The 288,358-nt window shown below is 44.7% G+C and overlaps 1 protein-coding gene and 1 long non-coding RNA gene across 4 annotated transcripts; one reads left to right on the top strand and one right to left on the bottom strand.

Moving 5' to 3' along the window:
* Window positions 1-103,824: 103,824 nt before the first annotated feature.
* Window positions 103,825-268,360, bottom strand: SORL1 (sortilin related receptor 1). 3 transcript variants are annotated; one of them, XM_081541638.1, is made up of 48 exons: window positions 268,265-268,360; window positions 249,835-249,951; window positions 243,121-243,246; window positions 234,976-235,137; window positions 233,268-233,335; window positions 227,059-227,239; window positions 216,600-216,701; window positions 215,419-215,588; window positions 206,851-207,043; window positions 204,596-204,713; window positions 204,312-204,385; window positions 196,701-196,789; window positions 185,361-185,539; window positions 183,605-183,791; window positions 180,257-180,385; window positions 179,367-179,452; window positions 175,101-175,273; window positions 173,894-174,025; window positions 171,686-171,777; window positions 169,779-170,025; window positions 168,974-169,112; window positions 162,994-163,167; window positions 160,975-161,088; window positions 156,601-156,723; window positions 154,040-154,159; window positions 148,386-148,511; window positions 145,240-145,347; window positions 143,945-144,076; window positions 142,942-143,073; window positions 141,822-141,956; window positions 140,848-141,003; window positions 138,930-139,079; window positions 136,381-136,512; window positions 135,047-135,173; window positions 134,715-134,884; window positions 132,137-132,249; window positions 131,776-131,880; window positions 130,885-130,957; window positions 127,367-127,449; window positions 125,304-125,400; window positions 122,846-123,030; window positions 119,267-119,386; window positions 118,151-118,315; window positions 116,960-117,134; window positions 115,821-115,927; window positions 112,277-112,469; window positions 109,267-109,479; window positions 103,825-107,888 (listed from the first exon to the last, which is right to left on the bottom strand). In XM_081541638.1, exons 2-48 carry the CDS (start codon window positions 249,922-249,924, stop codon window positions 107,821-107,823), a joined length of 6,333 nt encoding a protein of 2,110 aa, XP_081397764.1. In that variant the 5' UTR covers window positions 249,925-249,951; window positions 268,265-268,360; the 3' UTR covers window positions 103,825-107,820. The 3 variants fall into 3 exon arrangements, with proteins under 3 accessions (XP_081397764.1, XP_081397763.1, XP_081397762.1); XM_081541637.1 differs by having other exon boundaries at window positions 268,291-268,353; XM_081541636.1 differs by lacking the exon at window positions 268,265-268,360 and adding an exon at window positions 267,191-267,905.
* LOC145526287 (uncharacterized) lies at window positions 233,500-241,761 on the top strand. Its single transcript, XR_014068830.1, has 5 exons — window positions 233,500-235,366; window positions 235,544-237,355; window positions 238,655-238,759; window positions 241,174-241,258; window positions 241,383-241,761. It is a non-coding gene; the product is annotated as an uncharacterized LOC145526287 (long non-coding RNA).
* Window positions 268,361-288,358: the final 19,998 nt, after the last annotated feature.

Here is a 288,358-nt window from a genome sequence, read left to right as displayed (position 1 = left end):
GACAGCTCCAAACACGGCTGATGGCAAAATGCGTGAAACAAACAGCTTGTCTCTCTCTCTCTTTCCCTCTCATTCCCCCTAACCCTTCCTCCTTCCTTTCTTTCCTTCCCTCTCTCCCCAGCTGTCTATCCCCTTTTTTAAACTTACAGGAACAATACACACTTGTGGTTTTTTTTTTTTAAGCCACATAAGACAAGAAATGAATGAAATATGAGGATGCAGAAAGGAAATGTTTTCCAAAATCTAGGTTCCCAAATAAAGCCATGGTTAAGAATTTCAGTCCTTTTCTTTTTTCATGTCTACCTGAACATATTTATACAAGTTATAAATACATTTTTATTTTTTTAAGGGGGAAATCTTACTACCATTTTGTTGTTCAGTCACTAAGTCATCTTACTACATATACCACTCAGTTAAATCTGTTCAATTTAGCAATGTTTCAAAGTATATCTTTCTGAAACAGAATACACAAATCTACCCCACTGTCCTTTTTGATAGCTGCATACTATTTCTTTGTATGAGTGTACCATTATTTAATTGTATGAGCAGATCGTTTCCAGTTTTATTAAAACAATGCCACACTAAACATATACATGAATATATCTCATATATTCATAAATGAATATACTATATACCCTTGTATGACTATATACTGCACATTGTGAAAGTATTATTTTAGGATAAATTCCTAAAGTTGCTAATCCAAAGCAGAGTTGGGTCAAAGGTAAAGCACATTTTAAATTTCAATAGGCATGGCTAAATTGTTCAAAAAAAATGTTACACTAATCTACAACACATGTAAGAAAGTTAACTGTTAGTGTACAATGGTTAATGTATAAAAGTTAACTGTTTCCACACACACCTGACCTGGGTATTTATAAGTCTTTGAATTCTTGCTAATTCAACAGAATGAAAATCTGATGTTTTTAAGAGTGAGGTTGAGCATATTATGATATTTTATTTTTACTGACCATTTGTTATTTTTCTTCTATAAGTTGTATCTGTTACCCATTTTCCATTGGTTTACTTATCTTTTCATACTGATTTGAAGAAATTCCTTTGAATAATTTATAAAAGATGTTTCTCAATTTTCTACCTTTTTACCTGTGTAATACAAAAATGTTAAATGCTTAATGTAGCTAAATCTGTCAGTTTTTATGATTTCTTGGTTTCTTATCAAGCTTAGAAAAACTTTTTAAAACATCCAAGTCTAAGTATCCTGCTATATTTTCTTATTTATGATGATGACATTGTAGATATTTGCTGAGCAGGTATCACATACCAGACACTATTTTAGAAGCTGAATGTGTAGACATAGCTCCTAAATTCATGGAGCTTATTTTCCAGTGTGGGAGACAGACAATAAACAAACCAACAAATGAATGAATAAGTAACTACAATTCAAAGTACTCTGAAGAATTAATGGAAAATAATGGAGAGTACTACTTTGGGATAATGATTACAGATGATGAGATTTAAACTAAAAGCTTTAAGAGATGAGAAATAACCAGTCATAGAGATAACATTCCAGGCAGAAGGAACAATATATACAAAGGCCCTGGGGAGGAAAATAATTTTGGAGTATTTGAGAAACTCAAGGAGGCCACTGTCACTGGAATATGGTAAGGAATGCAGTGAATTTCAGAAAATAAAGAGCCTTGTAAACCAAGATGAGAAAGAAGTTAGGAAGTGCCTTACAGAAACAGTAAGATATCAGTTTTACTCTAAATGGAGTGTGAAGCCACTGAATGGTTAAGGGAAGAAATTAATGATCTATATTTTTATGGTTTGAGTTATTTAAAAGAATGACCTGTGTTCCTTGAGAATGATATAAAAAAGGTAATAGGGAGATACTAAGAGGGAATCTGACAGAGAGATGGAAAGATTCAAGATTCATCTGGGAAGGACACTGACATGATTTGCTGATGAAGTGGATGTGGGTGATGAGAGAGAAGTAGGATTCCACATGATGTATAACTTCTAGTTTGAGTAACTGGGTGGATTGTGGTATTATTTCCTGAGAAGTGTAAATTAGAGAGGATGTGAGGGAAGGGAGAGTCTAAGTATCCTATTCAACCCACTGAGTTCAAGATAATCATAAGATATCCATAAGATATTAATAGTTGGTGGCACATAACTGGGGCTTCCCCAGTGGCTCAGCAGTAAAGAATCTGCCTGCAATGCAGGAGACACAGGAGATGCAGGTTCAATCTCTGGGTCGGGAAGACCCCCTGGAGAAGGAAATAGCAACCCAGTCTAGTATTCTTGCCTGAAAAATCCCATGGACAGAGGAGCCTGGGGGTCTACAGTCCATGGGGTTGCAAAGAGTCGGACAGGACTGAGCAGAGAGAGCACTACACTGGAGCTCTGAGAGAAGACTAGGTAGGAGGTAAAATTTTGGAAATGGCTGGCCACTAGCTATTTAAATCCAGGAAAAGTGTGTACCGAAAAGAACTGGTGCAAGCCTTATTTCCTTATGGAAACTTCCATATTTGGAGTTGAAAGGAGGAGGGTTAGCCAGCTAAAGAAACTGAGAAACAGTCAAGGATATAAGGCAGAAAAATAGGAGAGATTGATATCTCAGAGATTAAGAGAAGAGGAAAAGGAAATAGCATCAGATGCTGAGGAGAGACAGAGAGATGCCATAATACATGAAGACCAAAAATAATCCATTAGACCTGGCGACAAAGAGATTACTGATGCTATGGACCAGAACAGTTTTAGTAGAAGGAGGAAGTAGAAGCTATAATTTGAGAACCATGGCAACTTCCCAAGAGAAAACTTGAAATTTAATAGGGACTTCCGTGGATATAATGCATTGATCTGGTATTTTCAAGCCTTGTTGTGCATTAGACTCATCTAATTAAAATTATAGTGGCCTGAGCCCCAACCCCAAAGAGTCTGACTCAGTAGTCCCAGGGTCAATATTTTTTTAAGACTTTTTTTTTTTCAGTGTGGGCCATTTTTTAAGTCTTTATTGAAGTTGTTACAATATTGCTTCTGTTTTATGTTTTTTGGGGGGGGCCTGGTGAGATCTTAGCTCCCCAATCAGGAATCAGACCTGCACCCCCTGCATTGGAAGGTGGGTTCATAATCACTGGACCACCAGGGAAGTCTTCTAGGGTCACTATTTCAGATATTAATAAATTCTTCAGGCAATTCTGATACAAAGTCTGAGAATCAGTGGCTTACCCAAGAGGAGATTTCTCAAAATGGAATTTTAGATTCTATGTCTGATTGAAAGAGGAAAGTTTTGAGGACAGGAGGCCTTTCCAGGCCTTTCAGATCCTGTCACATAAACAGCTGCCTAGTCTTTTATAGAAATAGTGGCTGTACCTGAACATACATTGGATTCACTGAGTTTAAGCTGAACTCCCTACTTTCCCTGCTTGTTTGGATATAACCACAGGTAGACTTGAATAAGCTTTCACAGATGAAATTCCTTAAAAAAAAAAAAAAAAAAATCTCCCCAGAATTCAAAAATGCCTCTTTTCCTTTGTTCTTTTTTTATTTAAAAAAAATTAATTTTTCATCAGAGGATAATTGCTTTACAATATTGTGCTGGTTTCTGCCATACATCAGCACAAATCAGCCATAAGTATACCCTCCTGAGTCTCCTTCCCACCTCCCCTATCTCAGCCCCCTAGGTCATCACAGAGCACCAGGCTGAGCTCCCTGTGTTATACAGCAACTTCCCAATAGCTGTCTATTTTACACACTGTAATATATATGTTTTAATGCCATTGTCTCCATTGTTCTACCCTCTTCTTCCCCCGCTATGTCCACAAGTCTGTTCTCTTCATCTGTGTCCCTCTGTTCTTCTAATTGACTAGATGGTCTAAGACTGAGACCATGTCCGTAAAGGCAAAACAACTCCTGATTTGGGAATTTAGAGTCAACTCCCTTTTATTTGATAACCACACTCTAGGCAAGCACTTTTACATACATTATCTCAATGAATCCTTGCATGACCCTTTTGAGACAATTACTTTTATTTGTACTTTATGGATGAGAAACTTGACTGGAATAAGTGGTGGTGAAATAAGTTATTACAGATGTCTCAAAAATAGCATTCCTCAGCTATGTATAGATTTGACTCTGTTATTCCAACTATAGAAAGAAAAATGGTTCATTACCCAAATAGTTCTGACATTTGCCTTATCTTACCTTCCTGGCCTGCTGTGTAGATCAGGTTGTTAACAGGCTGGGCTCCACTACCAGCTGGGTATTTATTGTGTCCCAGCTTGGTCATGAAGTGCAATGTAGTGGGATGTGTATGCATCCACATGAACTCTGGGGTTCAAACCCTGGCCCTGCCCCTTAATAACTGTTGCCTTGGACAAATTATTTAGCCTTTCTGGGCTTTGTCTTCCTCATGTGTAAATCAAGGAGCTCTGAAAAGGATGTTGTATTACATGATATGTGTTACAAACATGGTATGCTCAATGCTCAGTAGCTATTATTATTTTTACCAAACTCCATTACACCCCTCATTCAAAACTCAGTTCCACCCCAAATCCCCTGTAAGATACAATTCTAAAATCCTTTTTTGGAGGGGTACTACTATTATTTCTTATTTTTCTTCAACCCCTGGAGGGGTTATTTCAGTCATATCTGCCCCTCTCCTGAGTTCCACAGAACCACCACCCCTTCATAAGATCTGATTTTGGATCCTGAGAGTAATGCTGCATTCAGACTAATAGATTTTTTCTAAAGCCATCATTAATATGGGCACAGTTATCCAGGAAGATTGAGGAAAGTGAAGAGCTTTGGCAAAATTAACAACTTCATAAGGAATACACAGTCAAATCTTTAGTATCTAAAAATATAATATTTTTAAACAAAATGAGAAGACAGGGGAATTTAAATGAAAGAACATGGAGAAAACAACTAGTTAAAGAGAGATAAACAGTTTACCAGACACAGAGTTCAAAGCATTAGTAATAATAATGCTAAAGAAACAGACTCACAGACACAGAGAACAAACCAGTAGGAAGGAGGAAGGTGGGAGGGGTGAGATAAGCATAGGGAATTAAAAGGTACAACTACTGTATATAAAATAAACTACAAGGATATGTTGTACAATACAGAGAATATAGCTAATATTTTATAACAACTATAAATGGAATATAACCTTTGATTTTTTTAAATCACTATGTTGTACACCTCAAACTTATATAATATTTTTATCAATTATGCCTCATAAAAAAATAAAAAGAATGCTAACTGAACTTGGCAAAAGAATTGGTGAACGTGGGGAATTTTAACAAGGAGCTAGAAAATATTAAAAAGGAACCATAGAGCTGAAGAATATAATAACTGAAAAACACACTAGAAGTAATCAACAGCAGACTAGCTGATACAGAAGAATGCATACATGACCTAGAAGACAGAATAATGGAAATCACCCAATCAGAATAGCAAAAAGAAAAGCAAATTTTAAAAAATAAGGAGAGTTTAAGGAACCTCTGCAACAACATCAATAGTACTTATAGGGGTCCTAGAAGGAGACAAGCGAGACAAAGGAGTCAAAAATATATTTGATGAAATTATGTCTGAAAACTTCTTAAACCTGAAGAAGCAAACAGTTATCCAGGTATAGAAACCACAGAGAATCCCAAAGACAATGAACCCAAGCAGAAACACACCAAGACATACCATAATTAAAATGGCAAATGTTAAAGAGAGAACTCTAAAGAAAGCAACAGAAAAACAGTCACATACAAGGGAACCCCCATAATGCTATCAGCTAATTTTTCTACAGAAACTTTGCAAGTCAGAATGGAGTGGCATGATATATTTAAAGTGCTGAAAGGGAAAAACCTACAACCTAGGATACTCTACCCAGCAAATTTATCATTCAGAATTAAGGAGAGAGAAAGAACTTTTCAGGCAAGCAAAAACTAAGAGTTCATCCATACTAAACTGACCCTAAAAGAAGTGTGAAAGGGTCTTCTCTAAGTGGAAAAGGAAATGCTACAGTGGGAAACATGAATTTACAGGAAAGGAAAAATCCCATTTGTAAAGGCAAATATATAGTAAAGGCTGTAGATCAATCACTTAAATAAGCTAGTACGTGTATTCATGCTAAGTTGATTCAGTTGTGTTGGACTCTCTGTGACCCTTTGGACTGTAGCTGGCCAGGCTCCTCTGTCCATGGGATTCTCCAGGCAAGAATACTGGAGTCAGTTGCCATGTCCTTCTCCAGGGGATCTTCCCGACCCAGGTATCAAACCCACATCTCTTGCATTTCCTGTATTGGCAGGTGGATTCTTTACCACTAACCCCACCTGGGAAGTCCCAAACAAGCTAGTACAAAAATTAAAAGACAAAAATTGTATAAAATCAATTACAGCTACTATAAAAAGTTATGGGTAAACATGAATATATAAAATATAACATCAAAAATACAAAACGGGGTGGGGGAGTAAAAATACAGTATTTTCCACAACATCCCTATCACCTGGTCGTGTAAACAATGGTTGGGTCCTTCAAGAGATGGAGGACTCAAGTAGTCCAATCATTCCATAGCCTTGATTAGAAGCTTCTTCCTAAGGCCATTCAAATCTAACTCCTATTGCTTTCATCCTACCCCTAAGGATCATAAAGAACTAGCCTTTCAGATTTCTAGCAGAACCTGGCAGAAACTTCTTGAGTTTTCTCTCTCCCAGTTACATATCCCCAGATCCTTCAGTTATTCCTTATGTAATATGGCTTTGTTTTGTTTTGTTTCTTCTTCATCATGTCCCCACCATTCTCCAAATACATTACTTATCATTTTTCCCTTTTAAGGTAGGGGAGCACCCAAAACTAAATGCAAATATGAGGTTTAACCAGCACAGAGAACAAGCTTATCCCCACCTTTGTTCTAAACACTGTTTCTTTTTAAAAAATATTTATTTATTTGACTGCACCAGGTCTTAGTTGGTTGTGGCATGTGGGATCTAGTTCCCTAACCCAGGCCCCCTGCTTTGGGAACATGGAGCCTGAGCCACTGGACTACCAGGGAAGTCCCTAAACACTGTTTCTTTCACCCAATTAACATTGTATGCATTTAGATACACCCAAGTGTGGAAGGTGGAAGCAAGGTGAGGTCCATTTCCTTGAAACAGTACCTCCCCCCACCAGTAAGTATTAATACAGCTGTGGAGATCTGGGGATTTTCTGCAGCAGATGAAAGTTTCCTAATCACCGGCTTTATGGGCAATTAAAAACATCTGAAGTGGCTTCTTGATTGCTGTTTTGAAGTCAGTAGTTCCAGGGGTGGCCTCCCAATTCCTCTCCTTCCTGATCATGGCAGAAATAGAAGCTCCCTTGGCAGAGCAATTCCACTGTATTGGTCTAAGAGTCATTCCCAGAGGCCCAGCCTCGAGTTTGCTCCTCCAGGACATGCAACAATTGTGTAATTAACTAAATGTGTTCAGTCGCTCAGTCGTGTCCTACTCTTTGCAACCCCATGGACTGTAGCCGACCAGGCTCCTTTTGTCCATGGAAATTTTTAGGCAAGAATATTGGAGTGGGTTGCCATTTTCCTCCTCCAGGGGATCTTCCCGACCTAGGGATCAAACCTGAGTCTCATTGGCAGGCAGATTCTTTACCATTAGCGGCACCTGGGAAGAAGCCCAACCTAATTCCTTACATTAAGTCTCATGTTGCTTGAAATGGACAGAGTGCTATGTTACCTGTGAGTGTATGCTAACCATTTTGAACAATGAGTAGGATTTCACGAGACAGAAAAATTCTAGCAATTGAAAGTGTTGCTTTATATTCATGTGTATGTAATATCCAGGGGGCTGGAGTATGGATCCTACCTCAAGAAACAAGAAAAATATCAAACAGACAACCTAACTTTATACCTAAAGCAATTGGAAAAAGAAGAACAAAAAATTAGTAGAAGGAAAGAAATCATAAAGATCAGAGCAGAAAGAAGTGAAAAAGAAATGAAAGAAACAATGGTAAAGATTAATAAAATGAAAAGCTGGTTCCTTGAGAAGATAAACAAAATTGACAACCCTTTGGCCAGACTCATCAAGAAAAAAAGAATAATCAAATCAACAAAATTAGAAATGAAAAAGGAGAGGTTACAGCAGACAACACAGAAATACAAAGAATTATAAGAGACCACTATGAAAAACTATATGGCAATAAAATGGATAACCTGGAAGAAATGGACAGATTATTAGAAAAGTTCAATCTTCCAAGACTGAACCAGGAAGATATAGAAATTATGAACAACCCAGTTACAAGCACTGATATTGAAGCTGTGATAAAAAATCTCCCAAAAAAACAAGCCCAGGACCAGATGACTTCACAGGAGAATTCTGTCAAACATTTAGGGAAGAGCTAATACCGATCCTTGTGCAACTCTTTCAAAAAATTGCAGAGGAAGGAACACTTCCAAACTCATTCTACAAGACCACCATCACCCTGATACCGAAACCAGAAAAAAGAAAACACACAAAAAAGAAAACTACAGGCCAATATCACTGATGAACATAGATGCAAAAATCCTCAACAAAATTTTAGCAAACAGAATTCAGCAACACATCAAAAAGCTCATACACCATGATCAAGTTGAGTTTATTACAGGGATGCAAGGATTCTTAAATATATGCAAATCAATCAATGTGATACACCATATCAACAAATTGAAGATAAAAAATGATTGGACTTGTGGATGAATGGATACAGGAAACACTATCTTCCTGTCTCCATATGTTTACCCCATAGAGTCACAGGGTAGCCACACTGGTTGGCATCTATTTTACTGATAAATATCTGTAGTTTGGCTACCATTATAAATCACACTGTATTGGTCAAGACTGTTGGTTACCAGGGGCATAAACATGCCTGAAAACGATTCAAGCAAAAGAGGAGGATGAATAAAATCAACAGCAGAAAGCAATGCATATGGCCTTAGAGACAACTAAACAAAGGACCAAATGTTCTAAGGAGTCTCTTCATCTCTTATCTCTGCATCTCTCTAAATATTAGATTTATTCTCCCAAACTAGCTTAGCTAACATGGCTGCCAGTTATTCCAGATGTATACTCCAAATGTTCCAAAATCAGAGATGAAAATGAAGGCCCTCTTCTCTCAACTGAAATTTGAGAAAAACCAAAATGAAAATTCTGAACATGGTTTGGATCCTACACTCATCCCTTGGACAATTACTATGGTCTAGGAAAGAGGCCCTATGCCCGGATAGGGATCCTGGATCACACAATCATCTCTGAACCTGGAGAGTGGAATCTATTAGCAGGAGGAGACGAGAACAGACACAGCCCACAGAGCAAGGCTCACCCCCAAACCTGAAAATGTTCTGAATGATTCACTAATTGTAGCTGTTAACGCTTTTAGATGTTCACTCTTCTCAGAGGATTTAAAATCACTCACACGACCCTTACATTGAGAAATCTGTCTTAGTATTACCACTCTGATGAACATGTTTCTGGAAGATTTCATCCATGGAGGATTTGGGTCATAAGGCACTTATCTCAAGGTCAGTTATTTGTCCACATCAACCACTTAGAATCTAGAAATAAGAAAAAATAGCCTTTGAATAGGTAGTAGAGGTATTTTAAAAATCAAGTTATAGGGATGATGAAAAATTTCTGAAAATAAGCACTAGTCATGGTTACACATTATGAATATGCTTAATGCTACTAAACTGTGCACTTTAAAAAATTTAATTGTGAATTATTAAATCTTATGCATATTTTGCCACAATAAAAAATTTTTAATAAAGCTATGCATCTTATTTAATCCATTCATGAGCTCATTTATTTTACTTTAGTCTCAGGAAATCTAGAATGTACAGACATATCTATGGAATAATGGGATCCAAAAATGCTAGAGTTGGAAAGAGCTCAATGCACTCAGCTCTCCAAGCGGAAATCCATGATGCCATAGAATTTCTGGGCTCAAAGTGTTAGCATAGATCATCTAGTTAATCCTCCACTTGTCACTAAAGAGCATTTCACTCCATCCATCCAGGACACCTAATTCATCCTAGACACTGATGCTCAACTGGTTTAGAAATGCCGCTGACAGTAATTGCCCTCCCTAGGCTTCATAAGCAAAACTTAGGTGCAGCCCAGACTGGAAAGAAATTCTCACGGGAAGGAAGCCGGTACAATGCCCCCACCCACTGCCACATCTTGATGAGCCAATAGGCGTAAACACTATTAGAAGAAAAATGAAGACTTCCATGCTCTTAACCTTAAGAACCTGAGACTGTTCTGTAAGCAGAAGAAGGAAGCCTAATGTTTTTCTTCCCTAAATAACAGAATGACAAGCTCACAGAAGGCTAGGTTGACCTGGTGAAGTTGTCTGTGATCACTGGAAGTTCTAGAAACAGAGAGATTAAAAAGTCAAGGCTATGGTCCTATTTCACTCTGTCAGGGCATTAGGCTGTTATATAAATATTCATGTCTCCAGTGAGACAAAGGCTGTCATGGAGAAGCTAGCCTTCCAGAATGAATCAGACATTTCTACAGAATTGGGTTAAGTTGGACATACTCTGTGGTCAATTGGCCATAGTCTGTTATCTTTCACATCTTTCTCATTTTTAGCTCTCCTGGAACCTCTTTCTTTTGTCAAAAAAAAAATTTTGAGGTGGGGGAATTTATTGTTTAAACACATTACATTACAGAGAAATAAGAAAGTAAACTGGAAAAAAAGAAAGCAAAAATCCCCATTCTTTTATTAGATATTTATTGAAGGCTCACTACATGCCAAGCTGATGTTACAGTTATCTATCACCATAACAAAATACCTCAAAACTTAGTTGCTTAAACAACCATTTAATCTCATCCAGAAATTAGTGGATCAAGAATTGGAGGATGACTCAGCTGAATACACTTGGTGTTTGCTGGGCTGGTAGGCTGAAGAGGCGACTTTTAAGATGGCTAGAACCTCAGTGCTCCTTGGCCATCCTGTCTCTCTCTCCCCTTCTCTCTCCCTTTCCCTCTCCCTCCCCATAATGTCTCATTATCTAGGGCTACTCCACTTAGCCCTAGTGGAGTGTAAATTTCTCACAGCATGGTCATCTCACAGTAGTCATACAAATTAGCCGATGACTAACTTCTCCACAGGAAGTGTTCTAAGAAACCCAAGTGAAAGCCTTAGAATTCCCTGAAGAACTTCTGCTACATTTTATTGGTCAAAGTGAGTCATTAAAACCAATCTGGATCCAGGGTGAGGGAAAGAATAGACTCCACCCTTCCATGGGGCTGTGGCAAGCAGAAGAGGGAAGGGAAGTGAAGACTCGATGGCGGCCATCTTCAGTTCAGTTCAGTTCAGTTCAGTTGCTCAGTCATGTCCGACTCTTTGCGACCCCATGAATTGCAGCATGCCAGGCCTCTCTGTCGATCACCAACTCCCGGAGTCTACCCAAACCCATGTCCATCGAGTCAGTGGTGCCATCCAACCATCTCATCCTCTGTCATCCCCTTCTCCTCCTGCCCCTAATCCTTCCCAGCATTAGGGTCTTTTCCAATGAGTCAACCCTTCGCATGAGGTGCCCAAAGTATTGGAGTTTCAGCTTCAACATCAGTCCTTCCAATGAACACCCAGGATTGATCTCCTTTAGGATGGATTGATTGGATCTCCTTGCTGTCTAAGGGACTCTCAAGAGTCTTCTCCAACACCACAGTTCAAAAGCATCAATTCTGCGGCGCTCAGCTTTCTTCACCGTCCAACTCTCACATCCATACATGACTACTGGAAAAACCATAGCCTTGACTAGACGGACTTTTGTTAGCAAAGTAATGTCTCTGCTTTTAAATATGCTATCTAGGTTGGCCATAACCTTCCTTCCAAGGAGTAAGCGACTTTTAATTTCATGGCTGCAATCACCATCAGCAGTGATTTTGGAGCCCAAAAAAATAAAGTCTGACACTGTTTCCACTCTTTCCCCATCTACTTCCCATGAAGTGATGGGACCAGATGCCATGGTCTTAGTTTTCTGAACGTTGAGCTTCAAGCCAACTTTTTCACTCTCCTCTTTCACTTTCATCAAGAGCCTCTTTAGTTCACTTTCTGCCATAAGGGTGGTGTCATCTGCATATGTGAGGTTATTGATATTTCTCCCAGCAATCTTGATTCCAGCTTGTGTTTCTTCCAGCCCAGAGTTTCTCATGATGTACTCTGCACATAAGTTAAATAAGCAGGGTGACAATATACAGCCTTGACGTACTCCTTTTCCTATTTGGAACCATCTTAGAGAAAGGCTATCACACCTGGTGCTGTAAGAACCTACAGACAGTCTCTTCCCATAGAAAAAACAGGTCTCTCTATCTCTCTCTTTCTCTCTCTCTCTCTCACACACACACATATCAACAGGTCATCACAGGGATACAGAGGTAAGCTGTGGAATAGGAGCACATGGAAGGAGAACCCAACCCAGACTTGAGAGGTCAAGAAAGGATTTCTGGAGTAGAAAATACTGAATGTGAGTTCTGAGCCAAACTTGAGGGGATTGTGTGAATAGATGAACAGCAGAGACAGTGTTCTAAAAGTTGGGAATGCTATTCTACAAAGCCCAGGAGAAAAAGAGAGAGAAGGAGCATTTGCTTCCAAAAAACTGAAATAATTCCAATATGTCCAAACAGTAGGGTGAAAGGGTATGAATGTTGAAAGATGATGTTGAAGAGAAGAGACCAGAACATAAATCCCCACCATTTTCTATGTAAAGGTGAATGTGCATTATAGAGAGAGCGGGAGAGTACAAAAATGGGTTCATGCCATTCACAAGATTTTGTGGTCCACATTTTATCACTTTATGTTAACATCTGTTCCTTCTCAATAAATACACTTCTAAAATATCACTTTAAATAAATGTATAATAGTCAACTTATTAGTTCTTTGTTCCCTTATTTGGGCTTCCCTCATAGCTCAGTTGGTGAAGAATCCACCTGTAATGCTGGCAGGAGACATCGGTTCAATTCCTGGGTCAGGAAGATCCACTGGTGAAGGGACAGGCTACCCACTCCAGTATTCTTGGGCTTCCCCTGTGGCTCAGCTGGTAAAGAATCTATCTGCAATGCAGGAGACCTGGGTTCAATCCCTGGGTAGGGAAGATCTCCTGGAGAAGGGAACAGCTACCCACTCCAGTATTCTGGCCTGGAGAATTCTATGGACTGTATAGTCCAGGGGGTCACAAAGAGTTGGACACAACTGAGGGACTTTCACTTTCACTTTTATGTTACCTTATTTAACCAATCTCTTATTGCAGGATATGTAGAGTATTTCCAATTTCTTTTTACGTTTATCTTCATAGCTAAATCTTAATGATTTTAGTGATAATTTCCTCAATACCAAATTTCTGGTTCAACATATATGAATACTTTTTAAAGGTTTTTGATACACAGTGCCAACTCATTTTCCAGGAATGTATTAATGTTTAAAATCCCACCAGAAATGTAAGAGAGTACCTATTTACCTATATGCTCTCCTTCAATAGGAAAAATCATTTTGTTTCTATTTTTACCAACTTGATAAGTTTCCATTTACATTTCTGTAATTACTGGGGAAATGGAACTTCTTGTATGTGGGTAGCTCTTTTTCTGTAGGCATCTGAAGATCACAAACTTATAAAAAATAGGTAAATGGCTAGGCTTCAAACTTTCAAATGTTATGAAAACAAAATTCAATCTACTAGTAAATTTAACCTGTAGTTTGACAATACCTCTCTGTCTTTCCTCTTACCTACTTCTGTATTTGACCTGTTCTAAAATAGTGACTTGGTATAGAAGGAGGAGAGAAAGTCAAGAGTTGTGACAGAGCAGAGACCCAGGCTAAGTTCAATTTCAGTTAAAGAGGTGAAGTGGGGTGAATGGGGGGGGCGAGCTTGTTTCATTCACAATAACTCATTGGTTCCCTCTTTTAACGCATTTAATGATCCTGTGAGCTTAATGACTGTTGCAATTAAAGTCACCCTGCTTAAGCATTGTGAATTACATTATGCTTGTTAGAGGCTGCCTTTGATAAAACATAATAGCAAGTCATCTCTTTTACATCATAACTCATTTTAAATATTGCTTTTCCATATCTGTCCTTGCCCAGTTGATATATTGCCTGGTACTCCCAAGAAGTGTGCAATAAAAAGAAAGGTAGGGTTTGAGTCCTTATCCAGGCTTCTTCCAGAGTCTGGATAAGGAGGTAGCTAAAGGAGAGATGGTCTTCTGATTGGTTAGCCTAAAAATGGAGAGGGAAGTGAGGGTGGCAATCAGGAACTAAAGTCAACTAGTTTTACAAAAGGAAAATATTAGCTTTTTATGGCCTCTTTGCCCTTCCTTCCTTTGGATGGAAAATCAACAAAAGCCGGGTCTCCACTAGGAAGACTCAAGAGATTTACTTATCCAGATAAACCAGGGAATGGATCTGAGAGCAAGGATGGGGACTGGGAAATATTGCAAGTCTGCCTTTGTCTACTTAACTTTACCAAGGAAAATTCTGATATAGGTATTTGAAATCAAAACTGAACAATAATGTGGTGAAATTGACAAATGTTGGTTGTTTAAAGCAAAAAAAAAAAAAAAGACCCTCGAATCCAGGATGCTTTTTTAAAGTACCCTCCACTCTCATCCCCCAATTATAGGAATTGTTGTTCTCATTCTCTTCTTTATTTTGCTCCAGAAGCCAAGACCCAGGCCCCTGGGCATTCAGTCTAAATAGTTTCCTGGAGACAAGTCAACTGATGCCTAGTGTTATTTTATTATAAATTCATAACCTTTTATCCAAAATTTTGTCCTTACTTATAACATTCCAAAAGGATGCATTTGGAGTTGGAAAGGTATTGATTGTATTAGATATAACAAAGCTCAATGATTCACCATGATTTCACTCTGATCAGTCTCAAATGACAACATATATAGGTATAAAAATGTCTATTGGGGTACACTGTCAAGTTCTTGGGGACCAGTGGAGTATTTCCCCCTCTATATTGTTTGTCAACTACAACTGGCTCTTCTGTGATATCCCCATAAGTAACAGAATAAAGGGTGATCCAATTCACACACCCAGAACAAAATCTTGAGCCAACAGATAGAGTTCACAAATCTCTGTGCAATACCATGCTATCAACATTACTTTTTGAGACACAGAGTGGTTTATTAGAAAATGCACTACACCAGAAACAAGAGCTGAATTGGAGACAAATGTCTGGCACTACCCTGCTATCTCTCCTTAGAATTATTTTAATTTCAACGGACCGCAGTTTCCTCATGGAGAAGGCAATGGCACCCCACTCCAGTACTCTTGCCTGGAAAATCCCATGGACAGAGGAGCCTGGTAGGCTACAGTCCATGGGGTCGCTAAGAATCGGACACGACTGAGCGACTTCACTTTCACTTTTCCCTTTCATGCACTGGAGAAGGAAATGGCAACCCACTCCAGTGTTCTTGCCTGGAGAATCCCAGGGACGGCGGAGCCTGGTGCTGCCGTCTATGGGGTCGCACAGAGTCGGACACGACTGAAGCGACTTAGCAGCAGCAGCAGCAGTTTCCTCATCTATAACAAGAAAGATTCAACTGTAACATCTCCACCAATCCCTTTGAACTCTTAACGATTGATTCCACTTTGCTGTTCTGATCACTTTTGATGGGTTCTGTGATTAAGTATCTTTTCCTTTCAAGATATTCTTCCAAGAAAACACTCATTCTGAAAGTATTTGTCCTCTCACTACCTTAAAAAAGAAAATAATGATTTAAAAGCTTTAGAAGAAAGTCAAATAATACACACACACACACACACACACACCTTTAAGTTAGTTTTAAGTTTCTAATTCACCTTGGGGAGGGGCAGGGGGGATTGGTAATATAGTAACACAATGGACCTAGATTTATTTTTCCATTTTTAATATATGCTTATTATTCAATTTTAATATACTTCCTTACATTCCTGTGGTCTATAGAAGACTCTTTCCTTCCTAAATTCCTATAGTAGACACCTTAGATATATCAGATGCCTAAATTCTATTATTCCTTGGGGAAGTAGTAACAACAAGAGCTCACACTTGTATACCACTTTGTATTATTTAAAGTTAATGTTATTCACATCAGGATTATAATAGTGGCCCTAGGTCATCCTTTCAGAATATAGCACCTATAATTTCATCACTCCAAAACCTCTAGAAATAAGTTACAAATATTAAATAAGTATCAAGTGTTAAAATCTAGTTGATCTAAAAATGCCTTCTTTAGAAAAAAAGCACAATTGGCCAAACAATTTAAGTTATAAAATATAGAGTTAATACAATGAAATGGGCACACAATACTCATTAATAAATACACATATGATTGGTATTCCACAAATAAATTTGGAAAAATGCACCCAGACCCTTAAAAATATTTGTACCTTAGTGATTCCTCTTCTATTAAGGAAAAATCTGAAATGCAAATACTTTTAAAGAACTTATGTGAATCTTTTATAATGAGGGAAAATTGGATCCAATCTAAGTGACAAGTACAAGGTAATGATTTAGTAAATTAGGATGTATCCATATGATGGAATAGTTTGTAGTCATGAAAAATATATTTTGTCAGAATTTCTGATGACATGGAAAAGCACCTTTGATGTTCCATTAAGTGAAACATGTCATAAAATTATGTGTTAAGCTTAATCTCAAAATTACATGCCCAATAAAAATAGAACAAAGTGTCTCAATATTGTATTATTATTATTAATATTTTCTCCTTTAAGTTTTTTTGAAGTTTCCAAATTTTACACATTGGGTTCTTGCTATTTTTCAAATAAGAAAAAAATATACCCGTAGAAATAAAAAACTAAAATTAAAAACAGCTTGTATGGTGAGACCTTGAGGAGCCAAAATGCTCAGAGGGATGAAATGTTTCAGGGGATTTAATGCTGTGACAGACTAGAGATTAATTAGGAACCTTTTTGAATATTTTCGCTGAAAACCAAGTACTCAGCCAACAATTATTTTCCAAATATCTATTACACATTTCCTCCAGGGCTCTGTAGGCTGTACTTGCCCACTTCAGCCCAGGCACCTTGCAGAGATTCCAAACCACTCATATTCCTTGAGTGAGTACAAATGTATCAGGCAGCCTCTGTGCTGGCCAATGGGGAAACCTAGTGAAATACACTAGATACCTTGGCTGGCAGGGCGACATTTCTAGAAGAAGTCTATGAAAATTCACTCTGAAATAGAGGTGCAAATGTTTAAAAAGGGGGAATGAGTTTCTGAAGAATAATTGTAGAAGTAACTTTCCCTGAGAGTTCAAGAAATGACATCACAGGACAAAAGGGAGCACTGCAGGATGGGCAGGATTCCAACAGGAAATTGCCCTCCCGTGGCTGGAGAACTAAGATGGACAAAAGCACAGAGGCTGAAGGGAAGGAGGGGGCAGGTCTGGGCTCAAGGAGAGGGCTTCGCAGCAAGAGCGAGGGGTCTCCTGGGGAATGGTGGGGCATGGTTTCTCAGAGGCATCTGATCCACCTTCTAAATCAGTAACTAGTGGACACAACTGAGCCTTTGCTCAATTGTTGTAGATATTTTGGTTCCTCAACCATCCATGGGAAGATTGAAAAACCACAGTACACTTCCATAAATGCACACATAGTCAGAGGCACAAGATACTGTTCTAAATAATAACTGTAACCCCTCCCCCTTGCGGAGCACCTTTCCATTTACAAAGCTTTTCCCTATGGTTTATCTCCTTTGCTCTTCACAGCCACCCAATGAGACAAGCATTACTAAGACCACTTTACTGATAAGGAAACACTCAAAGAGATCTGATGGGTCATCCCTCGTGACACCAGGACTAAGTGACGGTGGGGTGGTTTCAAACCTTCCAACTCCACTGCATTGCTTTCTGTAGTGCAGCCGCCTTTGAACCAGAGACACACCCTAGAAGTCCAGTTCTCTTTTACCTCCTACCGGAATTTCATGTTAATCATTGTCGTAGTCTTCTTTCTTCTTGGATTATAGAGTACAGAGGGTTCTGTTTAGACTGGGTTTGGATGCTTCAAAGCAATTCTCTACTTTCAAAGTGCTTTCACACCTCATTTATCCTTACAACTTTTCAGGTAATTCAGACAAATTGAAAACTTTAGTCTAAATACACTAACGACAGAATGGGATGCAGAGAGGGGAGGAATGCGGAGGGAGAAGGGGCAGCAGGAGGGAGCAACTTCTACTCAACTTTTTGGTTTGCTTTGTGCTACACAGACTTGGGAAGAAAAAGGTCTTACCCCTACTGAGGATGTTAAAAAGTACTTGTACTTCTGTCCTTCCCAAGTTGACAGACTCCTGGAAATATAAGAGGTACAAAATCCCTCTTTATGAGTTCCATTTCTGTTGCCCCACTTTTATCACTGAAGTCTTTTTCAACATTTGGCTCCATAAGAAAAACAGTTCTGTCATATGGTTTCAAGTAATCCTCACACTTCTAAAATCGAATATGGCTGCCAACTAATATCGCAAGAACTAAATAGATGACATCTGGAAAGGAGGATTTTCAAACCCACTGTTCATTACCCCCACCTGTGCCTTTACAGGCAGCGTGAAAACGAGAGGTGAGGTAGCAAAGGGATTCTCTGAAACTTTGGAGGAAAACATCGGGGAAGAGTACATGTTAAAAATCAGATTTATCTTCTGTGTTATCCTGATTTACCAAATGCATTTCCACCAGGGAGAGAGAAGCAGAAGGTTGTATTATTAAGCCAGTGAGTTCAGGATGTGTTTACAACCAAAAGTCTCCCCTCAATACAAATCCTATTGCTCAAAGCATCAGGCTGACTTATGGCATTGAGTTAGGATTTAATGAACAGACAAATCAATGATACCTACTAAACATCTCCAGTGTCCCTGCTCTGTGAAAATCATGGTTCCATGTAACTTTGGAAAAACCATTTAGTATTTCCTATATCAAACTTCCTCATCTGAGAAATTAGGATGCTAATAATACCAGCCCTTCCAAATAGACGGCATTATTGTGAAGCTCAAATAAGGTAATAGATGTGGAAGGGATTTATACACTCTAAAGTGCCAGGGAGATGCAAAGTCACGTGATTATACAACGGAGCATGGGGTCTGACCCTCGCTCACAAGAACCTCACAACTAATTTAGAGGAACAAAGCATAAACATAACATATGCAAGTAATAGCATATGGATTAAACGATAGAAAAGACAACAAGACAAGTGGTTTGGCAATATAATATGTAATTATTTGCGAGAGAGAGGTACAGACGATGAGATTTATAAATGTAAAGCAGGTAACAATCACAGTAAGAAGTAGTGATGTGGACAGGCTTTGTGGGAGAAGCAACTCTGGCCTTGGAGGGTGGCGAATTTGAGCAAGAAGCATAGGATAACAGACCTGCAGTGAACCTGAGCTCCTTCCCCAGGTCCAGGTAAAGACACACTGGGATGGAATTCACAAACCACTCTAGCAAGTGGTCTGTAACTCTCTGAGGTCAGCCCAGTGAGGCTCCACCATCATCAAGATCCAGGGTGGGCTTTAAAAGAAGCCCCTGGGCATTGCCATGGTGGTTCAGCTTGGAATTATTTGGCTGCCCTATAACCAAAAACCACCCACCAGCTCCTCTTCACTGCACACATCCTTATGCACATTCACATCACCCTGTTAAACTGCAGTGTGTCTTCCTGAAAGTGAATGTAGTCACCTAGCATTGGATTCTTGCCTGGAGAATCCCCATGGAGAGAGGAGCTTGGCGGACTTCAGTCCATGGGGTCACAAAGAGTAGGACGTGACTGAGCAACTAAGCACAGCACAGCACGCATTGCATTCCCTATATGCGACAATCGCAGCATGTTCTACTGTGGTTAGTAAACTCAATTCCAAGAAATGCAGAAGCAAAAATAAAGAGAAAACAAAAGCTATGTCTCCTTTCAAAACCGTTCACTTAGCGACGGCTGTGGCAGAGAAGTCAGCTTATTTGTGAGGCATGTACTGGGCCCACAGGCTAAAGTCAGGAGGCTTGGAAGTGTGTCCATGAGTTGCTCAGAGCAAGGTGCTAATGCCGCCAAGTTCAGAGGCTCAGTCTCTTGCCCATTCAATTTACAAACCAAAAAGCAGTTAAATGTCACCGTTTGCTGGACATCGTCAGTAGAAGCCCATCCGATCATCCCACTGGTGCAAAGTGTGGGTCATGACATAGTTCAGAACAAGGTGCAAATGGCTTCGTCCAGCACATGGCTATGCCTAGAGGCCTGGAAAGCAAGTCAGAGACCAGAGCGCAAGTCAGTCCCTTCCTCCTCCCTCCTGATTGCTTTTCCCCACTGGTCCAGTCACTGTCACTTGATATGTCAAAGACATGTTCAATCCACGTCTTCCCTCGAGCTCTGCCTCCTCCTCTGCTGGCCTTCCATCTCTCTGATGCACAGCATTGATCCAAACCTGCTCCTTTCTTCAGGACTTAAATGTTAATGCCTGCCTCCTCTGCAGGGCTGTCCTGATGTTCCACGGCTCATGCTGTCCCACTGTCTGAACTCTTGACACACTCATGCTACCTTTCATTTGGGCCCTGGGATTACTCCCTTGAGTTTGCACATTGTTTTGTACAGAGTAAGCTCTTTTTAAATGTTTAAGAAATAAACTCTGATTACAAATGGTAGGAATAGGGGGTGGCTAGAGAGAGCATAAGGAAACTTTGTTTTGGGCTTATCTGTTTGGGGTGTAAATGCCTTACCTCCCCAAACAGTACATCACTAGCAGCATCAGTAATAATAATGATAATGGTAACAGTAGGAGGTGGCAGAGTAACAGCATATTAGCCCTTGTGTGCATGCTAAGTTGCTTCAGTTGTGTCTGACTCTTTGTGACCCTATGGACCATAGCCCCCCAGGCTACTCTGTCAGTGGGATCCTCCAGGCAAGAATACTGGAGTGGGTTGCCATGCCCTCCTCCAGGGGATCTTCCCAACCCGGGGATCAAACCCACATCTCTTATGTCTCTTGCATTGACAAGCAGGTTCTTCTGACATAAGTCACAGCAAGATTGTCTATGACACACCTCCCAGAGTAATGGAAATAAAAACAAAAATAAACAAATGGGACCTTATTAAACTTAAAAGCTTTTGCACAATGAAGGAAACTATAAGCAAGGTGAAAAGGCAGCCTTCAGAATGGGAGAAAATAGTAGCAAATGAAACAACTGACAAAGAATTAATCTCCAAAATACACAAGCAGCTCATGAAGCTCAATACCAGAAACACAAACAACCCAGTCAAAAAGTGGGCAAAAGAATTAAACACACATTTCTCCGGAGAAGACATAGAGATGGCTAATAGACACATGAAAAGATGCTCAACATTGCTCATTATTAGAGAAATGCAAATCAAAACCACAATGAGGTATCATCTCATGCCGGTCAGAACTGCCATCATCAAAAAGTCTACAAACAATAAATGCTGGAGAGGGTGTGGAGAGAAGGGAATCCTCTTCCACTGTTGGTGGGAACACAAACTGGTACAGCCACTATGGAGAACAGTTTGGAGATTCCTTATAAAACTGGGAATAGAACTGCCATATGACCCAGCAATCCCACTGCTGGGCACACACACTGAGGAAACCACAATTGAAAGAGACACATGTACCCCAATGTTCATTGCAGCACTCTTTACAACAGCTAGGACATGGAAGCAACCTAGATGTCCATCAGCAGATGAATGGATAAGGAAGCTGTGGTACATATACACAATGGAATATTACTCAGCTATTAAAAAAGAATGCATTTGAGTCAGTTCTAATGAGGTGGATGGAACTGGAGCTTATTATTACTTTACAGAGTGAAGTCAGAAAGAGAAACACCAATACTGTATATTAACACATATATATGGAATTTAGAAAGACAGTAACAATGATCCTATGTACAAGGCAGAAAAGAGACACAGATGTAAAGAACAGACTTATGGACTCTGTGGGAGAAGGTGAGGGTGGGACGTTCTGGGAGAATAGCATTGAAACATGTATATTATCATATGTGAGACAGAACACCATTCCATGTTCGACGCATGAGACAAATGCTCAGGGCTGGGGCAATGGGATGACCCAGAAGGATGGGATGGGGAGGGAGGTGGGAGGGGGGTTCAGGAAGGGGAACACATGTAAACCCATGGCTGATTCATGTCAATGTATGGCAAAAACTACTACAATATTGTAAAGTAATTAGCCCCCAACTAAAATAAATAAATGTATTAAAAAAAAAAAAAAAGCCGGTGCTCTGGGACAACCCAGAGGGATGGGGGTAGGGAGGGAGGTGGGAGGGGTTTCAGGATGGGGGATGACATGTGCACCCCTGGCTGATTCATGTCAATGTATGGCAAAAACCTCACAATATTGTAAAGTAATTATCCTTCAATTAAAATTAATTAATTAATTTTAAAAAAAGACAAGTAGGTTCTTTACTACTAGTGCCACCTGGGCCCTTGGTGTCTTAATAATTTTAGGCAGGTGAAAAACACCCGGCTCTACCGGCATAGAGAAAGAGAACTAGCTAAGCAACTGAAGCCCTTACCTAAGAAATCTGAATAAACAAACTGGACAGGGAAATACAGATCTTCGAGGCATAAAAATGAGAGAATCATCATTTCCTCTCATTTCTTTTCCTCTTCTCCAAAATCCAGTTAGTCACAGCTTTTGTTGATTCTCCCTCTAAAATATCCCCCACATCTATCCCCACTTTAAATCATCCTCAAGCCCTTATTCTACCTTCTCTGGACTGTTCCAGACACTCTTGCCTGGGCTCCATCCGTTTATCTGTTCCCCTTTGATTAATACATCATTTCAAGGCTGACAATGACTTTATAACTCTCCTGTCTGAACACATCACTACTGGGCTGCTAAGCCATGAATGCCTGCCCACCCCAATCCCTTAAGGGTACAGGCTGTAGGCCTTAGCACGGCTTTCTCATTTGGCCCCAAACCACCTTTGCAGTTTTATTTCTCCCAATGGTCCCTCACATCCTATTCTCTAGACCTACCCAACTGGTTACTAAGCCTCAAGCAAAGGGTATTTTTTTTTTTTTTACATCCCCATGACTTTGTACATGGTGCTTTCTCTGCTTTGCCACTTCCCCCAACAACCTCCCACACATCCCATAAAGACCAGCTTAAAAGTTACTTCTTGGGATTTGACTGGTGTCCACTGGCTAAGACTCAAGTGCTCCCAGTGCAGGGGGTCTGGGTTCAATCCCTGGTCAGGGAACTAGATCCCACATGCTACGACTAAAAGATCCTGCATGCTGCAACTAAGACCTGGTGCAGTGAAATATATATATTCATGTATGTGTGTAGTTACTTCTTCCTGGATATTTCTCTGACCATGGCTCCATCCTGCCCCCAACTCTTTCCTCAGCTTCCTCACAGAAGACTATCACCATTGTCTGCTCATATGACTATACAATCCCATCACACTGAGTTCTTGCTGGGTTTTATTTCTCTCTACATACTGAGTGCCCAGTACGCACAGGGCGCTCAAAAAAACTGTCCATTGTGTATGGAATAGATTAACCCAGGCGGGCTGTCCACCCCCATCAAACCCACATTCTGTTCTGCCTTGTCCCTGCAGCTGTAATCTTTGCCTTCCCCATATTTCACTGTGATGTATTAACAAGGAACGAAAGATGAATGAAAGTGAAACACTGGGGATGAGCAGAGAGCACCAGGTCACCAGCAATCTTTTTTTTGTTGTTTTGCAATTGAACAAAGCATTTCTAGATCACATCTGTGTGTCCTCATTCACTGTCCTTTTTCTTCTTTTCCAGGGTCCAGTAAGTCCCAGATCTCATTGGTTCTCCCTCTAAAATGTCTCCCACATCTTAGATTATTCTCAAGCCCCAGCCATATCTTACCTGGGACAAACCAGGAGAATTCTTGTAAACTGAGAACTCCTGGAAATGTTTTCTGATTCATAGTCTTCCTTTGTTTTAGAAACAGTACCTAGAATACTTTCTTCCCTTCAGAAGAAAATGGCAACCCACTCCAGTATTCTTGCCTGGGAAATCCTATGGACAGAGGAGCCTGGCAGGCTACAGTCGAGGGGGTCTTAGCAACTTAAACAAACACCTAGAATGCTCTCTTGACTCCTAGTTCTCCTTTAATGGCTTCATGGTACCTTCAAAGCCATCAGGTTAAGAGAGAGGACACCAATTATGCAACCAAAGAGCTTTTAGTTCCACCTCATCTGCTAATTCACTGTGTGACTTTAGTCAACACACTTTCCCTCTCTTGTCCTCAGCTTCCTTCTCTAGTGTCAACGTGGAAAACAAGTTCTCAAAACCAAGTAACCTCTGCAGTGGTCTCCTACGAGAAGGTGCTTGCTGAGCAATTTTCCACTTCTAACACTTTTTCTGCTTGCTTGCTTCTCCCCTCTCCCCCTTCCACACATGTCAGTACCAGGTCTGACCAAAGCCTCAACATTTTACTAGAATTTATTTCCATGATTACCTTTGTGTCAAGACCTCCTACCAGAAATAGGAAGGGTGAATATGAAAGACCTATTTCCTTTTCACTGTGTTTCCTCCTCCCCTCTGTAGTGAAAATGGCCTGTTTGGAGAAGCCAAAATGCTTTTGAATTGAATTCACCAAAGTAATATACACAAGGTTTTAATTTACAGTTTGGGGTCTCCAGGCCCCTGCATATGAGTTCTATAAATGAGACGTGTTGCTACAATAAGTCCCATTGGGAGAGACTAGCCTTAGAATGAGAACAGCTGTAGAGCTATAATCCAACAAAGTCAGCTTCTGAATCAGATATGAATTATTGGTTCAGTCACAAAGCTATAGATATGCTTTCCCCCACAGGCACTCACATATGGCCTTTGGCAGAAATGAAAATATCTTTTCCCTCCATTACTGGGTTGGTTAATAATGAACCTTTATTCTGAATACTTTCTTGTGCCTTAACTTCCTTTCTCTTTGTTCTCATTCTAATTTCCTCCAAGGCCTCCAACAGCCATGGATACAAGGTGATGCTAAGACCTCTTGGGAATATTTTAGAGCTAAGGGAGCCAAGAGAGCTGTTCTCAGTCCTGTTTGTACACCGGGAACATGTGAGGATCTTTCAAAAATCCCACTCTCCACACTGCACCTCAGACCAAATAAATTGGAAACAGGGCATGGGACCGAGGCATTGGTATTTTTTTAAGCACTGAAGTGATTCCAGTATACAGTCAACATTGAAACCACTATTTTAAAATCAATTCTGTCTCAAACCACAGGAGCTTTTCTCCCCATCCCCAAACAATATGTAGGAAATATGGTTACAAAAGACTTCCTTCTTAAAGCTGACTTGTGCAGAATCTTCAAGTCCAAAGACCAAGGCTTGTCTTCTAAACCAAGGTGCATAGCTAAAACCGCAAAAAATTTACCCTACTTCTATAACTTCACTTTGCCGACAAAAATCTGTATAGTCCAAGCTATGGTTTTTCCAGGAGTCATATACAGATGTAAGAGCTGGACTATAAAGAAGACTGAGTGCCAAAAAATTAAGGTTTTGAACTGTGGTGCTGGAGAAGAGCCTTGAGAGTCCCTTGGACTGCAAGGAGATCAAACCAGTCAATCCTAAAGGAAATCAACCCTGAATATTCAATGGAAGGACAAATGCTGAAGCTGAAGCTCCAATTTTTTGGCCACCTGATGCGAAAAGCCAACTCACTGGAAAGGCCCTGATGCTGGGAAAGATTGAGGGCAAGAGGAGAAGTGGGCAACAGAGGATGAGATGGTTGGATGACATCCCTGACTCAATGGACATGAGTTCGAGCAAACTCCTGGGGAGTTTGTGAAGGACAGGGAAGCCTGGTGTGTTGCAGTTCATGGGGTCACAAAGAGTTGGACATGACTTAGCGACTGAACAACAACAACCATAACTTCTGGAGTGTCAGCTTTCTGATCCTTGAAGTATTTGGTTGTGAAGTTCGAAGGCTAACAAAGAAAAATGAAAAATGAACAAGAACAGAAAAGTTAGGAATAGGAACGTATGTTTCTAGCACTACTCCTACTGGGAAAGAGTCTGTTTAAATGCTGGAGCTTTATTTGCTCATCTGCAAACTGAATATGGAAGTTGGTGAAATATAGCCTTTAAGTAATTTCCTCCACCATTCTGCTGGTGCTATTAGATTGATCAAAATGTGTAAAGGGCTTGTTGTTGTGTAGTTGCTAAGTCATGTGTGACTATTTTGAAACCGCACGGACTGTAGCCCGCCAGTCTCCACTGTCCATGGGATTTCCCAGCAAGAATAATGGAGTGGGTTGCCATGCCCTGCTGTACCCTCTTTCAGGAGATCTTTCCGACCCAGGGGTCGAACCCACATCTCTTACATCTCCTGCATTGGCAGGTGGGTTCTTTACCACTAGCGCCACCTGGGAAGCCCCCTATGTATATAGGGCATGATGTGTCATGATGTCTGCAAATGAACTTCATATGATTCAATAGAAAAAGGCAGATAAGACTAATAGGGCTAAATGTTAATAATTATTGAATCTGGTGGGTATATAGATTATTCCCCATTCTTCCAATTTTCTGAAATGCTTGAAAATTTTTTTATAATAAAAGTTTAACTAAAAAAAAGAAATCTAGAAAAAGTACAGATCCACATTGCAGTGTGGAATTTGGATTTCATCTCATAGTTGATGAAGGATATTAAGCAGGGCTCTCACGTGTCTGTCCTTTAGGTTTTGAAGGCTGTCTTTGATAGCAGGCTGGAGGATGCCTTGAAAGAGACAAACTTTGGAGACAAGTGAAGCTAATAGAGAATGTAGCAAACATCCAGGTGAGAAGATGAGGCCTAAATTCAGGTGAGAACGGTGGGACTAGAGAGGAAGTAAACTTTAAATTAATTGGCTCTTTATCCTGATTTCTTCTTGGTCTTTGAATCTTAATTTTTGTTTGGTTGGTTGGCTGGTTAGTTTGAGTTATATTTCTTCAACATGAATTGAGTACTCCCATGTTTTCACTTATATCAAGTCCCACCACACCCTCTGCAATACAGGTATCAGTATCTCACTTTTACCAAAGAGGAAACTGTCTCAGAGAGGTTAAGTAACTCTCCCAATGCCACACAGCTAAAGGCTAGCCTCATGCCCAGATTTTCTGGCTCCAAGTCAAGTGCTCTACCAACTGCACTCCACTAAGTAAACTCATTCTACTTCTTTCCTATGGCAGACTGAAGCCTGGCAGACAATTTGCCTGGGCATAACTTAGGTGGCGCACAAGGCAGCTGAGGTGGAGCCTGGCTTTCGAGTCCAAGCCACCTGGGTCTGATTCCCAGCCTTGGACAAGAACCTCAATGTCCCCATCGGTCACAGCATCATGGTGCAGGTTTGCTCTCAGGTTGCCTGCAGTAAATGAGATCAAAGTCCCCAGCACTATGCCTGGTACACAGTCTGTTCTCAAGAAATGGTACCAATTTTTCCCTAGAATAGTCACGAAAGGGTCAAGCATCACCAGAAGAGATGCCGTATATTTGACTCAGGAATGTGGTCATGGGGCAGAACACAGACATAAACTAGGTTCAGAAAAAAAAGGTTTCACATGGTTTTAATACTCTTGTCACCTCGAAAACAGTTTTTCCCCTCCCACTTGTGTCACTGAGGTAACTGGTGAAAACACCCCCTTACTCCCTCCCCAAGCAAGCTTACTAGCAAGCCCAGGAGATCCTTGTGCTAAGCTATTTTACAGGAGTTTTCTGTTCTTTCCTTTTTTCCCCCCTCTCCTTTCACACTAGAATTAAGAAAACTGTAACTTGCTGCTTATCTCATTATCTCCCGCCTTGCATTTTAATGTGTCGCTTCTAAAAAGACCTCATTGATATTCCAGTTATGCATGTGTTTGTTTGTGTCTCTTGGGAAAATTTGCTACCGATCTTCCAAGTTGAGCACCAGTGTGCTCACAGCTCAAAGGTGGAGCTCTCGTTTGTAAAAGAAAAAAAAAAAAAAATGGAGATGGTTTGAGGATTTTGCATCTACAAGAAGCTGTAAATAGAGCAGCTCAAGAGCCTCAATCCAAAACCATGCACAAAAAAGCAGATGAAGAATTGGGTGTCTTCCTGGGATTCTGGGTTATGTTGATGAATAATTCAAGCCTACAGGCTCTTAAAAGGACACAGTTACCTGGTTTTCCAGATAATTAGAGACCACCCCTGACAAAAAGGTTTTAACCTAATTTAATCAGATAATTAACCAGATCATCCAGAAAAGAGCAAGCTTTTTTATCCTGCCTAAATTATCCGTAGTTTCATCGTTATTAAATAACTGACAACCTCTACTTCCTGCTGTGTTGAGTCTACACCCATGGATGCAGCTAAATCAAGCTTCAAGTTAAGAGGTGACAAGAACGGGATAACAAGAAATCATTCTTACAAAATCTTGTTGCCTTTTTCAAGTGTTATATAGATCCTGACTACTTCCATACAAAGTACAATGTGAGGCTTAGGGAAGTATCTGCAACAAAACAAAACAAAAGTCCTACCCATGAGGACAATCCAGATGTGGTTGAGACCTAGTTTTATTGACTTTTTTGCACAGATTGGATTACTTAAATAATGGCTTGCTTCATGTTACTTTGCTATGTATTAACGTTAGGAGATAGAAGTTGATGTAGCATTCCTGTTATGCAGCTGATGAAATGTTCTCAATTTATTCATCACCTTTTCTTCCCCAAAACAATGCATTGAGATCTTTGAGGTGGCCATTGCTGATACTAATGACATATTTACTGAATACCAAACACATGTCTGGTTGTCAGGCTTCATTATTTCATTTAAACATAGAAAAGGCCCTTCGAGGTAGGCTTGTTTTGGTTTTGAAATTAAAGTTTCTTATTTACATAAAGTGAAATGTTCTTTGTGTGTATATATATATTTATTTACTCATACTTAGATGCACACATAGATACATTTACAAGTATATACATTGTAGTTTTTCAGTCACTAAGTTGTGACCAACTTTTCAACCCCATGGACTACAGCATGCCAGGGTTCCCTGTCCTTCACTATCTCCTGGAGTTTGCGGAAGTTCACGTCCATTGAGTTGGTGATGCTAGCTAACCATCTCATCCTCTGCCACCCCTTACTCCTTTAGCCTTCAATCTTGCCCAGCATCAGGGTCTTTTCCAATGAGTCGGCTCTTCAAATCAGGTGGCCGAAGTATTAGAGCTTCAGCATCAGTCCTTCCAGTGATTATTCAGGGACTCTCAACAGTCTTCTCCAGCACCACAGTTCAAAAGCATCAGTTCTTTGGCACTCAGCCTTCTTTATGGTGCAACTCTCACATCCATACATGACTACTGGAAAAACCACAGCTTTGACTATACAATTGGCAAAGTGATGTCTTTATTTTTAATACACTATCTCGGTTTGTCATAGCTTTCCTTCAAGGGGGAAGCATCTTTTAATTTCATGGCTGTGGTCACCATCTGCAGATTTTGGAGCCCAGGAAAATAAAATCTGTCACTCGTTCCAGTTCTTCCCCTTCTATTTGCCATGAAGTGATGGGACCAAATGCCAGATCTTAGTTTTTTGAATGTTGAGTTTCAAGCCAGCTTTTTCACTCTCCTCTTCCACCCTCCTCAAGAGGCTCTTTAGTTCCTCTTTACTCTCTGCCATTAGCATGGTATCATCTGCATAACTGAGGTTGTTGGTACTTCTCCTGGCAATCTTGATTCCAGCTTGTGATTCATCCATCCCAGCATTTACATGTACTCTGCATGTAAGTTAAATAAGTGGGGTGACAATATACAGCCCTGACATACTCCTTTCTGAATTTTGAACCAGTCTGTTGTTCCATGTATGGTTCTAACTGTTGCTTCTTGACCTGAATACAGGTTTCTCAGGAGACAGGTAAGGTGGTCTGCTATTCCCATCTCATTAAGAATCATATATATCATATATGTATTTAATATTGATGTATACATATCTATAACCTGTGTAGATTTATGTAGCCATCACCACAATCATAATTGATTCATTGAGGAAACTGAGGTTATGTTGCTTTGAAATCCAGGTCTCATTATCCTTAGCTCAGCATTTTCTCCTTTTCTCTACATCAGCTTCCTACCCCATAAATATTCTCTGGTCCATTCAAGTGGTTCTCCTCATCATTCCTTATCATTCCATGTACTTATCTTCTCCTGACAGCAAGGTAGGTTTTTATTATTCTCATTTTACAAATGAGGACACTGTGGTTTGGGGTGGTGTGGGTGGTGGCAGGCGGTGTACTCAGGCTGGATTAATTGCAGATTGGACGCTCTCTGTACTTGGTCCTGGGTCTCCTCAGAAAGAGCACTGCTATGTGAACATGAATCTTTACTACTCTCAGCCTGGCTATGTCGCACTTTCAAAAGTATTGACACCAGGACAGTAAGAACAACTATGAAAAGGTTGGAAAACAAAATTTGTCACAGCTTTCAACTTTTTCAAGGGCAATAATAGGTGGGGAGAGCTTGTTAATTAAAATCACCCTTGTTGGAGTCGATGTGGATTTAATTCTAGATCTATGGCTTACTGGCTGTGTGATCTTCAACAAATTAACCTCATCTTAAAAAATTATTTATTTATTTTAATTTGGCTGCACAGGGTCTTAGCTGTGGTATCTGGGATCAAGCTCACTGACCAGGGATTGAACCCAGGCCCCCTGTATTGGCAGAGCAGAGTCTTAGCCAATGGACCACCAGGGAAGTCCCTACTCTTTCTAATCTTAAGTGCTCTTTTTCATAAAATGGAAGGCTGTTGTAACTATTAAAGAGATGAGGTTTATAAAAATAGCAAAATAATGCCAGTTATAGTAACATGGATGCAACTAGAGATCATCCTACCAAGTCAGAAGAGAATGACAAATACCATATGTATCACTTTTATGTGGAACTTAAAATATGATACAAATGAGCCTACTTATGAAGCAAAAACAGCATCTTGGACATAGAGAATAGAGTTGGTGGTTGCCAAGAGGAAGGGAGTTGCAGGAGGAATAGAGTGGGGAGCTGGGGTTAGCAGATACAAGCTTTTCCATAGAGTGGATAAACAAGGTCCCACTGTATAGCACAGAGAACTATATTCAATATCCAATGATAAACCATAATGGAAAAGAATATTTTAAAAAGAATGTATACATAACTGAGTCATTTTGCCATACAGCAGAAATTAACACAATATTGTAAATACTTCAATAAAAATATTAAAACTACAATATTGAATTGTATGTTGTACACCTGAAACTAATAAAATACAGTATATCAACTATACTTTAATAATAAATAAAATTTAAAAGATTGAGGCATGCACATTGTCTGGTACACAGTAAGCACTTAATGTTATTGTTAAACATGGAGGAGAGCAATCATTTCTAGAAATGCAATGAATGATTCTAGAAATGCAATTATTTATCAATTACCATGATCTGGATAACTTAGTGACAATTCACATTGATGTCACTGGGCACTGTTTGAAGTGTTTTGTATATATTAATTTGTTTCATACTTGCAATAACCCTCCAAGGTTAACAACAGTTACAGGGTTTTTATTTTTAACAACTTGGATTTTTTATTTATTTATTTTTGGCCATGCTGCACAGTATGTAGGATCTTAGTTCCCTGACAGAGTATCAAACCTGTGTCCCTCCCTCTATATATAACAGAGCTGTATTCAAATCCAAAGAGTCTAGCTCCAGAGTCCATAATTCTGGTCACTACATTCTATTGCTTCCCATAACTGAAGAAGAGCAGGATTTTTACTATAGTTCCAAGTCATCTCATCACCGTGACCACTGTCCTCTCTCAGTTCAGAGTCCTAGCCATTGTTTCTCTCGTTTGCTCAGTTCTTAAGCTTCCCCCACCTTTGAGGGCAATGATATATACAGAAATTCTGACTGTAATTTCTTAGATTCAACCATTTTCCATTTGTTCCCTTGTGCTTGCTGAATCAGTAACAAGAGACAAAAAAAATTTTCTACGTAGCCACAGATTCTAGCCATCCATGGGGTTGCGATGGGATATTCACAAGGGAACTTACTTTGCCTTGACAAGAAGGCGTGGAAGAGAGCCAGATGTCCCATTAAAAGCCCTTTCGAAACTAAATGAGTTTGTGACGATGTGTGTTTATACGTGTGAGGATAAAACATACTGTAAGCATCCCTTCTCCTAGCATATAAGCTGTTATCTGAGAATGAGACACTTCAGGAGGCTAATTAAGCACTGGAGGCTGTCTACACAGGCAGAGCCGAGTGGAGATCTGGGGCCCTCCCCAGCCCCCAGCCACCCCCCTCACACACACACATAAGCAAAACCCTGCTAAGTCATCCAGGAAAGCCAATTTCATCTGATAATGCATCAACATCAACTTCATTTTGCCTCTATAGATGAAGTATTTTTATATTTTTCAGGTGCCCAGGCTTCCAGGTATCCAAGTAAGTCCCAGCTTATTCTGTTGCAATGGCCCTCTCAGTACTTCTGAACGTACCTCTGGCTCTGTCCCTCAGCTCCAATAGGCTGGGCCACTGCACCGCCACACTGATTCTCAGAGCCTTCCTGTACCAGCCATGGCCATTTTGTCATTTAATAGCAAGCATTTAAAAGAAAAAAAAAAATCAAGGTGAAAGAGAATCACATTAAAAGTCGACTCCATATTTTATATAAAGATGTTATTTTTTTTAATGGTTATTTATGATCATTGGCCTTTTCAGATTAATTATGGCACCGCTTTTGTAAGTGGCAGGAGCAATCTGTCACCCAGAATTACACAGAAGGCCACCCAAGCTCCGTGTTTCCTGTTATCCGGCTGTAAATCAGTGTAACTTGCAAGGGAGCATGCCGCACCACACTGATGGCCGGCCCATCCTCTGTCACAATCAACGCCGTGCCCACCACTCCCCTGTTCTTGCTCCCCAAAGGGTCCTGAAAGAGGATTTGGCCAGGATCACCACAGCCCCACAGCCTGCTGACTTTATAAAGAGACGAGGTGAAGTAACACTTTTCTTTTTAATACCCCGCGGTGTGGAACTGAAATTGCAGCCTGCTTCTATTTTCAGAGGCCTCCTTGGTAAGAGAATGTTTTTATCTGGAGATACAATGACCGTGGCCCATGCTCTGCTGTTCCCATGAAGGCCTTGCCAAAGTCCATGAATGCTCGCTTTATGAATTGGTCTTGCAGGTGTTCAAGGGGGTATGTAATCACGAATGAATGGTCGCAAAACACAGAAAGTCTCCGCAGCCTCTGGCACCGAGAGCCGCTGGGCTTTATGATTCTGTGAGAAAACACACATGCATCGAGAGCATTCCCTGGGTGCCAGGGTTGCCTGAGGCCAGATATTTGTCACAGTTCATCCCTGGGCTGGTGGTACATTCCAGAAAAGAAGGGATCTGTAGCCGCCCAATGGACCAAGAAGTTGGTCACTCTTACATGGTTTTCCTGCTCTCACTTGCTACAGGCATGATGTGGACCAAGACACTGTCTTTCTGCACACGGGCTACCCAGCCAGCTAGAGAGCCTGGAGTTTCTATGAAGACCTCATGGACACCCACGGAGGTGAGCCCGCTGCCCAGACAAAGAAGGCATCGGAAGGTCAAGATCAAATGCCCTCAGTGAATATGTGCATATCCTTAGGCAGGGGCACAACTATAACTGTGGGGAGTCAAGAATAGAGTAGCTAGGGGGCTTCCCTGGCGGTCCAGGGGTTGACACGTCACCTCCCAATGCAGGGGATATAGATTCCATCGCTGATCAGGAAGCTAAGATCCCACATGCCTTGTAGTCAAAAAACCAAAACAGTTAAAAAAAAAAAAAAAAGTAAAAAAAAAAAAAAGAACTATAAGTAGAACTATATATGTAACTTTATTCTGTATTTTCCAAGTCTCTGTACATCATACTTTCATAATTTAAAAAGAGAGGAAAAAAACAGAAGCAATATTGTAACAAATTCAATACTTTTTAAAAAATGGTCTGTAGTATTGTAACAAATTCAATAAAGACTTTAAAAAAACGGTCTGCATAAAAAAAAAAATCTTAAAAAAAGAAAGAACAGAGTATTTTCTCAAGCAGGCTGGGTAAAGGAGGGGACTGGGAAGGGGTGTCCTCCAACTAGGGACCTGGGGAGCTCGAAGCTTTAGATCTAAATTGAATCTCTTGTATCCCCTCCACCCATGAAAAGAGACCTGAGGGTCAGTGATGGTGGGGAGAAGGTCACTATTAGCTAATCTAGCTTGTCCTTGCCAGCCTCAGCCCCAGGGAGACAGCAAAGATGTGGAAGAAGATTTCTGTCCTCTCTCTCACTCTCCCTACCTGGCCCTCCCGTCTCCTCTGGGCCCTGTCTAAGCTGCTAACTGGGAAAAAGTCTCTGAGGGGGAGCTCCATTAGCTCTCCAGCGCTCTGGAAGGATGCAAAAGATGTTGAGGATTTGCTGAGAGGTTTCCAACTTTTTTTTTTTTTTTTTTTACCAGTTCAGACTCAGGGTCCTAGAGAAAGACAGGAGCCTAGCCTGGGAAAAATAGGATACTGGCCAGTGATAGGTGGTACCTCCCAGGAGCGTCCATGGCCAGGAGCAGCCCAAATCCCTGGCACGGAGAGTCTCAAGAGGCACTGGTGAAAGAAAGTGAGAGCTGACAGGATGACAGGGCGCTGGCCTGGAGAGGGAAGCTTCTATTCTTCCAGCACCTGGAACTGAGAGCACCCTCACAATCACAGCTGGCAGGAAGAGCAGAGCTAGAACTGGAGTTCAGAAGCTGAGCTGTCAAGGCCACTCAAACATTGGTGGGAAAAAAAAAACAACTCCTGTGATTAAGGAGTGACTTGCACTTTGAGACATGGGAGCTACAAAGATAGCAGACTCAAAAAATAACCCACCTTCCCTGGCTTTTCTTAAGTATGTAAGTCTTTACCATCTGAACTACCAGAGAAGCCTTGGCTTTTCATGCCTCTGCTAATTCATGGTATACCAACATTTCCTATCACCTACACTGACACCCAAGATGCCAAAACTGTCCCTGTGGACTAACCTCCTAGTTATATTTAAGGGGAAGAGGAAGTCTGAATTAGTTACTTTTCAGAAGCACAAATGAAGACATTCCATTTCCAAAAATATTCCCAACTTGGCTCTTCTGACGCCAGAAATTCCACAATCTGCAATGTATTCCTTTGGTTTAACCCAACATTAAGCTACCATAAACATTAATTTATTCAGCAAATATCTACTGAATACCTTCTTTGTTGCCATGCCCTTTACTGGCATTAGATAAATGGGGAAAATAACATAGACAAGTTTTCTGCTCTCGTGGCACTTAAATTAATCTCTATCAGTCCTTTAAGAATGAGTTTAATCATTTCCTGAAAGCACATTTCAATAGAAGGAAACTAAGTGAGACCACCTAAAGGGAAGCAGGATTGAGATGGGCTGTCCCTGAACATAAGGGCAAAAAGGAAGAAATGTAGTGGAACAAGAGCCACTGAGAATAAATTTCATTCATTCATCCATCCATTCCACAAATAGATTTTAAGCATCTCAGAGCCAGATACTGAGGGTCAATCATTAAATAAGACAGACACAGCCCCTGTCCTGAAGGAGCTTATATCTAGTTTGGGAGACACATTGGTAACAGGTAAGACAATCACAGTAATATTTGACTAGTACTAGTCAGGGTGGACACAGGGCACTCAAAGGGCACACAAAGCAGACTTAGAGGGACTTCCCTGGTGGTCCGGTGGCTAAGACTCCGCACTCCCAATGCAGGGGGCCTGGGTGCAATTCTTGGTCCGGGAACTAGATCCCACATACCACTGCTAAAGATCTCATGTGCTGCAACTAAGACCCAGTGAAGACAAATAAATAATTTAAAAAAAAAAAAAAAAAGCAAACTTGGAGAAAGGGATGGATCAATGGAAGCTTCTTGAAGGGAGTAAAAGCACAGGAGTGAGGGTGGGGCTTCAGTATTCCTGACAAAGGGAATTGCTTATGCAAAGTCCCTACAGAGGACCACTCTGCTCCCAGATCCACCGCTGGAACGTGGAATATCAGAGTATAAGTAAGATAAGACTGCAGATTCCCCTGTGGGTCTAAGCCAGAAGCTGGCTAAAGTTGGCCAGATAGTAAATATTGTAGGCTTGTGGCCCATGGGGTCGATTACAACTCCTTAGCTCTGCCACTGCAACAGGAACTTGCCACAGGCAATATGGAAACAAATGGATGCAACTGTGTTCCTTTCTTTAAAAAAAATTTTTTTTATTGTAATACAATTACTTTACAATATTGTGAGTTTCTGATGCACGATGAAGCAAATCAGCTTTGTGAAAGTGCAAGTCACTCAATCATGTCCGACTCTTTTGCAATCCCATGGACTGTAGCCCGCCAGGCTCCATGTCCATGGAATTCTCCAGGCAAGAATACTGGAGTGGGTAGCCATTCCCTTCTCCAGAGGATCTTCCTGAGACAGGGATCAAACCCAGGTCTCCTGCACTGCAGGCAGATTCTTTACCATCTGAGCCACCAGGGAGGCCCAAATCAGCTGTAAGTATATATATGTCCTCACCCTCTTGAACCTCTCTCCCATTGTCACCACCTCCCTGCCCCATCCCACTCACCTAGGTCATCACAGAGCACTGAACTGAGATCCCTGTGCTATACAGCAGCTTCCCACTAGCTATCTATTTCACACATGCTAGTGTATTTATGTCAATCCTAATTTCCCAGTTTGTCCCACCAACCCCTGTCACCATCCCCATGATGTCCACTTGTCCATTCTCTACATATGCATTTCTATTCATGCTCTGGAAATAGGTTCATCTGTACCATTTTTCCAGATTCTGCAACTATGTTTCAATAACACTATTAAAAAAAAAGAGGCAGTAGGCTGGATTTGACCCACAAGCCATAGTCTTTCAACCCCTGGTCTAACCAAGACTTAGAGTCAAACAGAGGCAGCTAAGGAAATTTCTGCAACTGGGGTGGGCCTCCCTGGAGAGGGTAAAATTTGTGGGAAAAGAGTACAGGCATGGAGCTTAAACATCTGAACTTGTGTCTTGGTCAGAGCACAAACTCTAGAATAATGTCTTCCTCATCTTTAAGATGAGAGAGTAGAATAAGATGGTCTTTAGGGCTTCTTCTCAGAAAATCTAAAGCAAGGCTACTTAACCTGGGTACAGGAGCCCCAAGGAATCTATGGGTGATGTTGAACCATTTGTGAATATAGATGAAAAGGCACCAAATTTTTAGATTTATTTATTTCCAACTGAAATATGGTGTTTGTTTCAATGACAAGTGTAGTCAACCAGCTACAGTCATATTAGTGGTACCTATGATTTTGTGTCCAAGAGCAATCACAGATATTTTCCTAGCATGTTACAGTTGTAACAAAAAATGTTGAAATAGCAGCTGTATTCCCTCACTTCTTTGAATTTATGATAGCTGTTGGATTTGCCACTGAAGTTTGGTATTTAAAATGTGAATAGAGATACATATAATATCTTTGGATACTTTTTATATTTGAAAACTATATTTCAATACAATTTGTTTTCTCTGTAATCCTATATAATTTATTTTGCCCTTCAAAAATCAGTGTTCTGAGGAGTCTATCTCCTTCCAAATGCTTAACAACTCCTAATCTAGAGTTAATGAATTATCAATTTATATCTATCCTACTGGCAAAATATTCTTTCTAAAAAAACATCCTTTTCAGGGGAAGATGTGGCAGAGGAATGCTTTCTTATGTAGTTGGAAAAAATTGAGAATTGTAACAGACTTTTTAGAAAGTAATGTGGCAATATTTCCTTAAATTTCAAAATGCATATATATGCTATAATGTCACTCCTGGTAACTTAACTAATATAAACACCCCTCAAAAGAAAAGACAGATTGGCAAGTATTGTTCAAAAGGTCAAAAATGAACAAACAAACCTAGAAACAAAGTGAATACCTATTGCCAAGAGGAAAGTTGGGAAGCGATGATCTATCCACACTCACGTGGAATACTATATAGTCGTTAAAAAGGATGATTTCGAGCTCTAGAGCTGCTCTGCTGGGATTCCCTGGAAGAATCATTGAATGAGGAAAGTGATACAATTTCATTTCACTTAATTAAAATGCACCTTGACAAAGGAACATTGTATGTGTATGATGTGTATGTGATTACATGAGCATGGAAAAAAGCAAAGAAAGAAAGATATTAGGGTATTCTTGTGGGTTACGTGGGAGAAGGTGATGTCAATGGACCAGGGAAGGGGAGGAAGGAGCCAAGAAAAACAGACAAGACCATACTCAGTATAGCAAAGTGTATTATAATTTAATTTTGTGTTTATGTAAAATTAAGTTTGTAGGGTTAGAAGAGAAATAATTTCCTCTGCCCCTTAGAAAACCCTGTGATATCAGGTAAATATAGGCTGAGTTCAGCTTTTCTGGTTTGCTGTCAATATATTGAGTATCTTTAGAATCCTGCTTTGCTCTCAACAATGCCTGACATCTTCTGGCAGCATATTTGGGGATTGAAATGATAAATCACAATACCTAGGATGGTTTTATTTCACAAATGAATATGTCTATTTTGATATAAACAACTCATTTTTTCATTCAGAGAGAATCATAAGGGCCAAGGATGATGCTACAATCTGAGGATAAACAGAATAGAAAGGACAGAAAAGGAGGAGTATTTGATATTCTTTACTGTTTCTAGCTAGTTTCTTTGTGGTTGTTGTTCACCAAAGTCAAACATATATTTTTTCTCATTTCCTCTACTTACTCCTTCGCCAACTCGCCAAACTCTCATAAAGATAAGATCCATGCCCAGGACACCACAGATTATAGCAGAGGCTCACAGAGCAACAAATTCAGGTCCACTTGTGGCTCCTTTCAAGGTCAGGAGGGCGTGGCATTGGCTCTGGCCAGTCGCCATCTTGCCCAGTGACCTACAAGCTCAGGAATCTGATCAGGCCACTTTGCAGAGGCTGTCCACGCCACCAACTGCCCGTCAGTTTCTGTTCTGACAGCCAAGAACGAGAACAAAAGAAGTGAAATGCCAGCAGCTTTCAGTCTCCTCACTTGATTCGATGGCCTTCTTGTTTTTTTACCTCCCCAGATCTATTTCGGGAACTGTTTAACCAAAAGAAGCTGATTCTTTCAAACTGCCTCTGCTTAACCCTTAGGAAGATAAAGGCTCTCACTGCTTTCTGCTTGCACAGAGTGGAGGATGAGAAATAACTCTTGACATCCTGGATTCACTAGTACAGGTGGCAGCCACTACCACCTAATAATCATTACAATTCCTTACAGCAGTGCTACACATTTCAAAGTGTTTCCATGTGCACATAAAATCTCGTCAGAGACAGGAAACACAGGCAGGTATTATTGGCAGGAGGCGAAGAATCTGAATCTAGGTATAGGTAGGTAAGTAATTGCAGGAGAAGATAAACTAGGAATACAGGAATTAGGAGTCCAATCCAGGTCTTTCAAATAGCAACACAGGAGCAATCAGCATTTTCCAGAAAATAAATTGGTATATATCAGCCCCGCCCAGACATAGAAGGTGAGGCACACATATAAGTTACAAATTTTCCAGGAGCCACATAACAAAGAGAAACAGGTGAAATTAATTTTAATGTTTTTGATGTAACCCAACATTTTTTAAATATTATCACTGCATCATGCAATCAATGTAAAAATTTTAATGAGCTGCTTTGGCCTCTTTTGTGCTAAGTCTTAGAAATCTATTGTGTGTTTTATCACTGGAAGACGGCTGAATTCAGACTAGCCCCATTTCAAGTATGTAATAACCACATGTGGCTGATGACTCCCATATAGGACAGCTCACAGATGGAGCCAAATGGAGAAAACTAAGATGATAGGTGCTAGTGCAAACCCAGTGGGATTCATTTAAAAGGGAAATTGGGTTCTGGAAGTGTTTCACCAGAAAAGGTGCTGAGGAAAGCCAGTATCAGCCCCAAATGTGGAATCCAGCATCACAGGAAACCCAGGAAAACAGCATCTGGCCCTAAGTAATAGAAGCAAGGACTTCCCTGGTGGCTCAGTTGTAAAGAACCTGCCTGCCAACGCAGAAGACACAAGGACGTGGGTTTGTGACTTCCTGATCCCTGGATCTCCTTGAGGAGGAAATAGCAACCCATTCCAGTATTTTTGCCTGGAAAATTCCACGGACAGGGAGCCTGGCAGGCTATAGTCCATGGGGTCGCAAGAGAGTCAGGAACAACTTAGCGACTGAACAACAATAGAAGCAAGGTCTGGAAAGGTTAGGAAGAAGTGCTCCCTCCAGGAGGGAAGCAGGAGCAGACATACGGGGGGCTTATACACCCCTGTCAATGAGAAACCAGCTCCACAATAATTTTAAACCACAGTGAGCCCTGACAGGAAACTGACCTAGTAAACCAGACAAATTACTACTGCAGCCGGCCCTGCCTGCTTGCACTCCATCCTCCCCCCCACCCCACCGTGAAACTCGAGCTTTTTGGAGGCTTCTGCCCAGCTTTCTGGAGGGTAAGAGAGGGAAGGCACAGAGAGAGTCTGTGAGAGCTCGGACAGCCCAAGCCACAAGCCCTGGAGCTCTAGGTCATCTGTCTGAGAGCAAGTACTGGTGTGTGCATTTAATCTTGACTTGCTGGGTGTCTCTGAACTGATTGGTTCCCCTCTCTGACCTCTCAGTTATTAGGAAGTACCCGTCATAATGCCTGATCATGGGACTTTCCTGATGGTCCAGTGGCTAAGATTCCCACTCGCAATGCAGGAGGCACAGGTTCAATCCCGGGTCAGGGAACTGGATCCCACATGCCACAACTAAGACCCAACGCAGCCAAGTAAATAAAGATTTAAAAGATAAATAAAATAATGGCTGGTCATCTAGGACCACATCTGTTCTGGACAGTGAGTTCTCTGGTAGCGAAAACCATTTGTTGCCATACTGTGCAAGGCTACCTTTGGATCAAACGGCCTGTGGTGGTCACACTGGAACTCTTGGGACTTGATTCCTGGCAAGGAGACCAGAGGGACATGGGAGAAACCACTGGCAAATGAAAATTTTAATATAAAATCTAAAACTTGGGATCTTCTGAGAAAATAGATTTGGGAGGCATCAGCAAGCCAAATGGGTGAGAAATAGCCTCTGGGGCTGCAGTTTAGTCCACCTCTGTCTTCAGCGTAGACAGGAAGCCTGTGCACCTGCTGGATGATTACAAACAACAAACTATAAACTCAGACAAAAGTGGAGTCCCATCAGTCTTGAAACAAGGCACTAGGGATTATTCAAATAGCATGAACCTGCTCAGTTTTGAGTGGTCCCAGCACCTCTCTGAACCCCAGTATGTATCTACAACACAAGTTAAGACACCCTCTGCCTCCAGTGTCCTCTGAATCAATTTCTGAGTCCTCTGTTTATTCCGTCTGTGCCACAGGCTCTTAAACAGACACTGAAGGGACAAGTCAGCACATTTCACACAGGACAGCAAGGGGACTAGGTGATCACTTTGTCCTGATGCTTGCACAAAATGCCAAGGTGCTCAGATCCATCCTATGGAAAGGACCAGGGAGGAAGGCGCGTGCCGGAGCAGCACAGAGTGGAAAAGAAGGAGCCTCATCATTTAGCTTCCCTGGTGGCCCAGATGGTAAAGAATCTGCCTGCGATGCAGGATACCTGGGTTCAATCCCTGGGTCAGGAAGATCCCCTGGAGAAGAGCATGGCAGCCCACTCCAGTATTCTTACCTGGAGAATCCCATGGAAAGAGGAGCCTGGAGGGTTACAGTCCATGGGTCGCAAAGAGTCAGACATGACTGAGTGGCTAACACACACGTGCACATGTCATTTAGAGAGCTCCCTGCCTGCACCCCCGCCTCTACCTGCACCCAGGTCCTGAGCGCCTTCTGGAAGTGCGGGGCTCCTTCCAGTCCATTTGTGTCCCCTCAATCTGTGGAATTTCTCAAATGCTCCAGATTTTCTGGCTGGTTTAACAGCCTTATGGAGGGGTTAAAATCTCAAATTTAAACTGTCAAAGCTGTTTAGGGTCAAACAAAGCCTCAATGATCTAACTGAATCCAGGTTCCTCTCAAAGATGCAACTGAACACTATCATCCTTTGGTTTTTGCAAACTCTCCCTTTTCTGTTGATGCTAAGAAACTTTGACAATATCCTAGAAGGCAACTAAATATGCAATGAAAATAAAGTCAATGTAATTTCTTAGCAATACCTCATGCTCTAGTTCACATCAGTCAGGGAAGGTCAAAACAGTGATTCCTGAAGGGACCTGCTCTAACATAACCTGCCGAGACCAGGCTGGGAGAGGCTGTCAGGACCCCCACATTTCTCTTGTGTCTTCACCCTGATTGCTGATATAAAACTGAGTGGTTTTCTTGAATCTCTGAGCCTCCATTTCACTATTTGTAAAATGGAGAAAGCAGCTTATTTTCTGCCTAACAAACTGTATTAATAATCTAATACTGGAAAAACTTGAATTGGGAGGGAAAAACAGCAGAATAATAACGACTGTGTTAGATATATATATATTCTTTTTCATATTCTTTCCATTATGATTTATCACAGATTATTGAACATAACTCCCTGTTCTATACAACAGGATCTTGTTTATTCATCCTATGGAGAATAATTTTCATGTACTAATCCTAACTCCCAGTCTTTGCTGTACAGCGAAAATTACACACAACATTGTACATCAACTACAACAAAATTTTAAATACATATATAAAAATAAGAAGGGCTGTAATAGATGGATTTTTTTTCTATCCTTTATTTTCCAACAGTTTTGAAATTTGATTATACTACTTAAAGAAAAATTTTAATTTATTGTAAAACTTAACATAAAGTAACTTGAAATTGATGAACTCCATGTGAGGGCAAATTGCAGTCAATTCTTAATTATCCTGTGTCACTGAATCACAGAGTATTTTGTCTATACTCAATTTTTTAAATCCAAGTGGGACTCCCCCTGGTCACTAAGAACCCCTCTGTGGTTGCCTCAATCAATCCACTCATCAAAAAATGTAAATGTATGTAATATTTATATTGGGAACTGTGAATTCAGCATTGTGGAAAACACTTGGGAGATATGAAGAGCTCTGGTCCTGCCCTGTCACAAAGATGTTAGGAAAATAAGACTAATATGTGACAGAATATTGTACAAGTGACCAAACTGTGGCTACAACTAAAGAGCCGGACTGCAGGCCACAAGCTCTAGAGATAAATGAATACCCAAGGTGACAAATGCCGATGTTATGGAAAATTGGGATTAAGTGAAACCTTGAAAAATAGCTAATAACTATCTGTGAGCTAGAAAGGAGAAGGGAGAGTCCTAGGAGAAAAAACAATAAAACAGGAAAGAAAACTAATATTTTCTGACACCTATAATCCAAAGGGCACTGTTGTAGGTACTTCACTAAGTAATCTGGTGGATTCCATACAGACAGCAAGGGAGGAAGTCTTTCTTAGTAATCCCATTGGACAGATAAGCAAACTGAGTCTCCATTATTGTGCTACGTTCATGGGATAATACAGAAATCTGCCTGATTATAGATGGCAGGTGTGCCTGGTGACATAATGGAGCATAACCTAGAAGAAAGAGGGGCCAGATGATAGAATTATGCCTTCATTATGGCAGCCACAAGCCAACATGCCTACTCATAACTGGAGACAGCTGGTGTGACTAAGGAATTGAAACAGGATGAAATATTTTTCTGTTAAACAAAACTTTACTCTCTGGTATGACCACATTTCACTTTAACCTTTGAAAATGTAGCTTCCAAATTGAGATGTGTAATAAGTATGAAATACATGCTGAATTTGAAACACTGCATGTGAGAAAGGAATGTAAAATAATTCATGAATAATTTTTAAGATTGATTAAATGTTAAAATAAGAATGTTTTATGTACATTAGGGTAAAATAATATATGGTAATAAAAACATTTCACTTATTTCTCTTCATGCTTTTAATATGGCTGCTAGAAAATCTTAAGTTACAAATGTGACTCTCATTTCATACAGTGTGGTAGCACTGACACAGAGCTTTGAAACTCTGGGCATCATGAAAATACATGTTAGATGCCGCATTTTTTCTTTTAGTGTTAGCCTGAGCTAACATTCCCTTAGATTATAAATTAAAATATTCTCCCAGTGATTTTAATTGCCTCATGTTTAGGATCACATGTAATTTTTTTTCATATATTACACTTTGCAAAGAAAGCATTTTCACACATACTGTGTGAACCCCTACATCGCTGTGATGAGATAGAGCAAGTGAAATTGTCCCTATTACAGAGTGGGACACCAAGCCCAGTTAATCCATTTGCTGGTGAAGGGCAGACAGGGTTTCAACAGTCTCAGCACCAATTTCTCATCCTTCCTTGGCCAGAGGCTACCTTAATCCACCCTTGTCCCCATCACTCTCACTTGCAAATCCCTGGGAGGCCTCCCCAAGCAGTAATATTGCTCAACAAAGGAGTCCAGGTGGACTTCTAGGACATTTCTGTGCTCTGCTTAGTCGCTCAGTAGTGTCCAACTCTTTACAACCCCATGGACTGTAGCCCACCAGGCTCCTCCGTCCATGGGATTCTCCAGGCAAGAATACTGACGAGTGGGTGGCCTTTCCCTTCTGCAGGGAATCTTCCCAACCCAGGAATCGAGTCAGGGTCTCCTGCATTGCAGGCAGATTCTTTACCAGCTGGACTACCAGGGAAGCCCAAGGACGTTTTCTACCAACACAAAATGTAGCAATGCGTTAACTCTCAGTATGCAAGAATTGTTACAGCCTCTGCGCCTCAGGTGCAGGCCTTCTGGATGCTCATATATGGATATACAACCAGCTGCATGTCCATCCCCTGCGACTCCAGCAGGCATCTGGGAGCTGGCTGTGCTTCAACAGGCTGTTCAAACAAGTGCTTTCAGACAGCAAGAAACCACCAGCAGCATGTGTCTCTCTTCTCTCGCGCTAAGTAAACTGGCAACTTACTCAAGACCTGCTCTGATGTGCACAACAGCCTCCTGACTACTGAAGCTCTGATTGCTTGCCCAGCTCTCTGTCTCCCACAACACCGTATCAATAATTCCTGGCACAACAGACAGGTTTAATAGAGGTCTCCTTTGACAGGTGGTGGACAGAGTAAAGTCAGCAGCTTTTTAAAAAAATTTTTTATTAATTTTGTTATGTTTGGCTGCGCTGGGTCTTCGTTGCTGCCTGAGAGCTTTCTCTATGTGTAGCGAGCAAGGGCTACTCTCCAGTTGTGGTACATGGGCTTCTCATTGAGGTGGCTTCTCTTATCACAGAGCGTAGGCTCTAGGGCTTGTGGTCTTGCAGCTTGCCAGCTCTAGAGAGCAGTCTCAGTAGCTGTGGTACATGGGCTTAGTCGCTCTATGGCATGTGGGATCTACCCAGACCAGGGATCAAATCCATGTCCCCTATATTGGCAGCAGGATTCTTATCCATTGTACCATTAGGGAAGTCCAGCAGCTTCTTTCTAATGTAAATCCAGGGAGGCTCTGGTTCAGAGGAGGTTAAGAGTAGCCATGTTGGTTACTGGTCCAAAGTATATGTGTTTTGAACCTAGATGGGAGCTTGAGGCAAGGTTCTGATTCAGCTGCTTGCTGCCTGTGTGACTTCGGGCAGGTTGCATAACCTTTCTGAGCTTCATTTTCCTGTTATTAAAATGGGGATGATAATAATGGTTGGAGTTGGTACCTATGGCTGCAGAGGTGAGCTAGGGCTCCAATCTAGCTGACACTCTTGTCACCAGGCCACTTACCATGGTTTAAGGCAGTATGGGCCAGAAAAGAGGGTCACCATTCTCCAAACCACTCAGAGATGCTATCTATCCATTGAGCCTGAGCCTGCAAGTCCACCCAGACAGGAGGTCTTTTTACTGTTGTGAAAATTCACTGTGCTATATGATGCAGGGAGTACTCAGTCAGAAATGGCTGTCTCTCAGGATGCCATCATTTAGGGTCTGATGAAACATTTTCCACATTTGATGTCATGGAAAGGAGATGACAGACTGGGGCTCACAGCCTGGTTCACCCGTTTCATTTGTCTGCTGAGCTTCTGTTGCTCATTTGTAAAACCGGGACAAGAATGCAATAGTACTTCTGTGAGAATGCCAGCAAAGGGTATACAGTAAAGTGGTGGGCATATGGCAGGCTTGTGATCATTTTGAATGACCTTCCCACTTGCTGAGAGACAGAGGGAGAGGGAAGGCTCAAAGGGAGAGGGGCCTGAACATCACACTGATCTCCCTGACTTTGTCTCCTTTACTGATTCTTGATTCCCATGCTACCACCCATCCACAGACAATGTGGAGGCTTATCACCTCGTGTTTCTCCATTAGAGAATTCATCTACTAGCAGGGCTTCAACCTCTACATCTTTGCACATGGCACCCAACTTTCTCCTTGACTATAATCACCCAAGTTGTAGCCACATTGTTCGAACTGCCTGCTAGGTGTTTTCATCTGGGAGATCAATCAGCTCATATTAAATTCAACTTGGGCAGAAACATGTTGACCATCTTCCTTCCAAATTCTCCAAATATCCTTCTCTCTTCTCTATCCACTGGTGACCTTGCTCCTTATTTCACTGAGGTAGCAGCAATCAAAGAGAACTTCTACAAGTCACACCACCAAATCTACTAACCTAGTTGTACCCGCAATCACATCATTGCCTGGAACAGCAATGTCCCCATTATCTGTGGGGTACACATTCCAAGACCACAGTGGATGCCTGAAACCATGAATTCTGCCAAACCCTGTACATACTATGATTTTTCCTATACATACATACCTATGATAAAATTTAATTTACAAGTTAGGCACAGTAAGAGATGAATAACAATAATACAGAAAATATACAACAATATACTATAATAAAAGTCATGTGAATGTGGTCTCTCTCTCTCAAAATATCTTACTGGACTGTTCTCACCTTTCTTGTGATGATGTGAGATGACAACACACCTACATGATGAGATGAAGTGAGGTGAATGAGGTAGGTGTTGTGAAGCAGCATCAGGCTGCTCTTGACCTAAGGCTACATCAGGAGGAGGACCATCTGCTCTAGGTGAACCTGGATCATCAGTCATGACAATATTGAGGTCAGATGTCAAGAACAGACTGTGTCAATGTCAGGGATCCCAGGTAGGATGGAGTGGGATGGCCTAAGATGTCATCATCCTACTCAGAATGGTGTGCAACTTAAAACTTATGAACTGGAATTTTTCTATTTGAGATTTCTAGACCATAGTTGACCACGGATAACTGAAACCATGAAAAGCAAACCTTCAGACGGTCGTGGGGTGGAGGGGACTACTGGATCCTTCTTACCATAGTGAATTACCCCTGCTCCTGTCTCCCAGGACAGCCCCTTCAGTTCTCATCCTTCATCAATCCTGTCCTCTCTCCTTAATATTTCCTTCTCAAATGGACTATTCTCATCCCATTAACCTATAAACTTATCAGCAAATCCCCTTCCCATTACAAACTCCCTTGACCCCACAACATCCCCATTCCTCTGCTCACTTTCCTAACAGATGTTCTCAAAATAATTAGGGTCTGTGTTGTCTCTACTCTTCTCTCATTTTTTTTTCTAGAATCAACTTCTACTAGGCTTTTTGGTCACCATCATTCAAGAGAATTTGTCACCAAGGACCTCCAAGTTGTCAAATCTAGTGGCAACTTCTAGTCCTCACATTACTTAAGATTGGCATTTGACATAATTAATTGCTCTTTCTTGAAGCACTTTTTTCGTCTGGCCTCTACCATGGATCTCCCTTGAATCTCTCCCCAGCTCATTGTCTATTCTTGCTCAGTTTCCTTTGCTGGTTCTTCGTCATCTTCTCAACATCCCAATCTTAGAACACATGGTTCTTTTTCTCTTCTCAATCTCCTGGTAGTCTCATCCAGCCTTGTAGATTTAAAAGGTATCTAGATACCAAAAACTCCAAAAATTGCATTTGCAAGTTACGTCTCAAAACTTCACAAATTCACACATGCAACTGCCTACTTGATATTTTTTCTTACTAGTCTTAAATTTAATGTATCCATTGTAGACACAAATTTCAACACACACACACACACACACGCCTGCTTTTCCCCGAAATATCTCCATATCACTTTCTCAAGCCAAAAATCTTACCGATAACCTTGACATCTCTCCATCTCTTATACCTAAAATCCAAATCAGTTCTACTTTCAAAGAATATTCAGAAGGTAATTCTTAACACTTCTGTCACTATCACCCTAATCTAAGCCACCATCCTGTATTCCTATCCGCACATTAGCATAATAACTTCCAACAAGATTTCTGGCTTCTCCCACTAAAGTTTATCCTTCCCACAGTAGACAGAAAGATGCCATCAAAATAAGTCAGATCATAACACTCTTCTGTTCAAACCTTCCAATGGCTTCCCCTCAGAGCAAAATTCAAGGTCTTTTCCACGACCTACTAGCTTCCGCATAACCTCCAGAGAAGATCCTGCTACACTTTTCTGATCTCATGGTCATTACTCCTTGCCTGCGCTACAATCTCCTGGCCACATGTATGACCTCCTTGCTCTTCTACAAATACGCCATGCTGACGCCTACCTCAAATCCATCCTATTTGCAATTCTCACTCCCTGCATGGTCATAGAGAGCAGTATGGCTTGCCCCCTCCCTGGTTTCTCTGCCCAAAGGCCAACTTGTCAAAGAGGTTCCCCCTGATTGCTTTATACAAATAATACACATCAGACCATTGTTCTTTCATTCCTTACTGGACTCTTTTCTCCAACATACACCCACCACCATTTGACATGTTATATTCACATGTGAGTTTTTTTTTCTTTTTATCTTTTTATTCAAGGGTAATTGCTTTACAGAATTTTGTGTTTTCTGCCAAACCTCAACATGAATCAGCCATACGTATACATATCTCCCCTCCCTTTTGAACCTCCCTCCCATCTCCTGCCCCATCACAACCCTCTAGGATGATACGTAGCCCCTGTTTGAGTTCCCTGAGCCATACAGCAAATTCGCATTGGCTATCTATTTTACATATGGTAATGTAAGTTTCCCATGTTACTCTTTCCATACATCTCACCCTCTCCTCCCCTCTCCCCATGTCCATAAGTCTATTCTCTATGTCTATTTCTCCATTGCTGCCCAGTAAGTAAATTCTTCAGTACCATTTTTCTAGATTCTGTATATGTGCATTAGAATATATTTATCTTTCTCTTTCTGACTCACTTCACTCTGTATAACAGGTTCTAGGTTCATCTACCTCATGAGAACTGACTCAAATGCATTCCTTTTTATGCTTGAGTAATATTCCATTGTGTTTATGTACCACAACTTCTTTATCCATTCATCTGTTGATGGACATCTAAATTGTGTCTATGTTTTAGCTATTGCAAATAGTGCTGCAATGAACAATGGGATACATGTGTCTTTTTCAATTTTGGTTTGCTCAAGGTATATGCCTAGGAGTGGGATTGCTGGGTAATATGGTGGTTTTATTCCTACTTTTTTAAGGAATCTCTATACCATCTTCCACAGTGGCTGTATCAGTTTACATTCCCACCAATAGTGCAAGGGAGAAGGCAATGGCACCCCACTCCAGTACTCTAGCCTGGAGAATCCCAGGGACGGCGGAGCCTGGTGGGCTGCCATCTATGGGGTCGCACAAGGTCGGACACAACTGAAGCAACTTAGCAGCAGCAGCAATAGTGCAAGAGCACTCTCTTGTCTCCACACCCTTTCCAGAATTTATTGTTTGTAGACTTTTTGATGATGGCCATTCTGAATGGTGTGAGGTGATATCTCATTGTAGTTTTGATTTGCACTTCTCTAATAATGAGTGATGTTGAGCATCTTTTCGTGTATTTGTTAGCCATCTGTAGGTCTTCTTTGGAGAAATATCTGTTTAGGTCTTTTTCCCACTTTGGGGTTCGGTTGTTTGTTTTTCTGACATTGAGTTGTATGAGCTGCTTGTATATTTTGGAAATTAATCCTTTGTCAGTTGTTTCCTTTGCTATTATTTTCTCCCATTCCGAAGGTTGTCTTTGCACCTTGCTTATAGTTTCCTTTGCTGTGCAAAAGCTTTTAAGTTTAATCAGGTCCCACTTGTTTAGTTTTGTTTTTATTTCCATTACTCTAGGAGGTGGGTCCTAGAGGGTCTTGCTTTATGTCATCGAGGGTTCTGCTTATGTTTTCCTCTAAGAGTTTTATAGTTTCTGCTCTTACATTTAAGTCTTTAATCCATTTTGAGTTTATCTTTGTGTATGGTGTTAGGAAGTGTGCTAATTTCATTCTTTTACATGTAGCTGTCCACTCTTCCCAGCACCATTTATTGAAGAGGCTGTCTTTGCCCCATTGTATATTCTTGCCTCCTTTGTCAAAAATAAGGTACCCATAGGTGCATGGGTTTTCTATTTCTGGGCTTTCTATCATGCTCCATTGGTCTACGTTTCTGTTTTTGTGCCAGTACCATACTGCCTTGATGACTGTAGCTTTGTAGTATAATCTGAAGTCAGGAAGGTTGATTCCTCCAGCTCCATCCTTTTTTCTCAAGACTGCTTTGGCTATTTGGGATCTTTTGTGTTTCCATGTGAATTGTTAAATTTTTTGTTCTAGTTCTGTGAAAAATGCCATTGCTAATTTGATAGGGATTGAACTTAATCTGTAGATTGCATTTGGTAATATAGTCATTTTCACAATATTGATTCTTCCTACCCAGGAACATGGACTATCTCTCCATCTGCTTGTGCCATCTTTGATTTCTTTCATCAGTGTCTTATAGTTTTCTGTGTACAGCTTGTCTCTTTAGGTAAGTTTATTCCTAGATGTTTAATTCTTTTTGTTGCAATGGTGAATGGGATTGATTCCTTAATTTCCCTTTCTGATTCTTCATTGTTAGTATATAGAAATGCAAGGGACTTCTGTGTATTGATTTTGTATCCTACAACTTTGCTAAATTCACTGATTAGCTCTAGTAATTTTCGATATTCTTTAGGGTTTTCTATGTACAGGATCATGTCATCTGCAAACAGTGAGAGCTTTACTTCTTCTTTTCTGATCTGGATTCCTTTTCTTTTTCTTCTCTGATGGCTGTAGCTAGGACTTTCAAAACTATGTTGAATAATACTGGTGAAAGTGGACGCCCGTCTTGTTCCTGATCTTAGGGGGAACGTTATCAGTTTTTCATCATTGACAATGATGTTTGCTGTAGGCTTATCATATATGGCCTTTACTATGTTGAGGTAGGTTCCTTCTATGCCCATTTTTTGGGAAGAGTTTTAATCATAAATGGGTGCTGGATTTTGTCAAAGGCTTTTTCTGCATCTATTGAGATTATCATATGGTTTTTATCTTTCAGTTTGTTAATATAGTGTATCATATTGATTAATTTGTGCATATTGAAGAATCCTTGCATTCCTGGAATAAACCCAACTTGATCACGGTGTATGAGCTTTTTGATGTGTTGCTGAATTCTGTTTGCTAAAATTTTATTGAGGATTTTTGCATCTATGTTCATCAATGATATTGGCCTGTAGTTTTCTTTTTTGTGTTGTCTTTGTCTGGTTTTGGCATCAGGGTGATGGTGGCCTCATAGAATGAGTTTGGAAGTGTTCCTTCCTCTGCAATTTTTTGAAAAAATTTCGAAGGATAGGCATTAGCTCTTCTCTAAATGCTTGATAGAATTCTCCTGCGAAGCCATCTGGTCCTGGGCTTTTGTTTTTTGGAGATTTTTGATCACAGCTTCAATTTCAGTGCTTATAATTGGGTTGTTCATAATTAATATTTCTTCCTGGTTCAGTCTTGGAAGATTGAACTTTTCTAACAATCTGTCCATTTCTTCCAGGTGATCCATTTTATGGCCATATTGTTGTTCACAATAGTCTCTTATAATCCTTTCTGTTTCTGCGTTGTCTGTTGTAACCTCTCCTTTTTCATTTCTAATTTTGTTGATTTAATTCTTCTTTTTTTCTTGATGAGTCTGGCTAAAGGTTTGTCAATTTTATTTATCTTCTCAAAGAACCAGCTTTTAGTTTTATTAATCTTCACTATTGTTTCTTTCATTTCTTTTTCATTTATTTCTGCTTGGATCTTTATGATTTATTTCCTTCTACTAATTTTGGGGGTTTTTTTGTTCTTCTTTTTCCAGTTGTTTTAGGTGTAAAGTTAGGTTGTCTATTTGATGTTTTTCTTGTTTCTTGAGGTAGGATTGTATCACTATAAACTTCCCTCTTAGAACTGCTATTGCTGCATCCCATAGGTTTTGAGTTGTCATGTTTTCATTGTCATTTGTTTCTAGAAATTTTTTTATTTCCCTTTTGATTTCTTCAGTAACCTGTTGGTTATTTAGAACTGTATTGTTTAATATCCATCTGTTTGTGTTTCTTACAGTTTTTTTCTTGTAATTAATATCTAGTCTTGTAGCGTTGCAGTTGGAGAAGATGCTTGATATGATTTCAATTTTCTTAAATTTACTGAGGCTTGATTTGTAACCCAAGATGTGGTCTGCTCTGGAGAATGTTCCATGTGCACGTGAGAAGAAGGTGTATTCTTCTGCATTTGGATTAAATGTCATGAAGATACCAATGAGATCCATCTCATGTAATGTATCATTTAAGACTCGTGTTTCCTTATTAATTTTCTGTTTTGATGATCTGTCCATTGGTGTGAGTGGGGTGTTAGTCTCCTACTATTATTGTGTTACTGTCAATTTCTCCTTTTATGTCTGTTTGAGGTGCTCCTATGTTGGGTGCATCGATATTTACAGTTGTTATGTCTTCTTCTTGGATTGATCCCTTGATCATTATGTAGTGTCCTTCCTTATCTCTTGTAATCTTTATTTTAAGGTCTATTTTGTCTGATATGAGGATTGCTACTCCAGCTTTCTTTTGCTTGCCACTTGCATGGAATATATTTTTCCATCCCCTCACTTTCAGTCTATCTGTGTCTTTAGGTCTGAAGTGGGTTTCTTGTAGATAGCTATATATGGGTCTTGTATTTATATTCATTCAGCCAGTCTGTGTCTTTTGGTTGGAGAATTTAATCCATTTACATTTAAAGTAATTATTGATATGTATGTTTCTATTGCCATTTTCTTCATTGTTTGGGATTGATTTTGTAGATCTTTTCTCTTCTCTTGCATTTCTTGACTATATAAGTCCCTTTAACATTTGTTGTAAAGCTGGTTTGGTGGTACTGAATTCTCTTAACTTTTGCTTGTCTGGAAAGCTTTTTATTTCTCCATCAATTTTGAATGAGATCCTTGCCAGGTACAGTAATCTTGGTTGTGGATTTTTCCCTTTCAGTACTTTAAATATATCCTGCCATTCCCTTCTGGCCTGCAGAGTTTTTGCTGAAAGATCAGCTGTTAAGTGTATGGGGTTTCCCTTGAATGTTACTTGTTGCTTCTACCTGGCTGCTTTTAATATTCTTTGTGTTTAGTCTTTGCTAGTTTGATTAGTATATGTCTTGGTGTATTTCTCCTTGGGTTTATCCTTTATGGGACTCTTTGTGCCTCTTGGACTTGATTAACTATTTCCTTTTCCATGTTGGGGGAATTTTCAACTATAATCTCCTCAAAAATTTTCTCATACTCTTTCTTTTTCTCTTCTTCTTCTGGGACCCCTATAATTCAAATGTTGGTGCATTTGATATTGTCCCAGAGGTCTCAGAGACTATCCTCAGTTCTTTTCATTCTTTTTACTTTATTTTGCTCTCCAGAAGTTATTCCCACCATTTTATCTTCCAGCTCACTGATTCACTCTTCTGCTTCAGATATTCTGCTATTGATTCCTTCTCGAGTATTTTTAATTTCAGTAATTGTGTTGTTTATCTGCATGTTTATTCTTTAATTATTCTAGGTCTTTGTCAACTGATTCTTGCATTTTCTCCATTCTATTTTCAAGGTTTTTGATCATCTTTACTATCATTATTCTGAATTCTTTTTCAAGTAGTTTCCCTATTTCCTCTTCATTTATTTGGACTTCTGTGTTTCTAGTTTGTTCCTTAATTTGTGTAGCATTTCTCTGCCGTTTTATTATTTTTTTAACGTATTGTGTTTGAGGTCTCCTTCTCCCAGGCTTCAAGGTTGAATTCTTTCTTCCTTTTGGTTTCTGCCCTCCTAAGATTGGTCCAGCAGTTTGTGCAAGCTTCGTATAGGGTGAGATTTGTGCTGAGTTTCTGTTTGTTTGTTTTTTCTCTGATGGCCAAGGCTGAGTGATGTGGTAATCCTGTTTGCTGATGATTAGGTTTGTACTTTTGTTTTGTTTCTTGTTTAGATGAGGTATTCTGCACAGGGTGCTACAAGACTTGGGTGATGCCAAGTCTTGTATTCCTGTGGTTTCCTTTGTGTGAGTTCTCACCATCTGATACCCCCCTCGGGTTAGTTCTCTAGTAGTCTAGGGTCATGGAGTCAGTGCTTTCACTCTAAAGGCTCAGGGCTTAATCTCTGGTCAGGAACGAAAATTCCACAAGTGGTTTGTTATGGCATTAAGTGAGATTAAAACAAATATCCAAAAACGAGAAACCAAAGATGAACCCCTGACAAATGGCAGTTACAAAATCAGGCAAATAATAATCAAAATAATGGAATATACACATATACATAAATACCAATGAGCAAAAGTCAAACCAGTCCAGCAAAAATAAAGTACAATAGATTGACCTGGCAAACAAGGGAAATCAAAAATTATATTTACCAGTTAAGAACAAAACTAACTAAACACAAACTGGAAAACAAAAGTAAAGCAAGGTGCCAAGTGGAGAATAAAGCAATGAAATTAAAATTAACAAATATGTTGAGAGGAAAGGAAAGTAAGAATAAATATTCAAAGTTAAATAGAGGTAGACGAAGAAGATTTATATACATTTAAGATTAACTACAAACAAAGGAATAAATGTAGAAAAATATAATAGCTTTTAAAAAATTAAAACTTAAAATTGTAGAAAAGAGAAAAGAAAAAAAAAAAACACGGAAGAAAGAAAAAAGGAAAACTCAGAACTGCAAAAGCCCAATGTAGAGGTCGAGATTTACAAAAACAATAAAAAGTGTGACTGAATATACACATATACATATATATCCATAAGCAAAATCAAAACAGCCCAAGAAAAAATAAAGTACAATAGACTGACCCGGGGAACAAAGGGAACCAAAAATTATGTCTACAGAACAAAACTAAAGCACAAACTGGAAAACAAAACGAAAGCAAGGTGCCAAGTGGAGAACAAAGCAATGAAAATAAAATTAACAAATATGTTGCGAGGAAAGGAAAGAAAAAAAAAGAAAGAAGAGATATGCAAAGTTAAATAGAGATAGATAAAGAAGATTTATATATATTAAAGATTTAACTGCAAGGGTAAAAGAACAGTAGGAAAAGCAAACAAAGGGATAAATGTAGGAAAAATAATAATAGGTTTAGTTTAAAAAGAGGAAAAAAAAAAAAAAGGAAAACTCCCAAGAACTGTAAAAGCCCAATGTAGAGGCAGAGATTTATAACAACAATAAAAAACGTGACTGAGGAAAAAAAAAACAAACCTCAAATGCTTAATTAGATCTCATAGTGCCAATAAAATTGACAACTACAATGGGGGGGGGGCGAAGAAAAAAAATCCAAAAGAATCTACAGAGCAAGTCAAAACATAAGTATAATAAATGTTTTTCCTGACTCACTGCTGTCAGAATGCTTTCCCTCGCTGAGAGTCACAGTCCCCCTCACCTCCCGTGGGTGCCCTCTAACACTGTGCTGATCTCTTGACCTGCTGTGGGGGCAGCTCAGATTCTGATCTGGTCCTACCCCTCTGTGTTCTTGCCTCCATTGTCCACAGCTATCAGAATTAGCGTGCTTTCTTTTGTGGGAGCTCTCAATGTCCTTTTATATATTCTATAGACACAGAGTTTGCCTAGTTGATCGTGTGGATTTAATCTGCACCTTGTACAGCTGGTGGGAAAGTTCCAGGTCTTCTTCCTCAGTCACACTGCCTCTGGGTTTCAATTGTGGTTTTATTTCCACCTCTGCACATGGGTCGTCCACTGGGGTTTGCTCCCAAGGCTGCCCTGGAGGACTTGGGTTTGCCCCTGTGAAGGCCAGGGGTAGAGGTGGTGCAGTTGCTTGGGTCACAGGGGTTCTGGCTGCACCAGGTACTTAGGGGAGTTGGCGGTTAGGGCAGCAGGAAATATAGTGCTCTAGAAGGGTATGGCAACCAGTATCGGCCAATACGCTCCAGTATGCTTGCCTGGAGAACTCCCCTCCCTGACAGAGAAACCTGGCAGCCACAATCTACAGGGTCACAAAAAATCAGACACTACAGAAGTGACCCTGTGCGCCTAGATGCAAGATTTTTTCCCTGTGGCAGTTCTGTCCCAGTGAGAGTTGAGCATGAAGGTGGCGCAGCTGCTTGCCTTGTGGGGACCCTGGCGGCGCCAAGTGTGCAGGGACACGGACTGCCTCTGCCCCAGGAGTTATGACCCTATCAGAGTCTTTTTTCCAGCCTCTTGTAGCTGGCGATCAGAAGCCTCTTTGGCCAGTCTTTCTCCATAGCTCCGCCCATGCAGGCATTTAGAGGCTTCATTGTGTGGGGTCCGTCTCTGTTGTTCGGAGTCAGGCACATAGAGTGGCCCCCCTGGCTGGGGTCCTACTCTGTAGATTGGCGAGTCAGGCACTTTAAGGGGCACCCTGGGTGGGGTCCTGCTCTATAGTTCAGTGCACCAGGCGTTTAATGGGCCAGTCTCTCTATTGTTTAGCTGCCAAGGCTGGCACCGCAGGGGAGAGAGGCTATGGTGATGGCTCCACCTGTTAAGTGTGACTCAGCAATATCACCGTGCTTCCATGATTGCCTGGCTTTTCTCCACAAGCATTTCCCGCCACAATCTCCTCCTTCACATCCCTTCCATCCACCTCTCCGCACTCAACAGTGGCCCTCACCCGGGAGTTGCTCTACAATCCCTAAATTCCAGCTCCCAGCTGCTGCGCCTTCCAGAGGATCTGCATCCCTGTCTGAGGTATATATGGCTGTGGCAAGGACTGTCTGATTCTTATTCCATCTAGGCTGCCACAGATCAGCTGTTTCAGTCTCAGCCTTAAATGTTTCTCCGACTCAGACAACTACCCCAATGTGGGGATCGGACAGTTCCCCCACCTACCGAGGGCAGGTCCAGTCCTATTAACACTCCTGTTTTTCCCTCTAGTTCCTTTGTCCTACCAAGTTTTATATGGGTCTATATATTCTTTTCCTTTGGTCAGGTACTCCTGTCCACTCTCAGCTCATGTTCTGCATGCACTTCTGTGTCTGAAGGCGTATTCCTGATGTATCCGTGGAGAAAGAGGTACTTCACGTCCACCTACTCCTAGGCCATCTTGTTCTCTCTCTACATGTGATTATTGTCAGTTGGGTGTCCCAGCTGGCCCAGTGGGAAAGAATCTGCTTGCCAATGCAGGAGATGCAAGAGATGTAGGTTCAATCCCTGGGTCAGGAATATCCTCTGGAGGATGAAATGGCAACCCAGTTCAGTATTCTTGCCTGGAAATCCCATGGACAGAGGAGCCGGGTGGGCTACAGCCCATGGGGTCACAAAGAATCAGGCACAGCTGAGCACACACACACACTTCTCCTACTAGAATTTAAGCTCTGTGAGGGTAGAAGCTTTGCTTCTGTTCACTGCTGTATCCTCACACATATTAACTGATTAAGAATGTTTTTAAATGTTTATTTATTTGGTCTTAGTTGGGGCACCTGGGCTCTTCATTGCACGGCTTGGGCTTTTCTCTAGTTGTGGCATGCAGGCTCAGCTATCCCTTGGCATATGGGATCTTAGTTCCCCAACCAGGGATTGGACCCATGTCCCCTGCACTGGAAGGCAGATTCTTATCTAATGGACCACTAGAGAAGTCCCAGGAATTTTAAGGATTATGTTTTAATGTGTCACATTATTTATAACTCATCCTAGTCCATAAATAATGAGGGTGACGCCATGGACTAGAGCCCACCAGGCTCCTCTGCCCACGGAATTCTCTAAGCAAGAATACTGGAGTGGTTAGCCATTTCCTTCTCCAGGAGATTTTGACTACAATAAAGCCTTTGTGTGGATTACAACAAATTGTGGAAAATTCTTCAAGAGACGGGAATGCCAGACCACCTCACCTGCCTCCTGAGAAACCTGTATGCAGGTCAAGAAGCAACAGTTAGAACCAGACATGGAACAACGAACCGGTTCCAAACTGGGGAAGGAGTATATCAAGGCTATATACTTCCATCCTGCTTATTTAACTTATATGCAGAATACATCATGCAAAATGCCAGGCTGGATGAAGCACAATCTGGAATCAAGATTTCTGGGAGAAATATCAATAACCTCAGATATGGAGATGACACCACCCTATGGCAGAAAGCAAAGAGGAACTAAAGAGCCTCTTGATGAAAGTGAAAGAGGACAGTGAAAAAGCTAACTTAAAATTCAGCATTCAAAAAACTAAGATCATGGCACCCAGTCCCATCACTTCATGGCAAATAGATGTGGAAACAATGACAGACTTTATTTTCTTAGGCTCCAAAATCACTGTGGATGGTGACTGAAGCCACAAAATTAAAAAACACTTCCTCCTTGGAAGAAAAGTTACGACAAACCTAGACAGCGTATTAAAAAGCTGAGACATCACTTTGCCAACAAAGGTCCATATGGTCGAAGCTATGGTGTTTTCCAGTAGTCATGCACAGATGTGAATGTTGTACTGCAAAGAAGACTGAGCACCAAAAAACTGATGCTTCCCTTTGTGGTGCTGGAGAAGACTCTTGAGAGTCCCTTGGACAGTAAGGACACCAAACAAGTCAATCCTAAGGGAAATCAACCCTGAGTATTCATTGGAAGGACTGATGCTGAAGCTCCAATACTTTGGCCACCTGATGTGAAGACTCACTGGAAAAGTCCTTGATGCTGGGAAAGACTGAAAGCAGGAGGAGAAGGGGGTGACAGAGGAGGAGATGGTTGGATGGCATCACCAGCTCAATGGACATGAGTTTGAGCAAACTCCAGCAAATAGTGAAGGACAGGGAAACCTGGCATGCTGCAGTCCACAGGGTCACAAAGAGTCAGACACAACTTAACAACAAGACCATGAATGTTGCCCATAACCCTTTGAGGATCCTTCACATACTACAGGACAAACTTAAAACTCAACTTAGCTTTTATGGCCCACCATGATCTGATGATGCCTACCTCATGGTCTCCCCTTCTCTATATATGCATTTCTTCCTGCCTCAGAATATGTCTTCCTCCTGCCTGCTTCTGCTTATACTGTTCTTCACCCTCTTGGGACACCTTCTCTCACCTACTTACCAAAATCTACCCACCCTTCAAAGTCTGGATCAAGCCCCACTTCTCTTTCAAGGACGCTCCTAATCATGCTACCCAAAATGAACATCCTCTGCTCTGTCTTCCCATTGGTCATTTGGCATTTAGCACACTGTTGTGTGCTTGTATTCCTACAAGGGACATTCACTTGTAGGGTTTCCCAGGTGATGCAGTGGTAAAAAAGCCACCTGCCCATGCAGGAGATGTGGGTTCGATCCTTGGGTTGAGAAGATCCCAAGGATCTTGGGAGTAGGAAATGGTAACCCACTCCAGTATTCTTGCCTGGAAAATTCCATGGACAGAGGAGCCTGACAGTCTACAGTCCACAGGGTCACAAAAGAATCAGACATGACTGAACACACACACAACATGATATTCACTTATTATTCATTCAACAGATAGTTATCTCATCAAACCTCTATCATATATTAGTGATACTCTCTTTCCATACCTACAGTTGATCAATTTGATCTATTTGTTTATGTTATATACTCTTTGAAAGTGAAGGGCTCAGTCGTGTCCGACTCTTTGTGACCTCATGGACTGTAGCCTACCACACTCCTCTGTCCATGGGATTCTCCAGGCAAGAGTACTGGAGTGGGTTGCCGTTTCCTTCTCCAAAGGATCTTCCCAACCCAGGGATCGAACCCGGGTCTCCCACATTGTAGGCAGACGCTTTGCTGTCTGAGCTACCAGGGAAGTCAATAAACTCTTTAGGAAAGAAAATTAAGATTTTAACCTTATTTGAATGGTCTGTGAATATATATGTATGTTTATGTATATATATGTATATGTATAAATCAAAAAGAATGTGGCCTATTTCATGCCTCTGTATTGTTATACATATTGTTCCATTAGCCTGGAATGCCCTTGCTCCAGCTCTTTTTATTCCCATCTGTCAGGCAAATTCTTCCTCTTCTTTAAATAGAAGAGTTAGGTTGATCTGTCCTTACTCTGGGTCTCTTCTGTCTCTAACATATTGCTCTTGTCTAGCTCTCATGATTTTCTTGTCTGTCTTGTTTGGTAAATGACTTCCCCTCCTAAAACCACTAATAATAATATTCTGTGGTATATTTAAGTACTTTCCATTCTTCACAAGAAAAGCACTAATTAAATCCATGCAGGTGTTGTACTCATTGTTTTGCCAAATATATCTATGAACTTTAAATGCACATTCTCATGATTAGTTCCTTATGTATCTAAAATGTTTCTTCTTTTTTTACTCTCACAACATCCATCTGAAGTTGCCATGAAACATCCCCATGTTGCATTTGAATTAATGAGTTCCAGTTTTGTGTCTCTGTTGTTGTTTTACATACTGTTCCACTTGCCTGCAATGCCTTAAGACTAGAAAGAGATGGAGTGAATTAATCAGTAGAATATACTCCGTAAACACTAAAGTTCCCCATATTGTTGCTCATATTTGCCATTCCTTGGGTATCACAAAAGATATTTAGAAGTTAAGAAGAATTAAGAAGCTTGATTATAATACAAATTCTGAAAAATCATGAAGATTGAGAAAGGTGATGCTAAGGATAACTTACTGTGGCTAACCTGGCATTTTCTAAACAAACTACCTTGATTTGAATTCCAGCTCCACCTTTTTCTAGTTGATTCCCTTGGGTGTTATTTAAATAAATCTCTTATTCTCAATTCTTTTGTCTAGTGTCTACCTAGTAAAGATAACAGAAGAAATTGATAGCATTGTGATGAATAAAAAAGATAATGTACATAAAATACTTAACATGCTGCCTGGCACAAAGTAAGCATTCTATAAGTAAACTGATGCTATTTATAAATATTGTTGTATCAAAAGACTAGAAATAGACAAATATTTTCAGAATTGAAAAGAAAAATTCTGGAAACAGTTTAATAGCAAATATCATATAGGCAGAATCCTAGAAAATATTATTAAAGAATAAAGAGAAAGAAGTGATCCTTTAGGTTGGTATGTTCATTATAACTAAGTCCACTAATCTTGTTGCCTAGTTGAAAAGGATTATTAAAGCGATTGTGTACTAATGAATGTACTGTATCTTCATTTTTTGTAATGTTTTATACTTTTGGTAATTTCTTTAGAAGAATATATACAAAATGAGAATTCTGTTATGTAACCTGGTTAAAAATATATCATGGTAAATAACTAGGAAACTAGACAAAAGCCAGGAAAACTATCATTTTCAAACATTAGAAAAGAGGCAGTGCTTGACTGTGATCCCTAAGAAAAGATACAAACCAGAGGAGTCCTGTGGAAAGCTAGGCATTCTGTCTGAAATCATTTTCAAGGCTGCGGTATGGAGAGAAGCAGCCCAAGCAAAGCACAGTAGTCTTGCTGAATTGAGGAGATAAGAGATCAGAATTTCAATAGACTGAGGTAGCTAGAATTTGTGGAATAGAATACCATAGAAAAGGAATCTAAGCAAGGAAAGAGATCCAGATATTTGCATAGTGATCCTCTTGAGTTTTTCGTTAAGTACTAAGCTTCACATGCTCAAGAAGAAATGCTATGAGGTCAGGCAAAGAACAAATACTGAGCAGATGAAAGCTAAACATTCTCGAGCTCACATGAGGCTGGGAGATAGTCAAGTTCCAACCAGCCTCCGTGGGGAAAATGTGTTGATCCTTGGGAACATTCAATAGAGACTGAGAATGGTCATAATTTAGTTATGGTTAAATTATCCCATGGATAAATTTTAAAATAAATAAGCCCACTTTTAAACAATATTTAAAAGGATCAGACTGTTCCACAAGTAACCTAATGGCCTGCCAAAAGAAGGCTGACCATCCCTTACAAGAAAACAACATATAACTGAACAATGTTACAATCACCATCTCCAACACCAGTTGCCCAATACCAAGAATTGCTAGATAAATAACCCATAATTAGTAATATTTTGAAAAATAACAATAAAAAATGGTGACAGAACAGACATTAAACAATGGAGGTAGCATATGAAAACTTTAAAATGGCTAATATACATATGTTTGAAGATTTAAAGGAAAACATAAAAGTAATGAGATAAATTAAAGATATAAAAAAGAAGCATAATGAAACTTCCAGAGTTGAAAAATATATCTGACATTAAAAATTCATTAAGTGTACTTACTTAATAACAGATTAAATACTGCAGGGGAAAAAAAGACAAGTGAGCTTTTAGACAAGAAGCAGAAAGAGAACAAAAGATTGAAAAAATTGCTTACAACATCAACTCTGAAGACAATATAAATCAGTCTAACATACGTGTAATTGGAGTCCCACAAAGGGAAGCATAAAAGAATATTTAAATAAATAAGCCAAAATTTACCCAACTTGGTAAAATTTATAAACCCACAGATCCAAAACATCCAACAAAGAGCAAGTAGAAAGGGAAAAAATTGGAAATATCATAGTGAAACTGCTGTAAATCATAGGTAATGAGAAAACTGCAAAAGCATCCAGAAGAAAAAGACATATCCAAAGGCAAATAATGACTGCTGACTTTCCCCAGAAATAAGTAAGCCAGGAGGCAATTGAATGACACATTTAAAGAAAGAGAGTCAACCAAGAATTCTGTATTTATTGATAATATTCCTTAAAAATAGAAGCAAAATAAAGACTTTTTTAAAAAAGCTAAAAGAATATGTTACCAGCATATCTGCATTCCAAAAAAATGTTAATGAAATTCGGACTGAAAAAAAAATGGCACCAGATGAGAACTCAGATCAACATAAAGAAACGAAGAATGCTGAAGCAGTAAATGTATAAGTAAACACAAAATATATTTAAATAGATTGAATTCAAATTAAAACATTCCCCTAAATAAACTCCAACCTCAGATGATTTCACTGGTGAGTTCTAACAAACCTTTAAGAAATAATAACCATCTCACAAAAACTTTTACAGAAAGCAGAAAAAGAGGGGACATTTACCAACTCATTTTACAGGACAGCAATATTAATAATGAAATTGCAGGGGAAAATTTCAAACCAATATCCATCAAAAATATAGACACAAAAATCTTGACAAAATATTAGCAAATTGGATTCAGTGATGTATGAAAATAAGTGTGTCATGACTAAAGAGGTGTATACCAAGAATGCAATGTTGAGTTAACATTTTAAATTAAACCACTAACATCTACAATAAAAAATAAAAAAGTTTATAATTGTCTATATTTCTTACAGAATTTGACAAGCAGATTCTAAAATTTATATGGAAATGCCAAGAGTCTTTGATATATATGGTACAATTAGATAAAGAACAAAGTTGGAAGATTATATTGGTTTCAGATTCACTATAAAGTTACACTAAACAATGCAATGCAGGATTGGTGTGAGGGTAACCATACAAATCAGTGGAGAATACAGAAGGTCCAGAAATAGACCCACACATTATTTGGTCAGTTGGTTTTTCAACATTTGGGGCAGTTAATTCAAACAACTGAACTAGCAAGGTAATTCAATGGCGGAAACAGACTTCTCAAAAACTGGTGTTAGAATAACAGGAATTTGTGCAGAAAATGATAAATTTGACTTTTACATCACACATAAAAAGGAACTCAAAATCAGAGAAATGATACAAATGTAATTACAAATCAGAAACAGACTCACAGACTTAGAGAAGGAAATTATGATAGCCAGGGGGAAGGATGGTGGGAAGGGAGAGTTAGGAAGTTTGGGATGGACATGTACACACTGCTATATTTAAAATGGATCACCAGAAAAACCTGCTGTTGGACAGGGAACTCTTCTTAATGTTATGTGGCAGCCTCGATGGGAGGGGAGTTTGGGGGAGAATAGATACATGTATATGTATAGCTGAATCGTTCTGCTGTGCACTTGAAAATATTACAGCATTGTTGATGAGCTATGCATGCATGTACGTGTTCAGTTGTGTCCGACTCTTTGCAACCCCATGGATTGTAGCCCCACCAGGCTCCTCTGTCCATGGGATCTTCCAGGGAAGAATACTGGAGTGGGTTGCCATTTCCTTCTCCAATTCATCCGCTACACTCCAATATAAAATAAAAAGTTTAAAAATAGTTAATGAATCTGAACCTAAAGCATTCAGAAGAAAAAGACATATTACAACTACAAAACTTTTAGAAGGAAACATGGGAGAAAACTCTTATCACTCTTAGGGTAGCAATAATTTCTCAGGGCAAATAAACTATTAACCATAAAAAATGATATATTACATCCATCAAAATTCTAAATTTCTGTTCTGTTATTTGAAAGACACTGTTAAGAAAATAAGAAGAAGAGCCACAGACTAGGAGATAGAGGTAGATACATATTTCTCTCTCTTTCTTTCTTTACAGTTTGATATGATGAATACAAACAACCTGATTTAAAAATGGACACAAAAGATTTGAACAGACAATTCACAAATGATGATATATGAATGGCCAGTAAGCTTATGAAGAAAAGCTCAAAATCATTAGTCATCATCAAAATAAAAATCCATTGTACAATGAGATACCACTACACCCAATAACAGGTGTTGCTAAGTGTGTAGAACAACTGGAACTCTCATATATCAATGGTGGAAGCACAAAATAGGACAACTCTTTGGAAAACTGCTTGACAGTTTCAAGTAAAGTTAAACACACACTTACCTTAAGCCCTAACAATTCCACTCGTTGGCATTTACCCGAGAGAAATGTAAGATATGTTCATATGAAGACTTGTACAGAAATGTTTGAGACTGATTTAACCACAATATCCAAAATTGGAGATAATTCAAATGTCCATCAAACAGATGAATGAAAAACTTGTGATAGATTTATATAAGGGACTACTCCTCAGTAATTAAAAAAAAAAACTAACTACTAAAGTATTAATATATGCTGCCACAAGAACAAACCTCTAATATGTAACATTGAGTAATAATAGCCAGATACAAACAGTACACACTGGATGATTCTACTTATAGGAAATTCTAGAACGATCAACATTGTACTAATCAAGCTTATGGTTGCCTAGGTCCAAGAGGGGTGAAGATTGACTGCAAAGAGAAGTGTTAAGTAATGAAAATGTTCTAGACCTTGATGGTGGTGGTGCTTACATGGGTCCATACATTCGTCAAAACTCAAAACTGCCCACTTCAAATGGGTGCATTTTAATGCATGTAACTTACATGTAAATTATACCTCAATAATGTTGATTTTAAGTAATCAAAAAAGATCATATAAATTGGATTAAAAGTTTTGGACTTTGTCCTCAAACTTGCCTGCTTATGCAGTCTTATAGAGCAAGAAATCATGTTTATCATATGGATTGGTGACACATAGTTGGGCGAGTGTCTTGTTTGTCCAAAAAATATTCTTTAAGCACCTACTGTATGCTAAGTCTTTAAGGCTATAATGGTGAAGGAAAAAAAAAAAGATTTCTATTCTCATGGTACCACAGTCTTATGGATGAGGCAGACACTAATTAAATAAGTTGAATGCACAATTTTAAGCTGAAAGAAGCTGAACAGTTCTGTAAGAACATACAGAAAGGAACCTGGCTGAGTCTAAAGAGGGCAGAAGAGGCTTTCCCAAGGCTCCCATCCAGTTGGGAGCCTGAGGATGAATGGGTAGAATCTATCTAATGGAAGGGTGCATTTTGCATTAGGAAGTCCCTAAGTGGGGGAAGGAAGCATTTTGAAGAGACTAGAGGAAATTACTTATGAAGAGCCCTAAGAACAAGAGAAACAGTAGAACAAGATGAAGCACAAAAGACAGGGAGCCAGATTGGAGGACATCCTGAGAACAAAGAAAACCTTGGAGGGGTCCTGGGCAGGACCAATGAGGCCAGACCCTGCAGTGGTGGTCCAGTGTTGATACAAGCATCCAGGTGAGAAGACTGAGTGTTTATACTCAGTCAATAGCCACAGAAAGGCAGAGAAGTGAATGTATTTGCTAAATAGGAGGCAACAGGTAGTTCTTGGTGCAAGTTGAACTTGGGAGATGAGGGAGAAGGAGGATTCCAGGATGCTAGCCAAGTTTCCACCTTGGACGTTTCTAGGGGTGGAAGCATTCTTCACTGAGATAACTAGACAAAGGTGAAGGAGCAAATCAAGGGGAGGGCGGTGATGGGAGAAGTGCAGAATCTAAAGTATGTACAGGGACTTCCCTGGTGATCCCCCAGTTAAGAATCTTCCTGCCAGTGCTGGGGACAGGAGTTTGATCCCTGGTCCGGGAAGATCCCACATGCCAAAGGGCAGTTAAGCCCATGCACCACAACTACTGAGCCCATAGTGGAGAGCCCAGGAGCTGAAACTACTGAGCCCACATGCTCTAAAGCCTGTGCTCCATAACAAGAGAAGCCCAGGTACCACAACTAGAGAGTAGCCCCTGCTTGCCACAACTAAAGAAAACCTACATGCAACAACAGAGACCCAGTGCAGCCAAAATCAAATAAACTAATTACATTTCTAAAAATGTGAAGTACCTAGAGGACCCTGATATGGGAAGTCCCAATTACTGGAATTCCCTCAAGTGTGGGAGATCTAGGCTTAGCTATATTACTAGGTTATCAGGATAGAATAAATTACCAAAGCCTTTGAGAGTATGAGATCACCAAAGCAGAGGTTGCAGGGAGTAGGGCTCAGGATAGAGCCCAGAGGATAACTGGCAGGTAAGACTCCGCCAGAGGAAGCAGATTCCACCAAGAACAGTGATTGAAGGAGCACCCAAGAGGTTGGAGAACAAACCAACCTTACACCACAGGAGTCAAGGGCGGGAAGAGAGCTTTTCAAGAAGGATGCAACTGGGGACAGCTCCCTTAACTCAAGACTCACCCAAGAGGCCAGTGGGAAGGTACTGACATCTCACCTGACCAACCAGGGTTCTAAGCACCTTCCAAGAATCATCTGATTTGATCTCCACAACAGACAATGGGTAGCAGCCGAAACAGCACGGCTCTAGCTATCCTGCCGGAGCCGGAACTAACACGAGACCCCAGGCTCCCATTCCAGTGCTGCTTCCTCTACTGCCTTCTCCTCCGCCCAGTCCAGTCCAACCATCGCTTTCTCCGAACTGCCCCCTCCTCGCCCCTGCAATTCTCTGCACCACGGAACGTGCGGCGTAGACCAAGATATTTGAGGCTCTGGACCTCTGGGTCTCCATCCTGGCCTGCCCTGAAGCCAGGTGACTCTCAGGCCAGAAGAGCAGGAGGCAGCTGTCCAGTAGCTCCCAGGGAATGAACATCTTTCCTGCAGACACCGGCGCAGCGCCCCGCCCAGCCCCGCCCCTCCAGGATGTGTCATTATTCCACAGTTCGCAGCAGAACTTTGGCTGGAGGAGTTATTATCTCTGCAACGTGTAGGGGGCAGGGGAATGGGGGTGAGGGGAGGATGGTGTCAAGGGGAGAGCTCTAGCTCAGCCCTCTGCACTTCCTCCTCTCCCTCGCCATCCTCTCCCTCAGGTTGGCATCCTTCTCTTTCCTTCCCCGGCCTTATATAGTCATGCGGTTTCACAAGCCCCAACCCAGAAAGTCTGCCAACCACTCTAACCACTCCGCTGCCAAGGCAATGGTAGAGGCGAGCTGCAAACTCCGCATCGGAGCCAGGCACAGAATATATCTATTTTCTGCTTCTCCGGCAAGGCGCCCGAGGTGGCCTGGAGGCCCTTCCCAGTTCGTGCCACAGGCACCACTTAGATGCTTACAGGACATCGGGATGGGGCAGGGAGGTGGAGGGCGTCATGGGCCGCGGAGCAACCGGTGCACTTGGACACGGGCAGGTGCGAACCTCCGCCCTCTCCCTCTCCCCGCCCAGCGCCGCTGCGGCTCTTTGTGTCTGCGGCTCTGCGCTAGACTGGGTGGGGTGGGGAAACCGGAAGCGGCAAATCAGCGTCTGGGTCTTGAAAAATGCCTAGAAGGGTGGACATTTGCATTAGAAACTCTCGCACATTTGGAGAGAACAAGTCTGCCTGCCCAGAGGCCTTCCCCTCCTGGGGCCCCTCCTTTCCTCCCCCAGCCCACTCCCTATCGCCTAGACTCCCCCTCGGCGGTCATCTGGATCTCGTTGTTCTTGCATTTCCCCAGCTGCCTGTCTGCATTTGCAGCCCTCCCTGCACGTGCGCAGACACACCCGTGCTCACCGCACCCACCCTGCGGCCCCCTTACCGACCACCTCACACTGCTCACAGATTCGTCAGGTAATTCCTTCCCTGGCTCCAACCCCCGTTAACAGAATGAGCCCTTTATTCCAAAGTAGGAATAGAAAGGGCCTTGGGTGTAGTTAGCAGGAACAAGAGAAGCCACCACGAAGGCTTTGTGTCTGGGAGAGTGAGTGGGCAGTTTCTGTGGTTTGGGATATTTTAATGGTTTCCCCTCAAAATATAGTATATGAACAATCAATGTCTCCACTTTGGGGGCTTCCCTGAAAGAAGAGGGTTAAAAGGAATGTTCAGAGAACACAGTTAACAAAATGCTTTTCCCTCACTTCACCTAACGGCCTTTTACTACATACTGTTACTGTTCATTAGCTATTTTATAAATGTGAACCCAAGTGCTGAAAAAACAAGAGGCAAAAATCTGGGACGTTGTCGCTTTAAGAATCTAGACTAAAACACCTTAAATGAACTCTGCAGCAGACAGATGAAAAAAAAAAAAAAGTCCCTTCTCTGGCCCTTGCTGCTTTTGCCATTATTCATGATGTAATTTTTCAGGTGTTAGTTTGGCAGAGAAAAATTGGAACTGGGCTTGTTGCTAGGACATGAATGAAGGAGCGGAATCCCATTGGCTCTCTGGGACTTCGCAGGAACCAATGGGAATGAAGGGGATGGAGGTGGAAGGGGCGGGGAGTCACACACACACAAAAAAACAACTCTCCGGCTGGACTATTATTTGCGATGTTAAAGTGGGGGTACTGTAAATTTATGGGGGGAGGCGGTTACGTCTGTTTTTAAGGTGTGGGTGAGTAGTGTTGTCTGAGGGACTAAAGCTGCAGAATGAGCAATTAAGGGGCAGCTTTGTTCACAGTGTCCTGGGTTTCACTAATAGCTCACAGTCACCAGCAGTCTGGAGCAGTATGCAAGCGAGAGCTGGAGTCGGGAGGTGGGAGCGTGGGTGCAGCGGGGCTGCATGCTTTCTTTGGTCTTAATCACCGTTAGGTGAACCCCAAACAACCTTTACCAATGTAAGTGAAACAGTTTCGTGTAAGTAAAAGGGGGTGGGGGGCGCTCACCACGTTCCCCGCCCAAGGCTTCGGACCTCCCAACCTCCCAACTCGCTGCCAGGCCTCAGCGCGGGTCTGATAACAACCACGTGTAGGCCTAGTTCGGCACAGAATGTCACTGGGCATCCAGACCCGGGCTATAAAACATTCACCCACTTAAGCCCTTTGAGTCTCGGCCTACCGGCTAGCAAAGTAAGCAGTTTTGTGTGCCAGTCATTCTCAGCGGCTGGATTCTAGGCAGTTCCTTGCAAACCTACACAGGAAAAAAAGCTTTGATCCCTGCAGGGCCTCTTCTTTCCCTCCATTGACGGCACAGACTTGACAAGCATCCACCTCCCTTGCCATATTCCATTGTCTGGGCTCAGGCTGTAACCCACACCTTTTCTTTAATAAATGTACAGGGTGTGCACTGGGTGACTTGAAACATGCATGCAATAAACTCACTTCTTATTGGGTTACAGACCTAGCCAGTTTATTTACACCCTGGGGGGAAGGGGGTGGTGCTCTACCTCTTGCCAGATTACTAACTTCAGAGATTCTGTGGCTGGAATCCAGCAACATAAAAGGATTTCTCCTTGTAATCGGAGGACTTCCTAAGACCACAGGCAGTTTCAACCAATTAACATCTCTGATTGCCAGAGAACATTTTAGGAGACTCAGAAGGACCAGAAGGGTTTTCAACCATAAGCTTTTATTGGATTCATGGAAGGAATTGATCTGATTATTGATTTCTTTCTTGTGGATTTCTGTGACTTCCCAAGATTTGGGGGGAAAGAGGGTGGGACATAAGCAGTAAATGGGGGGAGATAAAAGCAAAAAGGAAGATTTTTAAACAGGTCTTTTTCTTTCAGCCACAAAAATCCCAGTCTTTGCCTCCATCCACCCCTCAGCAATGACAGAGAATACAGCTCCAAGTGCAGACCCTAATTGCAATGCTTCAGGTGACAGGTAGCTTATATGCTTCAGTTCAAAGCCAAAATGGAGGCTGAATAAATCTGATTTCAAACAGTCAGCATTTCAAAATAAAAGCATTCAAACTTAAGCCCCAAACAGGAGGCCTCTTTGCAGCCTTTCACCAGGAATCCTGTGAGATGTACTTCAGTCAAGGTCTCCACTCAAATCTCACTTTGTTCTCAGTCCTCGTAAAACCTCAGACTGCTTACAAAGCTGCCCCGCCTGAACCAAGCAGAGGCTCCAGAGACTAGTGCCAGGGAGTGTGAAATGCATGGGAACCAAGTCATGGGTAGCCAGCCCTCACTGAGGGGTGGGGGGCCAGGCAGCCTTCAAGGGGGACAGAATGTCCCAGAAAAGAACAAGGAAGGTTACATGGTGTCTTCCTTCCTTATATCTCAATGCACTAACTAATTGGGGGCCCTTTTATATTTGTTAGGAAAATGGATAAAAATCATAAAATCTGAGCTCTCCCTTTCATGGAATAAAAAAGAGGGGTGGGGAGAAGGGGAGAGGGAAGTAGGAAGGGAGGGAGAGGGAAGAAGGGAGAAGGAGGGAGAAATATGGGGCCAGTTAAGCAATCAATATTAGAACTCTGTCATTTAAGTAGTACAGACTGTATTCAAGTCCAGGCTCTAATTTCAAGCCTCTGCATATCCAATTTATGTATTATTAAACTCTATATAAGGGCTCCCCAGGTAGTTCAGTGGTTAAGAATCTGCCTGCCAATGCAGGAGATACAGGTTTGATCCCTGGGTCGGGAAGATCCCTTGGAGAAGGAAATGGCAACCCACTCTAATATTCTTACCTGAAAAATCCCATGGACAAAGGAGCCTGCAGTCCACGGGGTCACAAAAGAGTCTGGCACAACTTAGCAACTAAACAACAACACAAGGGCTTCCCAAGTGGCTCAGCAGTAAAGAATCTGCCTGCCAATGCAGGAGACATGGTTTTGATCCCTGGCGAGAAGATCCCCTAGAGAAGGAAATGGCAACCCACTCTAGTATTCTTGCCTAGGAAATCCCATGGACAGAGGAGCCTGGAGGGCTACAGCCCGTGGGGTTGCAAAAAATTGAACATGACTTGAACATGACTTATAAACAGCAACTGTATATAAAAGCATTGTTGGGACTTCCCTGGCAGTCCAACAGTTAAGACCCTGCACTTCCACTATTGTAGGGGATTCAAGTTTAATCCCTGGTCAGGGAACTAAGATCTTACATGCTGTGAGGTATGGCCAAAAGATAAAAATAAATAAATAATAAAAACTAAAATAAAAGCATTGTCATTCCTTGGTGCAGAGAACTAACAAAGGCCTCTGAAAGTTAAGAGATCTGCTTAGTGACCACCTCCTCCAGTCTGCCTGGATCTGGAGCCTTGCGGGGACACCCCCACTCTGAGCAGGAAAGGACCCTCTACCCACAAACTTCAGAAAGGAGAACATTTTCATTGCCACTGTGTGAACTGTAAGCTAATTATGCTTTCCTGCAAGGGAAGCAAATTATATTGATTGTACAATAAAAGCTATTGTCATTCCCAGTATATTCATCATGACTCAGAAAGATGCAAAAATATCGACTTGCTCTAAATAGCACTTTACTTTTGTCTCCAGACAGCAGTTTTTAAGACACAGAATGACCAGAGATAGTTTTGTTAACCAGTCACAGGGAGGAAATGTGACAGAAGAGATGCGAGTTATGGCTATAACCTAAGCCACCATTTGTGAACGACAGAGCACTCTCAGGGAAGAATACACATCTCAGATGTTGTGCAAGAGTTAACTTGGACTATTCCATATATATATTTTTTTAATTCCTGAAAACTCCCAACAGTACCTACAGTAACAAGAAAATAACAAAGCTCACTGACACATCTGAAAAGAAGGTGATTAATTAAAGTAATTAGGCTGCACTGAATTATTAAAATATGAAATCTTCTGTAGGGATGACCAAAAAAGGCAGAACATTTTTACAGTTCAAAAATTAAAACCATATTCCGGTTCATTAGCTGAGATGGGAACTCACACGTTTTACCCTATAGTCTCATTCACAGATGTCGAAGTGTCTAATATTGCACACCTTTGTAATGGTTCTTGTAAAAATAAAAAAAGAAAGAAAACAACAACCTGAATTCAATCATTTGATTGCTTATAGGGCAGGAGAGATCTTATGAAAGAATGACAACCAGCCTTTCAGGTTTACTTTGAAAATGCCCCCAGGCTTTGAAATGCCAGGTGTGTTGGGGCTTGTGACGAGAGTCAGACAGGGGACAGTGAAGGGCAGAGAGGCACCTCCTGACACATTCCTCAGCTGTACCTTCAAAGCAGTTATGTCTCTCTCCTTCCTACTAAATCAAATCGAACTCCTTGGCTTGACGTTAAAATCCCTCACCGAGTGATGCTCTTCCCCATCCATCCTGACCCTAGGAGACCTGTTCCAGGTGAGCCAGGCAAATCCCACTACCTCTTCCAAACCAAATTCACTCCTCCTTCTATATCCCAGACAGCTTGTCCTCTGCCTAGAATGTCCTTTATTTCTCTCTGATCCACCCTAGTCATCCTGCCTCTCAGAACCTAGCTTCAGGTACCCACAAAGCCTTCTGCTTTCTTCTCCTAGATCTTGACACACATGACCTGAGCTGTCTATGTGTGCGTGCACGTGTGCTCAGTTGTGTCCGACTCTTTGCGACCCCATGGACTGTAGCCCACTGGGCTCCTCTATCCATGGAATTTCCCAGGCATGAATGCTGGGCTGGAGGAAGCACAAGCTGGAATCAAGATTGCCAGGAGAAATATCAATAACCTCAGATATGCAAATGACACCACCCTTATGGCAGAAAGTGAAGAACTAAAGAGCTTCTTGATGAAAGTGAAAAAGAGTGAAAAAGTTGGCTTAAAGCTCAACATTCAGAAAACTAAGATCATGGCATCTGGTCCCATCACTTCATGGCAAATAGATGGGGAAACAGTGGAAACAGTGGCTGACTATTTTTCTGGGCTCCAAAGTCACTGCAGATGGTGATTGCAGCCATGAAATTAAAAGACGCTTACTCCTTGGAAGGAAAGTTATGACCAACCTAGATAGCATATTAAGAAGCAGAGACATTACTTTGCCAACAAAGGTTCGTCTAGTCAAGGCTATGGTTTTTCCAGTAGTCATGTATGGATGTGAGAGTTGGACTATCAAGAAAGCTGAGTGCTGAAGAATTGATGCTTTTGAACTGTGGTGTTGGAGAAGACTCTTGAGAGTCCCTTGGACTGCCAGGAGATCCAACCAGTCCATCCTAAAGGAGATCAGTCCTGGGTGTTCATTGGAAAGACAGATGTTGAAGCTGAAACACCAATACTTTGGCCACCTCATGCGAAGAGCTGACTCATTTGAAAAGACTCTGATGCTGGGAAAGATTGAGGGCAGGAGGAGAAGAGGACGACAGAGGATGAGATGGTTGGATGGCATCACCGACTCAATGGACATGGGTTTGAGTGGACTCCGGGAGTTGGTGATGGACAGGGAGGCCTGGTGTGCTGCAGTTCATAGGGTCGCAAAGAGTTGGACACAACTGAGCGACTGAACTGAACTGAACTGTGTACTGGAGTGGGTTGCCATTTTCTTCTCCAGAGGATCTTCCTGACCCAGGAATCAAACTGTGTCTCCTTTGGCTCCTGCATTGGCTGGTGGATTCTTTACCACTGAGCCACCTGGGAAGCCCAACTTGTCTATGACTTTATTGCAAATCTGATCAAGTCTTGCCTCTGCTTTAAAACCTTCCATGGAACACTCTGCCTTCAGGATAGATGCTCAGGCAAATTCGATCCTCTGAAATCTGGCCCTTGCCTATTACCCCAACCAGTGGATAGTGGTGGTCACCACTTTGGAGCCAGACTGCTTGGGTGAGAACCCAACTTTGCCATACCCAGGTGCAACCTTGGGTGATTACTTCACATCCTTGAGCCTCAGTTTTGACAAAGGATTATTGAGATGATTACAGACTTAATACATGTGAAGCACTTAGAATGGAACCTGGCATATTCTTGGCCCTGCCTGTGTATTTCCTATTACCATTATCATCAATATTATTTCTCCTCCTCACAAATCCTGCCCTCCAGCAAACTCTTCACTATTCTACTTGGCTTTCCCACCAGCATCCATTGTTTAAAGTCTATCAAAACCTACTAATCCCCAGGCCCCACTCTAATACCGTATTCTTCACAATTCTGTCCTGGATTCAGCCTCACTAATCTATCAGACCTGAACATCCTCAAGCACATGGTCTGTGTTTCCCTGATGAGGCTTAGCATCACATCACCTCTTTGTATCACAGCTCTGCGCAGTAATCGAGGGGAGAGGTTTTGTCTCTCTTAATATCCACTCCCCACCTGTAGCAGAAACTTAGCACTCAAATATTCCAGGTGTTCTATGTTTTCCAGCCTCTCTTGCATAATTCTGAGGTCATATGACTAGTTTAAGTCAACAAACTATAAGCAAAAGTGGCAGATGTCACTTCTGGGCTGCAGGTTGAAAGCCAGTGTGCCTCATCCATCTTTCTCTTCCCTTCCTTGGGAACTCTTAGGTCACATGTTTCCCCAAAGTGCAACTGCAAGATGGCAAGCTTCCATTCATATAGGTCCCTGAAAGACTGCACGGAGCCTTGTCAGATGTGTTACCTGAGCAGGAAATGAACCTTTGTCGTGTTAAAGCTCTGAAACGTGGGCTTTGTTGTTGTTGTTGTTTAGTCACTCAGTCGTGTCCGACTCTCTGCGACCCCATGGACTGTAACCCACCAGGCTCCTCTGTCCATGGGATTTCCCAGGCAAGAATACTGGAGTGGGTAGCGCTTCCCTTCTCTAGGGGATTTTCCTGACCCAGGGATCAAACCCACATCTCCTGCTGCAAGAGGATTCTTTACTACTGTGCCACTTCAGCATAGCCTAACTTATTCTATTGTACCACCTCCACTTTTTGACACTAGATATGGGAAATTTAGCACATAGTGGGTATATAACATTCAAATGCTGAATGAATAATGTACAAAATGAATAACAGACAATTGACTCTTTACTTAGAATGCACGCTCTTTGTGGGTTTTCTCTGTTGGCCAAAGAATCTAGCATAGCACTGAACAAGTGCTCAGTAAGACCTGGTGATGAATGAAGGGTCAGCTTCTGTTCAAAAACTCATGAGAATCCACCCCATCTGAGACCAGGGCTTGGTAGTAAGAACCGATTTCTCCGGAACTACTTCTGACTCTATCCCCTGTCAGGGTTTAGTGACAGGATGGCTGAGCCACGCAATGACCATCCCAGCTCCAGAGATCACGGTTCTTCAGTCAAGACAAAAAGAGACAACTGCTTTTCAACACATTTTAACCCACAACTCATTAGTCAAGATTTTATTAGGACTTTCGCTAAGCAGTTTATCGTAAAAACATTCACCTTCTAAACATGAAAGTCTAATGAATATTTCTGAAGATTGCCCCTTTTGTTCTTCCTTTGTGTGCTCTAAGGATTCTGATACACACTAGATGGATAGAGATGTTGCTGAGCACCTGTAACGGCGCAGTATTCTGCCATCTCCCTCCCAGGATGGATCAGGAATCACATGTGATTGCTCCACCCTCAAAGAACCTCTGCCTTTAGTGAAATATAAAGGACCAGGTTCAAGTCCCAGATCCATCCAGAGGGTAACATCACTTTATGCCTCAGTTACCATCTGTAAAAAGGGAGGGTAAAAAGGGTCCTCTTTCTTCCCCTTTCCACTAGGATAACAAGGGATGCAATGGGAAAATGGGTTTTCTTGTTGGTTTCTTAACAAAAGCCCCCACTCCCTAGAACATTCATTATAAGTATACTGGTCAAAATCTACCTTTTAGGGCTGTCCATATATCCTAGATAGCATATTAAAAAGCAGAGACATCACTTTGCTGACAAAGGTCCATATAGTCAAAGCTATGGTTTTTCTAGTAGTCATGTACAGATGTGAGAGTTGGACCATAAAGAAGGCTGAGCACTAAAGAATTGATGATGCTTCTGAATTGCGGTGTTGGAGAAGACTCTTGAGAGTCCCTTGGACAACAAGGAGATCACACTAGTCAATCCTAAAGGAAATTAACCCTGAATATTCACTGGAAGGACTGATGATGAAGCTGAAGCTCAAATACACTGGCCACCTGATGTGAAGAGCTGACTCATTGGAAAAAGACCCTGATTCTGGGAAAGATTGAGGGCAGGAGAAGAAGGGGCTGACAGAGGATGAGATGGTTGAATGGCTTCATTGACACAATGGACATGAGTTTGAGGAAGCTCCAGGAGATGGTGAAGGACAGAGAAGCCTGGAATGCTGCAGTCCATGAGACTGCAAAGAGTCTGATATGACTTAACAACTGAACAACAACAACATATATCTGGATTGTATGTTTTATCTCCCAATGAGCATATGACACTCAGAAATCTAGGCATCACAGTCCTCTTCATCATCAGAGTCATGGAAATTTTTCCCACATAAGGGAAGACTAAAATACAATAGAAGCAACTCAATCCAGAAGGGTAAACTTTGGGGTTTCTCTTTGGGAGTTAAAGAAAGAGCATTAGTTATGAGGAGGCATATTTAGTTATCTCATCTGGGGCAAGCTTTGCACTCTAGGGTCATGCCGTAAAACCAAGATGCCATAAACCCAAAGTCACCTCTTCCACTTGAAATAGGAGAAAAGGCTGAACTTCTTTAGTGGGAGGATTGTTCAAGAATACATGTCATCTGGGGTGAGATAAACCAACTAAACCGGGTTCTTTTCTAGAATGTCAGAAGTGTATACAGAGCATCCAGGATTCAGGTAATTACCATCATCCTGACTTGGAAAATCCACCCATGGTAGATTATGCCATGGTCCCAGGCATCTCTCAACTCTCCTTTTAATTGGTTTTCTCCTGAGCCAGCTGCTCTCAGAGCCTCTAAATGCCAGTTTGTCCTATGGAGTACTGCCCCTGAGTGGACAGAACCAGCTTAGAGCTGCCAGGGCCACCAGGATATCTGACTGCTCTAAACCCCTACATGGGCAAGTTCAGGACATCTCAGAGGGGAAGGACTGGCTTAAGGCAAGCCCTATCAGCCAGCAGAGATGGGCTCATCAGGTCACCGCTTAAAATGTAACAGGGAAGCAAAGCTGGTCTCTTGAGCTAGGTGGGAGCCAAGGCTGATAATTAAGAGGTAAGTGACACTGGAGCCAGTGGGCTGGGAATTAACCAAGCAGATGGTGGAGGTGGAAGAGCAGTTGCTCGGCAGCCAAGTGCCCCTGTGCACAAATGACATTGCTGGTTAAGTGTCCTACCAAGGCTTCGGCTCTTTGACACAGCATTGCAAATGTCCTGCCTCCTGCTGTACGGAGACAAGTCATACCCACTCCATCTCCCCAAACTCATGTCAGAAGCAGTGCCTATCTCAACCGTAGAGGTCTCTGCTTAGGGGGCATCTTATTCTCCTGCTTGATCTTTGAGATTTTTTTCCCCATTCATTAGATGATGAGCAAGTACCAACCACATGTCTGGCTTTGTGCTATACCTTAGTGACTCTAAAATAAATAAGACATGATTCTTGCACTCAAGAAGTTCAGTCTAGTAAGAGAGACAGACAAGGAAACTGTATCATTCAGATGATACGGTTTCCAGGAGAGAAACTTGGCATGGCTGACCCCTGATTTCCTCTGAACACTGTCTTCTCTGGCTCCAAGAATGCCACACTCACCTGCTTTTCCTCCTCAAACAATGGCTTCTCCATCTCAGTTTCCTTTACTAGATCCTCTTCCTCCATATCTCTACATTTCAGAAAGTCTCAACGTTCCTTCCCTAGCCTTCTCCTCCCGTGGGTGCTGTCTGACCTGGTCACTTTAAGTACCATGTACACACTGACAATTCCTGAATGTCCATCCACATCCAGCCTAGACTTTTCCCCTGAGCTCTGTTTTATACCTGCAGTTGCTCCCTGGCATGTGTGCTTGGCTGCCTAATAAACATCCCAAACTTGCTTGTTATTTACCTATTGACTTCCCCCTCCCCCAAATCTGCTCCCACCTCCAGCACCAAACCATCCATCCCTTAGTAGATGGCAAAATTCAATTGCTCAAATAGAAAACCCCAAAGTTATCCTTCCTTCTTCCCCAGTCCAACAATAAATCCAGAATAAAATACACTATCTGCTGCTTCTCATTACCTGTTCGGCTCTTATTCTCATCGTGGCTGTGGACACTATTCCCAGAATATGCACTATGCAACTTTTTCCATATAATTTCTGAGTTTTCATGGGGAAGGGGTTTGTCAATCGATTCCAGGTTAAGAACCCAGTCATTGGCTGCTATAAAAGAGTGTTTCTATCTGTTTAACAGTTTTAGATGTTAAGCTACTTAGGGACAGGAATCCTTCATGTAATTATCTCAGTAGGGCACCTGGCACAGTGCCTCATACAGCTAATCCCTTAATGAAGTCTTTTCAAATATAACATGGAGAAGAAAATTAAGCATCCATCCAATAAATATTTATTGAACACTTACCATGTGCAGGACCTGTGCTGGTTGTCATGGGGTTTACAGAGATTCAGGCAAAACAAGATGAAAGTGAGTTGACAACACAATAATGGCAAAGACAGAAAGGAGAAGCTGCAGTTGCAGCTTCAGGGTCCAGCATTAGCAAGATGTAGGGGTGAACAGGACAAGATGGGTTTGTTGAAAATTAAGGCAGTCCAGGGCTTCCCTGATGGCTCAGAGGGTAAAAAAAATTGCTTGCAATGCAAGAGATCTGGGTTTGATCCTTGGGTTGGGAAGATCCCCTGGAGAAGGAAACGGCAACGAACGCACTCCACTATTCTTGCCTGGGAAATCCCTTGGACAGAGGAGCCTGGGGGGCTCCAGTCCGTGGGGTCGCAACGAGTCAGACACGCGTAAGAGACTAACGCTTTCACTTTCAAGGCTGTCCAGTGTGGCTGGAACAAAGGGGATTTTACAGGGGCTCCGTGGGGCCGAAGCTGGCAGGTGAAGAGCAATGGAAAAAACTCTCAAGCAGCATGTTCTTATGGCTGAGTCGGCAGGAAGGATAATTTGGCACTATTTTAAAAAATTGGAATATAATTGCTTTGCAATGTTGTGTTAGTTTCTGCCATACAACAGCATAAATCAGCTATAAGTATACATATATCCCCTCCCTCTTCAGCCTCTCTCCCACCTCACCTCCCATCCCACCCCTCCAGGTTGTTACAGAGCACCAAGCTGAGCTCCCCGTGCTGTACAGTGACTTATACCACCAGCCATCTATTTGACACATGCTAGTGTATATATGTCAATGCCACTCTCTCAGTTCATCCCACCCTCTCCTCCCCCACTGTGTCCACAAGTCCGTTTCCTACGTTGGTATCCCCCAAAATATCAAATCATTGAAAGGTTCCTGGAGCCTCCTTTATGGCCCCATTTTCATATTGGAAGAGGGAATATGGTTTAGGCCAAACCACTTAGAGGGTAGTGGGGCATTGGAGTCCTCACAGAGAGCACTGGAGCACTGAAGCACTTGGTTGTATACGTGTCACAAGTGTGCGTCATGGCCTTCTAGCATGACTGCAAGCTCTTTGAGGGTGACAATAATAAGTTATCATTACTGGAGCCATTGAGAGCTGACAAAACACTTTGACATGCATTTATATTTGGGTGCATTGGGTCTTTGATGCTGTGCACAGGCTTTCTCTATTAATAGTTGTGGAAAGGGGGTCTACTCTTCATTGTGGTGGCTTCTCTTGTTGCAGAGTATGGGCTCTAGGGCACTCGGGCTTCAGTAGTCATGGCACATGTGCTCAGTAGTTGTGGTTCATGATCTTAGTTGCTCCAAGCCACGTGGGATCGAATCAAATACATGTCCAGATCAGAGATCAAATACATGTCCCCTTCACTGGCAGGCAGATTCTTAACCACTGGACCACGAGGAGGCCTGCATGCTTTTTCCTAATCTTTTTTTTGTTGTTGTTGTTTAATTTTTATTTGAGTATAGTTGATTTACAATGTTGTGTTAGTTTCAGGTATACAACAAAGTGAATCAGTCATACATATACATATATCCACTCTTCTTTAGATTCTTTTCCCATATAGGTCATTACAGAGTATTGTGCTTTGGGGTTCCTAGTGTGTATCTCTCTCTCTCTCTCTTTATTTTTATTTATTTTTTTTAATGCACATTGTTTTTATTTTATTTTTTCAATAAATTTATTTATTTTAGTTGGGGGCTAATTACTTTACAATATTGTAATAGTTTTTGCCATACATTGACATGAATCAGCCATGGGTTTACATGTGTTCCCCTTCCTGGACCCCCCACCCACCTCCCTCCCCATCCCATCCCTCTGGGTCATCCCATTGCCCCGGCCCTGAGCCTTTGTCTCATGCATCGAACATGGAATGGTGTTCTGTTTCACATATGATAATATACATGCTTAAATGCTATTCTCCCAGAACGTCCCACCCTTATCTTTAAACTTGAGCTGTTATTCTATCCACACTTTGCAAGGAAGAAATTCAAATTGAAAGAAAGAAAGGGAGAAGGAACTCAAGTTATTGAGTATCTACCAAGTACCAGGGTTTGTCAAACATTTCACTTACTCTTCCTTGAAATGCCACAAAATAGTATGGACATTCCTGACTGACAGGTATAGAAACCAAGGTGCAGAAAAGTTGAAGAACTTGCTGATACACAAGGTGATACAACTGGTCTATGAGGATGGGGCTGGCCTGCTTACCACTAGCAATGAGTGCAGGCCAGACATCTGGCAGATACTGAATAAATACAACCTGAATTAGTGGATTAAAGGATGGCAGGGTTGATAGTGGGATGAAATGGCTTGTGGGGAGCCCCTTTTTTATGACACAAAACATAGAACCTTCTAGACTCACAGTAGCTCAAGAAAAGCCCCCCATAGGAAAATAATCTGGGAAATTTGAGCAAAATTAACTTCAAACTTGTCACTCCCTTTCATCTAGGGGCACTGGAGTTCCCATACACAAAGCTTACCTACCATTTTCCTCTAGTCACTTAGAGAATCCTGCTTGTCTGTCTTTTAATGGGTCTTTACCAAGTGCCCACTGTTTCAACTCTGCTCTGTTGAACTGTGGACCGTTGGCATCCAAGCCAATGAAGAGAAATGTCCCAAAATAATGAAAGTAGACCATTTACAGCCTTCTTATTACCAGACCTCTGAATGGCAGGCAGAAGAATGGCTGTTTCTGAAGCCAGAGAATTTAGACAGAATATTTCTAAGGGAAAAGGTATCTTGCAAAATTGAATTTACAGACTCTTCTTTTAAATAGCACTTTTAATTTAAGATGCTCAGGGCTGGGGCAATGGGATGACCCAGAGGGATGGGATGGGGAGGGAGGTGGGAGGGGGGTTCAGGATGGGGAACGCATGTAAACCCACGGCTGATTCATGTCAATGTATGGCAAAAACCACTACAATATTGTAAAGTAATTAGCCCCCAACTAAAATAAATAAATTTATATATAAAAAAAAGATACTGTACTGAATATAATCTCTTATTCCACCCATACTCCCCCTTCCTGGGATCTCCCTCTCTCTACTAATTCATCTGATAGAATCTTAGGGTGAAATCAGTTCTCCAGTCCTACACAAAGTGGGGGCAGAGATGGGTTACAGATTTAGAGAGCCTTGAGGAGAAGGGTCAATGTCTAACATTTAAATTCACACTCTTACAGCAGCTGGCACAGTGTCTCATTCATGAGAACTGCTCAATTAATAAACTGAATTCCACTGAACTGCAGTGACCCAGAATGGCTCTGTGCACAGTACTCAGAAGAGGGTATGGTAGGTGATTCTTTGGCCACAGACTTAGTCGTCTGTAGGGGGAAGACTCTTGTGCTTCTAGTTTAGGAAGATGGATAAAAAGATAAGAAGTCTTCTCTGTCTCAGGGTGGGAAATCCCTAAGCCAAATCAGGTAGTTAATGGACTCAGTCACCAAAGCCTCTTCATGAGATTTAAGCTGCTATTGGATCCAGCATGAAACTTTTATTTTTTACAAGAATCCCACAAACATGGTCAGCTCAGTCCTGAATGTAGAAAGCACTGGAGACTCATTGCCTACCCTACAGAGATAGAGCCTGGGGCTGGGGGGTGGGGGGTGGGGATCAGGGACAGAGAGAATATTTTGAAAACAGTAATCAAGGAACCATTGCCAGGACAAAACATACAAGCCAACACAATTACCGCCATCTGTTATAGGGACTAAGGATGGTTATTTAGTGATCAGAACAGACCCCATGGTTCCTGGCCTGGGCTCTTCGTGGAAACTTCTCTGTGTTCTGAAGTGTTGTTTTTTTTTTTTTTTTTTTTTTTAATATTTATTTGACTGTGCCAGGGCTTAGTTGCAAAACATGAGAATCTTTAGTTGCAGTATATGGGATCTAGTTCCCTGACCAGGGATTGAACCTGGGCCCCCTGCCTTGGGAGTGTGGAGTCTCAGCCTCCGGACCACTAGGGAGGTCCAGAAGTTGGTTCTTTTGACTCTATGGTGTGTAACAGAGAGGTGAAATGTCATACCTCTGTAGATGTGATGACAATGCATTTCCCATACAGACAGAACAGGAATACCACTCTAGTAATCCTTTGATTTTAATTAGTGTTTGTTGCCTATGCGGTGGATCTGCTAGTGAAAAGGGCCGCATGTAAGAGCAAAGTCTGATTACTATGGTTTATGACTCAACTCCTTTCCCAAGCTCTGTGTTGATACAATTTAAAATCCCACTGCAGTTTCAAAGGGAGAGTTGATCTCTTTTACATGCATTGGAAAAGCAGCTCCCCAGAGGAACACAACTGGAGATTGTCACTGTCTAAGGAGCCATACTTAAAACTCATACAAATAAGCCCAGAGATGGAACTTCAATAAAGCATACTTTCTGTGACCTATTTATGGCTGGTTGTTCCTACAGAAATCATCAATTCTCAATCAGACACTCAAATAAGGGACTGATGGTGCAGAAATCTAAAGGGATGCCAATTCAAAGATAGTCCTCTTTGCCCACTGCTTCATCCACTAATTTTTTCATTAAGCATTTACTGAGGACCTACTAAGTACCCAGCAACATGCTAAGTCCTAGAGATTCAAACTAAGACGCGGTACTCACCCTTAAAGAATTCATGATCTGGTAGGGACAAAGAAAATAATCACAGCACAGTAGGATAAATACCATATAAAAAAACCATGTACATAGATTTGCTGAGAACATAAGAGGAATGCTCTTCTCTTCTGCCCTGGTGATGCCCCACTGAGTTTAATCCATCTGAGGTGGGTCCCTGGCATGAGGTGGGCAGCAGCCAGTCCACTTTCCTGCAGCCATGATCCATGGAGCCAGCAAACCAAGCTAATTTGAAGAAACCAATGAACCCTGAGAACAATGACTGGCTACAGTAGCAAGCAGTTTGAGGCAAGGACTGGGAGCTGAACTGCGGCATCTCTGGACTGAAAATCCAAAAAGGAAACAAATAAGGAGCAAGTGGGTTAGTTCCAGAGAAAGTAATTACAACTGGCTGTTGTCAAGAATGGCCTTCCACGCACCTCACTACATGGTCGATGAGCATGAGTGATTGCCAGGAATAGGAAAGAGTTACTAATTCTATCTACAGAGGTGGGAGAAAACTTTAGAGTTGAGTTATATATGCTGGTTTTGAAGAACCACTACAAGTTTGCCATAGAAAATTCATTAATTAGATAACCATGCTGATGCCTAAGAGGTGGCACTAATAGTAAAGAACCCACCTGCCAATGCAGGAGACATAAGAGACACAGGTTTGATCCCTGGGTTGGGATCTCCTCCCCTGGAGGAGAGCATGAAAACCCAATTCAGTATCCTTGCCTGGAGAATTCCATGGACAGAGGAGCCTGACAGGCTATGGTACATAGGATCCCAAAGGGTCGGACATGACTGAATCAACTTACCACCATGCTGACGCCTATTGGCAAACAGCTGGGGATGTGAGATGAATATATTTCATTTATCTTTTCTTGACAAGGTCAGATTTAGAAATTTTTCCTATGGCATTCAAGGCCACCTATCTTCTGATGTCAATTAATATTTAAATTCCAGGGCATCCCTCACACATTTATTATCTTCCAGTTATACTGGATGAAGTTCAGCTTTGTAACTTTGCTTCTATTGTCCTCTCAGCCTAAAATCCCCTGCCTTGCCTCTTCCCTATTGAAATTGTACACATCTTTCTATACCCAACTCAAATTCTACCACAGAAAGAAGACCTCCCTCACCACCAACACCACCCTAGGGAAAATGAGCCCTTCTTCATTCTGGGCTTCCAAGACTTACTACTTATACTTCCACTGGCCATCCATTCTACTCTGCCTCGGATTAACACAGTGATTCACAGGTCTTTCGGCCCTTGTGTGCTCACTCACTCAGTCGCATTTGATTCTCTGTGACCCCATGGACTGTAGCCCCCCAGGTTCCTCTGTCTATGGAATTTTCCAGGCAAGAATACTGTGGTGGGTCGTCATTTTTGCCCTTGGTAAAGAATAAATGGTAAGTAAATGATAAAATTCTTGAGGACACAGGTACTTCTTTTTGGTCTTTTTAATTTTGAAAATTTTTCATCTATAGAAAAATTGAAGAACTAGTCAATGAACATTCAATATACTCTTATCCTTGATTTACCAACTGCTAACATTATTGCACATTTGCCTATTTTCTCCCCTTGAATCATCGGAAGACAAGATGCAAACATCACAACACCCATCCCTAAGTCAGCATGCCTCTAAGGATGAGGACTTTCTCCTATAAAACCACAATACTATGACCACATCTAAAAAAATTACCAATAATCCCATTATGCAGTCTACATTCAGATTTCCCTAATTGTCTTGAAAATGTTTCTTGTAAGCTTTCCCTCTTGGATCTAGCATCCAAGATCACGTTACATTTCATTATAATGCTTCCTTGGTCTCTTGTAATCTGGAAGAGTTGCTCTTGGGTATAAGCTTTTCTTACTGTCTCTCTTTTTTTTTTTTTAACATAGTAAGTACTTCATAAATGATGCTAGGTGGACAAATGAACCCCAGTGATGCAAGATCTCTGTGTAGTTCATCCAAGAAGGGACAGAATTCTACTGAAGCAACTTACAAGTGTCCTTTGTGAAATCACCAGGTAGGGGAACAAGTCATTGTCTGCCTGTGGCTGCTTATCCTCAGATTTCCATTTTAATCATCATGAACTACTTCTTAGGGCACTGAAGAAATGGCTCTAGAGTAATTGACTTACGGAGAGATGAGACTCTGGTCCCTCACATCTGATTAAAGATGGACAGGTCCCAGAGAGCAGGGATCCCCTGCCTCTCATGGAAATGTCAGAATGAGAAGAGGTCTCCGAGGTGATGTCCAGGAGAGAGAACTCAGGCCCAGAAAGGGCAAGGGCTCCTTCAAGGTCACACAGGGTACCTACAGCTTCCTTTCTACTTGACCTGGTTACCACTATGATATCCTGGATCTTTGTCTGTCTTGTTTTCAGTGACTTACAGTCATTCACTCACCCTACAAGCATCACAGATCTCAGAGTATTCAAGGCACACCTATTCTCTGAAACCTTACCTCAAGGGATGAGTTAGTGATTATTTCTTCCCATGCAACATGGAGTTATTTCAGGGGGTGCTTGTTGCCCCCAGTGGGGAAAGACTGAGAAGCAAACAGCATCATAAACAGTCACAGCGGAGGCTGGCAAGAGCCAAGCCCTGGGTCTCAGCAGGGTGAGAGGTGGGACAGCTCTGCATTGGCTTCGTCTCTGCCATCTACTTAACCCTAAACATGAGACTGAACTTTCCGAGGGCCCTCTTGCCTCACCCATAAAAACAGATCACCGCAGAGCAGTTATCACATGACGGCTATTTGCAAGCGTGAATCCCATTTGGAACATAAGTGATAAAAAGAGAGAAATCAGGGTGCAGGTGATTCTCATTTCTAATCTCTTTATTCAAGCCAGAAAAACTGAAAATTTCTCAGAAGTATGCTGTTTCCCAGTTTCTCAGAGGCAACAGTGACACAGGTTTGTGGGTGGTCACTGGAGAGTTTCATTGAACAGGGCAAAGTGACAAGAGTAGGGAGGTGATTGTCTCAGTAATTGGAGGAAGAACTTAGACCATCACTGAGAAGCCAGAGGTATTATACAGAGATTCCAGTCTTGAACTTGTGTGATCTTGTCTGAACCCCTTAAAGTTTCCTTCTAGGAACCTCATCTGTAAACAAAGGAAGCTGGGATAGAATCAGTGATTTTTTTTTTTTTTTTTTACTTCTAGATAGTGTACATTACAATTACAATCATCTGGGGGAGGGGATTTAAAATTATGATGCCTAAAAAAAATTAAATTATGATTTCTGTCTCTCACTTCTTTTCCATTCTGATTTAAACATCTCTGGGGTAGCATCCAGGTGATTCTTAAGTAGTCAGGTCTGAGTAGTCTGGATTATAGAATCTCCAAAAGCTGATTCTCAGAAGAAAATAGTTAGAGTGGCAGTGGAGAGAAATACTGGAATTTCTCAACTATTATTGGTGTACAAAGACCATGGTAAGTATTGTGCTCACATGGCTGCCTGGCTGGATTATTTCCCCAAGCCGAGCATCTGCTAGGACCAAGTGTAGCTCTTAACCACTGACAATTAGCATCTCCCCAGCAACCTGTAGGGACACATGCATTTTCCAAACTGAGAGGAAAAGAGGTGGCAGCTTGGACCTCTAAACATTCTGCTGGTGTTTGCCAGCACTGTGGAGGTCCCATTGGTGGCTCAGCGGTAAAAGAATCCGCCTGCCAATGCAGGAGATGGGGGTTCTGTCCCTGGGTCAGGAAGATCCCCTGGAAAAGGAAATGGCAACCCACTCCAGCATTCTTGCCTGGGAAATCTCACGGACAGAGGAGCCTGACAGGCTATATTGCCCATGAGGTCTCAAAGAGTCAGACATGACTTGGAGACTAAACAACAGCAACAACATCATCATCCTTCCTGTGTCTAATCCAGGCATTGGGGTGGCCGCTGGAGTGGGGAGGGACGAACCCAGGTCCCAACCACATCTAACAAGATGGCCGATGAGCCTGCCTGCCGCCAGCACCAGCCACCAGCTTCCGACACGCAGGACACGCAGCATCTGCCAGACGATTGCTGGCTTTTGATCAGGAGCGTGTCGAGCCTGAGGCCTGCAGGGAAATGGCCAGGCTCTCCGTAGCCGGCTAGCAGGAAGCTCTCTGCAACCTTGAAAGAGGTACTTGAAGAATCTGAGCACGGATTGAAAAGTAGGGTGCAGGCGGGAGGAGGAGGATTGCCCGGCAGAGGTTGTCTCCTAATACCAGGCTATTCCATCTCCACCAAGGGAAGCAAGACACCCTTTCGTGTCCGGTCGTCGGAGCAGGATTCCTGAACTGCCTTGTCACATGTGCTACTCTGCCCCCGGGCGCAGTGAGTCTTAGCCTCAGCTGACCTGTCTATAAAACAGGAGACCCCCAGAGCAGGTGCCCGGCATCCAGGGTGCTTGACAGCGTCTCCAGGGTATGGCAACGACCGAGTGCAGCAGGGCTGTTTACAAGACACTTGAGGCCTCTGGCAGGTCCCCTGGCCAGACGCCTTCAGGCCGTACTGCGTTTTCTAACTGGGTCCCTCCAGGCCCTTTGGCTTCTGTCCTCAGGCAACCCAGTCTGTGTCCTGAGTTGGTGACTGGGGTGCCCTTCACAACTGTGAGTTAAAATACAGCTCCCCCCCTCCCCGGCCCCCTTCCTGCGCGGCCAGGCCAAGCGTTTGCAGAGACCCATCCACAGGCCAATAGCTTGTGTTTTGTGTCTCACAATAGCGGCTACTAGTGATTCGAAGGGCTCTTCTCTTAGAAAACCAAATGCCCACCAGTTCTGCTTATTTGCTCTAACCTTCAAAGAGCCCAGAGGTCCCTTCCTAGTTCAACAAATAAATCCAGTTCCATTCTAGCAGACTTCGACCCACAAAGTTCTATTGTTACGCCTTCCCCGAATTTCCCCTGTTCTGTCCCTCTCGGCCACCTCAGCCCCAGGCGGCTCACCCTTCTTTCATTTGGGGGATAAATCAACCTCTGGGTTTTTGTGTGCGTGGGTTTGTTTTTTTTTTTTAATTCTTTCAAAGGGTAAGGAATGTTGACACCCCCTGAAACATGCCTCTGATGTCTGGTTAGACTTCAGACGGCTGTATTTGAACGTGTGCTGACGCAATCGGGCAGATTGGGTTAAACCAAATATTACAATTGCAAGAACTCATCTGGAACTAATAATTTTGAGGCCACCGAAAGTAACAGGGCCCGGCTTTGGGGCTGGCCAGCGGCAGCGACCAGGCCGGGCCGATGCTGCCACCTGCCGGGGGTTCGGGGAACAGGGCGCGCCGCCCCGGCCTTCCTGTTTTGTTCTGGACGCACTGGCTCCCACGCACACGGTCCCCAGCCAGCCAGACCAAGGCTATTTTAAAAAACTAGCGCCTCTCCCCAGCCCTTGGTGTAAAGATAGCTAGACTTGCCGCCCTGGCTTTGTGCTGGGGAAAAAAAATAAAAGGCAGTCTCCCAATAACAGAGCCAGGACTGGCTACAAAGGCAGTTGCAGTTGGAGCCACGTGCCCTTGGATTCAACAGACCTTATGTCAGTGGCTCACTTAGGAGGAAGGCTCGTTCAAGTCAGAATTTTTATTTTGCGGGGGATGAAGGGAACGCACAACTCTGGGTTATGTCGGCACACTGCTGAACTGCAAGTCACATGCCAGATCCAGAAATGATGAAAACATCTGTTTTCGCTTTAGACCAGGGAGGCTCTGGCGGTGGGGAGGGGCGGGGGAGAGAAGGGAAGGGTTTTGCTCACCAGCGCCATCTGCTGAGCCTGGTGTAGAAGTGCATGCATCCCAAGCACAATGCGGGTTGTTGCTCACCCCCTGAAGGGGGAGATCAACAGGTGGAGGGGGGAGGCGGGGGTCTCGGCCTCAGCGATCACTCTCCTTGGCGGACAGCCTTGATTTTGCCCTAGAGACCTTGCAATTCCATATTGCCCCGGAGTGTTCACAACAAAGAGCTTTGTCCCTGGGGACTGCTCTGGGGCAGAAGAGGAGGAAAGAGAAGCAGCAAATGAATTCCCAGGTTGGGAAGGATGGAGGTGAAGGGGGAAGGGAATAAGCTCCGTTGGTAGTTTGCAGACAGTAAAATTTGCTGTTCCTTCTGGCTGAAACCTACCAGAACAAAGGAACTGCACCTAGTCTCTAGGAAAACTCCCAGATGTACTTCCCCCCAGCCGTCCCTCTTTTCTGCCATGGTGGCTTGTACTCTGCATGCTCACAGAGATCGTCCTGGTCAGGCCGGCACGATCAACCCTTAAACGAGAAATTCACCCAGCCCAGTATGAATGGAGCACTGGGGATGGGCTCTGAATAGAAGCGATACTGACAGCCAAGCCACCGCATTTTTTCACTGTTCAGCAAATATTTACTGCCTGCCTGGTAGGTGCCCGGCACTCACTCACTCAGCACAACTATCTGTCATACAGTTTTTAAAACAATACAAATATGTCAGAGGAAGATGTGTGTTTAATGTTGAGTGAGCGTCCAAGACAGCGACAGCTGTGAGTTCAGAGAGGGGAGGGGATTCCAGACCCTCAGTCAACTTTTTCTCAGTGTTTGGGGGCAACTCTGAGAAGTCCGATTCTCCCAGTCATTTCTTGTGTAGTCTAATCCCCTAAATAACTGATTTCGGTCGACATGACTCAGCCTTGACCTCCATTCATCCAGCCGTAAATCCTTCTCTCCAGTTCCTGAGGAGCTCTTTGCCAGAGGACAGCCCTCCTAGGGGACCATCCGAGCTGCATCCTATCACCCCAAATCACAATCAAGTGGGTCCTAGACTTGACTCCCAGGCCACCCTTGGGAGAAGCAAAATTCCAAAATACAACTAGATGAACAGAGCTTCCCAACAAGACACAGGCTGTAAGGGGATAGTCTACAGGAGAAAGAGCTTTGGTCAAATAGAAAGGTCCAGGTTGGCAGCTCTCATCAAGTCCCTCTACCTCTCTCAACATGCATCTGCTGAACACACCCTCGGCTCTCTACTGCCTACTTCTGAGGTTCCCGGAAGAGGAAAATCTGCTAATACAGACTGGAATGAATTGTCTGCTCATCTTTTCCGAAACTCCCCAGTTCAAAGGGAAACTGAGGTTCTCTATTAGGGCTCATTTCTTCCTGTTCTTTCATTTCACTCCCAAATAAATATAGGAAAGAGCTGCCTTTTGCAAAGGTCTTTTGAGCATGAACCATTCTCCTTGCTTGGCATCTTGCAAATAAACACAGGACTTTCCTTCACCACAATCTAGCGTCAGTAAATTGGCTTTGTTGCACAGCAGGTAAGTGGACCCCAGTCCGGTTCAGTAACACTAGCATCTAAGAGGTAAGTCAGAAAAAGCTTCATTCCCATTTCACAGATGGACAAATAATATGAGAACCACCTCAGTCCTCAGAGATCTTGCCCTACACTAGCTGCATTTCCAGCGCCCATATCTGTGCCCATGGGACCTAAGTTCTTCAGTGGTTAGGGCCCAAATTCATCCTCAAAGCTACCTACAAGACCACCCTGCTCTGGAGATGGAAAATTACTAGTTCAAGAGAAGCATGCAAATTTATACAATCAACTTTACTTTTTGTTGCAGGCCTTCAGAGATTAGAACTTGAGACTTTACTTTAGTCTAGTTTGATACTTATCTGCTTTGCACAGTTCTGATGAATTTTCTTTTTTTGTTGTTTTATTTAAATAAACTGAGGCAATCTGGTCACTGGCCCATAGTTCCTTTCTGGACATTTCCCTTGACTTCTTCTCATTTCTTCCTGGTTTTGCAACAAGTCTGTGTTTTGATCCACGGGGGAAGCGGGGGGGAGCTGGATCTAGAATTTGTTATGCCATAAGGACAGCGCAGAAGTTTGGGTGTTTTGGCAACATTCAGCCAAATGAAATCTCTGAACTAAACTCAAAAAATAAAGTAGAAAAGCTGCAGGTGAAAAGACGTGGCATGAAAATAAACAGTAGTCGTTCTCCGCTTTACCAGGTATAAGATGCCAGTCTTCCAAACTGTTCTTCCAGTCCTCCCTTTTTCTCGTTATAAAAATAAACTCTATGGCCCCACTTTACTCCATACATCTCGGTGTGATTCTGCTTGCACAGAGAAAAAACCTTTGTTCAAAGCTCTGCTTTTCTAAGCTGTGCTGAATTCTGCAAGATCACTCTCCACACACAAGATTAGCACCTCCTTGCCAGCTCCAAATAAGACTATCATCCAAAAGCTGCTCTTTTAAATAGAGGCTTCTTTTATGCTTAAATTCCTAAATAAAAGAAACATCGGTGCTACTGTTACTCTCCCCAGTTAAATCCGATTTGCAAGATGTGCTGCTCTGCTCAAAAACCTGGGTGTGAGCTGGAGTCTGAGCTCAGGAACACGTTTGTGATTATCCAGTCATTCTCTATCTGGAGAGCCCTCCAGTGGCCAAAATTATACCTGATCTAAACAAAGGCCACCAAAGCGAGTGGTTACAACAAAGGCGGGGGATGGACATTTGCCTACCATTGAAAAGGCTGCCTGTAAGCCCCCCAGTTTGCCCCGTAGAGGTGTGTCTCATTTAAAGAAAGTCAAGACAGAATCCCAGCTCAGGAATAGAAGATATTTGCATGACAAAAGGATCCTTCAGTCGATAAAAAAAGAGGCAGATTTGAACTCCACAAAATGACAGCTCCCTCTAATTTCTTTAAGATTCTATTGAATTTGCAGAAAACAGATTGACACAAATTTCCAGAATGCATCTGGGGCATAAAAACACATGGTCTATGTGAACTCCATTTGCACTACTCAACCCATCTCACCCCCATTTCCGTGTCTGAAAACCTCATAAACACCCTGACCATGAGACACGGGAGAAAGTGGGGGTCAGGTCACCTGGTAAGACCTGAACACTCCATGCAAGTTCAAGTTCCTCCGAGCCCAGAGCTGCCTTTCTGGAGCACTATGAGAAAAACAAGAAGCTGTTCCAGTTGGCTTCCCTCTTGACTTGGAAGGTACTGGGGGTGTTCCAGAAGACTCCAGAAGCTTTTCCAGAAGCAGCTCTGCCACACAATAGAATGTCATTGAAACCGAGCACCTCTTGGGTACAAAAGCCCCTCCGCACTACACATATGTACGTAGACACACACACACACCTGTTTTTTATTTGCAATAAAAAAAAAAAAAAAACAAAAAACCTTTCCTCTCCTAAGCCTTTGCTGCGTTCCAAAGAGCAGATTCAAGCAATTACGAATTAGGAAAGTGAGGGAATGCAGAAAGGAAGGAAAACCAGCCAAGAGACAATAATTCAGCGATAAAATAGAGTCCTTAGTTCCTCCTCAAGGGACATGCCCAACTATCAGACGCACGTGTCTGAGTTGTTCTGCGGGAACCCAGGTGGAGGTTGGTGACTACTTGCTGATCACAAGCACTCAGACCCCAGACTGGCTGGAACCAGAGGGGTGATGATGGAGATTTCTGAAACACCAGCCTCTTCCTCCAGTCAGAAGCAAGTCATGCCCCCTGCAGCTCTCACCCCAAATGTTGCTTTTAAAACCCCTCCCTGAAAACTGCCAGGGAGTTTGGGTCTTTTGAGGATGGGTTGCCCGTTTTCCTTGCTTGGCGTCCCGCCATAAACCATTCTCTGGTCCAAGTGCCAACCTTCCAGTTTGTCAGGCCTTGCTCTGCTTTGAGCACACAGACTTGGGTTCAACCATATACCCCACATCCGGAACCCTCCCCTACCCCCACAGCACGTGGCCCGCAGCAGCCGCCGCACCCAACTTACTCCTCCTGCCATAGACTACAATCATCACACACTTGTTCTCCCCACACCAGCCGGACAAACTCCTACTCCTTCGCAAGGCCTCAGTCACGTGCCAACTCCCCTCGGGCACCTTCCCCAACTTCCCCAGCCCTACAGCTGTTTCATCGGCTTCAGTTCCCATAGCATCACGCCCCTGCCTCTCTCACAGCCCCAGGCAGTGGTGAGCCCTTCACCCTGTGGATGGCGGAGGGCCTAGCACCTCCTTTGTCTTGGCATCCCCAGTGCTTAGCATGGGTGCTGCAGAGTGGACATGGAGGGGCTGAGGTTAATGCCAGCGTCCCCTCCCCAGGGCCACTGCATGTCACTGCCAGGTGCCGAGAGAGGCGGAGTGGGCGTCCCTCCCCCGCAGTGGAGTGTGCTGCTGATGGAGGGACATCCTCCCCTCCCCAGCCTCTCCCTCCAGGTCAGGCACCCACCACCCGCCAGTACCCGTCTGCATCCCGTCCACTGGCCTGGGTTATTTCTTTGCACTTTCAGCCACAGCAGAAAACATTATGGAGCAGCAAGTGTTATCAAATCAAATTTGTGTCCACTCACCTTCCATGCAGTGACGCCCATCCACTGATGCCCGGTTGTAGGGAAGTTAGGCGCTGGGACTCATGCAGAAAAACCCGAACTCCCCAATGGCGTCTAAGGAAGGGTTTTTTTAAAGGTAACGTTTGGGGGAGGGGGCTCTAGGGGGCCTGGCTTTCTTCTGATTGGTTGATGGTGCAGGTAACTGTGTGTTATTCAGGGGATTTTAATCATTAACCCCCTGGTTTCAATCAGTCTCCTGCTTGTGACCAGCAGGTTATCACTCTCCGCCACCTGGGTAGGGGTCTTAGTTCCTGCTAATCAACTCAAAGATACACATCAGGTTTTGTGTATATTCCTCCAGGAGGAATCAGGACTGCTGAACCATTACCATGACTTTTCTTGCATAACTGATTCTCCTTCGTTTCTGCTTGACCTCACCTCCCTAATTAGTAAATGCTTAAGTCTGCTCTTTGGAACTCAGGAAAGGCCTAGGAAACTAAAGCCTTTCTCTATAAGCAAGAGTCAGGAGACATGGAGGGCCCCACAGGTTCCTGCCCTTTTTTGATACCCCTCAATCTTTAGGGGAACAGGGATGGGGTAAGAAGAGGAACCGAGTTTTGCATAGAGACATTAAACATCAATTCGGCAGAGGGAGATGATGTGAGGGGGACTCGGTTTGAAGGGGACTCGATTTTACAAGTATCCATCTGGATGCTGTGCAAGGCTGCTCACGCTAGGTCTCTCGATACTGGAGACAGAGGAGCCTAAAGATGGCTCCTCCACACCCCTAACGCCCTGCTCATCCTACACTAACCCACCACTGGTCTCATCTAAAATTGGGGTCTGCCTCACAGGGCTGCAGGGAGAACAAGAGTCATTCCCCTAGACAGCGTTCATGGTCATGACATTGCATAGGCGTTACCTAATGTATCTAATTATCTAATTTCATCCTCACAGCAATTCTGTGAGGTAGGTGCTAAAGGATCCTTATTTACAGGTGAGGGAACAGCAGCGCAACAGGGGGCATGATACTCAGAGTCACCAGCTTCCCAGGGAGGGTTCCAGCTCAGGCCAGCTGAGCTCAGATCCTTGACCACATGAAACTCTGCATGAAGGGGCTGCCAGGCACAGAGCAAGAGCCCCGAAAATGCGGGTCATGGTGCCTCCCTTGCAGCATTTACTCCTTCTCGGGAGGGCACCTGAGGGTTCCAACCCGCCTCTGGGGCTTGTCCCACACTCATCATCTTCAGGTGTTACTTTGAGATCTTCTGACATCTCTCTCTCTCTCCCACGCTTTTATCTCCATCAACCCCTTTCACTCTGATCAGTCTAGATGTACTTCTCCAGCCAACATCTCCAGCCCAGCTTGGTCTCTGAGCTCCAAAAACTGCCTAAACCTCACTCCTACATGCCTTCTGAGTTCTATTTTTTCCCCCATAGCACTTAACGCCTCCAAGTACTACATCATTTAATAACCTCTTGCATCTCTCTCTGCTTGAATCTAAGCTGCACCCAGTGTGCATGTGTGCGAAGTCGTTTCAGTGTGTCTGACTCTTTGTAACCCCATGGACTGTAGCCTGCTGGGCTCCTCTGTCCATCAGATTCTCCAGACAAGAATGCTGGAGTGGGCTGCTATGCCCTCCTTCAGGGGATCTTCCTGATCTAGGGATCGAACTCGTGTCTTTTATGTCTCCTGCATTAGCAGGTGGGTTCTTTACCACTAGTGCCATCCAGGAAGCCAAGCTGCACCCAGACACAGGGGTTTTGCTTGTTCTGTTCACTGCAGTATCTCCAGCACCTGGAAGGCAACTAGTACATAGCGGTCACTCAATAAATGTCTGCTCAATGAAAGAAGCCGGCTGTCAACTAGTTGCCTCTGCTTGAATGTGCCATTAGCCCTTCAAACTTAACATCTCCAGGGACCTTCCTGGTGGTTCAGTGGCTAAGACTCGATGCTCTCAATGCAGGGGCCCTGGGTTTGATCCTTGGTCGGGGAACCAGATCCCACGTGCCACAAGTAAGTTTGCATGCTATGACTAAAGATCCCATGTGCCACAACCAAGTCCCAGTGCAGCCAAATAAATAAAAATAGATATATTTTTTAAATGTCCAAACAAGAATTCACCAACCTTCCCAGCCCATTTTCTCCCTGCCTTTCCTGTCCTGGTGAAAAGCATCAGGCAGCCACAGGATCTGACACGCTGGAAATGGCAAGATCACCCTGAACATTGCTCTCCCTTTCTAACCCCATCTCTTATAGGAGTTGCATGCAGTCCTCTGTGAATTGAGTTCTCTTCTTGGCCTTATAGAGGGGAAAAAGTTTTCTTGGATGGAACAATTGAGGATCAGTGTAAGACTGAAGTGTATGGTATAAATGGTGGTGAGAAACTAGTCACAAGAGAAATTAGCCTGGACCAATGTTACCATCTTCTGAACATAGTCTCCTTCCTCTGATCACCTGTTGAAGCTAAATTCCCACAGCATCTTCCAGTCTAAAAGCTCTGGCGTGTTTGTTTCTTTAAACTTCCCAGCACCCTGTGGCATCAGCTTTGGCACCACTGCATTTGATGGATGAGAAAACTATGGCACTAAGGAGACTGGACAAATTGTCTCCGTGGTCATGTGGCCAGAGCTGCAGCACCAGGCTGCCATGCTCTTGCCCTGCTCTTTCTGCAGTTACACCTTCCTAACTGGACTAGGACTCGTCCACTCATCCTTCCTTCCATTGAGGAAGCCTATGGACTTCTCTGGCAGTCCAGTGGTTGAGACTTCTTGCTTCCACTGCAGAGGGCACTGGTTCCATCCCTAGTCAGGGAACGAAGATCCAGCAGTAGCTCAAAGGAAACAAGGTATCACATTGTTCATAAAATGTGGATACACAACCAATGAGATAACTGGATGGCATCACCGATTCAATGGATATGCACTTGGGCAAACTCCGGGAGATAGTGAGGGACAGGGAGGCCTGGCATGTTGCAGTCCAAGAAGTCACAAAGAGTCGGTCAGACACAACTTAGTGACTGAACCACAACACAGCCAATGATACACTCTCCTACCTCAAGTATGGTTTCTCTTAGAAGCTGAACTGCAGCCTCCTTCCTCCCGCAGTGTAATCATGGGATTCCCCTAGCATAGGTGTGACCTCAGGCTTTTAGAATTAAGATGGATTAGCTTCCCAATTAGCTAGTCTCAGTTTTCACTTTTATGAAATCACATATGCCATCTACACAAGACTCATGAGCAACTTCCCAACCTTGAGGTTTTATTCTCTGTTGCTCCAGAGGGCAAGCATCCTATCCGTCTTCTTCATTATTCTCCCAGTGGTTGATGCAGGAAGTAGTCCAGAGGAAGTTCTCCAATAGTACTTGCTTTTTTTTTTAATGTGAATGGTGTATTCTGTTTTTGTATATAACTTATCTATTTAGTTTTGGCTGTGCTCGCTCTTTGTTGCTGAGTGGGCTTTCTCTAATTGTGGTGAGTGGGGGCTACTCTTTGTTGCATGCGCCAGCTTCTCATCGTTGATTTTCTTGTTGTGCATGGGCTCTAGGATGCACCGACTTCAGTAGTTGCGGCTCATGGGCTCAGCAGTTGCGGCTCCAGGGCTCTAGAGCACAGGCTCAGTAGTTGCAGCGCGTGGGCTTAGTTGCTCTGTGGCATGTGGGATCTTACCAGACCTGGGATCAAACCTGTCTCCTGCATTGGCAGGCGGATTCTTTACCCCTGAGCCACCAGGGAAGCCACAATACTACTTTTTCAACGAGTGTTACTCTGGGGTCTGGCAATCAGGTGCTTGACTGGCCAGGGAGTTTTTTTTTTCCTAGTTATAAAATGTGATACATATTTATTGCAAACATTTTAGGAAACTTAGAAAAACACAAAGAAGAAGATTTAAAATGTCCCTAATTTATCACCAGGAGTCTGTGATTAATATTTTAATGAAACTATAAACTCTGGGATTAGGCTGCTTAGGTTTAAATCATGAGTCTGCAACTTTGTTCTAAGTTTAAGAACAATGGAAAAATTACCTTACCTTTTGAGGTCTGAGTATACTTATTTTTTTGTCATTCTATTAACTTTTCAAGTGTATAATCCAAGTGTAGTGTTTAATACATTCACAATTTTGTGCAACTTTACCCCACTGTGTAGTTCTGTAACAATTTTCAAATTGGAGTATACTTGCTTTACAATGTTGTGTTAGTTTCTGCTGTACAATAGTGTGAATCAATAATATATAATCAATAATTCAATAATGTGAAATCAGCTACATATATATCACCTATTTCTTCCCTCTTGGGCCTCCCTCCCACTCCCACCATCCCACTCCTCTAGGTCATCAGAGTCTTGCCAGCCTTGAGCTTGAGACCTGACATTAATCTTTGATTCCTTCAGGAACTGCCCCAAACCTCAGAATTCTCTTTTCTTCCTACCTGATCTCTCTGCATCTTAGAGACCTGCAGATATTAACAAGAGATTCCAATACGGGGTTTAGCATCTATTCACATAAAATCCACGTGTTCTACCCTCCAACTCTTGTATATCTGGGCAATGCAGTTTAATATTTAGGAAAACTATTTTGCCACTGAACACATCCCAGTTGAAATGGAGAAAGTGTTCGCCATCCAACACTAAATACCTCCAAATGTCCCTCCAAGTCCTTCTTTTCTTCCTACGCCATCCCCCAGAAACTCACAAACTGATCCCACCACCTTGCTTTAGACCATTCACTTCTCCTCTTTGGAGCTTAGACACAGCCCTCTTGGCTACTCAGGTTACTCTGGGACCAAACACACTCAGTATGACAACCATGTTTGCAAAGCATCTTCGGCTTACGTGTCTGACTCATGCTCTCTCACGTCTCCTTAAGCTGTCCATTTTCTTTGATGGGAAGCACTGTAGCTGTTCATCCCATTATTTCGAGCAACCAAAAAACTCAACAGGGAAAACTCAGTGAGCCAGAGATGATGAAGTGACGCAAACAAACCCTCCTATGAGTTTCATTAGTGTGGAAGATGAGTCAGAGCATTTGACTGTGATGAAAGGTAAAAATGCAGCTCAGGGCATGGTGGTCCTCTGATGCTTCCGGCCCTCAGAGTATGTCTGTGTCAAAACTGCTTACAGGGACAAAGGTGAAGAGGGTATCACTCTGCTTTTGAGATCTGCACAGTCACCTCTGTGGTTGGAATCAAGACTGAACTGGAGTAGTAGAGCCTTGGGAACTCTCCCACATGAACTTGGTCATATTCACAACAACAGAACTGTAACCAGATACAACTGCTCATATAAAATAAAGTGATAAAGGTGTCTCTGTGATTAACAGGAAACCTCATTTCCTTCTTGGTGCTTCTTTCATTTCCCCCAAATTTCTATAGTAGATATAAATGCCTTTTATAATCCAAAAAAAAAAAAAGGTAAATTGGTTAAAATACATTCTAAATGTCTACACCCAAATCGGACTCTCCAAGGGTCACTTGGAGTGTTTGAAAGACTTAAAAGCACAGACTTAGAAATCAGCCCTGCCTACTGTTGTGTACTTGGGCAAATTTCTTAATCTTTCTGTGCTTCAGTTTCCTTGTCTATTGTTGTTGTTGCTTTAGGCTTGAAGTCGTGTCCCACTCTTCTGCGACCCCAAGAACTGTAGCCTGCCAGTCTCCTCTGTCCACAGGATTCCCCAGGCAAGAATACTGGAGTGGGTTGTCATTTTCTTCTCCAGGGGATCTTCCTGAGCCAGGGATCAAACTAATATTTCCTGCATCTCCTGCCGCAGATTCTTTACCACTGAGCCACCAAGGAAGCCCTTCCTTATCTGTAATAGCATCCTCTTTATAGAATTATTGTGAGGATTTAATGGGTTCATATACAAGAAACCCCCAGAACAATGCCTGGCATAAAACAATTACTTATTTGCTATTGTGACTTATTGCCACAGGACTACCATTACTCAAAATGTTTTTGGACCATCTTTTGGGAATTCTGTGTTCAGGGTCTTAAATGCATTCCCTTGAATCATTTCAATGTGAATAAAATTTCCTCCCTTGAAGATATGCCGATTCTTGGAAGCCGTCAAGTTGTTTGGTGTTCTAAGTAAGGTGTGTTTACGAAGTCAGGAGCTTGATGCTCTCGCTCTGCTCACCTACTGCCTATGAAGAATCCCATAAAAGATACGTGCACACACACCCTTAGATAATTCAGTACCACCTAGGATGTGATCAATCCCTGGGAAACTAATAGATTCTGCTTCTGCTACAGAGAGACTGAAAAATAAAAGTTTAAATATGAGACCTCTTCATTCAATTGATCTTGAAGGCTTTATGCAAGAGCATACAACCAAAGGGCAAATTTCCTAAAAGGCTGGTTTACATTTAAATTCAAGCCTTTTTTCCTTCCTCAGAGTTTGTGGATGCTGAGTTTTAAGTATGAATTGTCATTGTTTTCACACAAATATTCCCAAACGTTATCAGTTGTCATTTGTCATTAAATAGAGTTGCGACATGACAATGATAAGATTAGCATTTTATAAAGCGTTAACTTTTAAACTTCATTGTTCTTCTGTAAATTGTTGCAAGTTCAAATTATCCTACACATAATTGTTTTTTAAAAAACTAATGGTGCACTGGCACCCAAGCCAGTTAGGGTTATATGAAAAGAATGACAGCTACCTCCTTTTGCTGGGACCCTAAACCCACGGACGGAGAAGCCTGGTGGGCTACGGTCCATGGGGTTGCAAAGAGTTGGACACGACTGAGCAGCTAACACTAAGGGTCCTATGCAAGTCTGATTAGCACCCTAATGAACACGGTGCAATCATGTGCCCCACCACGTACAGAAATACAGGTGAGTAGAATGTGCACTGAATATGGGATCCCTCTGGCAGCCCAGTGGTTGGGACTTGGCACTTTCACTGCCATGAGCCTGGGCTCCACCACTGGTTGGGGAACTAAGATGCCACAAGCCACACAAAGCGGCCCTAAAAACAGGGGAAAAAAAAGTGCACTGAACATCCTTTCCCAAGACACAAAGGATTTTGATAAAAATCTAACTGGGTTGTTACAAAGCAAAAGAATCCTTTGTGTTTCTGATTACTTAATTCTTAAAAAAAATTTCTTTCCCAATTTTATAAAAAAAAAAGGCTTCATTGATCTAGCAGCAGTCGGGAATACTGTGTTCCATATAAATGATTTTGCAAAGAAATTTAAATTTACCTCTGTCTCCAAATGTCATTTTCAATCTTTCCAGTGGAAATCCTTTAAAAAGGTATTACCTCTACCCTTGAATTCCTTAAACAGTATTACCATTACTGACCTCTAAAGAGCAAAGTAGCATGGTAAGAAAACAAACACGAATGGACTGAATCTAGGTTTGAGACTTGACTCTGCCCTTTACTACATGTGAGATCTTGGATGAGCCACTCGCCCTCTCTTGTGACCAGCTGTCCCCATCTCTTAACACACTGTAGTGACCCGAGAGGTAAGAAAGTCCACAAGGAGGGGATAGATGCATGCATGTGGCTGATTCACTTTGCCGTACAGAAGAAACTAACACAACGCATGCTCACGCGCAGCCGTGCCCGACTCTTTGTGACCCCATGGACTGTAGCCCACCAGGCTCCTCTGTCCACGGGATTTTCCAGGCAAGAATACTGGAATGGGTTGCCATTTCCTCCTCCAGGGGATCTTCCCGACCCAGGGATCGAACCCGTGTCTCTGGCATCTCCTGCACTGGCAGGTGGATTCATTTACCACTGAGCCACCTGGGAAGAATTGTAAAGCAACTAAACTCTAATAAAAATCAATTTTAAAAAATTATCTAAATCACAGGATCAACTTCAGAATTAAAAAAAAAAATTTTAGAGTTTAGCACAGCAACTGGCAAAGAACAGGTGCCAAACAGCAGGAAACCATTAGTATTTTAATCAAATGGGCTATGGGACGTGTAGGACTCTGTCCCTTTGGGGCCAATAAGGGCTCTACTAAATAGACCCAAAATCTTTTGTTGAATTCCTTTACCTCTAATAGAGGTTTTCTGATAGTCCACATTTTCTGATAGCTTTTCAACTTTGTTGTTAGGGCTTCAGCCTTAGTAGTCTCCTTCTGTTTTTAACTGGAACTGGAGATTCATAAGTGACACAAGTAGGCAGAGTTTGGGAGCTACCCTGTGGGCCCAAGGACTCAAAACCAGCGTTCTTTCAGAGTTACTTTCAAACCAACACATAATAGGATCACCTTAGACAAATAACAGCTCTCAAGCCAAGAAGGTATCCTAGTCCAGTCTGAATGCACAATTAACATCACTATAGAATGTTTTAGTGCAGAGAGGAGTGAACTCAACCACGTAACAAAAAGATAAGTCAGCGTGGCAGACACAGGTGGTGCCCAAGCCTAGTCCAGGGGAAACTTCAGCAAAGAGACGTCAAGGATTAAGACCCCATTGGTAGTGGGAGGGAGGTTCAAGAGGGAGGGGATATATGTATACTTATGGCTGATTCATGTTGATGTATGGCAGAAACCAACACAACACTGTAAAGCAATAAAGCAATCATCCTCCAATCAAAACACCGCACTGGCAGGACCTCCCTGGCAGTGCAGTGGTTAAGAGATTTTGCCTTCCAGTCAGGGGAACTAAGATCCCACATACCATGTGGTCAAAAAACCCAAACATGAAACATAAGCAATATTGTAATACATTCAATGAAGACTTAAAAATAATTGTCCACATGAAAAAAAAAATCTTAAAATAAAGGACCCAATTGGCAAGGACCTTTTTAAATAGAAACGGACACAGGGAACTACCTGTATCAAGGTTTCAAATATTAAGTTCATATGGAGTAATTATTCCTCTAGTGGACTGTCAATCATTCATTGTTGTCCATTCAGTATTCACTGGATAACCGATGTTTATGCCCAGCCCCCTTGCACTTTTTCTCTGCGCCCCAGCTCACCAAACAACCTTCTTGTTGCAACTGGCTCCTCCCAGTAGAGCTCCCAACGCGGGGAGGATGCACCGGGCACACTAACCTGCTAAGAGACAGGGCGATTTCCTGAGGTTAGTTCATGCGTGGGCATTATTTTGTCATGAATAAGTCTCATGAGCTTGTTGAAGGTACATTTGTCCTTAAGAGATGACTATCATATACCCGCTACCTAAGCCTGAAAACCTAAGGACTACGCTCTGACCAGGGGGTAGGTATCCCCTTGGGATTTTCCTGGGCATAAGACACTAGAGGGAGGGTGTTCATCCCGACACTGAATGGTGACAGGAGGCAGACGGCACAGGGATACAGGACAGGACTATTGCTCTATTGCAGCATGGTTTTGGCATTTTACTTTCTGGTTTCCCTTAAGCAAATTCCTTAACTTCTCTGAGCCTCTTTTTCCTCATCTACCAAACAGGATGATAAAAATTCAGAGATTGATTTTTGGCTCAATATTTAAACAAAGAGCAACATTCCGGAAGATGTTACACCAGGATACCTGCCCTGTCCCACCTGTTCCACACTACCTCCCCAGTCCTGACTCTGCAGGTCCACCTGCTTTTCATCACCAATCAGAGGCAAGTGCAGCATCCTTCTCAGACTTCGCTGCCTCCAGAGGCCTCCCAAAAGTGTGCTCTACACACGGCTCATCGTACTGCTTCTCATCTCTTCTCCCAGATTTGAAAATTGCCCTCTTAGCAAATCGTCTCCTAGGAAAGGTAGTTATGGCTTTAAGGGACCCACATTAGTCTGCACCCCTGTGGAACAATTTTATTTACTTCAAAACAGCCATCACGTCTCCCCCGCTCCTCAGCCACCGCAAAGACATAGTGTTCTTCAAGGATCCACCGTCTGAGAACCAGCTTGTTAATAACAAAATTATTCCAGGTCTTAGTGTTCTCTCATCTATGAAATAAACATGCTTTTAAAACATGACAAATCAAATGGTGTTTGGAGACCATATTAACCATCTTCACTGCACTCCAAAGAACAACTCAAGACGCGTAGAGAGAGGATTTTCAAAGAAGTGTTTTCGTGACCCAGTTAAATTTTTATTCAGTGAAAAAAGTTGACATTGAGACAAAAATGATCTCAAGACTGTGTGACAATAGAGTAAAATCTTCAGCATAAACCAGTGATTCGGAAACTTACCAAGGCAACTGAAATAATAAATATCTAATTTCACTTTGGAGAGAAACAAGTATACAGTGTTTCACTTGAAGAGCAGAGTAGGCCTTTATTTTGCTGCAAATACTTTCGATTTTTGCCTAAAGGTTCTAATAATTCATAACAAGAGGTTTTAAGTGAGAAATGACATGGAATATCAGAGAACAATGTTACATTTCAGCATTCATATTTGTTCCATTTGAGCTATTATACAGGAAACTAATACCATTCTTGGGTTACTTGGCTCTGATGATTTAATTCAAAATATGGCTGCTCAAAATTAGTGGGCAGAAACATACATACAACCCATCCTCTCTCAAACCATGTTAACTGGGGGTACCCCTTCTGAAAACACGCTTATCATCCATGTACCCAACAGCACACACAGTCTCTTGCTATCTGCTCCTACCTCAGACTTGCATAGAAAGTAGTCTATATAAACTTAATGCACTGGCTTTAATTACACAAAAATTGTACCTGAAAGACAGCACACACTTCCTTTAAGAAAAATAATGCAATAGCAATGTCATGATACTATCCCCACACGAGTGGAGATTCTGCACAGAGTTTTATTCAGGGTCAATTCCTAAAATCAATATGGAGGTGGCATCTGGTTTGCTGACTTGCCTGGGTCTTTTCTAGGAGGGAAACCCCCTCCTCAACTCTGCAAAGAACAGAAACATCTCAGGGATTCACCATGGCATTCTTAGTGGGAAAGTGACCAACCTAACCGGACAGGATGGGGTTTCTGCCCCTAGGGAAGTGCTGAGAACATGATCTCACGAGATGGAGAGTAACCGCTGGGTGAATATTCAGAGGAAGGGTTCTCCAGTCTTCCTGCCCCAAATATCCTTACATGGTTGAAGTAGAGCTTCATCTAGTGGGCCACACATGAACATGCAGCTGTGTCCCACATGTGTCCCCCTAAAATATCCCACAGTACTAACACAGATGTACCCTCCTCCTCAAATCAGAAGTTTCAACCAGTCACCCAGCTTCGTAACTATACACCCAGCTTGCCAGGGCAGCCAGCAGTCACGGGAGCATCTCACCTGTCTGGAAAAGGTTCTGCATAGGCATGGCTTCTCCCTGGACTCCTCTGCAGGACTCTCCCCTCTGTTATTTCATCCACACAGACCCACATCTCCTAAGGCTCGAGGAGCAGTCAACCCATCCAGGGGCAAAACCAGCTTCCAGAGAAAATCTGTACACAGTCCCCCTGTCCGCCATATTACAGTGGTCCACTGGCGGTCCGTTGTGGTCCACGTGGATGTGGGCTTCTGACATTCTAATGCATCCTGGGAGAAAATAAAGCCTTTTATCCTGTACAGTGTGAACTCTGGAAGTGGCATCTCCAACGAGGTATGGAAGCCCCTTCTTCAGGGGCTCCAATTGGTCACAGTGAAGACAGTTATCTGGTTACCTTCAAAGGCTCCACGGAGTCTCTGCTCTCATTTCCTCTTGACCCTCCCACCTCGGGAATCTCACAGACGGCATATATACATAAAACCTCACAAAGCTATGCAGAGGGAGGTGAGAGTGCGTGCTTCAAAAGTTCATAAAAATATACAATTTACACATAGCTGCATCTGTCTAGCTCAGTCTTCGGGAACTTAGCTCTTCTGTTTATATAAAATACTCTAGCCCTAAAAGGCTGCTTGTTCTCAAACAGCCCAGTGGCGTTTTCCAAGGAGAGGGGTGATGGCCAGTCTATACAGTACGTTGCACTAAGCATTGGCAGGCACTGGGAACAAGACTCGGATGCTCAGAAACATCTCAAGTTGCCAACTGGAGACATGTGCTCGGTAGAAAGGCTTGCCTATGGAAGAACTAAATATAAAATCTCAGCGCCTTTGATATCAGCTTTCACAAATGCCCCCCAAATTTGGCAGGAAAAAGAAAACAAGAAAATAGACTTTCTAGTGGTTCGATTAAATGACTTGCCTCCCACCAGATCATTCATCTTTCAGTTACTTAAAGTGCTTATTTAAAAGGGAAGGTGGTAGGGCTCAGAGTTTTGAACGAAACTCCAAGGTAAGACACAAGATAAAGCCAAAGAAATTCCAGTCTTTCAAATCATAACACAGGAAAGAGAAGGAAATCATGCTGGAAGAAGGCTAGTCATTTACCACCATTTGCAACATACTAAACATCTACAGTTGAAAATACTCCTCAAGCTGAACATATATATACACAAATAAAAATTTTTTAACTAAAAACACTTTAATTGGCTCTTTGTTTCCCAAACACGCCCCAGGTAGAATAAAACTATGTTATCAGCCAAGAATGCTACTCTTGGTTAAAAGAAAGCAAAGACTTCCGAGAGGGTGATGTGTTGCATCAAAGAGGAGATGGGGTTTTGACAAAGCCTGCAGGTGAGGGACACTATGCCAAAGCAAGACTTTGGAATAGCCCCAGAGCTCACTGCTCCTCAGCTGGAAAGAGCTTCTGCAGTGAGGTGCATATAGTAGGCATCACAACAATGCTACACACTGGGGCTGACAACAGTAGGTCTCAAGAGTGGGCATCAGTTCCCAGGGGATCTCACATAGCTACCAAGAGGCCGTGGTTTGAATACAGGGGAGGCATTGAAAGGCAGAAGGATACAGCCCAGCTTATCTTACAAAGAACATCAATTCTGGCACTGCTGCTACTGTGAGCTAGACTGAATGGGCTCGAATTCACACATCTCCTGTAAGAGTGCATAGCATTTTCTCTTAAAATTGGGCAGGGGTACAGGTGAGGGAGGTGGTAGAAGGGAATTTAAAAAAAAGAGAGAGAAAGAGAAGGCACTGACCCAATTCAAAGTGACTGCATATATCAGTGTGGATTTTTAAGGACAGTAAGCGGCCACCTCAACAGAAACATAAAACTTTCCATTTGAGATTCTTCAGTGGTAAGTCAAAGCAAACAAAAAAAATAAAAATAAAATCCCCTCAAAAGGAAAAATTAGGTACTATATCTGCCAGTGTAGCTGTCATGGCACAGATCCAGAATTCTCTCCCACAGCCAGAGTAATTTTTTGCAATGACAATGATACCAGTGTAGAATAAAGCAGTGTTATCATTTTGTAGCTGTGAAAGCTACGTCTTGCACAGAGGTGTGTGCAGTGAGAGTCCATCCATTAGCATAAGAGAAGAAGTGCTGCTTGCAGGGCTTCCCAAGCTGCAGCTCTGTTCAGGGGAAATGGAGCAATGACTCAACAGGCTCTTCTGCCAAACACCATCGTGTGACATACGAGCGAATAAAAATGGATTGTTTCCGGAATGGCAACAAAACTGCTTCTGTTCCTCATCGTCCAACCTTGCAGGCGGGGGTGCTCATAAATTTTGTGGTGTCAGATGACCACTGAAGCCTGGGCCTACACAGAGTCCTGATAAATTAACAAAATAAAAGAAATGTCCCCCCCTTCATACACCCAAACACTTTCGTATAAACTACCTGCAAACAAAAATTTAAATTTGAGCTTACTTTCAAGGAGGAGGGGTTCTACCCATCACTCTCTCTTGAAGTCTTTATTAAATACATTTCTGCGTCTTAGAAAAATAAAAATAATGGCCAATTTATTGAACCAAAATTATCTCACAGACTTAAAAGCATGCCCAGTAAGCACAGCCCTGTAAGACTATATTAATATCAAATCAAAGCAATTTGGTTACTAAAATCAACCTGGTTTGAAGTTCACAGTTGATTACGACAAAGTTTATTCATTCCTTTCTTTCCTTTTTTTTTTGTTTTGTTTTTGGCCCATATAAAAATAACATATTGCAACTCAAAGTGCATCTTTTAAAATAAACCATCAACTATCTTTATCAAATAAAATATTTACAACATTTGGTTTCTAGTGAGGAAAGCTCTTTCAGGCTATCACCATGGGGACGTCATCGGAAAATCCAGTTATCATTGGAGCATCTTCGTCGTCCTCCCCTAAAGGCAAGACAGTCAGTCTTTGGTGAGTTCTGGGGCACTTCTGCCTGACCCCAACCTCCCGCCACTGACCCCCCCATCCCTACATCACAAGCCCCAGCTAGAAAAGTCAGCAGCAGAGCCAGCCAGGCACAAGAATCAGTGCTGAAACCAGCCCAGCTTCTGACATTCTTAGGTCACCTGTTCCCCATCAACAGGTGGCCAACCTTCTTTTCACGGTAGCTTGAACTTAACCAAAAAAGAAAAGTAAATTTAAACAGGGAGGATCTTATTATCCATCCCAAATTCCAATGGGCGGCTTAGGTGCCCCAACTTGAGTTATCCACACCCTATGCTAGCATGGTGAATGTCACCGTCTGATCCATACACACTGGGTTGGCCAAAAAGCTCCTTTGGGTTTTACAGGTGTGTCAGGTGTACCTATTAATTGTAGTAACTCACAACGTGTTAGTGAAATAACCAGAATTAATCTTTGGCTGGCCAAAATAAAAATTGCCAGTCACAAGCATTAGGTTTTGCAAAAATTCCCTGGTCAGTAATGAATTAATGATATTTATTAAGTAGTTTACTCCCTCCATGAGCATTTTGGAATTTTAGCACGCATACATTTGTATAAGAACGGGGACATTTCCTTCTCTTCCCCAGGTCATATACCACCGATACGTAAAAGAATGGCCAGTGAGGTTGTGCTAGCCACGGGAGAGAGAAACAGCACGATAGGAAGGGTAATTTGGACAGAGGCCAATGAAGAAAGCATGGCTTTTTGTCAGTCAAGACAAACGTCTCCAAAGATGTGAGACCTCCATCTGTGAGGGATGAGAGGCATCGGAAATTCTTGAGAATCTGCTGCCACTTTGGGAACACCCAAAGCCCAGGCAGGGTCCACCCATCCTTCGTGTACAAGGCAAGCTCCCACCTGTTCTTTGACAGAACTCCCTGTCTTGGGCATGCTATCGAACAGTGTTGTTCAGTTGCTCAGTTGTGTCCAACTCTTTTGTGACCCCATGGGCTGTAGCCCACCAGTCTTCTCTGTCCATGGGATTTCCCAGGCAAGAATACTGGAATAGGTTGCCATTTTCTTCTCCAGGGGATCTTCCCAGGCCAGGGATCAAACCCACATCTCCTGCAGTGGCAGGTGGATTCTTCACCACTGAGCCACCAGGGAAGCCCCTACTGAACAGAGGACTGGTATTTTAATTTAGAAGCAATTGCAAAGTAAAGGGCTCCAACTGATTCACCCCAAAGCAGTGGGATTATCGGTTAATGAAGAACTCTGCTAGCATCAAAAGATGAGCTCAAGGTAGGCAATTCCTCAGCAAGCCCCTGGTCTTGTGGGATCCGTCCCGGGAGGGAGAACCTTGCACCCTGCCCCACTCACCCAGGTCATCCCCCGAGGAGAAGATGGCCGAGCCCAGCCTGGAACTGTAGTGGCTGTTGGCGAAAGCCGTGAAGCTGCTCTGCAGCCTCCGATGCTTTGCATATAGGATGGCGAACCCAACGCCCAGACTCAGCAGGATCAGGAACAAGATGGGGACCACCACGGCAGCTACGTCGGTAGATCTGGCAGCCTGGATCACTGACGCATCGCCACCTGCCAGAGCAAGACACCAACCCATAAGGCTCCCACGGGAGGGCAGGAGAAGGGACCAGGCAACCCCTCGCTGCCCCACCCACCCAAACAATGCCAAGAGTCTGCAGCAGCTCCCCAAATCGCCTGTCCCATGTGGCACGTTCCTGCACGTGACACCCGAATGTTTCCCAACTCCTCACCACGAGCTGATGGAGGACAGGCCTCATGCGTTCAAATACGGTAATTACATTAGGCTCCTAATCACTGCCTCGTTGGTTATTTAGATAATCTCTTGGAAGGGAGACCTTTGTTGGGGTATCAACACTGATTTCATTAGCATTATTACTTAAGACCACTTGCTTGCCTTACATAAGAGGATGTGAAATCAGACCACTAATTAACGAGATTGCAATTATTTCCCCCTACTTGGCACCAAAGTCACTCTGAACTGCAATTACCTGAAGCTCCATTAAGTGATACAAACGAGATTCCTTTACTGCAATACTGACTTAACAGCTCATGAAGTTTTATGAGGTTTATTTTTTACTTAAAAGAGAAAGAGGGAATCTTTCCATATACATTTAACATTTTTTAAAAGCTCTCTGCAAAGCCTTTTGGGCCTATCAGTGATGCTCCCTTCCCACTGTCTTCAACAAATACTAGCTTTATCATGATGTACTGATACAGTTGTAGCAACAGGACTCCGTTGGGTTTGCGCCAGTCTTTCTGGAAAGGGCAGACTTCGCATGGCAGAAATCCTGGGGAAAATCTGAGCCTGCAGCAGGAACACAGTCATGTCAGTCAGTTTTAGCTAAGGAAGCAAAGTGGACTTCCTTGGTCTCCATGAGAAGCCTCATGAGGCTCGATGCTGTTCCCTGGTGCAGGGTGAGGAGATGGGGCCAGGCCCCCTCCTCATGGGGAGAGTTCAGTAGTTACACAGGGATTCATCACAACAGGTCCTCATAAAGATGAGCCAGAGACCAGCCATTTCCTGAAAGCCTGATATAACAATTCAATATCTGTGTCTTTAATTTCTTCACTATTGACTTTACTAGACAAAACTCTCCCCAGTCTCAGTCACGTGTCCCAACCTAATCTCAACTGTGAAGTGGTGAACAGGGGGAAAGCTCTGGGCTGGAGCAGTCAGGAGGAAGCCAGCATGGCAGAGGTGACAGAAATGGAGCGCGTTCCCACCCCCCACCCACCTCCAAGGGGATGTGAACATCACAGGGCAGGATGTGGTCCAAGGAAACGTCTACCCGAGCAATTCTCCCACCTGATGATCCTGGTTTTACAAAGGCAGCGGGCACATGCCCTCACGGCAGTTTTCCCCAAAGTCTATTTCACAGGTTGCTACTTAGTTTTACTTAAAAAGGAGGCGCTATTTAAAACACATTAAGACAAGAGTTTGGTTGGTTGTTTTCTGTAGGAACTTTACAGAACTTCGAATGGACTACAATTCTCCAAAGGGATGTGATGTACAAGGTTTCCCTCTTTTTTTAAATTTTATTGATTTATTTATTTTTGGCCATGCTGGGACTTTATTGCTGTGCATGGGCTTTCTCTAGTTGTGGCAAGTGGGGGCTACTTTCCAGCTGCAGTAAGTGGGTTTCTTATTGCAGTGGCTTCTCTTGTTGCGGTGCATGGGCTCTAGGCACACTGGCTTTAGCAGTTGCAGCACTAGGGCTCAATAGTTGCACCACTCAAGCTCTAGAGGGCGGGCTCAGTAGCTGTGTGTGGTGCAAGGGCTTAGTGGCTCCTCGGCATGTGGAATCTTCCTGGCCCAGGGATGGAACCTGCATCCCCTGCACTGTCTGGTGGGTTCCCATCCACCGCGTCACTAGGAAAGTCCCAAGGTCTCCCTCTTTTAGAGAGATGCCAAGGATAAGGTATTCCACTAGAAGCCACCCCAGGAAGGGTGATGGAACAGACAACAGGTCTCACATAAGACTCTGAGCTTAAGCACTGGTTGGTTGTTGGCTGGGAGTAAATGGAACTAAACAGACCAAAACATCTGTTGAAATCCTGGGTAAGCTATTACAACCCGAGCAGAATTTCTGTGTAAATGGGAGGTTCCTCTCCCTTGCCATAAGCATGGCCCCACACTGCTGTCTGTGAGTGTCCAGAAGATAGAGATCCCAGACTGACCTCAGGATCTGATCTGAGGGTGACAGCAAAGACGAAGGGAAGGCTGGGAAGTCAGTGACGCAGTGACGAGATATCTATGGCTTGGAAAATCATGGGGAATATTAGCATACTAGAGGCTTTAAAAGGTCCTCCAGAAAATAAAAACAAAACTCTTTAAGCTACAGCTTCCCAAACAGAATCTCCTTTTTAAACAAAACATTTCCTTTCTTCTGACTTACATTCAGAATATGGTCACCTTGAAAGCCTAGCACCTCATACCATGCCTGACTAGGGAAGGATTTACTAAATAAATCAATGCCTGATTAAGCTGATGCATAAACGATTTTCTTTAGCACTGCAAGAATATTTCAAATGCATTTTCAGAAGGACACATGTTCATCAAGGGTTTCCCAGGTGGGGCTAGGGGTAAAGAACCCACCTGCCAATGCAGGAGACATGAGACACAGGTTCAATCCTCGAGTCAGGAAGATCCCCTGGGGGAGGGCATGGAAACCTACTCCAGTATTCTTGCCTGGAGAATACCATGGACTGAGGATCCTGGAGGGCTATAGCCCACAGGCTCGCAAAGAGTCTGACATGACCGAAGCGACTGAGCACGCATGCACATGTTCATCAAACCACGCTACATCCTTGATGTATTTCCCGAGAAATGGTAGCAACAGTGACTTACCAGACCCCAACTCATCATAAAGCAGGACTGCAGGCTCCCCACAGATCTGGCTGCCGAAAAGACATCGTGCTTGGACAGTGAAAGTATAATTATGACCCAATTTCAGGTTGGAAATTTTAAAGAAATTGTCAGTAGTATTCCCAAGGTAAGCTGAGATATTCATGACACTATCAAACATGTGTATCTCATAGCCCTGAAAACAAACACAGGAGGGACAAACTCAGGAAGTTAAACAAGGAAACCAACAGCTTCTATTATGGGTTACAACTTTATATGAGCTCCTTCCTGCAGGGATTTATAGATGTTAAAGCACTTTGAGTTTCGTACCAGTTCTTTATACATTATCACTGAGATTAGATTCAGAAAATGGGTACTTTCTCATCCCCAAAGTCTCAAATAACTACCACGTCTGCTTCTGAACCACGTAGCAGAAGTGGAAAAACAAGTCATTTTAACAAACACTGATTTTTCAAAGTTCTGGTTGGTTCACTCATCTCCAGGAATGTTTACATGCCACAAAGAATCCATACGATTAAAGCAACAGTTCACTGTAATGGGATTGGACTAATCCAGGTAGCAGCAGATTCCAGCCATGAGGTTAAAAACAAAAAAAAAAAGGAATTTGCAATAGTGAAAATGAGACATTGCTCCTTAAAATAGACTGTGGGAACTCCACTGTCAGCTGCCAGCTCACTTCCTATCTCCTTTCTTTCTGACTTTTCCAAGCTGATCTTAGCCGCAGTCCAGCCTGGCCTTGAACCCAGGAGCACTGCAGCAGCTCAGATCTATTCACTGGGGGAGTATGGAATAAGCCTCCTACTTAGACTGGCTCAGGGCGAGTCCTTGGCTCCTGTGCTGGAAAAGTCCCTCTTGGAACAGCCCAAATCCAGCATGCTGGCTGGGATCAGGACTGACTTTCAGAATTCTAGGTCAATCTCTAAGTTTTCCAGCATCAGAGCTACCGGCACCTCCTCTGTCCCCGCAAAACCCCTTCTCCTATCTCTATTCACATATTGGGCCCCACGGCATAATCGTGATCTCCTGGTTCTTGTTCTGTTGATCTGAACCTTCTTTGAACTCCAAGTCAGGTAGCAGGAAGAAAGAACTGTCCAGCTTAGGCCAGAACCCTCCAATGGAAATGGAATACTGACTGCAAACTCAACCTTTATAGAGCTAGGCTCCTACCACCCTGATGACAACAGGGTGTCCTGGACCACCTGCCTGGAGTCCCCACTCCTACATCCTTGTTTACAAACTAGTAACTAGCATTTATTATTTTCTATCTAACAATCATGTGATATAGTACATTTGCAAAACACATAAAGGTATTAAAAAAAATGGAAAATGATACAAACGCTAGCCACCCAACATTTACTGGACTGATCCTTTTCTGGTGGGCATTAGGGTGTCTCTTAATTACTGTCATAAATAAAATTCTTTATGTACATTTGTTTCCTTAGAGTAAAATCCTAGAAGAATTGCTGGATCAAAGGATGTCACATTTTCAACGTTTCTGATACCTACTGTAAGTGCCCTACATAAGGTGGAACCCATTCATTCTCCCAGGGGGCTCCTCTTCCCAGCTATGACTTTTACTGGTACTATCCCTCCCCAAAACTTTTGTCAATGTAATGTGAAAGTGTTATGTCTTTGCTGTTTAGATTTCTAGTGGGGCTGAAACTTTTCTTTTGCTCACTGTAGCTTGAAACTTTTAACTTTGTTACCTGTACCTTATTCAAATTTAGAATAAGTTGACCCTTGAACAATGTGGCAGTTGGTGCTCTGACCCTCTGAGGAGTCAAAAATCTGAGAATGACTTAGAGTGCATCCTCTGGATTCGTGGTTCTGCATCTTTGGATCCAATTATCTGCAGACTGTCTGGTATATTAAGTCCCCTACACGAGAACGAGTTCCATTCAGAGAGTGCATTTGTAAGTCCAATTTGTTCGTTAAGTCCAACAAAGTTAGCCTAGGTATGTGACTAACACAATTGGCTCTATATCACTACTTTTACACTTCCTTCCAGACATTCCAGGGCTTCCCTGGTGGCTCAGTCAGTGAACAATCTGCCTGCAATGTAAGTGACCTGGGTTCAATCCCTGAGTCGAAAAGATCCCCTGGAGAAGGAAATGGCAACCAATCCAGTATTCTCGCCTGGGAAATCCCATGGACAAAGGAGCCTGGCGGGCTACAGTCCACGGGATCGCAAAGAGCGGACACAACTTAGTGACTAAACCATCCACATCTGGACATCCTGGGCTGGAAATAAAGATGCGGTACTACTGGACTCTATACAGTGAAAAGTGAAAGTGTTAGTCACTCAGTCGTGTCTGACTCTTTGCGACCCCATGGACTGTAGCTTGCCAGCCTTCTCTGTCCATGGAATTCTCCAGGCAAGAATACTGGAGTGGGTACCAATTCCCTTCTCCAAGGGATCTTTCTGACCCAGGGATTGAACCTGGGTCCCTTGCATTGCAGGCAGATTCTTTACCATCTGAGCTACCAGGGAAGCCCACTCTACAGTACGGTACAGTAAAGTACACAAAAAGCATAACCACATGTAGACGACACACACATGTGACAACCCACGCCAGGCATGTGAACTAACTTACGTGACTGGACATGTGAATCTACGTGCACATCTTTGGAAGTTCACAATTTGAAGGTTCGTATGTAGGGGACTTACTGTACTGTAGGTTATCTGCAGTTCAAATCTGCATTTTTTCAAGGGTCGTTTTTCAGTTTTGAATTTGTTTGAAAGCCTTCTTCATACTTATGTATATTAACCATTTATATGTCACCGTTGTGAGAGTTGTTAAGAATTTTCACATTTAATATCCCTTTGCTTCTGGCATTACACTGTGATGATTTAAAGTCGTTGGGGTCTTTGCGGACACCGTACCTCTAAAAAGCCGTTGTTGATTTTTATTGTGTCTCTATTTAGCTCATGCTCTGCTCACATGGAGCCAACCAGCTTCATTAAAGACCCTTGGGTGGCGAATCTGTTTCCAGGTGCCACACTCCTCCTCCTATCTCCTGCTGTGAATATAGTAACTGGCCTGCTAGTAACAAAACACGGTGTTTTTCATATGTCAACAGACTATCTTCAAGCACTTCCTGTTCACTGGAAAGAAACTGATGAGATTCCAGGTTGGCAGTGCAGCTCGGTTCCCCGGGACTGAGGCCATACCATAGCCCTGCCCTCAGACTATCTGGGAAAGATGGGCCCTGGGTGCCGGTGCTGAGTCCCAGTCAAGCCCTAGGAAGCACAGCGAGGACTCCAGCCCATTTCCCTGCCTTTCAGGACACGACCAGTTCACGATTGAAAAGTGCTTAGTTCAGAGATTCGCATCTTTAATGGGCAGTATAAACATTTGGCTAATTAGCAATCCCACTGAAAATGGTCCTTTAATTCTCACGTTCACTCCCCTGCCCTATTCTTTCTTTTGACTCTGTCTATGCCAGCAGGCTGTTAACGAGCTCATCGCCAAAATGGCATTTCAATTAGATTTCCAAAGCCATTGAGAAGGAGGGAGGAACTTACCCTGCTTTCATTAAAATACTTTTCTTTCAAAGCTAGGCTTTTCCAAAACAGAAGGACGTGGTCATTTTCTGTTATGATTTTTAAGGCATCAGGTGCTAATAATGAAACTGAAAATGAAAGATGAAGTAGGAGACAGTTAGTGGCTACACATGTCAGTCTCTGCTCTCCTGTCCATCAAAGGTTGATGAAATAACACTAACCCTAAAGGAATTAGTTAAGGAAGAAAAAAAAAACACACGTATATCCACTTAGTATAGAGCCTAGCACATTCTAGACACTCTTTAACTGACATCTACTTTGTTGTTATAATGTCTTCAGCCAAGAAATTTTGATGGTGTCTAACATAGTGGCCCTCAGACCCAAAGATGGTCAAAAACAAATGGGGATGGGGTGAGGCTGGACTAGTTCTAAGCCTGCTTGCACTTCTGCTCTGGTTCCAGTCTGCTTTCCTGCCCCAAACTCCAGAGGGGCTCAGTGAGGGCCTAGAGAGCTCAGCCTGAAGACAGAGCTCCGGAATGACCACAAAGTATGTCCCAGGCCCACAGTCCACACTGCCAGCCTCCGATACTGATATCACTCCTGATATCACTCCTGATGTCGTTTGCTACTGTCCAAATAACTGGGCTTACTACCTGCTCTATGAACTTAAACCTGACCTGAGCCAGACTAGGGCTGGCAGCAAATCACCCTTTAAAGTATTACCCAATTCCTGGTCTCTGTCCATCTCTGCATCTGATATTGCCCTAGAAACCACAATGACTTCAGTCCAGGCACCCAGATGCGACGTTTGGCTTTAAGGGGCAAAGATTCAGTTTCATTTCCTAACTCTCCTGAAAATGTCAAAACCAGCTAGGGGAAGGGAGACCACAGAGGATAGAGAATATAGAAGATGACAGCCACTCCCCTGCCCACGGTGCCCCTGCCACCACCCTGCAGCCCAGAGCCTGGGACCCCTGCACAGCTCTGCCCCAGCCGGGATACAGAGGGTCACCTTTGTACTTCCTGGGCAAGTCCTGATGGAAACCCCATGTCTTCAAAAAAATAAAAGAGGAAAAACAGAAATGCCACACCTCGAGAAGTCCTAGCAGCGATGGGGTGCCCTGCTGTGTGAGAAGGCCACTAGTCTCTCGCCAGCTTACCCGTGGTAATTTTGATACTGGAATCTTTGCTCATGTTCCCCAGCTGGACAATGATGTGATATTTCCCTCCAGGCTCCAACTTGTTCAGGGTGTATTCCACGGTACTGTTGCGGGATTTCACCTTGTAGCTCCTCTCACTCTTTCTTATTAGATCTTTAACTGCAATTGCATATAACTGGGACAAGAAAAAGACATCTTAATGGTAATCAGAAACCTGGCCTTTTCTACTCTTTGAAGTTCAGTGGCAGCCCATGTGACAGAAGTATGTTAGTGGCTCTAAGCCCCCAAAATAATATTTTGGGTCACAACATCTGACTCTGGTTCTTTGGAAAGCCTCTGGGGTGGTCAGGTCCAACTTTACAATAAGTATTCACACATAAAACTGTGCACAGAATTACCAGTATGATCCCCAAAAACAACCACCCCTGGGATGGCAGGGAGGGCGAGGGGATGAAGGTCAAAGCAGCCTGGGAAAATGAAAGTGGAAGATGTTTCTAGAATCAATGCCTCTTCTTTTAGGGTCAATTGTTTAGTTTCTAAGTTGTATCAGATTCTTGCAACCCCAAGGACTGCAGCCCGCCAGGATCCTCTGTCCATGGGATTTCCCAGGCAAGAATCCTGGAGTGGGTTGCCATTTCCTTCTCCAGGGGATCCTCCAAACCCAGGGATCAAACTCGTGCCTTCTGCATTGGCCAATGGATTCTTTACCACTGAGCCACCAGGCAGCCCTCTCTTAGGGCAGGGGCCAGCAAACTTTTTTTGTAAAGGTTCAGACAGTAAATATCTTAGGCCTTGAAGGTTAGATGGTATGTACCACACTTAATCAACTCTCTTGTTTGTAGCATGAAAGTAGCCATAGATAATGTGTAAACAAATGGGTGTAACTTGGTTCTAATAAAACTTTATTAGAAAAACAAGCAGTGGGCTAGATTTCACCTTCAGGCCAACTGTTGGTGAAGGGAGAGAAAAGGAGGAATGAACCAACATAGTAGCCAGGAATAATGGAGACATGACAACAAAGAGGAGATACCTATGAGGACCCTGTCTTTGGCGAGGCAGAAATAGGGGGGAACCTCCTGCTGAGCTCCATGCACCAGGCCTAGGTTTCCTAACCCGTTACAGGACCTCCCTGCCCCCAAACCAAACCACGTCCAGAATAAGCAAAGTCGCCAGCACGCCTGGCCCGCTCACCAGGTCCTGGTCCGGAGAATCGTACGGGGATTCCCACTTGATGACAGCAGAGGTTTTGCCCATACGGACCACGTGCAGGTGACGGGGAGGAAGCCTGCTATCCGGGATCATCCTCACCACAACATAGTCAGAGGACGGCCCCAGGTAAGGCACCACCACCCGGACCTGAAACAAACACCACGCGAACTCACGCACCACGCGAATTCACGCAGTGGGCAGCAAACAATTGTTTCCCCAACAACACAGTGACATATATACACAATTAAAATTCAATGCATACAAAAAGATGCAGAGTAAGTCCCCACCTACCCCAGATCTCTAATCCATTTCCCACAGGCAGTACTAGTAATGACTTTGCATGCTTCCTTCCAGAAATGTCCTATGCAAATATAAGCACAGATACACAGTGATGGGAGGGTGTGTGTGTAGATACATACATACATACATGTGTGTGCTTATGCATGTGTGTGTATGTGTAACTTATTGTCCTTAACTTTTTTACACAAATGGAAAACAATTACACACATAATTATGCTCTTTGGTTCTTTTACTTAATAATATAGCTTGGGAATTTTTCCAAATCAGTACATTTAGTTTGATGTATTTGTGTTGGATGATTGCCCTGTACTCCATCTCAAAGATAAGCCATAATACTTTTAACCAGTCTTCTCCTGATAGAAGTTTGTTTCAAATCTTTTGTTTTCACAAGTAATAGTAGTCCAAACATGATTTTCCATATACCTTGGCACACATGTAAAAGCATGGCTAAATTCCTAGAAGTGGAATCTGATACAAGCTTTCATCTATTCCTGAGACCCATTTACGAAGTTCTCAGTCCCGCACAAGGGAGCTGCAGATGGTTAAGTGGCCGTTCATTCTGTGCTTCAAGTAAAAACCTGATGCTTGTGGAGAAAAACTATCCTCTCACCTCTCTCTTTCCCTCTTCCCATCCCCTCTCACTCATGCACACACAAATACACACACACACACACACACACACGGATCCTGGAATCCGCACCTCTAGCTCCCCAGGTCCTAGGTCTGAGCTTGGAGCCCAGCAATTAAGACCTCCTCAAAAAATAAAACATTCCTCTGTGCTGGCATTAGGAAACTTACCAGAAACAAATATTGCTCGTCCCCACTGACAAGAACTGTTCTGTTGTGCTGCGAAGTAGTCAAGCTCTTGGGGTTGCGATAGAGGTCAAGAAAGGACGTGGCATAGAAAATACCGTAAACCTGGTAAAAGGAGAGAACAGAAAAGGGCACCAGTTCAACGGCCGGTGACCTCACTCTCATGAAAGCCCTGCTTTAAGACCCTGGAAACCGCTCCACATGAGCTCACAAAGAAGTCTTCATTCGGCATCTATTTCATCAGCATTTACCGAGAAGGCACCCTGGGCTAGGCAGTGGCTTCCCACCTACGAAGATAAACAAGACGTGGTCTCTGTCCTCAGAGCTTGCTTTCTTGAGGAAAGCCAGGCAAAGAAGAAAAACAGATTTATAAATAACAAGTGGTAAATATGAAACTCCTGGAAGCTATACTAGAAGACTGCATGATAAGCTGGGGAAAAGAGGGAATGACCAAGAAGTGGGGACACTCTTCTAGCGTGATGGGGGTAGCAAGCGTGCAAGCTGGTGGAGAGAGCGTGTGGAGGGAGGGCGGACACTGCTGGCTGCCCAGCAGGTCCCTGTCCTCCTCCCCCCCTCCCACAGTAGAATCCTGGTTCTTAGCGAGAGTTGCTACCTGGAAACATGCCTGCATCCCACCTCCCTCCTCCAGGCAGGAGAGGCCAGGTGACAGGGATGCTCAACAGGATGTCAGCAGACATGCCGGGCGGGACCTCCGTGGGGGCTCATGGAAATACAGGGAGAGTACTTCTTCCTCCCTCCCGCTGCCTGGAATACACATGGTGATGTGGTCCAGTCCAATCCCTGGACTGCAAGGTGATGCCACAGGCCAGGGTGGCAGGGGACTGGCTGTTGTTGTTGTTCAGTCACTAAGCTGTGTTCAACTCTTTGCAACCCCGTGGGCTGCAGCACGCCAGGCTTCCCTGTCCATCACCATCTCCTGGAGTTTGCTCAAACTCATGGCCATTCAATCAGTGATGCCACACAACCACCTCATCCTCTGTTGCCCCCCTTTTTCTTTTGCCCTCAATCTTTCCCAGCATCAGGGTCTTTTCCAATAAGTCAGTTCTTCCCATCAATTGGCCAAAGTATTAGAGCTTCAGCTTCAGCATCAGTCCTTCCAATGAATATTCAGGGTTAATTTCCTTTAGGATCGATTGGTTTCATCTCCTTGCTGTCCAAAAGACTCTCAAGAGTCTCTCCATCACCACGGTTTGAAAGCATCAATTCTTCAGTGCTCAGCTTTCTTTATGTTCCAACTCTCACATCCATATAAGAAAAACCACAGCTTTGACTATACAGACCTTTGTCAGTAGGGACTGGGAAATGGATCAAACCATGTTGCTGTTATAGAAGCCCCGGATGGCTGAACTCTAAACTCTGAACAACTCATAATTAGGAGGGAAATAAACTGTTGAAAGCCATTCCTGTTCTATGTGGCCATTCTTAACCTTAAGTGATATACATGGAGTTTAAAGCAGGAGGTGGGAGTCTGATGGCCCTTGTAGGGGGAAAAGTGAAGGCTGAGAGTGTTTATAACAGGGTAAGTGTGAGAAAGTTTTCTTTGTAAGGTAGAGACAGAGGGCATTTTCTCCATGAGCATATAAGCAGGCAAGACAGGGGACTTGAAAACCGTACAGGTCTGGAGAAGCCCTGGGGGTGCAGGAAACCCATCAGGGATTCTAATGTCCCAGATAAACAAATAGGAAGGGAGCAGGAATAGGGGAATGAGCGAGCTCAGATGGGATAGCAGAGGGGGGCCCAGGGTGCAGGCAGGTCTGACCCTGGAGAGAATGGGCCTGTGGCCAGCACGTGGTGGAGGCTCCAGCCACGAGCCAGGAAAGGGGACCCCAGAGCCTAGGGAGCCAGGGTGTATGAAAGCCACACTTGACAGTGATGGGAACAGGTCTTGTGGTGGAGACAACAACTCTGGGTGAGACTCCAGCATCCACAGTGAGCTGGAGATAGGTGGGATTTGAGAGCTTCATTCAGGGGACTCCACAGGCCCCTGACCCGCAGAAGGCTATCATGAGTGCAAGCACTCTCAACATGGAGGAGGCTCCTTCTCCAAGTTCACACGTGATAAGACACTAAAATCAAGTCGCAGACCAGTGCTCTATACACAACGCCCCACTCTGTGCAGATGGCTGGGTGTGACAGGTAGGTAGGCCTGAGTTAGGTACATAAACCAGAGACAGAGGTCCCTCTCTGAGGAGAGTCCAGTTCCAGGTAAAACAGAGCCCAGGGGGTGGCTCTGGGCATCTCATCCCTGTCCCTGCTTCAGAGTGAGGTTCAAGAGCAACAGAAGAGCCCAGGCTGTTACTCCAGCTGGACCTGAGCTCTAAGTCAGTCTGCTGCTTACTAACCCTTGATTGTGGCCAGTGACCTCACCCCTCCGAGCCGTGGTCTCCTCACTGGTAGAGCAGAAACATTTACCCCACAGTGCTGATAAAAGTAGGAAGAAGGAGACCATGGATGGAGGGTGGGCATCATGCCTGGCACACAGTAGGTGCTCAACAACTCTCACCTCCTCTTCCTTCTTCCCGGCTGAGCTCACAGACAATTACTGGCAAATCTTGGTTCTTTCCCCATGAACGAGTCCTGCCCCCAATGCACACTGGATGTGCCCTCAGAAGACAAAGGCCAATTCCTCCTTACCAGCCACTGGGGATTCTTACAGATTTAGTCCCATACACTTTTCCAATTGGAAAACTCAGAAAACGACCCTTCCCTTCAAGATCTTATCAGCTAGTTAGGGAGATGAGAGGAGACAGAAGGTATCAAATCAGATTCACAGTGTCTGATGAAACAGGCTGAATGGCACCAACTCTTAAGGATTTAGTTCCTAAGGGAAGGAGACCAAGTAGAAGAGCTAGGATTTGACTGCACAGCAGGAGGGGTAAGGATTCCAGGGAAGACAGAGCAGAAGACATGGCACGAAAACAGCCCTGGGAAGGTGTGCCTAAAAGCAAAGGAAGGTGCGCACTGCGGAGGGGGGGAAAGCAAAACCAGACTCAAAAAGAAGCACAGATCTAATCCCAGTGCATCAAATGCTTTAAAAAAAAAAAAAAAAAGAAACAAAAAGACCCAAGTACAAGTGCAGTGGGGGCCCTGGAATGAATAGGGAGGCATGTCTGGTGTGTGTGTGGGGGGTGCGCCCGAGAAGACAACCTGTGGGTAGGGGATCCCCCGCGTGGGGAGGGGCTAGAGGAGCCCGGGCATGGTCCTCAGGTGCAATACTCACTGTCAAAGCAACTGACTTCTCACCCATCCCCAGGTGAGACCCCCCCCTCCAAGCGCCTGATTAGGAACGGGACCCCTCTTCATACTCGGCTTAAACAACAGGGGTTCTTTCTTCTTAGATGCCAGGCCAGGTTTTAGAAAGGGATGTCAGGTGCCTCTTGGAGGTAATCCAGAGCTGACCAAAAGAGTAGCTTGTGTTTGGGATAAGGAAAAAAAGCAGCGATGGGGGAAGCCCTGGGGGTGTCCGGTGGTCTAGTGCCAGGGGAGGGTCCATCCTCACTCTGCAGAGGTCATCCAGGCTGGAGGTCATCCAGGCTGACTTACCACATTCCTGGGGCCGGTCCAGGTACATTCCACTGCCGTCTGATTGATGGCCTTGGCTTTGAGGCTTGGGGCAGGGGGGCGGACCCCTCTGGTTGTGACACGCTTGAATGCCAGAGGACTGTCCCCCAAGTCGGTCTTGGCCCAGGCAGAAATTTCGTAGGGCGTATGAGCTGTCAGGTTACCAACTGGGGAAACAGGGACAAAGGGTTGGAGCAGTGATCTTTATATGCACACTCTATTTTTAAATTAAAAAAAAAATCTTCTTTTGCATGTATCTTTATATGTACACCTTATTTTTTTACATTTTTTTCCTTTTTATCTTTTGACTGTGCCATGCGGCATGTAGGATCTTAGCTCCTCAACCAGGGATCGAACTCTCACCCTCTGTGTTGGCAGCATGGAATGTTAACCCCTGGACCACCAGAGAAGTGTACCTACTTTTTTCAATGTAACCTCTCCATTTAAGTGAGTCCTTCATGTTGTAGGATGTTTATTACTTTACGAATTCACTTGGCATGATTTATTAATGAAAACTGCAAATAACATAGTGCATGGGCATGGAAAAAATTCCTTTAAGGCCAACCAGCTGTGGATATAAATTGGTACGATTCTTGTGGAGAGCCATCTGGCCTTGTGAGGGTCTTGAAATCCTTGATAACCTTCAATCCAGGTACAAGAGAGGGATCCAAAAATTTGTACAACCAGGAGGTCTGTCACCGTATTTGTTTCAGCAGAAAAAAGTATAATCATCTGATCACCCAGCAACAAGGCAACAGTTAAATAAGATGCATCTGTGAACTTCATGTGCATTCCATGAACACAGCCACTAGAAGTTGTTTCCAAGAATACATAGTGTGACTAGAAAATTCTGTGATTTAGGTTCAGTAAAAAAGGCAGGAGGTAAAAGTATATATAGTATATATAAAGAAGTCAATGAGGAGGAAAAGTACGAAGTTAGGAGATACTCAAAATTATTAATAAAAGTGGTTTCCCTAGGAAGTGAAATTATAGGAATTCAAAAATTTTATTATACATTTTTTTGTTTTCTAAATTTTCTGTAATAAACAGGTGCCCCTTTCTAAGTAGGGAAAATGTCATCAGAAACTAAAAGAGCAGTGAGCCATAAGAAGGATATGCTTAATGGGAATTAAACATTGTAAATGTAACGTTGTAAATCATTGTTATCATTGTAAATCAACTATATTTCAGTAGAAATAAATATCAAGCAGATAAAAAGAGAAGGATATGCTAAGAGGACAGCCTTTGGAATCAAGAGGACTTGGGTTCAAGGCCTGACTCTATGCTTCATGGTTGCAGAAGCCAAGAATGAACTATCCAAACTCTCCAAGTCCATACCCTTGTTGGTAAGATGCGGAAGAATAACAGCCCTTACAGTGGCGCTGTTGCAGGGAACAAAAAAGAAAATGCTCGTCAGCAAGTGCTTTGCATGGCCCCTGGCATGAAGCAGGCCCTTTGTGGGTCTCAGGCATGGCTGCTAGGACTTTTGTCCCCGACTCTGCCAGTTTCTCTTGGCGTGAAGTGGGGGCAATGAGATCGCAGCCTTCAGAATTAGAGATGTGGCTTCCAATCCCGGCTCTGCTGCCTTCTGAGGGAACCATTCGATCCCTGAACCTTATGTTCTGATCCATAAAATGAGGATATCCCGCAGCATCGTTTTCGAGGTGTTAGGTTACCTGCTGGGTAAATGCTTGCACACACTAAGTACTCAATGATAGCTTTACTCTTGCAAAACCTCCTTGGGCAACTTATGTATGTGTATACATATATTATAGAATACTTGTTAGGATTGGAAGTACTTTGTGAACAGGTTCGAAGGGAAAAGAAGCTCTCATGTCCTCCTCTACATTCACCTGCAGCCTTGGCCGTTGAAGGTTTTGTCTTAGAATCAATTAAAATCCTTCCTTTAGCCTATTTTCAGATATGAGGACTTTGAGACTCACTATTTGCACAGATTCAAGAGGAACTGGAACCCTTTCTTCTCTCAGTCTGTTGGCCCATTTGTTCAAAAAGTATTTACAAAACGCCAATTATGCAGCAGCCCTACACCACCTTTATTAATATCAGCAAAGGAGGAGCGAACCAGCGGAGTAAAAAGAGAGGTAACTAATCCTGAGAATTCTTTGGGGAGGGAAAAACATCATCTGTAAAAGGTTAATCCGACTTCTTCCCAGCGTTTCATCCTTTTTAAGCCTCCAACTTCCCTGAAGAGTCATGAGATTAGAAGGGGGATTTGGGGAACCACCCAGTGGATTCCTCACCTGGGCTCAGGAGCCACTGACAGGATCCTCCATGGACAACACGGGCCCACTCAGAACGGCTGCAGAGAAGACCCCTCGCCTTTCCCGCCCCCCCGCCCCGCACAAGCTCTACTGCCAGGAAGGCCTCAGTCTAGCCTTCCTCCTTCCCGCTTACACACCGACTAGCTCCAGGACGCTACCTTTCTGTGACAAGACGGTCCCTCGGAAGTTCAGCGTTCTCTTCTCCTGTCTGTGGGTGTCAAACGACCAGAAGAGGTTCACCACATAGCCATTCACCTGCCAAGAATCAAGAGCATGTTACCTGGGCAGTGCACACGCACAGGCCTCACCAGACACGAAAGGAAGAACGTCCCTGCTGTTCCTTGGGTACCTGCCTTCTTACCAAGAGTGGGCTGGTCCTTCGGATCCTTAGACCAGTTCCGTTTGTGCTAACACGGAATACTCATACGCCTCCCTACTTCTAAAAATGAAGGTGAAACAATTTATAATATAGATTCTATCATGTATTAACATACATATATATATATATATATATATATATATATATATGCAATCTAGAAAAATGTTACTGATGAATCTATTTGCAGGACGGGAACTGAGACGCAGACATACAGAATGAACTTGTGGATACAGGGCCAGAAGGAGAGGATGGGACAAACATATACACACTACCATGTGTACAGTAGATAGCCAGTGGGAAGTTGCTGCATAGCACAGGGAGATTAGCTCGGTGCTCTGTGATGACCCAGAGGGGTGGGATGGAAGGAGGGAGGCTCGAGAGAGAGGATATATGTACACCTATAATTGATTCATGTTAATGTACAGCAGAAACTAACACAATTATACTCCAATTTAAAAATGTTTTTAAATAGATTCAATGAAACAAAAAAAAATTTAATGCAAAATAAAAGGACAAGAACCAACTAAAAAGGAAGAAAGAAGAAAAATTGAAAAGGTGATTAGATTATAGTAGTTAAGGAGCCATCTTAGCTCAGATGGGCATCCCTCGTGGCTGAGCGGTCAAGAAGCCACCTGCGGTGCAGGAGCTGCAGGAGATGCAGGTTCGGTCCCTGGGTCAGGAAGAGCCCCTAAAGAAGGGCATGGCAACCCACCCCAGTATTCCTGCCAGGAGAATCCCACAGACAGAGGAGCCTGGCAGGCTATAGTCTATAGGGTCAGAAAGAGTCAGACACGACTGAAGCAACTTAGCACACACGCGCATGCTTAGCTTAGATAGTCCTTGTAGTCAAGGCCAAGAGGTCACAACAAAGGTGGCTTGGTCAGATCTCATGGGCTTCTCCAGGCAACAATACTGAAGTGGGTTTGCCATTCCCTTCTCCAGGGGATCTTCCTGGCCCAGAATCAAATCTAGGTCCCCCGCATTGTGGGCAGATGCTTAACTGACTGAGCCACCAGGGAAGCAGACACTGTCTAATAGGAGCAAATATATCCATGAGTCAGGAAAGACTACCTCTTCTGAGTCCTGAGCTCACAGAAAGATTTGATCTAAAGGTCTTTAAAAATATTAGGCAATGGCTCAAATTAAAATGTGTTCAGGACCAAAGACTACAAAGACAAGGTCTACACACGGCCATTTCTGGCTTCAGCGGTCCCTGAAGCCAAGAGCATGAGACCACAGTCAATGGCACAGAGACTCTGCAGGCCTTTGATCCACCACAACTTCACAAACTGGGACAGATGTGAGGAAAAACAGACAGGAAAAACACCGTGGAAGGTGAACGGCAACCTGAGCAACCAGGGGACACAGATAACTACGGGGAAGGTGGCCACGCTGATGGACCGAGCAGAGGGGATGAAGGTGCTGGAGGGGGAAGGACCCCGGGTGCACACAGGTGGATATGTGTCCAGGGTATCTGACTCTTCCCTAAGACTGTCTTCCACTGAGGGAACCTCTGCATTAGTGCTCAGCACCAGGAAATCCAATAAAGCTGAAAATTACAGGGCAAACATTTTCTGTTAACACCAGCTCTTTATTTGCACTGTAGCTGTGAACCATTTAATTATATGGTTAAAAAAAAAAAAAAAGGCACCAGGCTGAGGCAGAATAATTACATGGGAGACTCCAGTTGTTCTCCGTGGGGGAAGGAGCCAACCTAGGTGTGGTATTTTAGCTTCGCTGGAACAGATCATTCTCTTCTCTTAATCTTCCTGTCCTCTGCTCTATCAGTTCCCACGCAAAGTAAAGCCCCACCCGACTGCTGGCTTGAAATGTCCACGTTACCTTGATGTCCGTGTCCACGGAGAGGGTAAAGCTTAGAAAATTTTCACCGTAGCTGTCAATGCGGATGTCTGGTGGTGGGATCACTGAGAACAAAAAACGGATTCAAAGAGAGAAACCATGTGATGAAAAGTGAAGAAGGCAGGACTTCACAGTTTTCAACTCAAGGGACAAAGCGATCTTTCAGTTGGGGAAGAAAGGGCATTGCTTTGGCAGTTCTGACTCTTCTATCGCTGTTACCACTGTTGTCCTGAGACTGGGTCCACAGTTGCCGGGTGAACACAGAACTATCTCGGCTGGGTCAGCTATCCTGGCAATTAGGTCGAGCAGAAAAGTGCCATTATGTAAATGCCCCATGTCAGCCCAGCCTCAGCCTGGTTCTGAAAAGTCTGGGGGTCACACTAGGAACCACGTTTACTGGCACCAACGAAGTCCCAGTGGCCTCAGGTCCTTTTTCAAGGTTGACAGCATGCTAAATCTTAAGTCCTAACTTATAGATGTATGTGGGACGAAATGGAAAGAATCTGGGCCCTGGAATTCAAATTCCTGTTGAGACACTTAGCAACCGTGTGCCCTGGGGCGAGTTACCTGTCCTTGCTAAACCTAGAGATAGCATCTGTACTTCACAGAGATGGCAAAATTCACTAAAATAAGACCTGTCTTGATACTCAAAGTTCCCTTTCTCTCTTCCCGATAAAGTCCCACCCACGACAGATTAAAGACCTGATGAGATACTGGCATCCTCATAAAGACCAGAGCTTGGGATTTCCCTGGTGGTCCAGTGGTTAAGAATCTGCCTTGCAATGCAGGGGATGTGGGTTCAATCCTGGTCGGGGAACTAAGACCCCACGTGCCACAGAGCAACTAAGCCCGTGCACTACAACTAGGGAGTCTGTGCACCCCACCGGAATATCCTGCGTGCCACAATTAAGACTCCATGTTGCCCAATTAATTAATTAATTAAAAAAAAAACAAAAAGACCACAGCTCAGCCTGAGAGCTGAGGGGACAAGGAGAGGGCAGCAAAGAGAACAAGATTCCTCTTGGCTCAAGTGAATAGCTCCACGCTGGTCATTTTGAATGTCTACCCACCAGAAACCCAAGAGTGTGCTGCAAGTGTAACCTAAGAGGGCTTGATGGGGTCAGCATCATCAGAATATAATATTCACATGGATTAGATTCTCAGCACATGTGCCTTTTAAATCAGCAAGGCAAGAAAGACCCAAAGGAGTAGCTAAGACTTGGTGGCAAAGAGATGGTTCGAACATTACAGGAGTCTCTCTAGATGTTCAATAAAAGTGGGCTTGAGGAAAATACAGCATGCAGAAGAAGAAAGGGTATTAGGAGTTGCAGGCAGCCAGCTCAGAGCAAAATAGTTCAGGTGCTGCTATAAACCTGACCTGGGTTGTAATCGTAGTGGCGGGAGTTACAGCACAATCCTCTCCAAATCTCAGTTTCCTCAGCTACCAAATGAGTTTAAGAATACTTACAGGGTTGCTAAGGATTAAGAGATACATTCCTATAAAAACAACCTGTAAGGTGCTTGCTGCAGTGCTCAAAATATGTTGGCTGTTTTTACCATTAACCCACTGTGTCCACTAATTCTGGGTGGTGATTCTGGGAGATGCTCCTGCTGTTTCAAACCCCATCTTCTTACATTACTAGGACCCCATCTTCTTACATTACTAGGACCCGAGGTCACAGACAGATCATAACACATGCTCTTTGACTCTGCACACAGTTGCCTTTTAACCAATACACGTATGAGGAGTTGAGGTTCATCCTAAAAATCACTGTTGTTGTTGTTTAATCGCTAAGTCATGTCCGACTCTTTGCAACCCCATGGACTTGTAGCCCACCTGGCTCCTCTATCCATGGGATTTCCCAGGCAAGAATACTGGAGTGGATTGTTATTTCCTTCTCCAGGAGATCTTCCTGACCCAGGGATCGAACGCAGGTCTCCTGAGAGAAGCAACCCCCAACCACTGAGATTTTCAAATGCAGGTGTGAACTGTGATGAGGAATTCAAGATGCTACCTGTTTTTCTGATGACTTTCCAATGTCCCTCCTTTTCAGTAGGTATGGTCAGTATGTTCTGACTGATTGTAGAGGAAAATAATACCACAATCAAAACTCCAGGGGAGGAGCTTCTTTGGTGGCTCAGTGGCAAACAATCCACCTGCCAATGCAGAACAGTTCGATCCCTGGTCCAGGAAGATCCCACATGATGCAGAACAACTAAGCCACAGCTATTGAGCCTGTGCTCTAGAACCCACGAGCTGCAACAACTGAAGTAGGGCCCATTCTCTGCAACAAGAGAAGCTACTACAATGAGAAGCCCAAGCACAGCACTCTAGAGTAGTCTTTGCTTGCTGCAACCAGAGAAAAACCCTTGCAACAACAAAGACCCAGCACAGCCAAAAATAACTAAAAAAAAAAAAAACAACCACAACTCTAAGGAACTGTGACCTCAGCACACATTTTCCAATATGTACAATCTCCCTGCTCCATGGACTGGCTGGCTTCATGAAGTTCAGCTTGGCCCCTGCCCTGATCTCAACCAACCCATGTTTTCAAAGGCAACCAGACAGTGACTCTCCAAGACCCAGAGCCTATTTCTCACAGGCTCAGGCTAAAGCAAAATCCCCCAGTCACATTCCTGGTGGCATTTCCAGCTTTCGTACCCACGCGCCAATCCAGAAATGAAAGTGCCAAGGCTAAGATCAGGAAGATGAGCTGGTGCGTCTCCCACAGAGTGCCAGAGCCTTTCGTTTACTTGCTTCAGTTCACTCACTCATCTGTGATTTCATCGGCTCCTACTCCACACCGAGGATGGGGTGGCAGCACATGTGAGGCACACGTGCCAAGTGAGGAGCCCCGCCCAGGAGGCAGGCCCTGCAGTGGTTCAGGGCTCAGGTTCTGGAGTCAGCAGATCAGGTTCCAACCCCAGCTCTATGTGCAAATGACACAACCTTTCCAGTCCCTTATCTGTCCTTATAGTTGTTCTGAGGGCTCAACGAGATAAGCTGGTATATGCAGAGCAACTGGCAGGAAAGCCTTCCAGGTCCATGACTTTGACCAGCTCTAGGGATAGAGAGATAGAAACCACCACCTACGTGTTGTTGGTGGCTGCCCCAGGGCAGTAACGAGTGGCACTCTCTTACAACACCCCACAGACGAAATGGACAAGACCATCTTTATCTTGGCTGAGAAAGGAGGACTCCTTATGTCACAGATACTCCGCCTGAGAAGCAGAGCTGGGCATGACGACCTACAGAAATCCACCTGTATGCTTTTGCTACAACAGATGTCCAGTTCCATATAGAAGGAGGAATGATCAATGGTCCCCCCAAAAAGACTTCACGTCTAAAGCACAACAGAGACACCCAGAGAAGTTCACCTGTTGTGGGGAGGGAGGTTGTGTGAACTATTCTGATCTATGCCTCTTCATTTGCCAGTCACACAGAGTTTTTTCTAAGGGTTTCCATCTTCTCTAAATCTGCAAATGCTGGAATCATTTACCTTGTCCTTTTATGGTGGTAATGGATTTAGAATCGCTCCAATTTCCTATTCCACGACTGGTCACCGCAGCCACCTTTCAAATCAGAGTGTGAATTAGTATGAAATAAAGGCAACATGCCACACAGCGAGAATCCCAAGTGGGCAAAAGGGGTGAGGCTTTGGCAATATGAGTGGAAGAAATACACACAGAGGGATGCAAGACAGTCTGAGGTGCCTGCAAGGGAAGTAAGACAGGGAGAGAGAGCACAGGAGGGAACCTGGGGAAAGGGAATTGTGACAACACTGAAATTACAAAATTTCTGTTGATTGACAGGTGTCAAAGTTTTTCTAAAGGACAGGTGTGTGAGAGGGAGTGCGTACGTGCGTGCATATGTATGTCCATATATATGCATAATCATACACAGGTATGAGACTCTCTGTGTAAGGGAGCTTATGAATGCACTCTATGGTCTCAAAAGATGTTTTGCATAAACTCTCTTTTCTACTGAAGATGTTGACAATCTATTTCTTAAAAACACCAGAAGATCATTTCATAAATGCCACTTATCACAGCTCTGTCTCTCCCTGCAGCTAAAGATAAGCAGAAAAGAGGTGGGTGCAAAAGAAATCGGAACTGGAACGCTAGCAGAATATCTGGGTTAACAGCAGGGAGAGCTGCATTAATAATCAATTCTCAGTTGTTTGAGTGAAGGATGATTTTGAGTTATCTATGTAGCCTTGGTTTGAGAAACTTAAAGAAAACATGAGCTCCCAGAGCAAGGGGCTGGGTATTGAGCAGACCACTAGTCAGCACCTCGTAAAAGAAGGCACGGAGTTCTCACGAAAGTGCAACTATCTCCCCACGTTCCCAGGCCACCCAGCCAGACGGCTGAAACGTGTGTGAACACTCACTCTGACCGTGTACTGAGTGTTGACCAGCAGGTTCCTTATTTCAGTAAAGTTGCTAAGAGCTCTCTGGGAGGCCCACATCTTGGAACCACTCCTGCTGTATTCTACCTAAAGAGAGAGAAAAATAAAAATAAAAACACTATACCATGAACAGGTACCAAAGGTCTGGGCATCGTTAACACCTTACAAAAAGGCAGGAGGAGAGAGGGGAAGGTGAGATGCAAAGTGTCCCAGCGAATGGATGATTATTTATAAGGCGGTACCAAACCAAGTCCTCATCACACAGGACACGATTCTGCTCCAGAAGACCCAGCCATCTCCCACGCTCACCCACACGCACTGCCCGCTCCTGGGAGGGCCTTACGATGTACTCCCGAATGAGGCCGTGGGTGTGGGCGGGAGGGGCCCAGTGGCCCACGATCACTCCTTCCACTTCCCTGTGGAGCGACAGCTGGAGGTTCTGAGGGGCGTCTGGCACTGGAAAAGAAGCCACGTGGGGTTAGAATCCATCTGCATCCTTGTCAAACGGAGGAACTTCCCTGAGCTTAAAACACACACAAGAAAGAATCCAGGGCAGCAGGGAACCTGTGCACTAGAAAGGGCTGTGAGCTTGGTCTTCCCGCTGATGGAACACCTTTCCTCCCTGCTGTCCACCCGTCAGACCAACCATGGCTCAGGGAGTCTGACATAGGCCGGGGGCTGCTAAGGGCTGCAGGACGGAATCACCTGGGTAGGTTAAGTCAGCACTGGCCCTGGGCTTCCAGGCTGAGATCTTGATTGTCACAGGCAGCTGCCCTGAACTCTCATATTTACATAAATGTGCGTGGGTGCTAGGTCGCTTTAGTCGTGTCTGACTCTTTGTGACCCTATGGACTGTGGCTGCTGTCCATGGGATTCTCCATGCAAGAGTACTGGAGTGAGTTGCCATGCCCTCCTCCAGGGGATCTTTCCGACCCAGGGACTGAAGCCACATCTCTTATGTCTCCTGTATTGGCAGGAGGGTTCTTTACCACTAGCGCCACCTGGGAAGTTCATTTATATATATGTGTGTATACACATACACACACACACACACACACAGATACATATATATACATATATATATATTTATATGTATATGCACATACATATACATGTATTTTTTAGATTCTTTTCCTCTATAGATTATATAATCTATAGATTATAGTTCTATAGAACTATACTAAGTATAGCTCCCTCTACTATGCAATAGGTCCTTGTTGTTTGTCTGTTTTGTATACAGTAGTCTCAATCTGTTAATCCCAACCTCCTAATTTATTGTCCACTGTTCATAAGTTGATAAGTCATAAGTCAGACTCTTTGTGACCCCATGGACTGCAGCATGCCAGACTTCCCTGTCCTTCACAATCTCCTAGAGTTTCTTAAACCCTTAATCTATGCCTCCCCTCAATTCTCCTTAGCTAACCATAAGTTTGGTTTCTATGTTTGTGTGTCTATTTCTGTTTTGTAAATAAGTTCGTTTGTACCATTTTTCTCAATTCCACACATAAGCGTTATCATGTGATATTTGTCTTGCTCTGTCTGGTGGCCTTCATGCAGTTATCACGTCCTCACTTTCTGGCAAGACCATCTTCTCGATCTCCTTCCCCAGGCATGGACTTCTTCAAGGAGCCCTGTGTCCTTTTCCTGAAGCACGGCGTTAGAAACCTCGATCTGACAGGTGTGCTCACCGCTATCAAAGATTTTCTGGGCCTTCCCAGTTGAGGAAACAAGGAAATGCATGCGGTATACTAACTTGTGCAGATACATATACCTATCAAGATTTTATGTGTGACCACATGCATGCACATTAAGATAAACATGAGTTCATATTAACATCTCCAAATGTAAACACGGTTCTGACAGCAACCGAGAATGAAAGTTTCACAAAACCTGGGGAGCAAAGGTCACGGGAATAAGCACAGTCACCCAATGTCAACTACTGTGAAGGAGGGAGGAAGCAGGGAACTCTATAACGCTCGAGCTTTGGTAAATTTCTTTACAGTATGCCCAGATACTTCTGACACGCTTCATATGTTAATGACGCTGATCTCCTGAGCACTAAATACTGGGAAATACCTAGAGAAGGAAGGCAGAGACAGAAACTAGGTAAGAAATGCAAAAGAGGGCAGGGATGGGGAGAGCAAATTAACCTCTTAAGAGAGAAAAACATTATGCGTGGTGATCGGTTTGTAATTACACAAATAAGGAATCACTATGTCATACATCTGGAACTAGCACAGTGTTGTGGGTCAATTATACTTCAATTTAAAAAAAAAATTGTGTTAAGATGTCAAAAACAAATGTATAGTTACGAAAGGGGAAAAGGGTCAAGGGATAAATGAGAGTTCTGGGATTAACAGATACACACTGCTCTATATAAAGTGGCTTCCCAAGTGGCCCTAGTCGTAAAGGACCCGCCTGCCAATGCAGGAGACATAAGAGACGCGGGTTCAATCCCTCGATCGGGAAGATTCCCCTGGAGAAGGAAATGGCAACCCACTCCAGTATTCTTGCCTGGGAAATCCCATGGACAGAGGAGCCTGGCAGGCTACAGTCCATGGGGTCACAAAGAGTTGGGCATAGTTGAAGCAATAAACAAGGACCTACTGTATAGCACTGGGAACTATATTCAATATCTTGTAATAACCTATAATAGAAAAGAATCTGAAAAAGAAGAGAGATATATACGTATAACTGAATCACTCTGTTGTATACCTACCTAAAACACTACATATCAACTATACTTCAGAAAACAGAATTGTGTTTTTTTAAAAAAAATTATGTGATATAATAAGGAGAGTGACTCAGCCAGGACTATAAACTTAGGCACATAGGCAGCACATGTAGTGATTCTGCCCTGTTCCTGAGCATCCTGGGAAACTCTGAAAATCCACAGAAGGGCTTGTCCCTGTGGCACTCACATCCTTCGGGAGTCCTCAGGGTCACGAAGTCGTTGGTACCGTGCACCTTGCTCAGACACTGGACCTGGACTTTGACCTGATATGTGGTGTCTGGCTTCAAGACTTTCAATACTGTGCTCGTTTTATTGCTGTGGGTCTCCAGAGTATTCCATATGCTCTCTCCAACCACCCTGGCCGAGAGAACAAAGAGAGCATCGCATCAAAGCAGCATGGGGTGGCCAAGATGTCTGAACCCGTCAACGGAGTTGCTCGGTGCACACACAAGAGTTTATGGAATACCCGGGAGCAATAAAAACATCATTTTCTTCTCCCGTGGCAAAGAAGGGACCCACCTGTAGTAGACGTTATACACACAAGAAGCGGAGGGCATCTTCTTGGGCCGTATCCAGGTCAAAGTTACATCCCCAGAGAAGTCCGCTGTCCACTGAAGATTCTGTATTTTGTATACATTTAATTCCTCTAGAGAGAGAAAAGGGGGAGAAAGCAAGTGATGTCTTACAAATCCTTGTATTTCAAAGGACCCAAGAGGTTCCTTGGTTTCAAGCAAACCTACTGGGCTCTGCATGGTCTGGCCACCATCATCTTAAAACACCCCAGAAAAAGAAGAGTTGAAACATTCCTATCCACCCTTCCCCAGGGTCTCCTAAATTTCCAGTTGTGATATTTCTCCTTGTATTTCACCTCCTCGTTTGCACTGAAACAAGCCTGACTCTCAACAGAGAATATCACAAATCCAAGGACACTGTCATGGTGGGATCCGTGATTGCTACAGACTGAGATGCTTGTGTGCCCCAGAATCCGTATGCTGATGCCTCAACCCCAATGTGACGGTACTAGAAGGTGGGTCCTCGGGAGGTGACTAGGTCCTAAGGACGGAGCCCTCGTGAATGAGGCTAGTGTTTTCATAAAAGAGACCCCAGAGCACTTCCTTCCACCATGGGACAACACGGAACACGGCTGTCCGTGGACCAACAGGTGGGCCCTCACCAGACACTGAATCTGCTGGGCTTCAATCTCAGACTTTCCAGCCTCCAGAACTGTGAGAGATAAGTTTCTGTTGCTTTCATGCCACCAAGTCAGTGGTATTCTGTGATAACAGCCCCCAAAAGATTGCTAAATGCATTTCAGACAGAAGGATGGAGATCACCCCACCGCAAAGCCTGAGGCACTGCAGGAGCAACAATGCCTCAACCTGAGGTGGTGACGGGTTAGTCGCTCAGTGGGTTAGTTGCTCAGTGGTGTCCGACTCTTTGAGACCCCCACGGACTGTAGCCCACCAGGCTCCTCTGTCTGTGGAATTCTCCAGGAAAGAATACTGGAGTGGGTTGCCACGCCCTCCTCCAGGGAATCTTCCCAACCCAGGGTTCAAACCTGGGTCTCCTGCATTGCAGGCAGATTCTTTATTCTCTGAGCCACCAGAGAAGCCCATCAACACAAAGACTAAAGCAAAAAACAAAATGAAAACCCCAGTCTTGACCAGCATCTCTCTGAGAGGGGCAAGGTGAGCTGGAGGCTGAATCAGAGGTGGGACAGGCCTCCTCTGGAGCTCCAACAGTGAGCAAGAATCTTGGCGTTTTCAGACTGAGGCAAAGCTTGACGAGGTTCTGCCCTGGGGCCCATCCAGCAGGGTGGAGGCCGAGCCCGGGGTCCTGGGGGCCACACTCACCGCTGCAGGCGCGCTCATCGCTCTCGTCCGAGCAGTCCAGGAAGCCGTCACAGCGCTCGGAGAGCATGATGCAGGCCTCACCATCCTGGCATTGGAACTCCAGGGCCGTGCAGGTCAGGGTGCTGTGTGTGGCTGCAACACGTGAGGGTCCATGGTCACCAAAGGGTTCCCAGGTTCTGGGAAAGGGAACTCATCAACCAGCACTCCCCGCCCCATGCAAATATGCATACGATGTTCCATACAATGACTCTATCCATATGAAAAGGAAGCCAAACAGACCACTAAACCAGGGTGGTGATTCAACAGCAGAGAATCCACTAACAACGGGTCTTATAGTCTTCTGGGGAACTTGTAAAGCACACAGGTTTACTCCAAACCTATGGAGGCAGAAACGTAGCACTGGGCACGTGCAGGATTTACAAGCTCCAGAGTGATTCCTCAGAACTGGCCAGTCCTGAGAACTTCTGTTCTAGAAGTAGATAATCCTGTTTTCTGGCTGAGGCACTGCATCCACTTCTGAAAACCACACGTCAAGATGTAGGTAGAGAAACCAGGATGGTCAAGAGGAACAGGTAAAGGATGCTGGGAGCTTTTCCTAGGGATGGAATGATACAGGGTTTGGAAGTGGGGGGTGGAGGCTGAATAACAGTTGTCCTCATCTGGTGGGTTTCCCTATACGAAGAAGGAGCCTTCTGTGATGTGTCTAGGATGGAGGTACAGAATTCAGTTTTTCAAAAGAATTCTCTAACACAGTAATTCTCAATGGGAGAAAGAGTATCAAACCACTTGTGAGGCTTTAAACAAATTGTAACTGCCTTCCCCATCTCCTGGAGAATCATTGGATCATACAGTTCCATTAGGTTTGTGTTTGTTTTTTTTTTTTTAATTTTTTTTCTTTGCTAAACTAAAATTGGTTTGCCTGGGGTAGCTTGATGGAGGACTCGGTTACATAAAAATCTGCATTAGAATATTTAGAAAAGAATTTTTTATTTTTTATCATTTATTTTGGAGTGTGTTGGGTCTTCGTTGCTGTGTGGGCTTTTTTCTACTGCGAGCAGGGGCTACTCTCTGTGGTGCTCGGAATTCTCGCTCTGGTGGCGTTTGTTGTTGTGCAGCATGGGCTCTAGGGCTATTGAGCTTCAGTAGTTGCGGCTCCCAGGCTCCAGAGCTCAGTAGCTGTGGTGCCCGGGCTTAGTTGCTCCAAGGCACCTGGGATCTTCCCAGATCAGGGATCAAATCCATGTCTCCTACACTGGCAGGCAGATTCTTTACCGATGAGCCACCAGGGAAGCCCTTAGAAAAGGTTTTAGAACCACTAGTGAACAGCCTCAGAAGCCCAAGATGGGATTCACCCACCCATTTATCTATCCATCCATCCATCAAACTTTTAGGGAGGTTCTATCATGAATCAGATACTGTTTAAGACGCTAAGGATATGGTGATATGTGAAACAAAGGACCTACCCTCACAGAGCTTACTGAGAGAAATAGCAAACTAGTAAACAAACAAATACATTATTTTAGACAGTGATAGGAACTACAAAGAAGCATACTGAGGGTGACTAGAAGAGAGCGATGGGGATTTTATACAGAGAGTCAGGGAAGGACTCTACGCTCAGAGGGGATTGTTATGGAAAATACCAAGATTCCCATCACAGAATTACCCCTCCCCCGGGAAGAATGTAACAAAATATAATCAAAAAACAGATGAACAGTAAAGCTGAAAGATGTCTGCGGTTTCTTTAGGAAACATCTCAATATTTTCAAAGGAAGAAAACATGGTTTTTAGAAACTGGGAATAAGGTTGTCTGAAAATTCTTAAACTGGTTCTTAAACAGATGATTAATGGGCACTTAAAACAGAATGTAGTGGCCTTCAGGGGCCAGCTTCTCTAAGAGGCATGTCATGCTAATCTCATTTCCTTTGTTGATGGGGTTATCCGATTAATGGATGGAGGAAAACTGTAGATAGAGCACATCTTGATTTGAAGCTGCTTAACCAAGCTACTTCCTTAGGTACACGGCAGATTTGAAACTGGCAAAAGATATTTATTTAAAGAATACCCATCAATGAATTAATCTCACCCAGGAGGAAGGTCCTATTTCATTTCCTCTTTGTTAATTACGGTTAATGTTCTTCTTACTGTACTTATCTGGCTCAGATGTTCCTACTATGATTTTGGTGAGTGCTGGATCAATCTGCCCCATTATCTGAATGTCCCAAAGGTCCACTTTGTTCAGTCTTTTCATGTAAGTGCGGGATTTTACGCTAATCCCCATTTAATTTCTGTGTGTTATTTTGGAGTATTCCTCCCTACAAGAACTTTCCACATGGTATGATGAGAAGATCATGGTTTTGTACAAAGAAAAATACTAAGTAAATGCCCCGATCTGCTGCGGATGAGGTGGCCCTCTTCGAAGCTTAACTTTCCTATCTCTAAAGTGGAGGTATAAGGCCAGAATTTATCAACACGAGACACAAAGCCCAAGCACGCCCTGTCCTGCTCTCCTGGAGCCTCCCCAGGGGCAGACGTCCCTGCTGACCACTCACGGCAGTTGGCCTCGTCCTGACCATCCTGACAATCCCGGTGGCCATCACAGCGCCTCCAGTTGGGGATACACTTCTTCGGCTCGCGGCACTCGAACTCAAACCGGTTGCACCGCCCGAGCTGGGTGGGAGTGGAGGCAGCAGTCACATTGGCTAGAAGACAAGGTTTTTAAAATTCACTTTTTTAGTACTGAGGCCAGCAACAGTGACCTATTAGATGTGCTGGGGGTGCCGGTGCTCTGGGAATTTCGACGGGAACCCAAACAGAAATGTGAGCTCTGGTGAAGACAGAAGGTTGATAAGACACAAGCATCTCATCCTGCTTCTCTCCCGGGAAGCCTCTGAAGGAGACAAAAGCAACAGAACCTTGGAAGCTGGGAAGCCGACAGACAGGGCTGAGTGGCTAGAGACTTCAGAGTAGAAAGGACTCAATCCCAGGCTGTCACAGGAGAAAGCTAAGCCCCATTAAGACCAACTTCACAGAATCTGCAAACAAACTGGAAAATGGTATCCTTTGGCCAGGAGAGAAAAGGGTGAAAATGATACAAGGGAGCTACTGAAAGATGCTGAAGCTGCAGTAAGACTCCCCACCCCACCGCTTCACTATTCCCAAGACAATCAGTCAACTTGTCATTCACACGGGGAGCTCCTGGGCTCCAGGCAGAAATTCTGATTCTGTATTTTTATAAATATAGAAAAATACATATATAAATACATAAGATATTCTACACTTTTTAGAAACAACCCAAGTGATTCCACTACAGGTGTTCTTCATGCTGTACTGTGAGAAATAGTGATGACATATTGGCGTCTCATGCTTCTGTCTGCCCTGATGGACAGTGGGCTTCAGAGGGCAAGAAGGGGGATGACATCAAGGTGGACAGGGCAAAAGTTCTACTGGAGGAATCTAAGCAGACAAGAGGCAGGTCTGTCCATGGCAAGTGAGGAGCCCAGCGTAAGGAAGTGAGAAGTCATGGCAAGCACAAAGGGCCTAACAGGGCTCAAACAGGACCTTGAAAATGGGACTCAAGGGTTAAGGTCTATCTTCTGGACAAGAGGACAAGCAGAAATCAGTGATAAGTCTTTTAAAAAGTTACTTTTTTTTTTTAGATTATTTTGATGTGGACCATTTTTAAAGTCTTTATGGAATTATTACAGTATTGCTTCTGTTTTTTATGTTTTGGTTTGGTTTTTGGCCACAAAGCATGTAGGATCTTAGCTCCCGGACTAGGGATTGAACATGAGCCCCCTGCAATGGAAGGTGAAGTCTTAACCAGTGGACCGCCAGGGAAATCCCACCAGTCATGATTTTAAACAGAGAAGAGATGGGATTGAAAACAGTCTTAAAGGAGGAAAACCAGATCTAGGAATTTGCTGAAAAGAATTATGTAAACCGTGGCAGGTGATGATCTATTCTCTTATTATAACTAACTCTGAAGTGGAAACCTGTTGAGAAAAAGACACAGTTCTGCCCGCAGTTAGGGAGGGCGCCTTGACGAGGGTGTCACGGTTTATCCTGGCTTCCAGCAACAAGATGAAAGCACAGACCGCCAGGTGCCTCGCCATGTTCAGCCACTAGATGGCACTGCTTACCCTTCTTTTAATCGGATGGCCGCCAACCAGCAAATCGGAGACTTAGGAGATCCTGTTTTATACAGAGACCTTCCCTACAATCCCCATGGTAACTTCCTGGGAGAGGAAGCAACCACGGTGGCTAGCCTGTCCCTGCAGAAAGACAGAGGGTAGTGAGGGAAGATGACTTCTGAGTGTCCAGGATCTCCCTGTTCTGGAGGTGAGAAGGGGCCTGGCCACAGAGCAGAGTCCCCAAGGGCAGGGCACTGCCCTTAGCCACCCAGGGTGCAGCCTCAAAGGTCCTCTCCTTAAAGCAGGTGCCCGGGGTCAGGGCTGGGGCCACACTTACCGGGCGAGGGGCAGGCCTCCTCGTCCGAGCCGTCTACACAGTCTCGGTATCCGTCGCACACCCAGCTGTCCATCACACAGGCCCCACTGCTGCAGCGGTAGTAATTGGGCAGACACATGGAGGGCCCAGGAGTAGGGGAGGGAAGAACATGTGAATCTGAGGAAAACACCAAGCAAGGAAACCCAAGTGTCACAGGAAGCTTGAGCTCAGACCCCGACGTGTCCCAGACCAGTATGATGCCCCAAGTTTAGCTGCACAGCTGGGGGGCAGTGTGGGGCGGGGGCGGGGAGGTGCCAGCACTGTTCTGAGAAGTGGCTCATCTAAACATCATGTATGGATGGGTGTCAGGACACACTGTGTTCCCTTCCCTTCTGTGGAGCGGATTCACCTTACCTATTTTGCCTTGGGCTAATATTCAGATGTGTTTGCTTTTGCAGGGCCTTGTGCAGGCTGGTGGAAGGAAAGGGACTCGGAAGGCACAGGGCAGATGGGACAATTAATTCCTGTCCAGGTTAAACTTGTTTTGGTTCACTCAACCCCAACCACCTCAAGACTAGCTCAGGGACAAGCACACCAAAAAGGAAAGGGACAGTCCTATGTGCACACCAGTGGCTCCTCGGCGCGTATCACGTACACATGTATGCATCATGGGCCACGCTTCACCCAGAGCGCCTGTTACAGTGCAGGACACAGCAGGAGGGAGGCCTCGGGTGGGGTCAGAGGCTGCTATTCTAACAAGGAGCTGTGGGTCTGCAGCCCATGCTCGTGGGGCCAGGCTCTCAAGTTCTCACTGTGCCCTGAAAAGAATAACCCTGGGAACAGGAGACGCCAACTGTGAGGATTTCACAATGGGAAGGGGAGAGAAAAAACTCATTTACCCGCCCGACCCACCCACCCAAAATCACTGCCTAAGCCAGACACTGAAGAGACAGGTGAGTTCTATGTGGTCTGGACGGTGGCGCCCCGACCCTCACCTCCGCAGTCCTTCTCGTCAGACCAGTCCCCGCAGTCATTCTCCCGGTCGCATTTCCACCTGTTGGGGATGCAGTGCCCGTTCTCGCACTGGAACTGGAAGTAGCGGGAGCAGGTGGGGGCCTCGGTGGGGTTTTCTGGGGGATGAACCGCAGGGTCAGTTGTATGGCCTGCACGGCGTGAACAGAGAGCTCCAAGGACCCACAGACTCCTCACCCAAGCCCCAAGGCAGCCCGCGCGACCCTCCCAGAGAAGGACAAGGTGGCTTCCCGGACCGGAGGGAGACCAGGAGTATATCCACAAACTGGACAAAAGCTCGCCTCCCTGGACCCTAGGTCATATTCTCTGACCTATGCTTCTACATCTTGCAAATGATACTCTAACGGTTTTTCTTTTTTTTTTAAATATTTATCCTTTTATTATCTTACTTATTCTTGTGTCTGCGCCAGGTCTTAATTGCAGCACGTGGGATCTTATTGTTCTTATCTTATGTGAACTCTTCTTAGTTGAGGCATGTGGGATTTAGTTCCCTGACCAGGGATGGAAACTGGGCCCCCTGCATTGGGAGCACAGAGTCTTAGCCACTGGACCACCAGGGAAGTCCTGATATCAAAGTTTGAATTCTGATAGTCTATGAAGGAATGACCTAACTGTTGATGATAACCTGATGGTAACAATTATTCCATCATGCTGTGACATCTGTAATGTTTTAGGGGGCAGGGGGAAGTATACTCCAAAATATTTACCATAACTCCTTTACCATATTCCTTATACACAATGTCAACTTCCTAACTGGAGAAAGAAAATAGAATAAACATACCCTAACCTCTGCTGGTGGAGAAGGAAATGGCAACCCACTCCAGTATTCTCGCCCAGAATATCCCATGGACAAAGGAGCCTGGTGGGCTATGGTCCATGGGGTTGCTAAGAGTTGGGCATGACTTAGTGACTAAACCAACCAACCAACCTCTGCTAGGGGGTAGGTTCTCACTTTAAGACTCAATTTGTTACATGCAGATTCAAGACCTGGAAGGAACTATGGCTGAAGAGTAAGAAGGCAAAGCCAAGCACCATGTGACCTGGAGCCTGGGGTGCCCGGGGACAGGGCTGAGGTCTCCTTACCACAGTTGGCTTCGTCGGAGTCATCGCCGCAGTCATCCATCCCATCACACTTCCAGATCAAACTGATGCACACTCCATTCTGACACTGGAAGCTGAACTCGTCACACACCTTGTGGAACTCGGGGTCTCGGGCTAGGGAAGGAACCAACATACATAAGTCCAGATTACTTCCACACCAGAGAGCTCAAAATGGCAATGTTGTTTGGAAACAAGAGGTAAGAACAAAGGTCCTCCACTGAGAGATGGCCCAGCTGGAGGATTCCTCGAAAGCGAGTCGAAGGCCTGGCCCCCGGCAACTCAGACTGCAGCGACATCTGCAGATATGGTCTATAAAGGGGTAATTAAGCTAATGTGAGGTCGTTACATTAGGGTGGAGCCCTAATCTAACAGGACTGGTGTTCTCATAAGAAGAGTAAGTGAAGACACAGACAGAGGATGGCCGTCTACAAGCCAAGGAGATGCACCTCAGAGGAAACCAACCCTGCCAACACCTTAACCCCTGATCTGAAGCCCCCAGAACTGCGAGAGATTAAGCTCTCCCAGGCTGTGGTCCTCTGTTTGGGCAGCCTGAGCAGACTGATGCAAGTCCCTACTATCATGCAGGCAGGGCAGTCTTGGGGACAGGGCTGTAGCCGTGAACGAGACAAGGACCTGCTCTCGGGCACACACAAAGCAGGCCAGCTGGGCGAGGCAGGCCACTAAATCACTGCAGTGTGCAGAGTGGAGGTGAGTGGGGCACATACACTGCAGCAAGGTGAGGGGGCCACTCCAGGGGCACAAGAAAAGCTGCGGGAGGAGGTGACATGTGGGCCCAGACCTCCGTCACCCTCGATCTCCTCCCGGAGCTGTGTACCAACAACTAACAAGCAAGCTTCCAAAGGGACCAAGGTGAGCCTTTCTTAGAAAAGGCAAGTCTGGACCCTCAATCAAGACCTGAAAACTGGATGGAGGCACGTGCCAAGAGTGGCCCACCGCCCGAGTCTCTTCAGTGCCCCCGACTCACAGCATCCTGCGAACTCCGGGTCCTCGTCGGAGCCATCCCGGCACTGGATGATGCCGTCACACACCATGGACTGGAAGAGGCACTGCTGGCGGTTCTTACACACGAAGTCCATGAAGCGAGTACACAGGGGCTCTGAAAGGCACCAGCGAGGGGAAGGGGCCGTGAGCCCCTGGAGCTGGGGACCTCATGCGCCACAGCAGGATACGCTCTGACCGGACATGCATTCAGGAGGCGGGGGTAATGGGCATCACCACCAAGCGGAGCTCTGAGCAAACCCTGAGCTTCAGGACCTCGTTAAACTCCCAGGACAACATGATGAGAGGTTTTACTGTCCTGTTTCCCAAATGAAGTACAGGGGATGGCAATGTTAGGTATTTTGCCAAGAGCACACAGCTGATGAGGGTGGAGCCAAAACTGAAACCCAGAGCTGCCTGACATCACAGTGCACGATCTTAACCACTATCAAGATAATACTGACTCTCAAATATGGGGTCTGGCAAACTCCTTCTATGAAGGACCGATGTTACCCACTGAATTGTACCTGCTATCAAGTTATATGTTGAAGCCCTAATCTCCAATGTGACTATATTTGGAGAATGGGCAGTAATTTTTTTTAATTTTGGGGGGGGTGGGGCTGTGCCACATGCCATGTGGGATCTTAGTTCCCCGACCAGGGACTGAACCTATGCCTCCTGCATTGGTAGCATGGAGTCTTAACCACTGGACTTCCAAGGAAGTTCCCTGATAGAGCTTTAAAGAGAAAATCCAGGTTAAGGGAGATAGATAAGGTTAAAAGGATCTATAGGAATAGTGTCCTTCTAAGAAGCACCAGAGATGTAGGCAAAGAGGCCACATGAGGACATGGGAAGAAGGTGGCCTTTACACCTGAATTGCCACACTAACTCGTCCTTAGATCTCCAGCTTGCTTTTCCCAAGGATGAGCACCACTGACCCCAGACTCCCTTTCTGGGTCCAAAGAAAACACGGCATACAAAGGGTCACCGTACCTAAAACTATTAGCCGAGTGATAATCAGCAACTAGCAAAACCAACGAAGTAGGAGAAATAAGTGTCCAATTCCAGATCACTAGTCCATTTGCAGGACATACCGCAGCTGAACAGTGATGATCATGGACCACGACCTAATTCCACGGTCACCTGCCACGGCCCCCTGCTTCCTCTCCTTCACCCAAACCACGCCTCTCTGCCTCCACCCCTCTCAGGGTCCTGGCCAAGCAGGACCTGACACAGGCAGGCACCAGGGGAGGAGAGGATTTAGCCAACGTGAGGACTCACCGCAGTGCTCTTCGTCCGAGCCGTCCGAGCAGTCGTGCAGACCGTCGCAGTGTTTGCTGGATGGGATGCAGGTGCCGTTCGGGCAGCGGAACCCATTGCACTTCTTCTCTGGAAAGTGGTTCAAGGAGAAGCAGAATGAGGAGACAGGCAGACAGTCACATCACCGCGGTACAGATATTTATACCTCCGTGTGTGTCCCCTACGGAGTGCTACCCCAACTACAGAAATACACATACCCTGACCCAGAAATGTAATCTACCCACATGAGTGAAAAATAACAGAGCTTATTCACTGCAGCACTGTTAGTAATAGATTGAAAACCACCTACATATCCGTCCACAGGGGACTGTGAAATAAACTACCGTACACAGGAACACTAGACTGGTATAAAGAGACTGAAGAAGCACTCGGTAAAAACATGTCCTAGATAGACAGTTATCTGAAAAACCAAGGTACCAAACAACGTGCATGGCGTACTACATGTGTAAAAATAGGACAAGTACATGTCATATATTTAAATTTGCATGTATGCACAAAAATATTCTGAGAGGATACACAGCAAAGCGGGAAAACTGGCAGATGGGAGAAAAACACTTCCTGTTTAATCTCCTTATACTTTTTCCATTGTGAACCACGTGAATGTGTTATCTACTCAAAACACCTTTTTTTTTTGTGAAAAGTAAAACGAAAGCACCAAGTGGATGGAAAAAAGGAGGACATGAACCCTGATTTTATAGACCCTGGGTTTTTTTTTAAGCTCTCTTACATCACTCACCATTTTAATTCTTCAGGAATTCTAAACCAAAGCCCTTTTGAAGAAACTTTACCCCATAAATGTTAAGAATCTTAGGTTTTGCACTTAGTGTAGAATTTTTAGTGCTAGGTCATCCATTCTCCTGAACAGAGAGCAACTGCCCGACATTTGGCTTAAGAATCACTTCTAGTAGGTCAGTTGCAAACCCAACTCTTGGCAGAATAGTTTCAGGAGGATTAGGGATAAGGCAAGAAAATGTGTTTTAATCCTGTAAAAAGTCATCATCCCCAGGACACTGTTCAAAGGACATCAAAACAGAAACAGTAAATGAGTACCGCGAGATGGGGAAACAGATTTCGGCGTCGGAAGGTTTTTCAAAAGCATAAAATTTAAATTGTACAAGACAAGTTACCACTCACTCAAGTCAAAAGATTAAATCAAGGGAGGCTTGGGGAAACATCCGATATACTACTAATGGAGATCCTTTTGGTATAATCACTTGGAAATAAAATCTGGAAACACCTAACAAGAGTCATGGAAAAGGATCAGAACCTGTAACCCAGCACTTTCATATGGAGGGATATACCCCGGGAAGTAGTATCTCGAGGGAAAACTAAGCCTTCATTTCCAAGGACACGAACAGTTTTTACGACACATGACAGTTCAAAACTGACATTATCCACCCAGGGAGCGACTAAGTAAACTATGTCACAGCAACAATACAAAGAGGATGGGCATCTGACGTGAAAATGCTAACTACAGAAAAATACAGATATATGGAAACATCTTTAACCCTGTGCCATGAAAAGAGTAGAACATACAACAGCATGCAGATGACTGCAATTCCATGAAAATTATGGACGTAAGGGATGAAATAATGGAAAATATGGATTTTGGTCTCTGCCCTTGGTTTCGGGCACAAGGCTCCTAATGAGTGAATGTGCTCAGTCACTCAGTCGTGTCCGACTCTGAGGACCCCGTGACATAGCCTGTCAGGCTCCCCTACCCATGGGATTTTCCAGGCAAGAATACTGGCATGGGTTGCCATTCCTCCTCCAGGGGTTCTTTGTGACCCAGGGATCGAACCCACGTCTCCTGGTTGGCAGGTGGGATTTTTACTGCTGAGCCACCAAGGAAGCCCAGGATTAACATTACACACTACTGTATATAAAACAGATAACTAACAAGGACCTACTGCATAGCACAGGGAATTATACTCAAAATCCTGGAATAACCTATATGGAGAAAGAATCTGAAAAAGAATGCATATATGTATAACTGAATCAAGCTTCCCTGATGGCTCAGTGGTAAAGAATCCACCTTCCAAGCAGGAGACATGGGTTCAATCCCTGGGTTGGGAAGAACTCCTGGAGTATGGCAGCCCACTCCAGTGTTGCCTGGAAAATCCCATGAACAGAGGAGCTTGATGGGCTACAGTCCATGGAGTTGAAAAGAGTTGGACATGACTTAGTGACTGAACAACAACAACAAAACAGAATCACTTTGCTGTACACCTAAAACTAACACAACACTGTCAATCACCTATACTCCAATATAAAATACATATTTCATTTGGTGTGAAAAAGCATTTTATTTATTATGTTTGTGTGGCAGCTATTTTATGCTTAATTTCTATTAACTATCTCAGAATCCGTCTTTAAATCAACTACACTGAAAAAGTTCTAGCTTATGAGTGGTATCCATTTTCCCAAGGGACCATCACAGAAACCTCTTAGCCATAAAGTATGCCATTTATACAGAAACTATTGGCTAATTTCTGGCAGAACACTGGTAATGTGACCCTATTTAGTATTCTGGGTGGGTTAGTGGGTTTCCCATTTCTTTTCTTGTTTTTATGGAGGCAACCTGCTTGCACAAGGATTAAAATTATAGGACTTGCTGGTGGCTCAGTGATAAAGAATCCACCTGCCAGTGCAGGGGACCCGGGTCTGATCCCTGGTCTGGGAAGATTCCATATGCCTCAGAGCAACTAAGCCTGTGTGTGCCACAACTACCAGAGTCCATGGGCAGCAACTATGGAAACCCACACACCTAAAGCCTGGACTCCAGAAAACAAAGAAGTCACTGCAATGAGACACCCATGCACCTCAATAAAGAGTAGCCCCCGCTCACCACAACTAGGGAAAACCTGTGCAAAATAACAAAGACCCAATGCAGCCGAAAGTAAATAAATAAAGAAGAATAATAAATAATTACAATCACGTAGCCCAGGCCTACACGTCGGACAGTAGTGCCACACAGAGTGAGAGCTCAGCAGTGCGCACCAGGTGCAGCAGGGGCACTGGTCCATCCCCTGGTCCATCTGTTGCCCCTTTTCCTGAACAGCAGACATGGGAGACGTGCGGGTTGGGGCCAAAGCATCTGCACTTACCACAGTGGACCGGATCCTCGTCAGAGCCGTCTTGGCAATCCATGTCACCATCACACGCCCAGCGCTGGGGGATGCAGTGCCCGTTTCGACACTGGAAGTTGGAGGCCTCACAGGTGTGATAGATGGCTGCCAGCGAAACAGGAGAGAGAAGCGGTCAAGGCCTCCTTCACCTCCGCGGCCCCATCGCCCTCAGCAGCCGACTGCAAAGGAGGCGCGCACTAACAGGTCTAACAGGTATGACAGGGGACCACCCTAAAGGCAGAATGCAGCCTTCTGAAGAGGCATCAGCTCGAGCCTCAGGGTTTATCAGTGTTACACAAACACAGATGTACACATTAAAAACTCAGTCACTTTCACAGCAACCTATGAGGTCAGGAGTACTCCCCATTTATAGATGAGAACGAGGTTTAGGACACTCAGTTTAGGACACTCAGAAGGTCACCGAGAGTAACAAAAATAATGAAGTAATAGCACCAGGGCTGTCCAAGTCCAAAGCCTGGACTTTCTCCAGTCCACCTGGCTACTTAATCTTCTAACTCCTCCAGATTCTGCTGGACAAGAACAGGCAGTGGGTGCTTGGGTCACCGGGTCCTAGACCTGCTCCAGACACTGTAGGGACCTTGATGTCATCATCTGCATTGATATCTAAAGAGCCCTGTAAGTTGTGAAAGGCTCTGATTTTATAATTCTAAATGAATCACCCAATTTCATAAGTGGAAAACCTCCAGTCCAAAGAGCATAAAGGATGCATCTAAAATCACAAGGAAAGCAGGCCCAGAAACCTAGAATTCCTTAACTTTCTGGACAGCCAAGAGTGACATCTACCAGCTAATAACACATGGCATCTTCTACAATCATTAAAAGGAAAAAAAAAAGGCCAGGGAAATAGTCACTGTTATAACTGAACAGGCTCATTTGCATACACAGGCTGAGGCCACCTGGAAGTCATTTAGAAAATGTCAAAACTTCAGTCAGAGACTATTTCAGATGCATAGTATCTGCCTGCAACCCAAACAACACTACTGGCCACCTTCTCCATCAGATTTCCCTTCCCTGCTCTGATGCAGAGAGCAGTTTCTGTCTGTTCACTGCTGAATGCAAGCCAGGGCTGGCCTTGTTTGCAACCAGCATGAAATAACATAACCAAGACAGACAAGCTCTCTTGGTTGAACAGTGCGGACCGGATGTCCTTGTGACAGAAGCAGGCAAAACAAACAAAAGTGGGTTGTTGAGTGCAAACCATAGTTACCTATTCAGTTGAGATGGTTGGTAATAAGTGACTCAAGGGTTGGGAAAATGGGCTTCCAACACCCTCTAGTATTGCTACTGCATTTAAGGCTATTTTGGGCAATAGTCTGAAATACAAAGCCCCTGATTTTTCAAACCACTTTACAACAAAAGTTGTTCCATCATCTGTTGTCTTCTCAAAGACCAATGCTATGTCCAGTCACATGCAAATAAATCTACAGGAAGTTTCAATATTTTACAATATTGGCACTCAGGATCCATTAAACATCTTCTTAAAATATACTTATCTCTGATAAGAAAAATAAATGTGTCCTTGCATGTTAGATGAGCTTTGCCCGGGTAACAGCTATTGCCTGGAATACTTCTGATTTATTGGTTTTACAAATCTGATAGCCCTTTAAAAAATTCCTCACCAAAGCCTTGCTCACTATCATAAAAGATACTGTCACCTAAACCACTGCCACACTGAAATACTCACTATTATTCAGCCTATGGATTTCAATTGAAAACAATTTCAGAGTGCTAATGGAGTTTCCAAGTGGACAACTCTGAAGGGCATGTTTGACATCTCCAGATTCTATCACTGGTGCTGAGCTGAGAAAGACTAATTAATTTGCACAATTTCATTCAAGTGGCCAGGAAGGGCTGGAATGCTTAACATAGTCTCTTTTTCTGTCTTCTGAGTAACTTACTAGCTGTCTGACATTGAGTGTCTGATGAATGATATATGTTCAATTGATAATATTTAACTGTAAGGATGAAAGAGATAGACTTTAAAATAGACTAAAGAATTTGAGGCAGATAAAGAAGAATCCTTTGCATAGCAGGGTCCATCATGACTAAGAATAGAAGGACTAATGGGGCAAATGATCATGAAATTAGAATATCAGGGTTTCTAATAAAGGCCATTATCCTCTGGCTTACTCTTTGACATGAACATATCTCTCCTGACTCAGCACGACCCTCTGTGACACCTGATCAAAAACATTAGCCAAATAAAAGTGAGGCAGAAGAGATGAATTAATTACTGTGACAAGAAAAGCACCACCTTATTATAAAGCACTGGACTCTTAGAAACTGAAGGAGGAAAAAAAATGCTAATATCAACACAACTCGAATGATTAATAATGTAAAAAATAACATAAAGCATAGAGGACGGTAAAAAATAAAAGGCAAATCTGAAAAAGAACCAAATAGCAATTCTAGATATAAAAAATATAGTATTCCCAATAAAAATAGCTCAGTGGATGTGTGAAACGGGAAATTAGATTCAGCTGAAAAGAGGACTGTTGAACTGGAAGAGAAATCTGAGGAAGTAACTCAGAGTCATAAGGAGACAGCAAACCTAAAAACCAAAGGCATAAATATCAGAATGAGAAAGTCCAGCAAATGGCTGATAGCTGATGCTAAAGACAAGAGAAGACAAGGTAGCAAATAGACATAGCAGAAAAGATAGTGGCTGCAGCTTCCTAGAACTGATGAAAAACATAAATCCTCAGATTTTAGAAGGACAACAAACAGGATAAATAAAAATAATTTCACGCCTAGGTAGGTGAAACTACCTAGGTGAAACAAAACATAAAAAACCTAAAGGCAACTAGAGAGAAAAAAATGTCAGTTATTATTGGAACAGATAATCCGACAGGAGAAGTGAAATCAACACAAAAGAGGCCAGAAAGAAATGGAATAATTCCACCAAAATACTTAGGGAAAATTACTACAAATCTAGAAAACCAGATGCATCAATTTCAGTGTTGAGAACAAAAGAAAGACATGGTTATATAAACAAAAACTTTAAGTTTACTACTCATAGACTCTGCTACGAAACACCGAAGGATGAACACAGGAAGGAAGCAGTAAATACAAGAAGGTGAAGTGACAGACAGGTAGGTATCTATAAATAAGTCTGGTTACTAAAGGATAATAACGACTGATTTTAAAATTTTTCAAATGTAAAATTAAAATATGAAGTATTTCACAGTTTTATTTTGGGGGGCGATGGGGGCCATACCATGCAGCACGTGGGTTCCTAGTTCCCAGACTAGGGATTGAGTCCGAGCTCTCTGTGTTGGAAAGGTGGAGTCTCAACCGCTGGACCGACCGCCAGGGAAGTCCTTGTGTTTTAAAATACTAAATATATACTGAGTTTGTCAATATTGACATTATGGGCAGAGACTGGAATCAAGGCAGGTCCAGGAGAGGGGAAAGATATTAGGAATATGCATAAGATCTCTAGGGCAACAGCTAAAAGAACAGAAATGAAATGTTTTAAGTTCCAAATCAATGCAGGGGGGAATAAAAGACTCAAAATTCCATGGAAAGCAAAACAAGGGAAGGGAAGAGCCACGAAAAGGCCCAGTACAGACCACGCATGAGGGCTGAGGCCCACGAGAAGTCAACAGGCCTTGACCCATTTCTTCGGCTCTGCACATGACTTAATTTACTAGGCCAGGGAGCGAGGTAACCACACTGTGAGCTCACATAACACCTCCAACTAATCCACGGATGAAGACGGACAGTCACCACTAAAAGGTTCGGAAGCACAGCCATTGGAGCAAGGTTGCAGTGGCTCTGTAGGCACTCTACACTTCCCCCCGCAGCCCTGCCAGAGGGAGCCAGAGATAAAACCAGGGTCAGCGACGAGCCTACCCACAGAAATGAACTTGTTAATTCACTGTGGAAGACCAGCTCATGCAGCTGAAACACAAGTTTGACTAATGTGGTTGCGCTAATAATATGTCCAGTCATCATGAAACTTACAAATGGAAATGCCCAGAGGCACCCCTCTAATTTATCAATCAATGATCCACCCAAACCCAAAGCTTCCAAACAGCCCTTGTGTGCTTTCTGGGCTGATGGCGGTTCCTCCCAAGATCTTGTTTATCCCTCCTTCTGCAAGCCAGGCTTTCAAAGAAAGCAATACCTGCACTCTTTCCAGAAGCAGAGGGGCACACAACAATACTGTGCCAGAGAGGACACAGGGATGGGGAGTTTACAAGGTGGGCAGGAATCTGGTAACATCACAGATCACCCAGTGTGATATACTTGGCCTTTGAGTAGGTAGGTCCATTTACTCCTTAAAGCCACATAAGGTCACCTCTAAAATAAAATGGAGTGTTATAGCTGTGTCAAGCTACCCAATCAACAAAGGTTCTCTGAACTGGGCATTGGGAGAACATAAAGGAATAAAACATCATTTCTGTCCTTCACAAACCAAATCTAAACCAAAGCAGACCACAAGAGCAGGATATAATAGAAGATCTACTTTTTGCTTTTTTGCTTTTAGAAATTAGGAAGCATGCTCTGAGATCCCGGCTGCTGGACAGGGTAGGTAGGAACTGCCAGGACACTGCTGGGGTAAGGACAATTAAGATATGGGAACGAGGGACTTCCCTGGTGGGCCAGTGATTAGGACTTCGCCTTCCAATACAGCAGGTGTAGGTCTGATCCCCGGTCAGGGAGCTAGGACCCCATGTGGCCAAAAAACCAACATGGGGGACAGAAGCAGTGTTGTAGCAGATGTAATAAAGACTTTAAAAGAAGGTCCACAACAACAACAAATCTTTAAAAAAAAAAAAGAAATGAAAAATGATTTAATTCACAAGCATGAAGATCCATTAACAATAGATGGCAAAAGGAAGCCTGAAATACCAGATCTGCCCTCACTTGCCACAAAAGGGTTAAAGGAAACATCTTTATCCCCATCACCGGAGGGATGTAAGGTAGAATTGAGCACCAATTTCTAAAGGAGGGTACAGAGAAAATTTACTCATCAGCTAGTAGGATTTGTTTTTCTGCCTCTACAACTGCCCCAACTCCTTGCTCTCCCCGACTCCATCATAATGTACATGCCCTCATTTGTTCATTCATGCATTCATTCACAAAAAATAGTGGCGTGAACATGAGTGAACCTAACACCAGCAGAAGAATTAGAATCTTAGACCACTCAGCCTTCTTCTCATAGTCTCCTGCTGTTTCCAACTTTATCTTTAACGAAATCTTACCCCAAACGGGTGCAAGCACAATTTAAGTTTTCACTGTTTAGGGAACATCTTGGTGCTCCATTCCAAAGCATGATCTAGTTCACTGCTCCTCAACATATGGTCCCCAGACCACGGGCCAGTCTGTAAACTCTTTGCTACTATTCCTAGGAAAATAAACTGGAGGCAAAATGTAAAACAACTGTATCACTCATGACATTGCTCAGTTAATATTCTTCCATAGCAAGACTTTCTCAATGAAGGAAGCAGAGAGCTGGTAACATTTGGGCACAAGGTGATCACAGACCAGCTCTAAGTTTCTAAGGTCCATTTCTTAGAGCCTTGATTCTGTGATCATGTAGGGCTGTAATGCTACCCACTACATGAATAGGTAATTGCAGCTCAGGGAGTCCAGGAAATACTGACCAGTACAGTTGGCTTCATCAGACCAGTCCCTGCAGTCGTTGTCCCCATCACACACCCAGGAGGAGCGGATGCACATGCCAGAGCTGCAGCTGTATTCGTCACTCCGACACTGGTGCATTTCTGCAGGTGAGACCACAGACAAGGATGTGAGCGCAAAAGCTTGCTCAGAATTCTGCCTCTGATGTCAAGGCTCCTGGTAGGTAGAGATGCACCCAATATCCCCATCATCACTGATGATCCAGAATGCACGGAGGAAGACTTAAACCAGGGATGGAAAATCATCAGGAACGGTGCCCAAGTATAGTTGGCCCTCTGGACCTGTAGGTTTTGCATCCATGGATTAAACCAGCCATGCACCATATATTTCCCAGGTACCTGAGTGATAAAGAATCTGCCTGCCAAACAGCAGACTCACATTCAGTCCCTGGATTGGGAAGATGCCCTAGAGTAGGAAATGGCAACCCACTCCAGTATCCTTGCTGGGAAAATCCCATGGACAGAGAAGCCTGGCAGGTACAGTCCATGGGGCCACAAAGAGTCAGACTCGATCTAGTGACTAAACAACAAAAAACAGCATTGGGTACTACATTTATGATCCATGGTTGGGTGAATCTGTGGATGTAGAATCCGTGGATATGGAGGGCCAACTATGGGACTTGAGCATCCATGGATTTCGGAACCTATGGTGGGTCATGGCATCGATGCCCTGTGGATGCCCAGGCACAACTGTAGTGCACTGTGAATGGGGCACAGGTGTGCTGAGATCCTGACACCTCACACTCAAGGCCTCTAGGCAACAAAGGTACTGTCCATTTATCTTGGTACACTTTACAAATATTTTCTATGCTTCCCATGATGGGCAGAAGGTTAAGGAAGCAATGCTCTGGTTGCCCAGAAAGCCACAATTTCAGAAGACTTCTAGAGACAGAGCCTGTGGTTTCAGAAAAGGAGTGATGAGAACTTCGAAAGCGCAGATCAGTGTGAGGTGCTCAGCTCAGGAAAAGCAAGACCAGCGCGGAGCTCCCTGAACGGAGAGGCTGGGGACTTTCCATGAGCAGAGCTCCAGGGATGCTGGCTGGTGGGCTGTCTCGGGGAGGGTGGTGGCTGGAGGCAAATGAACCCGGGCAGCCTGACCAAGACAAGAAAGATGGCTGTCCTGGCAGAATCTTATGTAGACCTTGGGGACAGCAGCAACAGAGGACTTTCAATGGAACTGTAAAGAGTCCAAGAAAACAGGAGCAGCCAAGATGACTGGGGTCCCACGGTGGCAGCCTCGGTGAGCGAGGCTAATGGTGAACTGGGGAAGCAGATATTCACGGGGACACAGTCTGGAGACTCTTGGAGAGGACATGGATCTGAGGAGGGGAGCACCTGAGACCCCGAGGTGGATTCAGGACGCACCAGCATGTATAGGCCCCAAGCAGAGACTCCGAGGGACAGACCCTGTTTAATGGTCAAATGTGTGTCCAGTGACGGGCTGAGAGGACACCTGATAAATGGGTGACCACGTGGTGATTCCTCCTTGAGAGAGCAAAGCCGACCACACACCTGAGCCCTCTGAGTGCCGAGGGGATGAGGGAGGGATGAAGAGAAGAGTGTGAACCCCACGGACTGTTTCCCGGAACACTGTGTTTTACAAAGATGAAGGAAAATGATGTAACCACCCACTAGAAAACTGCTCTGAAGGTTCCCCTTATTTTAGTCCTGGTGAGTCAAACCCTGCCCGTGGTGACATGGGCCTCATCCGGAAGCACAGGCCCAGCTGGACCAGACCTGCCCCTGTGGACAGACAGGGACCCCACGGGACCTCACTGAGCCTTCACAGCGGTGGGGTTAGCGTCTGGGCCCCAGGCTGGGGCACTCTGAGTATTGCACTGTGTTCCCTCCCACAATGATCAGCAGCTACAGGTTTGGTACCAGAGCCCATCAACTAAGACAGGCCTCCTAAAACTGACAGGAGAGGATTATGCAACAAGAAGGGCATATGAAACACAGTCCCAATTCCCTTTTCTGACACAAACTAACAGTGTCCCCCTGACCAAGCCCCCGGGCCTCTGTGGACCTCCGTCATTTCACCTGGAAATCAAAGGACTGAAGAATCCCACCACTGCCTCAGTTCCAACACACTGTTGTCCTAAATAAGAATTTCCATCCAGAAAACAGGTGCTCAAATAATGTTTGTGCCATCTGCTGACTTCTAACAGGGTTTCCTGAATTTAAAAATCCCCTGAGCTTAAAAAAAAAGAATTCACAAAGGTATAGCTCTGGGTCTACAAGAGGCTCATCTCACAGCCACCCAGAAATGTGGGCTAAGGCTGTAGAGCCATTAATAAACGCCTGAATTCATTTAGGAATCTTCCTTACTCTTACACTCATGTGCACAGCACCACTGCAGAATGAAGGAAGTTCTATCCTTTTATGAATGAACGACTCCTACCACATGTGTGGAGCTGGCCGTGCAACTGACGTCACAAATCCCACCATGGTGTTCAGAAACCCTCCCTTTCCAACCCTCCCCATGAGCAAGAGTGCGGCCCCTTCTGAGCATCATGCCCCCTTACCGCAGTGACTTTCATCGCTATTGTCGCCACAGTCATCCTCAAGGTCACACTTGTAGGAGAGGGGGATACAGGTCCCAGACTCATGGCAGCGGAACTGGGTGTCCAGATCACAGACGGTGGTTGCTAAGATGGGAGAGAGAGACAACAGGCTCATGAGGTCTAATCGGCTCCCCCCAGATATCCTACCGGAAAGTGAAGGAAGCAGGTTTTCACTGTAGTATGAATTTCAACAACGGAATTGAAACCTCAATGTACGGAAAAACTTAACTGCATGATAGCCTGAAATTTACAGCCAAGGGACATAAGGGCCTATCCTTCCATGGACAGCTTCCAGATGCCAACGGGGCTGGGGAAAGTGAGAAACCGTTGTCTAGCTGGGAGATGGTGTGATGTATTAGATATGCCCCTAAGAGCCAACCCCCAAGATGTGATGGTGTCTTTCTAAATAATTAGCAGATATACCATTATCCGGAAAACTACCATTAGGAAGCCCACTTTCACCCACAAAGCTGGCCCCTCACCATACAGATGACAGAGAGAGGGTGGAGAGAAAGTCCTACAGCAGGAGCTGGGGCCCTGCAGTCAGGCGGGATGGGTTTCAAATCTTGGCTCTATTTCTTCCTTCAGAAATTAACCTTAACCCCCCCGAGCCTGTTTCCTCCGCAGGAAAAGGAAGATAAGGTAATGTGAGCAGGCGCTGCTGATGACAAACACAATGACGAGAGATGGGGATTAATTCTACCACCCACAACTCACTCTATCCAACCCCTCTGGGCCTCCGTTCCTGCTGCTGTGAAATGGAGACAATACCTACCCTCCTGGCATTATTATGAAAGTCAGTAAGGAAACAACTGTGGGACCAGTGCCCATCATTAGGATGAAATACTATGGGCTCAAACAAATGCAACTTCTCTTCCCATCCATCCTCACGCCCTTCTGCTCAGAATGTGAACATAATTTCTCCCTCTTCTCAATAGAAATGATCTAGGTTTACGCATAAGCCATAGAACCCTGCAGAAAAGGCTTCAGGAGAGAAGGTTGCTCCCAGGAATAGAACAGAATCCTGCAAAGAAAGTGAGGTGGGGGGCGGTGCCAGGAAGTGAGAAGCGGGTGGCAACCCCACAATCAGACGTCCCTGGCAGCTCTTATTTGAGGCTCCGTTTCTTCTCCGTAATTGAGCTCGTGGTGGGAGGCAGGGGATGAATGCAAAAATGACAAGACTGCAGGGGATTTACGTCAAAACCCCCAGTGCCTGACAACCACCCAGGGCAGGAGCTTGCTGAAGAGGAAAGGGGATCTGCCAACAGAATCCCTCCCACACCTGCCTCTGTCTCCACGCCTCTCCTCTTCCCTGGCAGCTGATGGGGGCGGGGGGGCTCACTCAACTTCCAGACAGCGCTGCCCAGCCATGGCCTGATCCCTCCTGTAGCCCTGCCTGGACCAGCGTGCCCCTTGTCTCCTCCTCCCACCTCCTTCTTGATGACAGAGACCCTCAGGAAGGCTCAGATGAGCACTGCTCTCCTGGCTCCCAGGCTCCACATTTCATCCCCTGCATCCCTCACCTCCTCGCATCTGACTAGTTGGGACCCAAGCACATGGAATCATGAGAAAGCAGAGCAGAACTGATGCTTTCAAACTGTGGTGCTGGGAAGACTCTTGAGAGTCCCTGGGACAGCAAGGAGATCAAACCAGTCCATCCTAAAGGGAATCAACTCTGAATATTCATTGTAAGGACTGATGCTGAAGTGCCAATACTTTGGCCACCTGATGCCAACAGTCGATTCACTGGAAAAGACCCTGATGCTGGGAAAGACTGAAGGCTGGAGGATAAGGGGACGGAGAGGACAAGATGGTTGGATGGCATCATCGACTCAATGGACATGAGTTTGAGCAAACTCCAGGAGATAGTGAAGGACAGGAAAGCCTGGCGTGCTGCAGCCCATGGGGTTGCAAAGAGTCAGACACGATTGAGTGACTGAACAACAAAAATAAGAGCAGAAAGCAAGTCTCAGGGACTTGGGAGGGTCAATTACAGCTGACATTTGCACCAAACCAGAAGGGCAGAGCTGGCTGCAAAAATCAGCCCAAGGAGAAGTTTAAACTCTTCAGGGAAACTTGCGAGCTCAGGGGCTGGTGGGGAGGAGATGGAGGGAAACTTCCTAGCAAAACACAGAACCAAGATGAGAGCCCGCCTCGTCCATCTAGTAGAAACCAAAGCCCAGGAACCCAAAGAGCAACCCCTCGCCAATGGACATGAGGCCATTCAATTTATAGCTCTCTGCTTCCACTATGGCTCATCACGTCTGGTCAGTTTTCTTGCAACGTGTTAATTCTAAGACGTGTCTCCTTGCCTACCCTGTTCCGTAACAAACTCTTTTCCAGCATCTGTTCTAACGATGTTAATATTAACTAATGTTTTCAAGGAGCTTTGGCTATTTCCTCACAAATATCACACCTTCCTGAGACCCTGGTCAGTAGAGGAGGTTTGATCAATGCCCCTTTTGCAGAAAAGAATACACAGGGAGGCTACTGCTCTCTAAATTAATTAGATTTTTATCTAATACTCCTCTCCCTGGGGATGAAAGGTGGCCTCTGAAACCAAGGAAAAATGATTAAGGAAGGTTTGGTAATAACCTCCTACACGCTAGAAAAGGCAATTCATGGGATTGCAGGGCCCAGGTGAGCTGAACAAGTTGACTGCTTCTAAAGTGGCTTTCTGGAAGGAGCAGCATGGGAACTGGCCCAGGCTGTGCAGATAGCTGGCAAAATAACATCCACTACAGGCAAGATGGGTATGAGACAGGACTCAGCCACTAATCTGTGCTTACAACACAAAATGATAAGTGAGCTTATGGATTTCCAAAGGCAAATATTTAAAAGAGAAGACTTCAGATGAGTGTCTGGCTTCCCTGCTCTGGCCTTTCTCCCATCTCATTCATTCTGCCCATGTCTTATCTTTCCAAAGGCAAAGTCTAAGCCTGTCATTTCAAGGGTTGCAAACTGGTCTTTACATAAAATTCAAAGGTCTTGTGCACCCGTTCTCCCTCCTACTTGCCCCCACTGCTCCCACTTGAGTTCTTCATGACCCATGCCACTTTTCTGCCCACACCACACACACACCAACCTCAGGGCTTTCGTCCATGCATACGTCTTGCCTGGAACTTTCCTCTCTCCACCTCTGCTTGGTTCCCCTCTGCCCGCTTTTCCTAAGACCCTCCCAAGGTCTGACCTGGGTGCCATTCTTAAGGCTCGTTAAGGCTCGTGGCGCTGCCCCATTACAGGACCCATGGTTCACATGTGCTTGGTTGGTTACTTCTCTGACCACCCCCCTTCAGACTGTAAACTCTTGTGTCCACTTTAATCACCAGTTTCTCTCCAAACCCAGCACAGAGCCTGGAACACCAGGGTCCTCAATATACACCTGTTGAGTGAACAGGTCAACACGTTACTGACTGACACCTCCTTAGGAGATGATGTCAAAGCCACTAAAAATTAACTGAAGGAAAGACGGCCAAATTTGCAGTAAACAGAGTATCCACTATAAGTAGTTATTTGTTTGTCCTAAATGCTGCTAAACAGAATCACATACGTTAATAACTAGGCCTTAGAAATTACATATTCCAAAGACGACTCCTATATGCACACAAACCAATGTTCCCACATCGCAGGCCAAACCTGGCATCACTACTCAGTTTGAACAACCTCACCTGAGCATGGCAGGCAGCTGGCATCCCCTGATTGGAGGTAACAAGGGAAAACTTGTTCCTCATCCCTGAAAAGGCTGGATACTGAATTTAAATTCAAGGGCTATCACCTGCTCACCTGTCTCAGGTCACCAGCTCTATCTCCAGGAAAGGGCCACAGTCAGAGCCCAGACTGCCTGTCTCCCAAACCAGCTCAGTTTCAACCATGCGATGTTTACTTGTAAATCTGTTGTAATGAGTACCTAGCTTACTTACATGGGTTTGCTTTTAAATAATAATATATATCTAATGTGCTCACGTACGTGCTCAGTCCTTCACTTGGGATGATTCTTTTGTGACCCCAGGGACTGTAGCCTGCCAGGCTCCTCTGTCCACGGGATTTCCCAGGCAAGAATACTGGAGTGGGTTGCCATTTCCTCCTCCAGAGGATCTTCCCAACCCAGGCACTGAATCTGCATCTCCTGCATTGGCAGGTGGATTCTTCAACACTGAGCCACCTGGCAAGTGCACATATGTAATAGGGTATGGAAGTATGTTTTCTCTAGCCACTTAAATGGTCATCACTGATCACGGGGGCCCTAGACTCCAGGCCCCGCCCAGGAGGTGCTGACTGGCTGACTGTACCAGGAAATGCCTATCCTCCCAAAAACTCTGCCAAGCAGGGACTCACGGCAGTTTCTCTCGTCGCTCATGTCTCCGCAGTCATTGTCAAAATCACACCACCAGATGCTGTTGATACACTTCCCGTTGCTGCATCGATACTGGTTGCGGAGACAGGTGTTCTCTGGCCATGGAGGGAGGCAGAGGAGAAAACGAAACCAATATCATTCTTCTTGCTGGACCATAAGACTTTCTGTTCTGAGTTTCCATTCATCTTCTTCAAATAACATGCCTCAGATAGCAAAGGGGAAGGGGGATGTTTTGCACAGGTGCCCACAGGGAAACCAGCATGCAAGGAGATCTCCTTCTCCCCTCTTTTAATTAAAATTGAAGGAGGAGAGGCCTCTAGGGGCAGCAGAGGGGGTTACAATGATGAAAAAGGAGAGTGATGGTGTCAGGTGGATCTAGCGGGTAGAGATGTATAAACACTATAAAATATTAATTCCAGGGGCTTTCTTGGCCATTCAGTGGCTAACACTTTGCACTTCCAGTGGTTAATACTTTGCAGGGGATGGGGGTTCAATCTCCAGTCTATGATCCTACATGCCATAGCCAAAAGAAAAAAAAAAAATACTAACTCCACAAGGAATTCCTTAAGGGACTGTATAGCCATTGAAGAGAAGTGAAGTGAAAGTTGCTCAATCATGTCCGACTCTTTGCAACCCCATGGACATCCATGGAATTATCTAGGCCAGAATACTGGAGTGGGTAGCCTTTCTCTTAGGGGATCTTCCCAACCCAGGGATTGAACCCAGGTCTCCCACATTGCAGGCAAATTCTTTACCAGCTGAGCCACAAGGGAAGCCTGTATAGCCATTATCCAAACATACATATTCTGTATATCTATACCTATATAGTTTATACAAACTATGGTCATATATATTCATGTGTGTTCAATTTAACAACCAAGAGGATTATGGAGATTTGCTTTACATATTTTTGAGGATTTTTTCCTATCCCATGACTCCTTCAAAGTGAGCAGTTATAATTCCTCACACAGAAAAAAAAATGCACTGTTTAGTCAACTGGGTTAAGAACACATGATGACTGGCCTCCTATTTGGATTAAGTAAAGGCTTTCTGACAGGGATACAGAAAGGCCCTTTTCTCCTCCTCCTGGAATTCAGTGTTAACCCCATTTCTTTCCAAACAACTTTAAGATCGTGACCAGAGCCTGAAAGAGTGCCCCTGTGTCTTAAGACAAAAAGGCTCATCTTTTTTCCATCTGTATTTCTTAAGAGGGCCCAGAAGGCCACTTTGCAGTTTTCACTTCCCTGGACTCAAAGGCTGCTGTGAGAGGGGAAGTTATGATTACAAAGCAAATATAAGCTTGAGAATAAGGATAGGTAGGAATCCAGGCCACGTCCATCAACTGGACACTTTGTGGCAAGGCCCCTCCAGAGGCTCATCTCCCTGAAAGAAATGTGAGGCTGGGGACTGGGTAAGTGGTAAAAGGAAAAACTAGACAGGAAACAAAGACGTAACAGGTTTTCAGGGTGACATGTTAGAATTTGTGTGTTCAGATTCCAAGGGGGAGTGGGGTGAGGCTGCTGCAGACATCTAGCTATGGCTTAAAAGGAAAGACTCAAAGTGCTTTGCAAAATTGGTCAGAAAGTTCTGATGTTTCTAGGCTGGGCGGGGAGGGGGAACTGCTGGATGAGACAAGGTGAGCTTTGCAGGAGTCCTTTGCTGAAGTCAGGGTGGTCCAACTGTACCCTGCCCCCTTACAGAAGCAGGAGGAGCTGGGGATGACTGGTGCGGGGTGGATGAGGAGAGGAAAAGAAAGGTGCACTCACAGGAAGGTCCACATCCCCCAACATTTAACCCAAAAGCAGCTCATCTTTAAAAGAACAGCGTGGGCTTGTTCTGGATAAGGACTGAGGGACCACAGGCCTTGGAAGGTGAACAAGGATGCCCGTGTCTAGAGGGTTTTATTGTCTACCTTGGGCATTTTCAATAACCCCAAACACGAGTGCATCAAAGACACATCAAAGGGGGAGGATGGGCAGAAAAGGAAGAAGGGGACGCACCTTCTTTGACACATGTGTGGTTCTTCAGATCGTAGCCACGAGGGCACTCGCACATCAGGTCCCCAGACGGGAGGACACTGCTGGACACACCGTCTGGACACCTGCAGCTCCTGCTGCCCTCGGCCTTGGGCAGGCACAGCAGGCTGCAAGGCCGGGACGCACAGGCGTTGCTTCCTGGGGAGGAGACAGGTGGCAGCAGCCAGGTTAGCACACACCAGGGGGCGCCAAATGCAGGCCTGAGACCCAGGGACTTCTCTTTTTACAGAGTCACAGACCCCACGATAAGCAGCTCAGGAAGAGAAAGGTGAAGTGTCGAGCGTGAGTGGGGCCCCAGCTGGATCGGATGGCTCTGGAACCAAGCCCACTGGGAATTTGGGTGGAGGATGCTTGAGACACCACAAGGTAGGCGGGGAGTTGCAGCGGCGAGGAGGGTCATTGCCAGGGGTGTCACAGGGGATGCAAGGCGAAAACCTGTGCAAGTCAGAGCCGGGCAGGTAAGATCAGTCTGCAGCATCAGGAGGATGAAGCTGACTCAGGAAGAGAAGAAAGGATGACACCAGTACCCGGGGTGCAGGGGCTGTGGGGCTCGGCCAGGCCCGGCCCCAGTCCCCATCAGCACACCTATGCCTCCTATCTTGGGTTCCTTCCCATCTCCCTTCATTCTTTCCATAGCACTTTTAGCTTGAGTGGTTTTCTGTGCCTTGTGACCCAAAAGCCCTTAACTAGAACATACACCCAAGTACCCGCAGGCCCCAGACAAAAATCCACGTCTGCCTCCTTAATTTCTTTCTGCTGTCAGAGCACAGCCGCTGAGCTCAATGAGGAACTGACCAGATACCCATTAGGCAATAAATCCACGGGCAATGGGCCCACATAAGGACCGGCTAATGCTGATCTAGTCCACTATTTCCAATCTTTTCTGTGGCTCAGCTTCCCAAAGAGAATGCCAGCTAGAGTCCATACGATCCTTCACTGCACTCTGGAGAGAGGACGTTTGTGGATGCACAGTGACAGAGGTGTTTTCTATCCCCCACGTCACACTGGGAAGGAGACAGAGGAACCGTAACAGAGGAAACCATTTCTTAACAGCTGAAAATGTGATACAATGATCAATGTGAAAGTCATGTAAACTAAGAAATGTGTTTTTCTTTTTGCCTGTGACCACTCACAATCAAAACTAAATAGAGGCTTCCCTGGTGACTCAGTAGTTAAGAATCCACCAGGGCTCGATCCCTGATCCAGGAAGATCCCACATGCTGCAGAGCAACTAAGCCCATAGGCCACAACTACTACTGTAGCCCACATGCCTAGAGCCCGCATTCCTCAACAAGAGAAGCCACCTCAATGAGAAGCCCACTCACCACAACTAGAGAACAGCTCCCGCTCGCCGCAACTAGAGAAAAGCCTAGGGAACAACAAAGACCCATGCGTGCTAAGTAGCTTCAGTCATGTCTGACTCTTTGTGACCCCAGGGACTGCAGCCTGCCAGGCTCCTGTGTCCATGGGATTCTCCAGAGAAGAACACTGGAGTGGATTGCCATTTCTTCCTCCAGGGGATCTTCCCAACTCAGGGATTGAACCCGTGTCTCTTATGTCTCTTGCACTGGCAGCCGTGTGTCTTTCCCACTAGCGCCACCTGGGAAGGCCAACAAAGACCCAGCGTAGCCAAAAATAAATAAATAAATCATTTTTTTTTCAATTGGGGAAAATAAACGTAAACGCTTGGGTAAAACTCAGCTGATAAAGATTCTTCAGTTGTGCCCTCTCAGGGACAGACGACCCCACCAGAATCAAATCTAAGTAATCTGTTTCCAGCCAGCCAAAGTTTAACCTATGCCATCCTGGCCTACAGGTTGGGAAACAGGGTTCATTCATGACAATCGGTAATGAGATGAGTGACGACATACTTGTAAGCTGCGAATGTGTTGGCATCTCCTCAGTGTTTAACTGGTGTAAACTACATGTGAAAAATAAAATTCCTCATGATACAGCAACAGTGTTGCTTTGATGCTAAGGATCCAAGAGCACAAGGCATTACCAAGTGGATAAAATACACACAACCAGGGGGAGATCTGTGTGATGAAACATTCAAAGGGGTCTGCAACTGACTCCATCAACCGACAGGCTGGATCATCACAGTGAATAACCTGCTGATGGGAGCAGAAATGCCAGGAACCAGCTCCCTCTCATCTGTTCCGTGGGCAGATGCCTGTCCCTTTATCTGAAATGCACCTGCCTTGGGCTGCAGGAGGGAATGCTGAGCTGCCAGTAACAAAAACAACCCCATCTGGGGCTCTGGAACATGTTCTTTGTATTCAAAGGACATCATGTCATTCGACATTCCAAGAAATTGAACAATAATAGAATATTTAACAAATACTCATCGACAGGAGTATTTTCACATGGACTCTGTCTGTGAAATAGCATGAGTGACATTTTCACATGCAGGGTAAGTGTTTCCACCCAAAGAAGAAAACTGAAAGTACAACACCCAAAGGGAGCGCCAGTATTTCTGGAGACTGGCCCCCACAGGCATGAATGAAACTGTAATCTGAGGGGCACGGCCAGGGACAAACCCCAAACCTGCGACCAAGTCACTGATCCTAAAGGAGCAGGCAGGGCAGGCACGTGTGGGCAGGTCCAAAGCCACGGCACAGGGACTTCCCTGGTGGGCCAGTGGCGAAGACTCTGCATTCCTAATGCACGGGGCCCGCGTTCGACGCCTGGTCAGAGAACTAGATCCCACATGCTGCAACTAAAGACCCCGAGAGCTGCAACTAAGACCTGGGACAGCCAAATGAATGAACGAAGAAATAAACAAATATATATATATATATATTTTAAATAAACACACAAAGCCACAGTACAGAAAGTGGGAGCACTGGTCACAGAGAACCTGGGAGAACATGAAGGAAGATGTGGCAGAATTCTAGCAGAACACAGCCAGAGACCCCTTCCCTAGGACACCATGGTCTTGTATGGGCCAGGTGGGTCGTGTGAAGACTGGACAGCTGACAGCCTCCGTCTCCAAAGACATCCCTTTTGAAGACCAAACGTTTAGCCCCGTGAGGCCTTCACTGGGCATATCCAGGACATTTACAGGTTTCCTCTTTGGAAAATTCCTCCAGAACCCTCTGAGGAGGCAACAATGCTATTATCTGGTTTAACCATGCACACACTCGACAATATCAAAATCAGATCCACCCCGTATGGTAAATAGTTACCCTCAGGATAGATATTGAAAACTATGTGTTTACTGCAGGCTCTGAAGGAACATTCCAAGAACTCCAAAATAGTTTAACCCATTGCAGCATCAAGTGAATACACTAGTAGCCCTGCTGAGAGAGTTGTTTAAAGAAAAGAACACTCTCTACAAAGAGTAAATTCCAGGAACACTGTGTAAGAGACAACTAGATATGAAGACCAAAAAAAAAAAATACACCTGTTTATAACTAAATATTCTAAATTGACAAACACTGCAAGTGAACAAAATTCTCATCATCCTAAACAAGAATCCACTAAAACCTATGACTTCTAAATCACTGTCGTACACCAAGGCACTGCTAATCCAACAACAGGTGAGAGGTGGAACAGAGCCTGGTGGTTTCTTGGAAGTTCAAGCTCTGAAGTCAACTAGGCCACGGTTCAAATTCTCACCACTAACTAAATGTGTGATGGAGAGGATTACTGAACCTGATTTCCAGGTTCTCATCTGTAAAATGGGACTATGAATAACACATATGGACTTGGGGGAGACTGTTAAATCATGACAACTCTGATGTGACCCCCATGGACTGAAGCCTGCCAGGCTCCTCTGTCCAAAGGATTTCCCAGGCAAGAATAGTGGAGTGAGTTGCCATTTCCTTCTCCAACCTGAGGTTATACAAGCCCACTAAGGAAATCAATGTGGTACTTATGACACAGCAAAATCCCTTAGAGTAAACGTCCTTTATCACTGTTGTTATTACCTTACACATGGCTTGTACAAAGTCCTGGCTGTGTCAGGAGCAGACAACAGAGGTAATAAAGCTTGCTTGGCACTGGGGATTGCCAATACCGTCATAAATTTGCAACACTCTCAATGCCCAACAGAGCAGGCAGGATGGAGCAAACAAGTTCAAGGCCAAGAGGCACCCACTGCAGACAGGCAGCACTGGCAGCCAGAGGCCACTGCAAACGCTTTAACTCACACAGGCCTGAGAGATGACAAATGTGCTTCCCTGGCCTTGCATCTGTGGGCAGGGGGTCCCCTGGAAGCAGGAGACAGGCCAGTATTTCCCCTTTATGTCTTATTTACATTAGCCAGAGTAGCCTCCAGGTCACAGGGGTGACAGCATGGCAGCTGGGATGAAGTGACCAGCCAAGACTGGGGGTGGGAAACCAGGGTTCTCCGGTTCATCTGAAGACAGGGTTGCAGGAGCTGAGGCCGTGTGCTCAGCCAACAGGTGCTTACAAGCACATGTCAAAACACAGACCTGCTCTTCCAGATGGGGAGGTAACCTGGAGAAATGTTGATTGATCCCTCAGCTTGCTGGCGGGGGAGGATCAGTAGGAGTGCGTGTCCTCCGTCAAAAGCCCTGAGATTTCAACCACTAGAGCTGGAAAGCAGGATTCCTCTCTCCCTATCTCATTTATTTTTTTTGTATTTTTTTGTTCTTTGTCTCTTTCTTCCTATTTCAAAACAGGCACCTCCTCTAGGAAAGAATGTGACTTCTTCGTTTTATGGCAGAACTGGAACAAAAAACCCAGCTCCTAAATAAGAGGGGGGCCTTTGGGAAAGCTAATTCATATGTGAGATTCCATTCCCTAATCGAGAAACCACGACCATAATACCAGCCCTGTCCACCTCACAGGTCAGCTGCGAAGGCACAACAATAATACAGACTTCCATCTCTAGGACTCTTTATAGTTTTCTAAGTGTGTTCTCATGCTCCCCTCTCCAGTCCCAAAAGCACAGCAGTGATACCTATAATCGTATTATTTCCCCTGAGAGTCAATTTTCTCTTAGCACAGGGCCAGCCAAAAACCACAAGACAACATCAACGTTCTAGTTCAAAACAGGAAACCTAGCAGTCTGCCAATAAAGGGCCGTCAGCAGACCCAGGATGCTACTGAGTCCTGCTGAGATAAAGAAGGTTCTTCTTAAAGGGACTGTGTTTCTGGGAGGACGTGCCCTGATCCCTCTCCTCCATAATTAATAGTATGACTGGGAGACCAACAAAGGGAACAGGCAATGAAGAAGGAAGAAGGCATCCTACTGAACGGTCTCAGAGCCCAGGACAGCCAGGCAGAGCCTGACAGCAGGTCTTGAAGCCTCACCCCATCATCTTTCTGACACTCATTCTCTATGGCCCCTGGCAAGGCTTCCCCTGCCCCATCCCTTCTTCTTTCAGCATTTATGAAGTGAACAGCAAATGACTGCTGGGCACTGGTAAGATTACTGAGCAAAAAAAAAGACAGAACCTCCTTCTTCATGGGGTTTAGAGTTTCATGGTGAGGACAAGAAATAAGTCATCCTATAACTAGACTCTGCCATGCAAGAGAAGCAGGTTTCAATGAGCAATCCATCATCTGAGCGACCAGAGAAGACCGGACTCCTAGCAGGAACCAGCAATTGGCTGTGCACCCAGCACAGCATGGCTCCCTGTCTGGGTGCCGAACAGGGATGCAGTGCACGCTGGGCCTCTCCGGCTGCAAGAGAAGCCACATCGCCCAGCAGTCAGGGGCCAGAGGCAGGAAGAGAGTGTAATTACCCACCAAACACCAGTGTTCCGGGCAGGCAAAGACACGCTGTCTTCCAGCTGTTTGTGTATCATTAGAAAAGAAATTAAGATGTCATTAGGAAGAAATTAAATAATGTGCATGTTGTCGTGACAACAAAGACACAGGCTGCCAGATCCTGCTTCAGCAGGGATTGCCCACACCCAGCCCCTTTCGAGAGATCAACATGACAGAGATGAAGGAGGGCATGCTGCCTTACCAGTTGTCTTGCCCCGGTAGAAGATCTTCAAGTCCATGGGCCCCGTGAGCCGGCTCGCCAGAATGGCCATCTCAGACCCGCTGTATTTGGAAGCTCGGAAGATGCTGAGCTGTGACCAGTCATCCCAGTATATCTCATTCTAAAAAGAAAGCCTTCGCTCATTAGGCAGCTCTTCTGTCTTTCACTCAGAACCCGCATTAAGAACAAGAACTCCATTGTGGAGTGGACACCTAACATTCACTGGATGAATAATCAGCGTGAGCAAGATGCCAGTTAAAGGCAGGAATCAGTGCTTTCATCCAAACCTCACCAAATATCCACACTGAAGGAACGGCCCCAAAGAAACTATCCGATGAGCGTTCAAGTTTGACCACAAGCTCAACCCTTGAGTTCAAAATCTAAAGAACTACTTTATGTTGCAGGGCTGAAGCACAGTGACAAGCCCCCAGGAGGCAGGGTGGGGCTCATCTCAAGACATCAGGGAATGAAGAGAGCAAACCTCACAACAGACAGAAACTCAGAGCCCAACAGAGGCTGAATGGCAAGCCAGGAATTTTCATCAGATACAACCTTGAACTTCAACCTTTTGAAATGAGAATGATAAACACCCTGGATCCCTGGCAGCTGGGTCTGGAATCCCTCCCTCGGGGCCGAAAGAAACTGCCTCCATTTCAGAAACAAGCTGATTTTCTACAAGGTAGATAAGCATCTCAGTAAAAACCCAGAGCCAGCAGGCTCTTTGCCTCAGTCTGTTCCTCCCCTACATAGACAGGTTGCCGAATGCTGGGAACAGGTAAGGTCCCACCTTAAAGACAGCAATAGCGTAGGGGTGCGGGAGGTTGTCCAGGATGACGGAGCGCTGCTGGCCGCTGAAAGTGATCCGCTCAATGCAGTCCAGGTAGGCATCCGTCCAGTAGATCCACTGCTCGTCCACGGCGATGCCATTGGGCCACTTCACATCCTCTGATACAAGGCGGTAGGCAGCCGAACCATCCATGTTGCTCCGGTAAATGCCAGGCCTCAGGTCCCCCCAGTCAGTCCAGAACATCACCCTGGGAGAAACCAGGGAAAAACACACATCCCATCAGAATGAGGAGTGTGCGTGCTCAGTCACTTCAGTCATGTCCGACTCTTTGAGACCCCATGGACCACAGCCTACCAGGCTCCTTTGTCCATGGGATTCTCCAGGCAAGAATACTGGAGTGGGTTGCCACGCCCTCCTCCAGGGGATCTTCCCGACCCAGGGATGGAACCTGCATCTCCTACACTGCAGGCAGACTGTTTACCGCTGAGCCAATGGGGAAAGAATGGGGAGATGGACGCTCAAATATTTCTCCCAAGTGGCAAGCATTCGGCCAGTTAGTTCAGCCTTGTTATCGTAATCTCTAATTATACTACTTAAAGCCAGTTAACTACCTGACCCAGAAATTCTTTTACTGGAATTTATCTATGGATAGAATCAATTTATGCAAAGAGAGTGTACAAACATGTTCATCATCAGCATTGTTTACATTTGTTGTTGTTTAGCCATTAAATTGTGTCAGACTCTGCAACCCCACGGACAGTAGCCCACCAGGCTTCTCTGTCCATGGGACTTCCCAGGCAAGAATACTGGAGTAGGTTGCCATTTCATTCTCCAGGGAATCTTCCTGACCCAGGGATCAAACCCAGGTCTCCTGAATTGCAGGCAGATTCTTTACCATTGAGTCACCTGGGAAGCCCATTGTTAACACTAGCAAAAAATATACATATACAAGTAGGTGTGCATACGTATACATATATATATATTTAAGTGTGTGTGTGTGTATATATATGTATACACAAAAATATCAATCTGTAAAGTCTTACATTATGGTACATACAAAAGAACAGTAAAACATCTAAAGATCCACATGCATTCAGATTAAAAAATCTTCCAACCATATTAATATTTTTAAAATATGCAGAATAGTAAATATCCTATGATCCTCTTTGATTCATATGTGTGCATATGTGTCTCTCTGTGTTAAAGGGTGTACACATGTACATGGGTAAAAATAAACTCTGAATGAGACACAAGAAAATATTAACCATGATTACCCCTAGAAAATGTGAAAGTGAAAAGAAGAAACAAATATTTTTCATTTCATAAATTTCTACTTTCTTTTAATATTTTTAACCATGCATATGTTACTTTCAGAATTTCCTTTTAAAAACTGATTTCTCAATCATAAATGCTAGAAAACCTAATCCAGAATTTCCCTTCTTAGGTATGTTTCCTTAAGTTAGCAATAAATTAATAAGAAGCACCTCTGCATTTCCCACTTTCCAGTCTGTATACAAACTGCTGGTAAAAAAACACAAGCTGGGGGCAGGAAAAAGAAGGAATGGTTTAAATATTTGTATCACACGTAAAACTCAAGATAAAGGCTCCTTACAATATTCAAGCAGGGCTGACTATGTCCAGAGAGACTTTAAATATTACTTTCTGTTAGGGAAACACCCCACATCTGCGAGACATCTGGGTGCCTAAAAAGACTGTGATGCTTGCTAACAGAAATGGGATGGAGTTTGCTGCCCAAGATGACTAAGCTACTGTTCCAAGACTTGCAGGGCCTAGATTATTTCAACCACATGATCAGAAACAAGTTTTTGTCCAGCAGTTTGCATTTCCAAGAGACTCTATCTGTGGCAGCCCAGACCTACATGGATCTTCTATGGGACCACACTTACCCATCTTGGGGCACGAGGACCAGAGCCCTGGGTCGATCGAGCACAGAGGAGTTGACGATGGTGAGGCGGAAGTCGCCGTCGGGATGCCCCACCTGACAAATAAAGAAGGGGGAAAGGCTAAGAGGGGTCTGAGCTCCTTATGAGACCCACGCTGCAAAGTTTCCTACTTGGTTCCCACCTCTGGTCCTCTATGGTGGCTGGATTCCCCTACAGACCGATTTGGGAAACTTGCCCCGCTCTCCAGCCAGATTGAGTTGTTCCCTCCTCTGGCTCAGGAGGCAATTCTCACAGGGTCTGACAGAGGAGCCAGCATCACCTGCACCCCCAGTTCTGGGGGCGTGATGACCTGCACAAAGTAAGTGCTCGCTGCGTGTTTACTTACTCCACTCACTCCAAAGCCACCAATGTCGCTGCTTTATCCATAAACCAAATTCTCAATGTCACTACCTCACCAATTCAGAGTCCCCAGATTCTTTTCTCTCTACATTCTCTCTCATCATCATCATCAGCCTCTACAACCTCAGGGAGACTGGTCTTCTCAGGGATCCCCAAGCCTGATATACCCACTCCTGTCTGCTCTTGTCATGTATCCCCCCAAGATCTGTCCTCTGCTTTCTAATCAAATCCTATCCTTCCTTCAAAATACCCCGCCAGGCCTACCTCCTCTGCTAACCTTTCTGATCCACCTTGATCAATGGGCATCCATAGTTCTCATCACTGACTTTCTCCACTTCACACACAGTATTTGAGTTTACACTGTGAGCCTATAGACACTCAAGCTTTACCTGCATCCTTCTAGCAAAGAGCTGAGCACATTCAATTAAAAAAAGAGAGAGGGAGAGTAATGACAAGACCACCGATGCGCAGCTCAGAATGTGCCCAGTGCTGTGCACCCACCCACCGTTTCTCTCAACCGTCCCATGAGGGGAACACTCCAATGATCCCTGCTCGGTCAGAGCTCAGCTGTCACCTCCAAGACACCTCCTCTCCCCGTCACACAATCACATACCCTGTGTGATGTTCGTTGCAGCACATGGCACCAACAGGACAGATAAGACTTACTTCTTTGTTATTTTGCTTCCTCCACTAAAACCTAATCTGTCTCAGCACAGGGACCTGCATGTCTTGCCTCCTGCTGTATCATGACCTAAAACCAGACCTGGCACACAGTGTGCCGGGACACAGCACCTGCCAAATGACTTACCGAATAATGGAATCTTCATCTTACGGATGAAGAAATTGAAGCTTAGAGGGGATGATACTCGCCTGAGTCATTTAGCTACCAGAATAAGGACTAGGGGACTTCTCTGGGGGTCCAGTGGCTAAGATCCCAAACTCCCAATGCAGGGGCCGGGGTTCGACCCCTGGTCAGGGAACGAGATCCCACATGTTGCAACTAAGAGTTCACATGCCTCAACTAAAGATCCCACAGGCCGCAACAAAAGAAGATCCTGAGTGCTGCAACTAAGACCTGGTTCAGCCAAATAAATAAAAATAAATACTTTTTTAAAATTAAAAAAAGGGGGGGGGATAAAGACTGAACCCAGGCCTGTCTCTCGAGTTTGTGGCTTTTGCTGTGTGATTTATCCTGTCTTTCTGCGTCTCCCTGTTTCTACCGTGCCTTCCACATAACCCACAAGTCATGCCTCCCCAGAAGCCAGTGTAAAGAGGTCTTGAGACGGTGCCCCAGGGCCCCAGCAGGAATATGCAGGAGTTGAGCATGCCTAGGAGCCCATGATCTCTTACCCCTCTCGGCCCTGCAGAGCTCAGGTGCAGACAGGTGAAGTGAGGAGGTGAGAGGACCTACCTTACAGGGCAGCTATGAGAAGTGAATCAGAGAATTCATGCAAAGTGGTTCCAACAGGGAATGACCACATGAGGATGGCAGTCACAGTATTATCTTCATTACACTAAAAGCATTAATACTGGAGTGTGGATGTTACAGCATTATAGTAACGCTACGGTATCACTATCATTACAGTGACTACACTATGCTGCTGCGAGCCCCAATACAAGTGTTCAGGTATCTTAATGAAATCTCTGTTTGACAGACGCAGGCATCCTGTTTGCACACGGGACCCTTTTTCTCTGCAATTCTCAGGGAATCTCCAGAGGAGCTGGACACACTGGCTTCCCCCTGTGTCAAATCTGGTTCCCAGCCCAGCGCCTCCCTGCTTGCTTAGTCACAGACAGCACAGAGGCACGTACCTCAATCTTTTTGAAGCCAGAATCCACCCAGTAAAGTAACCGGCTGAGGGGTTCAAAAGCCAAGGCTTCTACTGTCTCCAGGCCAGAACTGATGATCACCTCCTGCCCCGTACTCCCATTCAAACAGAGGCGCTGAAGAGACAGAAAGAAGAAATACTGTGAAATGCTCACATGACCTCCAGCCAAATCAGTTCCATCGATGGGAACCTGCTTATTCAACTGGCTTGACTGGCAAGGGTGGAGATGTTTTCTATTTGTCGGTATTCCAGATGCATGAAGCCATTTTTCACTAAAAGCATTTCTTAAATGGATTACAGCTTCCTGTTTGAAGCAGGATAACTTAACAGAACCAAGTCGTTTATATCTTTCTGCATCATGGTCGTGAGCACTGGTCACTGAGCCACGTTGTATCACAATAATGAGGTAGAGATGACCAAGATGCATGAGTCTGCTTGCTTTTAAAATAAATGAAACCAGATTGCTGTTATTTTTAAGATCCTGTGTCTGCTTTTTATAGTCCTTCCTCCCTCAGAGGCTCCAAGTCATCAGGTGCTACTGCTTGGACAGCTACGGGCTGCAGCCACTGTCTCCCCCTCCCCCACCTCCCTGTCCCCTCCTCGAATACCCAGGCCTTGTAAAATTTCTATTGGGTTGGAAGTCCAGATAAAACTTGTTAGAACTGCTTTTATAAAAGGATTAAATAAGCAATGAAAAAAGATCAAATAGTTCTCTTTAAAATGCACGAGTCTGCAAGTATGGCCATTTATCTGGCCTGCCCAGCGATCTTTACAGCTTACTTTCTGGTTCATGACTGTGCTCAGAATAGCTGAAGTGGATAATTACATGAACTACAGAGAAGTCAAGAGTTACTATATCAGGGCTTGAAAAGAAGGACACGAACGAGGCAGTGGCTTATGATAGAAGGGACTAAGAGGGCTACATACTGAGCCCTAAAATCTTCCCAGCAGGAAAAGGGAGACCTCACTTACAAGCAGATTTGAGGGCTCCCTCTGTTTTTCCTACAAGGACAGAGGTAGGCAGGGAAAGAAAACACTAGAACAGAAAACTGGAAAGTGTCATCCACTGGCCCTGAGATAAAACTTAAAAACCTCAAATACCCATCTCCTTAGAACACTCTGAAATACGTTTGCCTGGACTCAGCAGTCACAAGGCAGGGCCCCCACGAGCAGACCCAGGGAAGACGCACCTGGATGACGTCCAAGGCCAGGTCGGACCAGTACAAGCAGTTGCGCTCATAGTCGAAGTCCAGGGCCACCGCTGACCGCAGCCCAGTGAGGGGCAACTGCTCGGTGGCCCCCGAGGCCAGGTCGTAGCGATGGATGGACTTGCGCATGGCGTACAAGATGAACTCGTTCTCCTCTGCACAGACACACAAGACAAGAGGGCGGGTGGACCTGGGGGTACTGAAGGGGTCCTCGCACGTCTGACCTACTTCTTTCTCACCCATAAGCCTCAGAGCCATGGATGGCACAAGGCGTGGATCAAATGAGAACTTAGGGACCGTGACTTAGAAGGAGGGTAAAGCAATAACAGTTCTGCCTCGGCCAAGTTACTCAGACATCTATGAATCTCTGCTTTCCCTTGCAAAATGTCTACTGCTACATTTTTTTTTTTTCAAATCCGTGTCCTCCCCACCCCTGCCCTCCATAGTAGGCATGCTCCAATATTCAGCTTCAGAGCTCAACCTAAAACTTTTGGTCACATATGAAAATAGTCACACCACTCAGCACGGTCCTCCTCATCACAGGACAGACCGCATCATGTGGCACCGTAATCTCACTGACTAAGGAACTTGAGTCACTGAAGACTTATAGCTAAGTTTTCTAATCTATTTGCTCACCCATTCAATATTGTTCATAATAACACAGAGCAATCATATCAACCTATTCTATTTTCAAAGTAATAATACATATGTTCCTGGCCACCTACAGAATGTATTACAACACAATCATCATGAAGATTCTACTTCTACTTAAATACTTACACAACGTACATACTATGTACCAGGAATTGTTTGATCCCAGTAGCAACTGTATAATGGGCTTCCCTGGTGGCTCAGACAGTAAAGAATTTGCCTGCAATGCGGGAGACCCAGGTTCGATCCCTGGGTTGGGAAGATCCCCTGGAGAAGAGAATGGCAATCCATTCCAGTATTCTTTCCAGGAGACTCTATGGACAGGGGAGCCAAGTGGGCTACAGTCCACGGGGTCAAAAAGAGTCAGAGATGACTAAACAAGTTTGAGAAAGAAAGAGAACACCTGTATAATGGAAGAACTATTAACTCAATTCTATAAATAAGAAAGCTGAAAACAGAGGCTAAGTAACCCATTCAAGGTCACATAACTGGTAAGTGGCAGAACCAAGAACCGAACTCCAGAGGTCTGGATCCAGAGTCTAAGCTTTAACACCCAAGGCTGTCTCTTGCAATATAGACACCAATCTCTCAAGACAGAGAAACAGAAGTTCAGAGTGCTTGAGAGACGGATTTAATGTCAGACAACTAAGAACAGCAAGAGCTGGTGCTCTTGGTGGTCTCTCTCCCTCTTAGGGACCGGCCTGGAAAACATCTGGAGTTTCCCAAGAGAATGAAAATTAGCAACACACCCGCATGCATTTCTGAGGTGCCCATTGTGACAATATATTGCATCTGCAAGTGACAAATCTGGATCCCTCTGCTGCAAGCCTGCATGGTGATGGTTGGTTTTTTTTTCCCTCTCTCTCTTTCATTCCATTCTTTAAACATATGTTAGCCACCTCTGCTTTATAAAGCTCCAATGTAAATAACGCACTCAAAAACTTAAATCTACCTACCTCTATATATATATATTTTTAACCAAAGGTAAATCTGCCCTCTTTTCCTTTGGTCTCACTTCAAAAGGATCTAAGGTACCACATGATAACGAATCACTCCCTTTGGTTTTCAAGAAAACCAGCCCACTGTAATTCCCAGGAGACCAGGCAGTCAGATGAAAAGTGCTGAGTTTGTAAACAATGCTGGAATCACAGACTTATTGTGGCAGTGCCACATGGAGTTGTGGAGACGCATTCACAGCAGCAAGCCCTTCGCCCCACTTCTCTCCAGCATTGAGAAACCTCCTTCTGTTGCTTTGGGATTTTTTCTTCTATCCAACAGTGCCTTTTGAGTCCAGAAACACCCGCCTTAGGATGGGGTGTAAAGAAACAGACAGCATATTGTGTGTTAGAAAAGAAATAGAATCGGTCAATCCTAGGCATGCATAAGCCCAGCCTAGAAATGTGTGTCATTATTCTAATCTAAAAGGAAGAAAAGTTTCTTCACTTTTAAAAATACTTCCAGATGACCAGATTATCTCATCTTTGCAAACATATTATGGTTCCATGTTAGTCCTATAAAATATCTTTTCCTTTCGTGGTACATTCCTGCCTTTGTTCCAAGCTTTGAAAAAAAAAAAAATTTAGAAGGTAGCCTACCCTACCCTACAACCTTCCCTGGTGGCTCAGACGGTAAAGCGTCTGCCTAGAATGCGGGAGGCCCGGGTTCGATCTCTGGGTCAGGAAGATCTTCTGAAGAAGGAAATGGCAACCCACTCCAGTACTCTCGCCTGGGAAATCCCATGGACGGAGGAGCATAGTAAGCTACAGTCGACGGGGTCTCAAAGAGTCAGATACAGCTGAGCAACTTCACTTCACTCACTACCCTGCAAGGGCTTCCTAAGTGGCACTAGTGATAAAGACCCCACCTGCCAATGCAGGAGACATAAGAGGTGCAGATTTGATTTCTAGGTCAGGTCAGGAAGATCTCTTGGAGGAGGGCATGGCAATCCACTCCAGTATTCTTGCCTGGAGAATTCCATGGACAGAGGAGCCTGGCAGGCTATGGTCCATGGGATCACTGAAGTGACTTAGCACGCATACATGCTACACTACAAATGAGATTTTTTTTCATTTATTCCCTATTCTATCCTCTCCTATCAGAAGAGAAAATAGCTTTCCTACCATTTTAGACAGCTCTAAACAAACTGTTTTGTCCCTCAGTGACATCTTCAGAAATATTTATCACCAAAGTACATGCTCCAGCCCCTTATGAGCGATTACTCAAACCCTGCTCACCCAGGCCCTCATCAATAACAGCTCTCGTGAGGGGACTATCTGAGTATTATCTGCTCGTTTGTGGTAATCTGCTGAAGCCGTGTTCTTTTAAGTCTCCACGGTGAGGGATTTTAATTACTTGGGTAATGATGGAAGATTAAATTAAGGGACTAATGAGCTTAGTAAGAAAAACACCAGGGCGAGCTGGCAAGCAGTGAGCAAGCGAGGGCTGCTCTTCCCCCCCACGCAGGATGAGGCGGTTCTCTCATGATTCAAGTGGCGCTGATGGCTGTTCCACTGGACGCCACCTCTGCTGAGGGAGTCTGCCCTAATCACGTACCTTTCCCGAGAGGCACGAGCAGGAGGGAGGACTCAGAGGGAAGAGAAGCCCTATATGAATAAGGCTAGAAACAGAACGAAGAAAGAAAAGGTGCTAAGAGATCAGCTCTTCATTAAAGTATCATAATTTCATGTGTGCGTGCATGCGTGCTAAGTTGCTTCAGTTGTGATCTACTCTTTGCAACCCTATGAACAGCCCACCAGGTTCCTCTGTCCACGGGATTCTCCAGGCAAGAATACAGGAGTGGATTGCCAAGCTCTCCTCCAGGGGATCTTCCCAGTATATTAAAAATACCTCAACATGAGCCATCACTACCGTATCAGCTTGAAACATTTGGGACATGCTATATCTTGACAGCACATTCACTTGCTCCAAAGGTTTCCCCTAACAAGTCTGCATAAGGATGCATGGTCAAGGAATGGGCATGACGCTTCAGTGATGGCCAAGGAAGAGCATGGGGCTTAGAGTCTGAACTTTAGCTCTGTCGCTGACCAGATATGAGACCTTAAATAAGCTGTTTGACTCTCTCCTCTAAACATGCTTCTTCATATTAAAAAGAATGGAGCTAATAATATCTGCTTCATTGGGTAGTTATAAAGGTTAAATTGATAACACATGGAAAAGTGAATTAAAATGTGTAAAATTCCATTAAAATATCAGTCACAATTATCATTACAAAAATGAAGACAGACCACTTAGCTACTTCCCAGAAAGCCATGAGTCTGTGTCTATGACAAATGGATCAAGAAGCACACAGAAGGCCTATGGGTGTCCCTCAGCACCCCCTCACCTAACATACACCAGATGCCAAATAAACACCTTTCAATGAACAAAAGGGATTTCCCTCCAATGTCTTCCAGTCCTATAAAAGCATAAGGCCTTAAATAAATGTCACTTAGAGACCACGCTTTGGGGCAGACAGCAGCTCTGAGAGGCCTGTAGTCTCTGTTCTTTCTCTCCATTAAGTTGGAAAGGCCAGGTGAGATCACAGTAATGCTTCAACAATGTCTCGACAAGACAAAGGGAAAAAACCACGTCTCTCACCTGCCAAGGGGCACGGCACCAGCTCTCCTTCCAGGCGCACTTCGACATCTCCTCCACTGCAGGTGTCCCCAGAAATCTTCCGATAGCTGTTTCCACCCGCCCCCCCAAAAGCAAGAAGTCAGAAACATCAAAGTACAGTCATGAAGGAACGCGGACATTAGAGCTTATCTATTCATTTTCCTACAGAACAAGGAGGAAGATGTTGAATCACTCTGAACTGCTTCTGTCCGTAAAGCAATTAGGCAGCCCAACATTCTGAAGCACAGTCCTAGGTGAGTTTCACATATACTGTTGACCCTTGAACAACCTGAAGGTAAGGGGCACTGACATCCCCCCCCAACAGGCAAAAATCTGCATAACTGCTCTCTCTCCCTCAAAATCAAAGGAATTCATAAATGACTCACCCAAAGGCAGGAAACTCAAACAGTCTGACGAGAATTGGGACTAGAATCCCAGTTCTTTTGATTCTATGTATTGTAATCACTAATCAACCACAAATGTTTCCCCACACTTAGTTAATTAAGATCTGTAAAATGAAAATATGGGTACTATATTTATTAAAATCCACCTATAAGTGGACCTGTGCATTTCAAATGTGTATTGTTCCAGGGTCAACCGTATCTCTTCAACATGCCACTCTGAAGACATGCCTTGCTTAAGAAGCAACTGGAATTTCAGAGAAGCTTATAGACTTACATTGTTTCCCCATGGGGGGTGGGGTACGGAGAAGAGTTTGCAAATATCACAATGTTAAATGTTGTGCAAGCTACCTGAAAGATGCTAATGTGGAATTCTGTCATTGAGAGTATGAAAGGAACCCAGGTGGTCCCCTACACTCTCCATGCCAAGTGTAGACCTGATGTGTCCTGGACATGGCAACCATGACGTACCCTCTGGTTCTCCTGTAAGTAGAACCCACAGGACAAGGCACGGGAGGGGCGTATGAATTCCCAGAAAACTCCGGATCCGGAACACAAACCTCCAGTGACAAATCTTCACTCATCTTGAAGCCGAAGTCACTGAAAAGACAATGGGCTTGTCAAGGCTGTTGGTTTACACACTTCAGATATTTAAGCACCTCTCATGTGACATCTTGGAGAAGGCGATGGCACCCCACTCCAGTACTCTTGCCTGGAAAATCCCATGGACGGAGGAGCCTGGGAGGCTGCAGTCCATGGGGTCGCAAAGAGTCGGACATGACTGAGCATTTCATGATTGGAGAAGGAAATGGCAACCCACTCCAGTGTTCTTGCCTGGAGAATCCCAGGGATGCGGGAGCCTGGTGGGCTGCTGTCTATGTGGTTGCACAGAGTCGGACACAACTGAAGCGATTTAGCAGCAGCAGCAGCAGGAGCATGTGGCATCTACTCTATTGCCCCACACCAGCTTTATAAATCACTTAGGGACTTCCCTGATGATCTAGTGGTTAAAAATACACATCGCAAGGCAGGGGATGTGGGTTTGATCCCTGGTAGGGGAACTAGGATCCCACATGCCGCAGTGCAACCAAGCCCTTGGGCCACAACTACCAAGTCTGAGCACTGCAACTAGAGAGAGAGCCTGTGTCCTGCAATGAAGATCGCGCATGCACAACTAAGATCCAACAGTGCTAAATAAACACCTACATATATACATATTTAAGGTACTTAATGTGTCCCTTTAACAAATACTCAATTTTTTACATCAGTACATTTCAAAAAAAACTTTATATCAGAGCCATAATTAAGCCACTATCCATGCCATAAATAGACAAAAACGAGACAGATCATGATATCCAAAACAAAATAATACTGCATTTTTTAGCTAGATCCAGTCCCCCACCCAAAGACTCTGGGCCTGCCCTCTCTTTGTTAAAATGGATCAGTAAATGTGAAGTGTTTGCTGCATGTCACCCAGTGAGACTTTCTCCTTGATACTACTGGGAGAATTCAAAGAGAAATTTAAAAGAATAGCCTTTTTTCTAAATTAAGGATTTGCTGTTATTTAAGACCATATCCAGTTACGACCTAAAATCACCCTGGCTTCCTCCTCACATACTTTGGGACTTAGTCCTTTAGTCCATGAGACCTGCTTGTGGGGACCACATCTCTGCCACTCCCACCTGCTAGCCGGCTAAAGCCCTAGGGTAGGAAGCAGGAGTTCCAGGTCTAGTCTTGGCTCGGTCCTGTTACTATTTGTCAATGCCTCAGCTGACAGCTCTGAAATGAGGCAGCTGTAATACGTACTTCCCGAGGTCTGGCCCAAACCATCAACTAGAAATCCAAAGGCATTTTCCATGTTGGTGTGCTTAACCCAAAAGGTTTCATTTACTCTATTACATGTAACACGTACTATAGGGAAAATATTAACAGGGACATGGCAAAGCAGTTCATGTGTATATTACGTCACAGTCCACACCAAACCCTCAACAGAGAATTATTCAGAAGGGAGTTTTATTACTGTACTGAACAGGTCCCACTTGTTAAATCATGCAAATTTTTAAGGAGTGGCTGGTTAAAATCTTTTGGGGGACTAGGCAGGGCATTAATTACTCCAATAGCCAACTACCCTTCATAGGCAGTTTCTTCAAACTGTAGGTCATAAACTAGTGAGCCTGTGAAAGCACATTGGAGGGTCTGGACCTGCTTCCTTCCCTCCCCACAAAGAACAGAAGACTGCAAAACTCATCGTACTTGAAAGTAAGCCTTAGCTCACAAAACTTTTGTTTATATAGATGTGTGCCTGTGTCTACATACACAAATATGTATAGGTAAAGAGGCATACCATAAAATACACTGCTTACTAGGGACTGCAGTCAAGAGTTTGAAAACCACTCTTATTGGCAATGTTGGGGAATATAAAGATGTAAAAGAAACTTTTGATGCTTTCGAACTGTGGTGCTAGAGAAGACTCTTCAGAGTCCCTTGGACAGCAAGGAGATCAAACCAGTCAATCCTACAGGAAATCAACCCTGAATATTCACTGGAAGGACTGATGCTGAAGCTGAAGCTCCAATACTTTAGCCACCTGATGCAAAAAGCCAGCCCACTGGAAAAGACTCTGATGCTGGGAAAGATTGAGGGCAGGAGAAGAAGGGGGCGACAGAGGATGAGGTGGTTGGATGGCATCACTGACTCAATGGACATGAGTTTGAGCAAACTCTAGGAGATAGTGAAGGACAGGGAAGCCTGGCGTGCTGTAGTCCATGGGGTCACAAAGAGGCAGACAGGACTGAGTGACTGGACAACAACAGCAGCAAATTATAGTCTCCTCTTTCTATCAATAATCCCAGGAAAAACACCCATTCCTCCTCCATGGTATCTACATCTTTCCATTTCCCATTATAATTATTTGTGTGCATATTGTTTCTTCTACATTCTCAGGCAATGCCTTAGATATTTTACTCAAGGACTAATGAATAAACAAATATACATATGTATATATATTTACACACACACAAATATATATACGTGCATGCATGTGAAGTTGCCTCAGTCATGTCCGACTCTTTGCAACCCCATGGACTGTAGTCCATCAGGCTCTCTGTCCATGGGATTCTCCAGGCAAAAGTACTTGAGTGGGTTGCCATGGAATGGGTTCCATTTCCTGGGATGTTCTCAACACAGGGATCTAACCCATGTCTCTGGTGTCTCCTGTATTGGCATGCAGATTCTTAACCACTAGCATCACCTGGGAACCCTATATATATATATTTATATAGAGAGAGCAGAAAAATGCTCTCTATATATATAGAGCATAAAAATGGGACTGAGGATAGGAAATTACAGAAAGACTATCATAAGTGTAAAACACTATCTATCTACCTACCTACCTATATATATATATAGACAAACACAAACACACACATCCTTGTTTCAGATAGAGAAACAAATTTCCTTGAAAATAGGGCTCCTAAGGAAAAGGAGTTATCCACAATGGAACCTTCAGCATGCTCCTTTCTTGGCTTGCCCTTGTGGAAATAAATCCTAGAGTAATCTATTCCTACATAAATTACTGCAGCTTGCTTGGGGGAGGGGGGTGTCACACTTCCATCACATCACACGGCTGAAACAACCAAATGGAAAAACCAACATAAAAAGTGCCCAGCACAGCTCCTGGCTCCTAAGAGATGCTTAATAAATACTTGTTTCCTGGGAGTCCCTCCCTCTCTTCAGGGGAATGCATATGCCCCAGCCTGCTGCCCACACTGCTGAGGGACCAGAAGAGCACTCGGTCCCTGGCGTGGATGGAGAACCAACCATTCATAGTCCTCTCGGGTGCAGGAGCAGTTGGACACGACCACCGGCCGGTCAAAGTCTTCTCCGTTAAAGCACGTGGCGTGGGGGGTCCTCCGTTTGAAAACAGTCTTGTGCCCCAGCAGACACTCGTTGCCCCGCTCATCAGATGGGGACCACAGCTTGTAGTCATTCTCCGTGCAGGGGACCCCTGAGGAGGAGGAAATGTAGCATTACAGGCATGCCCACGCGGGGTTTCCTGTCCTGCCTGCCCCGTGGCCCAGCCACGCACTTCCTGGGCCTCTCGTTGCCGCCCAGCTAGCGTGCAGGCCCCTCGAGTCGCCCTGACCTTCTCACTAGCTGGGTCTGGGCAGGCAGCACCCGCCTCTAGTGTCCCCAGAAACACAGATGTCCACTGAGAAAGCTGGGAGGGAGCAAGCCCCCCTGGCGCTCACAGTCTAAACTTCTGAAAGATTTGAGCAGATTCCACAGTTTCCTTTAGAACTAGGTACCCAGAGGTGTTTGTCTCCGGGGAGATAGGTAAAGGCTGGACCCCTGAGAGGTGGCATCACTGAGGAGTACTGTTCCCTGTCAGATTCCCTAGATGGCATCGATGCATCTGTAGTTGGCCCATGAGCAAGAGAATCCACCATCACTGTTTGGAAGGTGCGGGACCTTCATGGAAGGAGGCGGAGAATTGGTCAGACAACCTGGATGGTCACTCCATCTACCCACATCCACTTGAAATTTAAAAAGAGTGGTTTCTACAAGAATTCCAAAGTACTGCAATGTCTATACTGGTAGTTTACATCTTTTTTTATATGTGTCTTTGGTTACATTAAATGCTGCCTGGAACAGATGAACTACTGTCAACTCAATGCCATCTCAATCAGCAAGCATTTATTAAACCCTTACTGACTGTAAGGCTATGAGGCCATCCAGTGGGTAGAAGATAAAGATGCACAGAGCAGGTTCTTATACCTAAAGATCCAGTTGATGAGAGACGATACACAAAGCGTGGCAGACACAAACCTGTAATTCAAGGTGTGAAGAGTACATGTCCACTCTGGACACAGAGGAGAGGGCAGAGGTCTGGCTGGGTTATTAGCAGCCAAGTGCACTGGGTCCTGATCCATGAAAAGGATTTCAACTAGTAGAAACTGAATGGGTAGCCCACGGAGCATTCCAGGCAGCTGGAATGACGTCAGCCACGGCGGAGGAAGCAGAGGGCAGGGTTACGTGGGGGCAAGAAGGAAGGAGGATGCTGCAGAGGTTTACTCTCCCTGCTCACTCACTGGCAGGTCCTGGGCCTGGGCCAGCAGATGGAGACAAGATCCCAGACAGCTGTGAGAGGACCCTGCATCATTAGCAGAGTTTACCCACCCAATGTGCCAAATTGGAACTGCTAGTTTGGAAGAACGGTTTTCAAGCATTTATTCATTTACCTGTTCAGCGCACATACATCTAAACCCAGCCTGTACCCAGGACTGCATAGGAAATGAGGATACAGAGAACGCATGGCCCTGTTAAGAAGTGCCTGAGTAACTGCCTCTGAATCTCTCGTTCACTTACTGCATCCGTGCTGTCTTCTTCAATGGATTACAGACCCTTCTGAGAATGTCTAAGTTGATGTCAATTCAAAAAAGAGAAGATCTATGTATACGTATAGCTGATTCACTTTGCTATACAGTAGAAACTAACACAGCATTGTAAAGCAACCACACTCCAATTTTTAAAAAAAGGTACTTCCATGCAAAGGGCCAAGGAGGCAGGGGCTTACCCAAGGCATTCGTGGCATTGACCTGGAGGATCAGCCAGCTGTGGATGTTCTCTTTGTTGGAGCCGAAGATGGTGAAGACAGTGCTCTTCTCGCCAGGCTCCGTGAGGAGCCCGTACACAAACACTGGCTTCTCCGAGAAGACGAACGTTTTCCAGGTCTCCCCTTCATTGGTGCTGTACCTGCCCAGATGTAAGAACAGGATCCTTGCAGTTAAAGTCTGGGGGCAACACTTTGGTTTCCAGATAACAGTCACCTGTAACAGGAACCGGGGCTCCTTGGGGCAGTGGCCGATCCTGGGATAACGCCAGGGAAGTTTAAGGTTGTGCTAGAAAGCATGGAAATGCTCAGAGGCTGATGCTGTCGATGCGAAAGGAAACAGAAGCCAACTCCACGGGGCTCCAACTGGCCAGGTTGGGACAATGTGAACTTAAAAAAAAAGAGAAATGATGGTAACAGATAATACACTGAATGAAAACAGGGCATGGGTCTTTACATGATAAAGAAAAAAGGGAAGAGAAGGGAAATTATTATATCACAGTACTAACTAATAATTGTTAAAAAAACAATGACAGAATGAGAAAAGTGACTGTGCTGTAACCCCACTGCAACAACCAAGTCAGACAAGATTATCTCTGGATGCCGAAAACACTGGGTGAAAGAATGTTGGGGACCAGGGCATCCACATGGTCTAAAGATACCAACTCACTCACTGCAAAGGAGGAAATGTAATTTACAGTGGATGATCGGAGTTACAACTCGTGCAAATTTAGCAGCACTCGAAGTGGGACAAGACAACCTGATGTCATGTACCTCTCAGATAAAGCGCTGAGGATGACGCATCATCTAGGCAAGAGTCCGTGCAACTGGATGAATTGAGAATATGGAATGTTCTCTGTGACAACTGGCCTGGAATCTTCAAAACATCAAGGCTATCAAAAACCAACCAAACAACCCAAGAGGCAGAGGACTTGTTATAGATTAAAAAGAGACTAAAGACAAATGTAAACCGTGACTGAATCCTAGATTAGAAAAAAAAAAAATCAACAGCTACAAATAATATAGGACAACTGAGAAAATATAACAGTCTATAAGTAATACTTATAGTAATGCCATCATCATTGGCATTGGATGGCATCACCAATTCAACGGACATGAACTTGGGCAAACTCCAGGAGATGGTGAAGGACAGGGAAACCTGGCATGCTGCAGTCCATTGTGTTACAAAGAGTCGGACAAAATTCAGTGACTGAACAACAAAAAAATAAGTAATACTAAGTTCATGATCACTTTCTCGGGTATGATAACAGCATTCTGATTGTGAAGAAGACCTGTATTTATTTAAGATATGTGTATTGAGCTATGAAGGGGTACAACATCTGCAACTATTTTTCAAATGATTTCCCCCAAAAAGGAGAGATGGATGGATGGAAAGATGGCAGACAGGATAAACAGATGGCAAAAGCAAAGCAAACAAAACATTAACAATCGGTGATTATTACATGAGGTGTAAGCGAAGGTAACATGAGTACATTTTTATACAACTTTTCCCATAGTCTTAAAAATTAAAAGTTGGAGGAAAGTGTGTCCTGAGAAAAGGCAGACTACATCAGAAAAAGTGTGCAAGCCCTCCTGGGAAAAAAAGCAGCACTGAAGTCAATGTATTGATTTTAAATTAACTTTTGTATTAAAGAGGAGGAGAAGGAGGAAGAGGAGAGGAAAACGTGCCTAGTATTGGCTTCATCACCCAGCAAGCTGGTGAGATGCTCACCATAAGAAACCTCTTAACTAGAGTGGGTTCAATTAGGGTCACAGAGCTACTGGGTCTCTCCGAAATCCAATTCAAACACAGAACTTTTCTTTCACTTTTCTCAAGTTTTTGAGATTTTACTTTTACTCAGGATCTTAATCCTTGATGTAAATCTTTTTACGTCATTCAATTCAAGCACTTCCTCTTGAGATTACTAAAACTGGTACTTTTGCAAGAAGGCTATGGGTTAAACTGTGGTCAGGGGTGGGGACAGGGCAGAGGGGACTGAGCGATCTCCTCTATAGATCTTCCTAAGAGGAGAAATTCTCTTCAAGCTGACGTGCTTCTGGTTTAAGCTAACCTGAAGCAGATAAGGAGATAAGTTAACTTAGTCTCCTTCTTGTGACAGGGTGAGAAGCTAAAGGCTTTCAAGCTCAGTCACATCTGACTCTTATCGACCCCATGGGCAGCAGTCCACCAGACTCCCCTGTCCATGAAATTTTCTAGGCTAGAATACTGGAGTGGGTTGCCATTTCCTACTTTAGGAAATCTTCCCAACCCAGGAATCGAACCTGTTTCTTCTATGTCTCCTGAATTGCAGGCAGATTCTTTACCACTGTGCCACCTGGGAAGCAAAGGCTCAGTAGCATCTTTAAAGTAACCTGAACCCGCAGAGTCGGTCTATCAGCCAGACACAACGGGAGCGATGCCTCTGCTCTGTGATCACAGTAGAAGGCCGTCTACCTGCATACCACGTAGGTAATTCTGTTGAATAGCTCCTCGAACCCGAGATAACCTCAGGAAATGAATCATCCCATTTCTTGAGAAGTTCCCAGCAGACTCTGACAGCAACATATTACTGAGACTAAAAGCAGGTGCTCGGCCAAGTGCAGCTTTGTACTTAAGAATAAACTGTGCCTTTAGAAAACAGCGCTTTTTCAGAATTCTAGAGAAAAGGCAGTCACATTATAAGCTCAACAGTTAAGAGATCATCTATTCTGGGCTGAATTCTGATCTCTGGAGGAGAACTTGTGTTGGTGAAGTGAATATAACAAGAACCTTGCAAGAAGACAAACCAAGACATCTTTATATTCCTAACAGGCGTGGAAGAGGATGTAGGGCCTCGGCCCTTAGGAAGGGAGAATTCAAAACATTCAAATAAAATACAGACATAATCTCATGGCCAAAACTCTCAAAAAGATGAGACTATATACACAATGATGATAATAATATAACCAAAGATACACTAAATAAGGGACACAGTGGTAGAAACTCAAAACATAAATCCATGGCTCCACAGAAAGGTCCTTGATGAGCTCAGACTTTTAAGGAACATATTCAAGATAAGAAAAGAGTCATACAACCAACGGCAAAAACTTACAGAGCGGTAGCAATCTGCTAATTAATTTTAGCTGTAATTCTTCGCACTAGTAAACTGTAGGAACAGTGACCAAACAGCTCAAGCTCAAAACAAGCCAAAGATAATGCTTCAAATTACCAAAATAATTGGCAGATTAGTGGGTAGTGGGACATGGGTTGGTTACCCAACAAGTTCTATAAAGAATTGGAACGGAGTGGGATCATCCATCTGATGGTTAATGGTATAAACAGCAATGACAGAGAAAAGCAGAAGAGGTTAGTCAATTTCTATGTTGGGTTTATCTTTCTTAAGGAGAATGATCTTCAAACTGGACAAAGCAGAAAAAAAAAAAAGGAAGTTAAAGGAAAATGAATATGAAATAAAGCCCATTTGAGGGAACTGAAAGATTTAAAGGAATGATTGCAAAGTTCCTTTTAGTAATCTCTAAAAAGAACCACGAGAACAGATAAAGATCTCAAAACTAGATGAGAAAAACGTAGTTTTATTTCCCTTAGGAAGAAAAGGTGGTTTCAAGAAGGGATTATGAAACAGCTGATTTGAGAGAACTTAGATACAAAGGAAGGTAGAGATGGGAACACACACAGTTTCACACACAAGTCACAACAAACGAATTGTTTCTTTTTCTCGGGGTTAATTCTTGATTTGAGAACAAGGTAATGATAAGGGTGTTCTTGTCTTCATAAGGATCTTTGTGGCAATGGGCTGAGGGGACAGTACTGACTGGGGAGGGGCGTGCGGGTATTTTCTGGGATGATGGAAAAATTCTCCATCTTGACATGCAACCTTCAGAATGGACGAAATGGTGTATTTAAGGTAAGAGCATTTCATGGTGTGTACAGGATACCTCAATTAAAAACATAATTTAGTAGAACCAGTTTGAGAAGGCTGTCAAAGTATACAAACAGTTCTAGGTTTTCATTAACAGAAATCAAGTGTCTAGGATCATGTGGGTATCAATGCCACTGGGATGTGTGTTTCAGGCTGCTGGAGGCAGATCGGGCCCCCTCATCTTAAAGCCCTGACATTGTGAGAAGGACCCAGGGGAGAAGCTAGAGCATGTAGATTCAGGATCCTACAGCACTGGAGGGAAGGAACTGGGGCTGTCTGCCATGGATGGGAGATGCTCTCCAGAGAACAGGGAGGGGTTCTCAAGCATCTGAAAGGCTTTCAGCAAAAGAGGCAATACCTGTTGGGTGTGTCTCCTGGGAGCAAAGCTGAGCCCACTGCATAGGCTCTCTCCCACCTGAGAACTTCCACTCGTAAGGGAAGACGGATAAATGAATAGAGTGCATGAACACATGCACAACAAATTGTCCCAACTTGAAATGGAAGCTTTTTATTTTTCAATTTGGCAAAGTCTCCATCACTAGAATTACTCAAGCCAAGATTGGGTGATAATCCATCACAGATGACAGGCAATTCTTGCAATGGATGGTAGAAGATGGAACTAGATGATATAATATTACCAGATTCCTGCTGCATATCTATCTCCCTGTGGACATCCCACAGCCACATCAGTTCACCCTGTCCAAATCTGCACTCATCCCCTGGTCCTTCCAGCTGACTCCTTTTCCTCTGCTTTTCTGTCAATGATATGGTCATCTTGACCTATCACCTCCCAGCCCCTGCAAACTGTCTAGTCAAAAAGCAAGTCCTACAGACTTAGTGCTAAAAACGCTTGGTCCCCCATCTAAGCAACATCTCTCACCTCCAGTCTTGGTCCTTGGAAAATTTATGCTCCTGGGGTTCCCTGGTGGCTCAGTGGTAAAGAATCCACCTATCAGTGCAGGGGACACAGGTTCGATTCCTGGTCTGGGAAGATCCCACATGCCTCAGAACAACTAAGCCCATGAACCACAACTGCTGAGCCAGTGCTCTAGAGCCCAGGAACCACAACTACTGAGCCCTTGAGCTCTAGAGCCCATGCTCCTCAATGAAAGAAGCCACTGCAAAGAGAAGCCCAGGCACCGCAATTAGAAAGTAGCCCCTGCTCGCCCCAACTAGAGGAAAGCCTGTGCAGCAACAAAGACCCAGCACGGCCAAAAATAAATACTAAACAAAAATTTTCAAACATTCATGCTCCTCAACCCTGCCAGAGCCATCTTTCTATACAAGCCATGTCTTTCTCCTATTTAAAACCCTTGAAGGGACCCCATCACTTCAAAAGCAAAGTCCAGTCTCTCTGGTAAAGCACATAAAGGTCCTGTGGGGTCCTGGCCCCTTCTCACACACCTACCTCGGGTCTCAGTCCTCACACTTCTACCCTGAGATCTACATTCTATCAACAGTAAAGACCTGCACCTTCCACTGATTCATGCTGGTCTCCCCTCAAGCTCTTTCTGACCCTGGGACAGTACCCCAGCATTGTTATTTACCCTTGAAGTCTCAGCTCAAGATTCCTCTCCTCCCAGAAGTCTGCCTGGCCCTCCTTCTATGGTTCCCCTAGGACCCTGAACTCCCTTCTACTTTATACCTATAACCCAGAAGACCCCATGATGCCTCCCCCAGGCAAACCTCTCCTCCAGGTTCTCTGCTGCAGCTCCTTTCTGAAATACCTAGATAAGAGTATCTGATGCACATTTCCTGAGCTGTTTGACAGATGCTAAAACCACCACCAAATGGAAGATGTTAACTGTGTGTGTGTGTGTGTGTGTGTGTGTGTGTGTGTGTGTTTTCTCAGTTATGTCTGCAGGGCTGCTGTGTGTGCATGTGTTCTCAGTAATGTCTGACTCTTTCAACCCTATAGACTATAGCCCAGCAAGCTCAGCAAGCTACTCTGTCCATGCAATTCTCCAGGAAAGAATACTGGAGTGGGTTGGGCAGCATTAACCACTAATGCCACCCGGAAAGCCTCATCTGGTCTTTATACACTGCTATACTCAAAATGGATAACCAACAAGGACCTACTGTATAGCACAGGGAACTCTTCTCAATGTTATGTGGCAGCCAGGATGGGAAAGGAGTTTGGGGGAGAATGGATACATGAATATGTATGGCTGAGTCCCTCCACTGTCCACCTGAAATTATCACAATATTATTAATCAGCTATACTCCCACACAAAATAAAATTTTTTTTAAAAAATGCTCTCCTGAAATCCATCACAGAGCTCAAGCTTTTTGAGCACTAGTTGTCCTGGACTCCTTGTCCAGTGCCTTACAATAAACACTGCTCTTTTCTTCACCACAACCCAATGTCAGTAGATGGGCGAGCAGACCCAAGTTTGGTTCAGTAACATACTTACTTATTTAATTACCTGATTTTTCAGTATCTTCTACGACAGCTACCATTTATCAGGAATAAGACCTCTTACTCACTTTTCTGCCCCTGGCACACAGAGGGGCATTAATTAATGTTTTATGTAAAAGGAAATTAAATGAATTGCATTTTATATGTGTGTGTGTGTGTGTGTGTGTGTGTGTGTGTATATTTTTTTTTTTTTTTTTTACCCCATTTATCAGTTTCTCAACAGTTAAAAAACTGATAAGAACAGCAATTCCTCTATAACTCAAGGGGCCAAAGAAACCACAGGGGGGTGAAAATGAAGTGGGGGATGACTGTCTGCAGTCATCAGAGTGAGTTACTATGAGGTCAGGTTCTGCAGTGAAATGAACTGGTTATCTGTCACCTCCCACGTTTTCAAACTGTGAGGCTGCTTCCAGAACTTGGGTCTAGAAAAGACAGCTGCTTTGCTGGGCGGAGTCTTTGCAGTGGCTTTTCAGGACTCTCAGAGGGAAACTCTATGAAATCTGAAATCTCCTATGAGGAAAGAGACTTTGGGGAACGTCCAAGGTATTATTAGTAACTACTACTAATATCGGAGAAGGCAATGGCACCCCACTCCAGTACTCTTGCCTGGAAACTCCCATGGACAGAGGAGCCTGGTAGGCTACAGTCCATGGAGTCGCTGAGAGTCGGACATGACTGAGCGACTTCACTTCCACTTTTCCCTTTCATGCACTGGGGAAGGAAATGGCAACCCACTCCAGTATTCTTGCCTGGAGAATCCCAGGGACAGTGGAGCCTGGTGGGCTGCCGTCTATGGGGTCGCACAGAGTTGGACACGACTGAAGCGACTTAGCAGCAGCACTACTAATATCCTTATGCTGACAGGTGAACCGCTGGGAAGAAACAAAACTGATTGTGTCCCTCTTGATCAGACCGACAAGCTAGGGTTTGGGTTTGTTTTTGGTCAGAGTGTAAAAACACAACACCCCTTCTCTGAAGAACACTGATTCTACACAAGAAAGACCTGCAAACCCCTGAGCAGGTTCATGGTGAAAGCATGCTGAACAAAGGGGTAAGTGACTCCCAGAAGAAGTTCTTATTTACTCATTTCAGACACGCAGGAGCAAAAGCAAAGTGCTCCTCTTCTTACTCTCAATTTCAATTAACAACAACAAAGAAAACAGCCTCAGTGGAGAATCACAGCAGAAGCTGAAACAAGTTAACTGTAAACTCTTAGTTAGCTGTGCTAATTAGGAAGAGAAAGACATGAATAATTTAAAAAAAAAACAACCAAAAAAAACCCCACTTAAACTTAATTCTTACATTAAGCAAGGTTCCAACCTCTGTTCCACTAACCTCTTACTAGAGTTAGATGTTACTACTTACTCCCTAGGTTGGGTAAGCTTTGGGTCAGAAAGCCTGTCCCCTGGTCTCTCCCTCCAGCTGGTTCAGAAGCATCTCGGAGCCACAGTGGGGCTGGACAGCTCCCAAAGGATGCCTCAGTAACCTCTGTATCCTCTCTTCTTAGAACAACAACTGGCTCCTCATGGATATTCAACAAATGTTTGTGCAATTGACCTGAAATGATGCCTAACAGAAATATGTTCAATTTCTGTCCAGCATGAACCTGAATTCCTGACAGTCACATTCTCACCAGGTTGCACACATCTGGGGGCCCTCCTCTATGCACATTTGCCTTCCAGGGATTGTCATTTACATAGAGCACCACAGAACTGCCCCCAACCCCCAGAGGTTTATAAGACTGCTATGCTACCCCACCCCTTCCAGTTTTATTAACCAGGAAAAAAATTAAGCAGTGTTGGAACAATAAGTGTGCATGACCTATTTATCGAACAATCAAACATTTACTAAGTGCCTGCTAGCCTGCGTAGAATAGAAATCCTTGTCTACAAAGACCGTGTTAATGAGTTGAGGAATTCAGGCATATGATGAAAAGGTAACTAACTAACAGAGGCAGTATGTGATGAATGCCAAATCAATGAGACAGCTGCTGATAAATGCCATGAGACGCAAAGGAGGGAGCCAAGGCCATGGCTGGCGACACCAGGCTTAGAAGGGTCTGAAGCCCTAGACCAGGAACAGAAGTCCAGTTGAGTCAGAAGGAGCCTTCACTCATGGGGTTTAAAGATCTGAACTAATTACAATAGGATTTTCTGCTTTTCTTCTGATGAGGCTGATAGCAGACAGGTCAAAAGCAGAGCAGCCGGAGAAGCAAGGGGAAAAAAAAAAACCCTGTGAGCAACATACAAATGCCAGGTGGCTACACTACACAGGTTTTGGCCCAGCTCAGACTGGTATTTGGGACACACGCATCTGTCAATAGGAGGCCTGAACATATTCTCAATTTGCAAATGCATTATTTGAACCATACATACAGACACCTCCAAATGACCTGGGCAAACAGAGGGATGCTAGAGCGCCCATCTCCTGCATGTCTACGACCCCAGAGTCATTGTTCAGTGTCGGCGGAGGGCACTGTAATCTTCTGGCAGCAGGTCTCATTTCCTGATCATGTTTTGCTGCAGCTAGCTAGCAATGACTCTGCGTTCCCTGAGCACATATGCGCCAACAGATGGTGTAAGAGGACCAGAATCACGTTAACTGCTTCAGAAAAGCTAGTTTGGAATGCAAATATAGCCTGGAGGAGAGTTAAACAGGGAAAACAGGAAGTGTGTCTCTGCAGTCTGACTGCCACACACAGAATGAAATGTATTCCTAGGCGGTCAAACTACCACGGAAGTCCCCGACCATACTCGGCCCAGAGTGACCTGGATGTCACATTGCGTACTTACGTATCTTAGCACTAGAGGATGGACACCCTGAGAGTGGAGGAAAACATTCCATTTCTCTTTAGACACACATCACCCGGCATCATCAGTGCTTGAGAAATGTGTGAGATGGGAATTAATAAATTAACGGATAAACAGGGACTTCCCTGGTGGTCCAGTGGTTAAGACTCCATGCTCCCAATGCAGGAGGCATGGGTTTGATCCCTGGTCAGCGAACTAAGATCTTGCATGCCACGTGGCATGGCCAAGAGGAAAAAAGAAATACAAGCTACAGAAAAATTAATGGATAAATAAATGACGACATGAATGTGGGAAGCAGGTGCCCTCTGACCGTCCTCCTCTTTACAAACATCAATCTGAACGTGGACACAGCATGCTGCGTACAAAGAGGGCTTCTTCTGACTCCTGGCTCTAAGGCAGCCGCTGACCAGAGCTGTATGGACCAGAGAACAGCCAGGTGAACGGCAGAATGCCAGGACTTTGTTTCTCCCTGTTTCTTGGAGGCCAGGCTGCTCAGCACAAGTCCAACTACCCACAAGGGAAAGAAACCAGCTATTAAGATCTCTTTTTTCAAAACACCCACCTCTCTGTCTTGCTGCTGGTCCTGTTTCTAAAAGGAGTAAAGGAAAAGAAGGCTTTCTTCCTTGCATTAAATGAGATGATTATAGAAGCCCTCTCCTCCTCCTCCAGCAATCTGTCTCATGAATTCAGCCCCAAAACAAGAAGAAGTGACAGCTAGTCTGCCCCAGCCTAATGTTGACAAAATTAACCTTTGTCACAACTCAGACAAAAGTAATGAAAGAACTGGTTCTGATAATATCAGATTCAAGAAGGCAGAGGTTACTAACTCTTGACATTTTTGCTTTTCAGACGAATGTACCGCAAGGAGTACAGAATGTAATTTAAAGACCTGAATGCTCGTCTTGCCTGTTATGAACAAAGCAGGGATCTTGAGCAAGGTACTTTACTTTCTGAGCCTCTGTTTTCTCATCTATAAAATGAAGCCATTAACCCCAAATGTCCTTTGCAGGTCTATCTGTAAAAACCCCAGAACCAAAGGTTATCACAGTAAAAGTCACCTGGTTATCAAATAACATGCATTCCTGAAATTATTATTCATGTACTATTATTAATTATTATTAGTATTACTCATTCTATGAATAACTGTGTCACATACAAAGCTAAGAAAGACAACTTGAAGAACTTCCAGTTAATTTTTTAGTCATTATTAATTTATATTTTATAATATAGAGTTTCACTTTTTCAAATCAATAAAATTATTTCTTTTGTTCCTCTCTGAGATAGGAAGGGCAGATTTTCAGTCCCACTTTATAAACAAGAAAAGTTTAAATAATTTCCTTAGTCACAAATTGTGCACTCAATAACCTAGTGAAACAAATAATCCACTTATAATCACAGAGTTAAATTTCTGGAAGAACAGTATGATGTGAAAAAGCTTCATCAAAAAATCCAGAAATTAATCATACTAAGTGAAGTAAGCCAAAGAGAGAAAGATAAATATTGAATGATATCACTTATACCTAGAATCTAAAAATGATACCAAAATGATACCAAAAATGAACTTATTTACAAGACAGAAACGAACTCACAGACACAGAAAACAAATTTATAGTTCCCAAAGCAGGGGCAGGGATAAATTAGGACCTTGGGATTAAAATACACACACTACTATGCATAAAATAAACAAGGACCTACTGCATAGCACAGGCAACTATACAGTAAGTCCCCTACATACAAACCTTCAAGTTGTGAACTTTCAAAGATGTGAAAATGCACGTGGTTCCAACAAGGAACCAGAACCTCAGCCATCAACGTAAGGCATGAATGAAACTGCAGCTTGCCCTCCGTCTCCTCCTGCTGATGATGCTAACACAGCCAATTGTGTTAGTTGGGTATACCGAGGCTAACTTTGCTGGACTTAGGAACAAATTGCTCTCAGAACATGCAACTTATTCATATGTAGGGGGACTACTGTACTCACTATTTTATAACACCCTATAATGGAAGAGAATATAAAAAAGAATATATATAGATTTATATATATGTATATATGTATAACTGACCACTCTGCTGTACACCTGAAACTAACACAACATTGTCAATCAATCAACTGTATTCCAATAACATTTTTTTAAGGCTCCATGGAGACACTTACTTCAGCTCGTTGGTTTCCATGCCCTGGGCAATGGCCATGATGATGCCGCCATGGTCCCCCCACGTGTAGTAATGAGGTCCAGGAAGAGCCTGGAGAGACAGACAGAAAGTCAGCGCTCACGCCACTGTCTGGGAGGTGGCCAGGAAGAAACTGCACACCTTACACACATGCACACACACACAGGCACACACACAGCAGGGATGTCACCACCTGAATACAAATTTTCATTCCCAGAGCACTTCACGTCCATTATCTCACCTGCTCCACAGAGCCCCAGGGATGAACAGAGCAGGTACTCACATCCCAATTTTGTAATTTCATTTATATATACCCAGCTGCACTGGGTCTCCGTTGCTGCACATGGGCTTTCTCTAGTTGCAGTGAGCGGCAGGGTTACTCTCTAGTTGTGGTGGGTGGGCTTTTCATTGGGGTGGCATGCGGGCTCAATAGTTGTGGCGCACAGGCTTAAGTTGCCCCAAGGCATATGGAATATTCCCAGACCAGGGATTGAACCTGGGTCCCCTGCATTGGACGGTGTATTCTTAACCAGTAGACCATCAGAGAAGTCCCCAATTTTTTTTTTTTGCCAAATGAAAAAAACTAGAGTTTCTATTAAAAGTAGCAGACTATAAACAGCAAAGGTAGGAATCAAACTCAAATCTCTGACCTTCACCAAACTGTGATTAAAAATTAACCAACTAGGGACTGCTCTGGTGGTCTAGTGGTTAAGGATCTGCCTTCCAATGCAGAGGACACAGGTCTGATCCCTGATGAGGCAACTAAGATCCTACATGCTGAGGGGCAACTAAGCCACAACTGCTGAGGCTGCAAACTCTAGAGCCTGTGCACCTCAATGAGACCCAGCACAGCCCCCCCAAAAAACAAACAATTAACCAACTGGAATTCTGGGTCTATTGTGACAGAATAAGCCCACTACAGCCCATCTTTCCTACTAATTACAAATAAAAACCTTTGGACAAAACACAAGAAGACAGCTACCTGAAGATGCTGAAAAGTAAACAAAATCAGGCAGCTTGTGAAGGGGACTAAAAACCTCGAGAAGCCACCTAAATGACTGAGGCTTCCTGGTACACTTTTGCCCCGAGGGAATGCCCCAGCCTAGGATACCTCAGTCCCAGGCAGGTGACTAAAGTATTATGGAAACTTTCTGCTTAAGGAGACAGGAAAATAAGCTCCTGCAGGATGGAGAGAATGTAGATGGAATCCCAGAGAGGGGAGTTTGAGGAAGTAAACCCTCTAATTCTGTGTATAGACTCAGACAGATTTCAGCCTGATCCCTAAGCTGTACATGTGTGGAACAGACCCAAACCAGCACAGAAAAGACTCAGCAACCTGAACTGAGGTTTCCACAGAATGCAAGATGGAACTTACAGTTCGGATCTGAATAGGTTCATTACATGCTAAAACAAAAATTGCCATATCCTCCAGAAGATTTTATTTTGTGTCTGGGATACAATCCAAAAATCACTCAACATACATACAGATCAGGAAAATGTCTCCAATCCTCCAGGGAAAAGACAAATCATGGGTGCCAAGCTCAAGACGATTCAAAGGTTGGAATTACCAAATGCTATAAAACAGTTATAACTGTGTTTCATAACATAAAGGAAAACACACCTGAAATGAGAAAAAGACAAGAATTCTTCCCAGGGAAGTGGAAACTACTTTTTTTTAAAAAAAGGAAAGAATTCTAGAATAGGAAAATAAAATGTTTGAAATAGGAATGTCACTGATGGGCTCAATGACAGAATAGAAATGACGAAGGAATTAGTGAATTTAAACATGAATATAGAAGAGTAAAAGTGATCTATTCTAAAGAATGGACAGAATAAAAGACTTAAAAGAGAAAAGCCCCAAAGACTTGTGGGACAAAAGGTCTAACAAGTATAATTGGAGGCCATGATGAACAGGAGAAAGGAACTGAAGCAGAAAAAATATTTGAAACAATAACAGCTGAAAATTTCCCAAATTTGATGAAAGAGATAAATTTATAGATTCAAGATAAGTGTCCCCCAAAACACTAAGCACAAAGAAAATTATACCTAGAAACATCATAACAAAACTGCTGAAAACCAAAGATAAGAAAACAACATCAAAGTATCTTAAGAAAAATGACATGATACATACATGAAAATGGTAACAAATGATTATAGATTTCGCATCAGAAGATAGCACGTCTTCAAAGCACGTCTTCAAAGCACGTCTTCAAAGCACAGACGCACCTCAGAGACACTGTAGGTTCAGTTTCAGACCACCACAAAGACACAAACCACCATTAAGGAAATCACATAGTTTTTTGGTTTCTCAGTGCATATTAAAGTTATGTTTGCACTAAACTAGTCTAGTAAGTGTACAATAGCATTATGTCTAAATAAAACAATGTACATACTTTAATTTTAAAATGTTTTATTGCTCAACGGAATAGAACAGAAAGCCTTAAAACAGACTCACACATATATGGCCAATTGATTTTCAAACAGGTACCAAGGCAATTCCATGGAGGAAAGAAAAGTCTTTCCAACAGGGGATACTGGACCAACTGAATGTCTATAAGGAAAAATGAGTAGCAACCCTTCTCTCATAGCAGATACACAAATTAACTCAAAATAGATCATAAACCTAAACCTAAAGCCTAAAACTATAAAACCTGCAAAAGAATAAATAGGGGACAATCTCTGCAACCGTGGAAAGGACAAACATCTCAGAACAACAAAGAGCATAAAACACTGAAGAAAAGAACTGATAAATTCAGTTCAGTTCAGTCGCTCAGTCGTGTCCAACTCTCCACGACCCCATGAATCGCAGCACGCCAGGCCTCTCTGTCCACCACCAACTCCCGGAGTCCACCCAAACCCATGTTCATCGAGTCGGTGATGCCATCCAACCATCTCATCCTCTGTCGTCCCCTTCTCCTCCCGCCCCCAATCCTACTCAGCATTAGGGTCTTTTCCAATGAGTCAACCCTTTGCATGAGGTGGCCAAAGTATTGGAGTTTCAGCTTCAACATCAGACCTTCCAATGAACACCCAGGATTGATCTCTTTTAGGATGGATTGATTGGATCTCCTTGCAGTCCAAGGGACTCTCAAGAGTATTCTCCAACACCACAGTTCAAAACCATCAATTCTGCCGCGCGCAGCTTTCTTCACCGTCCAACTCTCACATCCATACATGACCACTGGAAAAACCATAGCCTTGACTAGACGGACCTTTGTTGGCAAAGTAATGTCTCTGCTTTTTTTTTTTGTCTCTGCTTTTAAATATGCTATCTAGGTTGGCCATAACCTTCCTTCCAAGGAGTAAGCATCTTTTAATTTCATGGCTGCAGTCACCATCAGCAGTGATTCTGGAGCCCAAAAAAATAAAGTCTGACACTGTTTCCACTGATGGGACCAGATGCCATGATCTTAGTTTTCTGAACGTTGAGCTTTAAGCCAACATTTTCACTCTCCTCCTTCACCTTCATCAAGAGGCTCTTTAGTTCTTCTTCACTCTCTGCCATAAGGGTGGTGTCATCCGCATATCTGAGGTTATTGATATTTCTCCCGGCAATCTTGATTCCAGCTTGTGTTTCTTCCAGCCCAGCGTTTCTCATGATGTACTCTGCATATAAGTTAAATAAGCAGGGTGACACTATACAGCCTTGACGTACTCCTTTTCCTATTTGGAACCAGTCTGTTGTTCCATGTCCAGTTCTAACTGTTGCTTCCTGACCTGCATACAGGTTTCTCAAGAGACAGGTCAGATGGTCTGGTATTCCCATCTCTTTCAGAATTTTCCACAGTTTATTGTGATCCACACAGTCAGAGGCTTTGGCATAGTCAATAAAGCAGAAATAGATGTTTTTCTGGAACTCTCTTGCTTTTTTGATGATCCAGCGGATATTGGCAATTTGATCTCTGGTTCCTCTGCCTTTTCTAAAACCAGCTTGAACATCTGGAAGTTCACGGTTCACGTATTGCTGAAGCCTGGCTTGGAGAATTTTGAGCATTACTTTACTAGCATGTGAGATGAGTGCAATTGTGCGGTAGTTTGAGCATTCTTTGGCTTTGCCTTTCTTTGGGATTGGAACGAAAACTGACCTTTTCCAGTCCTGTGGCCACTGCTGAGTTTTCCAGATTTGCTGGCATATCGAGTGCAGCACTTTCACAGCATCACCTTTGAGGATTTGAAATAGCTCAACTGGAATTCCATCACCTCCACTAGCTTTGTTTGTAGTGATGCTTTCTAAGGCCCACTTGACTTCACATTCCAGGATGTCTGGCTCTAGGTGAGTGATGACACCATTGTGATTATCTGGGTTGTGAAGATATTTTTTGTACAGTTCTTCTGTGTATTCTTGCCACCTCTTCTTAATATCTTCTGCTTCTGTTAGGTCCATACCATTTCTGTCCTTTATCGAGCCCGTCTTTGCATGAAATGTTCCTTTGGTATCTCTAATTTTCTTGAAGAGATCCTAGTCTTTCCCAATCTGTTGTTTTCCTCTATTTCTTTGCACTGATCGCTGAGGAAGGCTTTCTTATCTCTCCTTGCTATTCTTTGGAACTCTGCATTCAGATGGGAATATCTTTCCTTTTCTCCTTTGCTTTTCACTTCTCTTCTCTTCCCAGCTATCTGTAAGGCCTCCTCAGACAGCCATTTTGCTTTTTTGCATTTCTTTTCCATGGGGATTTTCTTGATCCCTGTCTCCTGTACAATGTCACAAACCTCTGTCCATAGTTCATCAGGCTCTCTGTCTATCAGGTCTAGTCCCTTGAATCTATTTGTGACTTCCACTGTATACTCATAAGGGATTTGATCTAGGTCATACCTGAATGGTCTAGTGGTTTTCCCTACTTTCTTCAATTTAAGTCTGAATTTGGCAATAAGCAGTTCATGATCCGAGCCACAGTCTGCTCCTGGTCTTGTTTTTGCTGACTGTATAGAGCTTCTCCATCTTTGGCTGCAAAGAATATAATCAATCTGATTTCGGTGTTGACCATCTGGTGATGTCCACGTGTAGAGTCTTCTCTTGTGTTGTTGGAATAGGGTGTTTGCTATTACCAGTGTGTTCTCGTGGCAAAACTCTATTAGCCTTTGCCCTGCTTCATTCTGTACTCCAAGGCCAAACTTGCCTGTTATGCCAGGTGTTTCTTGACTTCCTACTTTTGCATTCCAGTCCCCTATAATGAAAAGGGCATCTTTTTTGGGTGTTATTTCTAGAAGGTATTGTAGGTCTTCATAGAACCATTCAACTTCAGCTTCAAAAGTAAAAACATCTACTCTTCAAAAGACACCATGAAGAAAATTTTAAAAAACAAGCCACAGGCTGAGAAAATATTTATAACACACATAAAAAGACTTAAATCCAGAATTTTTTTTTCCAGAAAAACCTCTTACAGCTCAATAAGACAACCTAATTCTTTAAAACAGGTAAATATCTGAACAGACACTTCAAAAAAGAAGATTTTTTTTTTTAAAAAAATGAAGATTTTTAAATGGCCAATGAGCACATGAAAAGAAGTTCAACATCATTAGTCAAAGAAATGCCAATTAAAACTACAATGAGATATCACATGCACTTATTAAAATGCCTAAGATTTAACATGCTGACCTTATCAAGTGTTGGCAAGCACCTGAAGCAATCAGAACTCACACACTGCTGGTGGAAATGTGAAATGGTACATCCACTTTGGATACAATTTGATATTTTAAAACAATTTGGTAATTCCTTTAAAAGTTAGACATATACCAATTAGGTTGCCCACTCTTTCCTTTCTGCAGTATCTACCCAAGAGAAATTAAATATATATGTTCACCTAAAAAACATGTAATTAAATGTTTGTAACAACTACACTGTAATCAGCAGAAACGAGAACGTCCATCAGCTGACAAATGGATAAAGAAATTGCGGAATATCCCCACAATGGGATACTGATCAACAATAAAAAAGGAAAGAACCGCTGATAAATGAAACAACATGAAAGAACCTCAAAACCCTCACAATCAGAGCGAGCAGCCAGGCCAAAAGACTGCACGGTGCATGAGTCCATTTACACAGAATTCTAGAATATGTTAATAATCTGGAGGGATGAGGGTAGAGAGAGGAATGAATCACAAAGGGGACATAAAGATACTTTGGTTGGGCGATGAAGCGGTCTTAATTGTGGTGTGCTGGTGACAAGGTAGTGAGGGTGATCAATTCTGATCAAATTCTATGCTTCAAATACGTGCAGTTTATTGTGCCTCCACATGCCTCAATAAAGTTGTTTTTTTTCTTTTTTAAGGAACTCTATGAATCTGAGGACTTGCCCACCTAATTAGTAGTATGAACAGAAGGGGAACAAGAATCCTAGTCATCAATCTTCTAGGCAGCATCTGTCAACTGCATCCCATTTCTTCTTCCCAGGCCACCATCGATCCCCCTTCACACACTTGAGACGGTCCCTCTTAAGAGAAGGCTGAACATGGGGACTCAGATGCCCCCTCACCCAGACAGTCTGTCTTTTCATCCCCTTGTTAGTTCTCTGCTAGTTCCAAAAATATGGTCCCCTTGTGGGATGGCCACCTCTTGGCAGGAGGGGAGCGTGCCCGGCGTGAGGCACTGACAGCTGCTCCCACATCAGCCGGATGACCCCACTTCCCTGCAGGAGGAACGAGACACCGCTTTCTCCCCAGAAGGAAATCGCTTGCAGATGTTCAAATTCCAGATTACACCAACATCGGAAGGTACAAGCCAACCACAAGCCCATCCGCAGAGGAAAGAACACCCAATTTCAAAAGGAATGTCCGGCTCCAGGGAAGGGGGAAACCACTGCTTAATCGTTCCCAGGGGGCAGGACAAGGATGCCCCCAAAATTCCAAACTGTTCACACGTTTTTGACTACTCTGGACTTAACAGTCTCCTTCATCCAAATACAGAATTATGTTCTCTATCATTTGTTTTACAAGTTTGGAAATTCTCTAATGTCCAAGGCTGACTTAGCATTTTGGGACTACAGTACTAGCCCTTCAGAACCGGTATAATCGATTCCTGAGGATCCAAATTTAGTCACATGAACTTAAGGCAGACACAGCTTCCCCCCACAGCACAGAATGTGCCATAGCACAGAATGAGATGAAGGACCCAGTGATGGGGGGACGGGCTTGACTTAAACCTTCAATAGCACGCAAAGAAAAGTAAGTAACTAGGTTCAGACATGATACCACTACATTACAATTTAGTGATGGGTTCAGCAAACCCTTACTGAGCATCCCGTGTCCGCATTAGATGCTGTCAGTCCCAGGAGTAAAGAAGTGACAAAACAGACACCACTTTATCCTCATGGAACTTGTCATCTTGGAATGTTTACACAAATTCACAGTTTTTTTTTTTAACTCTGTTTTTGAGTCAAAGTAACATTTTTGGCAAAATCACGAGCCCCCATTATGGAGTGTGATAACAAATCAGTGCAGCTGACCCTGTGTGTGACTCCGAGTACCTCTGTGTGTTTCATAATCACACGTGGCTTTGTGCGCCTCCCACCACAGGCTATGTGTGTCCCTGACACATCAAGACACGGCCCACGTTCTCACACTAACAAGAACAGGGGTGTGTGAGGAGGGAGCTGACCTCTCGCCACCGGGCTCCAGCACTGCTGGAGACATATACGTTGGTCTTGCTCGCCAGGTTCTTCCCCACCGAACCTAAAATGCAAGAAGAGCAATTATTCCTAAGGTCAAGAATACATCAGCTTATCACCTGGCCCAACCAGAGCTGCTGAGTCCTCTAGCAACCAGGACATTTCAGGACCTTGAACAGCCAGGACTGCCCTAGGTGGAGGTGGCCCCTGTGTATGCGGCTGCACGTAAGCCAGCAGCTAAACCCGTCAGTGACAACAGGCAAAGTCAACTCACCGGTGGCAATGATGAGCCCAGGCGCCGACTCCTTGGACAAGATGGGCATCCTCCGAAGCTGGAGGCTCAGCAGCTGGCTGAGCCGCTGGGCCAGGTGGAGGGAGCATCCCTGGGAGAGCTGCAACACAAGTTCAGCTGTCGTCATCACGTGATGTGCCCTCCAGTCTCCCTCTAAAGGCCAAGGCTTCCTGTGCCCACACTGCAGTTGGCACAAAGGAAGGAGACTTGGCCCAAGGGAGACCAGAGCCACAGCCAGGTTGTCCCCACCCTCGCCCCAGATGGACATGATCATCTGAACCACGTAAATGTCACTCATGGGAGAAAAGAGAAAAATACTAAGGAAAAAAAATTCCTTCTGAGACTCTCAGATAACAACAGTTAGAAATCAGTGCTATATATAAACAAGTAATCTCAGTTCAGTTCAGTCGCTCTGTTGTATCCGACTCTTTGCAACCCCATGGACTGCAGCACGCCAGGCCTCCCTGTCTATCATCAACCTACAAGGAACTATTGTATAGCATGGAGAATGATACTCAGTACCAAAAAGGGAAAAGAATCTAAAAGAGTATATACAGGTATACATCTATGTATGTATGTATAACTGAATCACTTTGCTGTACGCCTGAAACCAACACAACATTGTAAATCAACTATAATTCAATGAAAATTTTGAAAGAAAAAAGTCAATGCCAACTTAAGTAGATGTGAAAGCTATCCCTCTCTCAGTGTTACCCAGCATTTCTCTCATGTCACTCAGAGAAATGAAATGATTTCATGGTACTTATTTTCTAAGTCACTGGGGATGCATTTCAAATATGATTTAAGCAACTCAGTCAGAAGGAAAACCAAGACTCAAAAGTCAGAAAGTCTTACTGATACACTTCCAGATGTACAACATATGAGATATAAATCCTCATGAAATTTTTTTAAGTAGTCTGCATTTGTACAGAAAGTCTTCAGGTGTCCTCTGTAAGACTTGAAGTTATTCCAACTGGCCTCCAGTACTTTTGTTCAAATTTCAATAGTTCTGCAAACAATGTCTTTTGCTATAGGATCAGGTCATGCCCAATTCTCCAGCCAGAAACTGACTGTCAAATGTTACTTAGCCTCGTCTAGTATTCTAGATAGGATATTTTTATTTGTGCTTATTTTACAGGTCAAAACTGACATGCTTTGCTAGATATACTTACTTTTATAACAAAAGGACTTCTCTAACGAATATCTGTCTTAAAAATAAGGAGGGAGGACCTTTCCCAGTGGTCCGGTGTTTAACACTCTGCACTTCCAATGCAGGGGGCACACATTTGATTCCTGGTCAGGGAATTAGATCCCACATGTCACAACTGAGACTTAGCACAGACAAAAAAATAAATTTTTCTAAAGAAAAAGAAAATGGAAGTGTAGGGCATCATATAAAGCCAGGGGCCACAGTCATTGACTTCTTCCCAGGAAAAAGGAAGGGGCTGCTTGGTTGAATGGGAACCCTGAATGAGGCCAAATAGCACATTTGAGGATCATGAGCTTTTTAGATGAAGCCACAGGTAAGGAAAATGGTAGAATCCGAAATTATGTTCAGGAAAGAATTTTATAAGACATTCCTCAGAAATAATAACTTATGGTACAGGTTCCCAAACTTTCTAGGTTCCCAACACAACCAGTGTCTCAGTAAATTATTTTTATAACAGCCTCAGATCAGAAGAAATACTAATATTTGTCTTTTACCACAGGTTGTCCAAACAACCTGATAAGTACATGTCCTAATAATTTAGCAGCAGCAGTTTGAAATAATACTATATGCGTTTATATTTAAGTTGAAAAAAACATAAAACTTTTATCTCATCCTTAAATTACCACAATTACTTAATAATAGGAGGTAGACACCTGTTAGGCACTGCACAGCTTCTCAAACTCCAGAATCTAAGCAGATACCACTACTACCATTTCCTAAACCAGACCGATTTTCTTACTTGCTTTTTATCATGTAAATTGCCAAGAGTCCAGTTTCACAAAGATACGTCATCCAAAGACATATAGCATGAGCTAATGTTGAAACTATGAACTAACCCAAGAGAGTAAATTCACATGGTGACCAACAAACATCAAGTACCCTTGAAAAATTTAAAATACCCCATGGTGTCCCTGCAAGTTCATTATAGCACCCTGAGATAACTTGATGCAGAGTTTCAGAACAGCAAGAGTAGAACTACAGCTATAAGTATTTTTAAACAATCCAAACAAAAGCGTAGCATCTATACCTCACAATTGATTTTCTCTCCATATTCGGTGAAGGCTGGGGCCTGAAGGAATTCCCAGGTCCCGCCTTTGTCAAAGGTGATGACAGATCTCATGTTCTCCTCATTCATGGAGCCACTGATGAGAGTAGCAATATAGACCCCCTGCAACCCCTCTACTCGGTGGAAGTCAGCAAATGGTTCATTGGCAAAATACCTACAATAAGAGAAAATAAACAGTGTTATTTGCTAGGGATATTTTTATTTTAAATAACAAAATTCAACCATTTTTTAAGATTTTTCTTATGTGGACAATTTTTAAAGTCTTGATTGACTCTGTTACAATATTACTTCTGTTTTATGTTTTGGCTTTTTGGCCGCAAGCCATGTGGGATCTCAGCTCCCCGACCAGGGACTGAAACTGCACCTTCCTTGCACTTGAAGGTGAAGTCTCAACCCCTGGACCACCAAGGAAGTCCCCACAAAATTTAACCATTTTAAAGAAGAAGATTCACTGGCATTAAGTATCTTCCTAATGTTATGCAACCATCATCACTATGTAGTCCCAGAACATTTCCATCATCCCAAAGGGAAACCCTGTACCCCCTGGTAATCACACCCCACTTTCTCTTCCCATTCTAGATGCTGGCAAACACTGATCAGTTTTCTATCTCTATTTGTTGTTGCTATTCAGTCGCTAAGTCAAGTCCAACTCTTTGTGACCCCATGGACTGCAGCATGCCAGGCTTCCCTGTCTTTCACTATTTCCCAAGTTTGCTTAGACTCATGTTCATTGAGTCAGTGATGCCATCCAGCCGTCTCATCCTCTGTTGCCCCCTTCTCCTCCTGCTCTCAATCTTTCCCAGCATCAGGGTCTTTTCCAATGAGTCAGCTCTTTGCATCAGGTGGCCAAAGTATTGGAGCTTCAGCATCAGTCCTTCCAATGAATATTCAGGACTGATTTCCTTTAGGATAGACTGGTTTGATCTCTCTGCAGTCCAAGGGACTCTCAAGAGTTTTCTCCAGTAAGCATCAATTCTCTCGAAAGCATCAATTCTTCACCACTCAGCCTTCTTTATGGTCCAGCTCTCACATCCGTACACAACTACTGGAAAAACCATAGCTTGGCCTTGCCTATTCTGGATATTTCATATAAATGTAATTATATAATACATGACCTTTTGTATCTGGTTACTTTCCCTTACTATAATGTTTTCAAGGTTCATCCATATTGTATCAGTACTGTATTCCTTCCTATGGCTGAATAATCTGCCTTTTAAAAAAAAAAAAAAGTGTTTTTTTTTTTAAACTTTGAAGGCCAAGATGCTCATCTGATCAATTACTCCTCACGTGGGGTTCAGAATGATGAATATAACACAGAAAAGTTGATGTGAGAGTTACATTTATTTCTCCACTAACGATATTGACCCCAAATCCTCCAGTGAGCCCAGATAAACAGGAAACAATAAATCAAACTCACCAGATACTAATTATAGTACTGGCCTGTTCACAATAGCCAAGACATGAAAACAACCTAAATGTACATCAACAGATGAATAGATAGAGAAGATGTGGTACATATGTACAATGGAATACTACTCGTCCATAAAAAAGGAATGAAATAATGTCATCTGCAGCAACATGGATGGACCTAGAGATGATCATAAGCAAAGTAAGTTAGAAAGAGAATGACAAATACCACTTTCACGTGGAATCTAAAATATGACACAAACAAACTTATCTATGAAATAAAAACAGACTCACAGACATGGAAAACAGACCTGTGGCTGCTGACAGGGATGGGATAGGGAAGGATTGAGAGTTCAGGGTTAGCAGATGCAAACTATTTTATATACAGGCTGGATAAACAACAAAGGTCTAACTGTATAGCACAAGGAACTATATTCAATATACTGTGAGAAACTATAATGGAAAAGAATATGTGTGTGTGTGTTTGTGTGCATGTGTGTATATAAATGAATCAATCACTCTGTCACACAGCAGAAATTAAGACAACACTGTAAATCAACTAGACTTCAATTAAAAAAAATTATAGTGTAGTGCTGGGGCTTACAATTTAACCCAGTCTACAGAAATATAGCTAAGGGGTTACACTGTCCAGATACTTACAGCTAATTAGCCAACACCCTGATCAGACAGAACCCCATAGGATTTGTCAGAGAACAGAGCAGAAGCCTTCCCAAAGACAGTACCTCCAACAAGGATGGCTCTGGAAACCTTGAGGTTATGCTTATTAAGAGGGAAACAGAGACAAAGACTTCCCTGGCCTTAACTGCTATGCCCAGATTCTGCAACTTCCCTGAGCAGTAGTTTTGCACTAACATGGTACACATTCTAAGGACAGATCCCCAAGAAAGGGTAGCCACAGTTCACACGTGGCTTTTAAAACTGGAAGCATGTCCTTTATTCGGAGAGTTCTGAGCCACCGAGCTTTGTTAATTAAAAAAAAAAAGCACAGAACTGCACTTTCCTGTTATCTGTCATATAAATCTGAAGCAGGAAGACTGTTTCGCCAGTTCAGACAGAGAGATGCACACAGAAGTGGCAGAGCCACCCCGCCTGAGAGTCAGAGCAAGGCCCTCCAGAAAACACTGGCGCTGAGACCAAATGTTCTGACACGTGGCTTCCTTAGGCCCAGTTTAGTTGGTTTTCGGTTGCTTCCGTAGGAATTGGCCCAGGTCTGTTACCCGCCTTGCCGTCTATCCACACGACTCTCCTGCTTGTGATCCTACTATCGTGAGGGTCACCACTGGCTTCTATCAGTTTATCTGGGAGGTCTGAGTATCTCTCGTCTTGAGGAGCCCTGTTTCTTTCCCCCGTCTTTCTCCTGGGGTTTTATCTTTTCAATCCAAGCAGAAGCCTGTCCCCTGTACCTCCACGCTTCTCTGGGCCCCGGTCCATCCTGTCATCTCTCCTTCTAACACCTCGCACCCTGCAACCACCTGACTCACCCAAGCGTCTCTCCACAAGAGTCCGTGTTCTTCCATTTTCTCCCACTGGCTCTCAGCACTTGCTTTTCCCCTCGCCAGGCAGCTCACCAGGTCCCCCTCGGCCACCTTCAGCCCAGAACCCAGCAGTCCTCCTCAAAACGCCCCACAGGCATGCCACCTCTTCCATCCACCCGACATCTGCCCCTCCATCTAGACACTGCCTCCACTCGGCACTTCTCACCAAGTTCAGGGCCACCCCTAGTAAGAATTCCTCCTCCAGGCCTCTAAGTAATGAGACCCAGGTCCTTGGCACCCACTTCCCCACGAAGCACAAAGAATAGCTCGTTCTGTTTGGTTTTCCTTTCTAAGTTAAGCCAGCCTGCCCACCTAACCTGCTCACTCACACTTCTCCACGTCATCACATTGAGATGGAGATGCAGATGACAAAGGTCATTTAAGTGAGCACATCTCCAGTCTCAAGATAAAAATCTGAAGAAAGAAATGAGAAAGCCAAAGAGGATACCAGTCTATGAATCTTGATGGAAATCTATTTTCAATTTCGTAACTGGACTGCATGCTCCAGCAGGGCGGGGCGGGAAACGCCAGAACTTCATAAAGGGACATTTGCGTGGTGGCCTTATGGAAGTTCCTGCCTCCCAGCGAGCCACGCTCTGCAGCTCTGGGCTCACCCTCCCATCTCCATCCTGAAGAGCTGACAAATGCAAAAGTTGAGGGAACTTTGGCCAAGCTGTGACTTATTGGCCCCATAGTCAGAGGCTCTCAATGGTGAAAAAGAGTCGGCAAGAGGCCAGAGAGAGAGTGGTTCATGATTTTAATTACAACAAGTCAGGTGACTATCCAGATGCTCAAGCTGGACTTAGAAAAGGCAGAGGAACCAGAGATAAAATTGCCAACATCCACTGGATCATCGAAAGAGCAAGAGAGTTCCAGAAAAACATCTACTTCTGCTTTATTGACTACGCCAAAGCCCTTGACTGTGTGGATCACAATAAACTGTGGAAAATTCTGAAAGAAATGGGAATACCAGACCACCTGACTTGCCTCCTCAGAAATCTGTATGTAGGTCAGGAAGCAACAGTTAGAATTGGACATGGAACAACAGACTGGTTCCAAATCGGGAAAGGAGTATGTCAAGGCTGTATATTGTCACTCTGCTTATTTAACTTACATGCAGAGTACATCATGAGAAACACTGGGCTGGATAAAGCACAAGCTGGAATCAAGACTTATGGGAGAAATATCAATAATCTCAGAAATGCAGATGACACCCCCCTAATGGCAAAAAGTGAAGAGGAACTAAAGAGCTTCTTGATGAAAGTGAAAGAGGAGAGTGAAAAAGTTGGCTTAAAACTCAACATTCAGAAAACTAAGATCATGGCATCTGGTCCCGTCACTTCATGTCAAATAGATGGGGAAACAATGGAAACAGTGACAGACTTTATTTCGGGGGACTCCAAAATCACTGCAGATGGTGACTGCAGCCATGAAATTAAAAGACGCTTGCTCCTTGGAAGAAAAGTTATGACCAACCTAGACAGCATACTAAAAAGCAGAGACGTTACTTTGCCAACAAAGGTCTGTCTAGTCAAAGCTATGGGTTTTCCCGTAGTCATGTATGGATATGAGAGTTGGACTATAAAGAAAGCTGAACGCCAAAGAATTGATCCTTTTGAACTGCGGTGTTGGAGAAGACTCTTGAGAGTCCCTTGGACTGCAAGGAGATCAAACCAGTCAATCCTAAAGGAAATCAGTCCTGAATATTCATTGGAAGGACTGATGCTAGAGCTGAAACTCCAATACTTTGGCCACCTGATACGAAGAACTGACTCATTGGAAAAGACCCTGATGCTGGGAAAGATTGAAGGCGGGAGGAGAAGGGGACGACAGAGGATGAGATGGTTATCACCGACTCAATGGACATGAGTTTGACTAAATTCCAGGAGTTGGTGATGGACAGGGAAGCCTGGCATGCTGCAGTCCATGGGGTCGCAAAGAGTCGGACATGAATGAGCGACTGAACTGAACTGAAGGCGACCATTGCTCACTCCTACAAAGGAATGATGTCCTGACACCTGTTACACATGGATAAAACTTGAAAACATTACCCAAAGTGAACCAGACACAAAGGTCAGGTGTTACGGTATGATTCTATTTATATGAAATAGCCAGAAAAGGCAACTTCATAGAGACAGAAAGTAGCCTGGTGACTGCCAGGAGCTTAGGGGAGAGAAATTACTGAACAGTTAAGTGATTTTCTTTGGGAGAAATGTAAATGTTTGGGAATTGGGTAAGGCTGGTGGTTGCACAACATTGTAAATGTGCTATATGCCACTGAGTTGTTTACTTTAAAATGGGTAAGTTTATGTTATGAGAATTTCATTTCAATAAATCATTAAAAAAAAAAAAGAGCCACTGGGAGCCAGCCTGAGGAGGCAGTGACTGACCAAACCAGAACAACCTGAGGATGAATCACGGCAGGGATGGTTTATAACACATTACAAGACACTGACTAATAAATAACCTGTGAGTCTACACTGGGAAACAGTTAAGGAGTAAAAGATGACAGCACCTCCAAAGGAGAAGAAACAGGGTGTGGAAAAGTATACCAGAGCACATTGAAAGTTCTCAACTTGCTATCTAATAGGCATCCTCAGATGGGAACTCGCCCAGCCCTCCCGGACAGTCTGAAACCATCACTGTACCAGCTGCTCCAGCCAAGCAGTGGTGGGTCCCTGACTTCCCCTCCTTCTCTCAAACCCCATGTCCAATCCATCAGCCAAATGCATCAGCAAATGGGTCAAAGCAAAAGTGAAAGTCGTTCCTATGCGATCCTATGGACTGTAGCCCTCCAGGCTCCTCTGCCCATGGAATTCTCCAGGCAAGAATACTACAGTGGGTAGCCATTCCCTCCTCCAGGGGATCTTTCCAACCCAGGGATTGAACCCACAGCTCCTGCATTACAGGCGGGTCTTTTACCGTCTGAGCCATCAGGAAGCCTCTGACCATTTCCATCATCTCCACTGTTACCGCTCCAGGTCCAGCCAACCTTAACCCCCACTGGCCCGGATTTCGGCAGTGATCTCACAGCTGGACCCCCCAGTTTGCAAGTCTGCTGTCTAATTTCCACACAGCATCTAACACGGCTTCTTTAAAAGATAAGTCACATAAGAATCCACTGAAAATAATCTATAACACTGCCCATTTATGTTCTATGCACTTTTCTTTACATAATGCAATTCACATTTTTTAAAATGGTGTCCAAAAAAATGTAACAGGTTAAATCAAGTGATGTTCAGCTTCTGGTCAAAACCCTCCATCACACTTAGGAGAAAAAAAAAAAAAGATCTTGCTATGCCCTTGAGGGCCCTGTACAATCTAAGCCCTGCTTTCTTGGTTCCTGTGTCTTAGGGATGCTCTCTCCCGTCTATCAGCTGGTTGATCCACCCTGGCCTCCACATTGCTCTTAAACCACTCAGGTCCCAGCCCAGAGCCCCTGTGCCTACTGTTCCTCCACCTGCAAGGCTCCTCCCCAGGTTATGTGCCCAACTCCCTCTCCTGTGTAACTCAGGCACCTGCTCAAACATAATCCTCCTAGAACAGCCTTCCATGACCGGCTCACATGAAGCAATGCCCTTGAAACCCTCTGTCCTCTTATCTCACTTTATTTTTCTTCTTAACATTCAGCATTATCGGCAGAGCATGTATTTGTTTCTAATTTGTCTCCCCACAACTAGAACAAAAGCTCCATGGATCAGGGAGCTTGTTCCAAGTTTTCCTTGCTGGATACACAATACTGCACAGCTGTACATGCAAAGCCACCAGGCACTGAACAGCAGCATCCTTGCTGGGTCTGAACCGACAACTTGAAGAGGGACAGTGGGCAGCAAGGACATGCCCTCTGACCTGAGGTTCATGGCACTGGAGCCAGACCTCACTGCAGACCAGCCAGTTCTGCCAGCTGGCTCTTCCCAAGAGCAAAGAGCAGTCTTAATCACAGACGCACAAGAATGGCCTGTCACAGACAAAGGAGAGTAAAGACCTCGTGCCACTGATGGAGCACAGTGTCACCCAAAAGGCATGGCATCCACCCCTTCCCAGTCCTGGACTCCTCCATGGCCCTGAGAACATTGTTACAGCAGGACCACTCCAGGCATGCGACGTACTGATAAAGGACCTTTCCACAGATACCACAGAACAATACCTTGCAATTACTGCGGGCGGGGGTCAGTGGGGGGGGAGAATAATACTGTTAATTAACCAGAGTCACGTGGAGGAAGGGCCTTGTAGATACACACACCAACTGGCCCAGAGGTGGTGATGACATTTTGCCAGTGCTCTTTCCCACTGGGTCTGAGACCACAAAACCAGGTAACTGAATGAAGGAACCCCAAAGGAGTGGCTGACACCGTGGCAGTGATCGTAAGGGACACCCAGCGCAGTGGTGCTCAGCCTCTGCACCACATAAACATGTGGGGACTTCCCTGGTTGTCCAGTGGTTAAGACTCCTCCTGCCCACTGTTTACAATAGCCAGGACATGGAAGCAACCTAGATGTCCATCAGCAGATGAATGGATAAGGAAGCTGTGGTACATATACACAATGGAATATTACTCAGCCATTAAAAAAAATACATTTGAACCGGTTCTACTGAGATGGATGAAACTGGAGCCCATTATACAGAGTGAAGTAAGCCAGAAAGAAAAACAACAATACAGTATACTAATGCATATATATGGAATCTGAAAGATGGTAACGATAACCCTATATGCGAGACAGAATAAGAGACACAGATGCATGGAACAATTTTATGGACTCTGAGGGAGAAGGTGAGGGTGGGACGTTCTGGGAGAATGGCATTGAGACATGTGTATTGTCATATGTGAAACAGAGCACCATTCCATGTTCGATGCATGTGACAAGGGCTCAGGGCCGGGGCAATGGGATGATCCAGAAGGATGAGAGGGGGAGGGAGGTGGGTGGGGGGTTCGGGAAGGGGAACACATGTAAACCCATGGCTGATTCTTGTCAATGTATGGCAAAAACTATTACAATATTGTAAAGTAATTAGCCCCCAACTAAAATAAATAAATTTATAAAAAAAAAAAAAATACTACAGATAAAAAAAAAAAAAAAAAAAAGACTCCTCCTGCCAATGCAGGGGACCTAGGTTCAATCCCTGGTCTGGGAAGATCCCACATGCCTTGGGGCAATTAATTGCCACAACTACTGAGCGTGTGCTCTAGAGCCCTCTAGCCACAACTACTGAGCCCCGGCTCTAGAGCTGGAGCTCCACCGCAATGAGAAGTCCATGCACTGCAACTAGAGAGGAGCCCCCACTCTCCGCAACTGCAAAGCCCAGCGGCAGCAACGAAGACCCAGTGCAGACAAAAATGAATTCGTTAAAGTTGTTTTAAAAATCAAAAAAGAAGATCCTCAAGTGCCTATCACACCTCAAACCAGATAAAAAAAGTAATGTCTGGGAAGGTGAACCAGTAATCATTGGGGCTTCTGAAACCACCCCCAGGGGAGTCCGAATGTTCAGGGGATGTTGAAAACCACCCAACGAGAGGTCGTGCCGGGTAAGGAAGCAGGGAGCAGCCCCACCTACCGGTCTCCTTACCTCACCAAGGTGTCACTGCCTGCCCCCGCTGGGCTGTAATAGAGCACGTTCTCCAAGGACAGTGAGAACTTCAGCCCGTCTGCCTCCGAGATATACAGGTTGGTGCGGTTGTTACTGTGACTGACACACACAAACACCTGGTCCTCAGAGGCGTCCGCAATGTAATATTCCTTTGGCATCAAAAAATTAAAAACATACAAGTCAAAAAAAAAAACATATGCTTTGTGGACGGTCCCTGTGCACCGGCAAGCAAGGGCTTCCCAGTGTCCCAGTGAGGAGGGCAGTCTTGGAGCCCACAAGAGCCTCCCCATCTTGGGAAAGAAGCTTGGCTGACTCTCTTTAGAGACCCTGAGGCTGCCCTGTGGCTGGAGCAGACCCCTTATCGGCAGCTGGGGCACAAAATAAGAATGGGCCTTGAACTCCAAAAACGACCTAGAAATCACTTTTACGTAATGATGTCTCCCTATCGTTAGTACAAAGCACAGTACAAATTAATGTGCATTTCCTTCCCTGTCATTTCCTCTAAGGTGACTACAGGAAGGCAGAACCCAGAGAAGGCAAAGAACTGACAAACATGTTCTCCATCACATACTCCTCTGAGCTACTAACCTTCCATCACAACAGGCCCTGGCGTCAAGGTCTTCAAATGCCACCTCCTCCCCACGGTCACTTCTCTGATGACCCAGCTCTCACTGACCTTTCCTATGGTTCTCTATGTCCTGACACGCGCTGCACAGTCAAGCCTTTGACTGCCATGGTTTCTTCCTCTGCTCTGTTCTGAGAGTCTCCAACCCATCTGTTTCTAAAAGGGTGAGACTCTAATCCTGTCCCCTTACGGAACCTCGCCATCTGTGAGCAACACAGCAGGTACTTAATAAATAACTGCTGCTGTTCCTAACCTCCCATTCCTTCAGCACTGGCACACTGAGCCCATTGACTCTGGCTCCAAACCTCTGCCAATCCTTCTCCACTTCAAGCAAATTAAGGCTCCCATTCAGCTCCACTTCAAAACGTGAAGAGGGAAAAAACAGACCAAGATGCCCAAAGCGTAGAGACTGATCTAGAAAGTGACTCCAGGGAGCCTCCATCAAATATCCTCCCCCCATCACCCTCCCCCTGACCTCTGCCTGAGGACAACAGCACTCCTCCCCCCCGACCCCCCCACTGCGGACCCCACTCACATTAATAGGATGTCTTGTGACAAACTGGGCTGCTCGCATGGGCTCCCGGCCAAAGGAGACCCAGAGTTGGACAGAGGATGGTTGTGGACTGCCGAAGAGATGCTGCCAAGGAAGGGGAGGAGAAAAATATCAACTGTACCATATGATAATCATTCAGAACGAGTGTAAAAGGAAACAGAAAAGTCAGATCCCTCTGATTCTACTAAAAACACTAAATAGTGTGACCACAAATGCACATTTTGCAACGTTTGCTGTCAGTGAGCAGCTTGGGCTGTACCACTATATCCTATATAATTGGTCTGCAATAGATATAGACACTCCAGGCACTACAAGAAGAGAAAGGACAAAATGTGAAGGGAGAACTTGAGCTTGGGGAGTGGAGTGGGGGCTGCCAAAGCTTAAGCCGAGAGTGAAAGGGAGAGGGGCTGTGTGGTGAGGCTGGAGAGACAAGCTGGCTAGAACATACAGCCCCCAAACCACCAGAGAGTGTGGTCTGCCACACACCTGATATGCATACAAAACACACCCTCTTCCCCTTTCTACTATTTCTAGATCGCAAGGAACCCCGAGTCACAGGGCTTTAATTTTTACCAACAGTTGAGGGAATTGTCACTGATTCTATTTTTCAGTCTTTTAATCCTTCTCATTGATTAGGGTCTCTTGCTATAATATGTTTTCTTTGGTAGAGACAGAGTACTCCATAGGATGCTGACCATGCACGTGATGCTGGTCACACTGTGTTTCAGGGATATTAATCACAGCTGGGAGCTTGCTCATGTATGTAAAAGCGCTAGATTCAGAGTTAGCTCTCAATTTCTCTAGGTTCCAATTTCTGTGTGTTTAGTTGCTCAGTCGTGTCTGACTCTTTGCAACCCCATGGAATGCAGCCCACCAGGCTTCACTGTCCATGGAGATTCTCTAGGCAAGAAAACTGGAGTGGGTTGCCATTCCCTGCTCCAGGGGATCTTCCCAGCCCAGGGATCGAACCCAGGTCTCCCACACTGCTGGCAGATCTTCCACCATCTGAGCCACCAGGGAAGCCCAGGTTCTGATGTATCCATCTATAAACTGAGAAGCTGATCTGAATGAGGACTCTGGGTATGGGTTTAAATGATCCAGGAACCCCATAAATATATATGCAAATTTTCCGTGTGGATGCACTCACTCACTTTGCTAGGGAGGATATGTAAATTTTAGAAGTTTCTCAAAAGGGCCAGTAATCCAAAAAAGAATAAGAAACACTGCAAAGGCTCCACGTGTCTCTTTCCAGTTCTACAAACCTGTGACGGGGAACTGAAGGCCAATATTGCACGCCTCGGAGAACAGACAGGGAGGCCTATCTTCGCGTGGACATCCTCATGGGCATGACTATCATCCGACTTGAATGTCGGGATCCCAAGCCAGAAAGGGTGAGTTTGGCTTCACTTATCCTCAACTATGTTGCTACTGTTTATTACAGATTTTTAACTCCTACAGAGTATAGAAGATCTCAAGTTTTCTTTTTTATTTTTGATGTCACGTTTTCTTGACTGTAATATGAAAACTGCTAAATACTCCATGTTCATGTATGTCTAACAAACACTGTGAAGAGCAAGCTGATGAACGTGAAGTCGATTTCTATTCACCTGAGCAGCTGAATGTACATACACACACACACACACACGCACACACACTTTTCCCGAGCCACCACTGAACACTGATTAAAAGTCGTTTGTTTTAAAGACACCAGGCAGAGAAGTATAGAAGACTGCCTTCCCAAAATGGCACCCTGAAAGCTACATAATAGCCTGTCCTCAGTATGGGGCTGTAGAAATGATGGATTGATTAAAAACACAAAATGTATCACCCGAGTGAGAGAGTTCCTAAAATTGCTATGTATAAATTCCAAAAGCCCTCCTTAAGTCAATAAAGTTTTATAGCTATGAATCAAGGTCAGATGATTTAAGCCACCCTATATAAATCCTTATGAATATCTATAAAAACACAGATATCAGTGAAACATTTTTTATGCTTTATGTTTTTTCACTACTTCCTACTGCAGTTATACCTGAGAAAGGAGCCATTTCTCTGAGTGACACTCAAGCCCATCATTAGCTTTTGTTTGTCTGTTTCTGAGGTTTGTTTTGTTTGGCTGTGCCACACAGCATGCAGGATCTTAGTTCCCCAACCAGGGATCAAACCCATGGTCCCTGCATTGGGAGAACACAGTCTTAACCACTGGACCAACAGGGAAGTCCAAGCCCATCACCAGTTAAATGTTCTTAAAGATGATTGCTGGGAAACCTGAGAAGTGAGAATGGATAGCAAGATATAAATGCAAAAGTACTAAGGTCATGAAAAACCTCTAAATACATCATCCCACTTTATTCTGGGAGAAGTATTCCTAAGTCTGGATAGTTAGGTTCACTTCTAAAGCATTCGTAGACAAGTTAGTGTAATATTTTACCACCACCAAGAAAAGTATTAACAATAAAACTATGACACACTATTAACGGTAAGATGTATTTCTTAATAAACCATTGTTGATGCTGGATTTCTCTTTATCATTATTATAGAAGTAAAATACTGTATACTCATGAAAAATCCAACAGTACAGACAGGTATAAGGTAAAACGCAGAAGATCTGTTTCTTCTCATAAGTGCCCACTGGTAACTGGCTCTGGGCCATTCAGAGATGCTCTGTGCCATCACCTATGAGAATATTTACACAGTGACAGACGCTGTTCCACTTACCACAATATCCATCAGCCCTTTCCTCCTTAGCAAACCCTGACAACCACCCAAATAAAAGCCTAAGGCTCTCTTCCTTTTGGATAACTCTGTGTGGTCATGTTACTGAGGACCAGTCAATGAGACATGAACAGGCTCTTGTGCTGGGTTTCAAGGAAAGCTGTTGATAGGGACTGAATCAGCTGGGAGTGGTCCTATTTTGGCCTTTCTATCTGTCCTCATTCTTCCTGACTCCAGCAGACTTGAAGCCTAGTGTAAATGTCAGGGGCCATGAGGGACAGTGGCAATTATTCCTTTGGATGGTTGAACAGCAAGATAGAGGCTTGGGGACTTCCCCAGTGGTGCAGTGGTTAGGCCTCTGCTCTTCCAATGCAGGGGGCACAAGTTCAATTCCTGGGCACAAGTTCAATTGCTCTTCCAATGCAGGGGGCACAAGTTCAATTTAGGCAGCACTGAAGACAGAAAAATAAACCTCTGTCTTGGCAAAGTCGGTTTTATTTCTAGTCTGTTAAGGATAGCCAAACACAATGCCAAATTGATATATGCAAATTTCTTTTTCACATACAATTGGATCATGATAGAAATATTGCTGTGTAACTCATGAGAGAAATGGTATTATGTAACAACTTTTTTCATTAACAGAGTATCTTACTGTTCTACAATTTAACTTTTTCCATCAGCAGTGTATCTTAGACATCTTTGATTTAACAGCTATTAATGGCCATTTAGGTTATTTCCAGAAGCACTCTTCAATGAACATACTTGTATGAATTACCTTTTTCACAGCTACAGGAGAAAATCTGTAAGATGCATTATTAGAATTCCTAGGTCAAATTTTCCATTTTGACAGATAGCATAAATGGCCTCCTTGAAAGGCTATTCCAGTTAATACATCTACCAGCACACATATTTTCACCAACAACTAGGAATTATTTAAATGTTTTAATTTACAGCAATATTACAAGGCCTGTGAATTCATAGCAAGATATTTTTCATTTGGTGTTTTCACTTCTGATAAGTAAAAAACAAATATAAGAATCTGAATAATCTGAATTTCAGGGTCTGTGTTTACAGTTATGCTTGAGATTAAGTCAATAGCAAAAAAAAAAAAAAAATGGGCAGGAGAAGAGAGCAGAAAGGAACTAAATATGATATATTCTTGCCAAGTGAAGGCCAAAAGATATCACAGTGATCTATTCAACTGAAAGTTTCAGATAAAACTGGTGGGAGAAATGAGGGACCCAAGGCACGTGGCAGACAAAGACATGGGTTCAGAAGCACCTGGGCTGTAACATTTGCTGCCACTTTCTCTTCGAAGCAGTAACAAAGTTTCAGCAAAATATCATTCACCTTCATGTTATCCATACCTAATAATTAATAGATAAAATGATATATGAGATTTAGTTTAAAATAGTCCAAGAAAAAAATAAGTTGTGCATAGACAGTTGAAATGAGATTAGCAAATGTAGATACTCTTGAGACTGAATAAAGGCACAAGCGGAGGTCATATCAGCATAAAAATTTTTTTTTGTTTTGTAGATGTGGAAATAATAAAAAGTTTGCAGTTAATATTAACTGAAAGCACTTCTGGAATGGCAGAGGAAAGAACTCTAAAAATCCACTCATCCATGCAAACAACAAGAGCACTGACAAAAATTCTCAAAATCAACTTTTTTAGAATCCTGAAAATTAAATAAAAGCTTGCAAAAATTCAAGGAGCATTTATTCAAGACAATGACTGAAGCTCCGCAAGAACAGTGAACTTGGTGATATTTCAACTTGTCCTAATCCCAACCCTTCTTTCTCTAGCTGAGGTAGTAGTAGCGTGGGAAACCCGTGGCTTCACAGCCACTATCGCTATGAAAACCAGCAGCCCAGGAGATGACAGAACAGGTTTGGAGCTCCCCAAATGCCCCACAGCCAGAGGACTGTCAGATTTTATCTGCTGGTGACTCGCTTGATAGCTGATTCTCAGGTCGTCTCCTTAAATAACCTGACTCAGCTCTCTCTACACACAGACCTATAGCCAGGGCATTTACGGGAAACACCAAGTGGTAAGTATTTTAACATCACATCTGCCAGAGAAACATTATCACTTGGAGCTCACAAAAAGTGAACTAAAAAGCATAAAAGGAAAAATGGGAGAAGATGATGTCCATAAGAGGCCTTGATAAGCTCTGAAATATTCCAAAGAATTTACAAGGTCACATGCATGAAGGGCTATGTTCTGTTCAGGAAAGAATGGAAAGGGCCTAATTCCTCACATCTGGTTAATAATCTTGAATCTCCACATAAGAAGTAAAGACTAAGGCAGAGCTGGAGAAGGCACTGAAAGCATGTCCCCAGCACACACTCAGAGGCCCTCAGCAAAGGCCGACAGACAACTGGCTAAAACCACTGTTGGAAATCACTGATCACCAGCTGACCTCTAATGGTCAGGACTTCACTAGCCACACCCAATGAAGGATGCAAACTTTACAAAATTAATGCAGGAAACTCACAAAACAAAGCCAAAAAAAGGCAACAATAGTACTAATAAAAGGCAACAACAAAAAGCCCTGGGAAGGGGTTACCCTGATATGAATAGTTGCCACAGTATATCACTTAAAACATCTGGTTTTCCACCAAAAAATGAAAAGCAAACACACACAACAGTCAATACAACCTATTCTTGAGGAAGGCCAGATGCTGGACCCAAAATTTAAATCCTCTATCCTAAATACATTCAAAGACCTAAAGGAAATAACATATCAAAAATTTAAAAGGGGGACTTCCCTGGTGGTCCAGTGGTTAAGACCCAACACTTCCAATGCAGGGGGTGTGGGTTCAATCCCAAGTCAGGGAACTAAGGTCCCACATACCTCAAGGTGCAGCAAATAATAATAATAATAATGTCGAGAATAAGCAAACCCATAAGGCAGAAAGTAGATTCCTGGTTGCCAGGGGCTGGAAGGAGAGAGGAGTAGAAAGTATTGCTAGTGGGTATGAGGTTCCCTTCACAGGTCACGACAATGCTCTGGATTTAGATGGTGGTGAGCAATACCTGACCTTATGAACATACTAAAAACCACCGAACTGTACACTTTACAAGGCTAAATGTTACAGGATATGAATCATATCCCAATACTGGTATTATAAAAAATCAATTTTAAATGTATTGGTATTATAGTTTCATTTTTAATCTGTAAACACGTTTGAAATTTATTGTTGTATATGGAGATACAAGCATTAGGTGCTTATACCTATGTCTACGTTTGGATACATTTAAGCAATGTAATAATTAAAACAATTTGTCAATGCTTGTATTTTGGTTGGTTATCCTAAAAGTCACACTTCAATTGTGGTCAGTTAACCTCTTGTGTAGAAGCTCACAGTTCTGAGGCAAGTACTAGTTTTTTCTGTTATCTCTATCAGCATTAGGGACTTGAAAATAGCATAACAATGGTTAGAAGTTGGTTTCCAATAGTGAAATTAGTGGTTGGTTGGTCAGAATAGTGAAAGTACAAATGAATTCTCTCGGGAAATCTGTGGCATGCAAGATATCTGAATTAGCCATAATATCACAAAGATTGGGCTTCCCAGGTGGCTCAGTGGTAAGGAATCTGCCTGCCAACGCAGGAGACACAGGAAATGCAGGTTCGATCCCTGGGAAGACCTCCTGGAGGAGGACATGGCAACCCACTCCAGTATTCTTGCCTGGAGAATCCTATGGACAGAGAAGCCTGGCGGGCTACAGTTCATGGGGTCACAAGAGTCAGACATGATTGAGGCAACTGAGCACGCACGCATGCATCCCAAAGATAAGACTGTGGCATGTAAAAGGCTCAGCAACTTAGGGAGGCCTGTCACCCGAACTCCCGGGGGATACACTGCAGACTCATCTAGTGCAAGCTCCTGCACTGGAGGATTCTAGCTGCCTAATGCCAACTGAAAGGGGAACAGAATCCTGCCTCTACAACAATAGTTGGCAAACTTTTTCCGTAAATGTCCACACAGAAATACTTTAGCCTTTGTGGGCCATCCTGCCTCTACACTATGATTCATTTCTGCCACTCTAACATGAATGCAGCAATGGATGACACACAGCAAATGAGCATGCCTGTGTTTCAATAAAACTTTACTGACAAAATCAAAGAGCATGGTTTGCCAAGCTTGCCCAAGAACACCGTCTGCATCCTGCCAAGCTGTGGCTGCCATCACTCGAAAGGACAGAGAGGAGACTCCATCAAGCCCACACATCAGGTGCTGGCTCACTGCTGCACTTTGGGCAAGAAATGTCTGAGCCTGCCTTTCAGGAGAGGCTGGGAGTGAAGCTGGAGAGTGAAGCAACCAAGCCTCACCTCCTTTCAACTTTTTGGCAACTACTGTTACCTACAGGAAGCACCTACCAGCTGTGTCTCACCAAGTTCACAAACTGATGTTGGTCCCTTTGCAGAGGTGCCTCTCTGTTGCTTTAAAGGCCCCATCGGAACTTCCCTGGTGGTCCAGTGGCTAAGTCTCCATGCTCCCAATGCAGGAGCCCAGGTTTAATCCCTGGTCAGGAAACTGTATCCCACATGCTGCAACTAAGAGTTTGCATGCCACAACTAAAGATTCTGCCACAGCTAAAGATTCTGCCTCCTGCAACTGGCAGATCCCACATGCTGCAACTCAGATGCTGCACAGCCAAGTAAATAAATATTCTTAAAAAATAAATCCCCCTGGAGGAAACATGGCAGCCCACTCCAGTATTCCTGCCTGGAAAATCCCATGGATGGAGAAGCATGGCTGGCTGCAGTTCACGGGGTCACAAATTATTAAAAGCCTTATGATTTGCTGTGGACTTCATGTCAAAAACCAAGGAATAAAAAAAATTGACGGGTATCAGCTACAAAGCACTCATGAAGTAAGAGCCAGGCCAGGAGGGCCCCAAGGGGTTCTGGAGACTTGGAAACCAGCCCCAGTCCAGAACCCAGTTGGCTGCCCTGACATGTTCTAAAAAACTAACTTGCAAGCAATCGGAATCAGTCACAGTGCTGGAAAAAAGCAAAAGAGTTAATCACCCCAGAGCAATTTTCTGTCATTTTGCAATTACTTCCTTGACTTTCCTAATTTGATTTGAATCCAGTTAGCATTAAAGTCGATTCATTGGAAACTCACTGGAAAAGACCCTGATGCTGGGGAAGATTGAAGGCAGGAGAAGGGGATGACAGAGGACAGGGGGACGACAGAGGACAAGATAGTTGGATGGCATCACCGACTCAATGGACATGAGTTTGGGAAAACTCTGAGAAATAGTGAAGGACAGAGGAGCCTGGCATGCTGCAGCCTGTGGGGTCACAAAGAGTTGGACTGAATGACAACAAACATTAAAGTCATTCGGAATTCCCCAAACCCAGCACCCACAGTACTGGGAGCACCCCAGATAAGAAGTGAGGTGGAAAAAAAAAAAAAAAAGAAGTGAGGTGGAGGTGCAGACCTCAACACACCTACTGATAAGAGTTATCCAACCAAGGCCAACGTCATGTATCCTTATGGCTTAAGACTCTAATGTATTAAGGAGAAAAATACCCATTTTATCATCCACTGCCAGTGGCATCTCTTCTCTCAACCTATCCACTGAGAAATGTTCCTTTGATGATATAATTACCATTGAAAGCTCCTGCATATACAAGGCTTCAGGGAAGAATGTCTCAAATTTTGGAAATTCCTGGGCATCCTAGGGATTCTCACGAGGGTGGGGGGAGAATATGCATGTGGGCCCTGCCACCTGCATTTTTAACCAGGGCCCTTGCTGATGCTGCCGCAGGTGATCCTAAGACAACACTTCCAGGGGGTAGCCTAGTTCATCTCACCTGGACCCTCCAGCTACCACCACTGACCTTGGAATCGGGTGGTCCGTCCATGTGCTGAAGGAAGAAGTCAACACAACTACAATTTTGCCACTGATACCATGTAACTCAATGAGCCACACACAAGAGGTGAGAATTACAATAAAAGAACTAATAATTTACTGTCCCCCAATCCCATCCCATGCTCCCAGTAAAAAAGCCCAGTAGCCTAATCTTTCTAAATTAGGCCAAGATTCGTTCAACTCTATTGTACATATGTTATATATCAAGCATTGTGCAAAATACTGGGTACCATATCAGTGCAATTCAGACAGACATGGCCCCTGATCCTACCACTGGCCAGAAACAGTACAGAAATCCCCATCAGCACTCTGCAAATCAGCTATGTCTACAAAACAGACAAGAGCTATGAGGTCAGAAAGAAGGGTACAGAAAGCTCCAAATGGGATATATCTTATTCTTGGGTGTGAAATCTAGAAATAATAGGGATAAAGGAATGCAAGATAGTGCTCCACCTCAGCCTCACCTGACTCAGTCTGTATAAGAAATCTGGGAATCAGTCCTTGGGCCTTAAAATTAAGAAATTAAAACCACAAAAGGCACAAGCCCAAGAAACTAAAACAAAAAAGACCTATGAGGCACCATACAACCGGAGGTATCAATCCTCAGTCCTGACCTCTCACCTCCGCATTCCCAGCACATCCCAGCCGCAAGCAACTCAAGGATGCTTGTGTTCCTGGGCCGCTCTGTGTACATGCACACGTGTATGTGTGCGTAAGAGAAAGAGACAGGCAAGGCAGAAAGCAAAAGATCCAGGGATTGTCTCAAGGCAAACAGCCTGTCAGAAGAAAATCTGCCACAGTTTAGTAGTTTTAAAAAACCTTGTTCAAGGTGTATAATGGGGAACCCCTCTGGCCTTCAGCCTCTTGCCTCTTCTCTCCTGGTTTGAACCTCATTCTCTGCTTTCCCTTTAGGGGAGCTCCTCTCTCCACCCTAGAACCTACCAAGGGAACTGACCTGCTTCTGCCTGGCCAGCTACCAATCATAAATAAGTGAGAACCTGGAGGAAAACATGACATCTGGGTTTAGCCCTTTAGGTTTAACAGCAAAAAGAGCAACCTCCCAGGCACAGAGGAGACTCTCAGAGCCTTAGGTCAAGGAGGCACCGGCCGCAAAACGCATTATGAAAGCGAGCTCACCTCCCTCCAGCTAGAGCAGCCCAACAGACTCTTGGCCGGGCCTGGCTTTTTCCTTTACTCAAGGGGAAGTATGGTTGCAACTTGATACAGCTGCAAGCCAAGTCCTGTTAAATAATCAACTGTGGTTTTGAATGAGCAAGCCCTCCATTTCAGCACGTGGCTCCAACACATAAAATCAAGGAGAAGATTTTCCCAAAGGCTGAGAGTTAAGCTACTTACTGACAGCTGGAAGCTTGATTACTACTTTTCTTAGAGCATTAACTCCCACTAGCCAATGACTACACATTCTATTACCCATATAGATGAACATGTGTCCAAACCTCCCAAAGAAATAGACCTGAGTTGAAGAGAAGTCAGTAGTAGGATTAAAGAAAAAAGCCACTTAGCCCCATCCCTCCTTTTTGTGTTCTTCCATTGGGATTTCAAAAAAATGTGTGTTTGTCAAGGATGCTTGGACCAGGAAAAGACCAAATTCCTAGCACTCAGAGACCCTCTGAGTGGCTATCTAAGTGTTTCCACTCCTTGACCTTTCAGAACCGTCCAGGCCCCTTGGGAAAGTCCATCTATGTCCAGCACCTACAATCAATCCCCACCCCTACATCCCTGCTTGTACAAACCCCCCTCCCAGCCTGATCCCAGAATACCGAGCCTCAGAAAGGAAACACAAAAGCAATTTAATCCTTAATGCTTTCAACTCACCACCACCTTTGTGGCAAACATGTACTTGTCCCGCAGCTGGAAGTCCCTCACTTCCTCCAGGATCACCTCCAGGTTCTCCCGAGACTGGAAGAAGTCTGTGCTTCGGAAAACTGTGGAATAGCCAGAGGGTTCATGCCGTTCCACGTAGATGGTGTTTGGCTTGTCGTAGGGATCGATTCCCCTGGAAGAAAAAACAAAGTGGTTGGCATCATCTCCACGTTGAGGCATGGAGGTCCTGCCATGCAGACCATCAGCGAGGACTCGGGGCCACCATGGTGGCAGCTGCCAAGTGTTTGCGGCTCTCTGTGCCGCAAACCCGGCCCTTTGGTGGCTCCTTGGCTCAGGAAAGAGGGGAAGAAATTGTCTCTTGTGCACAGTATTTTCTGCTGGGACAGTTGTTCACAAGGCAGCCTGGGTTTCGCTCCAGGCAAGTCTGGGCTGTGCTGGAGGGAAAGGAAGGGAAGGAAAAGTGAAAGCCAAGTGTTTCAGAATCAGTGAGCAATGAACTGCTTGCACGAGCTTCTGGCCTCAAGCTGTGAACCGCAGAGGAATGAAGGAGCGTTTGTCCCCAGGACGCTACGTCCTCAGTGGAACAGCTCTAGAGGAAACCACAGGAGGAACCGGTGACCCACCCCCCACCTTCTAACGGACGTGGCCCTTCCTGTCTGTCCCGTGCCGTTGTCACGGATCTGTGCAGCCAGCGTTCATCTGATCAGCGCAGGTTCACCTCCCACGAGGCTCCTTCACAAACTCTTTCTCGCACATGCTGATCTTCAGTAACGCAGGGCTCACGCCTCCCTCTGTGCTTCTGCCACACCATCCCCCTCTGCCCAGATGCCCTCCACATAGACACTGATCTGCACACCTAAATCCTACTCATCTTCTGAGGTCAAGTGCAAGTCCCCTTCTTCCAGGAAGCCCTCCCTCATGCCCTTCTCCCAAAACTAGCAATGCATCTCTGTAGCACTCAATTCCAAGCCTTTTTTATGGAGTTTCAAGCAAAGGTAGAAAATCACCTACATTAAGTGGATTTTGGAATCAGACTCCTCACTTTATGCACAGTCTCCTCACTTCTTTCCCACTGTATTACATTGTCCACCATAATGTTTCTGTCTGAGCTTCCTAGACAGAGTACATATTCCTTCAAAGGCCAAGTCTTACATTTCTTTTGATCCTACAGAGTTCCTAGCTGCATTGATCTTTGCTGCAAGGATCCATGGACATAATACAGAAGCTCTTCCAAAATGAAAACTGTAGAGTGATGATATCAAACTACCTCAGAGAAGAATCTTTGCAATGGTGTGCCCCCAGATAAGGCTCCCAAGAGCAGCCTGTGAGGACGACTAACCTGCCCGAGTTTTCCTGACATGCATAAGAACATGGAAGCCAGGAGGACCTTTCAGCCAGTGGGAAAAAAACAGTTGAAAACAACTGGAAGAGAGCTGCACATGAGGATGCAGTGGTGACCCAAGGAGATGCAGAAGGACTCATTAATGGTTAATCATTACAAATGCCTTTGTACGGTCCTGTAGGCACAAAGGCTCTCAGGATAATGAAGGCAATGACAAGAAATTCCTTCAAAGATGCATTGTCAGAAGCAAGTTTCAGGGACTTCCCTGGTGGTCCAGTGACTAAGGCTCCGTGCTCCCAATGCGAGCAGTGTGTGTGTGGAGGTGGGGGGGCAGGTTCACGCCCTGGTCAGGGAACTAGACCCTGCATGCCACAACCAAGAGTTTGCATGCTGCAACCAAAAGATTCTGCATACCGGGGGGAAAAAAGCAAATTCCAAGGCAAGAAGGGAAGGAAAAGAAAAGAAAGGAGGGAGGAAGAGAGGGAGAAGAGAAGAAAGACAAAAACAAACAGCCTTTTTTCCCATCGGGGGGCGGAGGGTAAGACTTCCCTTTGGTCCTACAATCTGGGGTCTTGGTCGGACACTAGAGAAACCAACCCACATCAACGTGAAAAACTAATGTTCATCATAAGATGCTCTGTGTGCACAGTGGGGGTGGGTGGGGGAGGACATGTTCTCCTTTCCACAATTAGAAGTACTGATTAAAGTACTTCCTCTACCCGAGGATACGCAAATTACAACACACGGGATATTTTTAAAAAGGCAGAGAGGAAGGGACCTTTATTCAGATATCTCGAGGCGGAGCTCATGTCTACTATTCTTTCATAAGCAAGAGCAGCAGCCAACAGCTAGAGATGGAAAGAGCTGTGACTTTCATACGAATTCTCTTTCGTATTCCACATCTGAACCTCCCATTTCAGAGAGCTGCTTCACCCGCCTCGCAGCCCTTCTGTGCTCCCCCTACAAATTCTTGTACTTGGAAATCACTGGCCTCCCACTTTCCAGGCTCACTGACATTGACTTACTGTTGTTCTCTTTACCCTCATTTGGAAATTTCAAGCCTTGCTCTGTCTCTGAGCACAGTCATTGGTCCTCGTCTGGCCTCACCCACCTCGCAGCCCTTCTGGGATGCTCCACGGGACCATCTCAGAAACCTGCCCCCATGGCTCATCCTCTGTCCTGTCTTGCCAATCTCCAGCTCTGGATAACACAAATCACTGATTTTCCCTCACTGCTGCTGCTCCCAGGCTGCCAAGCATTGTGAAACAAAGTATGCCATTATTCTCTGAGAGGTTAGTTTACGCTCTTATCTATTATGGGGAGTCCTAGGTGAAAATCCCCCCAAACAGCCTGAAATTTCCTGACTCCAGACATGTAATTATCTACAATAAGCCAGGCCAGCCCTTTCCCCTAAGATAACTATCTGCATGTCTGCCCAGAGGCAGAAGGTACAACACAAATTCCCAGACGTGAAGTTTTTCTATTTAATAATCCTGCTGGTTTGCCCTCTTAATATATGATTCTCTAAACTGAAAATAGAGCAATCTGTCCCTTTAAAGTTCAAAGAAAGCAAAAAAAAAAAAAGTTTTAATGGTACTCCTTGGATAGAGGTTGTACTTGGATAAGATTGTGGTTATAATTTCACTGATTCTACAACCTCTGCCCAAGGAAATTAATGAAAAAGTCAGAAACAGCTGCCTTCTGTAACAAGGAAGTCCACTGGAGCCTGAAGATACTCAGCTCTAAGGACCCTCTCTGCTCTATCCTTCTTTACTGTCCTTAATTACTAAGGAAGGAATAAGAACTCACTGACATTCCTCTTCAAAGTGACAACAAAAAGATGCAGACAAGATCCATATCTTATGGGCCACAACATTTAAAGAGGATAAAACTACATGTAAAAGTCAAAAGACAAAGGACAAACTGGGAAATACAAATGAACATATCCATAAAACCTATCTCATATCACAAAGGACCAATCTCAAATATATAAAGAGCTCCTAGAAATCAATAATAAAGAGATGAACAATCCAATAGAAAAAGGGTTAAGAGCATGAACAGACATGTCCCCCAAAAAGAAGTAAAAGCGACCCTTACTTAGCTAAAAGATGTTCAAACTCACTCATAAGAAGAAAAATGCAGGGACTTGCCTGGCAATCCAGTGGTTAGGATTCTGTGCTTCCAATGTAGGGTATGTGGGTTCAATTCCTGATAGTGGATCTAAGATTCCACATGCCACATGGTGTGGCCAAAACATAAAAAAATTTAAAAAAGAAAGAAAAATGCATATTAAAATTAAACTGACACACTAAAAGACTGCGGAAGAAGGCACAATTCTATGTTGTTGAGAATGAGTGAAAATTTTGACACCTTCTATAGGAAATTTGGCAAAGTTACAATCTCAATGATCCATTCACTGGGGATATATCAGTACAAAACTGACAAAAGTCCATGCCCTGTTGGAACTTTTATTCTATTGAAGAAAGACAAATAACAAGCATAATAAGAGTGTATTAAGATGTGATGAGTGTTATGCAAGCAAAGAACAGATCAGGCTACGGCAGATTGGGAATGAGAGGGGAATAGCTGCAATTTTAATAGGATTCTTAGGAAAGTCCCCCATCTAGAAGGTTAGTCATTTGAGAAGACTTGAATGAGGCAGAGGAGCAAGTGTATCTTCAGTAAAAGCTTTCCAGGCAGAGAAAACAGCAAGTGCAGAAACCCCGTGGTAGGACTGGAGGTGGCATTTCATCTGAGAGAAATGATACACATAGAAGGGTTCAAAGCAGAAGAATGTGATCTGACCTGCTTCTCTTTTAATATTTATGTATGTATTTATTTGACTGCGTCGGGTCTTAGTTGCAGCATGCAGGATCCAGGATGCATCATGTAGGATCTTTCTTTGCACCACATGGACTCTCTAGTTGCAGCATGCAGGCTCCAGAGTGTGCAGGCTTAGTTGTCCCATGCATGTGGGATCTTAGTTTCCCAACCAGGGTTGGAACCCACTTCTCCTATGTTGCAAGGCGAATTCTTAACCACTGGACCACCAGGGAAGTCCCCTGATCTGACCTGTTTCTAACAGGATCAACATGCCCATGCTCTGAGAATGTTAGAAGGACAAAAGAAGCAGCAGAAAGACCAGCTGGATGATTAGTGAGTGACAGCATTGGTTTGGAGTAAAGCAGTAGCTGGGGAGCAGATCTTCCATATATACTGAAGGCAGAGCCAACAGGCTTTCCTGATGGACTGAACGTGAAGCATGAAACAGAGAATCTGTGATGACTCAGTTTTCGACCTGAGCGCCTAGAAAGTGAAAAGCGGAAATGGAGAGGACCATATGGAGTAGAGCTAATTAGGGGCAGTGAAGATCAAGAGGTAACAAGTTTACCAGGTGTGAATGGCTTGACTTTTCCCACAGACCCTCCAAGTCCACTCCTGGGAATCTATTCTACACATTCGTCTGCATGTGCACAAATTCAAGACTATAGCTGCTGCTGCTGCTAAGTTGCTTCAGTCATGTCTGACTCTGTGTGACCCCTTAGACGGCAGCCCACCAGGCTCCCCTGTCCCTGGGATTCTCCAGGCAAGAACACAGGAGTGGGTTGCCATTTCCTTCTCCAATGCGTGAAAGTGAAGTCACTTAGTTGTGTCCAACTCTCAGTGACTACATGGACTGCAGCCTACCAGGCTCCTCCGTCCATGGGATTTTCCAGGCAAGAGTACTGCAAGACTATAGGGAGCTCCCTATATAGGGTGGTCTACTGGTTAAGACTCGGTGCTTTCACTGCCAAGGGGGCAGGTTCAATTCCTAGTCAGGGAGCTATGATCCTGAAGGCCACATAGCACGGCCAAAAAACTCAAAAAACAACAAAACAAACACACAAAAAACAAACCTTTAAAAAAAAGACTATATACACCATCTAATAACAGTAAAAGATTAGAAGTGACTAAAACCAGAATAAGTTTGTGCTTCTTAAAGGGTAGCCGTGTTAATTTCACTTTCCTTCTCAAAAACTGACAAAGGCTCCCCACTGCTTTCAGAATTCAGTCCAAATTCCTTTATCAAGCCCTGCAGATTCTGATACCAACATCCTTTTCTGAACTTCGCCCAATACACTGTCCAAGGATAAGATTCAGGGTTCTCCTCCCAAGCACCACAGTGCCTCATCTCTGCTATGAGCCATTCGGATCCCATCTGGAATTCCCGTCCTGCGCACCTCTGCACAGACATGCCCTCTACCTGGTGTGCACATCCTGGATCAACAGTAACCTCCTCTGTGGAGCTGTCTATGGTCCATCTGGAAGGACCGTGACCCACCTCTGGTTTCTCGTGCTATGTCCGTGGGACTTTGTGCTTCTTTCGTGATGTGTGTTATATGCACAAAATGTCTTTCCTTCTCTCCTAAACTGCAATCTCCTTAATAACTATATTTGTCAATTATTCAGCTTCTTACACCCTAAAGCATATGGCACGCTTTGTATTCAGCAGACATTCAAAAAATGTTATGAATGAACAAATGAGTTTTAGAGAAAAACCCCGACTTCTGATATGATGCTCTAAAAATGAAGCTATTTTAGAAATTCTAATACATGCAAGAGCTTCAAGATTCCCCAGGATTCCCTGATGGACTGAAAAATGCAATGGCTCTGTCACTCTTCTTACAAGTTACCCTCCTTCCTCACCCCCGTGGCGAGCCTATTACACTTGCAGTTCTAATTCTCGGGCCCGGAATGTGTATTTCCTGAACCAGATGCTTCACCTTTTTTGGAGAAGGGCAGATTTGCCCTGCATGGAGAAGCTAGAGCTGAAGCAAAGAGTCTACATAATTCCAGTTTCTTAGATGGCACGACTTACCAAGAAACGGACTTCACATGTTCCTGAATCATGATCCAAGTCTGGCCAAAGTCATCTGATTTCCAGAGCTGCAAAAACCAAAGCAACAAGTGGTCAGGATGCAAGAGGCACAATGTATGATCCCTGAATGGCCTGGCCAGCACACAGCATGGAAACCCCACCCATCACAATAAGCCACCTGTGAAGACAGGCAAGATCACCTCGGCCAGCTCGGTTACCCACGTGCCAGCAAGGGCAGGGAGGACAGGATAGATCACCTCTGTGCTCTTCTCCACAGTTACTAAGGTCTCAATGCCTTCGTATCGGAAGGAAGGAAAAACGAATGTGACTTGTGTTCTTTTTACAGATTATCAGAAATTATACCGGCTTGGCCAAAACGTTTGTTTGGGTTTTTGGTGCCAGCTTACAGAAAGACCTGAATGAATTTTTTGGCCAATCCTATATGTTACTTAAGATCCTTAAGTGGCGGTTAAAGCAAAAGGATTAAACCCAGAACTTCTCATCTGAGAAACAGTGTCCTTAAAAACCCATGTGGGCCACAGTGATGAGAGATGAATGGAAAGGACTTTGGCTCAGTGCAGAATCAGAGCACCAAAGGGAATCACCTGAATACACAGGGTATGGCCAGGAGAAACTGACTTAACGATCTCTGCAAAAGCCCCTCAGTTTCCAAAGACAAAAACTGAGGGTTCCTGTGGCCCTGGGGACCAGGGAGTAAGAAACAGGAGACCGAAAAGAACAATCATCCACCTATACTGCTAAACCAACCCAGCCCAAGCTTGGGTTACTTCCTAAGCCAAGGGAAGATAAACAGGTCATGTTTTGGTTAAAACCTGCAAAGAAAAAGAAATCGTTCCAAGGTTCCTCTGAGCACAGCCATTTGAAACTCATTGTGAACCCAATCCCACAGGACTGACAGGTTTCACAGAATTACGCCAGATCAATACTCTTGACATGGCAAGTTTCAACCTTGAGACAGAAACTTACCTGGGCTCTCTTCCCATCTCTCATCTTTCCTTCAAATTTGCTTAAAGGAGGAAAATGCACACATTTATATTACATGCATATGTGCATGCCCCCCCACACACAGGGAGAATATTTAAGTTAATGGTAACATCAAATAAGTGTTTCCTTGGCAGCTCAGTGGTAAAGATTCTGCCTGCAATGCAGGAGACGTGGGTTTGATCCCTGATCCAGGAAGAACTGCTGGAGAAGGAAATGGCAACCCACTCCAGTATTATTGTCTGGACAAAGAAACCTGGCGGGCTATAGTCCATGGGGTTGGAAAAAAGTCAGACAAATTTAGCGACTAAACAACAACAACATCAACTAAATGACAGGCACAGGCAGTATGCTGAAGGTCGAGGATGGGAAAGGTAGAACAGAAATTCAACAAGAGGTCCCAGCAGAACTGCCATCAGCCTTCTCTACCTAGCTCTCTGATCCAATTCCAGAGCCCCAATTTACCCCCAGGACTAAGAGATGCGCCTGAGCAGTGAGAAGGGCCTGATGTATAACTCACAGGACCGCTGGTGGGTGTCGCTCCCTGGCAGGGATGCAGACCAAGAGCACCAGGGGAATATATTTTTCTGTAGCCATGGGAAGTGAAATGGTAGGTGCATGGGTCACCCAAAGGACAGGCGAATCACCTGGGCAGAACAGAAACCTCTGGAAGCACCACCTGACCCTGTTCCCGAAGCTCTCTTACCTGCTTGTTGGGGTGAGACCTGTCAAAGCCCAAGAGAAGGTTGGAGGCCTTGCTGTGCAGGAGGAGATCGGCTGCCCGGAATGGGATGGAGAAGCCTTGGATGGTGTTGCAGAAGTCGAACGTGGTCCAGAGGTACTGGGCATAAGCATCTGTGAAAATGTACTGCAAGGAAAGGAGAAGGGCTCAGAGCAGGCCTGGCTGGGACCCTGATGCCGCCGCCTCAACCCAGTTTGAGTCCCCATGCATGCAAGGGCTGGGGTGGTGCCCTTGAATATGGCTTTCCTGCCATCTGCTGCCAATGAAGAGACTCTGGTGCGCACCACACAAGGCTTGGCAAAGGAAGGGTGTGGACAGGCCGTGGTGAAGCCAGACGGTGCTCCTGTTTATCCAGGTAATGAAGCTAATCAAGGCTTTCCATCCTTTCTTTCCACTGACTTGGCCTTTCTCACTCTTCGGGAAGGTCACCAATCATAGTTAGAGGGTGGCTCTAGGAAAGGGGACAGAGGGTTGCTCTCCAGACTGGCTATGCATAGACCGGCCTGCTCACCACCCGTGCATACTCCGACAGGCCTTTCCGGGAGGATACCTGATATCACGTGACCCAGGAAGCTGAGCTTCCCCATCGTGCCCTGGTGCCAGGTGACAGGGCAGCTCTGAGGACTCAGCTGCACTCAGGCCAGCAGACTCACCCTGGGGCCCAGCGGGCGAGCAGGGGCCTCAGCTTATTTTGCTCCCGTGTGGGTAAGCAACTCTGAACAAGTCTCGCTGGAGAGGGACTGCCAGCCTAAAGAGTTCTCTAGGGGAAAGGACCAAAGCAATTCCACTGAACAAATGTGCCCCGAATATTCCCCACAGACCAGATGCCGGAGGTCCCCTAGAGAAAACAGATGATGCTTCCTCTTAAGCACCTTCCAGCCTGATGTGGGAGAGAGCCATGTCCACGGCCAACTTCAATTCAAGGGGAAATGAGAGTAACTGAGACACCAAGGACAGGGTCCTGAGAGCACAGACCATAGATGAGCTGTGGTTTGGGGAACAGGACATAACTCCATGGAAGATTTAGGCCTTACAGTGCAGGCAAGACTCCCACAGGGAAGGAACACGCCACATCCAGGGCAGTTGGACTTGGAGAATCAAAGAGGAGGGGGAAAAAAACAGAACACTGGTGTGATGACAGTCTTGAGGGCCTGAGGGGAACCTCAGGAAATGAGGCTGGCCAACCCGGAAGGTGGCTGGACCTGGAGGGCGGCCCCGCGCTCAGAAGCACACAGTGGCTCCGAGGACGACTGTGAACCAAACCTAGAGCCGAGGGACCCAGCGCCACCACCACCAGCCAGCCAGCCAGGGACATCCCAGAAATCAATGACGCACGGGAATCAGGCCAAGGACTCGTTCCCTAACGGATCCCACCTGCTCCAGACCCAGCTTCGGCTCGGAACTCATTCAGCACTCAGAGCCCCAGCCTGCAGGAACACACTGCGCTTGCCTGCACGTGGCTGCCACAGGTCCCCGCTCCTGTCCCTCCCCCTTGCTCCATCCAGACTGAAAACTCCCTGGGCGTCTGCTTTATGTGTTGTTTTCTCCACAGCATCTAATGTCAAACTCCAGACTCTGGAGAAGCCTAATTAAATCTCACTCTAAAGGGTAATAAATGCCGTGAGAGCAGAAACTATCTGCACCAAAAGCACAGTGATAAAAAACAAGGATGACCCTAAAAGGACCATCGTAATTTGGGGTATAAAAGTGTTCTCCTCCCCTAGAAATGACTTAGCCCATCTTCCTGCTCTGAAACCGTCTTGGTTCCTAGGGGAGAGAGTGTTCTCTCAGTTTGGAAAGTTTTCTCCGGAAGCACTCATCAGATGGCTGCTTGCAGTTTCACATCTGAAGACCTAGAAGTCACATACTCGGTCACAATGTTCATGATTAACAGCTACAGTTTGTCAAGGGCACTGAGTCTGTACCAGCAAGCGGGCTGGACGTTCGCACACCTCGCCTCCTTTCACCCTCAGAGTGCCCACAGCACCTCCAGGCTGTGAGAGTGTTATCTCCTCTCTTACTAAGGAGGACACAGAAGCTGAGAGCAGTCAGCCCCCCAGGGTGACTAGGAGGCAGCAGCACACACATCAGTGTCCGGCTGGTTCACCAATCCTCACCACTCTCCTTGCAGCAACCTAGAGCCTATCACACAGAGTGAAGGACATCAGAAAGAGAAAAACAAACATCGTATACTAACACATATGTATGGAACCTAGAAAGATGGTACCGATAAGCCTATGGTCAGGGCAGCAATGGAGACAGAGACATAGAGAACAGACTTATGGACACAGGTGCGGGGCGGAAGAAGAAGGTGAGACAAACGGAGAGGGTAGCATGGAAACAGGTACGCTACCATATGTAAAACAGACAGCCAATGGAAATTTGCTGTAGGACTCAGGGAGCTCAAACCGAGGCTCTGTAACAACCTAGAGGGGTGGTATGGGGAGGGAGGTGGGAGAGCGGTTCAAGAGAGAGGGGCCATATGTATGAGTGCGTGTGTGCTAAGCCGCTTCAGTCGTTTCCGACTTCATGACTGCAACCGCCAGGCTCCTCTGTCCATGGGATTCTCCAGGCAAGGACACTGGAGTGGGTTGCCGTGCCCCCCTCCAGGGGATCTTCCCAACCCAGGGATCAAACCTGTGGCTCCTGCATTGCAGGCGGCTTCTTTACCACTGAGCCACTGGGGAAGCCCGGACATATATATATACACCCATGGTTAATTCATGTTGATGCGTGGTAGAAACCAACACAATACTGTAAAGCAATTATCCTTCAATTAAAAATAAATTTTTTAAAATGCAGACTTCTCAAATTGAACCCATAGGTCTCCGCCTGGACTGCTAGGCGCAGTGACGTGCCTCCTCTCTTAATCCACTCCTCAGGCTCCCCTGGAAACCCTCTTGCCCTTTGGACACTGTCTCATCCACGCTCCACACCCCACCCCTGCCCATCTGTCTCTGCTTCTCTCTCGCCAGCTCCTGTCTTCTTCATCTCCTTGCCCTTGGGTGACCTCCTTAACTCCTCCATCCTCGGCTACGACCTCGGTTTACGGTTCATCCTCCCACAAAGCTTCCGCCACTGCCTCCAAGAGCACGCTTTCCGAGACCCTCAGATCCCCGCCTCCACCCTGACACCTCCCGGAAGAGTCTGTTTCAGGTCCTTCTCGTACCTTCTCAGCACCTCCATCTGGATGTGCCAAATACTCTGCTCTGTCCAAAACCAAATGCTTTGCCGCCTTCCCCCCAAAACCCACTTCTCCCTCCACACGTCCCAAGTCCTGTCCACGTGACCCCCTTTCCCAGTCCCACCGCTCACCTGAGAGTCTGGCCTCTTTTCCACGCCTTCCTCTGGCCCTCACTCTCAATCAGTCGCCTACCCTCTTACGTTTTCCTCTAAAATGTGTTTCACAATGAGTGCCTTCCTTTCTCTTTCCAGTGACCCTAGTGTGGCCTGCGGCCCTACTAGACACCCCGAGGAAACTGGGGGTCAGCACTGGGTTTTAATAATCCTCCTGGCTTCCAGGACCAGCAGGGAGTGAGACACTTAGACGGTGATCCTAGGTTTGGTAGGATGACTGGGCAACTTAATGCCTAGGCTAGCCACGGGCTCCCTTGCTGATCCTTCTCTACTCTTGCCCTTCCAGACCATCCTGCAGCTGTCGGCAGACACATGTTCCTAAGAGACAGTATTCACAGTAACTCCCCACCTCGGACCCTTCCATGGCTCCCTCCAGTCCTCCAGGCAGAAGGCAAGCTCCTCCTTCTTCAGATGGGGCCCCAATGATATCACGTAGCCATTCAGTGCAAACTCTCCCCTCCCCACCTACAGAGAAACCACATTTGGCACCCTGAAGCCTCTGCCCATGCCCTTCTCCTCCCCAAGAGCTCCCACCAGCCCTGCTCCAGCTACAGAAATTGCGCCCATCTCTGAGGCTCCAGGCCTAATCCTGAGCACCCGTGAAACCTTCACGTCTCTGGTCCAACCTCACTCGATCCCCAGCTCTAGTGACCGGCAGCTTCCATTCTGCCCTTAGGCACGTGTACTTCCAACTACAAAGTAACCTTATCATGTGTGCACAGAACGTCCTACTCTGCTTTCAGTCCTGGGACTGCCTGGCTGTCAGGTCTGCTCAGGTGACCCCAGGGACTGGCCAGCAGAGCTGACCTACTAGGTAAGTGCTTCCTGACCTGGGCAACTTCAGGAGCATTCTCACCTCCCAGTCTGTCTGCAATCACTTAATGTTCCAGAGGTGCGTCATCCTTTAGCTTAAAGCTACGTTTCCTCCTAAAATACAAAGACCTCCAGAAAGAAAACAAAAGATAGTACAGAATTCATCTCCGTGTCAGCATAAGTGACTCTCTCTGGTTCTGAGTGGAGAAACCAAGAACACAGTCGGAGGAGGCAGTGAAGAGACACACCCCCAGGAGGTGGGAACCAAGGGAAAGAGAGAACGCAGTGCACCATCTCCCCCAGGACCACCTTCTGGATAAAGACAGGACCGGCTCTCGCATCAGTGGGGGCTGAGAAACCTGACTGCAAGTCCAGTGACCTTAAAACAGCCCAGACACGTCTGGACACTGCTGACTGGCCTCGGGTTCCTCAAGAAGCTGGTGCAACTGCCAGGTGGTCAGAGCCGCACACTGGTCCAGGCGTCAGCACACGGGACCACGAAGAAGGAAGTGGGACAGTGGGCCGGTTTGAAAATAGACCCAAACACTCACATGACCCCACAGCCGCTCCATTTGCCTAAAGCAACACCATCTTTCCCCTTCTGCAGGCCACGCCCCCCCACCAGACTTTCGTGTCCTCTTTCGTGACATCTTGACCTTTCCTAGCAGCTGTTAACAGTCATTTCAACTATTTTCAATTGCCCTCCGTGGCAGCCACGGAAACATTTGTGCACAGGTGACTTGCCAGGACCCAGCACCTTTCGGGGGTTGGTGGTGAGGAGAGCAAAGCACTGAGACTTGGGGGATGTTTCTCAGGAAGGGGCAGGTCTGGAGGAGGCGATCTGATCTGCCTTCCAAGGCACAAAGGCAAAAGTAAGTGAACTCATCAACACAGTTAGAGTCACTTCCTCCCTGAGAGGTCTGAGGAGGGGTAACAGCCTCCTCTGGGCAGTCAGGAACCCCGTGCCTAACTTACTGAGCCTGCTCCGGGCCCAGGTCCAACTGCCAACAAGTCCTCCAAGGAGGCAGCCCTCTGCACCAACTCCAAACCATCCCCAGCTCAGCCCCAGGAAGTCTAAGCAGCCCTGCCCTTCAGGGGACAGGTCTGAGGTCCCGGGCCTGCTGCTTGCACCTCACCCGCAGCTCCTTCACGGCAACCATCCCCCGGTTCTCCTCCCATCTCGCCCCAAGGCCCTGGGCCCTGCCCTGCTCCTTCTGCTCCAAAGGCCCCAGATCCTCTTCCTGCACTAACCCGGACACCCCACCCCACAACCCCACAATCTTTCCTGTCTTCTGACTCTTCCGATGGGTGCTCACCACAACCTGAGATAAGCAGGAAGGGAGACAAGCCTGCTCACAGACAGCTGTGCCCTGCGGTTGAGGTGAGGAGGGGACGAGATGGGGCTGAAATCAGAGACTCTATGGGGACAACCAGGCAGCTTCAAGGCCACAACTTCAGCAAGAGTTAATTTTGGGACACGGTTTCTCTGGTAGCTCAGATGGTAAAGAGTCTGCCTGCAATGTGGGCGACCCGGGTTCGATCCCTGGGTCAGGAAGATCCCCTCGAGAAGGAAACAGCAACCCACTCCAGTCTTCTTGCCTGGAGAATTCCACGGACAGAGGAGCCTGGTGGGCTACAGTCCATGGGGTCACAAGGAGTTGGACACAACTGAGCAACTAATACACACTAACACTTCCCTGGTGGTTCAGTGGTAAAGAATCCGCCTGCCAATGCAGGAGACACAGGTTCAATCCCTGGTCCAGGAAGATCCCCTGGAGAAGGAAATGGCAACCCACTCCAGTACTCTTACCTGGGAAATCCCATGGACCAAGGAGCCTGGTGAGCTACAGTCCATAAGATTGCAAAGAGACACGACTTAATGACTAAACAAAAACAACTTTGGGACAATGTGTAGTAATAATAGTAATAACAATACTAGATACATACAACCTCTCAAAGAGATTATTCCAAGTGTTGTATGATTCTTGACAGGTGGGGGGGCACACAGATGGATCCACAGGAGATGCAGCCAGGGAAGGGAGCTGGACCCTGGGGCAGAGCGCCTCAATAACTCAAGGTACTGGGAATCCACACCCCCTGGCCTGCCTGGCCCCAATGCAGTAGGGGCAGGGCACAGAAAGCCTGCCGTCCTGACCACATAGCCAACTCCTTTCAACACCTTTCTGTGCTTTTCTCCACAGAGGGGAAAACTGCTCTGTCACCCTGGAGCCAGGTTGGAGGGGCATCTGTCCTAACTGCCCCTCAACTTTGAGATCATCATGCAGGGGGCTTCCCTGAGTGGCTAAGACAGTAAAGAATCTGCCTGCTATGCAAGGATCAGCAGGCAAGGCTGATATCAACTAGTGGGTACCAGTAATAACTATTCAAGTTGTTAAAAAACAAAACAAAACTGCTGTGACTTCCTTGGAGGTCCAGTGGTTAAGACTCCGCACTTCCAATGCAGAGGTTATGGGTTTTATCCCTGGTCAGGGAGTTAAGATCCCACATGCCTCATAGCCAAGAAACCAAAACATAAAACAGAAGCAATATCAAAACCAAATTCAACCAAGACTTTAAAAATGATCCACATCAAAAAAATCTTTAAAAAAAAAAATTGCTTCCTGCTGTACAGCAGAGATTAACACAACACTATAAATCAACTATACTTCAATTTTTTTAAATAAAATAATTAAAATAAAAACACAATTGCTTCTTGCTGTACAGTTTGTTGTTTGGCATAACAAACACTGTAAATTGACTAAAATTCAATTTAAAAAAGAAATTAAATAAACAAAACCACAATTGCTTCTGTTAGTAAACGCCAATTTAAACCCATGAGAGGCCCCATCTAAAGCCCCAGTGGCCTGGCCCCTTCCCCAGGACCTGCCCACAATCCAGCAACTGAAAGGTTAATGCCTGGCTCAGCAGGGTGGCCTTCAGGACCCAGCTCCCTTCAGATCCAGTCCGTTCTGATTGGTCAGTGCCCTTCCAGTGGCTAAATATTTTGAATACAGCCCCTGCTCACAGACCACAGGCAACCTGAGAAGCCAGCACAGAGGGGGAGGCCGAAGGAGGAGGCCGAAGGGGGCGGGGAGGGGTGTGGGGGAGGGGGGCAGGCGACCTGGTCAGAGGACCCTGTGGATTTCCACTCTCCTTCCTTCCTGGATGAGCAAAGAGCAGCAGCTACCCACTCCTGCACTTTTGCTGCTAAGGGGCTAGTTTTTCAGCATCCTTTGAAGCAGCCATCCATCCTATCCTGGGAATGAGTGGGGATCACTCGAGTGGGGAAGAAAGCAGCCACAGACAAGTCTGCGAGCTAAAGCTACCTAACCAGAAGGCTGCCTGACTCCTGCACACACACACCCCTTCCTTCCTGGGGCCCAAAGCAATCTCAAGTCAAGGCTTCCTCCAAACCAAATTGCCCGGCTACCACTGTAGGACCACAGCCCCCGGCCAGCCAGCTGGGAAAACAAATCAGGAGCGCCGGCAGTATCAGCTGCCCTGGTTTTCCTTTCTAGACCCAGTATAGGTTGGAGGGAAGGCAGTGCACACACACTAGTGATGCCCATAAAACCAAGACTTTGGCAGCCGCCCTGGAAGACCCAGATTAAACCTCAGTGCAAGTCCTGGTGGATTCGGGTTTTTGCCGCCTATGAGTCAGGCAATTTATTTGGCAGCTGGCAGATTTTCTGTGCTTTAACCTGCCATTGTTTGTCTAGCAAGGCCAGGAACCCGGCCAGGAACCCAGCCTGCTTGATTATGCACGGTCCCGCCCTGAGAGTGACATTCTGCCACAGACTCCCAGGTGAGCAGAAAAACAGTCCTCAGACACCAGTCATGCTGCAAAGATGCCCCAAGAGTCCCATCTCCCAGCCCGCCTCAGCTCAGCCAAAGCTCCCAAAGACAGCCCTACACAGTCACAAGGGGTGACATCCTTACACGCTTGTTGTCCGCAGGGCTGTGGTAGAACTGGGCAATCACAGCTTCGCTGCTGTTCCCCTCACCAAAGTTCAGCTTCTCTGAGATTCTCTTGAATGACCTTCCATAGTCGTAGGACACGTATACCTGGAAGGAGGAGGCGAGAAGGAAGAAAAGGATCAGTGAGAGATGTGGCAGAAGGGTGGCTCTGTCTCTGCCTGCAAATACGCCCCCCAGCATCAGGCATGCGGGTCCTGATGGGTCCCCGATACCATGGAATCACAGATGTGAAGACAACCCACAGAGAAGAAGATGACCTCTGCGTCTGTCCCCGAGCTGGTGGCCTCTTTTCTGAGGCCACGATGATTCCCTGGAGGGGAGATGTGTGGACAGAAACCATGATAAGCTCCTCACCATGGCCGGGCTGAGTGTTTTAACAAATTTCATCCAGAGGCCCAGCCTGGAGAATGTGGTTGACTGAGGGGAAGGGATTGAGAATTTGTTTTGCCATCTGTTGAAATGTCCCCAAAAGGTAATCTAATTCTCGTCCCTCTGCTGGGAAGTTCTGTCCTTACAGCATTCCAAAGATTTAAAAAAAAAAAAAAACCCTCATAGGTGTTCACAGCACCAGTGTCTTCTGACCCTGTAATGCAGGGGACTGATTCTGAGTTTAGGGGAATAGCAGCCAGGTCTGTGCAGGTGCCAATGATATTTATTTCTCCGCTGCTTCCACGTTTCCGGCTCCCCGGTAACCACAGGTATGAAACAAAAGAGTAACTCATACGCCACCCTCTTCACATGATGAGCTCAGAGAGCTCTCGCCCCCACCCTACACAGCAACTGCCATTATTAAAACCATCTTACAGACAGGGCAACAGGGGCTGATGAGAGGAGGCCCAGGAAGGAATGGGAACTCGGGATGAATTCCATTGACTTCAACAGCAACACATTCCGAGGGCTTCACGTGAGCCAGGTCCTGTGCTAGATACCAGGCATACAAAGACACAGCCCTTCACACCACGGGCATGTGAACATGTCACTGCTTGCGAACAATGACCCCAGTAAACAATGAATGACACGAGGTTTGTGCAAAGAAAATTGAGCGCACACGTGGGTCGTTAATATTTATTAGATGTTGAGGTTGGAAGAGCACAGAAAGAGTCTCTGCCAGTATCTGAAGAATCCCTGTTACAAACACACACACTTAAATACAGCACATGATCCCAGCTACTAAACACACAGTAAGGGGCTGCTGCAAAAACAGCTTCTGAAAGTCAGCAGCTTGAGGGCTCACAGATCACCTGAGAAGTTGGAAGAAAGCGGTACTTTCTCACTTTCACCCTCCAGGCCGAGAACAGAAAGAAGGGTCTCTTCTGATACTCAAAGTCACTCGGAGCAAACTGACGGCTTCTCCAAAAGGGAGCTCAGGCCGCTCTTAGCCCCAGCATCCCCTAAACGGAAAATCCACTCCAAGCCACATTCTCAGAGACACCAGTGTAATAATAAGTTCATTTCAGGGCAGCATTTTTCAGTAACAATACTCTTTTGTATGAGCTTCCTAGGTGGCTCAGTGGGTAAAGAATCCACCTGCAATGCAAAAGACAAAGGGGACATGGATTTGATCCCTGGGTCAAGATCTCCTGGAGGAGGGCATGGCAACCCACTCCAGTATTATTCCTGGAGAATCCCATGCACAGAGGAGCCTGACAGTCTACAGTTCATGGGGTTGCAAAGAGTCAGACACGCCTGAAGCAACTGAGCATGCACGCATGCACACTCTTTTGTGTACATCATCTCTCTGCATCTTTAAAAACCCTGTTGAATGAGTCTCTTTCCTGCCCTCCATGGACCTGGAACATAGCAGGTGCTCAGGGAAGATTTCTGGAATAAATAAGCGTCATTATAAACCACAGCATGAGTAAACACATGTGCTCCATAAATGAACAAGAGCGAAATGAATGGATCCTTAAGTAACCGAGTGAACAACTACTTTCTTATATAAGAGATGACAGAACCTAAGACTCCGAGAAATGAACCACGAGTCCAAGGTCAAGCTGCTTGAAAGTGACAAAACCAGGACAGGTCCCTCCCAGCCCAAGCCCCGCTGACTTTCCACACTCACAAGTCAGCCTTCTGGGTGAACATCCTCCTCTGTCTCTCTGCTCAACAGGAAGAAAAGCACCAAAGCTACAGACCAGGCAGTGGAAGGAACACTGGATGGAGGGAGAAACACCACCTTGAACGAAACACAGGGCCTTCCCTGGATTCCTTGACACCCCTCCCACTAGCGGTGGAGGTACAACCACCCTTCCGACCAAAAAGCCCCTCCTTAACATTCTTGTCTGTAAGCAAACCCAGCCCCTTTGGGCTTATACTCAGCAGAAGATACGACTGGGCATGTGAGGGTCCTTGCTATGCCTGCGGCTCTCAAACTGCTCATCAACCTTCCCTTCTCCAGGCTAAACAATTCCAACACGGTATTTTGATCCTATCCTCACAATTCTCATTCTCATTTCATCAATGAATCAATAGGGCAAATGCAAGCTCAGGGCCGTGCACAGCTATCTGCCTTCCTCCCAGGAGAAGGACCCTGGAAGGACCTCTGCCACTTGTTCCGATAAGACCAAGCAGGTTGATGGCCTCATAGCATCCACACTGCACCCCCGTTGGTACATTCTGGGTTGGGGGGTCTTTTCCTCGTGGCAGCCCTAGGCTTCTGCCTGGCTCACTGCCCACAATGAGCTCCAGGTGTTGTAGGACAAACTGCCGAGGCTCACTCACCTTGTGCTTCTGCAGTTTGTTTTGCATCCAGACATAGATTTCTGCCCTAATTCATCCTCTCTGGCCTTGAGGGGACACAATTCCCTAAGAATTAAAGCGAGGAAGGGTTTTTTCTTTTCCAATTGAAGTATAGTTGATCTACAGTATTATACTAGTTTCAGGTGGACAACATAGTGATTCTATGTTTTATAGATTCTATTCCATGTAAACTTATTACAAAATAATGGCTACATTTCCGTGTGCTGGACAATATACCTTTGTGGCTTTTTTTACTTTATATATAGTAGTCTGTATCTCTTAATTCCATAACTAGTTTCTAAACTGCCAGAAGTTGCTAGTGAAATCAGTCTTACCTATAAAGATGGTCCTTCGAGGTGAACGTTTTTAAATTATTTCTCCTGTACATCAAAACTATATAATAAAAAGGAGGAGGAGGGGGAAGAGAAGAGTGGAAAAGGGAAGGGGAGGGGAAGAAGGGTTAAAACATCCAGAAAACATCTCCACGTCTGGTGCCGTTGTAAGAACTCGACACCAGTGCTTCTCAAACATGCCTACAAATCACCCCGCAGGACACAGGTCAAAATGCAAACCTCAGATTCAAGAAGTCCCAGGGCGAGAATTGAGATTCTGCATTTCTAACCACCCTCCAGAAAATCCCCATGCTGCCGATCAGCATATCACCCTTTGGGGAGCAAAATTTCACAAGGACAAAAATCACAAGATTTCTCACTGATGGATGAGAAAACCAAGGGGAAGTGAAGGGTTTGGCTGAAGGTCAGACAGCTGATGAATGGTAGAGCCCGGACTCAAACCCGCGCGCTGAGTTCTCAGAGCCGGGGCTCAGCTCGACACCAACTCCCACAGGCTACCGAGCTCTGCACGGTTGGCAAGTGAAGCCCCTGCTCCCCGGCCAGTCCCCAGGGGCAGCAACCGCAATGCCACCCAACTCTGGGTGCAAGGGCAGTGATCCCCACCATTCCTGATGCTTGTGCTGGGTGATTCCGATCTTCTAGTGGACAATATCTCTGGAAACTTCTTTGGTCAAATTATGTGGCAACTGGGTACTTGGTAAAATAGGTCAGGAGAATGGAGAAATGAGATCAAGAAAAACAACATCTACAGTTTTCTTTCATGTCCAGACTTGTCACAGAAAAAGAAGGGTCCTGCAGGAGCCATGCTTCACCGGAATCACCGGCCACAAGTTCACCAGGATATTATTTTGTTTTTTTCTGCTTAAGAGCAAATCTTCTGGGTTTCCAACTTCCAGATCATCCCTTTTTTACACGCTGAATATGTATGAGTTGGCGATTCTCCAACACTTGCACATCTCCTGATCTGTATAAGTCCTTTACCTTCCGGATGCTGATGGGGTCCTGGGAACCATGCTTCCAGTCTTCAGAGAAAATTTAGATTGTTACTACTCTGGCACCACCTACTCCTGCCTGTGAGTCAGAATTTATTTTTGAATTAACTTTTCACATCAGACCATCTCAGTTTCATCTGCCAGTTCTTTAACACAGCTGATATACTGATGAGAGAAATCTCTGCCATCCTGATTTATTATCTCCAAGCATGAAATTTCCTTCCCACTTAATCTTAGTGTATACTTCATTCCAGAATAGGTTCTTGTTTCAAATGTTCAATCAGTCCTTAGCAAGAATCACCCAATACTTAGGCAGAGTGAGAAATAGGTTCGGATGTTGTTGACACTAAGTCGTGTCCAGCTCTTTTGCAACCCCATGGACTGTAGCCCTCAAGGCTCCCTCTGTCTGTGGGATTTCCCAGGCAAGGACACTGAGTGGGTTGACATTTCCTTCTCCATTAGGTTTGGATAGACGGGCAATATATGTATGGTGACCATTCTTCCTGGTTCATCCATGACTGAGGAAGGTCCCAGGATATAGGTCTTTCAGTGCTAAAGCCAATGCTGGTCACCCCGGCAACATTACATTCTCACACACTGAGTACATGATCGGGTCATAGCTCCAACCCTCCCACACAAATGCTGAGGGACCCCATGCAAATCACTGAATGCCTCTGGGCTCCTGTTTGTCCAGCAAAACAGTAGAAAGATAGGTCTTCACCTGTCTTAACAGAAATACTATCTGGACAAAGAATTCTTAAAATAAATACCCTAAGGAGGATTTCTCAACACAGCAGGGCAGAGAGCTGCCGTCTGTGCTTAAAAGAGATGCCGCTAGACGGTGACAGTGCTGAACACAGTGGGATAAAACTCTCTCAGGCCAACTGTCATCAATACACTGCCGTCTGTGCTTGCCAACCCTGATCGAATCTATAACTGGGCCAACCTCACAGCCCCAAACAAGCTTAGCCGTGCCCCACATCACTGCACCCAGACCGGCTGTCAGCTGCAGTGGTTTCCCATTACCACTGTTGGGCACCCACCCTGAGCCAAGTTACACATCATTACGGCCAGTCTTTCGTCTGCCCTCTCCACCTGTGGCTGCCCCTATTTGACCCACTAGAAAACAGCCCCTGGGGCACCTCTGGTCCCCAACCTTGGAGCACATCAAACCCAGAGGGTGGACACCGAGCGGGGGGCCTCACCGAGACCAAATCCAGGCTCCAGAATTACAAACGTGTCCACTGGGCTGATGGGACAGGGCTAGCAAATTCTGCAGGAGTTTTTCTCTGGCCAGAGTGCAGAGTGACCCAAGCTCCACAGTGGAGTTTTCTGTCCACAGCCTCACCCTGTGACCACATCAGACCCTGACCTGAGGCAGGCCCTGTTTCTCTTCCCCACAAGTGGTGGCGGGAGGGGGAGGGGGCAGGCATGTCTGGAGCAGGGGCTACAGACGGGGGACCCAAGGGCTCACTCTGGTTCTCATTTGTGTTTAACTTGGCCCACACAGGGTTTATAAAAACTATACGTCAGCTGCCAACTTGTAAGACTCAGCAGTTTCTCGTAAAAATCCCTACCTCTGGAAAAAGAAAAATCCTCACCTCTGAATTTCTCTCTAGAAATCAGATCCAGCCACATGGCAACCAGAGCTGAGAGCTGATAACAACAGCCCAGAAGCTCAAAGTCCCTCCCACTTTCCAGAGTCTCTCATAAACTGAGACCAAGAAGCAAGCATCCATCACCACGCATCATGTTCAAATTGATACAGGAGAATGTTTCTTGAACCTGCATCTCTATAGAAAGTAGGTGAAGGACATACCGTCCCAGAAGCCTGCAGACTTCAAGAGTAATGGGAAAGACCCTTCTTCCTCTTGGAGGTAAAGAGTGGTGTAAGCCTGGGGGCAGCTTCACCCCTGCCCCTTACCTACGGGGCCCCTATCACAGGTCTTGGGGTGTTTGATCCTTGGTCTAAAGTCTTCAAAGCACCTAAACGATTAAACATCGTAAAGAGCCAACTGTGGAAATTAAGAGAATGAGCAATTCACATTGAAGGACTCTCCCAACTGTAACGAGTTAGCAGAAATCAACAAATGAAAAGACCAATTCGATTCCATTGGGCTCGGTTGCCGACAGGCAGCTTTGCCCAGAAACACACTTCTGGCATTCTGCTGAGCAGATGCACAATCCAGATCACATCCTTGCTGTTGTTGTTGTTTAGTGCAGCCCCCAGGCTCCTCTGTTCATCGGATTCTCCAGGCAAGAATACTGGAATGGCTGCCATCTCCTTCTCCAGGAGATCTTTCCCACCAAGGGATCAAACCCAGGTCTCCTGCATGGGCAGGCAAGCTCTTACTAATGAGCCACCTGGGAAGCCCCTGAGCACACCCTACCATTGCACAAAAGTCACGACACACTACATGGGTCTCACTGCAACCCTGAGTGCAGCACCCTGTGTTCAGCAAATAAGGGTTATATATGATTTTCCAGATTTCTCAATTACTCGATATTTTGCCTGGCATGATAACCCCAGTGGAGAAAAAACAGGCGCCCTGGCACCTCAGAGGGACAGCCAGAGCAACAACAATACTCACGTCACTGCTTTTGGGTTTCGCCAGTGCCAGGCTGTCCCGGGCCAAGGCCACGATGACGTTGCTCTTCTCTCCAGCCCAGTGGACCACCATCTGATTGTGGGAATCATTGAGACTAACCTGAAAGAGATCAAGCCAACACAGGAATTAGGACCCAGGATGAGTGACGGCCATCATCATTCTAAAGGAAGACTCTCGGGACTTCCCTGGTGGTCCAAACAGTCACTCCTAAAGGAAATCAACCCTGAATATTCATTGGAAGGACCGATGCTGAAGTTGAAGCTTCAATACTTTGGCCACCTGACGACGTGAAGAGCCGACTCACTAGAAAAGACCCTGATGCTGGGAAAGATGGAAGGCGGGAGGAGAAGAGAATGACAGAGGACAAGATGGTTGGATGGCATCACTGACTCAAAGGACATGAGTTTGAGCAAACTCCAGGAGATGGCAGAGGACAGGGAAGCCTGGTGTGCTGCAGTCCACGGGGTCACAAAGAGTTGGACATGACCTAGTGATTGAACAAATAAATAAAAGAAACAATGGTTCAGACTCCATGCTTCCACAGCAAGGGGTATAGATTCAACCTCTAGTCAGGGACCTAAGATCCTGCAAGCCACACAGCATGTTCAATAAAGAAAAGGAAAAAAAATAATAATAATAAAGCAAGACTCTCTCCACAACTGTAACTCAGAAATGCCTAAAATGCTTACACCTGGAGCATGGGGCCAGGATGGCTTGTATTTCCCCCTCTGCTGATTCCACCAGATTCACTTCCCGAAGAAGAAACACTAGTCCCCTGCCATTTGGTATTAGCCAGACTGCAAAAAAAAAACATCATCTTCTCAGGCTCTCATTGGCATAACTAATTATTTGGGTTATTTTGTCCTTTGTGAAATCAACGTCTGGTTCCTCTCATCCTTACTCCACACATGAGACATGCACTTGTCAGATCTGAAACCAAAACACTGAAGCATCTTCCTCATTTAAAAAAGGGGCACAAGCCAGAAAGACCACATCCTTGCCAACCCCTGTCCAGACTGGTTCTCTCTGGCCTAGAGGTGATGTTGCTTATCCTTAGCTTGTAACAAGGAAGACCAAAGGAAAAACATCAGCTTTAGTCAGTTATGAAGTATTCCAAGTAAGGAAATATTTTCCAGTACTCCACAGAAATGACCTTTGGCTTACTGCAAACAGTAGTTTCTGGATCTTGTAAACCAGTAAAACGCAGATGAACTAGGCAGGCCAACAGAGGGCTGGTCGGCCACCTCTATTTGGCCAGGTAAGGACAAAACAAAACAGCCACTGTGCCAAGGGCATGGCTGGCTGGTCTCTGGATCTCCTGAGGACACAGCAGACTGTTGCCCAGGGCTTACGATGGGGCATGGCGCCCACAGGGCCCCATTTTCCCTCCCTACCCGCAGAATGCATTTAGGACCCGAGTCCCAGAGAAGAATGGGGCCACAAGACAGCAGGAGCCCGAATCCCTGAGGAAAAGGTCCTCCGCTCATCTTGAAATTCTCATAATCAGGAAATGCATTCACCCCACTGAGCTCCTGGAACTCACCTGTTACATGGCCACCCCTCACCCAAGCAATACAGCTACCATCTAGAATCACCGTCATGGTTCAAAGCAAGGACGTTTTAACACTGAAAACTGAGGACAGAGAGACTCTCAGAACCAAGAACAGTTTTTTATGAGAGGCTTTGCTTTATGGAAAGCTAACTCCATTCCTCTTATTTTTCCCATTTCACCCGTCACTGATGGACAGTTCAAGGGCTGGCATTCTGGCACACCATTTCACCCCTTATGGGTGGGAACAGCCAACCGATGACCATACTCACAAAAATTCTGAGAGCTAGTGTGAACGTTCAGGACAAAGCCCCCAAAATCCGGAGCAGGAGCAATGCCTGGGAGAAGCCTATTCCACCAGCCCCTTCAACCGTGGCTTGTCTCAGGAACATGGAAGAGACCAACCTTCTGGACTCCGACGGATCTCTGCACAGTTCACCTGCACACTTCCCCACGCCCCTCTTCACCCCGACCTCCTAGACTGATGCAAAAGTACACGCCTGAGATGATGGGCGCTCCCAGCTGTCTTCCCATCAAGGGTCTAAGCAGAAAACCCTCCGCTCCCCTCCCCCACCACCCACAGCGGCCTTCTCCTTTCCCTCCCCCCCCCCACAGCCCACTCCTCGAGATGCTCTCTCTCAGGAGTCCCAGGGGAGAAGGGAAACACCTGTGTCACCAACTTGCCTGACAGAATAACAAAGGAGCTAATCCTTCACCACCCTGCTTCAGGTCTTAAACACCTGCATCAAATTTGATCCAGGATCCAGGCTCTTGGAAAATAGGTGAAATGAGGCCTCTTTAAATGAAAAGATATTTTTCTTTTAAGGAAAATATGTCATTCCAAAACGTTCCTTCTGACTTCCAGAGAGGTAAGTCCAAGCAAACATCGGCAGAGATGTGCAAAGAAAAAAAGAGAAATAAGTAAATTCCTTAGCTCAGGGTATGCAAGGGGGAAGCAGCTAAGGGAGTCTCCACCAGCCACAGAGGCCTTCTCCCAGCCCACCCTCTCCCCTTCTCTCCTGCCGGCCCTCGCCTCTCGGAAAAATCTGAAAGCATCTACAGATCAGAAGAAACCCACCAGCGCAGGAGCCCTGGGAATTTGGGCTAACGGCCTTCTCCCTCCAAAACATCCTCACCCTTAGAACCAGAGGGAAATAAACAGATGATTTATGCAAACGTCAATACGATCAAGGATTTGGAGCCTGAAAAAAAATCACTAAGTTCATCCAGGGTCTGGCATAAGAAAGCCCAGAAACGCTGCACTGGGGGCAACCTCCCAACAGCCCCTCAGGCAGGTTCATAATCAAATATCGCTCGGAACAGGTTACAAAGCCTACAGTGATCAGAGCGGGCTCGAGGTCTGAGCACAACTTGCACAAGTCTTTCTGCTCAGAGGACATGAGATTTACGGGGCCCCTGAACCAATCCTAGGAGAGGTGAAGGGGTAAGAGCAGCACAAAGGAGGCATCTGAACATCCAAGGGCTTTCTGACAAAGGAAGCCGAGAAGGTGAGCCTGCTGAAAGACCTTAAATAAAAAAAAAAAGATTTTATTAAATATCCCTTTCATTCCTAACAGCGGACTGTAAAAGTGCAGTTAGGTGGAGAGAAAAAAAGAAAAAAAAATCTCAGGCAAGGAACAGCTTGCCCAAAGGCCACCAGGCAACTCACACAAACAGCTCAGCGTCTTCCCTTGGCCAGATGTCGGCATGGGCACCTCCTGGTCAGAGAAGTAACTCTCTGGGGAGCCGCCACCTGGCTGAGGCTGACCCCCACCACACCCCCCATGCATATTCCCCCAGCAAAGAGCAGAGTCAGCTGTGGGAGTCCACCACCAGGCAGGCTGGCACATTCATTAAGGCAAAGACATCATTGTGCTCCCTGGTCTCTTTCCTCCTCTCCTTCTCCCCTTGGTGTTCGTTCTTCCGGCCCCTCCCCAGGGGAAAGGGAAGCGGTCAAAGCAGGCTGTCCATGGAAAGTGACCAGGCAACCAGAGGTCCAGAGTAGCCCCTTCTCCTTCCCCTGTGATCATAGCACCCACAGGTGTCCAGGCTGGATCCCCACACTGTACGGGTGGTTGCTGGCTTGCTGAGGTCCTTTTCCATCCCCAGGGATTTTCCTCCTGGCCTCAGCCCCTGAGATTCCCCATCATGCCCAGCCCTCTGGGTGCAGCTGCAGGCTTCCCTACATCCCGCTCACTCCGCTTAGCCTTGCTCACTGAGTCCCACAGACCACATGAAGAGGGGTGGGCACACAGGGCCCCGGGAGACGCTGGTCTGGGAGGGAGTGAGGGCGAGTGGGAGGGTGGCTTTTCCAGAACGTAACCTTGATGTGCAGTCAGTTGCAACTACCACCCCAGGGCGTGAACAACCTTCCCTCTCCCATCTCCAGCTCACAGGGCGTAGCTGGCGCTTGATAAATGAGCCACAATTAATTGGAGCCATAAAAAGCAGCGGGGAGGGAGCCCTGCGCCTCCCCTCAGAAGGCGAACAGGGAAATCGCAAGCCACAGAGGTCTGGGCACAGAGGAACTGCCTCATGAACAACAAAGAGTTTGAGGCATGGGGTTAAGGCCTCTGCTAAGATCACAGGCAGGTCATTAAGAGTCAAGATGGCCCCCGAGAGGTCTCCTGGTTCAGGGGTCCAATACCCAGTGAGCTGAAAATCAGCAACACCAGAGAAACCCCTGACCTACTGATGCAGAACCCTCCGAGTGGAGCCCAGGAATCGGTATTTTTTAAAGACATACCCCTCGTGTCTCTAATGCAGCTTATTCGGGGAACGAGGAAATCTAGTTCATTCCCCTTCCTCTGGCAGAAACTGGGGCTTAAATGACAGTGGCTAGAAGGAGCACTCTTTTTCTGCAGGTTTGTCTTTGGGTATCTTGCATGCGTGCTCAGTTACTCAGTCGTGTTTGACTCTTTGCGACCCTATGGGCTGTAGCTCACCAGGCTCCTCTGTCCATGGGATTCTCCAGGCAAGAATACTGGGGTGGGTTGCCATGCCCTCCTCCAAGGGATCTTCCCGACCCAGGGATCAAACCCACATCTACATCTCCTGCATTGGCAAGTGAGTTCTTTATCACTGTGCCACCTTGGGTATCTTGGGTAGTTGGTAAAACTGTATGATCTATTGATATGTGCCCCAACGTGGACGAACCTCAGAAACAATATGTTAACTGAAGGAAGCCAAACACAAAAGGTCACATATGACATGATCCCATTTATATAAAATATCCAGAACAGGTAAATCCATAGAGACAGCCTGGTGGTTGCTAGGGGGAGCGGGGAATAGGTAGTAGCTGTTTAACGGGGAAGAGGTTTTACTCTGGATGAAAATGGTTTAGAACCAGAGGTGGTGGCTGCACAGCACTGTGAATGTACAAAAAGCCACCAAATTGAATCATTCCCTTTAAAATGGTTACTCTCATGTTACATGAATTTCATCTCCATTTTTTAAAAAGCCTCTGTCTATGACCTGCAAAGAACATCACACTTCTCAAGTGCTGATTCAATACCTAAGAGCTCCCACTCATAAGAAACGCTCATTTCTTGTCATGTCAAGCCTTCATGCTACTGAAATATGCAGCTCAAGTGAGTCATAGGGGAGGCAGGCTGAGGAGTGGGTCTCTGGCCAAGGCAATCCTTCAAAATGCTGTCAGCGGCATCTGCAAAGCCACAGCATCCTTGCAGGCCTTCTCCCTGCTCCCTGGTCCCTGGCTGGAGAAAGGGCCACAGGCTCAGGGCTAGCATCCACTTCCAAACTCCCAACAGTTATCACCTGGGTCCTCGACATCCCACACATCATCTCGGTCTCTGGGCAGGCCTGGATGCTCCAAAGAGGTTATGTGTTTTGCTTCATTATTCAGAGAGGGGAAAGAAGCTGCTGCCGCCCAAGCCCCAGGCTCTGGGTTATTATAAATAGAAGGAGGACGAATAAACTGCATAAACTGCTTGTTGTGTGAAGGCAGGACTCACTTATATGCCCCAAGGCTCCAAAGGGACTAGGTATCCTTTGGGGCTCTTTAGTCACTTCTCATCTGTCTACCCAGAACACTTCTGGAGGAAATCAGAGTGACAAGCCTGATGAGTAGTAAGAAATTCACAATAAAACCCACCAAGATCTGTACAGTCATTGAGTCTTACTCAAAAGGACGGGGGGCCTTAATGGAATGGGTCTGACACCATCTCCATTCATTTCTTCTGCCATTACGTCTCTCAAATCGGTCAAACCCGAAGATCAGGATGTCCCAGACACCCACGGCCGGCCGGCCTCACCACTCCTACACAGCTTCTTCCCAGAACATAGGACGAGGAGGACAAATAAGGCAGTCTGGCTCATTCCTCTGCCTCACTAGCAGTGAAATACAGAGAAGCATTTTAAAAATTCTACAGTGAAGTATAAAGCAAATATCCTGTCCTTCAACTCCGAGGACAGAGGCAGCTACTAAATCCTCAGAACTGCAGGACAGGCCTGAGGAAACCAAAGACAGACACCCGAGGTCCAAGAATAACAAGGTTCCTCCAACCGTCCGTTTGCACGACCTAAATGCTGGTTATGCAAATCGGCCCTCCACCTTTCGAGACTGTGTCCCCACTATATTTAGTAAGCTCATTTTCCTCCCTGGACTCTCCACCTCAGAAGGAGAGCTGAAATCTAGTTTAATTGCTCCCTGCAGAGAAGCCCTGTCCTGGCCTCTTCGCTCACTCATCTGACTTTTCTCAGTGATGCTTCAGCCAGAGAACTACTTCACTGATCAGCACAGGCTGCCCATTTCACAGACCAGGAAACAAAGGGAAAATGACCTCGAACTAAAAACTTAGCATTTCTCTATAATCTCCTGAACCAGAGTCATGAGCTGTCTTTAGATTACTTATATGCCTCCTCCTGACTTACAGTATCAGTTCAGAGAGACTTTATTCTGATAGATCTTTGGCAAGCAGAATCCACCCGCTGCTGACCTCTACCTGCCACTCCCTCCTGGGGAAGCCCCCTTTGTCATTTAGCAAATAGCTGGCTCTGCTGTTCTGGGAGGGCTCCCTGTAAAACAAAAGAACCTGTGAAAAATCTCTTTGTCATGAAAATAATCGCCCCTTAATTCACCAGCTGGCAAGTAAGAAAAAAAAAAAAGAAAATATCCAGGCCAGAAGAAACCTCGGGGAACATCTAAACCTCTTCCACACCGTGCAGATGGGGTTAAACCCAAAGATTTAGAGCTGGGGTTTCCATCCATCTGCCTTAAAACTCGGGGGCGCAGACACTGAGGGCACAGCAAGCCCCTCACCGTCTGCTGGACACCCTGAGCCAGTGTTAGTCGTTCAGTCGTGTCTGACTCTTTGCAACCCCATGGAGCCCTCCAGGCTCCTCAGTCCATGGAATTCTCCAGGCACGAACACTGGAGTGGGTTGCCATTCTCTTCTCTAGAGGATCTTCCAGACCCAGGAATCGAACTTGTGTCTCCTGCACTGCTGGTGGATTCTTTACCATCTGAGCCACCAAGGAAGCCCAGAACTAGGACCAGCCTTAAATCATGATTCACCTCTATAGGATGGTTCCAGAGTATCCCCTTTCCTTGACTCTCCTCTTCGGCTCTACGGCTTCACCATAAATAGCCCCCCACCTCATTCATTCAGTAAATACTTATTGAGCACTTGCTCCACATCAGATGCCACAAGAGGTGTTAAGAAATCAACAGACTTCTAGGTCTTGCCTTGTGGCTCTCAAATCATTAGGGGAAACAAACATCAAACAGTTAATTTCATGAATAATGCTTCCAGTTGTTAAATGGGGGGAGGGCATTACCAAGTGCAGGGCTGCACTGAAGACAGGACCCCCCAGTGGATGCCAAAAGGATGAAGAAGGAGGAGTCCCGGCAAAGAAGATGGAGACCAGAGAAGAGAGACTGAGAGGAAGAACAGGGCAAAAGCCAAGGACCGGGAGGGACCCACAACTTGACAAGTTTGAAAAGTTAAAAGAAAATTCATAGAGCCAGAAGAGCCAAGGAATGGGTGGAATTATACGAGATCTCTTGGGTTTTTAAAGGGGAACAAAAGAGATCGCGGCCACCATTCCCCTGGCTGAAAGCAAGGCCTTCACTGGAATATTTACAAAAGGCAAAGACCGTAAAGTTGAGACAAATCAGAGACTTGGGTTTGAATCTTGGTCTCTATGATTGACCAGCTGGGGATGTCCCTTTGCCTTTTGGAGCCTCAAGATACTCATCTGTGAAATGAGCAGAATAATAAGGCTGTAAGATGCGTGACACCACAGACCAGTGGAAAGTTCTACTTAAACCACCACCACCATAACGGCAACAGCCACACAATTCAGGGTCTCTATGACTGCCAGAAAGGCAGGGACATCCATCTGCCCACCAGCCCATCCACAGAAGGTGCCTGGGGATACTTTTGCTTTCTTACCGAAGGAGGGAAAACTCACTGTGTAGACACGAATTGGAGGAGCTCTGCAGGGCAAAAGGTATTCTTTGGCAAACTGCGTTTCTTAGGGATGTCAAAAAGTGGAAAGACAAACTTATGATAAAATAAAAATATGTGCTGGGTTTTTTTTAATGTATGGATGTCTTTCATTAAGATTTAGTCTTGAACAGTGATCCTGCTACTAGTCCTCCCCAGAAAAGAAATAAAGAGTTCTTTTCATATTGCTAAAATAATAATAAGGCTTGCCTTCCCAATTTCACAGGGCTGCTTTAAGATTCAAATGAGATGATATCCATGCATATATTTCATAAACTTCAAAATGCTGAAACATGTCCTCTTGTTACTAGTATGGTCTTTATACCGAAATAAACCATTCTTCACAAAATGACAACACATAGAAAACTAATGTGACATTGCAGGAGACACAGATTTGATTCCTGATCTGGGAAGATCAAACATGCCACAAGGCAGTTAAGCCCGTGGGCCACAAGGCAGTTAAGCCCGTGGGCCACAACTATTGAGCCCCACCACCCTAGAGCCTGCGCTCTGCAACAAGAGAAGCCACTGCAATGAGAAGTCAGTGCACCGCAACGAGAGAGTAGCCTCACTCGCCACAACTAGTGAAAGCCCTCTCACAGCAGCAAAGACTCAGCGCAGCCAAAAATAAAAACAAACAAATAAAATTTTTAAAAAACTACTGTGCGCATGACCAGGTCTGGAACACTGAGGCCTAAGAGCGGGAAGCAATGACATACCTACCCTGATGAGACACTGCATGTCTGGGTCAAGCTCAGAAGCCAATCATGGCCAAGCTCTGCATTCAGGCAGCCTTCTCCTCACTCCACACCTGAGATCCACAACCTGGAGAAACCGAAGTTCCAGTTCCCAAAGTTCCAAGGAACCAATGCAGACATGACACTGATTTCTACCACTTTCCTGGCTCCAAGAATAAAGCATTTACATTACATGCCAGAACCAAATGCCTCAAGACCTCACCTTGCATGAGTGCTAAGTTACTTCAGTCCTGACCAACTCTTTGCGCTCCCACGGATTGTAGCCAGCCAGGCTCCTCTGTCCATGGGATTCTCCAGGCAAGGATACTAGAGTGGGTTGCCGTGCCCTCCTCCAGGGGATCTTCCCGACCCAGGGATCAAACCCATGTCTCCTGAGGCTCCTGCATTGCAGGCCGATTCTTTGCCGCTGAACCACCAGGAAAGCCCGACCTCACCTTACCTGTGGCTTAAACCCCACAGCAAGGCTGACCTCTGTCACGTGAGATGCCTCTGGTACCAGGAGGGCAAGCAGAAGCCCCTGGGGCAACTCCCCACCCCCAGCTTAACTCCCCAACCCTGTGATGACGGCCCTTTCTCCTCCACCCAGCTCTCCACATCTACTGCTAAATTCTTCCCTCTCAAGGACGGAGGAGGCCTTGTCTCTGCAGGAACCCCAGCATCACCTCCAGCAGTAGCTCGCCTTGCCAAATCCAGCAAACCATGAGCATGGTTAACTACAGGATTTTTTTAAAGAACTCCTCAGTTGAGAGAGCTTCAGGGAACTAAATATATACAGATGAGGTAAGTCATAGGTACACAGTCTCATGTTACTCGATTAATTGAGCACAGGTTTAAAACATTTCAAGTTTCTTCCACACCCTCCCCCAGCCTCACAGCCCCTCACCCATCTCTGTCTGCTGCTGTCCCCACCCTCTGCCATCGGCAGGGTCCTTTGGGGGGACCTTGGGGCAGGTCTTGTCCCCAGGCTCCTGGGGTAGACCCACATGAAGTGTCTTGCCTCTTTCCTCTGGGCTAACATAGAAACAGAGTCCTTTACTATCTGGGCCCCTACCCCATGTGGGGCTCATCTCGAAGGCACCCACATGAGGCTCTCCAGAGAGGGTCCCTAAACTGGCTTTACTCCCAGCATTGTTTTTAAACCCCACCCCTCCAAGCTCCAGCACATCATCCCAGCTTCTCCCCATTTCTTCTGGGTACAGAGGTTTCCCGTGAGTGAGAAATTTCACCCTGACACTATTCGGCTTCCCAGCCCATCAAAGTAGGCTGGCTCTCACCTCAGTCCCAACTAACACATTAAAATCTCCATTCACCCCACTCCCTGGCTCAAACCCTCACTTATTTTATGTCAGAAGCACCCCATCTGCCTTCCCCGCTTTGATCCAGTGCTTTGGGGGGCAGAGGGTTTCTGCTCAACAGACTAGTCTCTTTTCTAAATAAAAGAAGCAATGTTGCTTACCTTCCTCACTTTAGAAAAAAAAAGGAAAGGAACAATAAACCACATGGTGGCCCCTACAAGGCACAAAACACAGATGATATAAGCACATCTTTTTATTGTCCTTGTCTACCGCTCCGATGTGGGATGCAATCACATCAGCCTGCCTTTCTGAGAATTCGTAGCAGTGTTTTTAATCTAATTCAGGGAACTGGAGATAAATCATAGTGAAGGGTCCCGATTTGCTGAGTTGAGTAGAGGCAGCGGCAGTGACAGGCAGGGTTAGAGGGCGGGGACGGGGGTAGGAGGGTCCCCACCTAGGCCGTGATGAAGACCACACGCCCGATGTTTGTCTTTGTGCTGGCCTGCAGGGCTGCAGGGATGAAGACAGACCTGGCTGCATTGGGGCAAAACAAGGCGAGTCCGGGAAGCAGAGGGCAGGGGTGGGGAGGTGGCCCCCAGTTCAGGCATCATTACTGCTTTCTTGGCTCAACCAGCCGGGGCCACGTGGGCTGCTGTGTGGGCAAAGCCACAGCAAAAGCGAAGACACACAGGTCAGCCTTCAGCGCCCAGGTCCCCAGTGGGAGGAAACATCTGCACACAGGCTGACGCTAAGGTGAACAGGACACCCCAGGGCACCCTCCACCACAGCCAGCTGCTGTACCCCTACCGCGGAAAGAAAAGCCAGGGTCTCCTGACACTCACCCTGGCTGCCAGCAGCCACCAAAACCTCAGGTTCAGACAGCAGCCCTCAACCCTCGCTTTCCCTCCCCTGCTCATGGCGGAAACAAAGACCAGCCTTGCGGTGCCTACAGCTGCTCCCTGGGTGAGGCAGTGACCACAGTGGGAAAGGGGGCCTCATACCACCGGGGAAAGCTATGCCATCCATGGGCCACACGCAGCCATTCAAACTTAAATTTAACTTGATTAAAATTCAACGAAAGGAAAATAACTTCAATTCTTCAGTCATCCTAACCACATTTCAAGCGCTCAAGCCCCACAGATGGCTCATGGACACCCTGACCAGCTCAGATACAAAATATTTCCATTATGGCAGGAAGATCCATCAAAGAGAAGACCTGACATGAGGCCAAGAAGATAAAGTCTTCCAGCTCCTGGCTGGTAGCAGTGACATGACCATGGATGTTACCATTATGATTGACAATTACCCAGTGGACAACAGAATTTTGTAATTATTTTTAACTCCCTGTGGGGTCACGGCTGCAAAAGTTAAGTAACTTATGAGGTCCTATTTTTATGGAACCCATTCCAAAATGCTCAATGCGTGCTTCATGTTACAATAAAAAAATCTTAGGGTTTCACAATAACATGGGATGAAACTCAAATCCCACCTCAAAGCCCACCTGCCTTCTCTGATTTATAGCACCATCAGCCACTTCAATGCTAGAAGGCTGCCCATGCCACTTCTTTGAAGGCCCAAGGTCCACAGGTCAATAAACCAATAAATTAGGTCGAAATTAACTGCGGCTCATTTTAAACTGAAGGAAATTGATTTTTGCATCTACGTGGTTGGACTGAATACGCCATGTGCCGACGGATTCTGGCCTGAGAATGCCCAGAAAGGTTCTGTACTCGACAAAGAGGATGGCTCAGCCCTGCAGCCCAGACCACTTCTGCTGAAATACTGATCCCTGAATATTCAAACCAAAATGCAGTGAGTTCTTTCCTTTCCATCATACCCAAACCTAAAAAAAAGATGGAGGAAAGGTTATTACAATACCTCAGCTTTAATATATTTCTGTGCAGTCAACTCTCAAATTATTTGCATCTGAATTATTGTCAAAATTTCTAAACTCCAAACTGGCTTTCCCTAACACATGTATGCCAGCCGTTTTGCATATCAACTGCTCAAAGAATACAAGCTCATTTTAATATGCACCTAAGCAAACTTTAATTAGGAAAGTAAACTGATGCTTTAAAAGACTAAATAAACAAATAGCAAAGGCAAATAAGCTACTTTGGGGATTACCTGCTCTCCAGATTATTTGCAAGCTCCTGTGTCTGTCCATTACAGCTGACAGTATGATGCTCGGTTCCATGGATCCCTGGCCCTGGGATTAAACAACGACACTACAAAGATGGCAGTCATCTCTTAAGGAGGAAAATCCAAAATATGACAAATGAAATGTTCCTACAACATCCATCTTTTGCTTGGGGATGCTCATTGCTGTTAGAATCTGCCTCCCCGGATCCCAGGTCTCAAAGCAATTTATTAAGCATACTATTAACTCCACTTTACAGAATTTAAAGAAAACATTCTCCAAAAGAAAACAACTTAAAGCCAAGATCCATGATCTCTATATTCTGATGCTCTCACACACGTGAGCTCTACATCTCCAGGGAACTGCCCTCCAGCACCTTTCCAAATGACAAGGCTACAGAATGCTGCTCTCCTGGCCTCGGCCCACAGGAACCCTCCAAGTGGAATGGTATTTTCTACCCTGGCCTGGAGTAAAAGTACAATCCATTTTATACTAGGACACTTCAGGTAACTCCCCTCCTATTGACAGTCATAATGCCATAAATATACTTTGGAGCTAATGTCATTACTGATGATATTAGGGGCTACGGATGAGAGAAAGCCTTTCAAGTTTCATGTCCATATGCTATATATACATAGAACGTTTTTGGAAGGACACACAGAAAACTGATGACCGTGGGTGTCCACTGGGAAGGGACACCAGGTGAATGGGGACACAGGAGGGAAGGAACTGTACTTCTCACTATACACTCTTCTGAACAAATACTGTTTTGCAAACACGCGTTACCTACTGAAGGCTAAATAACCAGACTAGATGGCTTGTTATTTCACCCCTTTCATTCTCCATCTCCTCGCTCCCCTTCCCTGTCCCTTTTCCTCCCATTCATTCCACCTCTTGAAGCCTCCATCGACCATGCCCCAAGAAAGGCAAGCTGTTAAACAGTGGCCAGAGACCGAGGCAAGAACTGTGCCCAAGACGAGATGCCAAGCAAGACCAGGAAGTCTTTCAAGGTCACACCCTTTATCAAGCCAACCCAACACGCTAAGGAACTCTTCAGCTATGTAGAAGCAGCCAACCTGACACCACAAAGGCTTTGCCTTCTCATCTTTTGGAAGCATACAGGTCAAATGTCCTAACTTCAGAATCAACCAGCCAATTCTTTCCCAAGCAAGTGTATCATACAAGAATCTACCCCAAAGAGATCTAAAGCTACACAGTCTTCCATCCCCCAAAGGAGGCTCTTTGTCTCAGGTCCTTGTACTGTAACAGACACTTTATTTTCAGTCTCAAATCAGGACACTGAATACTCCCTGGCCTCTAAAAAGCAGGAATTATGAAGAGAGAGCTCATTGGGAGAAAAATAAACCTGTAAATCCTGTTAGGCTTTGTGCTTCATTCCAAAGGCTTTTTCCCCAAAACAATACCATTAGCGTTACCATGATAGCCCTAAATGGGAGCATTCTGCCCAACAGAATTGCAGCTCTTCGTTCAAAATAAACCCCCAGAAAAGCACAGGAAAATCAGGGCTCCCCAACCCACATTCTGAGCCAACTCACTTCCACTCTCCATTTGTGGCCTCACCACAGTCCTCCTTATAAATACCTTTTCTATAACTTGGATGTGCTTCCTACCCTCCAGGCCTTTCACCTTCCAGATGGGCAGCTGGTCCACAAATATTCATTAAGGGCCTCCCAAGTGCCAGGAACACAGAGGAGAGGCTTGATCCATGCCCTCAAGGAGCAAACTGGGAGATAAAACAGTCACACAAGCAATTAGAACACAAGACAGTCAGTGCTGTAACCAAGCTCAAAAGAACTCTTCCCACCAGAGCCTGGGAATACTAAGAGACATTCCTTGGATGCTGAAAAATGGAATAGGGGTTTTGCAGGCAAACAGAGAAACCAGGGAAGAATATTGGAGGCAGAGGAAAAAGCAGGTGGCATAGAGGCATGGAGCTGACGTGAAATCAGGAAGGAACCCAGTGTGCCAAGAATGTTGGAATCCCCCTTCTTGGATCTGGCCTGTTTTAGAAGAAGCACAACTAAACCTAGTTTACTCCAAAGGTTAGCAGCACCAAAGGAAAAGAATGACACTGACTCCAACACAGGACTCCTCCTCAGATGCAAAAGCCCTCTGGATCCCCTCCCTGAAGCCGGCAGCCTGAACATCACCGCAGCCTGAACATCACCCCGGGGGTCTTTTTCCATCAGGCAGCTTCTGCTTCTAGCCCTGATCTGTGGTGCCCAGCATCCCTTCAAATGTACTCAAAGGTCAGAGGGTGAGAAGCTGCAGAGTGTCTGAGCCCACTGACCCTTTATCACTGCATCTCCCATGCCTTCCATGTCAAACAACCCACTCACACCCCACTGGAGAGTTGTGGCCAGTTTATCATGTCCCTGTTTCCTTGTCCCTGTCTGGTACATTTCCTTGCCTGTACATTTATTTGCATCTGTTTTATCTGCTCCTTAGATTCTAAATTTTCTGAAAGCAGTGATGAAAACTCCCCCTGCCCCTTCATATGCACTCCATCCTTACATAGAATAGTACTGAATTCAACTGACACTACAGAAAAATTTAAAGTGTGGGGGTTGGGGGGAGTATTTATACTCTCACTTTAATGAGAACTGGCTTAAGGCTAGAAGCAGAATGTGTTAGTTGCTCAGTCGTGTCCGACTCTTTGTGACCCCATGGACTGTAGCCCGCCAGGCTCCTCTGTCCATGGAATTCTCCAGGCACTAATACTGGAGTGGTAGGTAGCCATTTCCCTCTCCAGGGGATCTTCCCAACCCAGGGATCAAACCCAGATCTCCTGCCCTGCAGGTAGATTCTTTACCATCTGTGCCACCAGGGATCTAATTTATAGTCTGCATCCTGACCCTTTTGAGCATGAACACAGCACTTTTCATACCCAACACGGACAACTTCTAAACCAGGTCTGTCCCAGGGAAAAAAAGAGGCAAGTGGTCATCTTTACTTGAAAGATCCTTCCAAAGAGTCCTGAGGCCCTTCAGAGCTCCAAGACGGACAGGCCAAACCCCTTCAGCCCCTGATTCCTGTGCTTGGAGTCTGAAGGGTCTACACCAGGCAGTGCTTGTAGCAGAAAGCCCAGGAAGTCCTTCCTTCAATCTAACTCAGATCCTTACAGATTCAAGTTAATCCCACTTTTATTAACCTCAGGGCAAGCAAGAACAAAGGCACAGGGAGGCAGCCCCAGAGAAGACAAAACACTGCTCTGGGTCTTCACCCTTGATAGGAATTCCTCATTAAGAGTTCCACAGCTAGTTCTCCATCCTTCCACGGAAACAAATTCAATAAGGCGGACTCAGAAACATGAAAGCCGAAGGTTTTTTAGTCACTCCTATGGAGAACACAGTTTAACTTGTCCCAAATCCCCAGGAGCTTTTACAAATGGCACCTGCGTGCATATTTTTGCCTCCAGGACGTTCACCAGCAGCCCAATCTATAGTTGTGGGGGACCTGAGATCCAGAAGGGATCGTCTTCCGTTGCTCCGCATTCCCAGACCCCAGAAACCTGACTCAAGCCCACAGGAGAGCTGGCCTGATGGGAAGACTCAGGGAACAAGGGAGCCTCTCTCTCTCCCTCTCCCATCCACCATCAGGATGCTGGTGTCCCTGTGGAGAGCAAGGACCCTGCTGACTTCTTTCAGTAATACAAAAAAGAAGTTTCAGAAGGGAGTGGAGAGGGCAGCAAGGATCTGGACCCTCGGGAGAGCCACAAAGGCAAGCTCCAGCAGCCCATGCCCACCAGCCGTTATATGCCCGCTGGCACATGCTCTTGCCCTAGGACTGGTGGTGTATGGAAGTCAAATGCTCCCATCCTCAAACCTCCTCCCAAGCCCTTTTCTTACCAATACATTTTTCTTTAGAAAGAAGTTATTTAAGAAGCACTGTATCAAGAGTGGGCGACTATTTGATCTCTCAAAGATCAGTGAGACAATGCAGACAAAAACTAAAGAGCCAGCAACCCTGCCCCACATGACCTTGGGCTAGTCACTTCACCTTTCCCGGCTCTGGTGGCTTCATCATCAAAATGACACAATAGAGAGAGATGGTTTATAATGTTCTTCCGGCTCCAAAGGTTGAACATTAAACTCTGTATATTTCCTGAAGAAATGGCTAAAGGAAAATCAGCGAAGAGATGCAGAATTCAGACCAATCTTTTAATTTCTACTTGGAAGGGAACATTTTGACTCTAGAAATCACGTAATTGACCACCTCCACTATTTCCACTTCTCTTCCCCCACTGACCTGCCAGCTTTGTTAATGTCAATCTCAACCACAGGACTGTGAGTCTCCTGAGGCAATAACACGGACAAATTAATTTTGCCAACGCTGATTCTAGCCCACAAACTCGGTTTGCAATTGCCAACAGTAAAGTCCAGCCATAAAAGTGAAATTCATGTTCCTCATGATCTAATAAGCCCATTGCCTAGATAGAAATAAATCATCTGCTGAATAATAATACCCACCAAACTCCTGCAGTTTTTCAAATCCCCAAGTGTCATGATATTCCTGTCCAACATAAAATCAGTATTTTGAAAGGGAGAGGATGGATAGAACCTCACCGCCCCCCAATCACCAGGAAAAAAAGAATTCAGCACTTACACACACACACCTCTTGTTTGACTATATGCCCCGAGTCAAGATTTCAGGTTTGCCCACCTTAATTGTGGTTTAAAACGGTAAGTGCGGAAACCCTCTCCTCTGACTGTTCTGGGTAAACGTACTGCAACTGCAGGGTGCTCGCCTCCGCTGCTAACTGATGGTACAAGAAAGAAAGCCCGTTTTCTATCTACGTGTAAAATGAAGCTGCACCCCTCCGATACCTGCCAGAACTCCACTGGAGAGCACACAGCCTGGGGAAACAGTGCACCCCGCGAGTGCCCTGGAATCCGTTTGCTAAAATCGTCAGGAAGAAGGAAAGATCAAGGCGATTCAAGTGCTGACGGTTGTACTCCTGTGTGCGGAGGGGAGAAAAACAAACGCCAGCCGGGAAGTCCCCAGCGGTGCCTGCACCTGGGAGGCGACAGCTAAGGATGGATGCGGGGGTGCGGCGGTGCAGGGAGAAGAGAGAGCCGGAGGGAAGGCGAGGGCCGACCGCTCACCTGTCCGTACACCTGGATGGGCTCCTGCTGTAGAGCAGCGCTCCGTCTCCTCCGGAGCGGCTTCTCGTCCGCCCCCCGGGGCGCCCCGCGCGCCCCCAGCCGCAGCTCGAGCGGGTCGCCCCGCACCACGAGGAAGCCCCGGTCCTGGGGCCCAGGCCCGCGGCCGCCGTGCAGCGTCTGCGGCCAGATCTGCCCGACAGCCCCGGGGGGCAGCAGCGCGATCAGGACGAAGAGGAAGGGGAGTCGCGACTCCCTCCTGCTGCTCCGTGTCGCCATGTTCGGGCGAACGCGACCGCAGGTGGCGCCGCCGCCAGGAGAGAATGTGCAGCGCGAGGCCGGGACGCCGGCCGGGCCGGGGCCGCGCGCGCCGCTCCCGGGGCTCCAGGCCGCCCCGCTGCGCCCGCCGCCGCCGCCGGGTCCCGCTCGGCTCGGCGCGGCGCCGTCACGTGGGACGCTCGCCGCCGCGGCCCCTTCGCGCACTTTCTCCACTGCGGCCCCTCCCCCGCGCGGCGATGGGGAAGTCAAGGCAGCGGGCGCGCGGCCCGGGCCCCCGGGGGGCGTTCCTCGTCGCCCGTGAGACCTGCGGCAAGTGGGAGTCGCGTGGGGCTCGCCGGTCCTCCCTGGAGTTCTCGCCTCCTCTGCTGGGTCGGGTCCAGGTCTCCTTTCCCGACTGCACAGCTCCGGGTCCCGCCACGCGAACACCTCGTCCGCCCCCTGTCGCGTCCCCACCTCCGAGGGAGCGTGGGGAATCCGAGAACATTAGCGCGGAGAACGCGGCGCGCACGTTCGAGTCCAGATGAGCCCGCCCCCATGGTGCAACTCACACAGTTTCAATTACTCTGGGCACCAAACTCGAACTAAACTGCCCCTGCCCGGAACACAGTAAATATACTCCTGGCACAGAGGCCTTAAAAACAAGGATAGTCAGACAAGAGACTCGCCACACCTAAACAGTCACCTAGTTAGTTACACAGTGGTTCCTTGCACACAGAAGACCTGCGCGGGACACACAGCCCCGGCACAGTGGCTTCCTTGTGACCCCCGCCTGGGTGACCGAGCACCAAACCATCCTACCTAAGCCCCCAAACCTGTGCACACACCCCAGACCCTTCAGCCCACAGCCAACGCTGTTACAGGTCCTCTTCCTAGGGTGGGTAAAGCCTTGCCACTGGGGGCGGAGGGGCAGACACCGGAGAGTCGGGAGGACACATTTTAAATTAACCCTCCATGCAGCTGGAGGATCCAAGACTCTGTTCAAAGCACAAGGAGATAAACGGCAGGGCGGAGGCAAACCCAAGGTCAGTATTTGTCTGCAGGTTTGTGGGAGCCACCAAGGCCTATCTTCTGTTTCATTTTATGTTTCGCTGTGCTCTGGACTCAGACCCTGGTTCTTGATAAGACAAAAGAAGCAGGGCTGAAGGAGAGACTTCCAGAGTTTCATGCAAGCCCTTGAGAGGCTGAGAGGGAGGAGAGGATGGTCATTTCAGTGCCCCCAAAATGCTCATGGTCCTGCCCCTGCCCTCCAGTTAGCTTAGCTCATCCTCTTCCCCTACCTAGCGTCACCCCTGGGGACAACCCACCCAAAGAGGGACAGCCTTTCCTTGCCTCCCTAAATCCAGCCTTCTACCCCCCTCTCGTACCCCATGCCAGACTCTCTGGGGACCTGGGGTCAGATTCTTTAGTCCCCAGCTTCCTCTCACCCCTTCCTTTCTCCCCCAGTCTTTCTATTCATCTCACCATAATCATAGAACCACCTAGTTCTCCCCCACCAAACAAATCACCGATCCTCTGAGAAAGCCACAGATTCACTGCCAGCTCCAACTCCCCATCTGGACCAGCGCTGTCTGGTCAGTATCACCGGAACAGGCATGGACCACTCTGTGGCCTTAGGCCAGAAGCAAAGACACATCAACACCTATTTAACCCCGAAGCGAAAATGAGAGGAACAGGGCTAGAGTCAGAACATCCTGCAGGAGTTTCAGTTGTTGTTTATTTCAACATACATTTGATGAGAGCCTTTTCTATAAGAGTGAATGTCAGAGTCCCAGCAGAAAACATGTGTCCCTTAAGTGTGGATTTGAAGATGGAAAGCTGCTTTTCCCACGAAAACTGTTGGCTTCAGGTGCAAAAGGCAATTTGCAGGGAAGGATTGGTAGAGCAGGGCCAGCTACTTGCTGATTTGGATTTGGATTTGCAGCATGGATGCTGGAGAACTGGCAGGAATGATCAAACATGGATAATTTGCTCCTTGAAAGCCCTCCTCTGTAATCATTATGTACCTTCCACACTGTTCTAAGGTGGATAATCAGCAAACCCTGAGACCGTGTGAGCCTCATAACCACACTACCTCTCCAACTGAACGTCAGTTTTCTCATCTGCAAAATAAGGATCTTAATTTCTGCTTATCCACACAGATATGCTGATAGCATCAGAGGAGATAATGTAAGTGAAGTAACATTGCCATGCAAATTGTGAAGACCCCAGATAGAAGTACTGTACACAGGTGGCATTAGAGATATACATTCTAGTCCTGCTTTGCAAGTAAGTTACTGTGTGATTTTTGTTCTTGATCATCTGGTCTCTCTGGGCATTGGTGTCTTCATATGTGAAATGAAAAGAGACCTTATAGCCCTGACCATTCCCCACCCCTTCAGGACCTCCACATGGGCACAAGATGGGCACAGCCACAGGCCACGGCTGACTTTTGCAATTGACCGGGATGTTCCTCCTAGCTTCAAAACCGGATCTTGGTTGTAAACAAGCCTCCACTTCCTCCATGCCTCCAAAACAACATCCGTATTGGGGTGGGAAAGTAGATGGAGAGAATGGAGGATCCCCATCCCACTCCACCCCAACTTGCATGGCCTTTGTCTCCATGCTGCTCCACACCAGGAGGAAAACCAAGATGCATGGGAGTTTTACACTAGACTTGTTACTGTGTATAAAAAGGTCTTGAGCCTGGGATCAGACTTTATTTTTATTATTTATTTACTTTGGGCTGTGCTGGGTCTTTATTGGGCTTCCCTGATAGCTCAATTGGTAAAAAGAATTTGTCTGCAATGCGGGAGACCTGGGTTTGATCCCCAAGCTGGGAAGATCCCCTGGAGGAGGGAAAGGCTACCCACTCCAGTATTCTGGCCTGGAGAATTCCATGGATTGTATTCCATGGGTCTTTGTTGCTCCATGGTCTTTCTCTGTTTGTGGCAAGTGGAGGTCACTCTTTATTTGCAGTGCATGGGCTTCTCATTGCAGTGGCTTCTCTTGTTGCAGATAACGGGCGCTAGAAACTCAGGCTCAATAGTTGTAGCGCTCAGGCTTAGTTGCCCCACAACATGTGGGATCTTCCCCTTCCCAGATCAGGGATTGAACCTGTGTCCCCTGTATCAGCAGGTGGAGTCTTTACCACCAGGGAAGCTCCAGGGTCAGCCTTTAAACTGCACTCCTCTGTCCTTCTGCCCCACCCAGGCCGTCCTAAAATAGAGCTGAAGACGGGGCTAAGGAAAGATCACACAGAGGTCACCAGAGTCCCACATCTTTATCCAGATGGAGTCACTGTTAACATAGCAACAAGGACAGCCACAAAGAAGGAAGAAAAACTCCCAAAGCCTAACTGGACTTTTTTCTGTTCCCTCTCTCTCTCCTCCTGGCCTTCCCTAATGCTGGCATCTGGCATCTCACCCTCCCTCCCTGCCCAGCCCCTGGCCTAGCCAACTTCCGTGCATCCTTCAGGTTCCAAGAGACCTCTGGACTAGCCTAGGTTATGCCACATTGCTTAGATAGAGGCCCTAAGTCTCTTGCAATCTTCGGTACTTTCTCTCTGGTCTCATTACTTATTTAACCTCATTTTCCTCTCAAACTGTTACCAAGTCCACCGAGAAGATGGCAGACTAGTGTCTCAAAATAACTATCTTAGCTATTAGGGTCTGGTTACTAGTTATCTTTTACAGAACACAAAGGTGGAGGAAGTGAGGATTTAAAAAAAGCCATTAATCTTACAAACATCTCCTGAAATGGCCAGCCTTGAGGTGAGGATATGTACATTTCTTTTTTCTTGTACCCATTCACAGGTGGACAGGATCAGGATGACTCCCTTAACAAAGGCACTTTGGTTTAACCTTCAAAAAGAGGGGCTGGGTTCCCTGTGGCAGGCCATTATGTACAGACAGTATCCTTTCAGTGAACAAAAGCAACAGGGGGCAAAGTTTAAAGTAAAAGGAACAGATCCAACTTGTAGTCAAATTTTTTTCTAGGTGGGTAGGTGGTAAAGAATCTGCCTGCCCACTGTTTACAATAGCTAGAAAACGGAAGCAACCTAGATGTCCCTCGGCAGACAACTAGATAAGGAAGATGTGGTACATATACACAATGGAATATTAGCTATAAAAAAAGAACACATTTGAGTCAGTTCTAATGAGGTGGATGAAACTGGAGCCTATTATGCAGAGTGAAGTAAGTCAGAAAGAGAAACACCAATACAATATATTAACACATATATATGGAATTTAGGAAGACAGTAACAATGATCATATACGCAAGGCAGCAAAAGAGACACAGGTGTAAAGAACAGACTTTTAGACTTTGTGGGAGAAGGTGAGGGTGGGATGATTTGAGAGAATAGCATTGAAACATGTATGTTACCATATGTAAAATAGACGACCAGTGCAAGTTGGATGCATGAAGCCGGGCACTCAAAGTCAGTGCTCTGGAACAACCCAGAAGGATGGGGTGAGGAGGGAGGTGGGAGGGGGTTCAGGATGAGGGACACATGTACACCCATGGCTGATTCATGCTGATGTATGGCAAAAACCATCACAATATTGTAAAGTAATTATCCTCAAATTAAAATAACTAAATAAATTAAAATTAAAAAAAAGAATCTGCCTGCCAATGTAGGGGACACAGGAGATGTGAATTCGATCTCTGGGTCGAGAAGATCTCCTGCAGTAGGAAATGACAACCCACTCCAGTATTCTTGCCTAGGATATCCCATGAACACATGGACAAAGGAGCCTGGCAGGCTCCAGTCTGTGGGGGTCACATGACCTAGCAACTAAACAACAACATAACATAGCAAAACTATAAGCAGTAAGAGGGCAAAACCAGGTTCATCTTACTCAATGTCTATGCTTCCAGTGCTTGTATGATTCTTGCATATAGTGGGTACCCAGTGACGTTTATAGAACGTCTGTATCAATGAAAAGAGTTCAAGAAGACACCCTGTGCCTCGTGGTGAGGGTTAGGGAGTGGTAAGGAGCAGATGTGATTGTGACGGAGGAAACTGACAGAACAGGCTCTGTCTTGAATGCAGGACTCCATCTTGGGCCGGACTGTGGACTTTGAGCTATATGCCCAGTATCTATAGAAACGACATACCGACTGGAAAACCAGGCCCCCGGAAGGAAGAGCCCCAGTGCTTGTACCTAGGCTCTCGGTCACCGAAAAGAATACCCTAATTATCTGTGTAATCAAGTAGAATCATACATTCTATTATGCTTATTGGGGTATGGCCTCAGGCCTATTGATAATTGTCCACTGTTAACTACCTAGGGTTAAGGCATATGAATCACAAGTTCAGACTAGTTTCAGGGAATGTGGGGAGGTGGGTTTGGGCACATACACTTAGGGTATATAAGGTTTTCACAAAAACTGGTCGGGGCCTTGGCTAAGAGGAGACTCTTCCTTGGGCCCACCGGTATAATAAACTGCACTCCACTATCTGCGTTGTCCTTCTGAGTGAGTTTGTTTTCCGGAACGCGTGGCTACAACAATTGAATATCAGAACTTGACCACCATCTGCCCTCCACCACTTCTTTCTCTCAAAGCTGCCGGACCTAAGTCACAACCAGACTTCTGAGTTGCTGAAGCACAAAAGGGACCCCCCCATCCAGTGCCCAGAGTGGTGAACTTTATTCCCACTTCCGTATCATTTTGGTCAAGTAACTACCATTTACCTCACCAGTCAGGGTGAGCTAGAAATACCTTCCGACCCCAAAGAAATAACTTTCCTGCTGTTGCCAAAAATGCCTCTAGTTAAGGCACAGTCTAGGATAACTGATGAGGTTTAAAATACAGATGCACCCAGAGCATAGAACAAGTAACTTAAAGACTGTCACTGTTGTTGTTGTTTTTAATTTTAAATTTATTTTTTAATTGAAGGATAATTGGTTTTACGGAATTGTGTTGGTTTCTGCCAAACATCAACATGAATCAGCCATAGGTATACAAATATCCCCTCCCTCTTGAACCTCCCTCCCACTTCCCTCCGCATCTCACCCCTGTAGGCTGTTACCGAACCCCAGTTTGAGATGGGATATATGGAGAGAGTAACGCGGAAACTTACGCTACCATATGTAAAATAAATGGCCAATGGGGATTTGCTGTATGACGCAGACTGTCACTCTTGAATATATTAAATTCAAAGAGGAGGTTCTGAAAATAGTTGTAACTTACTTTCACACAGCAGTGATTTCTATTTGCATTACAACAGCATTGTCTAACAGATTTCCTCTCAAAGCACCCCTTTAGACGGGGCGGGGTGGGGGGGAAGCATTTTGTAGATTTGGGGGATTAAGGCTCAGAAGGAAGGACTTGCCCAGAGTCACATAGTTTATAAGGTTTAGATTCAAACTGAGGTTCTCTGACTTTTTCTACCGCATCTGATACCTCCCTTAGGAAGAGAGAAGAGCTGGTGTTTCAAGTCCTGGATGGAGCAGGGCAGTGAGAGCCAGGACAGAAAGGAGAAGACAGTTGCCCAAGTCCCCACCTCTTGCACAGCTCAGCCCTGCGTGAACCCTCCGTAAACCAGCACTGTCCTGCCGCACCCCTACCCCAGGCGCCTTGCCGAGGCATAGTGCTAAAGTAGACAGTAATATTACAGAGCTCATGAGTCAAATTCTGTTTTTCCCTGCTTTTCTAGAAGATAAATGGAATGAGAGATTTGGTTTCAAATTTTCAAAAGAGGACTTTGGGTTCAAAACCCGGTGAAGGAGGGAGCAGGTTTTAAAGGCTTTGAATTCCACTGCTTAACCTGGTCATCTGGCCTCTATCTCTCAGAAACTCAACTTGAGCTTCTGTAAGAGGAAAGCATTTAGACCTTTCTCACAAAGAGTGTGAAACAAAAACCTGGAAATGTCCTGATTGTTATGTAGATGCAAGGACAAACACTCCAGTTGGAAGACAATGGGAAATTATCTTCCTCCCCGGGAGTATAGAATAGGACTCAGCCTCCGGGATCGGGAGTGAATGGGAGGAAGTAAAGCTGGAGATTCTCTGGAAACCCCTGAGTAATTACATATCAGAGGTTCAGGTATCCTTCCCTTGGAGCATTTGCGATACAATAACGGGGAAAGCACAGCTTTAGGTGCTAGAGAGCCAGGGGGCACTGCCCTGCCAGGAGTCATCTTAAGTCTGTGATGCTTTAGTGCAACAGATGGTCTGAAGCGGTCCCGGGGCCATCCAGACATGGGAAATAGGCAGGCTGACTGGCTTTGAGACCCACCTGGTGGCTCAGACGTAAAGAATCTGCCTGCAATGCGGGAGACCTGGGTTTGACCCCTGAATCAGAAAGCTCCCCTGGAGAAGGCAATGGCAACTCACTCCAATATTCTTGTTTGGAGAATTACATGGACAGAGGAGGCTGGCAGGGTTACAGTCCATGGGGTCGAAAAGAGTCAGGCACGACTGAGGGACTAACACTTCGTTCACTTTCTCACTCTAACAGAGACCCAGAAACCCTCCTTCGGTTTTCCTGCATCAGTGGAAATGAAATAAATCCCACACCATTGCTGACTCTTCTACTAAGTCATTTCTTGATTCTGCCCAGATCTCTTCCCAATCATCCCAAAGCCCTGCTATCTTGGATTTATGCCTTCCCAGGTGGTTCTAGTGTAAAGAATCTGCCTGCCTGCCAATGCAGGAGATATAAGAGACACAGCTTCAGTCCCTGGGTCAGGAATATCCCCTGACATCAGGAAATGGCAATCCACTCCAGTATTCTTGCCTGGTGAATCCCATGGACAGAGGAGCCTGGTAGGCAACAGTCCATAGGGTCTCACAGAGTCGGACCTGGCTGAAGCGACTTAGCACACACCTGAGATGTTGATAATGTTCTGCCTTTCATTACAGCAGCTATCTTGGGACTAAACCTCCTTTTCTAAATGATAATAACGTCTTTAGATCTATCCTCTAATCTTGCACTTAATAGATTCTATCCTGCTGAGTTGAAATGAACAGCTGGGGTGGGGGTGGGAATGGGGTGGCATACCCTCACCCCTGCTACTCACATCCATTGACAGTTGGTTCTAAGTTTGAATGACTGCTCTTGGGAGACTGAATGTTTCCATCCTAATGTTTACATCAGGATGCTGGAAAGATAGCTTGAGGGTTCCCTCAGCACCAGGTGAGAAGTGAGTCCTTCCCTTGACACAAGTACAACCTTCCCTTGACGAGGTTGTACGTATGACCTTGTCATTACCTACTACCTGAGGTTGGGGATAATGAGTGTCTGTAAAAAATCCAGCCACTACCCCAAGGAAAGACAAACACAAATAGCAGAAATATGTGGAAACAGCATTAAATTAATTAAACAAGGAAGATATTTGGCTGAAGTGGCTCTAATGCTTTGTGACCTTGGTAAGCAAACCAAAATCAGTCTATACATGCCTTGAAGAAATGGAAACCTTTGCTGTTTCTGGCTCAGTGGTAAAGAATCCACTTGCCAATGCAAGGGACATGGGTTTGATCCTGGGTCAGGAAGGTCCTCTGGAGTAGGAAATGGCAACCCACTGCAGTATTCTTGCCTGGGAAATAGACCTGGTGGGCTACAGTCCATGGAGTCACAAAAGAGTCAGACACACAATTTAGTCACTAAACAATAACACATGCCTTGAAATTAAAAAATGGAAAACTAAGGACAGTCAACCACAACAAACCAACTAAGCATTAAGCTACAGCCAATAAATCAATTTCCTTTCTTTGCTTCCTCACCTTCTCTGTATATCTTTCCTGGTTCCTTCCCCCAAGTTCTTCTAACCATTTCCAGTTTGGCGCTGCCTGGTTGAATCAACTTTTGCTCAAGTAAACTCTTAAAATGTATTGCATGCCCTAGTTTACCATTTAATAACAGAAATAGCTCTTTTTTGAAAACAAAGATGATCAGTGGGTTTGGGGAGAGTGAACCAGTGAAAATTTTTTAGAGAACCAGACCTTTGGAACCGTAGTCTCTAGTGTGTGTGTGGGGATGGGATGTGGATGCGGAGAAGGCTGTAATTGCTGTGTCCAGGAGGAATAGGAAGGTATGTGTCTGAGGGAATGAGGAAAAGCTACAAGGTAAGAGGGTGGTGGCAAGGGAGGGTGGTGTGAGAGGAAACAGGTGGGGTGGTGCCAGCTGCCAGAGGATGGGAAGGCACAGGGCATGAGAAACCAAGAGAGCCTTATCTAATTGTGTAAGTGTTCGGGGAAGCACACTGAGTGAAACTGCCCACCCTGGCCAGACACCATAGTAACCATTTGCATGAGTTGTTTTACAGCAGGAGGTCCTGGTAAGGAACACGGAACTAATAAGCCAACACCAATCGGAAGAGTTCGGGAAAGGTCAAAAGGAGACACCACATGTCCAACCACCTCCCAGAATCCTTCTTGCTGGCATCCATCTTGGCTGAACAAGGTGTGCACCACCAGGAAGGACTCTGAGTCAGATGATTGACTAACAACAACCCAGAAACTAATCCCATCACCATAAAACCGAGACTGCGAGCCACGTGGCAGAGCAGTTCTCCTGGGTTCCCTTACCTTACTGCTCTCCGCCCTGGCACCCTTTCCCAATAAAATCCCTTCCTTTGTCAGCACACATGTCTCCTCGGATAATTCATTTCCGAGTGTTAGATAAGAGCCCAGTTTCGGGCCCTGGAAGGGATTCCCCTTCCTGCAACATAAGGACTGTGGTCCAGGAGAGGTGCAAATGCTGTGCATCCAGGGAGACTATTTCATCAGGACCATAACCTACACTCTACAATCATTGCTTTGTTTACCTCCTGTTTCTGGGAGGCACCTGTTTATCACACATGGGATCTTTCCTGGATCACCAGGCTCATGCCTCTCTCGCTGTCTGCCATCTCAAAATCCATCACACTGGAAAATTTACGTGGTGTCATCAGCCCAGTTAGTATGTGTTAAATTGATCATTCTCCCTGGACTCAAAGCTGCAAGTGCTTTTAATGAGGCCCAGAATAAAGGAATACATTTTCTCAGAGTCCTTAAACAAATTCTATTAAATCCTCCACACCAAATAAATGATTGAAACGGTGATTAGAGCTTGGAGCCTACCAACAGATCTACAGGGAGGCAAATATTGATATGTTCTCATCTAGGGTTTGACCCACTGCCAGAGTTAGTCCCACCACCTAAGCTGAAGGATAAGTGAAAAATCCTTTCCCTTTCAGTGGTTATTTCAACAAGAATTTCTATGCCAAATTAGCAGTGGATTTTGTGTATGAATTTTCTTTGCATTCTAACATTATGTAAATGAAAAACTCAACGAAGTGCAAATTAAGACTATTCTTAATTCTAAAAGGCTGCTCTTCTGTGATAATGACGGCATGGAATACTTCACCCACTGCCAAGCACGGTGTGTGGTTCCTTCTCCCCCATCTGCCTTATTCGCCTCCCAACAGAGGGGCACCCACTGTGTCCCCATTTTTTCTGCTCACTAAAGTCAGAGCTGGCCCTCCACCCCTCTTCCTCCTCACGATCTAATCTTGCCAAGATCATTTCATCACATAAACGCAACAGGACTTAAAAAATATTCACAACACAAAAGTTGAGAGTTATGTTTTATTCGGTGGGAAATTTTAGGACTTCCACCCTGGGAGACAGCATCTCAAATGATCATGAGAGAACTGCTGCCTAAAGACAGGTAGGCGGAGACAGGTTATACAGAAGCTTTGCAACAAAGGGCAGGTAACCTGAACGCCAAAAATTATTGTTATTAAAGAAAACAGAGGGACTTCCCTGGTGGTCCAGTGGCTAAGACTCTGTGCTCCCAAAGCCAGGGGCCTGGGTTGGATCCCTGGTCAGGGAACTAGATCCCACATGCCACAACTAAGAGTTTGAAGGCTGCAAAAAAGACTCAACACAGCCAAATACTTTTTTTCTTTTAAAAAAAAAAAAGAAAGAAAACCAGACATATCAAGGTAAGGAATTTAGCACTTTTCTAGGTATGCGAAGATGCAAGAATATGGGCTCACTGAAATCATTCCTTTGATATGCACCTCAGCTAGATGGGGCCGGTTTCCTGTGTTTTCACATCCCATTTTTCAGGAGGTTGACCTGGGAACAGCGTGGAGAGAGCAGAGGCCCAAGTTTAGACATCAGGGAACCAGCTCACCTGGGTTTATTCCCCCGGTCTTCCCCTGACCTGCTGGATCATCTCAGACACCTTCTCAGACCCTGTCTTCATCTGTAAATGAACTGGCTACTTCTGCAAGTGTAAGTAATTAAGTGAAATTGTACATGTCAACATTGCATGGCACATAAAACTTGTTCTCTAAATGTTACCTATGGTTATTATGGAAAATTCAGATGAGAGATTGTGGCTAAATCAGTATGCCATTCTGCCAACATCGTAGTTTTATTCAGGTTTGTCTGTGTCCCACCTACCCAGTGACAAGTGGCCACATAAGCAAGACCCAGGTCTGGTTCAGTCACACAGAAGCATTCCTGCAGCCTGTTCCTGGAGACTCAGGACAGTTCCTGCTCTCACCCCCACCCCCTGCAGGAAAACATGGGCCCTAGGAAGATGTCTCACTGTTCTGGGGCCAAGGGTCTACTAAACTCCTGGTCAAATCAGGGAACAGAGTTTCCCATTAAGCACAGGGACAAGAGATGAGATGCATGCCACCTGGTGACACAGCTCTGAGGGAGGAATTGGCCTGCTGTTTGTGGATTCTCACAGCTTGTTCACTCAAGCCCATCCCAGACAACCGTGTTTCTTAGGCAGCGTCAATTTCACCTGTGAAAAATAATTCCTAGTATTCCTTATGCTAATTCCTGCATCATTGGATTCAGATTGAGATCATGATGTTGCAAGATCTGGGTGGAGGGAGCCACCTCAGCAGCATGGATTCTGGAACAAGGTGCTTCAAATGCAGACCCCACTTAGAGTGTCAATCCTGACTTTATCAATATGTGCGATTGTGCTCAGCTGTATCCGACTCTTTTTTGGCCCCATGGATTATAGCCTTCCAGGCTCCTCTGTCCACGGGATTCTCCAGGCAAGAATATTAGAGTGTGTTGCCATTTCCTCCTCCAGTGGATCTTTCCAACCCAGGGATGGAACCTGAGTCTCCTATGTCACCTGCATTGCAGGTGGATTTTTTTATTGCTGACCCATCTGGGAACCCCAGATTCCTGACTAGGACCTTTAAATGTTAACAGTATGCCCCAGGCAGGGATTAAAATTAATTTATACACTCATACTTGACTCTGTTTATATTAGTTAAAAGTCAACTAGAGACAATAAACAAAAGCTTCCAACAGCAACAGAACAAGAGACAGACATAAACTATTGTGATTGATAATAAGAAATATATAATTTTGTCTTCATCCCATTTCTAACACTGAGTTCCCAAAACCCTTGTTTCTAAGTGATAGGCTTAAGAAAGTTGTCTTTTGTTATTCCTAACAAGCCCCCTTCAACCACACCAGAGTTTATGTTAATGAGGTGACTTTTGGAAAGTCCCCTAAGGATGGGAGCTGGTTGCCAAGGGAACCAACCAAGATTAAAGGGTTGGAACTATCTCTCCACTTCCCCACCCCTGACCTCTGGGGAGGGGAGAGGGGCTGGAGGTTAAATCAGCTGTGGACAGTCAATGATTTAATCAAACATGCCTATGCAATGAAGCCTCCAGGAAAAACCCAGAAGCATGGGATTCGGGCAACTTCTAAGTTGGGGCCTTTGTGGAGATATGGGTGTTCCCAGAGAGGACATGGGACTCTGTGCCCTTTCCCCATGCGTTGCCCTAAGATCTCTTCCATCTGACTGTTCCTGAGTTTTACCCTTTTGTGGTAAGCTGGTGATCTAATAAGTAAAATGTTCTCCTGAGTTTTGTGAGCCAATTAATCAATTTGATTAATTTATGGAGCAAAATTAATTAAACTTCAGGAGGAGATGGTGGGAACCTCCAATCTATAGCCAATAGGTCTGAAGCACGGGTAACAATCTGGATTTGGAATCCGCATCTGAAGTGGAGAAGGGCAGTCTGAATGATGAACCTGGGGATCTGATGTGATCTCCAGGTAGTGTCAGAACTGAGTTAAATTGTAGGACACTCAGCTGGTGTCACAGAACTGCTCAATGTTTGGAAAACTCATGTATCTGGCATCAGAAGTGAAGGATGGGACTTCCCTGATAGACCAGTGGTTAAGAATCCATCTTGCAATTCTGGAGATGTGGGTTCAATCCCTGGTCCAGGAATTAGGATCCCACAGGCCATGGGGTAACTAAGCTTGTGTGCTACAACTACAGAGCCTGCACACACCCTAGAGCCCATGCTCTGCAACAAGAGAAGGCACCGCAATGAGAAGCCTGCACACTGCAGCAAAGAGTAGCACCTGCTCCCTGAAATTAGAGGAAGCCTGAGTACAACAGTGAAGACCCAGTTCAGTTAAAGTAAAATGAATTATTTTTTTAAAAGCTAAGGAGTGTTGTAGCTGAGTGTGGAGTGTATAGTAACACACGAGGAGAATGTTTTTCCTTTAGAATCATGTCATGGATTCTCTTTCAGTGAGAATTGCTCATGTCTGCCATTTACTTAGGAGTCTCCAAACAGGCTTCCCTGGTGGCTCAGATGGCAAAGAATCCACCTACAATGCAGGAGACCTGGGTTTGATCCCTGGGTTGGGAAGATCCCCTGGAGGAGGGCATGGCAACCCACTCCAGTATTCTTGTCTGGAGAATTCCATTAACAGTGGAGCCTGGTGGGCTACAGTCCATGGGGTCTCAAAGAGTCAGACATGATTGAGCGACTAAGCACTGCACAGCCTGGACAGTGAGATAGTCAGTGTTGTTGAGGCAATGCTCTAGGACAGTCGTTTGCCCTCATCAGGAATTCATGCCTTTGGAGTAATCAACTAGGTTCTCATCAGAAAGTCCACACTCTAGAGGTAGCTATTACAAATGTTTTGGTTATTCTAAGTCTCAGTCAATACAAGTGTTTTTTTTTTTTTACTAATTAGCATAACAAATGTTAAAAATTGATTTTCACTACTGGCTTGTTAATGAGCTTAATGAGTATTCAAACGGACCTTGGGTAGTGAATTCAGAAGTATTTATGACATATGGCTCATCAAAAAGATTTCATAGAAACACCCAGTCATTTTGTGGGCAGGTGCAAGAATATAACAAGTCCTGCAGCCTCAGAGCTGGCAGAATATTGTTCTCTGACTTGTCCTGTGTGCTTGGTCTGAGGATTCCGGTTGCCTGTTACCAATGTCTAATTAAGCACATTCAAATGAGGTGTGATGAGAATACCTAAGAGAGATGACACGGGATGTGTCCTGTTCCTTGTAGATGTGTGATAAATGCCTGTGTGTACAGCAGAACCTGCCATGAGATTTGCTGTCATTAAAATCTGGCAGTGAGGTTACAGGGAGTGTGTTTGTTTGCTAAGGGTGCCATAACAAAATGCCACAGACAAAGTGGCTGAAACAACTGAACTGTACTTTCTCACAGTTCTGGAGGCTGGAAGCCCAAGCTCAAGGTGTCAGCAGGGCAGGTTTCTTCTGAGGCCTCTCTCATTGGCTTCCAGATGACTGTCCTCTTGCTGGACCCTCCTATGGTCATCCCTGTGTACACACCTGGAGTCTCTTCGTCTTATGAGGACACCAACCATATCAGATTAGGGCTTATCCTAGAGGCCTCAATTGAGCTTCCCTTGTGGCTCAGCTGGTAAAAAATCCACCTGCAATGTGGGAGACATGGGTTCTATCCCTGGGCTTGGAAGACCCCCTGGAGAAGGGAAAGGCTACCCACTCCAGTATTCTGGCCTGGAGAATTCCATGGACTGTATAGTCCATGGGGTCACAAAGAGTTGGACACAAGTGAGCAACTTTCACTTCACTAAAGGCCACAATTAACCTAAATCCCCTTTAAAGACATTATCTTCAAATGTGGCTATCTTCCAAGGTACTCAGGGTTAGATTTCAACATACAGTGTGTGGGTGGACACAATTCAGCCAGTAACAAGAAGTAAATAATCTGTACCTGCTCCAATTTGGCAGCCACCATTATCCATCAAAAAGAACTAATGATTAGGCCTGACTAAACTGACTTAGGCCAGTTTTTGCATGTGGCTCTACAGTGGTCAAGTTGGGAAACTAGACTGAGGTTGAAGGTAGCAGGTCCAAGGTTCCGCAGTACATGAGTTGTGACAAAACTTTAGCTGCCTGTCACAGAGTTCCAAAATGATGGTGGCTCACACACACAACTGAAGTGTATTTCTCTCTCATAAACTGGTATCTCAGCCTTGCTCTGGGAAACTGCCGGGTGTTCATGCTGCTTCTGTCTCATTGCTCTGCCATCTCTTCCTTTGTCTGCATGGTCCAAGGGCACAAACCCAAAGTGCACACATGGCCAGAATAGTCTTATGGGCATACCCATCTGCCAGGGATGCTGGGAGGGAGGGGTGCTGTTCTGAGCATCCCTGTGCCCATTTACAAATCAAGGGTTGAATTCCCAAGGGGAAAACAATACTGGGGAGCAACCAACAGTTAGTGCTTAGAGTATAATGGAGGGAATGTGGCTGAATAAGCAGGCAAGCTCCAGTACTGGTGCTCTGGTTCTAAAAACATCAAAGTATTTGCGTATTCATTGGTCAATGGTCACTAATCTAGTTCCTGAGCATGCCCTCCTTCTGCACCCCTTTCCACCCAGGTTACCCTCTGGCTCCACCAGGACACCGTGGACTTCCCCAGTGACCTAATAACTAAATGGTTGATCAATGCCTGTGGCACAGGGCCCTCCCAGACCCCAATCCTGCCCAGTGGCTTGTGCCTAGTCTGGGTGGTCCATGCCCTTGTTTTACTGATTTTTAAATGTTTCAAATAGAATTTGTGGGAGCAATGTCTGGAAACCACAGTCCATCCTAAAGGAGATCAGTCTTGAGTGTTCATTGGAAGAACTGATGTTGAAGCTGAAACTCCAATACTTTGGCCACCTGATGCGAAGAGCTGACTCATTGGAAAAGACCCTGATGCTGGGAAAGACTGAAGGCAGGAGGAGAAGGGGACGACAGAGGATGAGATGATTGGATGGCATCATCGACTCAATGGACATGAGTTTGGGTAAACTCCAGGAGTTGGTGATGGACAGGGAGGCCTGGCGTGCAGTGGTCCATGGGGTCACAAAGAGTCCGACACAACTGAGCAACTGAACTGAACTGAACTGAAGGATATTTAACCTAAAATAGAGGAGATTTGGCAGGGGGAACAGCTCAGTCATCATCTTTAAACATTTTTAATAATAATCACTACCTTTAAATAGTCCTTTAAGTTCTTTTATTATGTGCTAAGACCTGAACTGAGCTCAGTACTTTACAAGTTACTCTTTCAAATACTCAAAGTAATCCTGTATCATGGAAATTATTTTCATTTCATTGACAAAGGCACTGAAGAGCAGAGATTTTGAGTTACTTGCAGAAGACATACAACCAGAGTCAAGCTTCAAAACCTTGGGTGTCTGGCTCCAAAGGAGAAGCTCTCTCCCCGCAGTCACACTGCCTTCTTAGTGGAAGAGGCAGTAGTAATACTCACATTACTTTATAGAGCAGAACGAAGACATTATGGGAGAGCCAGGAAAGATAAGTTCAGGTAAAGAATTCTGGTGGCTCAGACAGTAAAGAATCCACCTGCAATGCAGGAGACCCTGGTTTGATCCCTGGGTCAGGAAGATTCCCTGGAGAAGGGAAGGGCTACCCACTCCAGTATTCTTGCCTGGAGAATCCCATGGAGAGGGGAGACTTGCAGGCTATAAACCATGGAGTAGCAAAGAATCAGACATGACTGAGTGACTAACTTTCTAATGACAGAATCATTAAAAAAATGAAATGCATTGGTGAGCTATTAATAGATTTTATATAGAAATGTAAAGGACCTAGAGTAATCAAAGCAATCTTAAAAAAGAACAAATTCAAAGGGCTAATAATACATGATTTTGACACTTGCTATAAAGCTAAAGTAATTAAGAAAGCATGGTATTGGCATAGATAGATGAACAGACAGATGGGAAAAAATAGAATCTAGAAACAGAAACATACACAGAGTCAAACGATTTCTGACAAAGGCAATTCAGTAGAGGGAAAATCATTTTTAAGTGGTACTTGAATAATTTGATATTTATATGAGCTCAAGGATCCTCAACCTCCATTTCACACCGTATACAAAAATTCATTTTAGATGGATCATAAACCTAAATGTAAAAACTAACCTATAAACCTTCTAGAAGAAAATATGGGAGAATATATATGCAAAGACTGAGGTGGATAAAGAGTTCCTAGGCCACATAAAAATATAACAAGAACAGAAGAAAATTATGACTTCCCTGGAGGTCCAGTGATTAAGACTGAGCTTCCAATGCAGTGGTACAAGTGTGATTCCTGGTCAGGGAACTAAGATTCCATTTGCCCTGTCATGGGTCCATAAAGAAAACAAAAAATAGATTCAATGTACTTTATTAAAATTAGAATGTCTAATTATCAAAAAGCATTGTTAATAAAATCAACAGGCAGTCCCCAGACTGGGAGAAATATGTGTCTCTGACAAAGGACTCATAAACAGAATATGCAAAGAACTCCTAAAAGTACACAATAAAAAGACAAACAATATTTTATAATGGGCAAAGAACATGGACAAATGTTTCACAAAAGAGAATATGTGTGTAGCCAATAAGCACACAAAAAAGATGCTTAATATCCTTGATCAATAGGGAAATGCAAATCAAAACAACAGCAGGATACTACTACACACTCACTGGAAGGGTTAAATTTTTAAAATTCTAACAATACCAAATACTAGAGAGGCTATGGAGCAATTGGATCTCTTGTACATTGATGGTGAAAAGATAAAATGGTACAGCCGCTTTGGAAAACTGGCATTTTCTTATAAATATTCACCTTTCTTGTGATCCAGGAATTTCAAAAGAAATTAAATCATATGTCTACTAAAAATTGTTTAAGAATGTTACTTGTGGCTTTATTTCTGATAGCCAGACCTTGGAAACAATGTAAGTTCATCAACAGGAGAGTGAATAGACAAACTGAGATATATTTGTACAGTGGGATCAGTTCAGTTCAGTTCAACTCAGTTGCTCAGTTGTGTCCTACTCTTTGCGACCCCATGGACTACAGCGCACCAGGCCTCCCTGTCCATCACCAACTCCCTGAGCTTACTCAAACTCATGTCCATCGAGTCGGCGATGCCATCCAACCATTTCATCCTCTATTGTTCCTTTCTCCTCCTGCCTTCAACCTTTCCCAGCATCAGAGGCTTTTCCAATGAGTCAGCTCTTCGCACCAGGTAGCCAAAGTATTGGAGTTTCAGCTTCAGCATCAATCCTTCCAATGAATATTCAGGACTGATTTCCTTCAGGATGGATTGGTTGGATCTCCTTGCAGTCCAAGAGATTCGCAAGAGTCATCTCCAACACCACAATTCAAAAGCATCAATTCTTCGATGCTCAGCTTTCTTTATAGTCCAACTCTCACATCCATACATGACTACTGGGAAAACCATAGCTTTGACTAGACAGACCTTTGTTGGCAAAGTAATGTCTCTGCTTTTTATATGCTGTCTAGGTTGGTCATAACTTTTCTTCCAAGGAGCAAGTGTCTCAATTTCATGGCTGCAGTCACCATCTACAGTGATTTTGGAGCCCCCCCAAATAAAGTCTCTCACTGTTTCCCCATCTATTTGCCATGAAGTGATGGAACCAGACGCCATGATCTTAGTTTTCTGAATGTTGAGTTTTAAGCCAACTTTTTCACTCTCCTCTTTCACTTTCATCAAGAGGCTCTTTAGTTCTTCTTTGCTTTCTGCCATAAGGGTGGTGTCATCTGCATATCTGCAGTTATTGATATTTCTCCTGGCAATCTTGATTCCAGCTTGTGCTTCATCTGACCCAGCATTTCTCATGATGTACTCTGCATATGTTAAACAAGCAGGGTGACAATATAAAGCTTTGACGCACTGCTTTCCTGATTTGGAAACAATCTGTTGTTCCATGTCCAGTTCTAATTGTAGCTTCTTGACCTGCATACAGATTTCTCAAGAGGCAGGTTAGGTGGTCTGGTATTCCCATCTCTTTAAGAATTTTCCACAGTTTGATGTGATCCACACAGTCAAAGGCTTTGACATAGTCAATAAAAAAGAAGTAGATTTTTTTTGGAACTCTCTTGCTTTTTCAATGATCCAACGGATGTTGGCAATTTGATCTCTGGTTCCTCTGCCTTTTCTAAATCCAGCTTGAACATCTGGAAGTTCACAGTTCACATACTGTTGAAGCCTGGCTTGGAGAATTTTGAGCATTACTTTACTAGCATGTGAGACGAGTGTGATTGTGCGGTAGTTTGAGCATTCTTTGGCATTGCCTTTCTTTGGGATTGGAATGAAAACTGATCTTTTTCAGTCCTGTGACCACTGCTGTATTTTCCAAATTTTCTGGCATATTGAGTGTAACACTTTCACAGCATCATCTTTTAGGATTTGAAATAGTGCAACTGGAATTCCATCACCTCTGCTAGCTTTGTTTGTAGTGTTGCTTCCTAATGCCCACTTCACTTCACATTCTAGGATGTCTGGCTCTAGGTGAGTGATACACCATCGTGATTATCTGGGTCATGAAGATCTCTTTTGTATAGGTCTTCTGTGTATTCTTGTCACCTCTTTTTAATATCTTCTGCTTCTGTAAGGTCCATACTATTTCTGTCCTTTACTGTGCTCATCTTTGCATGAAATATTCCCTTGGTATCTCAAATTTTCTTGAAGAGATTTCTAGTCTTTCCCATTCTATTATTTTCCTCTATTTCTTTGCATTGATCACTGAGGAAGGGTTTCTTATCTCTCCTTGCTATTCTTTGGAACTCTGCATTCAGTTGGGTATTTCTTTCCTTTTCTCCTTTGCCTTTTGCATCTTTTCTTTGCTCAGCTATTTGTAAGGCCTTCTCAGACAACCATTTTGCCTTTTTGCATTTCTTTTTCTTGGGGATTGTCTTGATCACTACCTCCTTGTACACTACCTCCATCCGTAGTTCTTCAGGCACTCTGTCTATCAGATCTTATCCCTTGAATCTATTTGTCATTTCCACTGTATAATCATAAGGGATTTGATTAAGGTCATACCTGAATGGTCTAGTGGCTTTCCCTACTTTCTTCAATTTAAGTCTAAATTAGGCAATAAGGAGTTCATTATCTGAGCCACAGTTAGCTCCTGGTCTTGTTTTTGCTGACTGTATAGAGCTTCTCCACCTTTGGCTGCAAAGAATATAATTAATCTGATTTTGGTATTGACCAACTGATGATGTCCATGTGCAGAGTCTTCTCTTGTGTTGTTGGAAGAGGGTGTTTGCTATGACCAGTGCATTCTCTTGGCAAAGCTCTGTTAGCCTTTGACCTGCTTTGTTTTGTACTCCAAGGTCAAATTTGCCTGTTACTCCAGAGATACTCTTGACTTCCTACTTTTGCATTCCAATCCCCTATAATGAAAAGAACATCTCTTTTGGTATTAGTTCTAGAAGGTCTTGTAGGTCTTCATAGAACCATTCAACTTCAGCTTCTTCAGCATTACTGATCGGGGCATAGACTTGGATTACTGTGGTATTGAGTGGTTTGCCTTGGAAATGAACAGAGATCATTCTGTCATTTTTGAGATTGCATCCAAGTACTGCATTTCGGACTCGTTTGTTATCTATTATGGCCACTCCATTTCTTCTAAGGGATTCTTGTCCACAGTAGTAGATATAATGATCATCTGAGTTAAATTCACCCATTCCAGTCCATTTTAGTTGGTTGATTCCTAAAATGTCGATGTTCACTCTTGCCATCTCCTGTTTGACCACTTCCAATTTTTCTTGATTCATGGACCTAACATTCCAGGTTCCTATACGATACTGTACTTTATAG

This window comes from Giraffa tippelskirchi, chromosome 11 (assembly GCF_054371585.1).
Source record: "Giraffa tippelskirchi isolate mGirTip1 chromosome 11, T2T-mGirTip1v1.2.pri, whole genome shotgun sequence".
Classification (NCBI taxonomy): Eukaryota; Metazoa; Chordata; class Mammalia; order Artiodactyla; family Giraffidae; genus Giraffa; species Giraffa tippelskirchi.
This window is presented reverse-complemented; position numbering and strand designations above follow the sequence as displayed.

Bases quoted from the DNA above. Each gene is read 5' to 3' on its own strand.
- SORL1 (XM_081541636.1), bottom strand. From the start codon at position 267,466: ATGGCGACACGGAGCAGCAGGAGGGAGTCGCGACTCCCCTTCCTCTTC. The intron at 154,160-156,600 runs GTAAGGGGGCAT...TCTCACCTGCAG, and splicing joins TAGCGATGAAAGTCACTGCG to AAATGCACCAGTGTCGGAGT. The intron at 117,135-118,150 runs GTGAGCGGGCCA...TTCTTGTCCCAG, and splicing joins ATTCTCCGGACCAGGACCTG to TTATATGCAATTGCAGTTAA.